This window comes from Leopardus geoffroyi, chromosome C2 (genome assembly GCF_018350155.1).
Source record: "Leopardus geoffroyi isolate Oge1 chromosome C2, O.geoffroyi_Oge1_pat1.0, whole genome shotgun sequence".
Taxonomy (NCBI): domain Eukaryota; kingdom Metazoa; phylum Chordata; class Mammalia; order Carnivora; family Felidae; genus Leopardus; species Leopardus geoffroyi.
Window position 1 is genome coordinate 98375511 of NC_059333.1, and position 274441 is coordinate 98649951.

General features: G+C 38.5%; 2 protein-coding genes, 1 long non-coding RNA gene, 1 other non-coding gene and 1 pseudogene across 4 annotated transcripts; 3 read left to right on the forward strand and 2 right to left on the reverse strand.

The window, feature by feature from the left end:
- The first annotated feature begins 21371 nt into the window (after window positions 1-21371).
- WDR49 (WD repeat domain 49) lies at window positions 21372-161588 on the forward strand. The gene is made up of 18 exons (XM_045503057.1): window positions 21372-22029; window positions 42281-42721; window positions 48261-48437; window positions 49514-49688; window positions 60937-61104; window positions 63446-63594; window positions 81344-81577; window positions 102392-102556; window positions 106209-106324; window positions 117759-117889; window positions 120025-120123; window positions 121983-122147; window positions 124144-124331; window positions 125131-125328; window positions 129724-129905; window positions 139000-139109; window positions 141609-141755; window positions 161390-161588. Exons 1-18 carry the CDS (start codon window positions 21868-21870, stop codon window positions 161518-161520), a joined length of 3138 nt encoding a protein of 1045 aa, XP_045359013.1. The 5' UTR covers window positions 21372-21867; the 3' UTR covers window positions 161521-161588.
- LOC123576216 lies at window positions 153309-153415 on the reverse strand. The gene has a single exon (XR_006701237.1). It is a non-coding gene; the product is annotated as a U6 spliceosomal RNA (small nuclear RNA).
- Window positions 161589-167417: 5829 nt separating the features above from the next.
- Window positions 167418-202122, forward strand: SERPINI2 (serpin family I member 2). Its single transcript, XM_045503058.1, has 9 exons — window positions 167418-167508; window positions 170252-170506; window positions 175978-176208; window positions 177626-177820; window positions 177899-178091; window positions 189774-189871; window positions 193960-194046; window positions 197084-197173; window positions 201865-202122. The coding sequence occupies exons 2-9, from the start codon at window positions 170260-170262 to the stop codon at window positions 201939-201941; spliced, it is 1218 nt and encodes a 405-aa protein (XP_045359014.1). The 5' UTR covers window positions 167418-167508; window positions 170252-170259; the 3' UTR covers window positions 201942-202122.
- A 31950-nt stretch (window positions 202123-234072) lies between these two features.
- LOC123610370 lies at window positions 234073-234651 on the reverse strand (annotated as a pseudogene).
- A 25119-nt stretch (window positions 234652-259770) lies between these two features.
- Window positions 259771-266756, forward strand: LOC123611291. Its single transcript, XR_006718541.1, has 3 exons — window positions 259771-259855; window positions 261217-261297; window positions 266710-266756. It is a non-coding gene; the product is annotated as an uncharacterized LOC123611291 (long non-coding RNA).
- Window positions 266757-274441: the final 7685 nt, after the last annotated feature.

Genomic DNA, 274441 nt, shown 5'->3' on the forward strand with positions numbered 1-274441 from the left:
AAATAGCCACAACTAATAGTAATTTGGAGCTATACCAGTGCTAGTTGGTTTGGAATTGTCATGAGTTATAAATGTTATACACACTCTTTAAATATATAGAGCTTTGTTTCATCATAGAGAAGTTTTACGGAAATTATGTATCAGGTGATCATATTAAGTGATTTCATTTTTCAATTATGATAAAATAAAAGGAAACTCAGGATTTGTTTATCTTTTATAAAGATTTTAAATGTTAAGCTAAATTTCTGTTTGGCAATACAAATTTCTTTGCTATAATGCAATTTAGGTTTTTTTTAACTTTTTTCTTTTCTAAAAATATAAAGAATTACTATCTTGGGCAACATAAGAGGATATCGTCCTATTAGATATGAACAGGAAATATATGGAAAGAAGCAAAAAAAATAGACAATTGGATGAAATCTTATCATTTATGGACATTTTACTGAATTGTTTTTTTTTTTTTCAAAAGTTCATAGTAAAACATGGAATTGGTGATTTTAATACTATTTATTTTTGATATAAATTATTCACTCTTGGAAGTAGACAGATGGTTGTTTGCAAAATAGACTTGTGAATATATGAAGAAAAAATATACTGTTTTATCTTTTTCTGAGCAGCAGACTTTTATAACATAAACTAATACTATATTCCCTCCAGTTGTCCTGACCTCTTTAACGGAACTCACCAGTTACCAGCCATTCCCCAAATCATCTGTTTTTATAAGCCATCTGTCTTTCCATTTCACTGTCCAGTATCCCTGGCTTCCATTTACATGAAGTTTACCACAAAGTTTACTCAGAAGGGGGGTTTGTTCTCAGGATAATGCAGTTTCCTACATGATCCTAATGGGGCCGCGTTGGGGTCAGTGAGGAAAGGGTCAATATGGTCCTAGTCAGATTCATCTCCAGAGAACAGGAAAAAAAGGAGGAGAAAACATTTGTTGAGCACCCTTCTCTTTGCCAAGAATACTTTGCCAAGTATTCTAAATACATTCATTGAATTTAATTCTCTTAACAGTCCCATGATTTAGCTGTCTGCCTTGCAGTTAAGGAAACTGGCTACCGGCACTTAAAATTACAAAGCTAGTAACTGCTGGTGCAGGGATTTGAATTCAGTGTTTGCCTCCATGATCTTTCCACTGATCTGTACTTCATTCATTGCTGAAAATCCATCTGGCTTAGAATACTAATTCCCTAACACCACCTGACAAAACACTCCTCGTCCACAGGGAAATGGGAAAAATCAGGACAGTGTGAGAAGTTTTTCTCTTAAATCTAAATTTCTGCATTTTAGAGGCCCATTCTCTCTCTCTCTCTCTCTCTCTCTCTCTCTCTCTCTCTCTCTCTGGTCTTATTCCTATGTTTTGGATGTTTAAAATGTTCCCTCTTCACACTTTTTTAAATATAATAGATGTTAGGGTTTTGTTTTTGTTTTTTTTTTAAGTGATTGCAGTTTAAATAACTTTATTAGCCAAACATGAAGTTCACAACCCACTATCACAATTCCTCCTAATTGTTTTTTTAACATTATTTTTCTATATGGAAATGATTTAAAATTTACCAAAAATTGGCAAGACTTAGAATGGTACGAAGAACATCAATACATCTTTTATCCAGATACACCTATTGTTTAGAGCTTACCATTTTTTAATCATTTGGTTGTTCATTTGCCCTCAACTCCCCTTTACTCTAGATCATGTCCATGTCTGCCTTTGTCTTTATGGCATTGATATGACATGTTTTTGAAGAATGCAGTCTTTTGACCCCCCACCCCCCACCCTTTGTAGAATGTTCCTCATTTGGAGTTTCCTCATTAGATTCAGGTTATTCATTCTCAGAATACTCCATCGTTGAAACTGTGTCATCAGAGTATCACACCTAGAGTCACAGAGTGTCTATCTGCTATTGGTGATGTCAGTTTTGGTCACCTGGTCAAGCTGTTTTTCAGTTTCTCCAATATATAGTTACTATTTTTTACCTGGTGTCTACTAAACAATCTGAGGAAGACTCTTTTTTAAGTCTATGTTAACATCACCATATTCCACCAGGATTTAGCAGCCTTTGGTGATTTTTCCAACTCCAGCATCCTGTCCTCTACTGTAAGCAGGAGCCCTCCTCTGTCCCCATCCAGTCATTCATCTATGCTTATCTATGTGCAGTTTTATATTTACTATTGTTTTGGACTCCTGGTTGTCTATTTTTTCAGTGGCTTATAATTCATTACTTACTTTGGTGCTTAAATTGTCTTAAATTTGCTCAATGGGAGATCCTTCAGTCTGGCTCCTATGCCCTTGTGGCATCCGTTTTAATTTTTTTTTTTTTTTTTTTTTTTTTTTTTTTTTAGCACATTTTCCTAAATAAAAGATGTTCTAGGATCTAGAATTAGCGGTTTCTTCAAGAAACTCCTGGGGAGTGATATTAGACACGTAGGTCTGGTTGCTAGGTGTCATCTGTTTCTAGGCCTGTTCAGACAGATTTAGGAAATGTGCCTATACATACATAAACGTAATATGAATGCACCATGTACATTTCACAGGTACTTCTATACACATCGTGTTTGATTTCAGAAATCATGAGTTCACACTGATAATTTCAGTTCCAGGCCATCCTCAGGGTTCTTTCTTGCTTTCTCCATTCCATATTTCTCTGTCTCTTTTTCTTCAGAATTTGGGCACTCCAAAAAGTGCATTTATTCACTCAGTCAATCCTGTAGTACATCTAAAATAGTACTGAGAATTGTTTTGCCCATGTCACTGTAAAAAACACTTAAAAGCTTGTTTGCAGTTCTCTCCCCACTTGTACTCTGCCCGATAATAAGGATCTATAATTACATTCTGTGTTCATAAATTACTTGGATTAATACTTTTCCCCCTCTCTTACTGTGATTATGTTATTTATTTGAAATAAATCGGATTCATTTGTTTCAGTTTTTTTCCAGGTTTAAGGTTCCCCCAAACACACGCACACGTACTTCATATCCTTGTTGATTTAGTTTTTAAAATATATGGGATATTAGCATCCTTCTAAAAGTTAGAACTATACCAAAGGTATACTGAGAAGTATTACGGTCTCATACCCCTTCTGCCCCATTCTCCAGCCCCTTCATAGGTATCCAACTTCACTGTGTCCCCCCATGATTCTTTTTATGAAGAAAAGTAAGTATGTTTTCTTACCTCCCCCCGCCCCCACCTTTTTTCTTACATTAAAGGTAGCCTGCGTATAGAGAGACAAGCCCTTTGGCCCATGATGAACTTTCCTGACACACAGGACTTGCAGTGCTAAAACTGGGAGGGCTGACAACTCTGTTTACTTGCTCTTTAAATTTTTTTTTTGTTTAGTGTTTATTTTTGAGAGAGACAGAGACAGAATGCGAGTGGGTTAGGGGCAGAGTGAGGGAGACACAGAATCTGAAGCAGGCTCCAAGCTCCGAGCCGTCAGCACAAAGCCCGACGCGGGGCTCAAACTCACAAGCTGTGAGATCATGACCTTAGCCGAAGTCGGCTGCTCAACCAACTGAGCCACCCAGGCGCCCCAGTTTACTTGCTCTTTAAAAAACAAAACAAAACAAAAACTGTATTGATGCATACTGTACGTATTATAAAATTCACATATATATCTTGAAAGAATAACTTTATTGAGGTATAATGTCACAAAATTAACTCATTTTAAAGAGTTGTGCTACCTGACCAAACTTCAGTTTTAGGGACATTTTCATCAGTCCAGTAAACTTTATCATGCCTGGTTACAGTTACTCTGTGTACCCACCACACCCTGCCTTCTCTCCTGTTCCAGGCTGCCACTAGCTACTTTCTTTGTCTAGACTTACATTTCATATAAATAGAATCCTACACTATTCTCTTTTGAGTCCGGCTTTCTTTTAATTAGTATAATATTTTTACGTTCAACCATGTCATTGCATATGTCAGCATTTCTATCAGTATTCTTAATGCTAAATAGCATTCCATCCTATGGACTCATATTTTGTTTATTCTTTTAATAGTTAGTGGACATTTGAGTTGCTTCCTTTTTGGCCCTGATGCACAAGTGCTGCCAAGATCGTTCATGTGCAAGTCTGTTTGTCTTTGGTTTTCATTTCTTTGGGGTAAATACCTGAGACTGGAATTGTTGGGTGTGTGATTAGTTTATATTTAACTTTTTAAGAAACCATCATACTGTTTTCTAAGTGGCTATAGTGTTTTACATTCCCACCAGCAATGTATGAGGGTTCCTGTTTCTCCACATCCTTACCAACATTTGTTAATGACTAATTTTTATCACAGATGTTCTTGTAGATACAAAGTGTTATTTCATGTTTAAATTTGCATTTCACTAATGACAAAGTTGAGCATCTTTTCATTTGCTTATTAGTTATTCCACATATATGCTCTTACAGACTTTGCTTTTTCACTTAGCATGGCCTGAAGTCACTCTATGTAAATTCATAAAGATTCTCTTTCTCTCTCTCTCTCTTTATCTCTCTCTTTCTCTTTGCTGTGGCCTTGCATTCCATTGTGTGAGAGGTACATAGTTTTATCCAATCAATCTGCAATGCTTGGGCATTCAGGGAGTTGTCAATATTTTGCAAAATTACAGATAATGTTACAGTGAATGATCTTACATATTTCTGTTTTGTTTGAAATATACCTTCAGGGTAGATTCCTAAAAGTGGGATTACTGAGTCAAAGGACATACGCATATGTACTTTTATTACGTATTGCCAAATTCTTTTCATAAAGGTTGTGGTAATTCACATTCTACCAGGAATGTTTGAGACTTTGTTCCCCCAAAACTTCACTAACAATATATTGTCAAGCTTTTGCATTTTTGCCAATCTGATGGGTGAAAAATGGTATCTCATTGTAGCTTTAATTTGCATTTCTCTCACTATGAGTGAACTTAAATATCTTTCATGTTTAAGCACCATTTTTATATCTTTGTGATTTTGAATTTGTTCATGCATTTTTTTACCATACTTTTTTTTATTATTATTATGTAGACAAATTTAACAATTCCTTCATGAAACCATCTGGGCTTGGTGCTTTTTTTGTGGAGTAATTCTTTGGCAATTTTATTTCTCATATGCGAATTGTTTTTGTAAGCTTTCTTTACAGGAGTCCGTTTGTTAAACCATATTTTTCTAAGAAAGTATTCTCTAGGTTTTCAGATGTATTTCATTTGAAGTAAGTGACATCTTTTATGTTTAATTTTTTTTCTCTGTATGAATAGCTATTTGTTGTTATTTCTTATTCTGTATATTTGCACTTTCTCTCCTTTATTTTCTTTATTAAACTAGGAAATATTTTGTCTATGTTGTTTTTATTTTTCCAGAACTCTATGCATTAATTTTCTGTGCACTACCTCTTTAATTTTGATTTAAAAAATTTTTTAATTTCTGCTCGTGTATTTATTCCCCCCCACCCCCGGGTTTGTTTTACTTTGTTGTTATTTCCCTAGCCCTTTCAGTTGGGAATGTAATTAATTTTTATTTTTTACTGATGTAGGTATTTAGTGCTATGAAATTTTCTCTGATCACTGCTTAGAATGTATCCCACAGATTTATTTATTATCATTTTTCAGAAATTCTGTAATTTTTATTTCTATTCCCTATCTTGCCTAAGTTGTTTACTGCAATATCTTAATTTCGAAATGGAAGAGCCTTTTTGGTTGCATTTTTAATTTCTATTTTTATTGCACTGTGATCGGCAAGTATTGTTTGTAATAACTTTATAGTACCTGCTGATGTTTTCTTTGTGCCCTAATATATGATCAAATTTTTGCCTATCCATGTGAATGTTTCATGTATACTTGAGAAGATTGTATGTTCTCTATTATTAGGATGTACTATTCAATATATATACAAAAATTCACCTTATGTCGTTTAGTTCTTGTATATCCCTACTTTTTTTTTATTCATTTGGCCTGTCTTGTACTGTGTGTTAAAGTCTCTCTTAGTAGTGGTTTCTCTGTTTCTCCTTACATCCCTTGTAGTATTTTTTTTATATAGGTGATTGCTGTGTTGTTTCACACATAGATATTCATACCTGTTGCATCTTAAATGTGAAATGTGGATTTTAACATTATAAAGTGTTCGTTTTGTTTAGTGTAATGCCTTTTGAAATTGTCTTTTGGCCTTGAGTTAAACCCATTCACATTTATTGGTATGACTGTTATGTTTGGACTTACTCTGTCATATAACTTGTTACAATTTGTATGTGCATTATGGTATAATTCATATCTTTTCTACTTGGTGTACTCTCTTTGCTTTGGGAAAAAAAAACTTCCTTTTGGCATTTAGGAAGGTTTCTATTTTGATTCTAGCCATGCCTTTGTTAATATTTTGTGGGATTTGTAATCCCCTGGTTTTTTTTAAACTCTTACTATATGGGCATCAATTTTGGATCCTATCCTTTAATTCTCACCTATGAGTAAATGGGAGTCATTGTTCTTTTTGTACATTCCCCTTTTTCTCTCCTTTTTAATTGCATTTTTCTACTTTATCAAAACATAGATGGTCTAAATTCTACAATTAAATAGATGAAATGCTTCTGATGAGTCCTTTTGCCTAAGTATGCTCAACCACCTATTGGTTGCATGAAGCTCATCCTCTAGGTGTTTTGTTTTGTTTTTTATTACACAATTGTATAGTATTACACCATATACTACCATTATAGTAGTATAGTAGTGTTATATTACACATTTATCTAGTATTCTCTGATTTTTTTGTATGTTCAACATTATTTTCCTTGTAGTGTTGGTACTTAAAGGATATCTTGGTTGTGTAAAATATTCTTGGTCAACATTTTCTTTTCTTCAGTTTCTTGAAAATGTAGTTTCACTGTTGTCTTGCTTTATATGTTGCTGTTACACATTTTTTTTTGTTGTTGTTTATGTTGAAAAGTCTGATATCAGTCTAATTCTCTTGTCTTAATATTATTTCACTTTTGTTTTTGTTTTTAGCCTGGAAGCTCTGAGAATTCTCAGAGTCTATTAGTTTTATTAGGATATGTATCAGAGTTGACCATTCCAGGTCGATTTTCCTGGTACCTGATGTGCCCTTTCTGTGTAGATTGAGGTCTTCTTTTATTTCTGGAAAGGTTTCTTGGATTATAATTTTAAACATTAACCTTATTGCATTGTTTTTGTCCTTTGGGACATGAATTAAACATATGGTGGACCCTCTTTGCCTGTCTTCCATTTCAACTACTTTCTCTGTGTTTTTTTTAAACTTTCTTTCTTTAATTTTTATTTGCATTTTCCCCCTTGATTTTCTTTAAGATCCTTTATTAAATTTTTATCCAAGTCTGCTTTCTCTTGGGCACCTTGTAATATAATCTTTTGGTATATATACATATATATTTTTTCTGTTTCTGCATTCAATCAACTCTTATTTCTTTCTCCTTATTTTTGTGCATTTCTGTTCTTAGTACTTGTACTTATGATTCAGTCTCCTTTTTTCATATACCATACACTTATCTGATGATATTTTATTTAGTTGGGGTGTATTGGTACAGTTTTCTTTAGCTTCTTGGTTTCCTCTTTGGAGGGAGTGGGGATTTTCAGTAGCAGGAATGAATTGTGTTGATGTTGGGGAAAGAGAAAACTAGTGCACCTTGTTTCTTTTTTATTATACGAGATACTTAATGTTCTCTTTGTATTTTGTTTCCTTCTCCTGTCTCATTCTTCTCTGGGTACAATGCTTTACCAAAGCTTCCATTTCCATTCCTGTGTCTTCTGTGCAGCTAATGTTGGGAATCATCCATCATATGCCCACCTGGGTATACCCACCATATCCCAAAATTCTGTGTTCAGAATTTTGTCATTTATGTTGTACTTTCTCTTTCTAGGGATGATTTTACTTTCGCTGTTCCTAACTCCTCTATTTTTTTCTACTCCTTTCCACAGAATCTTTTAAACTTCCCCTTACTTGCCCTATTCATTCATAGGCATGCCATCAGCAAAAGAGAAGTGAGAGTCTGTTGGAATTGTTCTTCTCTACTTACAGGTCGTTTGATGGTTGCAGTGTTCTCTGTCTGCTAGTAATACTGAAGGTATAAGTCACCTAAGGTCTAACTTACTCTCCTTGTTGAATTTATCATTTTATTTAGGAGGTTGTGGGGATATACAGAATCAGACAGGCACCCTTATTCTCCAAACCTGAAGTTTCCTTTCCAGTTTTAAAAATAATTTTGCCAGTTTGTGAAATCCAAAATTCCTGAGACCTGTGGATTAAAAGATTGGGTCTTAGAGATAAATCATTCACTCTGTTTTTCATTGGGGCAAATTCAGCAGAAAGCGGTTGGTTCTTTCTTCTCAGTTTTCCCTGTCCCCTTTGCCCATAAGTAGCACTAATAGAAAATAAGCTCTGTTTTTCTCTTTTCCCTAGTCTCGGTATTCTTGCTGTTAACTTGCAGGTTAACTTGGGATACAAATTTCTGTTCTGAGAAAGTTCTAAGTGGCACACTCATGTTGCTAAAATGGAATCCTTGTGGACTTTGAATTATTAAATAATGTGACTAAATTCAATGATTTTCCAGTCATCCAGTGAACTATGCATACCAGTTGTGACAAAAGATATAATAGTATGCCTTTGGAGTAATACCTAGTGTTTTTAATGATGTCTAAGCCCACTGGCTGCCGCTGCCATAATACAGTACCACAAACTGCATGGTTTAAACAACAAAAATGTGTTTTCTCACATCTGGAAGCTGGAAATCTGAGATCATCAGGGTGCTGGCACGGTTAGGTTCTGGTGAGAACATTTTTTCTGGCTTGTTTCTTCCTGGCTGCCTTCTTACTGTGTTCTCACATGGCAGAGAGAGAGGAAGAGGGGATGGGGAGAGGAAGAGGAAGCACCATCTGTTATCTTTTATAAGGGCACTGATCTCATCATGAAGGCCCTACCCTCATGACTTCATCTAAACCTCATTATGTCCTAAAGGTCCCATCTCCAAATACCATCATATTAGGGCTGCAATGTAGGAATTGTGGATGGCACAATTCAGTGGATAGCTTCATTCCAGATACTGCCTGCTTGGAGTATGGAATTCAAGATTTATGTGGCAAGCAAAGTCTGGTACCTGCGGTTGAATAGAATAGCATTCTTGGAAACAACAAAACTAAGTTCTACTGTTGATATTATGTGATAAAGTGGACACAAGTCCCACAAAGAATTGAGAAAGAAAGCACAGGAAATACCAGTCAAAAGAAATAGTGAATGCTCATTAATGAATTGCCATAAAACAGGGCAACACCACAGAGGAAAACAGTAAAAGATGAAGATGTAATACTAGTATACTAGTTATTCTGGAAAAGGTCCCATGAGGAAAAAAAAAAAAAACAAACAAAAAACAACTGACTCAGACATAAGGATATAGAAAGTCCTTACTTCCAGGTTGTTACACTTTACTAGAAGACTATTGGTAAAGGGAAATTACGTTGTAAGTTTTATTTTCATAAAACTTATGGGTGGAATAACTTCTTCTTACTGGCTGTGTAACCTTACATAAATTATAACTTCCCGAATTTAACTTTCCTCATCTATAAAATTTGGGACACATAAGAGATACCCCAAAATATGACACACACACCCCCCCCCCCGCCATTTCTTTTACTCTCTTTTAAGTTTACCTCCGTTGTATTTTGCCCTTGGCTCCCTCTCTGCTTTCTCTCCTCTAGAAAATGATGGGATGGAAGATGGGCAATAGGACTTTATATTAGTTAGATTTATTATAAGGAATTGCCTTATGTCATTATGGTGGCTGGCAAATCCCAAGATCTACAGGGTGAGTTGGCAGGCTAAAGACCCAGGAGAGTCAATGATTTAGTTCCAGGTCAAGTCTGAAGGCCTGAGAAGTGGGAGAACTTTGGTGCAGTGCCAGTCTGAGGACAGGGAAAAAACAACACAAAAAACTGATAACTGAGTTCGAAAGTCATCAGGTAGGACAGAATTCTCTCTTACTTAGGGGACGGTCAGACTTTTTCTTCTGGTCAGGCCTTCAACTGATTTAATGAGGCCCACCCACACGACAGAAGCAATAAGTTCTAGGCAATCTATGATTTAAATGTTAATCTCATCCAAAAATACTCACACAAAAGCACCCAAAATAATGTTTGATCAATTAGCTAGGCAATCCCTGACCTACTCAAGGTCACTCTGCAAGGAGGGAGGAAGTCCATGGGGGAAAATAAATTAGGATTACAGGGAAAATATCCTATAGGAGGAATCCAAACATTACCTTATAAATGTTCCAAAATCTTTTACTCAGCATGAATTAAGAGACTTGTTATTGTTTTGTAAAGATGCTAAATAAGAAAGCAAACAGTGCTTCAGAAAAGGTGTCCCTTCACCTGGGCACATTGCCTGGAAAGCTACAAATTAGCAGTAGGACATAATTCCAAAGGAAATTTGAAAAAGAAGAAATTACACAGATTGAATTCTAAACGGAATTAAGATTTCTGTGGTGGTGAAAACAGCTGAATACCGCTCTGCTTCTCCGACTTTCTTGATCGGCATTTGTATCTGACCCTTTTATGATGTTTATGCATTTCCCTTTCCTATTAAGCTTTTTCCAAAAATCGTTTGAGAGTTGTTATGATTTTGGACAGTTTGACATTTATATTCCAAGCAAAAGTGCTAAGCTTTTTCAAGCATGTATACTAAGGTCTTTGAGAAAATAAACCCAGTCATTTGCTACCACTGCAGGGAAAAAGCAGTCATCTTTCTAAATCAAATCAGCTATTCACAAACTTATTTAATACCTCATTGTACTCTGTAATTATCCTACGGTGTCTGGTTTTGCAAGTATGAATAGGAAGTTATTCTCTGCATACCAGTCTACTCGCTAACATCTTTTTTATCCTCTTTTTCCGGTGGTACTCACAAGTGCTAGATGAGGGACCTTGGTTTCCTCCAGATGCCTCTTCTGAAGGAAACTGCCCCACCATGGTCATTGCTGAAGGGAAAGGATCTTGGCTATTTCTGTCACTCTTCCTAGCTGTACTGATTGGAACAGGGGCAGCAATTTTGTCCAAGGGCCAAAATTTCTGGTGATGGCCTTTGAGTAGCCAATCCATAGGTGGCTCTGTTCAAACACGATGAGCTGGATCACTTCAGGTTTTGCTCCAAATTCTAAACTGTGTAATTCTAAAACTTGATTGGCAGTGGGAGATTAAGCCAAAGGTATACAGTTAGGCGATAAAGCAAAAGGAACACACATGAGCCAACGTCAAGAGGAAGCAGAAACCATGGGTAAAGGTGAGGTGAAGCAAGTTGACCAGAGGGTAAGTTGTCAGTTTGTAGTGACCGAATGTAGAAATACAAAAAGAAACAGCCGTTGAGTTGCTCAAGTGACATTTAGGTGAACATTTAATTGATTGCTATTGAGATAAAATAATCCAATTTCCAGCCCTTGTTTGGTTCCTGAATGATCTTCATCAAACTTGGCAGTGCTGTAATTCCTTACTTCTGAGTGCCTAATATGTCTCTCTTTCTCTGGCTCTCTCTCTCTCTCCCCATCCTTCCTCTATATAACAAATCCCCATCACTTGGCTACCTAAGTGAGCTTGTTTTTTATAACCAAAATAGCCTGATCTACATTGCCTCATGGGTAGCTGTATTCATGGAGTACTGATTATTAAGCACTCATATTTATTTTCCTAATGCTAAAACACTAGATTTATTCTCTTATTTTCCCTATTTCCCCCAATATATGCCCCCCCCCACTTTCTTTGCTGATAATTTACCACTAAAATGAAGGAAAGGGGAGAAAAAGGAAGTAGACTGTGTAATTAGGCATTCCTCTTCTTTCTGTTGGTCTGCACAGTTACCAGCTAGAAAGCTCCCCTGGCTAATCAGATTTTTCTTGTAATTTAGAAAAGAATGATCCCTACAATTCTATCTATAACTAGTTAATTGAAAATAGCTAGATTTGTTTTCCACTTTTTCTTTCCCAAGAGGAAAAAGAAGAAGAAGAAAAAAAAAAAAAAAAAAAGATACTTCTCTGTTCCCAGGTAAAAGGGAAAAAAAAAAAAAAAAAAGAAATAACCTTTACCTATTCCTTTGCTGTCTTTGTGTTCAAAATACAAAAAGGCAGAGAAATCTGGGAAAATGATTTCACACCTAAGGAAACACACTCCAGCATTTATGGCCTGTTCTTGATCAGACATGTCACTTAGCTGGTTCTCAAAAACCTACGTCCAACAATTCCAAAAGCACACTTTAACCTTTTAACCTTGCACATGCACTAGTATTTCCAACAAGACAAATGTTATCTTCCTTGTTGTTTATATCTGTTATAGGTTATTAGGTTATAGGTAACAAAACTCTTAAGTAATGTTTAAATAGTTTTTTTTAACATAAGAAATCTTGAAAAAAAAAAAAAACAGTTGCTGATGTTGGTTAAGGGGCTTAAGTATTAATTTTCTGACATTTTTGTTGTTTTTTCCCTCTGCTATTCCAGTCATCCTGTCAGCATACAGGGCAGGATGAAGAGAAGAGGGAGTACCTTTCCTGTTTTATTTAAAGCAAAAGACTTTCCAAGGTCCCAACAGGCTTCCACGTTTCAATGGTTTCATTGTCCAGAACTGTGTCATTATGTGACATGGCCATTTCTGCCTGGAAGGGAATCTGGGAAGGCAAGCTGTCTTTCCTGGTGTTGGGCACAATGTTGTGTATGGAACGGGGTTCTACCAGCAAGGCAGACGCCAGAAGGGGATATTGGATAGGAAACCCAAATTGCTGGCAAGATAGCTAGGAGGAAAATGTTAATGGGTCCTTTAGTAGCCTTTCTGAGCCTCAGAGATGCCTTGGTATTTGACCTTTTGCAAACTTGCTCTCTCCACATTAATTCCAGGAATTATAAGGAGAATCCAATTAAGGAAACTGTTCAATCACCTATGCTTCACTGTTGCAAATGTTTATACTCAATAGCCAATACTATGAGAAACAAGCAATATTATGAGATGCAGACTCCACTGGAGAATGGGCACTGTCATGGGTACCTGGGTGGCAAGGAGGGGTGCTGTGTGACTCCTGGATATAAAAGCTGAACTGACCCCAGAGCCAGTGGCTTCCATGAGGGAGGCTTGTCCTCATAAACTCAGCAGGACATCAGTGGTGCTTCACCTGCTTGAGCTCAAATTCTGAAATTTTCACTGTTAACTTTTAGCTTGAAAACATTTCAAAACTACATTAACTGTAAGAATAGTGCAATAATATCTATGTATGTGTGTGTTGATAGCTGTTATATAAGATCATTATTATTGAGTATAGCACTGTAGGATAATCCTGTACTTATTGTTTATCTCACCCTACCAGAGACAGGACCAATTTGGCTTTGTCACTTTATATCACCAGTGCTGAACGCTATGCTTGGCTCATAGTGTCAATGTATGAAAAGGAACGACTAAGCGAATAAAGAACTACATTTCAATTGTATTCTTTTCAAAGAATCCACTTGCCATTAAGTGTTAAAATCTCCACTGGCAATGTAACAAGAGTTCCTGGTAGTTCAGGGTTCAGCATCGGTAAAAAAAAAAAAAAAAAAAAAAAAAGTACTTACTGCCAGTATGAATGCAGTAATACCACCTAGAACATAGCATCTTTTTTTTGGGGGGGGGGAGCCCCTATAGAGCATTCTTATACTTCCCCCCTCCCCCTTTTTAAAACTAAGTACTGGAGGGGAATTTTACAGATCATGTGATTTAGTCTTCTAATTCTACTCATGAAGATTCTGAAACCAGAGAAGTTGAGTAACTTCCCCAAGTTCATGCAGCTGGTTATTGTCATAAATTTACATCATTTTTTTTTCTCTTAGTTGAGACCTGACTCACTTCTCTAAATGTAGCATCCTGCTTGGTACATTTATCTGCCAGACCATTACCATCTTTGTATTTTCCCAAAAGGGGGCATGAACTCTTCCCTGAGCTAAGTGGCCTCCACCACACCACATGCACGCACACACACACACACACACTCACACCTGAGGTGACCATGAACACACATAATCAGCACTCCTATCATCTGCTCAACACATGTGTAACTCCCTGCCTCATTCAAGAGTATATTTGTAAAGCTTGTCTTTAAAGGACCTCATGTTTTTCAGACATTGGCAAAAATGAATCTTGAAAATTACAAAATCAAAATATGTTGAGTAAATTAAGATCCATTTTCTCTGACAGTATTTGGTCTAGGCAATGATTGCAAAACTCCATCTGCATTTTGTAAGATGACTTCTCTGTGAGCACACTTGGAACAGCTTGATTTAGGAGTGTCCTTCTGGTATTAATTTGACTATCCCTGCTCCTGCCGCAGAGAAATAGAGCCCCTTGGTCTTTAGGGCTCTTCATCAGAGCACCATGTTTGGGAGCACTGTGTTCTGTGGGAAATATTTATTGAGGCAGCTTTCTCTCTCAGGCTCACAGCTTTCAATCTTTTAAAGTACAGAACTTTAAAGTCTCAGAACTTTGCTATAAGTTTTGAATTCCTTTTTATTGCCTTTTCCCCCTTTGCTTTCCTAGACAGAATTTCTTAGGGTAAACAAAGGTAAAATGGCAGCATTTTTCATAGTAGTTTGGATTTTTTTGTTTCTTTGTGTGTGTGATCAGTGGAAGATTGGCACAGGAAAAAAGAATATATGAAATATATAATATACACTATGAATATATATGATTCATAATATGAAATATATGATATATTATATATTATAATATACATAAAATAATATATATATTATATGACAATTCCTTTTTGTTTGAGCTCCTTTTAATTTATTAAACATTCATTTGGGGCACTGGGGTGGCTCATTCAGTTAAGCATCTGACTTTGGCTCAGGTCACGATCTCATGGTTCACGAGTTCAAGCCCCACATTGGGCTCTCTGCTGACAGCGTGGAGCCCACTTTGGATCCTCTCTGCCCACCCCCACTCTGCCCTTCCCCTGCTTGCGTGCTCTCTCTCTCTCTCAAAATTAAATAAACATTTAAAGAACACATTCGTTCAATAAATATTTATTTGATGCTTACTATGTGCCAAGCTAGCGAGCTGTGCTAGGTACCTAATAAATATATTATTATAATGATTATATTTACATTTTACATTAGTTTATACATAATATACATAATAAGCATGGTAACATAAGCTGTCTTGTATTTTCATACCTCATTTGAATGTCAAAGCAGGTGTTTGAAGTGGTCACGTAGGAATTATTATCTCCACTTATGACTGTAGAAACCGAAGCCCAAAGAAAATATATGTCCAGAGTTACATGGATATGGTGAGGACTGCATGAAAATCCAGCTTTCCTGACTCTGACCTTGGATCTCTTGTCCCATAGTATTTTATCCCTTTTGGAGGTACTTTTATCTCCACATTTTGCCTCTGCCACCCCAGTTAGTGATCAGTGCCCACCCAAAGCATTGTGGCTGCCCATGGTCCTCCCTTGAGGTAATTTATAGGAGAAGCTCGCAGTCTTACACTCTTACATGTCTCCTCTCTCAATCTCTGTTTCTCTCTCTGTTGTATATGTGTATGTATATGTATATGTACACGTACATGTATATGTATATGTGTATATAGTATCTTGCCTGACACGAAACCACTCAGGGCATTCAGATTGAATTAAAATGCACTTTGCTTCTAGAATAAAGTTTTTAATGCTTTATAAATAAAACATCTAATGCTGGGGATTCAGGCATTCAAATAGTCTAAGAAGGTCATGTTATGACAGACAGTTGTTATACTGCTTTGGTTATGGGAAAAAGTTATTTCTGTTATTATTAAAAATAGATTCAGACAGTGCCATATAGACGAAGTCTTCTTAGAGAAAACTTTGATAGTTGCCATTAGCAATCCTAAGGCACAAAATGTTTTTCAAAGTGATAACCACCCCACACACACACACACACACACAATAATTACATTTAATAACTAATCTCGAAAAAATTGGTATGCCATTGTTCTCTCTGGGATTAATTTAGATGTAAGAACTTCCTAGAAGCAATGAAAATGATTATAGAATGTCATCTTCAATACAAAATACCATACTGTGGATAATTTTCCTTCATTCTGTCTTCCAGTTACAATATTCCAATCCCTCCTACCTGGTCTCCCTGAATGTGCAGGGACTTTGCCTTCCTCTGACTATGTACCAATATTAGTGCTAATTCATGTGCAGAATTTATGATTTATATATAGCTTTGACCATATTATCTCATTTTAACCTTAAAACAATTCTGAGATAAACCATATTGCTATCTTTATTTTGAGTTATTACTCAGTTTGCTCAAGATCATAGGGTCTGAAAGTGAGAGAACCAAGACGTGACCCTGGTATTCTGACTCCAAATTCTAAACTCCTTTGACTTCATTACCTAGTATATGCTTTCCATCTCCTCACTTCTTATACCTCTCAGCTTTCAAACTGGATTTGAAATCACCCTGGTGTTTAACAGATTTCTCTGCACATGGCTTTATACTATGGAGTACATAAAAGGATCTGGGTTTTCAATTCCAACTTCTCTGCTTCTTTGCTGGGTGATCTTAGGTAAGTTATTTAATCCATCTAAGTCCCAGCTTATCCATCTATAAGATGATGACCATAATAGTGCCCATATCAAAGGATACCAAAGTAAATTAAATGAAATAATCGATGTGAAGTGTTAGCAGAGACCATATCATGGTATTATTACATTATGCAATTTATAAGTTGTGTAAGGTTGGGCAAGATACTTAATCTTGTTCAGTTCCATCATTAAGAAAAAAAAAAGGAAATATTAAGTATCTTGCAGGCGTATAATGAGGTTTAAATAAAATAACATTTGTGAAAGTGCCTAACAGTCGTTGGAACTCAATAATTTTTCATTTTCAACCCACTTGCTTTCTGTCTTTCTTCAAAGAGAAAATCAATAAATGTTTACTGGATTTCCAGTCACTCCTTTCATGGCAATGATTTTATGACTATGTGTTAGTGCTTCTATACATGGATGCAAGTGTTCGATATCAAGGTGACTTTGATAAACTGTTCTAAAGCTCCTTGTAGAATAAAATGCAGTGTCCTTTGAGAGAGGTAACATAAAGGAATTTGGTAACCTAGTTCAGAGTAATTGCCCAGAAAGTGGCTCCCCAGTGAAAGCTGTGCAGACAGCCAGCCCACATGTACTTTGGGCATGGACGCATTTCAAGGAGAAGGGTTTGTTAAACCAAAGAGGTGCTCAAAAGTGATTAGCTGTTGGAAACACCCATTCAAATTTGCATAACAACATTGAACCTGAGGATATTTTTAAGCAGTGATTTTCAGTATCCCTTTCAGTGGATCCTATGTGTCTACTGACACAAGAAAAGCACAGTGGTAGAATGCATCTTTTCAAGTGGTAGAAATACTTGTCAATAATTAGAATGTTCTTAATTTTACCTTCCACTTCCACGTATTTTTTAATTTGGCTGCCACTGCCAAATTATAAATTTATAACATGCAATTTATTGCAAAATTATATATTTAGTTCTTTTAGGATATCATTATTTTGTGACTTCTCAGTGTTTAAATACTTGAACAGTCTGAGAAATGCTATTATGAAAATACGGTTTTGTTACTATGGACATTGTTCAGCAGATCAAGAGGCAAACATTATATTGCCTAAGAGTTCACTGAAGACCTGCTTTCTCCAAAGATAGGATTAATTTAAAACCAACCTTTTACTACTATTTGTGTCTTTGAGCAACGGTGCGTGTGTCTCATTCATCGTTGCTTTTCTGGCACCTAGAGCAGTGTCTGGGATGGAATAGGGTTGCAACACATTTCCATCTTACACAGAAACTGTATGTATAAAAAATGCTTTGTTGCAAAAGCACTTAACTGGTTTATTCTAAGTGCTTTGAAGATTCAATCTTTTGTTTCCCTCACTCATTTTATTTTTCATGGAATTTTGCTTCTGTTTCTGATTCAGTGTCACCCATTCCCAGGATCCTTCCCTGACATCTCAGAGCTATGGGTGAAGTTCACTTTCTGCCCATCCCATTTTACAAATGAGCACACATTGCTGTACTGCTGTGTGGCTTATGCGAAGCTCTGTGTTGGCAATGTAAGTCTCGAGCATTAGTGAGGTATCATCCTTGTTCTTAGAGAGTTAATGTAGTAGGAGACAGAGATACACAGGCAACTAATTATACTGCAAGGCAGAAAGAAAAAGTGCTGTGCTTAAAGTATAAACAAAATGCTGTGGTTGCAGAGTGGAAGGAGTAATTAATTCAAACGGGGAGGATCAGGAACAAGGAAGGAAAGAAGCTAATATTTACTGAGGACTTAAAAGTTGCAGAAGGCAAGCCTAGTGCTTTCCCTCAGGCTCTGGCAGGAGGTTGTATTTAAACTGAGCTGTGGGGTGTTTGGCTGCTGGGCCATGTTGGGAAGGCCTGGGTTCAAGAAACAAGGATACCAGGAGAAGACACCCTTCTGCTGTTCCCGTGCAACGGGGACTGGGACAGCCTTCATGTGGGATAGTCTGGTGGAAAACTGGATTGGTAAGGGAAAGCTGGTTTCTGTCAAAATGAGGAGGTGCAGGGAGAATTCTAGGCAAAGATGAAGAATGTCGGTAAGGATAGGCTTCAGTGTGAGGGGAGGGCAAACTAAGGAAGGGGGATTGGAGGAAAGGCGAGGCCCACATGTACACTGGTGGGTATAAATTACGGGCTGGACCGGGGAGTCATGTAAGCACACTTAGGAGAGCGTGTTCAGTGGGGAGAATGATTCAGTCCCAAGGTTCCAAAGGAAGCACAGGCCAGTGGAGGCTTCCGCTTGCCCTACCCTTTCACGTGTGAGCGCTCCATGGGGCTGGCGAGTGTTGGCGGGTCCCTACAGGGAAGGGGAGCAGGTGTCCCCTAGCTCACCAGCCTTCTCTGCTAACTCAACCGTCCACTCCTTCTCTCCTGACTCAAACTGTCTTCATCGCTGCGCGTTCGCCCGCAGAGCCCGGTATTGGAGGCGGCCTGGGGCAGGTTTTCACACAATCGTAATTGATTCCCGGCAAGCAAGAAGGTAAATTTCAGCGGAGTCAAGAGGCTAGTTATGGATTTTACAGTGCTGTGGAAGTTTAACCTGAAAATTAACCACACAGTTACAAAGAAGGTTAAAGCCATTTAAGACTTTACGATCAAGAATTATTTCCCACGCCGTAATTTTACCTAACCAAACTGTGTCGATTGATTAACTTCTGCGGTAATTTATTAGCTGCTCGTTATACTTTCCTGTTTTGACTAATGAAAACGTTTAGCGCTGCATCTTGATGGCAGCTAAGTAGGCCAGGCAGTTTGTCTAAGAATAATTAGAGAATTTTGCATTGTTAGCCAGTGGGGTACCTACCTCTCCCGGTGCAGCTTCAGAGAATGGTTTTTCTGTTTCCTCAGCCTTCCCTCATTAGTGTCTCTTTCTGGATAAAGCCCAACTCTCCAGAACATCACTATAAAATATTTTACAAACATTTATGAGACTGATCCAGCTGATCCAAACTATTATTAGTTTTCTAATTAGGATAGCAAAAAGAACTATTTTGTTCCTATGGAGACAGCTTAGGGGAATTTATAATATTAGGGCTTAAAAACATTTTCCTAGCTTACGTGAAGGTCTAAATCAGGAAAGGCCAACCTGGGGTAAACACGCCCCCCCTTTGCCCTTCTGTGCCCGTGATACACATCTGTAATCTATAATGCCACTCCTTTCCTCGGAGCCTAGATATGACTTCAGAATCTTTCTCAACACAGCACCAGAAACAGCAAGAGGTTGGGATTGGCATGAAAGATGAACTAGCCAGGTAATTGCTCCTACAAGCCTATAAAACTCCCTCAGGTGCAGGGACCAGATCCAATTCAGGACACGACATACAGTAGGTTCTTAATAAACGGTCTTTGGAATGAACAGTGGACAGAGAGCTAGATGAATTAAATGGATGCATGAATGATGTTTTTCCCCTCTAAAACTGGTGTAGGAATGCCTTTAGGATGTTTCCTTCTCTGTGTTCTTCGGAATGTACTGTGTATCACCATAGCCTTGTGAACACCAGCTCATAGAAATGATAGAGCTGGAAGAGACCTGAGAAAATACCGAGTGACGACTTTTCAGTTTTGCAAAGGTGAACGAAAGGTGCAGAGAGGACATCCATCTACGGCGCAGTCTCTGAAGCCTGAGAGCCATCCCCCGTATTTCATACCTTATTATCTCTTGTGGCTTTTGGCATTTTCTTTTTCGCTTCACCTGTAAAGTGGGGAGAGTGATTTTGTCTATCTTGTCTGCTTTGCAGGGTTGTTGTAAAGCTAAATAAGCAAAAGAATGCAAAATGCTTGGTGTAGTGCCTAGCATATGGTAAATACTCAAAATACTCAAAAACACTTCTTTTTTTCCCCTTTCTTTAATGGTAGCTGAACCAATGATGATACTGTAAGTGGTTTTATTACAAAGCTTATCATGTGATGCTGTGGTTTCTCCCCTTCTGTTCAATGAATTGATGAACATCCCCATTTTAGATACATAAAACTAAGACAAAGAGAAGATAGGAATGAATTCTTATTAAGAATAAAAGGTTTCCTATATGGAAAACATAAAATTCCAGAATGTCATTCTCTTTTCTTTGGCTAATCTTATTATTTCATAATATATAACATGCTTCATAGAAATATATATTTATAAAACTTGCTTCTAAATAATAGAGCAGTGAAGTTTAATTAAAAAGGAGGGAGATGAGCAGTGCCTCGGTGGCTCAGTGGGTTAAGCTTCTGACTTCAGCTCAGGTCATGATCTCAAAGTCTGTGGGTTTGAGCCCCATGCTGGGCTCTGTACTGACAGCTCAGAGCCTGAAGCCTGCTTTGGATTCCTTGGTTCCCTCTCTCTCTGCCCCTCCCCCACTCATGCTCTGTCTCTTTCTCGAAAATGAATAAACATTAAAAAAATAAAATAAGGGGCGCCTGGGTGGCTCAGTCGGTTAAGCTGCCGACTTCGGCCCAGGTCACCATCTCGTGGTCCGTGAGTTCGAGCCCCGCCTCGGGCTCTGTGCCGGCAGCTAGGAGCCTGGAGCCTGCTTCCTATTCTGTGTCTCCCTCTCTCTGACCCTCCCCTGTTCATGCTCTGTCTCTCCCTGTCTCAAAAATAAATAAAACGTTAAAAAAAAATTTAAATAAAATAAAATAAAAAAGGAGGTAGCTGAATTGTCCTTTAAAAAAAAAAACATTTACATCACACATTGAAGCCTTGAGGTCAGTAATTAGTTGTGTGGGCGGGGGTGGGGAGCGGGGAGGGTTAGGTAAAGTTGTAGTTGACTTCACTTTGGTTGCCAGGAAACACACAAAGGCAAGCAGGAGCAGATGAAACAAAGAATTGCACATTGCTGGTAAAGTGGCCTTCGGAGGCAAGCCCTCCGTTGGGACAGAAGACTTGCAGCTGCAAGTCACACAAGAAAATGGAGTTTAAACCCCTGACATGCTAACGGAAGCAAGGTTAGCCAAAGAAGTTCTGAGAAGTTGCTTTTTTTAATGCGTTTCAAAGGAGATTTACAAGCTGCGTTCTGTATTGGTTGGTATAAACATGGGGGGAAGCTTTATCCATTTTTAATCAAGCCAGATTAAACAGAATATAAGGAGGGGTGTTTTAAAAGGATTCGATTGTAGATTTTGAAAGTAAACTGTGGAATCAAAGACATGTGGAGGTTGAGGGCTTTTACTCCCTACCTTGAACATTTTGGCTTGAACATTTTGTCTCCTAATTGTCTGCCTTGAAATGTGCTTTCATTTTGGAATTCTGTTGCTAAATTGGGTTTGTTTTCAAAGGCACCTGTTGAATTAAAAAAAAAAAGTATAGAAATAGTTGAAGGCAGCTGAAAAGAGGTGAAGCCATTATGAGTTACCAGAATGCACTTGAGTTGAACAAGGGGCCACAGCTGGGGTCAAAGAGCCCCAGAGGAACAGGAAGTGTGGCCACAGATGAAGACCACCACCCTGCCCTGCTTGAAAACCAGCTCTGTATGGGCGACTTTCTCAAAATACAGAGTGCTTTTGAGGTAAGCCTTAATCTTAATTACTGGAGGGTTTAAATTGTTCATGAAGACTAGGATGAAGCAGATTTTTCCCTTAAAATTGTTTATGTATTTAATGGTTAAGACCTTCGATGGTTAAGTGTCTGACTTGGGCTCAGATCTAGTGGTTCATGAGTTGGAGCCCCTCGTCTGGCTCTGTGCTGACAGCCTGGAGCCTGCTTTGGATTCTGTGTCTCCCTTTCTCTCTGTCCCTCCCCTGCTCTCACTGTCTCTCTCTCTCTCAAAAGTAAATAAACATTAAAAACAAACAAACAGGGAATTGAAAAGAACTGATCAGGCTTGGATTTCACGCCAGAGTAACGTTAGTCCTCAGTTCTGTGGGCCAAAAAATATGATTTAGTTCAAAATTGCCGCTGTTGAATATCCTTGCCATCAAGGAAGGATTAATTCTTGGACAAAATTTTTCTTAGAGATCACCATTGTTTTGGAAACCCAAAGGTTATGGTTGTGAGTGGGGACCAAGGTGACTCCCAGCACAACTGTCCTTAGGAAGTCTGGAAATGCAAATAAGCAGTTTGTAAACATTCTCCCCTGCTTCACTCCAAGTGACTCCATTTTGGGGGGGCACTTAATTGTCCCAGGATCCGTGTGAGCGACAGTCTCCCACTTTTTTGGTAATTATCGGAACAATGCCAATCGAAACAAAATGTAAAGTTTTCATTTTAATTCTACATATGAAATAGACCTTAGGAATTTTAACTATAAGTAAATAAGTTCCTTCTCTCTCTCTTAGCTAATTAATTTGGAATTCTGCAGCTGTGCATTATAACCCGCATACATCAAAATGATTTTTAGTTTCTCATAGGAGTACAAAGAAGTGCTCTTTCGTGCTGTGGAATTTAGGTAGACATGAGCCCTCCTCCTTTCTACTTCATTATGTTTGCTAAAATATGTTCTCAGGACTTCAGAAGATCCTCTGAGGGTGCTTGGGAGTATCCACATTAATTTGAGACAGACATGCAATATTTTGGAATACCACCTTGAAATTAATAAAGCATGATGAAATGTAACAATTATATCAGCCTGTAATTGGCATAAATTTTAATCTTCAGCTTTCTCCCCCCAAAAGAGTTGCTAACTACTGGAAAAGTCTGCTGTACCCTGTTTTGCATAACCAATTAGATTCTACCTATAATGATAAATTAATGTCCCAATTATATCAATCATTTCTTTATAATATAATCCATCACATTTAGTAGGAAAGACATGCTCTGCCCTACACTTTCCTCATTTTAATTGTCATATATTTGCTATTCATCCAACCCTATTTGCCTGAAAAATTTCAGTGTTGCTCATGTCCAATGCCCCAAATGGATCTGGCATATTTTGATAGACATAGCAAACATTTTGACAGCTTGAGAACATTCAGAAATACGTAACTCCAGATCATGACAGCTTTGACTCTGCCATGAACAGAAATATGGTGGTTTGTTCCGCTAGGACACAAAGAATCTGAATTCTAGGGTCTGTTAGGAGAGTCGACATCCTAAAGTTGATGTGTTCAAGCGTGAAACTGCTGCCTAAGGGTGGGGGTGGGTGTTCTCTTCTCTTCAACCGCTGATCAGCCTGGAGTGAAGCCAATGAAACAGGATAATCAGTCTCAAGATTTTTTTTTTTTTAACTTTAAATGTTTCAAAGATTGGATCACTTATCTTGAAATTACCAGTTGGAAAAGCAGGTATTACTGAGAGAGAAGAGATTGCAAGTGGAGCTTGCATGAACATAGAAAATCTAATGACAGTTTAAAAAAAAAGAAATTGAGCTTTGCATATACACTTTTCAGAGAAAACGAAGTCTGTCCATTTTTCACAGACTCAACAGACACAGAATGGAATAATCCAATGGCAAATGTGCAACAGGACTAAAAGTTAGGCCCTTGAGACAGTCTGATTTCTAAACACAGCATGGATACTGAGAGAAGGATGATACACTTGATAATTTCACTGGAGTTCGGTCCATCTGTCATGAACGTTAGGCCCACAGGCCACAGGTGTAGATTGCTGTAAAAGGACAAATTGCCCTAAGTGTCCTGCAACATGGAACTCTAAAGGTGGTGATTTGTAGTCCAACCATTAAAGACATGCTCTTGGAAATGCCAAGATTCTGGCACTAGATCTCTTTATCTCTTCTTTTTTTGTACACAGATTGCTTATTTGGGGCTGAACATTTGTCAGATATTAGATAAAGTCCATATCCTTAATTGAAAAATGGGGAGTTGGGTCTTTGAATTGCATATTGAATGTTTCACGTGTATTGCCAAATGAAATATACACACCGTATACATCTTAGTAGTAACATTTAGGAATGAAGCAAGTAATGCTTACATGTATTGTAAAGTGGTATAAATAACTCAGAGTCACTAACCATAAGCTCTTTTATCAGATTTCTTGGATTTAAATCCCAGTTTTGCCTCTAACAGTATGTCTTTGTGCAAATGACTTAACCCTTTGGGCCTTGGTTTCCTTTATTTCTAACGTGGGGGACAACAGATTTGTGGTGAAGATTAGGTAAGCTGTTATCTGAAAAGTACTTGGAAGAGTGCTTGACACAGAGTAAGTGCTCAATTAACATGGGTATTATTCAGGGAGTAGATGTTGAATCACATGGCCTCTAACATTCTCCTGATTCTAACTCCTACATTTCCTAAAGGGATTTGAACTTTGAATAACACAACTATGCTTTTACATTCCTTTTAGTTGCTGTAGGAAGTGGAAGCAGTGAGTTGCAAAGACAAATTCACATACAAGTGCACAAAGGCGTCATTCTTCACCTCTTATTTCACATTTTATTAGCATTCAAAAGATTTTAACTGATGTCTTGATCCTCATCTTTTTTTTTAATTTTATTGTATTTTATTTTAAATCGATCCCCATCTTTAGAACAAAGAAATTACCTGGATAGAAGTACTAGAAATTTCATTTTCTTTCAAGTGATGGTGTCCAAAAAGCCATATATCAACCTGAATGGAATGAAACTTGTATTCTTCAAAGAATTGTAAAATGGTTGTTACTCAAACTTCCCTGTAGCACTTGCAATGTTTAGAGAGATGACATGGTCTCTGGATATTCATATTATTTTGATGTCCACCATATTTTACATTTTCTTAGATACTTCAAAAGCTATAGCTATTATGTAGAAAAAGATGGCTGTGGTTTGACGATTTTAGAGGAATGCAGATAAGTGAAAATTATGGTCCAAGGGAAATGGAATTTTGGAAAAGCCCCATTGAGACCTGTTATATATTGAGGTTCTTCAGAGTCTGGCTATGTAAATTTCTGAGTATTTCTTCCCTTGAATTCTACATTGTTGACCTCTTCATGCCAGGACTTTCTGTTCTTCGGTCCTGGATGCCCTGCTGCCTGTTTGGCCTGGGACTATGGTTTGCCCACCCCTGCTGGACTCACTGGGTTGGGTCCCCACCTACCTCTGACAGCAGCTGTGTCTGTATATCATCTCCTGGAACTTCTGTTCTGGCCAAGGTTGTGGGCCCAGAATGAGGGACTGACCCTATCCTGTCTATTCCATGCCGCTATTTGCCCCAGCCCTGCTAAATTTTTCGCTTAAATAGCTAGAAATGAAATCTAAACCACATGCAAAAGATGAGCTATTTATGCTCAAAGCATAAAACATTGAGAAAAGCATAGCAAAAATCCTAGTAGAATTTTTAACATCCCCAGAGATGTTCAGGGAGGTTCTCAGAACAAACCTGTCTTGGGGGTAAATGGAATGTGCACAGTACACTTGTGCTAACTTAGTCTCGAAACATCAGAGAAGTTCAGAAGGCAATTCCACAGTTCCTGAAAATTGTGCTTGAGATGTAATAAAACGATTAAATCCACAGAATTTATGTTATCCTTATTCTTGGTCGTCTTTATAAAATTTGCAAGAGTCTGCCTATAGACAGATTCTACAGCTGAGCCTATGAATGATGCTTCCTTGTTCCGACAGGACAAAGCTGAAGGCTCTGAGATCCTGCCAGGCAGTGTAGACTCTAAGGGAATATGGAAAGATGGGTTAGGCCTTTCCTACCTTTGCTTTATTTGTCCTTTTTTTTTATTATTATTTTTTTCTTTGTCTTTTTTTTTTTTTTTAACATTTATTCATTTTTGAGAGACAAAGAGAGACAGAGCACAAGCAGGGGTGGGGCAGAGAGAGAGGGAGACACAGAATCTGAAGCAGGCTCCAGGCCCTGAGCTGTCAGCACAGAGCCCAACGTGGGGCTCGAGCTCACGAACCATGAGATCATGACCTGAGCTGAAGTCAAACACTTAACTGACCGAGCCACCCAGGCACCCCTATTTGTCCTTCTTTCTAATCCGTCAAGATTTCTCCCTGTTCCATAAGGCCCCAGTCTTCTCTCAGCCTTTTCATTGCTCATTATATCTTCACTATTAAGGTCCCCAAGTGGACAGGCCTTTTTGGACATATCTCATGTTCCAGAAGAATTCTTGTCTCTTACTTCTTTCTTTTCCACTCCAGGCATTACTATCCTAAACACAAATAAAATCCCCCATCTTTGTTTCATTCCCTTTCCTTACAACTATTAGATTTTGCTTATCTCTGACAAAATAGGAGACAGTTCAGGAAGATCATTAAAAAAAAAATTTAGGTAAAACTGATAGTTAAAAACTCTATATTATGTTATCCAGTAAAGTTCCACATTAGACAATTTGTATTTTCATAGTGTGTGCACACTGTAAAATATATAATAGCCCATACACGTTAGAGGTTTATTTCTTGCTCATATAAATTAGAAAGTAGATATTTCTAATTGGTGGGCAGCTCCAGGTAAGGATTCAGGTGCCCGGGCTCCTTCCATCTCTCACCATTTGTGATCGCCACGCATCAAGCCAGTAGCAGGAGTGAAAGCAAGAAGGGTCACATGTGGAAGGTTTTCATGGATCCCGGACACATCCCAACTGCAAGGGCAGCTGGAGCACAGGTTATGTACACAGGTTGTGCCCAGAAAACAGTCTCATCCCCAATCCTTAGAGTTGGATGGTAGAAAAAGTTCTGTCTCTCCTAATAAACCAACATGCTTCCTTTCATAGATTAAGGAGAGTTCATGTGCCTGACAATGTTTTGTGTTTTGCCTTAATTGCCAGGTTTGAATTTAGTGTTCAATTAATACCACTCTTCTTAATGTAGATTTTTCTGGAACAGCTATCTGCTCTTTTCATTATATGACCCCTGTTCTTTTATCTTTGCTTTAATGGTCTAACCACCTATGTACCTTCATTGTAACTGAACTAAAACTCTTTCTGGAAATCAGTGGAGGGGAAAATGATGAATAAAAATTTAATATCTTTCAAGTATGATAAGATTTTATAAAGCAGTTCTATAGGCATCATGTTATTTGATCCTCTCACCAGCCTGGAATGTAGGCAGGGTAGACATTTTTATTTCCCATTTACACACAAGAGGAAGGAAGCGCAAAAATATTTAATTGAATTACCTCATGGGGCAGAGCCAGGACCCAGGGACAGATTGTCAACTTTCCAGCCCATTGTATGGCACGGCTCCCACTGGCCACAAGGCAACCTTGTGGGATGTTGTTGTAAGGAACAGGAATCCGATAGGTTAAGGACTTGGTTAACAAACCAACCAAGTTAAGTTAATAACACATAGGCGCTCAGCCCTCGTAACTTGGGATTAACGTACAATCAGCAAATAATCAATAATAAAATCAATGCAGAGAAAAGGTGGAAGAAAAAAAGGAAAAATAAGAATAATTTAGTACTTTATTATCATTTTTTTCCTTTCTAAAGACATCTTATGGGGCGCCTAGGTGGCTCAGTCAGCTAAGCATCTGACTCGAGCCCAGGTCATAATCCCATGGTTCATAGGTTTGAGCCCCACGTTGGGCTCTGTGCTGACAGCTCAGAGCCTGGAGCCTGTTTGGGATTCTGTGTGTGTGTGTGTGTCTCTCTCTCTGCCCCTCACCTGCTCACACTCTGTCTCTCTCTCTATCTCTCTCAAAAATAAATAAACATAAAATAAAATTAAAAAAATAAATAAATAAAATAAGGGCATCTCAATGGAGGCTTATGAGAAGGTAAACAGGTAAAGCTTTATCTAGAACTCTGTTATATAGTACGTTGTACATTCAGCAGCCTCAGTCAATTCATGACCTGCTAAACAAAGGCAGTAGGTCAGAGCATTTCTTACCTCAACTCTCTTAGTGGAATCAAAAAACCCATTTTTGGTGGCAGCAGGAAATCAGTGAAGCTCAGGGGGGTCTCCCCTACCGCTCACCCAACATTAAGGTAATAATAACACAAAGCAGATCCACACCACTGCAGCTGGTACAATTGGAAATGACTGACATTCTTTGGAGGTTTTGTTTGACTTGCTAGAATTCGTGGTTGAGGCTAGCAAACAATGTCATCACCAAAACAAAAGCAAGTAAAGTTGTTTGTCAACACACATGAAAAATCGGCCTTCTTAAACGCTGCTGACTTTGTGCCGAATTTTGTGATGAGTTCTAACAGCTTCATGCCCTTTCCCATTTCTCTGTGTGCTTTTGGAGCAGGTGCTTATAAAAATTGATCCGGGTCAGAGAGGGTGGTGAAGAATGCTTTAGGTGAACAAATATTTTAACCTTGAGCTTTGGCCAGGATTGGAGCAGAGAAGGCAACCAAGAAACTTGTTATAAAGGTGAGAGAAAAACAGTACAGTGCCTGTTGCTATTCATTTGTGGTGCATCAACTTAGCCAGACCTGTAGACCAAGGGCATGGCCTACTTTTTCAATTTTCTTGAGAATTAAAAAAGAAAAATAAAGCAGGCAACCGAAGAACTATAATGTGTGCCATTACTGCACATTTGTCATTCATTACCAAGTATATTACACTCAGTGATAACACAACCTACCACCCCAGGAAGTCTCTGGATTGTCCCTTGGTGATTTCCAACTTTTTCCCAAGGCTCTGCTTCACACTTCCACAAGCACCTCAGGGTCTTTTCCTCCCTCATTGTGTCTTACCACCATTTCATGGATATATGACCCCCATTAAATCTGGACTCTCTGGGCACTGACATTCTCTGCTGAGGACTACCAGGGGCACTGTTTTCCTCTACTCCTTCCCCTTCCACGTGTGCACATGTTCTTCTCTAATTCTCTCAACACTTCTGAGGCCAGGTTGCCACATTGCTCCAGACCTGCGTTGTCCAATATGGTGGCCGTGAGCCCCAGGTGGTTATTTAAATTAAAGTGAAAACTAAAAAAAGAAGAATTTAATAAAATGAAAGGTTCAGTTCTTCACAAGCACCAGCCATATTTAAAGTACTCAGTAGCCACAAGTGGTTAATAGCTATCATATTGGATAATTAAGTTTATGGAATGTTTTTATCATTGAAGACAGTCCTATTGGGCAATGCTGTTTTGGACCCTTCTCATGGTATCCTACTAATTTGTTCCATTTCCTCGTTTCTGGTTACATTTATATGGCAAAGAGGTTACTCTTTCTGTAAACCTACCCGGAGGTTGAAGAAAATATTTTTCTTCAGAAAATAGAGCCTGGAGGCCAGAAAATATTTTCCTTCACTCTAGTCTTAGACCTATTTCTCTACATTCCTTCCCTGGGATGGTAAAGAATATGTGACATCTATTCCTTTCAGGGGAATCCTTATCTCCTCATCCAATCCCTTTCCACCTCCCCACAGGTAGTTAGTTTAGATTTATGGTTCCAACATATCAGTCACAAAATTATCCAGCACTGTAACATTACCCAAATTATTTAAGTCATGCTGGTCATATTTTAGTTATTTGAATGATTTAACAGTAGTGCTATTTTAGGGCCTATCAAATGCTGGTGTCAGCTTGGAATATTCCTGCCCCCTCCCCCACAATTTCCCAGCAAACTCATACTCATACTTCATATTTACATACTTCCCTCTCAAGAAAGTCTCTCACCATCAAGGCTGGGTTATCACCTTCCCAGGTTTCTGTTCACCTCTTTTTGTAGCTTTCTGTCTGTTCTTTTTGTTGTTTTAATTGCATATGCCCTGACTAAGTACAATGCTGTTATTTAAAACCAAGTAGAAGGATCAGGCAGGCAGAGAGAAGTCAGTGCGACATCAATAGATCCCAGAGGGTGGACACTATGGATGCAGATGAGATATCTGGAGAAGAGAGCAGAGTGTCTAAGACAGATCTTAGGGAAATTTTTCAAGGAGGTAGAGAAACTGGAGTGGATACAATAAACAAAGAAGCAAGGTTATTTCCTGGAAGTTGAAAGGAGAGAAGCAAACAGAAAAAGAGAGTATAGCCAGTGAAATACAATTTCATTCATTTTTATGATTCCTATTTAACAGTCCCTTTATTATTAAAACAAAGGTAGGAGGAAAACATTATTCTCATTGTAAAAAGTTGAGTCACACATGAAATTGCCCTCTTACCATGGCCCACCCTCAGCCACTGCTCTGCCCCAACTACTCTTGCATTGCATCTTTCCAATGTATTTTTTATTCATTTCTGCCCATAAATGCACATCCCCATATCACATATAGTTCTATTCTTCATAACTATGTCTACATATTTTATGCATTCAAGGACAAAATGCCACACAAATAGCTCCTAATCATGTGAAAAGATATTCAAATTCATTAGGAATTTGATTTGAAATGCAAATAAAAAAAGAAGACATCTTTTTTCATTCATCAGCTTGGCAAAGATTCCCAATATATATTGTTGGCAAAGAATCAGGGAAATGGGTACTATTATTAAGACTGAATTGTCAAAGCTTTTTTGGTAGGCCGTTTTCCAGAACATATCAAATGTAAAATGTATCCAATGTGTACTTTTTGAATGAGCAATTCCAATTCTGTCAGCTATCCTAAATGAATTATGACGTACATAAAAAAAAATCTATGTACAAGAATATTCATTGTAATTCATTTTAATATTGTCAGTAAGATGGACTATTTAAAATGGCCCAAATATTTGTCAATAAATGAATAGATAAGGAAATTACAGTATACTCCTACTACTCAGCTATTAAAAAGAATAAGGCAAGCATATGAAATTGTCAGGATTTACTGTTCAATGGAAAAAGGAAAATTGCAGAACCGTGCAAATCGTATTCTAAAATGAAAAATGTGTGTGTTTCAATATGTATTGAGGTCTCAATCATGGAAAAATAGAATCTTACTTGTAGCAGGACAAGCATAGCAGATGACTTGTGGGCACCTTATCTATATCGTAATTCAGAGCAAAGATAAATGTCATTAAAATGTCAGCATATCTAATAACCTAAAAATTCCATGGTACTCTCCTAAATGTGTGTCTAACAACACTGAATTTAAGCAATGCTGAATTTAAAAGTGACACCTTTTATAAATACTTCGAGCTTCTACTAAGTAATGTTTCTCCACCAGCTTCCTTTCCCTGAGTTTTAGCATTAACAGACAGACTGTGGAGACCTATTTTATTGCCTTCATTTTACATGAGAGGAAACAAAAATCTAAAACAAAGGGATTTGTTTTTGTCCAGCTCCATTTGACTTGTGGGCAAAGCCAGAACATTGCTCAGTGTCTTCTGATATCCGTTTCCGTCCCTTTTCTCATGGTGGACAACCCTAAACTTCGTTTAGAGTTGTTTCGAATTTTCCAACATTATTTTACACAGTATTTTCCTATAACTTGACCATTGTTTATTACTATGATCTCCTTCTGAAATTTGCTGTTACTGGTAAAACAGATGAGCATCTCTTCTGCAATATGGAAGAGAACGGTAAAAATATTTTCATCCATTATCTCATTCTTGCAACAGGTATTTATTGAATGTCTGCCCTGGGGGATTTGAAAAGCACTTAGACCCTGACCTTCCTTCACAGAAGGGTATATGCCAACAAGTAAACTTGCAGTTGCTCTGTAATCACTCCGTGCTCTGAGGAAAGAACAGAACTGGGAGAGCATATGGCTCACATTGGGGAAGGGCCTCCTGGAAGGTTTCTTGGAGGAAGGAAAGTCAAAGCCACAATCTGAGGGAAGGGCATCACGCAGGCAGGTAAATGCAGGTTGGGAGGTTAGTTTTCTGGAAGGAGGATATGAAGTGGGCAGAAGTAGTTGGTACTTTCAGGCATCCATTTACCTGTGTCTTTGTTAGTCACAAAATTTTAATTCTGTCCAGACTCGTGAGCCCTCGAATCGTTGATATCATCCTGTAAATGAAAATTAAAATTAAAATTCATTGAAGCAAGCCAAAAAAAAAAAAAAAAAAGGCAATATGAACCTTGGCTGGCAGACTAGTGTCTCCTGTTGTGCTGTTCGGTCTCTCACGAAAGTTGGTAGGTGAACATAGCAGACGATGATTTAAACTGATGCATCTGTTTTGAAATAGCATATCTAATCTTCTGCTCCAGAAGATGTTCACAAGGTTGACAGCAAACGCTAATACATATTCATAACCAATAGGCTTCGTAACCAAGGGAAATTGAGGCAAGTGCAACAGAATGCAGCATGAGACAGCAGCATGTTAATTTTAAATTTAATTATAGAGATGGAGGAAAGAATGCATTTTGGTAGTGCACACTCATTCAGCTGTCATGGAACATTACCCCCAAATCATGCCAAATATTTGACAAGAAGAAATAGTATTTTGGGTGAAATGCTTGATAAAACTAGCAGGTTCTGGAGAAAATGAGACTCTGAAACCGTATTAGAAACTATTTTTCATGTAGAGAAAAAAAAAAGCATTGCAGAATTTTAATGATAGGAAGTAAAAAAAAATAAAAAGCTTTCAAACTAAGGAAAGGTTTCTGGTCTATAGAATATTTTCAACATGCATAAATGCTAAATTCAGTTTGGAGAGCATACATCTTGTTGTCTTGTTCAAAGCTGATACCAAATGCTTCAAATAGTCTTTGGCGTGGAGCAGTTGCTTGATAATTATCTGTTGAATATGAATATGAATGAATACATAAACCTACCCCATGCTACTTTGTCTGATGTACAAGTTCAATATATATTTATTAATGACTAGATCAGTGGATGGATGGATGGATGGGGGGGTGGAAATATCCGCCTAAGCCAACTCACATTTTGTTTTTGTTTTTAATTTTTTTTAACGTTTATTTATTTTTGAGACAGAGAGAGACAGAGCATGAACAGGGGAGGGGCAGAGAGAGGAGGGAGACACAGAATCTGAAGCAGGCTCCAGGCTCTGAGCTGTCAGCACAGAGCCCAACGCGGGGCTCGAACACACGGACCGTGAGATCATGACCTGAGCCGAAGTCGGACACTTAACCGACCGAGCTACCCAGGCGCCCCATGCCAACTCACATTTTGGCATTAATTCACAGGATTCATTACTCACCAGTGAACGGTGGCAGTGAACTTTGGGTCAGTGACATGTTAACCCACTGCTAGCTTTGACATGGGAGAAAATACCTAGATTTCTGAGGAAATTGGATTGTCAGTCTCTCCATAGTTTTTAACTGGCACTTGTTTTCTTACCTTGGGCAAATCCTTATTTACAGAGCAGGGAAAAAAAGAGGAAAAAATTTCTTTCCCTATTTCATTAAAAAATATTGCTACGGGAAAAAGTTAAGGAAAAAATAAATATAAATAGCATTTCTAAAAGTTGGCAGACTTTAAAAGAAGGAAGCGTCTGCTTTAAAAATGTATTGCTTTGTTTTGCCAGCAAGTATGTGAACGTTTAGGCTTATTAGAACTTTTTTTTCAGCAGCCAATTGGTGAGTCTTAAGAGGAATGAGCTCAGTGGGGGTTTTGGGTATAGACAATCTCATACTTTACTGATGGAAATGTAAATTTGTTCAACTTTTTGGAGAAGGATTTGGCAAGATATATCAAATGCTTTAAGAATATTTAAATTCTGACCCAGCAATTATGTTTCCAGGAAATTTCCCTCAGGAAATAATTGGACAAATAAGCAAAGACATATGTGTTGGGATGTTTATTGCAGGACTGTTTATATAAAACAACAAAGCATTGGTAACAATTGAAATTTTTACTACTGTGGGGCCATAAATTGTATATCTTCTCCATAGAATATTGTGCAGCTGTTAAAAATGATGGTAAAGACCAACCTATATTGCACAAGGCAACCTTCATGATATGCTGTAACATGGAAAAGCAGCACACAAAGATACATATATCATGACACCATTTCAGAAATAATACACAGGTATTTCTATTTCTGCCCAGAAGAAAATCTGAGACGTTGATGGCATTATGGAGGATTTTAATTTTGGGGTTATTTATATTTTCTATTTTCTATAGTAAACATGAACTATTTTGTGCAAAAAAAATAATTTTACAAATGTATTGGCACACTTACACATTACTAATTGAAAGCACATGATCGCTTCTTAATTTAAAGAAAGGCTGTCAAGTTTCTTACAAAGGGTATATTTTTGGAGGTTTGCACTTAGGTTTTAGTGCTTAGTTTTGACATAAGTTATAGTGAAATCCAAATCTTACAAATCTCAAAGGCTGGAGGAAGTTTTACAGAGTTTGTGCTTCTTTTTTTTTTTCTTTTTTTTTTTTTATAAGAATAGCTTATGAGAACTGAGCGTATCTGCAGAAAATGCTTTCTAGGCAAAAGGAAAGGATTTTTCGAATATTCTTTGAAAGGTTTTCAGGCAGACAGGAAGATTTTCTAAATGTCTAAAGTTGTGCCCACTGAGATAATCAAGCAGACATCCTGAGTATGTTAGCTTTTTTGCAAGAAAAGTTGGAAGCAATACTGGGTTGTTGTTTTTTTTTTTTTTTTTAATTGCTCAATAGTTACATAGACATAGCGAAATAAATTTACAAGCATTATCTTAGAAGAGCTGAATGAGAATATGTTTTCTAATAGAGCAGACATTTTTCACGTTTATTATAAGAGAAGTTTCAAAAATACGGGGGTATTAATTTTTTACCTCAAAAAGAACCAGACAGATGGGGTGCCTGGGTGGCTCAGTTGGCTAAACATCCAACTCTTGCTTTTGGCTCAGGTTATGATCTCGCAGTTGGTGAGATCGAGCCCCTCGTTGGGCTCTGTGCACTGACAGTGCGAGGCCTGCTTGGGATTCTCTTCTCTCCCTCTCTCAGCTTCTCTCTCCTCTCCCCCACCCCAGAAAAAAATAGAAGTGAAAGGGTATACTTTCAAAATCTGTTAGGAGTTTTTGTTTGGAAAGTCTATATTCAAATTGGAACAAATGTCTACCGGAAGAAGGTTTTATTAAAGCCATACTTTTTACTAAAGCCAAATTAAATTTTCAACTGAAGGGACTGACAGTTAATTATTTTAGGCTGTATGTTTTATAATGAAATCAAATTTCCTAAATTCTTTATATCTCCCTAGCTATACTAAATATATGCTTGTGAATTTAGGTTGATGTGGATGTGTCTTCAACAATAATAACTTAAAGTTGTAATAAAATTATTTAATGTAAAGAAGGCCTATGTGCAGATTATCTTATTGGACCTTCATACAAACCCTGAGAGATGTTATGACTGACTTGTGGGCCCACAAATTTTAGGTAGTGAATTCAAGCATAATATTCAGATGTTAACTAAATTAGTATTAATTTAGATATATGTGTATGCTTATATACATGTATTTTTTCCCCAAAATGACTCAAAGATATGTTATTTTGCCACTGAGTACTGAATCTAATACAGATTGAGAGTTTATAGCAATCAAATCATGGTATATGGAAGCTCACTTTTAGATTGAAGGATTATTTTATCTTTCTTCCTGTGGAGTTACCTTCTGCCATGAAGTCCAGGATAGGAACCTCTGGCTCACCTAAAGTTCATAAAGTAGCAGTTGAAATGGCTCATGACGAGGTACAGGCTACAGTGAGTCACAATGACAAGATGTTGGTCTTGTATGCATGAAATGGTCTTGGGCTCTGGAAACAGGTAGGTAAACTTTACTTTCACTGGGCTCACTTGGAACAGTTTTGTATTTGAGGAAGACCAACTGACACAGTGTATACAGTTGCTATTTCGTATTAAGCCCCAAACTAGCATCTGCTACCCCGATGGCAATGGTCACAGAAACTGAGAACTTCGCATAATCCTGTTAGTAGAGTCTCCTTCACATAATCTTCGGGCCCGCTGAGAAGTCTCTTAGAAGCTAATTAGAAACTAGCCCCTCCTGATAGATAGGATCAGTTTACTAAAATTAGTAATTATGTACACCTCCAAATCCTTACACACACACACACACACACACACACACACACACATCAACAAATGAATTTAGCTAAATCCTTAGAGAAGACTCATTGCTGGTATGAAGTCCTTCTGTTCTTTAAACTATTTAGCAGGGAATTAACATTTCTTGGGTATAAATGTGTTGTACTCACATTAAATTATCCCATGTGGTCCACATAAAATATCAGCTAAGCCTGGTAACCGCCCTAACAGTTATTATTATCTCTATTTATTTACTTTTAAATGTTTATTTATTTGAGAGCACACGTGTGTGCATGTGTATGAGTGGGGGGGAGGGGCAGAGAGAGAGATAGAGAGAGAGAGAGAGAGAATCTCAAGCAGGCTCCACTCTGTCAGCACAGAGCCAGACACAGGCCTCATTCCCACACACCCATAAGATCATGACCTGAGCTGAAATCAAGAGTCAGTCACTCAAACGACTGAGCCACCCAGGCACCCCTTATTGTCCCTATTTAGAGGTACAGTAACTGAAGCTAAGGCTTAGACCTCCAATTGCACACCTACACTCTCCCTACCACAGTGTGCGATGAGTATAATATAATGGAATGAGTGAATTAATTCTAGTACCAGAAGATAAGTGGGAGCCACTGATAAAATGAAAATTAACTGTGAGGTTGAAGTTAATGCATATGTGCCTTTAAGTTTATATAAAAGATCACATACTTTCTTGTACATTTATTAAAGCTGGCGTATAATAGAATCAATAAACATAAACCACATACTGATCAAGGCATAATGCTTCTTGAAACAAGTTGGGAATTTTTAATAGCAAATTCGTTTTTTTCTTTTTTTTTAATTTAAAAAATTTTAATGTTTATTTTTTTATTTTTGAGAGAGAGAGAGACAGAGCACAAGTGGGAGAGGGACAAAGAGAGAGGAGACACAGAATCCAAAGCAGGTTCCAGGCTCTGAACTGTCAGCACAGAGCCCAACGTGGGGCTTGAACCCATGAACTGTGAGATTATGACCTGAGCCAAAGTCAGACACTTAACAGACTGAGACACACAGGTGCCCCAATAAAAGCAAATTCCTAAATTTTAAGCAAAGGTATGGCAAAAACTGGTTTTATTTTCAAACTTAAATCACTAAACAATCAATAGTAGAGCTTCAGGTATATTATATAGTTGCTCTTTTCTGTCAAACTTCATAGATTGGGAGTATTCCTCAAATCTCCCAGTGCAGAGTGACATTATCAATGTGTAGAAAATTATAAAGTTTATTGTGTATGTTACTTCGGGGAAGAAAGTTTGTTGTCTTGTTTATGGTCTAGTTGTAATTCCATATTTTAGAATATAAAAAAGACTCATTTTGGTATTTATCAATCAAAACAGTTTCCTGTTCTTAGAAATAAAAATAAATCACTAACTCATAGGAAGAAAATACTCTGAGATTCAGCTTTAAAATGTTTTAAACATAACATAATATAATAACATAAATATGCAGCTGATTGATGTCATTATAGAACAGTTTAAAATAAAACTTTTGATCAACATTGACTTAGCTTTCAGAAACAGTTTGCAGTCTTGGCTCAAATGGAGTGGTTTTAGGATCAGATTTCTTTCTCCACACTTAAAATCTGGGTCACTGAAAATTTTCCATCTCTCTAAATGTTTGGGGCTAAAAATAATTTAACAAACAAAAGAATGATGGACTTCTGAGTAGTTTAAAGGGATGTATACCAATTATTTCTCAGAAAGTTAATTTAATTAAGTTAAAAGCCTAGACCAAAGTCTATTAAACACTTGACTACTTAGTTTTTGCTCACATGATACCTCACTTGATTTTTTTTTATTAAGATGTCATATTTTTAGAGTAGTTTTAGGCTAACAACAAAATTAAGGGGAGGGTACAGAGATTACCTATATACTCCCTACCCTGAAACATGCATAGCCTCCCCCATTATCAACATCCCCAACCAGAGTGGTACATTTGTTACAGTTGATGAATCTACATTGACCTATCATAATCATCCAAAGTCCACAGTTTACATTAGCATTCACTCTCGGTGTTGTATATTCTGTGGGGTTTGGACAAATGCATAATGATGTATATCCACCATTATGGTATCATTCAGAGTAGTTTCACTGCCCTGAAAATCCTCTATGTTCTGCCCATTCTTCCCTCCCCCACTCCTCCAACCCCTGGCAACCGCTGATTTTTTTACTGTCTCTACAGTTTTGTTTTTTCCAGAATTTGATGTATTGGGAATCATACAATATGTAACCTTTTTCAGAGTGGCTTTTCTCATTTAGTACTATGCATTTCCAGGTCTTTTCATGACGTGATAGCTCATCTCTTTTTAGCGCTGAATAATATTCTATTCTCCAGACATGCCTCAGTTTATTTATCCATTCACCCATTGAAGGACATCAACTGGGTTGCTTCCAAATATTGGCAATCATGAATAAAGCTACTATAAACATCTGTGCAGTTTTTTGTGTGGACATAATTTTCAGTTCATTTGCGTTAAGACCAAGGAGTGTGATTGCTAGATCATATAATAAGAATGTGTTCAGCTTGGTAAGAAACCACTGAACTATCTTCCAAAGTGTCTGTCTGATGTTACATTCCCATCAGAAATGTATGAGAGTTCCTGTTCTATATCCTTGCCAGCATTTGCTGCTTCAGTGTTCCAGATTTTGGCCATTCGAATAGCGTGTGTAGTGATACCTTGCTGTTTTAATTTTCATTTCCCTGATGACATAGGATATTCTTTTCATATGCTTATTTGCCATCTGTATCTGCATATCTTCTTTTGTGAAGAATTCAGTAAGGTTTTTGGCCCATTTTTAAGTTGGGTTGTTTTCTTATTGTTAAATTTTAAGAATTTTTAAGACATATTTTGCATGAGTTCTCTATCAGATATATCTTTTGAAAATATTTTCTCCAAGTCTATGGCTTTTCTTCTCATTCTTTTCACATTGTATTTCACAGAGCAGAAGTTTTTAATTTTAATGAAGTCTATGAATTCTTTCTTTCATGGATTATGCCTTTGGTGTTGCATCTAAAAAGTCATCTCCAAACTGAAGGTCATATAACTTTATTTCTATGTTATCTTCTAGAGTTTTATAGTTTTGTGTCTTACATTTAGGTCTGCAATCCATTTTGAGTTAATTTTTCTGAAGGGTGTAAGGTCTGTGTCTAGATTCGTTTTTAATCATGTGGATGTCTGGTTATTCCAGCACCACTTGTTATAAGTATTATCTTTTCTCTATTGTATTGCCTTGGACCTTTTTCAAAGATCTATTGACTAAATTTATATGGGTCTATTTCTGAGCTCTCTGTTCCATTGATCTTTTTATCTGTTCGTATGCCAATAACACACTATTTTGGTACTTACTGTAGCTTTATAGTAAGTCTTGAAGCCAGGTAGGTTAGTCCTCCAACTTTGTTCTTGTCCTTTAACATTGTGTTAGCTCATCTGGGTATTTGGCTTCTCCATATAAACTTTAGAATCAGGTGGTTGATATCCACAAAATAATTTTCTGGGGTTTGATTGGAATTGCAAAGAATCTATAGATTATTTTTGGAATAATTGAGATCATAACAATATTGAATCTTCCTATCTTGGATCTTGGAATATCTCCATTTATTTATTTCTTCTTGATTTCATTGATTGGAGATTTGTAGTTTACCTTGTTTAGGTCTTATACATATTTTGTTAGATTTATATTCATTTCATTTTTCTGGTTACTGATATAAATGGTATTGTGTTTTTAATTTCAAATTCCACTTATTCGTTGTTGGTATATAGCAAAGCAATTGACTTTTATATATTTTCCTTGTATCCTGCAGTCTTTCTGTAATGGCTTATTAGTTCCAGGAGTTTATTTGTTGGTTCTTTCAGGTTTTCTACATAGATGATTATGTCATCTGTGAACAAAGATAATTTTATTGATTCTTTTCTAATCTTTAAACCTTTTATTTCCTTTTCTTGTCTTATTGCCTTAGCTAGAACTTTCATTATGATGTTAAAAAGCAATTGTGAGATATCTTGTACCAGATCTTAGTAGGAAAGCTTCCAGTTTCTCACCATTGAGTGTGATGTCAGATGTCCATTTTTTTTTTTTTTTGCAGATATTCTTTAGTAAGTTGAGGAAGTTCCCCTCTATTCTTTGTTTACCAAGAGTTTTTATCATGAATGGCCATTGAATTTTGTCAAATGCTTTTTCTACATGTATTGATATATCAATTAATTTTAAAAACAATTTTATTGTAACTGATATTGCCATATCCACCCTACAGATGGGGAGAGTAAGCCTCAGCACTGAAGTAACTTTCCAGCAGTTCCTACAATTACTGGTGGAATTAGGGTTAAATCTGCAATTACTTGACTTGCTCTACAATATGCTTCCTCCCAGAGCTTACTATCAATCCTGACTCTTTGGCTCCAAGGTAGTAGGAAAAGTAGATTTCTCATCATGAATCTCACCAAACTAAACAACCTATTAAATAGTAAAATATATACTTATTTGAAATATTATTACTTCAAATAATAATAATAATAATAATAATAATAATAATGATATAGTATTATTCTCTTTATTCACAGATTTTGTATTTGTGAGTTTGCCTACTTACTAAAATGTATTTGTAACCCCAAAAATGAATCCTGAAAACACTTTCATAGTCATTCACAGACATGTACAGAGTGGCAAAAGGTTTCTGCCTCCAATGTTCGTATTCCAGGATGAGGTCAAACAACATAACACTCTACCTTTTTATTCTAGCACTCGCACTACAAACAAGCGTCCTACTTGAGGTCTACTAATACCAAGTTCATTTTGCATTTTTTGTTTTTGTTGGTTATTTCACTGTTTAAAATGGTCCCCAAGTGTGGTGGTAAGGTTCTGATTAGTGTTCCTAAGTACAAGAAGGCTATGATGTGGGGTCACCTGGGTGGCTCAGTCTGTTAAGCATCTGACTTTGGCTCAGGTCATAATCTTGCAGTTTGTGGGTTTGAGCCCCGTGTCGGGCTCTGTGCAGACAGCTGAGCCTGGAGCCTGCTTTGGATTCTATGTCTCCTTCTCTCTCTCTCTCTACCCCTCTCAGCTCATGTTCTCTCTCTCAAAAATAAACATTAAGAAGGCTGTGATGTGCCTTATGGAGAAAATACAGGTGTTAGATAAACTTTGTTCTATTGGTCATGAATTAAATATTAATAAGTTAACTTAATATGCTAAGTTAAGTGTCTTTCAACAGAAACACACAAAACAAATTATGAATTGATCAAGTGATGAAAATATTGTGACCAAAGGGTCATAGAAACATAACTCTGTATTTCGTCTCTGAACTATGGTTCAGTAGCTGCTAATTTAGTATTTGCAAAGACTTTATAGAGCATAAATGCCACTCATCATAAAAATCAAACATATGTGCTTTTACTGTAATGGTGTACTTGTAATTTCACTGTAATGGTGTATTTACCAAAGTGGACTGCTTGCTTACGGATTAAAGTTTCACTGTGGTATAATTTCACTGGCTGTGCTAAACTCTGTTCATCTATCTTCTGTCAACCACTATACTAGTTTCCTACTGATGTTATAACAAATTAGCACAAACATAGTGGCTTAAGCCACAAGTTTATTATCTTACTTTGGAGGTCAGAAGTCCAAAGTGGGTTCGACACGGCTAAAATCAGGATGTGTCAGAATTGTCTTCCTTCTGGAGTCTCTAATGGAAACTCTGTTTCACCTTTTCCTGCTGCTGGAGGTGCTTGCCTTCCTTGGAACATAGCCCCACGTTACTCTGACTGCTGCTTCCATCATGATATCAAATCATTGACTCTCCTGCCTCCCTTTTCCAGTTATAAGGACATTGGTTATTGAGAATGTCAGCTTGTAGCCCTGTCAGTTACTTGCTCCCCAGCCCAAATTAACTTAAGTATAGTTATAAAGTAAAAGACAATTTTTTTTTTAAGCTGGGAAGACTTGCTGATTAGGTCCACATTTGGGTGTGGTATGGTACAATGCCCTAGTCCTTACGATGCTTTCACTACCATCTTGTTTTCATTCCTATTTCTAGCCCTCAGAACCATGTCAAACTATTTGCATGTCCAGAGAAGAGTTTATGCAAAGAATGACAGAGACTGTTGGTTGGGGCACAAAGGAAGAATATGGGGAGTTCTTTGACAAAGTGGATGTGGCCCAAGATGGCTTCGTTAGCTGGGACAAGTTGACTTCATTTATGCTCTTAGCACTTCATGAGAACGATGAACGAGCAAAGGCAACTGTGGTTCCCCAGTGGAAAGACCTTGAACTCCTTCCAACGAAACACAAGGACATCATTCAAAAAGTAATTTTCTTGAAAAGTTCAAGTCATTATCTGACCATCAGTAAAGAAGGTTTATTAGGAATCTGGGGAGAGAATTTAAAGCTCCAAGAAACATTTCCCATCACTTCAGATGCCACCAAGCTTAAACACCTGTGGGTGACAAGTATGGTTTCTCTGGAAAATATAAACAAGGTACCAAGTCTTTATAAATAAATTATTGCCTGTAAAAGGGGAAAAATGATAGGATGGGGCTCCAGATCAATATCAAGTATAACACCAGCAGGGACTGAGAGCTTCAGTCCCACTTTGTGCCTCTCATCTGATCTGGAGGGAATGTGAGTAGAGCCAGTGAGCTTCTCAATTTCCCAAACTGTTTTCTTCAGCTCCTTTAAAGGACACAGCTGACAGTGACTCAGATTCTTGGCTCTGTCCCAAATGTGGCCATGCTGCATTACTGGCTGGTAAGACGTTTCTGACTCCACAGTTTATGGTAGAATCATGGGTCTATATGAGGCGCTGAGAGGTTATTACAATGCATGGCACAACTCAGTGCAATCACAGGGAACTGCTTATCTGATTTTAACCACTGTTCAATTTCTTAATTCTGATGGGTAAGGCCCACTCAGTACAAATATCCTATTGTAACAACCTATGAGCAAGATAATGTATTGAAAGGAAAATCAGTGTGTGAGGGAAGGATGAAGATCACTTAAAGAATCCATATTCTTAGTATTTTATATTAAGCAGATGATAAACTTCACTATGAAAATTAAAAAAAAAGTCTTTTAACATTTATTCAGTTTTGAGAGAGAGAGACAGAGCATGAGCAGGGGAGGGGCAGAGAGAGAGGAAGACACAATATCTGAAGCAGGCTCCAGGCTCTGAGCTGTCAGCACAGAGCCCGACGCAAGGCATGAACCCATGGACTGTGAAATCATGACCTGAGCCGAAGTTGGATGCTTAACCAACTGAGCTACCCAGGTGTCTCTACTATGAAAACTTTTAAATGCACATACAAGCAGAGATAACAGTATTTTTTTTAATTTGTTTTATTTTTTTATTTTTTAAAATTTACCTCCAAATTAGTTAGCATATAGTGCAACAATGATTTCAGGAGTAGATGCCTTAGTGCCCCTTACTCATTTATCCCATTCCTCCTCCCACAACCCCTCCCGTAACCCTCAGTTTGTTCTCCATATTTATGAGTCTCTTCTGTTTTGTCCCCCCTCCCTGTTTTTATGTTATTTTTGTTTCCCTTCCCTTAAGTTCATCTGTTTTGTCTCTTAAAGTCCTCATATGAGTGAAGTCATATGATTTTTGTCTTTCTCTGACTAATTTCACTTAGCATAATACCCTCCAGTTCCATCCGCGTAGTTGCAAATGGCAAGATTTCATTCTTTTTGATTGCCGAGTAATACTCCATTGTGTGTGTGTGTGTGTGTGTGTGTGTGTGTGTGTGTGTGTGTGTATATATATATATATCTCACATCTTTATCCAGTCATCCACCAATGGACATTTGGGCTCTTCTCCATAGTTTGGCTATTGTTGATAGTGCTGCTATAAACATGGGGGTGCATGTGTCCCTTTGAAACAGTGTACCTGTATCCCTTGGATAAATGCCTAGTAGTGCAATTGCTGGGTTGTAGGTAGTTCTATTTTTAGTTTTTTGAGGAACCTCCATAGTGTTTACCAGAGTGGCTGCACCAGCTTGCATTCCCAGAGCAAACAGTATTAAGAACCAATATCTACCCTTGGCCATTTCCAATTCACAGCCAGTCTAGTTAGATCTATATCTCCCCTCTTTGAAATCCAAAACATGCAATTGCTTAATCTGTAAATATTTCATAGAAAATCTCCTTTTTTTAGCATAACCATGATACCATGATCACATTTAATAACAATTACAATAATTCCATATTCTCAAATATCCAGTCAAATACACATTTTCTTTTCTTGTAATTTTTTAATAGTTTGTTAATTCCTCATTTGATAGTTTATTTGAATCACAATCTGAGTAAGATCCAAACCATTGTGAATTGTTGATATGTCTCTTTTGATCTATGTGTTTTTCTCCACCTCTTCTTTATTATTGCATTGTTTTGTTATTGCTATTCTGTTTTTGTAAGAGAAACTGGTGTTTGTTCTTTAAAGTGTCTCAGTCTGGATTTTGCAGACTGTGTTTAGAGGGGGTTGTTTTACATGTCTCCTTGTTCCCCATATTTCCAGTAAATTGGTAGTCAAATCTAAAGCCTTGATCGGTTTCAAGATGGTTTGTTCTGGAATAGGTGTTCCTCAATCAGGAGGCACAAAATGCCTGTTCTCTCTCTTCTTGGGATGTTGACAGTTATAGCTGATTATTCCTTGATCTATCAATTTATTAGGGGTTGCAAGATGATGACATTCTAATTCCATCATTTCTACTTTCTTTATAAGCTGGAATACCTCTATAAAAAGAAATTCCACCTGTCAATTATTTAGTTATAATGTAGTACAAATCATAGAACAAAGGCAGGATGAATGGCTAATTCTTTACTTCTATTTGCCAGTATTCAAAATCCTCTAAAGACGAAAAATGAGCAAAACTGTCATTATTGTTATCAATATCATCACAAACTCATGAGTTTAAGCAATTTTATTTGCTTCAGTCCACCGAGTTGCTAACTCATCCTTAAAATTGTACCATCTTTATACACTGGAATGAATACAAGTCAGCTTCTGAGTCTTTTCTGCTATAACTGTGTTAGTCTTTGAAAGCTTCTTTGTTTTCTGGTGTGACAAGCTGTTCCAGGATCATCTTGCATATTTATTATGCCAGAGCCAGAATCCTCCATGTTTCCAAAAACCCAGGGTTTTTGTAAGTGGGAAATGGTAGGCTCTACTGCCTTGAACGTAAAGAATCATCATCATCGTTAACTTCCAACGTGATGCACCCTGCTCTATTAATCTTCTCAAGATCACCATGAAGTGGACATTGTTCCTACTTTAAGAATGAGAGACTAGGCAAGGAGAGGTTGTGGAATTTGCCCCAGGTCACACAGAATGCATGTTGTAAGATTTGTATACAGAGGCAGCTTGATTTCAGAACCTGTGTTTCAGAGTCTTTGCTGTCTCTAGAGTGGTAGCTGGACATCATCACATCCAGTCTCTTCTTGCTAAGAATCTGGTGTTAATGTTAACTATATGGATTACAAGATGGTTCAAGCCCAGATTTTCTTTTATATCTGTGTGCAGCATTCTATTATTATCATGCAATGTTTATGTTGCTATGTTGTGTAATGATTATGTTGCATTGTTTCTTCTTTCCAGGACTGATAACTAAATCTTAGCCTTTCCTTTGCACTTTTGCAACATAGAAGTTTAAAGAGGGTTGCTTTTTTCTTCTTTCCTCAAAGAGCTTTATTGAGATGTAATTATACAAAATGCACCGCACATACTAAAAATACCCAAGTTGACAGATTTTAATACATTTGTCTACTGTGAAAAATCAATAGTACAATGAAGATAATGAACATAATCATCACGCTCAAAAATGTCCTTGTGCCCTTTTGTAATCTGTCCAACCTCTCCCATCTCCCCTTGTCAGGTAGCCACTGATATGCTGTCACCATACAATAGTTAGCATTTTCTAGATTTGTATATAATTTACATCATATAGTGTATACTTGTTTTGGTATGACTTCTTTAACTTGGCATGTCATTGGATATATCAGTTTATCTTTTTATTGTTGTATAATATTCCACTATGTGGATATAACATATCCTTACCAACATTTGGTATGATCAGGGTTTTCTTATCGCTTAATTTTGGCCATTTTAATAGGTTTGTATTTGATCTTATTGTGGTTTTAATTCACATTTTCCTAATGACTAATAATATTGAGCTTATTTTCATATACTGATTTGCTACCTGTATATCCTCTTTGTTGAAATGTCTGTTCAAATCTTTTGCCCATTTTGTTGTTGGTTTTATTTCACTGAGTTTTGAGAGTTCTTTATATATTCTGGATATATACATTTATCAGATGGATGATTTACAAATACTGTCTTACAGCACATGTTTTATCTTTGTATTTTCCTAACACTGCTTTTGGTAGTATCATTTTCAGATTGTTCATTACTAGTGCATAGAAAAAAATAGATTTTTAAAAATGATCTTATATCCTGCAACTACACTGAACTCATTTACTGGTTTTGATCATTTTTTGTTGCTGTTATTCTTTAGGATTTTCTGTGTTTACGATTATGTCATCTACTAACAAAGATAGTCTGACTTCTTCCTTTCCAAACTGGATGCTTTTATTTCTTTTTCTTGTCTAATTTCCCTTTCTGGAAATTGCAGTGTGTTATTGAATAGTAGTGGTGAGAGTGAACATCCTCATCATGTTCCTGATCTTAGGGAGAATACATTCAGTTTTCCACCCTTAAGTATGATATCAGTTGTGGGTTCTTTGTATCAAGTTGAAGACGTTTTCTTCTATTCCTGGTTTGTTGAGCATTTTTATCATGAAAATGTGTTAGAATTGGTCAAATGCTTTTTTTGGATATATTGAGAGAATCATATAGATTTTGTCCTTTATTTTATTAATTGAGTGTGTTACGTTGATTGATATTTGTATGTTAAAGTAGGCTTGCTTTCTGGTATAAATATCAGTTGGTCATGGTATGTAATGGTTTTTATATGTTGTTGGATTCTCTTTGCTATTGTTTAGTTGACAATTTTTGCATCTATATTCATTAGGGTTCTTGATAGGTAGTTTTCTTGTATGTTTTTGTGTAGTTTGGTGTTAAGATGGTATTGGCTTCATAAAATGATTTTGGAAAAGTTGCCTCCACTTTATTTATTTATTTATTTGTTTGTTTTTTGAAGAGTTTGAGAAACATTGTTGTTAATTCTTTAAATGTTTGGTCGCATTTATTACTGAAGCCATCTGGGCCTGGGATTTTCTTTGTGATAATGTTTTTGATTACAATTCAATTTTGTTGTTTTACTGATATGTTTGCTGAGATTTTCTATTTGGTCTTGAGTTAGTTTAGGTACTATTTTTGTTTTCAGAAATTTGGAATTTCATCTAGGTTGTCTACTTTGTTGGCATGCCATTGTTTATGATATTCTCTTATAATCTCCTTTTATTTTTATCAGGTCGATAGCAGAATACACCTTTATTTCTGATTTCAGTAATGTGTATTTTCACTCTTTTTTATCTTGGGTTAGTTTAGCTGAAGTTTGGTCAATTTTATCGACAAATGTATTTACACTTTTAAAAATAGTTTTGGGATTTTATCTAACTTGTGAAGGCTACTTACAGAGTTTTTATCAACTGATTTTTGTGAAAGACTCTGCTTTATAAAGCATAATTTGTAAAGCTTCTGGTATGACTGTGTGATGCTCTAGACCTCTGTTTTTGTCTTTCCTTTGTGATTCATCATCTCGTCTCCCATGGATGGATGAGGTTGGCAGGTTTGTGAAGTGGAGATACAGAGGAAAATATGTTCAAATGCCTTTAACGGGAAGAACTTTTTCTTGGCTAGAGTCCAAAGTTAGAAGAAAGTCCACTTGTGCCGCCATGCTGTGCCTCTATAATACTGTTAGTGACCTGAAGGGAACAGTGTCTGATTTGGGGCTAAGAGTTGCATGTCTCCTTTGTACACTGATTTCACTAAATTCATCAGAAAAAATACTTTCTGTATTTCTGTATTTCTTGAACAAATATTTTCTATTTGTTACTTTAGATAGCAGTGGCTTTTACGAGTAAAGAGATTTGTTTCTATGATCTGCTGTCCAAAGGAGAATTTCCTTGTCAGTATAAACTCCAAGGCCTGAAGGGAACACCGATTTGTATGGAATATTGGTATGACGTCCTTGATGCCAATGAATCGATTCTTTCTTTTGGGGACATAACTGGAAAGGTAAGTGAGGGAAGGGAAAGTTGAACACTATGGATTTAATCAGCAAACTGTAGCTCAACATAGAAATAGAATACAACGAGTGTGACCTCCTAATTGAGCTACACTACAAATTATAAAGCCACACCTGCTGGGCGTGGAAAAGAAGGATTCGGTCACAGTTCCCTTTCTTGCTTATGAAAAACAGTCTTCATGTGGTTTTCTTGTCTATGTATAGTCTCATTTTCCTTATTTAGAAAGAAATTGTAATTTTTTTTCACCAAACGATGCTTGATCTCTTAGGTCCCAGTTTTAATAAACATCAAATTTTAAATGCCTAAAATTATCTCTTATAACTCTTTCAAATTAATTATCCTGATTTTCATTTAAAAGCCTCCTCTGGGGGCGCCTGGGTGGCTCAGTCGGTTAAGCGTCCGACTTCAGCTCAGGTCACGATCTCGCAGTCCCTGAGTTCGAGCCCCGTGTCGGGCTCTGGGCTGACGGCTCAGAGCCTGGAGCCTGCTTCCGATTCTGTGTCTCCCTCTCTCTCTGCCCCTCCCCCGTTCATGCTCTGTCTCTCTCTGTCTCAAAAATAAATAAACGTTAAAAAAAATTTTTTTAAATAAAAAAATAAAAGCCTCCTCTGTACCAGCTCCCTGGGCAGTGCTTGTTTCCTGCATCACTTAACAAAGGGATAGATGCATTAGAGAGGGCAGCACAAAAACCCGGACATTGGATGCAATGACTCCTCTATCACATTCCACCTATCCGCTAAAATATTATTATTTGTTGAATGCCCATGAACTCTGAAGTGGTCTAATTTGAACAATTTCCTTTCCTAATTGTGAAAGCTTTTCACTCTTTGTGATTTTAATCACAAGTGGATCATAAAAGCAAATAATGAACTGCCCTTGGTAATTGCTTTACCAACATTATAGTTGTTTTGTCTTTTAGTATGACTGCCTGCATCCTTTAAATAATATTGAGGAAATTCCCATTAATTCAATACCTATTCCTTATTAATCTTAAAGAACATAGATTTTTTTTTTTCCAACAATGATCCTGCCCATTTTTGTTTTCCTTCCAATATCTCTCTCAAGGTTCAAGCAATTGTTTTCACGACGGCCTTGATTTCCCTGTTTGAGCGTCCCGCTAATGCACATGAAGACGAAGAAGCCACTGTGACTATTAACTGGGCAGAGCTGCTCTCTGGATATCACAAATGTTGCTATATATTAGAGCATAATCTTCATCATGGAGATTGGGTCAGGCAAGGTACTCAATTTGAACAGTAATGAAAGAAATGGTCACCTTTGACGTCTACATTTACATTTTTTGTTGAAAATGTTTCCCATAAAATGTTAGTCTCACAACCAATAATTGGTTCTGTGGAGGTTTGGGCCTGGATTGTCAGCTATCTCCTGCACACTAACAGTTCTTTCTTTCTTTTCTTTCCTTCTAAAATTTCATGCAATTAGTTCAGGTGAACTGTGCATTGAAGACATCTCAAGAGAAGGGAAAAAATTGTCATAGAATCCATTTAACTTCAACATCTAGGGGCACCTGGGTGGCTCTGACCTAAGCGTCCAACTTCGGCTCAGGTCATGATCTCACGGTCCGTGGGTTCGAGCTCCTCATCCCGCTCTGTGCTGACAGCTTGGAGCCTGGAGCCTGCTTCAGATTCTGTGACTCCCTCTCTCTCTCTCTCTGCCCCTCCCCTGCTCACACTCTGTCTCTGTCTCTCTCAAAAATAAATAAAAAGTTAAAAAAAATTTTTTTTTCTAAGTCTCATCTAGCCACATCCATGGCTGCTTAGTGAAAGAATGTAACAAGTGCCCTCAAAACCACTCCTTTGTTTTCTTCATGTTTTCATGAAAGTATATTCTTTTGATTGTCTTCAAAAAGGATCTTCTTTTTTTCCTGTTTGTTGATATAGTGACTGGGTTCCCCTGACTACAGTACTTGAGTAGTATTTCTCTGTGTGACAGATTATGTCATAAAATAGCATCTATAGAAAGCCAGAAAATTCCTAATACCTTGTCATCAATGAGTTTATTAGTTTCACAATATATATAACTTATACAAAGTTTGCCTCTGGTCCAGGATCTACATGTGCAATATCTGTTCTGATATCTCTTGGGTCCTAGTATCTACTAGACTATGGTAACTTTCTCACTTTTAAATTGCAACATTAAATTATGCCCATTGAAAGGAATGGAAACTAACAGTCTCTTTGACTATTATCTTATAGGTCTATTCCTAATATACTTTGAAGGAGAGATAGTCAAAATGGACCCAGCTCTTGGCCCTTTTAGTATTTTTACCCTCCTTGGAGTTTAGAAGGTTGCAACTAATTCTTTAATTCATGGCCCACAATAGTAATATCCCACAAGATGGGAACTATAGGTTCTATATTTTTTTCTTCACTATAAATCGTATCACATCTTTGATACCTTCTGCCCGTCCTTTAATTCTGGCATGATATTGAATGTGGGAAAGACAGAAGATGATATTTTTTGGTTATCTCCTCTGTGTTGCAGGCACAAAATTGTGTGTTATGTTTGTATAACATGGATATAAGAATCACAGTACTAGAAACTGCAGGGAGCTATTGCAGCTGCTTCCAAACAAGCATGGTAATTGAAATATACTAGACATGCAATGTTACATTAGGTTCAAGTGTACAACATAGTGATTCCACAACTCTGTACGTTACACTGTGTTCACCACAAGCGTAGCTATTATCTGTCACCATACAACCTATTACAATGTCACTGACTATATTCCCCACACTGTACCTTTTATTCCTGTGATTTATTCATTCCATAACTGGAATCCTGTGTATCCCACTCCTCTTCATCAGTGTTGCCCATACCTCATCCCCAGCAACCATCAGTTTGCTTTCTGTCTTTGTGGATGTTTCTGCTTTTTGTTTATTCATTCGTTTTGTTTTTTAGATTCCACATAAAAGTGAAATTATAGGGTATTTGTCTTTCCCTATCTGATTTATTCCACTTATTATAATACCCTCTAGGTCCATCCATGTTGTTGCAAATTGGAAGCTCTCATTGTTTTTTATGGCTGAGTAGTATTCCATTGTGTGTGTGTAGGAGCGCGTGTGTATATATGTATGTATATATGTATACATGTATATATATATGTCACCTCTTCTTTATTTTCCGTATCTGGGCTATTCTAAATAATGCTACCATAAACATAGAAGTGCATCTATTTTTTTGAATTAGTGTTTTTGGGTTTGGGGGGTAAATACCTAGTAGTAGAATTACCTGATCATGGTATTTCTATTTTAATTTTTTGAGGAAACTCCATCCTGTTTACCAATTTATTTTTATTTATTTATTTAAAAAAAATTTTTTTAACGTTTTATTCATTTTTGAGACAGAGAGAGACAGAGCATGAATGGGGGAGGGGCAGAGAGAGAGGGAGACACAGAATTGGAAGCAGGCTCCAGGCTCTGAGCCATCAGCCCAGAGCCCGACGTGGGGCTCGAACTCACGGACCGCGAGATCGTGACCTGAGCCGAAGTCGGCCGCCCAACCGACTGAGCCACCCAGGCGCCCCCTGTTTACCAATTTATATTCCCACTAACAGTGCATGAGGGTTCCTTTTTCTCCACGTCCTCACCGATGCTTGTTGTTTCTGGTCTTTTTAATTCTAGCCATTTGATAGGTGTAAGGTGATATCTCATTGTGGTTTTGATTTGTATTTCCCTGATGATTAGTAATGTCAAGCATCGTTTCATGTGTCTGTTTGCCATCTGTGTGTCTTCTTTGGAAAAAAATGTCTATTCATGTCTTCTGCCCATTTTTTAACTGGATTATTTTTGGGGTTTTTTCCTGTATTGAGTTGTATTAGTTCTTTATATATTTTGGATGCTAATCCCTTGTTGGATATATCATTTGAAAATACTTTTTCCAATCAGTAGGTTGCCTTTTCATTTTGTTGATGGTTTCCTTTGCTGTGAAAAAGCTTTTTATTTTGGTGTAGGTCCAGTAGTTTATTTTTACAAGCATGTTATTTTAATACATAAAACAAACACTAGATAGACTATAGTAATAAAGTACTAGTTCTTAAAATCTACTTGTAGTAGGCTTCCTCAAGATTAGTGTATTATTTGAGTTCCATGACCTTAAATTACTATGAATAAATACAGAGAAGTAGCTAAAAGAATTTTGTTATTGAAAAGATTGGGGGTATAACAAGTAAAGTTTTCAATTTGATGTTATATTTTCTGAATGTGAGTAGTATCTAAATACTCTCTTCACTTTCAGTGAGAGAATGAACAGTGTCCACTCTAGACCCTGTCATAGTTTCATTTAAACCTCTCTAAATTCAACTCTGCTGGTAACTGCTTATAAGCATTTGTCTGTTAAGTTGCAGGACAAGGAGTTTTCTGTAGGTTCAAGTGAAATCATTGCTCATCATGTTTCCAAAATATCATTCTAATCTTTGGTTCCCTCATCTAGTGACAAAAGAACATGGAAACTTAGTTTAGTATCAACACTGTAATTCATGTTTATGATCTAAGCAATCCAACTTTGGAGTCTGGCCTCTGAATCACTGCAATTAGGAACTGGCTACAAAAACATTTTACATATGAAAGAAATATCAAGGATGTTTACTATCTTATTAGGATTACATATTTCTTAGCTCTGTGAATCAAAACTCATTGTAATTAAGTGATTAATTTTTGGAAAAATAGCCGAAAAAATATATTTACATTAGTCAGTTTATTTAAATTGTGGACTCAATGTGTCAATCAATCAACAATTATTTATTTGTCTTTTATGTGCTCTAAACTGTTTTAGGCCTTGGAGACTGTAGAAGAAAGATTAATTATAACCCTCAAGAAACTTAGTATAGGAATAAGAATCAAAGACTCATGTAAAGGGGCGCCTGGGTGGCGCAGTCGGTTAAGCGTCCGACTTCAGCCAGGTCACGATCTCACGGTCCGTGAGTTCGAGCCCCGCGTTGGGCTCTGGGCTGATGGCTCAGAGCCTGGAGCCTGTTTCCGATTCTGTGTCTCCCTCTCTCTCTGCCCCTCCCCCGTTCATGCTCTGTCTCTCTCTGTCCCAAAAATAAATAAACGTTGAAAAAAAAAAAAAAACTCATGTAAAATAACTTATTAGAACATTGTACAATGGTACTGAAAATTAGCTACTAAACCACATAAATGAGATATTAACTCCCATAGTAATTCTTAAGCAGCAAACATTATGAGGAAAGCTTCAAGAGTAGTTGGTGCTACTCAAAGGATGGATAGGTGGAGGAAAAAGAACACAGAGAACATGAGTAAAGGGAGACAAGCAGACACAATGAAGGGAAGAGAAATGGGCATGAATAGATGAGAGGCTGAGTATTGAGGAAATACAAGTGAGTAGGTCTAATAGGGACATATGTTGGAAATCTTGGCAACTAGCCCTATTTACACTTGATAGAAAATGAAGCAGTGAGGCACTGAAGGTTTTTGAGGATACTTGGAAGACCTAATGCACACAACGTTTAGGAATGGTTTCTTTGATAGTTCTGTTTGGCATAGGTTGGAGGACAAAGAAAGACACTGCAATCAGACTGGCTAATTATAAGGCTTTTGATGATGAGAAAGTGGAAATGATAAAGCAAGCAAGGAAGGGGGGAAATAAGCGACCTTCTGAAACAGGAATCTTCAGGACTTGAGGTCTGAAAATTTGAAATGATGAGCCATTTTAGAATGTCCCACAAAGACATCAGTTTCCAGGTGGGGAATGTTCTATTTGCAGATTGCAGATGCCCTGGTCCTACCCAGTGCTCATATTCTTCTCCAATCACGTTCTCAATGTGGACTACCTCTGAAGGATTCCCTTATTCTGGGATATTCCAGATCCTGCCACCAAAGCAGAGTCTTACTTGCCAGTTTTGACCCCGAAACTTCCCTTACCTTTACCAAACTCCTTATTTTGCTGTTTCTTGTCATTCATATGGACTTTGCCTTACATGATTTTCAGGGTTCTCAATTTGAGCTATGCTCCTGGCTTCTTAAAAATCTTGCTTTCAGGGACGCCTGGGTGGCTTGGTCAGTTAAGCGTCTGACTTCGGCTCAGGTCATGACCTCACGGTCCGTGAGTTCGAGCCCCGCGTCGGGCTCTGTGCTGACAGCTCAGAGCCTGGAGCCTGTTTCAGATTCTGTGTCTCCCTCTCTCTCTGCCCCTCCCCTGTTCATGCTCTGTCTCTCTCTGTCTCAAAAATAAATAAATGTTAAAAAAAATTTTGAAAAAAAAATCTTGCTTTCAGATGCAGCTCAATCTGTGAAGGAATCCTAAAAATTTCTGTACCTACATCACAACTTTTGTCCTGCCTGTCATAACTCTTTCAAACCCAGAGGAAATTTGGATGTATCACATGCAAATCACATGTATACATAAACTGAAAGCTAAACGATCTTCTTAGGGCATATGATAGGTTTTTTATTCTCCATAGTGTCTACTGTAACACATGGTACCATGTTTTGCCCTATTTTCCCTTTCTCACTATTTGTAAGTAACTTACTTGTGATGTGCTTCAGTTTATTGGTGTGTGTGTGTGTGTGTGTGTGTGTGTGTGTGTGAGAGAGAGAGAGAGAGAGAAAGAGAGAGTGTATGTGTGTGTTTACACTGCTTAGAATTCACTGAAATTCTTGGATATATGGGTCTGTAGTTTTTATTAAATTTGGAAATTTTTCTATTGTTATTTTTCCCAAAATTGGCTGAACCCTTCCTTTTTTTTTTTTTCTGGGGCTCCCATTATGTGTGTGAAATATCTTAGATGTTTCATATTATCCTGAAATAAGCTTTTTTTTTTCTGGGGCTCCCATTATATGTGTGAAATATCTTAGATGTTTCATATTATCCTGAAATAAGCTTTATACATGTTTATTCAGTCTTTTTAAAATTTATTTTAAATCACTATGTTTTAGTTTAGTTAGATTTTCTTTCTATGTCTTTGAGTTTCTATTTCTTTTCTTCTGAGATATTGCAGAATGGTTTCAGAGGATGGGGCTGCCTCTCTGGTTCACGTGGGCCAGATTGTCCCAACCTAGCTCTGAAGGGATGATGGCTCTGCAGAGAGTCATGGTGTAGCCACACCCAGAGGAGCCAGCACAGTGGTGGGACCCCCTCAGAGAGCTGCAGCATAGGTGGACAGTAGCACCAAGCCATGGGAGTAGCATGGCCATTCCAGTGGATTTGGAAGGGAGAGCATCAAGCCAAAGAGAATTATTCTTGAGTGTTAAGGTTTCACAGAGTTTTCTTGGTTAGACTTTGTATTTACTTGGTATCTAGTACCCCTTTCTTCTTTCCTATTTCTCCCCTTTGGAATGGGAATGCTTACCATATGCCTGTTCCACCACTTTTTTGGAAGCACACAACTTGTTCGATTTCTTGAGTTCACATCGCTTCTCGGCCTTTTGGCTAAGATCAAGTGTGATTTCTTGAGTTCACAGCTTGGAAAGAAATTTTCCCCAGGATGAATTGTATCCCAAGTCTTTGTATCTGATTTAGATGAGACTTTGAACTTAGACTTTAGAGCTGATGCTGGAATGAGTTAAGACTTTTGAGACCATTGGGATGTAATTTGCTTTCAAGAAGGACATGGATAGGGGAGGGGCAGAATGTTAGGGACTAGATGTTTGTGTCCATTTCCAAATTTATATGTTGAAATCTTAAGCCCCATATGATGGTATTAGAAGGTAGTGCCTTTTGGGGTGCCTGGGCGACTCGGTTGAGCGATCGACTTCAGCTTAGGTCACGATCTCACCATTCGTGAGTTCAAGCCCCACGTCGGGCTCTGTGCTGACAGCTCAGAGCCTGAAGCCTGCTTCAGATTCTGTGTCTCCCTCTCTCTCTGCCCCTCCCCCACTCATGCTCTGTCTCTCTCTGTCAGAAATAAATAAACATTAAAAAAAATTAAAAAAAAAAAAAGAAGGTAGCTCTCATGAATAGAATTCATGCTCTTATAAGATACCTCAGAGAGTCTCTCACTTCTTTCCCATGTGAGGATGCAGCAAGAATTTGGCCACCTATGAACCAGGAAATGGGCCCTTACCAGACACTGAATCTGTTAGCGCCTTGATCTTGGACTTCCCAGTCTCCAAAACTGTGAAAAATAAATTTTTGTTGTTTAAGCTACCTGGTCTGTATATTTCATTATGGTAGCCTGAATAGATTAAGACACTGGATAAATACTACTGAAAAATATTTCAAAAGGAAAGAGAGATACCAAAAGAAATCTTGCTCATTATTAGTAGATTTAAAGAAAATAGGGGGCTTTTTATGGTTAAAAAAGCGATTGGGGTAAAAAAGATTGCAAATAGTATATAGTTTAATACTTTGTGAATCAATATTGAGGAAAATGGATAGGGGAGAAGGCAATTTAGAAAGTATATAGAGTCTAGAAAGGTGAAGAGTTTATAACATTTTCTCTTATTTCAAATTTAATTTTTCTTAAAAATAATTTTTTTTAGCGTTTATTATTGAGAGACAGAGAGAGACAGAGCATGAGCAGGGGAGGGGCAGAGGGAGACGCAGAATCTGAAGCAGGTTCCAGGCTCTGAGCTGTCAACACAGAGTCCGACACGGGGCTCGAACTCACAAACTGCGAGATCATGACCTGAGCCAAAGTTGGACGCTTAACCGACGGAGCCACCCAGGAGCCCCTCTTATTTCAAATTTTAGATTTGAAGCCCAAAGTACCTGTGAAAGAAGGACCTAATTCAGTCCTCACCAATGAATGAATGCCTGTTCCCAGATTTAGCAGTAGCTATTAGAAGCTTAAATACAACTTGTTTATTTGCAGCTCAGTTATTTCAGTATGAGGAGAAGGAAAGAAATACTAAAATAATGAAGCAGGGAGAGGAGGGCAGGAAGGAATAAAAAATAGAACAGGGGGCCTAATAGTGATCCCTGGTCCACAAGACTTAACCTGCCAGGAGCAAGCAACCAACAGTTGCTTTCATTTGATATATAATTTTTTTTTTTTTTTTTTTTTTACGCCAGCGACATGAATCGATACTGTTAGAACTCCTCAAGAAATATTTTTTGCTGATTTTATTCTTAGTGTGAGGAGAGAATATACAATTGGGGAAAGAAAGAAATAGATGAGCAAGTATGGTAATAATGTTTCATTGAAGCCAAGGATAAAATATTTATAAAACTGAAATGTCAAAGGAAAAACTTAGAGTCAGACATAAGAGTATTAACTTACTGCTTCAAGATAAGGTTCAGATTTCTATTTTAAAACTTTGAAGGAGAAATATTTTCATCTTGTCTGAGTGGTTCTGTGTCACATTTTAATAGAAAAAATAATTACATTCTGAAAATGCTTGTAAAGTACAGAGATTTTATGCAATAGGGGCAAGACATAAATGTCTTAAATCTGAGAGAAGTTTTCCTTTTTTGGTCCCAAGTAATTGTCTCCTCTTATAGACAATATCATTGGAAACCTTGGAAACCATAGACTGGCAGTATAGCTTTTGAAAAAGTGAGCACTAAATTGCCAATAATAAAAAAAGCATTGATTTTTTTTTTTTTTTTTTTTTTTTTACGTTGAAAGGTGTTTTGTCTCCTTTGTTTGGCCATGGCTGGGAGAAGGTACAAAACAGTTTGGACTGATAACAAAATCACTAATTGCTGCACTAATTAATAGAGGTGTGCCAGAGAATTGAGAATACAGCTACCAGGCTACATTTCCTTAGGAAGCCTTTACAATTGATAGAGATGAAGTTTGGAATAAGGGCTACATTGAGTCTCTTGTTGTGCTTTGTTCCACTGCCCTGCATCTAAATCAGTCTAGACAAAAAGAGGGTGCCTTCCTGAGTTAGCCAGAACACCGTGTCCTTCCTATCAGTTCTCTCACTGTGTTTAAAGCTGTCGAAATCAGCTTTGAGCTGGTAGCCTAGGTTTGAAGAGGTCTCTTCCTGCAGTCTGTTTAACAGCGTGATGGGCGTTAAGATCCATTTGTATCATGGGCATGGGCGTCCAATCAGCATTTTGAAAAGTCATTAAATTAATTGCATTATTATTTTTTAATGTGCCCAGCAGTACTGAGTTAGATGCATTTTGATTTTTAAAAACGAAATAGGGTGATTCTTTCTGTCCTTACAATGGTAGCTGGTCAGAATAGAGGCGGCCATGTGGTGGTCTCAGAGAAAGGGACTCAAACTTCAAAGTAAGAAATGCAACTGAAAACCAACTCTCGCAAGCAAGAGATCATCAAAGAAAGTTCAAGGTAGGGTGTTTTCCTAAAGCCGTATGACTCCTAAAGTAAAAAAGCTTGGAAAATGATAAGAGTTCTTAGAAATGGCCCCATTTTCTACTCTGCTACAGCTTGTACCTGTTGGCAGAGGATATCAGGTGGCCTCATTCTAGCTTATTTCAACTTCACCTAATGGCATTACTTACTTGGTTTTTAGGGATCACATTCCATTTTCAGATCATTTTCCTCACCTTAACTAATTGCCATTACACAGGGTCATCCTGACAGCACACCCACGAGAACAGAACAGGGATCAATGGCAGTTCGCTTAACGCCTTTTTTATGACTAAGTGGCAAAGAGCGGAAGCACGGAAAGTGAACATCTTAATGGACGGACATGATCAAGTTGTCTTTTTTCCCCCTGAAAATAGCATCTAAAAGTAATTTAAAAAGTATTTTCCTCCACCAATCTTGAAACTCACTGAGAATATTAAAAACAAATCATTTATTTTATCAGCTCACCCCATTCCCTAGCTTGATATTTTAAAAACTTTTCCATCATAACCTATCATTTCCTTTCCTGTCTTCAAGAAGGGAGGAAAAGATTTTTATTTATCAGATAATTTGATTTTAAGGAAATGGTTTTACCCTCACCTTTTACTCGGGCATTCTCAGGAGCTCTGGCATTCCACAGTCTAATCAGATACAAGTTACATCTTGGTCTAGAAATAAAGTGTGAATTGTTAAGCCTCCGATATGTAACACTACAGGCCCATAAATGTCACTTGGTAGCCTGCAGATTCAAATCTAAAAGCAGTCCTTCGAATACCAGAGCAGAACGTACTTTTTTATATGTTTTTTCTTTATAGCCTCAAAACTGAAGATGATAGTTCAATGTAATGTAGGAACACAAGACAAAGTAATCTTCTGCACAGAAATACTTTATTTTGATTGTACCATAATGACATCGTGAAATTTCCATGGATTTGAAGATACGGCGTTTGTTATATACTCTAGATCAGATAGTATTGCTTCACTGAGTCAAGTTACAGTAACCCTTAGCATTTTCTGTAAACAAAAGGAATATTTTCAGTGAGGTTGCTTCCTAATGAGAACAGATGTCATCAGGCTTAGACTGTTGGTACTTCCTGTAAAGAAGCAGCAGTGGTATAGGGGGTGCTCAGGGACCTTTATTGTCCTGACATTAATTGCTCCCTAGTGAGGTTCACCTTTGTAGAAGCTGATCACTTCTTTTTTTTTTAAATTTGTAATGCTTATTTACTTGAAGAGAGAAAGCCCATGCATGCACACGTGCACACGTACGCACGTGCGCGCGTGGGTGCACACACACACACGCACACACACACACACAAAGTGGGTGAGGGGCAGAGAGAGGGAGAGAGAGAATCCCAAGCAGTCTCCATGCTGTCAGCACAGAGCCTCAATGGGACTTGATCTCAGGAACCATGAGATCATGACCTGAGCTGAAATCCAGAGTCACATGCTTAACCGACAGAGCCACCCAGGCGCCCCAGGAACTGATCCCTTCTTAGGTTTGTTCTCCCTTCCTTCTTCTCTCTTTTCTTTCTCTTTTTTCTTCTTTGAAGGAAAGACAGGTGAGAGAAAATGATGGAGAGGAAACAAGGAGGAGATAAGAATACTGTTCCTGGAGGAACAGGCTATTTGCTTTTTGGAGCCTGGGAGTCTGACAGGTCCTCCTGGCAAGAGGCAGCAAGATCCTTGCTTGGGGAATGGGATTTTGTTCCACGGTATCTGGTGCTGTGTCCCTGAGGACATAGGAACAGCCATTTTACCCAAGTCCCTGGCTGTGTTTGTGCCAGACGTTGAGCCCTGTCTAGGTCCAGTCATGACTTAAACGAACCATGGTTTGGGCACGGTTTGGACCTTGGAGAGCAGCAGAGGGTGTCTAAGCTTCTGTTTGCCTGCTTCAGATCCAAGAGGAAGAACCCAGGAATCTGGCCAATCACTCATCTTAAGACTCCAGAATCCCATATGATTATTGTGATTATGTTGTTTCCTGCCATGTGTGCCAACTTAAAAAAAAAAATTTCAAGGTATCCTTAGATTGGGTAAAAGGTCAGAATGCAGACTTGCTGTAACTTCCCACTGTAAATTCTGTAGTGGAGTGGGGAGGCATTAATGAGGTATTTTCTATGTATTGGGTTGTGTCCTCATAACCTGGGTTTAATTTTTGACTTTAGGTATTAAAACCGTTGAATTTTGCTCATGTTTTGTGAGAAACCGACTAAAGATCCATTTCTTTTTTTTTAATCAGTTACTTACAGTGCATCTTTAGATGCTATCATTTCCAGTACAACCAACAATACAAACACTGTGGTGCTGGCTTGGAGAGAGAAATCAAAAAAGCCTCTTAAAATGACATCCTTCAATGTTGCCGAGGGCATTCATGCTTTTGATTACCACTCTCGGCTCAATTTAATTGGTATGTAAAATAAATCATGGTAACTCTGAGGGCCTCATAAATAGTCTGGGATGTGTATTTGTATGCACGGGGCCTCTCCACCTTCTTGCTTTATTGCCAGAGAGACCAAGTTGAACAGCTCACATTTTATTGCCTGAGAATGTCTGATAATGATGCATTATGATGTGCGGCATGTATGAACTACATTGGGGTGGAAATATGAGAAAGGGCCCCAATGCTTGAATTAGCGTTTTTATTAGAATTTGGGGGAGATGTGAGATGATACAGAGAAAGAAGATGGTTTTGGTACTGTGTCTGCTATTCTGCCGTCTTTCTAACACCACCAAATGCTCAACCTCCTGCTGCTGCTGTTGTGGCTGCTGCTACTACTACCACCACCACCACCACTGCTACTACTACGGCTACCACTACTACTATTACTGCTACCACCACAACTACTACCACTACTACAATTATTACTACCACCACCACACTACTACTACTACAACCACCACCACTACAACTACTATGGCCACTACTACCACCACCACCACCACCACCACCACCACTACTACTACTACCACACTACTACCACTACTACTACTACTACTACAACCACCACCACTACTACAACTACTACCACTACCACCACCACCACCACCACCACTGCTGCTACTACAGCTACCACTATTACTACTACCACCACCACACTACTACTACTACAAGCACCACCACTGCTACTACTAGTACTATCACCACTACTACAACCACTACTACTACTACTACTACTACTACTACTACTACCACCGCCACCACTACTACTACTACCACTACTACTACTACAACCACCACCACTACAACTACTATGGCCACTACTACCACCACCACCACCACACTACTACTACTACTACTACTACTACTACCACCACCACAACTACCACCACCACCACTACTACTGCCACTACTGCAATTGCTACTACTACCACTACTATGACTACGACTACTACTACTACTATGGCTGCTGCTGCTGCTTCTATAGCCACAACACACCTACACCAGAACTATGAAATGTAGAAGGTTTTCACTGTTCAGAATGCAACCCCCACTGCTTTTTGAACATTTTCAGATTACCCTAGTTTTAGTTTAAAATGAGAGTTCTTTTTTTGATATGAAAGAGTATATTTTAGCTGAGGAAATAAGCTATAAAGTTTCAGGCACTAACTATTTAAAATATGTGATGTTTTGAAAGCTGATAATTTCATATGGTATATACATTAGTTCAAACACTATGAAAAAGTGAGGCACTAAAACTTAATAGAGTAGTTGTAGAGAATGGACATACATGGCCTTTGGAATGGGTCATATTAATAACCCTCATTTAACAATTATCACTCACATGAAGAGTATTGGTATCAGCTAGGAGGCTGAGTCTCTAAAATCCCTAATAATCATGGCTGACAACCACAGTAAAAGATACCTTGAATAAAAAAAAAAAAAGATACCTTGAATAGAAACTCAGGAATATGCCAATATTCACCTTTCAAAGAGAATTGTAGATCTATCTGATAAGGTTGGGTTAGCGAATTGAGTTTGGAAGGATGCAAATATCAACTATTTCATTGATTCATCGATTGATTATTTCAACCCCACACACTGTCACTGCTTTGTACCTGGCATAGTGCTGGAAAGAGAACAGTGGATAAGTTCAGCTCTACAGTCGGCCCCAAAGAAAAGAAAAACAAAGAGTGCTCTCCTGAGTTTCCACAGACCAGAAACACCACTGTTCCGCATGCTCTTGATGTGCTCCCTGAATAAAACAATTCATGTTCAAAAATATCTTGTTCTCTCAATAGAGCAGGTCAAAAATATAATTCTGCTGTTTGTGTGCTTGTAAATATTCAATTGTTTATATGGCAGTGGAAATAATTTGTTTCTATATCTTTTTCATTAATTTGGAAACTTTAAATGTTGGTTTAGTTCTTTCTTACTCCTGGGATAACTGACTGTAACTTGGTGTATATTCCTAGGCTGTGCTAGCAGTAGAAGGAAAGTATGAGGACTGAGAAGCAGGATTTTGTGGCCTCCTGGCTGGGCCATTGGCTGCCTCCTAAACGGGACTCTCTTGTCCTGTGGCCCCATGAATACTCTTTCCTCATGTCTCCTTCCATTTCCACCATTTCTGGTAATAGAGCTCAGGCCTGTTAGTTTGCCATGATCTTCCTTTCTTCCAGGCAGGGTGCATTAGTGCTCAGAAAGCATTTAAGAACCTACAGATGTGCGATAGGCACTCATTTCAAAAAGAAAATGTTATGGGTTATTCATGTACTAAAAGCACTTTTTTTTTCTTTCTAATTCTGGTTAGCAACTGCTGGCATCAACAATAAAGTTTGCCTTTGGAACCCCTATGTTGTTTCTAAACCGGTTGGTGTCCTCTGGGGTCACTCAGCCAGCGTAATAGCTGTCCAATTCTTTGCTGCAAGAAAACAACTTTTCAGCTTCTCCAAAGATAAAGTAAGTGATATCGTACATTGAAAGTATTTACTTCTGCCTCCTGGGTTCCTCCCTCAATCTATCCTTGGTCCTGAATTCCTCTGGGGGATGGTGTAGATTTTTAAAATATACTGGCTAACTACTGTGTCTTTGGAAATCTAAATTAGGAAAAGATATTTATGGTAACTTAAGCATAGTCCTGGGCAACTAGACAAAGTATTTCCTTAAAAAACTTTTCTAAATGATATACTCGTGGATTTAATCTTTATAGCTGCACTCTCAGAAGCTCACATCTGGAGAGTTTCCAAAGTTCTCACTAATGCAATAGAAAAAAAAAAATAGCGATGGGGAAATGTTGCTTGGTAATTGTAAGATGTGGAATAGGCACAGCTAATTAGTTATTTTTTTTTTATATTGAAGAAATTCGGTAAATTGGAAATTTAAGTTAACCTGAAGACTATCAAGTTCATTAAGTACATTTCGATTGTGTAAATCAGTCCATTTCCATTTGGTGATGTTGATGGGATATTTTTAAAATGTCAGACAAAAACATGGTACCAGAACCAGGCATCCAGGTTGAATCCTGACCACATTATTTACTACCCATACTCCCCTTAGGAAAATTTCTTAATCTCTAATAATCTTGTCATTTGTTTCTCTGTCAAACTTTCATTTTACATAATGCCTAATTTATAGATCCAGTTAACATGTGATAGGTTTCAAGACACTTGGTTATGAAGAGAAGAAGGGGCACAGCGCTATAGGCTTATGGGAACAGGCCCCACCTGAGACTTTCAGTGAATCTGACTTTTTATTTTATTCTAAAGTGATATGTGTATATGTAAAATCTAAACAGAAACTCATCTTCAACTCCTTAGCCTCATCCCACTCACAGGTCCTGCCAAACTTGTATATTTTGCTATAATACCTATTGTGTCAATCTTCTCCCAATTCTGGTTGATTCTACCATCCAAATATGTTTATCAGCCTCACCTCTCCCTCTCTACTGCCACTGCTCTTAGTTCAAAATCTCATTTTCTTTTACCCAAAATATAACAAAGATTTCCTAACATTTCTCCCTACATCCCGATGATCTGACTCCAGTCTGCCCTTTATCCTGCTAATGAAGCGATTTGTAAAAAAAAGCTTTTTTAGCACTTCATCTAATCCTCCGTCTAAATATCAACTTCAGAATTCTTTTTTTTTTAATTATTTTTTATTTATTTATTTATTTTTTTTTTTATTATATGAGATTTATTGTCAATTTGGTTTCCATACAACACCCAGTGCTCATCCCAAAAGGTGCCCTCCTCAATACCCATCACCCACCCTCTCCTCCCTCCCACCCCCCATCAACCCTCAGTTTGTTCTCAGTTTTTAACAGTCTCTTATGCTTTGGCTCTCTCCCACTCTAACCTCTTTTTTTTTTTTTTTTTTTTTCCTTTTTTCCTCCCCCTCCCCCATGGGTTCCTGTTAAGTTTCTCAGGATCCACATAAGAGTGAAACCATATGGTATCTGTCTTTCTCTGTATGGCTTATTTCACTTAGCATCACACTCTCCAGTTCCACGTTGCTACAGAAGGCCATATTTCATTCTTTCTCATTGCCACGTAGTATTCCATTGTGTATATAAACCACAATTTCTTTATCCATTCATCAATTGATGGACATTTAGGCTCTTTTCTTAAGCTTTCATACAAAGCCCTCTCCCAGTCTGCCAGCCCCACTTTATTTCCTGCTTTTCTCTTTCATTCATGTAAGGCTTCCCCCATATCCCAGTTGGCTGTTCCCACCCTGCTGCCTCAGGGCTCTGCAGTGTGCTCTTTCTTCTGCCTTTAGTTCCCTCTCCTTGACGATCAATCGACAAACGTCTTTTCACCCTCAGTCTCAGACTTTCTGGAGTCTTAAGCACAGACTTCGGTGTTTGCTTCTCCACACTCCAGTTGCACCTGTGTGTCTCTTAGTGGAACATGTATCCTGTCGTTTCAAAATTAACTGTTAGTTTGCTTCCTTAAGCAGGGGGCGGTGTCTTTTTGGCTTGTATCCTTGGTATCCCTAGTGTCTGGGACCTTGTAGTGTTTGTTCTGTGGTTATTTGTTGACACCTTGAAGGGAAGACATGTTACTATGAATCTAAAGTACCAAAAAACTCAGACTGAAAACGTTATTGATGTCCTCATCACATTTAATTGCTTTATTTTTTGAGATCTTTGAGCACTTGGATATAACTTCCACTACTGAATTGAACGTAAAGTGCTTTGTGTACTCAAAGGTTATACATGTATCTTTTCCTAGACTTTGAGTCCTTAAGAACAAAGGTTATTTGTTGAGTTCGTTTTTTTCTGTTTCCCAGGACATAGCACATATTAATGTACTTAAACACATGTTAAATGGGGCATATAAAATAGTGTAACTATCAATTAGCCGATGGGATCGATGAGGTTAAGGACTATTGTATCTTTTTTGAATTGTGCCAAACACATAGTAACTCGTCCACACATCTTAAATGAATGAGTCTTTATCAAACATAAATACGAAACAAATAACAAGTATTTTATCATTACAGAATTCCATGAAAGTGTTGAGTGAAAGAAAAAAAAAGCCCATCTTAGAGTGGGTTAGTAAACACTTTATTTGTCGTATTGAAGACTCTACCCTGGGAGACAGGATTTCAGGTTGTTCTGAAGAACTGCTCCAAAGTTTGTCTGTTTGTTTATTTATTTATTTATTTATTTATTATTATTTTTTAAATTTTTTCTTAACGTGTATTTATTTATTTTTTTTATTTTTTTTTTTTTTCAACGTTTATTTATTTTTGGGACAGAGAGAGACAGAGTATGAACGGGGGAGGGGCAGAGAGAGAGGGAGACACAGAATCGGAAACAGGCTCCAGGCTCTGAGCCATCAGCCCAGAGCCCGACGCGGGGCTCGAACTCACGGACCGCGAGATCGTGACCTGGCTGAAGTCGGACGCTTAACCGACTGCGCCACCCAGGCGCCCCACGTGTATTTATTTTTGAGACACAGAGGGACAGAGCATGAGCGGGGGAGAGTCAGAGAGAGAGGGAGACACAGAATCTGAAACAGGCTCTAGGCTCTGAGCTGTCAGCACAGAGCCCGATGCGGGGCTCGAACCCCCGGACCGCGAGGTCATGACCTGAGCCGAAGTCGGACGCTTAACCGACTGAGCCACCCAGGCGCCCCCAAAGTTTGTCAATTTATAGGGGATTGTATACAAAAGGAGGGGAAGGGTATACATGCTCGCAAGCAGTTCTCCAAGGTATAATTGTGTGTCACAAGGCAGACTTTGGTTGTAAAAATTAAGGTTTACTGATTTCCACACAGATGTGTGAAAGACCCCTTAGGTCATCTTAATACATTGTGTTTCTATCATATATGATTGTTCAAAAATACTGCCTGCATGCTTCTGCTTAACTGGTTTTCTGCTTCTTGTTTTTGGTTTCTCCTTGAGATCATTTGAGAGCCAGAGAAGGCTGACATCAGTTACCCACTGCGGTTTTAGTGCACACAGGGTTTTATAACTTTAAAAGCGAGTGGAAAAAAAAAAAAAGTCGTCAGAGTCACAATTGATTGTGTATAGGTATCATCAATGTTAAGACTACCTAGCCTCTCCCAAAGCTGTTTTATCATTCTATTTTTGCTTTGACTTCTAAACCATTACGTTGTAATAAAGCTTGTCATGCTGTCTTTTACATTAGTCTAAATCCATTTCACTTTGATAAAGGCATAGTAATCTTAGTCTTTACGTCTTTATAACAAACAACAGGGCTTTCTACTACCAGGTTAAGCCTTTGCTTTATTGCTATACAATTCTTTTGGATGTTTTATGGGACTAGGGTAAAGGAACAGGGCAAATGAAAGACAACATCTTTTTTTTTCAAAGAGCCTTTGAATGAATCATATTTTTGTCAATGAGTTAGAGACTTTCAGACCAAAGCAATTTAGATCTAAATAATTTCTTCCAAAAATGATCTGAGACTTCAGGCTGTGGGTTTTTTTTTTTGTTTTTTGTTTTTTTTTTTTTTTGAAGACTGCTGTAGTACCATTTTCCAGTGATGATTAAATAAATTTATCCCTATAGAATTTGGTAAATTTGGTACCATACTAAATAATAGTCTATTTGCATTTTGCTTTAGACTCCTAAACTTCACTAATGACAGCACCCTGCTGGGGGTCAGTAACTTGGGGATTTGGAGGAGGAATAACCATGGGGAGTAAAAGGATTTTCAAAGCCTAGCAGAGATCTCTCTGCTGGAGGCCAACATTGCAACCCTTGAGCCTGATTAGCCTCTTCTATTGCTCCTAACTCTTCTAGGCTCTTCACCTGATTTGCCCATCAGAATCATATCACTTGGGAACGTAATCCTTCATTTAAGGTTGTGATTTTTCTTCTTTTTTTTTTTTCAAATTTTTATTTAAATTCTAGTTACATATAGTGTAATATTGGCTTCAGGAGTAGAATTTAGTGATTCATCACTTAAAACAGCCAGTGCATAACAGAACAAGTGCCCTCCTTAATACCCATCACCCATTTAGCCCATCCTCCACCCACCTCCCCTCTATCAACCCTCAGTTTGTTCTCAATAGCTAAGACTCTCTTATGGCTTGCTTTCCTCTCCGCCCCCCCCCACTTCCCCTATGTTCATCTGTTTTGTTTTTCTGAATTCAACATATGAGTGAAATCATGTGGTATTTGTCTTTCTCTGACTGACTTACTTTGCTTCATAATACCCTCTAGCTCCATCCACATCACTGTAAATGGCAAGATTTCATTCTTTTTGATGGTTGAGTAATAGTCCATTGTATCTATATACCACATCTTCTTTATCCATTCATCAGTTGATGGGCACATTGGCTCTTTCCATAATTTGGCTATTCCTGATAATGCTGCTGTAAACATTAGGGTGCATGTGCCCCTTCAAATCAGTATTTTTGTATACTTTGGGTAAAGACCTAGTATACTAATGCAATTGCTGGTTCATAGTATAGTTCTATTTTTAACTTTTTGAGGAAACTCATACTGTTTTTCACAGTGGCTGCACCAGTTTGCATTGCGTTCCCAATAGTATAAGACGGTTCCCCTCTCTCTACATCCTCATCGACACTGGTTGTTTCTTGTGTTGTAAACTTTAGCCATTCTGACAGGTGTGAGGTGGTAGCTTATTGTAGTTTTGAATTGTCATTCCCTTGTGGTGAGTGGAGTATCTTTTCATGTGTTTGTTAGCTATCTGTATGTCTTCTTTGGAAAAAATGTCTACTCATGTCTTCTGCCCATTTCTTCACTGGATTTTTTTGGAGGGGTGTTGAGTTTGATAAGTTCTTTACAGATCTTTGATTCCAACCCTTTATCAGAGATGTAATTTGCAAATATCTTCTCCCATTCCACAGGCTGCCTTTTAGTTTTGTTGATTGTTTCCTTTACTATTTCCTTTGTTCCTTATCTGGATGAAGTCCCAATAGCTCAGTTGTGCTTTTGTTTCCCTTGCCTCCAGAGATGTGTCTGGTAAGAAGTTGCTCAGGCCAACGTCAAAGAGGTTGCTGCCTGTGTTCTCTAGGCTATTGATGGTTTCCTGTGTCACATATTGGTCTTTCATCCATTTTGAATTTATTTTTGTGTATGGTATAAGAAAATTTCTTTCTTCTGCATGTTGCTGTCCAGTTTTTCCAACACCATTTGTTGAAGAGAGTGTCTTTGTTAATGGATATTCTTTTCTGCTTTGTCAAAGATTAGTTGGCCATATAGTTGGCCAGAAGTTGGGTCCACTTCTGGGTTTTCTGTTCCATTGATCTATGTGTCTGTTTTGGGGCCAGTACCATACCGTTTTCATGATTGCAACTTCATAACATAGCTTGACGTTTGGAATTGTGATGCCTCCAGCTTTCTTTTTCTTTTTCAAGACTGCTGTAATTATTCAGGGTCTTTTGTGATTCCATAAAAATTTTAGGAATGTTTGTTTAAGGTTCTGATTTTTTTCAGACCCTGATTTCTACATTGTAGACCCAAAGTTGATAAGAAAAATACAAAGTGAGACTTTGTGTTATGATTATATCTTACCTGCTTGTCTTCCTTTTCCTTCTGTGTACTCTTCCTCCTCAACTTCCCTCTGTTCATCCAGAAACAAAGCCATTTTCATTTTGTTTAAACTACACAGGTAAAGGGGCGCCTGGGTGGCTCAGTCGGTTAAGCATCTGACTTCGGCTCAGGTCATGATCTCACAGTCCGTAAGTTCGAGCCCCGTGTCGGGCTCTGTGCTGACAGCTCAGAGCCTGGAGCCTGCTTCAGATTCTGTGTCTCCCTCTCTCTCTGACCCTCCCCCGTTCATGCTCTGTCTCTCTCTGTCTAAAAAATAAATAAACATTAAAAAAACTACCCAGGTAAATAGGTTAATGCCCTTCCATAAAAATTATAAATGAGGAAAAATGTAGTGCAAAAAATGGATATTCCTTTTGTTTATTTCCCCTTCAAATCCATTTCTCTCCCAAGAAACAGCCATTATTAACCCTTGATGTATATCTTCTCATAATTTTTGTTATACACTTGGCCCTTAAATAGTGTGGGAGTTAGAGGCACTTACCCCACACATAGCCAAAACTTCATGTGTAACTTTTCACTCCTCAAATACTTAACTACCAGTAGCCTACTACTGTTGACTAGAAGTCTTACTGATAAGTAAGTTAATCATAAGTAGTTGATTAACACATATTTTGTATATTTTATGTATTATAGACTGTATTCTTACCACAAAGTAAGGTGGAGAAAAGGCAATGCTAAGGAAACATAAGGAAGAGTAAATACATTTGCAGTACTGTACTGAATTTATATATAAAAAAAAAAAAATCACATATAAGTGGGCCTGCAGAGTTCAAGCCCATGTTGTTCAAGGGTTGACTGTATTATATATTATGTATATATAATAATATAATATATTTTATTTTATTATGTTGTGTTATACTGTATTGTATTATAGTATTATATGTACTATCCTGTGTATGAGTACAAATACAAGGTAGTATTTATTATTAGTTTTTATGTAAATGGTATCATACAAGACATATTTTTTCTGCAGCTTGGTTTTCCTTAAAGAATAGCTCCTGGAGGGGCGCCTGGGTGGCGCAGTCGGTTAAGCGTCCGACTTCAGCCAGGTCGCGATCTCGCGGTCCGTGAGTTCGAGCCCCGCGTCAGGCTCTGGGCTGATGGCTCAGAGCCTGGAGCCTGTTTCCGATTCTGTCTCTCCCTCTCTCTCTGCCCCTCCCCCTTCATGCTCTGTCTCTCTCTGTCCCAAAAATAAATAAATGTTGAAAAAAAAATTAAAAAAAAAAAAAAAAAAAAAGAATAGCTCCTGGAGATCTTTCTGTGTGACTACACAGAGACCTGAATTTTTACTTGCTGCATAGTAATCCATAGTAATAGATAGTCATAACTTTATTATCAAGCACCTGTTGATTGTAAAAGATATTTCTAAGTTTTTACTGTTATAAACAATCTTTTTAAAATTGTTTTCTGTTTATTTCTGAGAGAGAGAGAGAAAGAGAGAGAGAGAGAGAGCGCATGTGCGAGCATGAGTGAGGGAGGGGCAGAGAGAGAAGGGGACAGAGGATCCAAACTGGGCTCTGTGCTGACAGCCTGATGGGGGGCTCAAACTCACAAACCGGGAGATCATGACCTGAGCCCTGAGATCATGACCTGAGCCAAAGTGATAAGCTTAACCAACTGAACCACCCAGGTGCCCCAACTTTTATAAACCGTCTTTCACACACACACACACACACACACACACACACACACACTTTAAAACACTGTATGTTAATTTCTTTGTGATAAGTTACTAACATAAGTCCCTAGAATGAATGCTCTTGGGTCAACAGAGATGCATTCCTTAATAATTTTTTTTTAAATATTGCTGATTTCGGGGCACCTGGGTGGCTGTTGGTTAAGCATCCAACTTCGGCTCACATCATGATCTCACCAGTCAGAATTTGAGCCCCACATTGGGCTCTGTGCTGATGGCTGAGAGCCTGGAGCCTGCTTCCGATTCTGTGTCTCCCTCTCTCTCTGCCCCTCCCCCATTTGTTCTATCTCTCTCTCTCTCTCTCTCTCTATCAACAATAAACATTAAATTTTTTTTTAATTTTTTTTCAACGTTTTTTATTTATTTTGGGGACAGAGAGAGACAGAGCATGAACGGGGGAGGGGCAGAGAGAGAGAGGGAGACACAGAATCGGAAACAGGCTCCAGGCTCTGAGCCATCAGCCCAGAGCCTGACGCGGGGCTCGAACTCACGGACCGCGAGATCGTGACCTGGCTGAAGTCGGACGCTTAACCGACTGTGCCACCCAGGCGCCCCAATAAACATCAAATTTTTTAAAAAAATAATCCTGATTTAGATCTAGAAACATTGTACTTGTCGATATACTCATCAGACGTGTGTAAATATGCCTGTTTCTCCAATCGTGTCAATAATGGATGCTATTAATGTGTTCACTTTTTTGTGTGTGAATCTGATGGACAAAAACCTATGATGAGTTTCTTTTTCACATTTCTTTTTACCTATTTATTTTTGGGGGGTGTATTACCCGATCATGCCCTTCATCTTATTAGCTCTTGTCTTTTTCTTATTGATTTGTAGTAGTTTGAAAAATATTTTGATTTTCCTTTATTATAGATAATGCAATATTTCACTTGCTTCAAGCATATAAGAAATGATTTTCTTTATGGCTCTAGATTTTGTATCTAGCTTAGGAATGTCTTCCACACTTCCTATTTATAAAATATGAAATATCTCCTTTATTTTCTACCAATAGTTTTTCTGTTGTTGAATATATTTTGCCTTTACCTTTGCAGTTTATCTAAAGTTTTTTTTCCTACAAATGGATATCCGAATTACTTTTTGAATAATTTGTCTCTCACTGGTTTCAAATGCTATTGTTATCATCCTTTGAATCACTGTATGTATATGAATTTGTTTCTGGATGCTTTATTCTTTCTATCAGTCTACTTGTCTTTTCCTACATAATGCACTATCTATCCAGCATAACTATTGATACCTGGTAGGTCGTTTTCTCCTTCTTCTTTCCCTTTTTCAGTTTTAACTGTCTTCTGCATTTTATCCCTCCAAGTACATTTTAGGATCAATATTCATGTTTCATGAAAAAAAAATACACTAGTATTTGGGTTGAAATTTGATTGAATATGATGATATTTGACATCTTTAAAGTCCTGAGAAACCACAGCCTCTATTTCACCATTCATTCTTTAGCTGTCTTTCAGAAAAATTTCATGCCACGAATCTCTTTCCCATTCCTTGTTCAGGTTTTTTGTACGTATTTTAGCAAGTGTGACCACCTTTAGGAGGTGTGGCCCCTGTCTATATAACCCATTCATTGAGTTTTTTATTTTAATGTAGTTTTTTTCTTCTAAAACATTTTTGTTAACTGTCTGGTAATTTGGGATAGTCTCTTGGTGCTTGCTCATTTTGGGGATTTTGACCTCCAGCTCTTTCATTTCAGCATAATTATTATCTGTCCTTATGTAATAATTCCAGTATCTGGACTTGGAAAGATCTAAATCGGACATTGGCTATTCTGGTGATTCTTTCTCTTGGTGACTTGTTTCCTTTTTATGTTTTGTTATCTTTTATTGTCATCTCATTTGTCACTGTTGCTAAAGTCTAGGCATTCTGAGGAACTAAACTGGAGATGCTTTCCTCCAGAAATTTCTCTTTGTTTCTGAAGGTGGAAACGAGCAAGGATGCTGCCTGTGGCCACCACGTGCTTCCTTTCTCTTGTCCAGTTTAATTGAACAGTCTTGCCTCGGTGCCTGCGCCTAGCGGATGGTCCAGGGCTTACGCTCCTGGTTGTAGGAGCTTTTCCGTGTTAAGTTTGTTACTTTTTTCCTCTTTTTTCTTTTGGATCTGTGGAGATCGTTCCCACTCCTTGAAAACTCAGCAAGGCAGCAGAAATGATGTTCTGTTCAGAACTGTGTTCCTTTGAAGCAGAAAGGCCCCCTACAAAAACCTAGACTGTAACGACACTTGAACCAGAGTTCTCTTGTTCCAGCTGGTTTTCGTTTGTTTGCTTCAAAGCTGTGATTAGTATAGATCTCAAGAGAGAAGAATGAGAGAGAGAGAGAGAGAGAGAGAGAGAGGAAGAAAGAAATTTGAAGTATTTAAGTTTACTTCGTAAAATAAGATAGGAATGGTGATCTTTGAAAAGCAAAATTAGAAAAAAAAAATTTTGAAGACTAAGAAAAATTCTGTTATGTGAGTAATGATAAGGGCAAAAAAATCAGTTTAATTGAGATTTTTTTCAATATCCCAAGTAAACTTTTGTTCTGAAAAAGGGAATCACCTGAAATAAAATGTTGGTATTAGTTAAGTGTATTAAACTTGAGTTTATTAAATTTAAATTTATTAAGGCTGAACTAGGACATCAATGAGATTTTTGCAGAATAATTCACAGTGTTAGTTAGAAAGGTTTTGACTTTTTCTAGTTCAGCAATAGAATATACAAACCAACACCTAACAGAAATTTAAGTCTTAGAGCTATAGATCTTCTCTCATTTTCATTGAAAAGAATGAAAACAAAAAAACAAACAAACAAAAAAACCAGAGAAGATAATGGTTATGGTAACAACTTAAAGATGATTAGCTCAAGAGAAGATTTTAATTTCCAGCCAATATTTTGGGTTTGACTTCAGTCCTGGGCGGGGGGGGGGGGGGCGGAAACTGGTAAAAATATTTCTTAAAGGAAACTCTGTTCTATGACTTTATGATAAAACATTATCTGAAGTATTCAGTAGAATACTTTTGCTTGCATATATCATGTCAAACAAAATAGCCTTTAAGGGTTCACTGGTGATGCTTTCGTGGATTATCCAGAGGCTTAAATTCTAAATAAATAAGCTTGTTAAAACATAAAGGACTATTCAGGAGACCCAATTCCATCAGGTCCTGTTATGCTATCGTCTGCAAGTAGGTTATCCATTTTTGTGGATTACCCTGGAGAGCTGAGCGGCTGTACTGCTGTCCTCAAAATCCCCTCGTGATACATACTCTCTTTCCCTTTTTCTTGTTTCATTTTATATCTATCCCCTACAGGACTGCAGGAGTTAGTAGCAAATGTTTGATGAAGCCAAACAGGTCTCACTTCGATAGTCACCTGAGTCTGTTTTCTGCTTTTCTTTCCCTCACTTTTATATCATTATTGGGAAACTATAAACCTCTTTTGTCTCCTACTTTGAATTCAACTTGGAGGGGCGCCTGGGTGGCTCAGTCGGTTAAGCGTCCGACTTCAGCTCAGGTCATGATCTCACAGTTCCTGAGTTCAAGCTCTGTGTTGGGCTCTGTGCTGACAGCTCAGCCCGGAGCCTGCTTTTGATTCTGTTGTCTCCCTCTCTCTGCCCCTCCCACACTCACGCTTTTTCTCTCTCTGTCTCTCAAAAATGAATAAATGTTAAAAAAAAATTAAAAGAAAAACTTGGAGATGTTGCCAGTATATAAATAATGCTGATTTGGTTTTAGAAAGTGCACTGAAAACAGATTCTTTATCTATCCGTACATCTATTCATGCATCCACCCATCCATGAAGTTACCCGTTTACAACTCTAATAGAGGACGAAATAACAGTTTTGTTTATTTATTTTTGTATCTGTTTAGTACAGTTTTACTATGTTTATGTGAAATGATGCTGTCTCTTGCAGGAAGCAGGGGAAAAAATTCTTCAGCAAAATTAGACTGACAACATGGTGCGGTCCTACATTTCTTTGGTCCAGTCTTCAGAGTGCACCTTCTTAAATCTGTTTGAATTGTTGTTGTTTTGGAATGCACAGATGATAGGGTGAGCAACCTTGGTACATTCTGGACAGAATTGAAAGAATTTCAGAGCTGGCAGGGGTCCCTTTAGGAGAAAGGTGAGGAAATGAAAAGGTAACATTGCATACCTGAACTGCCAACTCAGAGTAGTATTAAAATGAGGGTCTAGGTGTCTGGTCTCAGTCCAGTGACTTCTTGTTCTAATGTATACAAATAACAAAATATTTGCTTTGATAATCCTGCATTATTAAATGGCCAACCGTTGAAACAAGGGGAAGTTTAGGCAGAAAAATATGTCCGCATCGTTACGTAAAAAGCTAAATGTTGTCATGCTATTAAATCATAAGCTCGGGTACTCATTCCTTTTAATATAAAAATGGAGATGAAATAGAAAGCTCCCAAACATGCCATTTCAAGGACTAGACTTAGGAAGGCTGAGTGTGGACGGACATCACAAGTTCTCAGCTATCATGATGAAAGCCGGATGTGCAGTTTAAATGAAAATTTGTGGAAAATATAAAATAAAAAAAGCATCAATAGTTCAATTGTAAGTTTTAAGCTTAGATGTTTGTCAGTCTATCTATTTTTCCTACTGAGAATGACGAAAACCTCTCTAGGAAATCTGGAATGAAAATTGGTATTAAATATATGTCTTTCTGCACTGTGGCCTAATTCTATCCCTGAAGTCAATTTCAACGTAACAGAGAAGAACCGGGCTTCTCAAATACTAACTAGACATTTAAGTTACATTTTGTCAAAGAATGTGATTAATAAAACTGAACTAATGTGAGATATTTTTGTGATTAAAAGCATAAAGACTGACGAGGAAAGAAGGGGAATATAGTTATCTGGTTTAAAGCCAAGCCACATAATATTACTGACTAAGCTGAGAGAAAGATTTCTTGTTCAAGGATATTAGCACCGACCTGAAAACCATGTAGAGAAGCAGTCAAGGTAGAATGCAAAAGAAATGCTTGGGAAATTAAAAACGAACAAACAAAAACAAGAAAACAAAACACTAATACCTGAGCCCCATCCTCAGAGATTCTGACTTAATAGACCTGGCAGAAGGGCCCAAATAGGTCATTTCTAAGGTACCATTGGTGTTTCTAACGTCAAGATTAAGAACCATTTGTATAGAATGTGGTAGCGTAGAAAAACTGGAAAACATGGTATGTGACATGATTTCTAAGAGAATACTAGAACACTGTTTTGTGCAATGATGGTAATACATCAATATTGTTGCTTTGATTCTCAACAGAGAGAAAAATTAGAGAATTAAAGATGGGAGGGGACTTAAAGGGATCAAGGATCACTAATTAAGAGAGTTAAGGGATCTTCAGAGGAAGAAGAGAAATCAAAACAATAAAATTAATTTTAAGAACAAGTAATGAATATACACATTTTGATAAAAACATATTTCTAGTTTTGACTGCTAATAGCAAGAACTAACCTATCATAGACAAGAGGTTATCACTCATCTATTTTTAATTTTTCATTTAATTTATGTAACTAAGTGTCAATAAAATATTAAAGGCAATATAAATTACTTGAACAACACAGTGGAAAATGATTCTGTGAAAATTATAGTCCATTAATACTGTTGAGTTATTATTAATCTATATTCAACTATGCCCCAGATTATTATCCTGACATGAAGTTAGTTTCTATTTTTTAGAAGGGAGTCTATACTAAACAAGACAGGATTCTGAACAATGAGGGTATAAAGATTATAAGCAGTACGAGTGTTTGAGAATGATGGAGATGCATCTAATCTTGTGGCTTTAACATTCAAAATAAGTTTATCAATTCTATTTTATTTGGAGCACATTGAAAAATATTTGCAAGTCTTTGTTATTATAGTATTTATATTTTTGAGGATAAATATATTCTGGAGTATTGCCAGAATAGTTTAAATAGAAATAATTTAGTAATGTTTAAGAACCAGAATGGTTCTTTAATGAAAAATTCTTGCCACAGAACCAACTTACTTCATAAATATGTATTCTTGGGGTTAGAAGGATTGGTAATGCTGTTTATCTGGCAGGGGTTGACTAGGTCATTTTAAGTTTGTTATAATTGTTGGTAGATGGAGAGATTACCCTATACATGAAGCATAATTATTTCTATAAGATGTTTGAAAAAGTTTCATAAAATGTCATTGTGGATTTTATGAGATTTGCCATTGGGTGAATAACGATGCAGAAGTGAGGCAAGTTTTTATGGGGTTCTGTATTCTTGGATTTTATCCTAGCTGATGAACTCCACCAATGAGCTGGATAAATAGTTATTAGCTGAGCCACAGGTTCAACAAATTAAAAAAAAAAAACTTATTGAACATCTATTATGTCTCATGGGATATGTGGACAAATTAGGGAGGAATTGTCAATATAACTGAATTAGGATTCAAAACTATATTGTCATACTTGGAAACTTTGAACAAAAAGTAGGAAAATCCTAGTCTTAGCTTAAAGCATCAGATTTTTGAAGGTAGGATGGTAGACGTCTGGCTTGATTATTTGTTCGTGGGAGTAAGATTTAAGAGTTTTGCACAGAGCCTCAAGGTAAGCAAAATTCCTGATGGAGTGACTTAATCACGATGCAAAAATAAGTGACTTGAAAGCGGTCACAGCGCCTGTAACAGTGTAGAACACACCTGAAATACTGGATCCATTCTGAGGATTTATCTTGCATTTTGATGAGTAGAGAGATACTGTCTTAAATTGATAACGCGATAATTATTGTGTAAGTATATTATTTTAAAGTATCACAACCAGTAGGGCCAGAAAAAAAAAAAGTTTAGATTGGGAGGAATGAGAAGGGAGAAAGAGCATGTAAGCAACGCCTTTTCATTCAAAGGAGAGTCATTTGATCACTATGTGATATTTACGCGCGCGCGCACACACACACACACACACACACACACACACACACACACTGCTATTATTTGGTGTCATGAAGAAATCCATGACTCAGGAAGAGTTAAAGAAGGCTGTCTCCAAATAATAAAAATTTAAAAGATAATTTAAAAAAGGCTGTCTCTGAGGAGTAGGGCTTGAGGTTTAGAGGGATGGCGGATGGGCTGCAAATAAAGCCCTCCAGTGCTATTAGATTTCACACCGTCAACATATCCAACTATGGTTTCAAAAGTTAAAAAAATCTGAATGATGATCCTCCCTGGAGAGAAAGTGCAAAGACTGAGAGAATCAAGAGGCTGCTATGGATCAGTGAGTTCTGATGTTAAGATGGTTGAAGGAACTGGGATCATTTACCATGGACAAGAAGTGTTACGAAGAGGCTTATGATAAGAGACTCTTAAAAACTGAGAGCAAACTGAAGGTTGATGGGCAGTGGGAAGGAGGGAGGGGTAGGTGATGGGCATTGAAGAGGGCATCTTTTGGGATGAGCACTGGGTGTTGTACGGAAACCAATTTGACAATAAATTTCATATATTAAAAAATAAAATAAAATAAAATAAAATAAAATAAAATAAAATAAAATAAAAAGAAGAGGCTTATGTAGATGTAGGAAAAGAGGGTAGAACCAGAAGGTAGAAGAGAATATCTCTGGGTGAATGTACATAGTAGATACCACAGGGACTTTTAACCTGCAGATTCTGAGTCTATACATATGTTTGGGAGATGCGCATGTCTATACACTCAAAGAAATTATATGAAAGATTCTGTATATATATATGGGCATATGCATTTAGGAGGAGGGGATAGACCATCATTTTGAGCAGATTTTATTTTCCCGAAAGATTATATGATTTAAAATAGGTTAAGGGACACCTGGGTGGCTCAGTCTCTCAAGCCTCTGACTCCCAATCTCAGCTCAGGTCATGATCTACAGTTCGTGAGTTTGAGCCCCACATCAGGCTCTGTGCAGACGGCTCAGAGCCTGCTTGGGGTTCTGTCTTTCCTCTCTGCCCCTCACCTGTTTGTGCTCTCTCTCTCTCTCTCTCTAAAGATAAAATAATGTACTTTAAAAATAAATAAATGAAATAAAATAGATTAAGAGCTGGGGTGTCTGGGTGGCTCAGTCAGTTAAGTGTCCAACTCTTGATTTCAGCTCAGGTCATGATCTCATGATTTGTGAGTTCAAGCCCTGCACTGGGCTCTGCACTGACAGTGTAGAGCCTGCTTGGGATTCTCGCTCTCTCCCTCTTTCTCTGTTCTTCCCCCACTTGTGCTCGCTTGCTCTCTCTCTCAAAATAAATAAACTTAAAAAAATAAAAATAAGTTAAGAACTACAGGGTTGCCTGTAAACACTCACTTAAACAGAGACCGTTTTTTATCAATAATTTAGAAATCTTACATCGGATAACACAGACTAGTTTATTTGAAAGAACCCTTTCTGCTCTTAGGTTCTTATATCTACACGATGAAAAAAATCATAAAATACACTTAATAATAAAAGCATTTATTGAACACTTTTTACATGCTGGTTATCATACTAAATGCTTGACAGGGGCTCTGGTTCAATCCTCAGAGCATTGGATGAGTTAGGTACTACATCAACACCTCAGACAGACAAATAAACTTGTTAGAGGTCACCGTAGAATAAGAGGCAGAACCAAGATGAGAACTCAAAACGTCTAACTCTAGAGCTGGCCTGCTCGCATCTTTTGGAGGGACTTTTCACCGTCTTCACCGTGACTCTCCCTCACTGGCCTGCGTTAATGCTGTTCCATGAGTGAGAACAGCAGCGTGTATACCTGCAAAGCTGCTCTTCCTGTTTTCTCCCGTGTTTGTCTCATTCTGTCTGCATGTCATTTCTGTGCCTTGTTTGTCTGTGTTTGAATAAGAATCTGATGTCTGTGGTTTATGTGAACTTGAGTGCACTTAATACCGAGTCTTTTATTTCACACGCATACACAATATATATGTATGTATATACTATGTAGGTAATATGCTATACTCTATAGCTATAAAAGAGGTTAATATGTACATATGTGTAACAACTATATAAAAAGTGTTATATATAATATTACATATAGGAGACAGAGACTCTGTATTACTTTTCATTTGCTATTGTAACAAATAACCACAAACTCAGTGGCTTAAAACAACACAGATGCATTTGTGTTCTGTAGGTTAGAATCCCAGCATAGGTCTCACTGGGCTAAAATCAAGGTGTTGGCAGGACTCTTCCTTTTTGGAAGCTCTGGGGGGAATTAGTTTCCTTGCCTTTTCCGGGTTCTTTGGCTCATGGCCCCCTTCCTCCATCTTCAAAACCAGCAATACTGGATGGAGTCCTTCTCATACCCCATCACTCTGCTCTCTCTCATGATTACACTGGACTCACCCATAGCATCCAGGGTAATCTCTCCATCTCAAAGTCCTTAATTTATTACACCTGGAAAATCCCTTTTGTCATGCAAAACAACATATTCAGACACTCCAGGGATTAGGAAATGGGCATTTTGGAGGACTATTATTTTTGCCTACTACAAGCACTTGCTAAATACATCATCCTTCCGGGGATTGGGACAAAACACAATTCTTCCATGCGGAAGATTACAAGTGAGGAGATATTTGGGGCGCTTGGGTGGCTCAGTCGGTTAAGTATCTAACTCTTGATTTTGGCTCAGGTCATGACCACACGGTTGTGAGATTGAGCCCCACATTGGACTTTGCTCTGGGTGTGGAGTCTGCTTAAGATTCTCTCTCTCTCTCTCTCTCTCTCTCTCTCTCTCTCTCTTCCTGTCTTCCTCTCTTCCTCCCTCCCTCTCCCTCAGCCCCTCCCCCCACTTGAGTGTGCTCTCTCTCACTCTCTCTCTCTCATGTCATATGTGCCATATGTTACAGTATAAATAACTGTAACACTGTGGAGGAAACAGCTATCTGCCCTGGGTTGAGAGGGAACTAGAAAAAATTTGGGCTAAAAGACTACAATTATTCTTGACATGTTCATATGACTTTGTCACTTTTTAACCAGGTTTTGAGACTCTGGGATATTCAGCACCAGCTGCCCATCCAGAGGATAGCTTGTTCTTTCTCCAAAAGTCAGGACTTCAGATGTCTCTTCCACTTTGACGAAGCCCACGGACGACTTTTCATCTCATTTAATAACCAGCTCGGATTGTTGGCAATGAAAAGCGAGGCCGGCAAGAGGGTGAAGAGTCACAAGAAAGCAGTCACTTGTGTTCTTTACAATTCAGTCTTGAAGCAGGTAATGATGCTTCTCTGTCACTCTTCTGACACATCCCCATGTCCAGAGGCTCATTTCCTTAATTCAGTGTAAGGCAACTGAGGACAAATAGAAAAAAAAAAAAAAATGTGGGGAAGAAATGATTTAACAGCCATGTGCTTTTCTGCAATAATGTGTGTTCAGGTGGAATTGAAGGGTGATTTCGCGTCCAGCCCGTGACCACAGCAGCACAGATAGAGTTGTAAGGAATTACGATAGTCCGACTAAAACATACACAACGTGTAATATAATTGAGCTTCTGTTCGTCGCTCGCTAGTTTGGGTCTTGGTGCCAAATGCCAGTGAACCTGGCTGTAAAGTTCTCTTTTATGAGCGCCATCCTCCTGGATCTCCGCGGAAAGTTCTGAAATATGCATGAAATGTAATTAGCAGAGATCCATTTTGCCAGGCATATTTTACACCAGCGGCTCACAGTGGCAGCCCGGAATGTATTCATAATAAAATGATTCAGTTAAATGTGGCGCCACTTGGTATGCAGCGCCAGCGGCGTCTGTCTCCCCGCTACTTTAATGACACTTTGCAGCCTTTGCTCACGGGATCGCCACCTGCATGTCAATGAGGACGCCCTTGCTCCTCTGGAGCAAAGATGCCGCGCAGACCCCAGGCCTTCCGAGAGGACCAGGGTGCGGCGTCGTGGAGGGAGAGGCACCGGGGAAGTTTAGCCTGCTGCAGTGATCACCTCAGGCCTGATGGTAACTGCACAGCAGGAGCGGAGCAGAGAGCTGGTATCCAGCTTGCGGCCAATTAAACAATAACTCCAACCCGTCCTCCTTTCCCCTCCGCAGAAGCTTCTGCGCTCGTGCAGAAACGAGTGGTTCGGTTTTTGTGCAAGGGGTGGAAAGCCCTTTGTTGGTAATGAGTAGTTTGCCGTGTCAGTACTTTAAACACTCTGTTTTCTGGTTATTGTAGGAGATAAAAATCCTTTACAAAACAATCCATTTCGAATTCCATCTGCGGGGAACATTCTCCCGTAAATGTTTTACTGAAGTTTATGAAGGCAGCCAGTTAATTCGGCTCCCTGGTGGCCACTGAGAGATGTTATTTATTTCCAGGAGAACATTTTGCTAATTGAGATCTGCAAAATTAAAAAGCTAGGTCTGTACGTGGATGTTAAGATCTTATGTTGTCTCGCCATTAGATGAGCAATCTCCCAGGCGGAATTCAGGAAACGGGACACGAAGATGAGGGATCTCCCATTTGGGATGTGAAGATAAAGCCAAGATAGCGGAAATACAGGCGAATTGCAGGGAACAATAGAACACGCACATATGGGGTACGAAGTACGGTTGAGTTGGGTGTTCACACCTGTACTTATTTTATTTTTTTATTTTTTTTATTTTTAAAAAAAAATTTTTTTTTCAACGTTTATTTATTTTTGGGACAGAGAGAGACAGAGCATGAACGGGGGAGGGGCAGGGAGAGAGGGAGACACAGAATCGGAAACAGGCTCCAGGCTCTGAGCCATCAGCCCAGAGCCCGACGCGGGGCTCGAACTCACAGACCGCGAGATCGTGACCTGGCTGAAGTCGGACGCTTAACCGACTGCGCCACCCAGGCGTCCCTCACACCTGTACTTATTTTTGCTGTTAGCAGTATAAATAATTAAAAGCATTAATATGTATATAAAGCACGTAGAACCGTCCCTAGCATGCGTGTTTCTTAACTATAGCGGCTAGGCTACAGAGAAACACTTTAATGTGGCATTACATTTATAATTATAAACATGTATTGCAGTTAGGAGCAAAGAAAACAAAGTCACCCACAGTCCCATCCCCCAGTGAGAATGTATCATTTCAGAGTAATTAGACCAAGCCAATAAAACAGTTTTGAACAAGTCCAGGTGCCAGGAATGAGGAGTCAGATTGCTACACTCCCGTCTCTTTCTTCCAGTAGCTCGGGGAGATTCAGGTCCAGACCATCTTGGTGTTCACTGCTAAGCAGGGGCTCAATTCAGGATTGAGGGATGGAAGGCAGACACATTACTAATTCACACCTTCCAGGTGGAATACAGTAAAACGCAGTAGAGATGAGAGCAAAGTGCTGTGTCCACGGCGGGTGGTCAGTTCTGCCTGGGGCTGGGCTGGGTGACAGAATAGAGCCCTGAAGTCTTAGAGTGGGACTCTGTAAAAGGGGAAGGAAGCAGTTCCAGACAGAAGACACAGCATGAGCTTTCAGAGAGCCTCCCGTACTCACAGGACATTTTTTTTTTTTCAACAGGGAGAGGATTTATTCTGGTGTTTGGAGGTACTTAGCAAATGTTGTGGGAGTTGAGGCAATAAAGGGAGTTTACAGCCAGATTGTGAATGTCATTCACTGAATGTACCACAGCCTGGTCTTGGAAAAATAAAGCATGGACTTGAGTTTAAAACAGAAATTTTCGGGGTGCCTGGGGGGCTCAGTTGGTCACATGTTCAGCTCTTGGTTTCAGCTCAGGTCATGATCCCAGGATGAAGGAATTGAGCCCTGCATCGGGCTCTGCGTCGAGCTCCATGCTGAGTATGGAGCCTGCTTGGGATTCTTTCTCTCCCCCTCTCTCTGCCCCTCCCTCCCTCCACTAAAATAAAAACTAAAAAATTAAAAAGAAAAAACCAGCAGTTTCACAGTGTGACCTCAGACCCCTGAGGGAGCTCAGATTCTTTCAGAGAATCTGCAAGATCAAAACTCTTTTCATCATAGTAGTAGTCATTCGCGTTTTTCATTATTGTCTCCTGAATGTACACTGGGGTTTTCTAGAGGCTGCGTGAGGGGTGATGACATCATTGCTCTAATGGCTAAAAGAATATAAGCTTTTGTATTCTTGTGTTTTCACAGTTTCTCAGTTTAAATTTCTAATATGGTAAATACATAGTATATTTATCTTTGTCTCTGTCTCCCACATAAACTAAACCTGTTTGGATTCTTCAGTAATTTTTAAGAGCCTTAAGGGATCCCAAGATCCCTTTGAGAGAGAGAGAGAGAGAGAGAGAGAGAGCACATGGGAGGGGCAGAGAGAGAGAGAGGAGAGAGAGAATCCCAAGCAGGCTCCACAATGTCAGGGAAGAGTTAGACAAGGCGCTCGGACCCATGAACTGTAAGATCATGACGTGAACCGAAATCAAGCATTGGACACTTAACCAACTGAGCCATCCAGGTGCCCCCAAGATCTAAAGTTTTTAGATCTGCTGAGTTAGATCAGAGTTCAGGGTCCAGCAGATAGCTTAACATGTCTAAGCTTCAGTTGATTGACTCTTAAAAATGTATGTGTCTTGTGGTGAGGGTGTTGGGTGATGGAGGTGGGGAGCATAGATGTGAAATTGGCAACAGCACATATCTCTGCAGCATTGCTTTGCTATAGCCTGCCTCTTAGAAACAGCCAGCTTTATCAAGGCTCCCCCTGCCCCCTATACCTCTCAGGCTAAATGCTGGTGATTTATGACACTACTATTCTTAAACTTCTTGCTATTCCTTAATCTTTGTTTTAACCATGTGCATGTGAAAGGAAGATGTTAGGAGGATTACAAGGGAGGAGGGGATCCTGAATTGGGCTTATCCAGGAACACCACTTTAGGAGAGGTAGTTGTTGATCCTGCCCCTTCTCTCCTCACTTCCTGCTCATAAACACTCATCCCCAGAGCTCCTCTTGGTCCTCTCCGCTCCCAGAATCTGCAGGGACACCCCAGATGGTGTCCCTCTCCCCTCTCTGAGCGTTGCTCACATTTCTAGTTGTTTCCAGTCAAACGCTTCACTAAACTCCCATTTTTCTCTCCTCCTTTGATTTTGATGTAGGGGGAAAGATCCTTCCATTCCACTTCTGTATCTTCCTACAACTCCTTAGACTCTCCGGAGCATCAAATACATCTCAATTGCTAGATTTGGTCAAATATCACCCTTTCTCATTCCAGGTTCAAAAGGAATCCAGGCTTTTTCAGTCCACAGGAACTTGCTCTTTGGTTATCTGGTTTGGTGGGGTTTTTTGTTTTTTGTTTTGTTTTGTTTTGGTAGACTTTCTCTTTGTCTGAGTTTAATGAAAACCTCCCTTTCTGTTGTCATTTTAATATGTTGCCGAAGCTTTATTATTATTTCATTCTCTTTGGACTTCGGCAGAGACCTGACATAATCCCTGTATTAAAGCAACTGGGCGCAGCTCTGCGACTTTTCTTTATCCACCTGCCTTTTGGTATCCTTGTACCCTAATCTAAGAAAGTGATGTTATACCCTGCAAAATCTTTTAAAAGAAACCACATGCTTTACCTCACCCGGCAAAGCTTGCCCTCACAGCTCACAGCAGAACAAGTTGGGACAGGATGAAGGAGTCCCTGGAATGCTGAATTTTGAAAGAATCAAAGGAACTCAATATCCCCGAGGCAGTTCTAATGAACTGTCTTTGCACCGAGTTCTTAAATGGAGCTTTTATTAAAAACTCATGAGGTTAGGAAACTTAAAAAAAAAAATGTATTTGTAGGACTCCTATAAACTGGAATAGATAAAATTTCTGAGTGATCACTCTGGCTCTCATCCTAATGATGTGGGTTTATGTTGTTTTTGTAAAATATGGTGATGTTTCAGTTTGTCTTGCATCTAGGACATATTTATAGTCAGACTAGATATTTAGGCATCATTGCATTTAGGCAGAGAACGATATTAACTATTTTTTATTATTTAAATAACTTAGCTTTGTAAAGCACTACATGCTTATTATAAGAAATTAAAACAATGCAGCAAGCTCAAATAAGGAACTAAGTATTGCTGAAATACCATCAATATGTTCTAAATATCTCTGTGTGCATAGAATATTTTATATAAATATGGTTCCGTAAGCTTCTTTTTTATTCTATAATATATTGGAATATATTTCCTTGTACCTAAGTGTATGTAGATCTACTAAATCATTTTTAAAAAGCAGCACAGTATCCCTGTGTGTGTATCATAATTTACTGATCCATTTGCCTTGATGAGAATTTTGCTATTATGAACTTTTTTGTGCATAAATACATTCACACTCATGACTTTATTTCTCTAGGGTAAAATCTTAGGAATGAATTCTAGGTTAAAATATATGCATATTAGATAATTTGATACACAAATTGCCTCCCAGAATCTTACCATTTTACCCGATCTCCAAGAGTAAGCATATTAATCACATGCATGGTTATGTAAAGAGACATGTCCGCGGCTGCCTGGCCGCCTCCAGCAGGACCCTTGAGATCATTGGTGGGGTTCCCACGTCTCAGCATGGGATATTGACTTGGAAAATTTGAAGACTAGACCCTCTTCATATTAGCCAGAGTGGTGCTCTTTATCGAGGACCACCTCTTGTACTATCACAGCAAGGCATAATGCCAAATCATTCATTAAAAATGGGGCTGGAGCCTGGGGAGGCTCAGTCGGTTAAGCATCCGACTTCAGCTCAGGTCATGATCTCACAGTTCGTGGGTTTGAGCCCCACATCAGACTCTGTGCTGACAGACAGCTCAGAGCCTGGAGCCTGCTTCTGATTCTGTGTCTCCCTGTCTCTCTGCCCCTCCTCCACTCGTGTTCTGTCTCTCTCTGTGTCTCGAAAATGAATAAACATTAAAAGTTTTTTTTCTTTTTTTAAATGGGGCTGGACTATAATTTTTTAGTGACAGTGTATCTCTTGTCCTCTCTTCTGCACACCATTTTTTGGGAATTGAGATATTTGAGAATCTAACCAATTCAATTGGTAGTTCCCTTGGTAATTGTAAATCTGAGCAAAGGGAAGTGGACAAGCTTGAGGGAAATTTATCTCCACCTTACAAGACATTATACCTCTTTAGTGCTTGTATTCAGGTCAAAGCCAATGAGTTTCTCTTCCGAACATAGCTGGATGAACACTGATGAAAACTTTCTCCTTGCCTGCCTTATTTGCTGGACTCCAAGTGACCTTCCTTTTATTGACACGGCTCTTCTTAAGTGGTCAGCTTGAGGCTGTACTTGGTTACATGTCAATCCTGAGGCCATGGGCTCTGGTCACCTGTTGGAGACATGGGGAGTACCCTCGTCTTAAGGTTACACCAAATCATATATATATACACACATATGCACATACGCATATTTAAATGTCATTAACCTGGAAAGAATAACACATTTCAGTGTTACAAAACTCAAAAGGATGTTGAGTGAAAATTTCAGTGAAAATTTCCTCTTCTCCATCTCTACCCTCTCAGTTTCCTTCCCTCGAGGCAACCAGTTTTGACTTTCAGGAACTACTTTTAACCGCTATTCTATTCATACACAAGGAAACATATATACTCACTTTTAAATATGGATAGATTTAATTCTTAATATTTAAGAATTGATGTTATTTTAAATGCTGTTTTCACAAACGATAGCATATTGTATGCACAGAAACACTATTCTGTACATTGATTTTTTACCTAACAATACAGCCTAAAGATCATCTTATCTCATTACCTAGAGTAGCCTCTTACTTTGTTACAGTTGCACAGTATTCCATTACATGGTTGTAACAAAGTTTTTCGTCAGCTTTTACGGACATTTTTTGATTTCAGTATTTTTATATTACAAATAATGTAGTAGTTTTCAACCTTGAACACACAGATTTTAGCACTAGTGAGGAAATATCTGTGGAATAAATTCCTAGAGCTGAAATTATGGAGTCAGAGAGTATTTATGTCAGTGACCTTGATGGATATCGTCAAATATTCTCCATAAAAGCCACCCTTTCCTCAGCCTCTCTCAACATCACAGTCTCAGCCTTTTTTTAAAAAAGAATTTTTTTTTTTTGAAGAACACTTTTAGGTTCACAGCAAAATTGAGTACAAAGTACAAAGATACTCCCATATGCCCCCTGTCTTCCCACACTCATACCCTGCCCCACTATCCACACCCACCACTAGAGTGGTACATTTATTGCAAATGATGAACCTATACTGACACATCATTATCACCAAGTGTAACCACAGTTTACATTAGGGCCAATCTTGGTGTAGTACATTCTGAGAGTTTAGACAAATGTATAATCTCATGTATCCACCATTATAGCATACAGCCTTTTCAGATTGGCTTCTATCACTCAGTAATATGCATTTATGTTTTCTCTATGTATTTTAATGGCTTGAGCGATCTTTTTTTTTTTTTTTAATGTTGAATGGTATTCCATTGTATAGATGTTCCACCGTTTATTTATCCATTCGCTTACTGAAGGACATCTTTTTTTTTTTTTAATTTTTTTTAAAATTTTTTTTATGTTTATTTTTGAGACAGAGTGAGACAGAGCATGAACAGGGGAGGGTCAGAGAGAGAGAGGGAGACACAGAATCTGAAAACAGGCTTCAGGCTCTGAGCAGTCAGCACAGAGCCTGACGCGGGGCTCGAACTCACGGACAGTGAGATCGTGACCTGAGCCGAAGTCGGACGCTTAACCGACTGAGCCACCCAGGCGCCCCTTTTTTAATTTTTTTTTAATGTTTATTTTTGAGAGAGAGAGAGGAGAGACAGAATGCAAGTGGGGGAGGGGCAGAGAGAGACAGAGACAGAATCTGAAATAGGCTCCAGGCTCTGAGTTGTCAGCACAGAGCCCAACGCAGGGCTCAAACTCACAAACCATGAGATCATGACCTGAGCCCAAGTTGGATGCTTAACCGACTGGTGCCCCTTACTGAAGGACATCTTGGCTGTGTCCCTGTATCGGCTATTATGAATAAAGCTTCTGTAAACTTCCATGCATAGGCTTTTGTGTGGTCATGAGTTTTCAACTCCTTTGGGTAAATATCAAGAAACATGATTGGGAGCTTGTATGGTAAGAATATGCTTAGTTTTGTGCCTCCCAACGTGGCTGTACCAGTTTGCTTTACACGGGCAATAAGAATGAATGATCTTACTGCTTTACAGCCTCATCAGCATTTGATGTTGTCAGTGTTCCAGATTTAAGCCATTCTATTGGAACGTATAGTGTGTACAATAGATGTATAGTATCACATTATTATTTTACCTTGTATTTCCCCAATGCCATATAATGTGGAACATCTTTTCATATGCGTATTTGCCATTTGTTTATATTGTTTGGTTAGGTGTCTGTTAAGATCTTTGGCCCATTTTTTAATTGGATTGTTTTCTTGTTGAATTTTAAGAGTTTTTGTATATTCTGGGTAACGGTACTTCAACATAAATGTCTTTTGAAAATGATTTCTCCAAATCTGTGCCTTACCTTTTCATTCTCTTGACAGTGTCTTTTGCAGAGCAGAAATTTTTAAATTTAAAAAAAAAAATTTTTTTTTCCAACGTTTATTTATTTTTGGGACAGAGAGAGACAGAGCATGAACGGGGGAGGGGCAGAGAGAGAGGGAGACACAGAATCGGAAACAGGCTCCAGGCTCTGAGCCATCAGCCCAGAGCCTGACGCGGGGCTCGAACTCCCGGACCGCGAGATCGTGACCTGGCTGAAGTCGGACGCTCAACCGACTGCGCCACCCAGGCGCCCCAGAAATTTTTAAATTTAATGAAGTCCAGCTTATCCGTCTTTGTCTTTCATGGACCATACCTTCAACGTTTTATCTAAGAAGTCATTGCCAAACCCAAGGTCATTTAAATTTTCTCCAATGTGTCTTCTTGGCGTTTTACAGTTTTGTGTTTTATGTTTTTAGGTCTGTGATCCATTGTGTTGGTTTTTGTGAAGGGCGTGAGGTCTGCGTCTAGATTCATCTTCTTACATATGGATGTCCAGTTATTCCTCCACCATTTGTTGGAAAGACTATCCTGTCTCCGTTATATTGCCTTGGTTTCTTTGGCAAAGATCAGTTGACCGCATTTATGTGCATCTATTTTGGGGCTCTTTTTTCTGTTCCATTGATCTAGTTGTCTATTTTTATGCCAGTATTATACTGTGTTGATTATTGAAGCTTCATGGTAAATCATGAAGTTGGCAGTGTCAGTCTTCCAATTTTGTTCTTTTCCTATAATATTGTGTTAGCTCATTTGGGTCTTTGGTCTCTTTATACAAAGTTTAGAATCGGTTTGTCAATATCCACAAAATGACTTGCTGGGATTTTTATTTGCATTGCATGGAATATATTGGTTAAGTTGGGGAGAACTGAGATCTTCACAATATTGAGTTTTCCTATCCATAAAATATGGAATATCTCCATTTAGTTAGTTCTTTGATTTCATTTATCAGAGGTCTGTAGTTTATGTCATATAGATCTTGTTCATTTTTTAAATTATACCTAAGTATTTAATTTCAGTAACGAATGTAAATGGCATTGCAGTTTTATTTTCAAATTCTACTTTTCATTGCTGCTTTATAGGAAAATGATTGACTTTAATATATTAACCTTGTATCCTGCTATCTTGCTGTAATCACTTTGGTTCTAGGAGTTTTTTATTTATGCTTTTGTATTTTCTACATAGAGGATCATGTCATCTGTTAACCAAGGCAATTTATTCCTTCTTTTCTAATCTTCATGCCTTTTATTTCCTTTACTTGTCTTAGTGAGTTAGGTAAAGTTTCTAGATGATGCTGAAAAGGAGTGATAAGAGGGGATATGCTTGCCTTGTACCTTAGTATGGAAGCTTCGTGTTTCTCACCATTAAGTATGATATTAGCTCTATGTTTTTTGCAAGTACTCTATCAAGTGGAGGAAGTTTCCCTCTACTAGTAGTTTACAGATATATATATATATATATATATATATATATGTATATATATACATATATTTATATATATATATTTTTTTTTTTGATAGAGACAGAGAGAGAGAATGAGGGGGAGCAGGGGAGGGCCAGAGGGAGAGGGTGAGAGAGAATCCTAAGCAGGCTCCCCCATCACAGAGCCTGACAACTGTGAGACCTCGATCTGAGCCGAAATCAAGGGTCAGCCACTTAACCACCTGAGACACCCGAGTACCCCAAGTTTACTGATAATTTTTATCATGAATAGTTATTGGATTTTGTCAGATGCTTTTTCTGTATCTACTAATATCACATGATGTTTCTTCCTATCAATGTGATGGTTTGCATTAATTGATTTTTAAATGTTGAAGCAGCCTTGCATACCTGGGATAAGTATCACTTGGTTACGCTATGTGACTTTTTTTTATGCATTGTTGGATTTGATTTGCTATTATTTTGTTAAGTATTGGTGCATCTATGTTTATGAGACATATTGGTCTGTGGTTTTCTTTTCTGTAATGTCTTTGGTTTTGGTATTTTGTTTAGTTAGGGTGATGCTGGCCTCATAGAATGAGTCAGGAAGTATTCCCTCTGCTTCTATCCTCTGAACAAGACTATCGTAATTTGGTATCATTTCTTCCTTAAATTTTCATAGAATTCATCAATGAACCCATTCAGCCTGTGCTTTCTGTTTTGGAACATTATGTGTTTTTAACTTTTTTTAAGTTTATTTATTTATTTTGAGAGAGAGAGAGGCAGGGAGGGGCAGAGAGAGAATCCCAAGCAGGCTCTGCACTAACAGAGCGGAGCCTGATGCAGGGCTAGAACTTCATGAACCATGAGATCATGACGTGGTTATGAGTCAAGCGTGGTTAAGAGTCACGCTTAACCAACTGAGCCATCCAGGTGCTCCTGTTTTAGAATATTATTAATTATACAGATTCATAGAGGTACATGCACCCCAATGTTCATAGCAACCTTGTCAACAATAGCCAAACTATAGAAAGATTCCAATTGTCCATCGACTGATAAGTGAATAAAGAAGATGTGGTACATGTATACAATGGCATATTACTTGGCCATCAAAAATAATGAAATCTTGCCATTTGCAATGACATGGATGGAACTAGAGTGTATTACACTAACGAAATCAGAGAGAGACGAATAAATACCATGCGATTTCAGTCATGTGGAATTTAACAAAATAGATGAACATATGGGAAGAGGGAAAAAGAGGGAGAGAAGAAAATCATAAGAGACTCTTAACGATAGAGAACAAACTGAGGATTGATGAAGGGTGGTAGGTGGGGGATGGGCTAGATGGGGGATGGGCATTAAAGAGGGCACATATGATGATGAGCACTGAGTGTTGTACGTAAGTGATGAATCACTGAATTCTACTGATACCAATATTGCACTGAGTGTTGACTAACTAGAATATAAATATTTTTTTTAAAAGGCACATTATTAACTATTGATTTATTTTTTTTCACTGATATAAGCCTATTTGGACTTCTCTTATGTCTATTTTTTTCTAATATGTCTATTTCTCGCGAGAATTTGGGAAGATTGTGTATTTAAATAAGTTGGCCCATTTTGTCTAGGTTGTCAAATTTGTAGGCATAGAGTTTTTATAGTATGTATTCCTCTATTATCCTTTTAATGTCTATGGGATCTTTAGTGATGTCCCCTCTTTCATTTCTGATATTAGTGATTTATGTCTTCTCTCTTCTTTTTTTTCTTAGACTAGCTAAAGTCTTCTCAGTTTTACTGATCTTTTCAATAAAGGTTTTGGTTTCACTGACTTTATTAATTTTTGGTTTTCAGTTTCATTGATTTCTGCTCTAATTTTTTCTTTTCTTCTGCTTACTTTTAATTGCATTAACTTTTCCAATATATGCATAAATTTTCCTCTAAGCATTGCTTTCTCTGCATCCTAAAATTTTTGTGTTTTAATTTAGTTAATATTTTAAAAATTCTCTTGAGAGTTTCTTTGACCTATGTGTTATTTAGAAATGTGCCATTTAATCTCCAAGTATTAAGGGATTTTTCTAGTTACCTTTCTGTTGTTGATTTCTAGTTTAATTTCACTGTGGTCGAAGACCAGACATTGTATGATTTTTATTCTTTTAAATTTGTTTAAGGTGTGTTTTATGTCCCAAAATATGGGACATGTTATTTTGGTGAAAGTTCCATACAAGCTTGAGAAAAATATGTATTTTGTCATTGTTGTATGAGGTAGTTTATTTTATATTTGTATCCACTTGATTGATGATATTGTTGAGTTCAACTATATCATTACTGATTTTCTGCCTGCTGGTTCTGTCCCTTTCTGGAAGAGGAGGGTTGAAATCTTCAACTATAAAAGTGGATTAATGTGTTTCTCCTTACAGTTCTACCAGTTTCGCCTCCTGTGGTTTGATGCAGTTTGTTAGAGTCACACACATTAAGGAATGTTATGTGTTCTTGGAGACTTGACCCTTTATTATTATTCCCGTCTTCATCCCTAATAACCTTCTTGCTCTAAAGTCTGCTTTGTCTGAAATTACTATAGCTACTCCCACGTCCTTTTCATTTGTGGTAGCATGGCATGTCATTCTTTGTCCATTTTACTTTCAATCTGAATGTATTTTTATATTTAAATTGAGTTTCTTTTATACGACGTATAGTTGGGTCTTGATTTTGTTATCCAATCTGACAATCTGGCTTGATTTGTTCATTTAGTGCATTTAGATTCAAAGTGATTATTGATACAGTTGGATAAATAGCTTTCACTTTGTCACTGTTTTCTATTGGTTGCCCTCGTTCTTTGTTCCTGTTTTAATCTTCTGTTCCTTTTCTATGGTTTTAATTGATTCTATTTCCTCTCTTTTTTTAGCATATCAGTTACATTTTGCTTTTAGCTTTCGAAAAATGGTTGCTCTAGAGTTTTCAATGTACGTTTATAACAGATCCAAGTCCACATTCACATAATGCTATATTACTTTACAAGTAGTTTTCATGCCTTATAATAACAAAATAATCTAATTCCTCCCTCTTTCCCCCTGTATCACTGTTGTCATTCATTTCCCTTATATATTAGCATATATCTCTATATAATCATGTATGTATACATAAGCATACATAATTTAGTGCATTGTTGGTATTATTGTTTTGATTGTTAGATCAAATTAAGATCAATTAAGAACAAGAAAAATAAAAGTTTTTATTCTACCTTTACTTATTCTTTCTTTAATGTTTTTCCCTTTTGGTGTAGATCCAGTTTTCTGACTTTATTTTCTTTATCTTTAAAGATCTTCTTTTAACATAGTTTGAAGGTAGGCCTACTGGCAACAAATTCCTTTAGTTTTTGTTTGTTTGAGAAAGTCTACTTCTCCTTTATTTTCAAGGTTATTTTCACGAGATACAGAATTCTAGGTTGGGAGGTTTATTCTCTCAACACTTTAAATATTTCACTTGACTCCCTTCTGGATTGTGTTTTCTAAGGAGAAGTCAAATGTAGTTCTTATCTTTATTGTTCCTTTGAAGATAAGTTGTCTTTCTTATCTGGCTTCTTTTAAGATGTTACCTTTGACTTCACTAGGCCTAGGTGTTGCTATTTATTTATTTATTTATTTATTTATTTTTCTTTTTCTAGCATTTATTCTGCTTGGTGTCACATGAGCTTCCTGAATCTGTGGCTTGGTACCTGTCATTAATTTGCCAAAATTTTCAGTCATTACTGTTTCAGGTATTTCTTTTGTTCCTTTTTTTTCTTCTCCTACTTGTATTCACATTGTGTGAATATTATACCTTGGGTAGTTGCCCCACAGTTCTTGAATACTGTATTTTGTTTTTGTTTTCAGTCTTTGTCCTCTGCCTTTTCAGTTTTCAAGGTTTCTACTGATATATCCGGAAGCTCAGAGACTCTTTCCTCTTTAGTCTGTTAGTAAGCACATGAAAGGCATACTTCCCTCCTGATCTGTAGCACCTCTTTCTGGTTCTTTCTAAGAATTTCCATCTCTCTGCTCATGTTACCCATCTGTTCTCACATGCTATCTTTACCCATTAGAGCCTTTAGCACGTTAATCATAGTTGTTTTAAATTTCCGATCTGATAATTCCAACATCCCTGCTGCCATGTCTGGGTGTGATGCTTGCCCTATTTCTTCAAACGATGTTTTTTTGCCCTTTAGAATGTTTTGTAGTGTTGCAGGATCTTTCACCACAATACCCAGGAATCGTTGTCTCACCGCTTTGAAGAATTAAGAGGTGGACACAAAATGAGCAGCAGGCAAAAGTTTATTAGAGTATAAGATTACAAAGTTAGACTAGTTGGAAAGCTCTTTCCAGATAGGGGATATTCAAAAGTTAATGCCCCCACCCCCCCAAGACGCAAGGGTCTTGTTTTATAAGGTTTTGGTTAGCCCTCCCCTACTCTCCCCTTCACTTCCTCCTTGTTCCTTCTCAGGTTCTACCCTTATTGGCTGGATAACTCGAGGTGTTGAGTTGTCCATTCCTGATTGGCTAATTTCCATTGTATGAGGAGTGGCCTATAGCCATACCTAGGTCTTTCCTCCAATTCCTGAGGGAAACCTGAGGGACAGTAGGTGGGGGTCTGTTAGTTCTTAAGAGGAACATTGCACCTGAGGGGATTTGCTGTGGTCAGACACTCCCAGCATTGTTCCAAAATATGTGTTTTTCCCCACCCAGGGACCTCAGGCCCTAATCTTTCCCTCTCTGCCTACTGAATCCATCTTCTCCTCGCATAGTAATATTTTCTTGATAGTGGGACATATGGTGAAAGGAACTGCTGTAAATAGGCCTTTAGAAGTGTGGTGGTGAGGTGTGGGGGGCGGGGAAGGAGTCTATATTCCTAGGATTAGGTGTCAGTCTTTTGTGAGCCTGTGCTTCTGGACATATGTGAGCTTCACATAGGTTCCCCACCCTTATATCCCACAGGAAGGCTAGAGCCAGCTAGAATTTGGTATTTTCCTTCCTCAGGTCAGTTTAGTGCTGATAAACCCCCAGCAGGTGAGGCCCTGGTTAAGTAGTTTCCCTCGAGCGCAGACCTTGTTAAGAGGAACAGAATTACTCTAATGTATTTTGAAATCTTTTCTTTGCTTCTGCCCCTGCCAGAAGCAGGAGGGGGTTTTTCTCCAAAATTACAGTAAAAACCTGGTCTATATCCTCAAAATAAAGCTCATAAAATTGTGGGGCCCCCCTATGACTGGCTTCCCCTGGAATTTTTAGCTCTCAGACTCGTCCACTTAGAGCCTCCAGCAATTCGTCAATTACGGTTCTTGTTTTTCTATCTCAGCACTGTTTCCTGTGGAGTTTCGGTTCACAAGTTCCTGCTCTGGTAAATTGTTATTTTGTCTATTTGCCTGTTGATATCTCCAGTTCTGGGGGATAGCAATTTGCCCTCATTTCTATTATTGATCCGGGAAGGGTTGTTGATTTTTGAATTTTGTTTGGCTTTTTACTTATTGTTAGGGTGGATGACTTCTGAGCAGGCAGCACTGGAACCTTGGAAGTCCAATCTCAACTACTTTTTGAAGTAGTGTTTTCTCAGCTATTTGTTTAGAATGAGGGAAGTGGTGAGGTTTTAGTCAGAGTTCCCAATACTTTGTATCGAGCAAGTGATTTTTAACTTCTTTAAACAAGAGTTTTCTTATCTATAAAATAGGGATTATAATACCTCCCTTGTAGATGTTCTGACAAAGGACAAAGGATTTTCCATATAAACACACATGGAACAAAGCAGGAGTAAAAGCTAAGTAAATATTAGCCAAAAAAGAGAAAGTGGTATTTTTCTGTCACCTAGTTCCTGGGGATGCCTGGTGATTTGGAAAGTGTTTTGAATGCCTATGTAACGTGGTCACAGCCTGCTGCCCCTCCCCTCACTCACACTGCCTAAGCCTACCTCCTTGCTAGTCCTTGAATGTGCCGAGGGCACTTTACCTCAGGGCCTTTGCATTGCTGTCTCCTTTGCCTGGAACTTTCTTCACTTAGGTATCTGTATGGCTACCTCCTTTACCTCAGTCTTGTCTTTCTTCAAATGATTCTTCAGGGAGGCTTTCTCTGAGCCCCCGGCTTTGCATTCACTCCCAGTGATTTCTTCCTCCTTCTGTTTTATTTTTATCCATAATGCTTATCACCACTAGCCATATATTTTTATTTTATTTTGTTTTCTCATCTGGTTGCGTCTCTTCCTCCACTAAATGTAAGGGCAGGAAATGTTTACTGCTGAATCCCCAACACCTAAATCCCGGGTCTTCCATATTGTAGGGGTTCAGTAAACTCGAGGAATGAATTTGAAAGAGCAAATTACAAGTTACTCTACAAGAGGTAATAAATAAGATTTATAAATGGAGAATGGCTGCCTTAAAATATTTGAATCCTCTTCCGTACCAGGACTTAGATATTATCATTCCCCTCGCCTCACTACTTACAGAGATGTAACTTCGAAGAGATTTGATGCACAATAGAAATAAAGGAGGTAGCCTGCGTTTATATTATGGGGCCTCAAACAGGACTGACTGAAAATAGAACTATAAACAGCAATTAAATCACATGTCCTCATCCCTTGGTAGCCAGCGATATCTGCTGCTGTAATTTTTGATTTCCCTTCCTGCTTAGACCTAGGACTTGGAACGCATGGAGAGACAACTAAAATGCCTACTGCTGTTGGAATATAAGAAGACAATTAAGGGACATGGATACAACCTCGTATCTCCTAGAATTGCCTCATTGGCTGTGACAGCTTCAGATGAGAGAGACAAAAAGACCCATATATTTCTAAACGGTTATTAGCTTGGGTACATAAGGTGGAGAACAACGATTTGCTCTGAAACCCACTTGCGCTGGAGTGAAGTTCTTAGGGTAGTGTCATTTCTGCCCTGCATGCTGCCGGGGCCCTGCTGCGTCCTCGTCGGTTGAGGTCTCATCTGATAAGAAGCAGCCAGGAATGAACCAAAAACTGCATGAGATTTGGTATCATCAAAATCCGGCCTGTAAATGTGATGCCAATACTTATTCCTGGGCTTTATTACTGAGAAAATCAGCTTGCTAAAAATAAAGTCCTCACCATCCCGTAGTCAAACGCTTCCTTCACCTGCCAAGTGATGTTAAGTGCACTCCTCTCTCACCAAACTTTGAAAGTCTTTTCGCCTGCCTTGCTATTCTTGTATTCTGAGATTGTCATAGTGACAGCAGAGTCTGGTTAATCCTGGTAGGATGTTTGTGACACAGTCAGTCCTTGTTTTTCAGCACATTGTTTTCCTGGGGGTTGCAGACTGCCATAAAATGAAATCCGACTGGCTATATACTATTGCCATTATTGATTCTGATTTCATGAAAAATCATTAAATGAGCAGAGAAAGGTGCTGAAAACTGATGAATAGTGTTGGGGCTCAGCCAGGTGGGCAGCGGAGGGAGAGTTTTGCTACAAGTAGCAAAGTGTGAAAGTTACTAATTCCTCATTGAATGTCTACAGCAGATAAAAGTGGTGTGGTTGCTGATTAGACGCTTTGTGACGCGGACGATGCCAGTCTCGGACAAGTAGGCAAGCATTCTCCTTGAACGTGGTCACATTTTACTTTGCTTTTTTTGTTTTGTGTTGTTTTGTCCTTATCAGGGAATGCCCATCATTTAGTATGGAAATGCCTAACATGTAAGTGGTCAATAAATACTTTTTGAATAGAAATAATAAAACCCTTCACAACCTTTAACCTTTTCTTAAAACACCATCAAAATTTTCACTCATGCTTGGAAAATTGTATGTTTTCATGGTTTTGTTTTTGATGAATGCAATTGAAATTCGTAGGTGATTACGTGAAAAATTCACAAATCTGATCTAATTTGAAATTTCAGTGTACATCTACAATCTGGCTTCTAAAATTGTAATTGTCTATATTCGCTGTCATGGTTGAAAGAAAGAAAGACATTAAATATTTTTGAACTAGTTTGGACGTGAAAAGTGATATCACCTAAAATAGAGAGTCAGACAAATAAAGCTTAACTAGAATAGTAACACTAGTTAACTTTTACGGCTTATTTATCGTATGCCATGCACTATGCTAAATGCTTTATAAATATTAGTTTAGTTAAACCTTTTAAAAATGGTTTGAGGCAGTTACTATGATTCTCCCTGGTTTATAAGTGAAGGAACTGAAGCTTAGAGAGGTTAAGTAATGAGCCCAAGGTCAAACAATTGACCTGCAAACTCAGGCATCCTAGGTTCAGACCTGGTGCTCTGGACCCCCATGCATATTGCACACAGCAAAGGAACAGAAACACAGTCAGTTAATATCGAGTGGTAATTGAAGAGGTAGGTCACATTGTTTCAAGATTCAGGCCATTTGTCCTAGAAACCATGCTGTTGTTTCACAACGGTGATGAAATATTTAAGCTACTTTTGATTTCATGAGAGAAAATGTGTAGCATACATACAGTTTTACATCATTTAAGAAGTTGTTTGATTCAGAGTCGCAGTTTGTAATTTCAGGGGAAAAAGGCTGTAAGAGATCATGTGCTCACGATCAGTTCTCTGCTGAGCACAAATGTTGCTAAATGGTGGCCCTTTTTTTTCCTGTCTCTTTTCTCCTTTTTACCTCTTAGTTGCTGTTTCAGGTGAACATCTCTTGCCTGGACTATGACAGAAGTCCCCAGATGGTCTTCCTGCACCCCCAGCTTGTTCTCCACATCATTGCCAGGAGTACCTTCACAAACCGACCAACAAAAAATGCTGTATCACTCTCGCCCTCACCAAGAACAGTGATTGCTGCTGATTTTGACGCATACATTCCACTTGACAGTCTCTTGCAAACTAAGGCCCCTACCTAGTCATTTATACACATGACTCATTATTCTCTAACATTGCTCTTTTCAAACATTTTAATTGCAGTTTAGCTGACATACAGTGTCATGTTAGTTTCAGGTGTACAGTCTAGGGTTTCAACGTTTCCTTCCACACATTACCTGGTGCTCATCACGGCAAGTGCACTCCTTAATCTCCATCACCTGTCTCACCCACCCTTCCACCCCCTTCCCCTCTGCTCACCATTGGGCTAGTCTCCCTGGTTAAGATCTCCAGCACAGCTCAGTAGGAATTTCAGTACCAGTCACCAGCTTGTTTCTTCACCTCGTATCCCACCGTCTCTCTCCTCCTCTGCGTACTCTGGCTCCATCACACTTCGTATTGCTTCTCATGTGTAGAATACTGTCTAAGTTCTCTCTTCTAACCACACTCTTAATTATCTGGAATACTATGCTAGAATAGAGAAGGCCTGATGATGTGTCTGTCATAGATAGCCCACGATTCAAACCTCATTATGTAGGCTTGGGAATGGTGCTTAGCTGATTAGAATCTCAATTTCGTCCCTAGTAGAATGAGGGCACTAACATTATTTACAGAGTTTTTAGAAAGATTAAGTGGGATACGCAGCGTAAAGGGCTTGGCATCCAATAAATGCATGTTCCTATCTTCAATCCCATATTGACCATCCTCACCTTTTATTCCCCATCCCCCATCCCAGCGAGTGGATTTTGGGTTTTCCTCTCTGTGCCTCTGCAACAACCAGGGGAGAGACCTCTAAACCTGGAGTTTTGTTTGGCATTTGTCTGTGTCTTGTCTGTTCTGTCTACGCCAATAGTGCTCAACCCAGGGTGCACACTTCAGGAACCCGAGAAGCTCTTTAAAAAATGCCCCTACCTTAGTTCAGTTACAGCAGAGTCTCAGATCTGGTACACAGGCATGGTTTGTAAAGTTCCTCGGGTGATTTTAGTGTTCAAGCCTAGGCTGTAGATTCCTTCAGAGCAGGGATTCATTAGTGATCCCTGCTGCTCTCACGGAGCTGGGCACAGAGTGGACATTCAATGCTTGCCACCAAAATGAATGAACGCGTGCATGTGTGATGGCCAGCTCTCGAGGCTTCTGAATATACATTTGATACATTTTAATAACCTATGTAATTATAAAAATGGGATACTCAAATTGACATATTATTGTCGCACTTAACATTTATACCACGGTAATCGATACCTACGAAGACAAAAACATGCCAGAAGTTCTCTCAAAGTCTGCCTGTTACTTCAGGCCCCTTCCTGTCTACCGATTTGTGTGTTCAGTGCTGTCCATTTGGTTTTCATTCTTTTGGGTCTCAAAATCATATGGGTGAGATGATTTTTTGAAATGTGTATTTATTTATTTTAGAGAGAGAGAGAGAGAGAGCATGAACACAAGTGGGGGAGAGGCAGAGAAAGAGAGAGAGAGAATCCCAAGCAGGCTCCACACTGTCAGTGCAGAGCCCTCCACAGGGCTCAGACCCACGACCTGTGAGATCACGACCTGAGCCAAAGTTGGACACGTAACCTATTGAGCCACCCAGGCGCCCCTGGGTGAGGGGACTCTAACCTCTTAAAGGGTGCCTAAATACCTAGTGCTGAAATTAGCAGGTGGCTTGCCACTATAAAATTTCCCATTGTCGGGCTACTATATGTGGTCCCATCCCTTCTAGCATTTGCTTTGTTGCCTTCCTCTTGGGGTGTATATTGCAGACTTAGATTTAACCCTGCTGTGTTCTTTGTTTTTAGCAAGTCATGAATAATTGTGTTTCGCTGTAGACATATATGCAGCACCTTGAGAAAGGAGGAAGAAAGGGACTAATGGCGTTGAAAGTGATAGCTCTAGCATTTTGTTAAAATTAACTCCCCCCCCCCCCCGTAATGTTGGGTAGCACTTTCTTTTCTGAATGCTAAACGGAAGCTGGTGCATAGTAAAATGCTTCTTTTCATATAGTAAATAGTGTGGGAGCACTGTGACTTAAAATCAGCTTTGTCACTTAAATGCAGAAGATTTTAAAGTTTATTTTCAATAGGACTCGATTTCAGTATGGCCTCTAGACAGTAAGCTGAATGGTGGGTAAAAGAAGTAGAGTCCTATCTTTTCTGGTAAAGAGACTCATGACTGCATTACCTCAGTTCTAGCTCAAGAATTGAAATGTTACCAGCTTAACAAAGAGAAAGTAAGTATGTTACAAATGCGCCTCTAACGATGGCGGTGGGTGGATCTCAGTAGTGAAAATTCACAGATTAGATATTTTTATTGAAATGAAAATGGTGGCTTCTGGGACTATATTTAATTTCTTTACAATGTTATTTTCTCTTAGGTAATCAGCTGTGATGAGGGGTCTACTGTTGCCTTCTGGATGATAGACACTGGGCAGAAAATCAAACAGTTTACTGGTTGCCATGGCAATGCAGAAATCAGCACTATGGCCCTTGATGCAAATGAGACGCGGCTTTTGACTGGCAGCACAGATGGGACCGTAAAGGTGAGAACACAGTGATGCTTTCTATCCACATATGAGGAGGCTAAAATACTATGTGAAGAGACACAGCTATAGCTATATTTGTTTCTGCCTTTTTGGCCATGCAAGAGGAAAGACAAGACAAGATTAGAAGAGTTAAATAACCCATACCATCTAATAACAAAGCTGTTAGGGAAAAAAAAAGCCTCAGTGGAAAAATGAATAAATGATTTCTCTGAATAAATTATTTAGAATAAAAACACAACTTGGCATACTTATTTCAGAAAGCCTTTCTCCGAGTTCTGGATAGAGGACTACTTTGGGGAATAAGAAGTCTGAATAATTTTCCTATGCTTCGGCTAATGTCCCTAGTTTTCTTCTTAGTTTGTAAAATGAGAAATCAGTGCAACCAAGAAAACTTGTTAAAATGGCACAGATGCAAATTTGGGGGCAAATGAATATTTCAAAATCGACCCATGTTATAATTTGCACGTTTATGTGAAGGCAAGTGAGACGGTGAAGACGGATAGTAGAAAGAACAATCACTATCTTATTTATTATCATCCTAAACCTACAGTATTTAATACTTCCACTTTTATTATTTTATAGCTATTACTAATTTCTGTTGGGAGATGAGAGCTATTATACTTTGAAAAATGATCAAATTTTCATGCAAAGCTTAGATATTTGCTATCTGCAATCATGCCTACCAGTGAATCTTCTCTGCCCCCCTCAGCTCTGAGACTAATGACAATCTTTGATTGGAGATGGCTTGTGACACTTTGAGGCAGCAGAAGGCAGTTTCCCAGAATAAGCTTTGAATAGTTCTCAACTTCTGTCATAACTGGAATGAGAAGGGTATTAATTAGGTGTATCTTCCATGGTGGGGTGTATGTTGCATGCTGGTAGCCTGCCAAGGGGTTAACGGAAGGTTATCTGGATATGTACGTGGAACATGATGGAAGTTGGAGTTCAGGGGATTCTAGGGTGGCACCTGTCAATGTGAAGGAGGTGCTATGGCAGGCTGCAATGAGAATTTCTGAAAATCAACAGAGCTGGGCCTCTGGGAAGGTTCACAGCATGAGGTTAGGGACTGAGAGCTTGGGCTTAAGTAATCTAGTTTACGGGACTACAGGAAAGGCGTTGGGAAGGTAATGGGACAATTCCAACCCCAATAGTCAAGGTGGAATAAACAAGAACAGCTGAAACTGGAGTATCAGACAGGCTTAGGTAAAAGGAACAAGTGAGTATCCCACTTACTAGTCCCAGGGTATGAGACTGAACTGAGAACTGAAATGAATAGATGAGGTTTCTTTCACCCCTGTCTTGGAAAGTAACCAACTACACAGTCCAGAGTAGGGCAGACTTACAAACCTACGGGGTTGCTAAGAGCTTGCAGATAGTCCCAGCTAAAGGACTTAATAGGACTTGGGGACAGTCAGATCTTCGCGATACCTATGTGTGGGTGTTATTTTGGGTGGGCTTGGTAGGAGCCATGTTGAGAGGACAATGAAGTGACATGGGCGAAGAGCACCCTTCAACATTTCAGCTCAAGCCCTGCATCTTAGAAGGCTTAATGTGAATTTAGTAGTATAATCACAGCTTTTGAAAGTATATTTATCTTTATCATAATAACAGAATTCTGAAATTTGGCAACCTCTATGTAGGATGCATAAATCAGAGTTGAGCTGCTCTGGACATATTCTATGAAGAGACAGGAATCAATGGCATTTTCCAATCTCATTTATAATTTAGAATCCAAAACCAGTACCTATGTCATCAAAGATTTAAAAGTATTGCCCTATTTATCATGGTTTTGAAGTGTCTGATTTTTAATTAATTAGTGTTTTGAATAATTAATGTATGCATACAGTAAAACTTGAAATATCAAAGAGTTATACAGTGAAAAGAAAGTCTCTTTCTCACCTCCCTTGTAGCTACCACTGTTAATGGTTTCTCACGCATCCTTCTAGCCCAGGAGCACCATTTGTTTCTCAGTGGCAACCCAGTATATACAAAGTTCCGCTTTTTGCATATTGTCTTGGACCTTGACATTGTTATTAACAATGTAGTTAACTTTTATTGCATACTTACTAACAGCCAGGCACTGTTGTAAGCACTTTATACATACACACCCCTTTACACATGCACACCCCTACACTCCCCACATCTATATATCTATATAGTTGGTATTATTATTATGCCACTTTTACAGAGGAGGACACTAAAGCCCAAGGAGATAAAGCAAATTGGTTAATGTTTCATAGCTGGTCCAGTTTGGGCAGAGCGTAGTTAGAAATATGGAAATGACGTATTCGTCTTAATGGCTGCATTATATGCTACCGTATAGATATTCCATATTCTGTTTGTTTAGCCCCTTATTTTTTGTTTTTTGTTTTTAAATTTTTTTTAATGTTTATTCATTTTTGAGAGACAGAGAGAGACAGAGCATGAGCAGGGAAGGGGCAGAGAGAGGGAGACACAGAATCTGAAACAGGCTCCAGGCTCTGAGCTGTCAGCACAGATCCCAACGCAGGGCTCGAACTCACAAACTGCAAGATCCTGACCTGAGCTGAAGTCAGACCCTCAACCGACTGAGCCACCCAGGCCCTCTGCTTAGTCCCTTGTTAATGAGCAACTGGGTTGATTCAGGTCTTTAGCTTTTATAAACAGTGCCTCAAGAAGAGCCTTCAAGGCTGCCTGGGTGGCTCAGTCAGTTAAGCATCAGACTTCAGTTCAGGTCATGATCTCACGGTCCGTGAGTTTAAGCCCCACATCGGGCTCTCTGCTGTCAGCATGGAGCCTGCTTTGGATCCTCTGTCCCTCTCTCTCTCTGCCCCTCCTCTGCTCATTCTCTCTGTCTAAAAATAAATAAATGAACTTGAAAAAAAGAATCTTAAAAAAAAAAAAAAAAGAATAGCCTTTAAAACATATCATTTCACACATCTAAGTGTCTCTGTGAGACAGTTTCCTAGAAGTTGAATTTTTAATTCAAAGGGTATATGCAATTCAATTTTCATACTGCCAGCTTGGTCTTTGTGTATGAGGCACCAGCAATGTTTCATAGCAGGGCTTAGTTTTAACTGCTGGTGATGTTCTGTTGTAAAGTGTCCCCATTGGGCCTGGGTCCTGACCCACTGCCTGAGGAAGTAAACTCAAGAGTTCTTCTCCTCTTTAGGACTGGGTCTGTCATCCACTAACAATAGGACATTTTACTGGGAGCAGATGGGAAACCTATACCTAAGGACTGTATTTCAGGCTCTGTATTAGATGCTTAATCCTCCAAATGTCCCAGAGGAGTAAGCTTCCTGTGTCATAAATGAGGAAACTGAAATTTAGAGAGATTTACGTAGAGAACCATGATCTCAACGCTCCAAAATGTAACTCTAAGTGATTTTGTAGTCTCCCCCTTAAAAATACATACTAACTAATAGCTTTTGAGTCAACCATTATTAGAATAGATGGGTAGGGTTACAAGTAGAATTATAAATATAATGGGTAAATTTAAATGGTGAGAGGATTTTCTTTAATTGTTGCATACCTTAAGTGAATCAACCCTAGTCCAGAATATAAACACAAAAGTTTAAACAAATCTGATTACCCTGTGTTGTTTTACTCACTGAAGAAGACATTTTCTTTTCTTTTCTCAAAGGTGATTTAAAATTTTCTCTTAAAGGTATGGGACTTCAATGGATACTGTCACCACACCCTAAATGTTGGGCAAGAGGGAGCTGTGGATATTTCACAGATTCTGGTTCTTAAGAAGACAATACTGGTTACAGGCTGGGAGAGGTATGAGACGCTTCATGCAAAACCGTGGGAAGGCAGAAGGAGAGTGTTTTTATTTGGATCAAAATCTAAAAGATAAGACAACATAGAAACCTTGGCTGATTCTGAGTCATTAACTTGCTGGTGACCTTGGTGAATGAAACTGTTTGGATTGACTGAGTGCTTAGGGCTAAAACATCACAAGATCATGGCATTAGAAGGCTTTCTTCTGGCTTTTGGAATCTTTTTCTTTAACCATTCCAGACAAGGCCCTAAAACCCCTTCCTGAGTATTAACTCCAAAAGTTTCCTAAATTTTATAGTCCATAAATTCCTAAAGTAGAAATTATATTCTTTCAACTATCAAGGAAACTCATTTCTTCTTCTCTCCTTACTTATTTTAAATTGCAGCAAGGAGGGAGATAGGCTGCTGAATTGTGTTAGCACTTCCTTCATATCAGGGCAGAGAGGGCTTTCACAGCCTGCTTACTGTTCTCAAAGAGCAATTCTTCCATTTCATTAGAAGGAAGATTACTTTTCTTTCCTTTCCTCCTGAGAGAACTAAGGGATCATAAACAGGACCTTTTCTGTGGCATTGTATAAGCACTAGGAAAATTAAAGTGTGATATTTTCTGAAAAAATATTGTCCATAAATTCAGCAGTTCACAAAATATGGCTCTAATAGGTAATTTGCCGCACATTTTCACTATGGAATTTGGATCTTCATGATTTGAAGCCAGGATTAAAATCAGATTTTATACATAGAAAACTAACAGTATATAGTTGGGGATTTTTATCAACCACATGAAAGGCTTTTTCTTCTAATACAAATGTGCATGTGCAGATGAGAAAACATAATGCCACTTACAGCTTAGTTTTCAGGGGTAGTCTGACTATAAGGAAAGAAAGTATAGGGGCGCCTGGGTGGCGCAGTCGGTTAAGCGTCCGACTTCAGCCAGGTCACGATCTCGCGGTCCGTGAGTTCGAGCCCCGCGTCAGGCTCTGGGCTGATGGCTCAGAGCCTGGAGCCTGTTTCCGATTCTGTGTCTCCCTCTCTCTCTGCCCCTCCCCCGTTCATGCTCTGTCTCTCTCTGTCCCAAAAATAAATAAACGTTGAAAAAAAAAATTAAAAAAAAAAAAAAAGAAAGTATAATCCACGTTCCTCCACTCGATATTAAGAATTAATTCAATAATCTTCACCTTTGAAAGACAAGGCTTCTTCACATCTTGGGAACAGTCACAATCCATTAATGGCTTATCTCTTAACAGACTTTTGCCTGATTATTCCTTTTGGGCTGTGGCAGTAAATAAGTTTAATTCTCAAATATTATGGTATGGTAGATGTAAAGTATACAGCTGATCCAACTTAAATTTTGAACATAACAAAAAAAATTTAAAATTTATTAAGTGTAAGTCAAAACTTTGGAGGTACTGTTTTCTTAGTTATAATTTTTAGATATCCATAGTTAGAAATTTGTATCAAAAGTAAGGTTTCTTTGATTGCTTGCGCAGGTCAGTTTTAAAAGATTAAATGAGTAGAGTCCTCTAAAAGTGGCCTAAAAGAACACCTGGGGTGCCTGGCTGGCTCAGTCCATAGAGCATATGAGTCTTGATATCTGACTTGTGAGTTCAAGCCCCACACTGGGCATTGAACTTACTTAGAAAAAAAAAAAAAAAATAGGCACCTGGGTGGCTCAGTCGGTTAAGTGTCTAACTCTTGATTTTGGCTCAGGTCATGATCTCACAGTTCCTGAGATTGAGCCCTATGTCAGGCTCTATGCTGACAGTGTGGAGACTGCTTGGGATTCTCTCTCTCTCTCTCTCTCTCTCTCTAGCTCTCTCTCTCTCTCTCTCCCCTCCACTCTCTCCCCCCCCCCCACCCTGCTTGCATGCTTGTGCGTGTGTGCTCTCTCTTACTCTCTCTCAAAAATAAATGAATAAACTTAAAAAAAAAAAAAAGAAAGACAGACAGAAAGAAAAAGGAACACTTGATGTTCTGATCTCTCTTGGCGGGTTACTTTTTTTTAATCTCAGAGAGGGAGATGTGGACAGACTAAGATAGGAGGAACAGTTGCCACTCCCTCCATCTTTCCCCAGCTTTTTCATCTTCTGCAAGGTTGTCAAGACTTGGATCCCTTAGTTGGAACTGAAAGTTGAAGGACTGCATTCTCAATTTTGCTATTTCACTTTTATATTGGTAGATTTAAAAGTTTATTTCCTAGGTCAAAGGCCTTAGGTTAGGATACATCTTACCGGACTTTGACAGGTTCCTTTATATCAGGAGGTATTTAACAAAGGAGGCAAGTGGACAGGTCAACTGTTGGGTTATAGTGGGGGGAGGATGGTCCATTGAGCCAACTCCTTGACAGTTTAGTGATTAGAGAAGAAACAACTGGATGATTGACAGCTTATTAAGCTTTCTCTTTTTTTAACGCTTATTTATTTATTTTGAGAGAGAGAGAGAGATAGAGCGAGAGCAAGCAAGTGGTAGAGAAGGGCAGAGGGAGAGAGAGAATCTCAAGCAGACTCCACACTCAGCACAGATCCCAACACAGGGCTCAATCCCATGACCCAGGGATCATGGCCTGAGCCAAAATCAAGACTCAGATGCTCAACCGACTGAGCCACCCAGGCACCCCATTAAGCTTTCTTTAAACCTAGAGAGAGGCGGCTCGAATTAAGCTGTAGCTTTAATTTTAGGCTCTATCTAACTAAAGAGATTGGTTTATAATCTTGCCCAGGATAGGATAGATATTACATTTACTGACTGAGGTACCTAAATATGCATCTGATTTATTTTGTTTATAGCGCTTTCTAGCATTAGGCCCTCTACATGTATTATCTGCCTTAGTCCTGAGCTTCATTTGAAAGGTAGGCAATATTTTGTAGATGTCTCAATCTTTATCTTCAGGTTTTAGCTCTCTAAGCTCACTTACCCATTTGCTTTCTGGACACGTCTGACTGCAATCTCAAATTCAACATATTGTAAACTGAATTTATTATTTGTTCCCCTCCTCACTACCTGCTTTGCTCTCTTGGCTTCAGAGCTTCGGTTACCAGCCAGAGACCTGAACATCCACCTTGGTTCTTCCTCTCACTCAGCTTCACAACCAAGTAGTCTTACCTGTTTTATATTCTAAACATTTCTCAAACCTGTCCCTATTTCAATTACAACTGTATAATTCAGAGCGTCATTTCTACCTGATGAATGTCACAGCCCTTTTCTCTAGTGATACCGCCTTGTTCTTAGGTTCTGCACATTTTAGCTATAATTATTTCTTTCTACAATGCATTCCATCGATGTCACTTCCTTGTTTAACACCTTTCAGAGTGTCTACAAAATAATTTGAAGCCCCCTCTAGCCTGGGCCTATTCTTAGTTTCATTCTTACCCATTCTCACCTCAAATAGGATTGTGCTATCAGGGCACTCCAGGTAAACCATACTTTCCCACACCTCCTTGCCTTTATTCCCTCCCCTTCTCTAGAAATCCTTCCCCAAACATTGTTCATAGGGCTGACATTTATTCCTGCTTCAGGTCTTTGTTCGTTTATCTTCTCCATCAGGACATGTCTTTTTACTCCCAGGGTGGAAATACGCCCCCTATTTGTCTGTGCTGTTTAGCTTCCTATACTTTATTTAACATCGGACTGGATTATAACATATTGTGTGCGTGTGTGTGTGTGTGTGTGTGTGCGCGCACGCGTGTGCGTTTAGTGTCTGGTTCTTAGCAGATGCTCAATGATATGTGTTGAATGACTTAATTAATATTTATTAAGTAGACAGGGAATCTGAGAACTAGAGAGATTAATTATTCGTGGTCACACTCTGAATAAGAAGCAAGCAGGATAGTTATTCAAATCTATTCTCTCTTCATGATAAACCAGGAATCTAAGTATTACCAGTCCTTTTGTGCAAGGGAGAAAATGAGGCTTGAAGAGGTTGGGTAGCCTGGTCAACATTACAAAGTAGTAGACAGCTGATTGGAACTCCATGTCAAAGTCCATGCTCTTTCCACCATTCCTGAGTTACAAATGGAGTCATTAAATCCTAGAACAACTATATTCTCTTAAATAATCTGATTGAATAGGTTGGTTATGTCAGTCAAAGCTAATGAATCATTTCTGTGTGTTTGAAGAAACACATAAAAAACATGTATTATCAAATTAATACTTCAAGGTTTTAGCTTACTATTATTTTTCCTTTTTCCTTCCCACAAATATTTTTAAATGGCACCTTGGTCGAAAGTGCTGAGTTAGTAACTATGGTGGACTGAATGTGAAGAAGCATGATTCTTGCTCTCAGGGGCATCACATTCTAACTGGGGAGTCAACTCACACAAGGCAGGATATGATAAATGCCATTGTGAAATGCTCCTAAGCAAAACCTGAATTGGAGAGCCTATGTTGGCTATCTAGAAATACATTTGTTAGGGGTGCCTGCCCTGCATGGCTCAGTTGGTTAAGCATCTGACTTCTGCTCAGGTCATGATCTCACGGCTTGTGAGTTTGAGCCCCATGTCGGCCTCTGTGCTGACAGGTCAGAGCTTGAAGCCTACCTGAGATTCTCTCTCTGCCCCTTCCCTGCTCATGCTCTGTTTGTCTCTCTCTCTCAAAAATAAATACATAGGGGCGCCTGGGTGGCGCAGTCGGTTAAGCGTCCGACTTCAGCCAGGTCACGATCTCGTGGTCCGTGAGTTCGAGCCCCGTGTCAGGCTCTGGGCTGATGGCTCGGAGCCTGGAGCCTGTTTCTGATTCTGTGTCTCCCTCTCTCTCTGCCCCTCCCCCGTTCATGCTCTGTCTCTCTCTGTCCCAAAAATAAATAAACGTTGAAAAAAAATTTAAAAAAAATAAATAAATAAATACATATTAAAAAAAATTAGAAATACATTTGTTAATATCAAGAGAATATGTTAAATCCTTTAAAAAGAAGCCCAAATTCAGAACTTCTAGAAACGTGTTTCTTACCATTTTAGGCAAAATATAGTGAGAGACAAAGTTGTGAGTTGACATAGGGTCAATTAAATAATGCCCGGTTAAATATCTGGTCATATTTACATTGGTGAAATTATATGAATAGATGATCGATTAACTTTGCATTTGCATATAATATTTATAGTTCTGGCAAAATCAAATAATCATAATAGTTCAAGATTTTATCTTGCCCTAAAGTTCTATGATTCTATATTTTTTAAAAATAGACTAAAGCTTTTAGTTTCTCCCACTTTATTTCTTTCCTTCCTCTTAAAGGAAAAACCTCTGTTTAAGAAGGTTTTATCTCTGTAAAATATCTAGACTCATACAAATATAAAAATAATCTTTTGTACAATTTCAAGTAGTTCTGAAAATATCATTGATAGCATCTTTCACAAAGCTCTGTAAAAGTAGGTGCTCAATAAATAGCTGTTGCTATCATTTGATTTAGAAAAGTATTTTTAAGCAAAATTAGACTAGGGATTTGAAGTTCCTCAACAATAAAACTTATCTATTAGGAGATATTAAATTCTTAATAATTGCTTTACTTTGGTACTATACTTCTATGTGACTCAATTGGTTTCTATTATTAGGATGAGAACCAGAATGAAAATTTCCAAAGTTTAACTTGCTCTGAATAACCATGTTGGAAGTCAGGAGGGGGCAGGTGTGTTGGAAAATCACAAATAGCCCTCAAATCATATTTTGCGATGGTTTTAGTGTCCAAAATTTGACACCACAAATTTTAGGAAAAAGAATAAAAATGAACGGATTTATATCGAACACATTCTGAGATACTTCTTTTAAGCCTAAAAGGCAATGGACTGAACACGGATAGAGTCTTATAATGGGACTAACAACACATGAGCAATTAGCCTCTAAGGGAACAGATAGTTGGTTGTATTCTTTTGTTCTCTCCATGACAACTTCTACAGGATAAGTTTTGGTAGAAGTTATTTTCCCAGTTCATTCATCCTAAAAGAGGTTTTTGGTGGGTTTTTTTTCCCCTCCAAATATTTTTTTTCTTTTTTGTATTTTTTTAAACTTGTCAGGTAAACTAATTTTGTTCTCACAGAATTGGTCATTATATCTACATTCTGAATGAGAGGTCTGATCGTCTTCACAGATGACACAGTGACTCAGGATCTCAGATGGGTATGGGATGAAACTAGTAAACTCCTTCAATGTCAAAAGAACAAATCTCTCAGACTCCTCAAATGCCTTAAAATTGGCTCATTCTGCACTTCAATTTAACTCCTGGCAAAAGTACAAACTTAAAAAAAAAAGCTATCTTTGAAATGGACAAAGTAAGAAATGCAGTGTGGATTCTTAAGGTATTTTAAGGATAACTGTCACTTCAATGGAAAGATTCAGGTTAGGTTTTAAAGGAAAGGTGGCAGCTAATTAGTTTCTCAACATTTTGACACACAAGGTCAAATACCAGAAGGGATAGTTTTTACACCATCTTGGGAAAAGCATTTTGTGCTTTTGGGTTGTACAACCTAAATATATGTAGTTAATATGGGTATCTTGGCAAAAAGACATTTGACATTGACTTTTGACTGAGAGGTAATAGAAGAGATATAGGATTGACTTCTTCCCTCTCGCTCCCATTCTGCTCTCTCCATTCCCAAAAAGTAATCTCTTCAACCAAACTTATCAATAGGTAAAGAAAAAATTAAAAATATATGCATGTAAAGCTCTTATGAGATTCACGGCAATTTCAGAACTGCAGAGTACCTTATTTATAATATCTTACCTTGCTAAGCCTCATAGTAATATTATTGAAAGAATATTACTATTAAAATTATTGATTTTTTTAAAGAAAGAATAATTCATACATCAATTCTGCAAATATTTATTAAATGCCTATTATGTGCTAGGTACTAGTCTAAGCACTGGTGATACAGGAAAGAAAAAAAACAAAGTCCCCGCTCCCCTAGAGCTTATTTCTGGTAGCAGAGACAGTAAGTAAACAGACAAATATAGACCACAATATCACATGATGATAAAGAGAAATGACGTAGGGTGAGGGATGAAAGACTCAACGGAGAGTCTTTTTTATTTTATCTTTTAATTTAAATCAAGTTTTATTCTGATTAGAAAACTCCAAGTAAGTAGTGCTACCCACTTCAAATTTTCTTTTATTTATTCAAGTATGTGTAGCATGCAGTATTAGATTAGTTTCAGGTGCACAATACAGTGGTTTGACAATTTTATGCATTACTCTGTACTCATCATGGTAAGTATACTCTTGATCCCCTGTAAATATTTTACCCATGTGCCCCACCAATTTCTCCTTTGGAAACCACTAGTTTGCTCTCTATATTTAATAGCTTTTTGGGGTGTGTGTCTTTTTTTCCTTGTTCATTTATTTTGTTTCTTAACTTCTACATAGGAATGAAATCATAGGGTATTTGTCTTTCTCTGGCTTATTTCACCTAGCGTTATACCCTCTAGATCCATCCATGTTGTTGCAAATGACAAGATTTCATTCTTTTTTATGGCTGAGCAATATTTCATTTTATATGTTTATATATATACGTTTTTTATACAGATCTTCTTTATCCATTTATTCATGGATGGACACTTGGATTGCTTCCATATTTTGGCTATTATAAATAATGCTGCAATAAAGATCGGGGTGCATATATCTTTTTGAATTAGTGTTCATTTTATTGAGTAAATACCCAGGAGTGGAATTATTGGATCATATGGTAATTCCATTTTTAAGTCTTTGAGGAACTGTCTCCACAGTGGCTGTACCATTTTACATTCTTACCAACAGTGCATGGGGGGGGGGGTCCTTTTTCTCTACATCCTCAGCAACACTGTTCTTTTACATGGTTTTAGCCATTCTGACAAGTGTGAGGTGATATATCATTGTGGTTTTGATGTGCATTTCCTTGATGATTAGTGACCTTTTCAGGTGTCTGTTGGCCATCCTTATGTCTTCTTGGGACAAAAGTCTATTCATATCCTCTGCCCATTTTAACTTGGAATTATTTGCCTTCTTGGTGTTGAGTTGTATAAGTTTTTTTTAATATATTTGGGATATTAACCCTCAAGGAAGAGTGTTTAGAGAGGGTAGTCACAAAAGACTTACTTAAGGAAGTGACATTTGGACAGAGAATTTTCCATTCATTTATTTGACAAATATCTATCGAACACTCAATATGAGTAGGTCACAATGCCTGCTATTGTGGTATTGTAGAATAAGACAAGATTCCTTGTTTCTGAGAATTTGTAATCTAGCAAGGGAGTATAGCTATATAATATTCATTACATGTTATAAGTAAAATGTGAACAGTGTAAGATGTGTAAGATGAGATGAGAAGAAGGAAATATTTCTTTCAACTCTAGTTATTAAGGAAGTCTACCAGAACAAGATGAGTCTTAGATGATGAGTATATGGATGGATAGATGTGGGACTGTATGTGAAAGGAAATCCATAGAGGGATGGATGAGCACACCATGAATGAAAATGAAGCAGCTAGAAATGTGAAGGGTGCTTAGAGAACAGTAAAGATATCATTTGTGTTGAACAAGAAAGTGTGCTTCAGGGGCACCTGGGTGGCTCAGTCAATTAAGCGTCTGACTTCAGGTCAGGTCATGATCTCACGGTTCGTGGGTTTGAGCCTCACGCCGGACCCTATGCTGACAGCTCAGAGCCTAGAGCCTGCTTCGGATTCTGTGTCTCCCACTCTCTCTGCCCTTCCCTGACTCGTGCTCTTTCTCTGTCTCTCAAAAATAAATAAATATATTTTTTTCTTAAATAAGAAAGTGTGCTTAAGAAGCTTAGCCTTTGAATACCTCTAGTAGTTCAAACAGTTCCTGTAATCATGACATTTATTTGAAGCCTTGTATTCTACTTAAACATTTTTTTTCAATGTTTTATTTATTTTTGAGAGAGAGAGAGAGAGAGAGAGACAGCATGAGCAGGGGAGGGACAGAGAGAGAGGGAGACACAGAATCCGAAGACAGGCTCCAGGCTCTGAGCTGTCAGCACAGAGCCCGACGCGGGGCTCGAATCCAGGAACGATGAGATCATGACCTGCCCTGAAATCAGATGCTTAAAGGACTGAGCCACCCGGGTGCCCTGGAGCCACCCAGATACCCCTCTACTTTTAAAATCCAGATTAATTTTGCATTCTATTACATAAATTCATTTATCCTTATTTTAAAATAAAAAAATATTTCCCCCAAACTCTTTTACATAAAATTAACACTTAGGAAGGTGAGCCATATTTATCCTATGGCTCCCAGTAGCTCTGTCAAATATTTAGCTGGACATTCACATTCGACTTTGAATATCAAGGATACAGGAATAGAGAGAACTAATTCTAAAATTGTAGATTAGACCCAAAAAGTATTGGGCTTTGAATGTAGGCCCACACATTTAAAATTTGCCATGTAGAGAATGGAAAACTAGTAAATTTTTTTAAAGGGGCGTTAGACTTATATTTGACCAGACTGTTCCCTCTGCGTGTAGTGCTCTCCTCTTCCAAATACCAGCCATCTGTTATGGTCCAGCTCAAATATGACCCCTCACTCAGCTTTCTGTGCTTTCTATATCTGGACTTCCACAGCAATTGATCAGTACTTCCTTGGCATTTGCCACATTTCACTTTTCATTTTAGTCATTTTTATGCTCATGGCTCTATCCCCTGCAGCACCTGACTATGGACTTCCAGGTGGAAACCAGAAATGCCTGTACAATGAATATATATTAAAAGTCCCCAAATGGAATGATTAATCCAGAAAGGGTAGGCTAAAGGCAATGAAATTGGTCAAGTGCCTGTTACAATTATTCAACGATGAGGTTGTGACCACTGAACTAGGAAGCTGTCATTGGTTGTTTAAAATAAAAAGGAATGAGGGGCGCCTGGGTGGCTCAGTGGGTTGAGTGACCCACTTTGGCTCAGGTCATTATCTCACAGCTCGTGAGTTCGAGCCCCGCGTCAGGCTCTGTGCTGACAGCTCGGAGCTTGGAGCCTGCTTCGGATTCTGTGTCTCCCTTTCTCTGTGCCCCTAACCCCCTTGCATTCTGTCTCTGTCTCTCTCAAAAATAAATAAACATTAAAAAAAATTTTTTTTAAATAAAAAGGAATGAATGTGGTGACATCTCACAGAGGTGGAATCTAAGCACTTGATGTGCCTAAGGAAGAGAAACACACAGGAAGCTGGAGTGCTGGTAACTGTTATCCAAAGTAGGGAATTTAGGATCCACACCTGGTGTGGAGGGAAGATGAAAAATTTGGATTTCTTGATATCTTGCTGATGGGAAATTATATGAAATTGTCAGCTGGCAAATGGAGCTTCTCAGCACTGGGAAAAGTTATGAATGTAGATAAATTTTAGAGCCATTTGTAGAGAAGCAAGATTGCAACTTACAGCGGTATGTGGATTCCCTGCACAAGCCCACTTGGGTAGAGAGAGAGTAACAGAGAAGCGACAGTAAGGAGCATCCATAGTAAAAGAAGGGGAGAAAGAATGGAAGGGGGGATAGAGAATAGGGAATGAAAGATCAGGAAGTCAGGAAGAGAAGTGGGATGTACTAGAAAGAAAAGAATTCTCAGGAGGAGAAAGCCACATCCTTCAGAGTGAGGAGCTGCTGTGATAGAGCAACTGGGAGACCTTTGGAGCGGTAGGAATAGAAGCAGGATTTCGGGTAGGTGAAGAGACAGTGCGGGTGGAGACCCCAAGCCTGTGTTTGTAAATGCTCATTTGAGATGTGTATGCCTCTAGAAGGAGAGAGACTTAGTACAATCTGGTGGCCAGAACTTAAATCATCAAGTGGAAACAAGGTGGCATTGATGCCTCCACAATTTAATTTTCATGCTCCTCCCTTCTTTACGAGGCACCAGGCATTTCATTTTCTGCCCATCCTGGCCTGTCAAATTCACAGCAGTGCCCCAAGATATTGGCTTTTTTAAAACTATTATTTCTGTTCAAAATGTACCTGTCCAGAGTCCTATTCCCTTGGAGTGGCATTTTCTAAGTGGGTTTCACAAATGATAGCTCTTCGAAATGCTGTATGAAAAAGGACTCTGTGGTCAGGTAAGTCTGGAAAATGCCACAGGGAATGTTAACATGTTAGCTCTTCTGGAATCTCTAATGAAAAGAAAGCTTACTGATTTTTTTCAAACTACCAAATATTATTTCTTCGCAGACTCATGTCATTTTTTATTGTTACTGTCAAATAAGTCTTTGTGGTTCCTTGGTACCCATATGGGGAGATGTTGTTTAGAGTCTTGGTGGTGGATAATTGATCTGATAAATGCATACATGTTTAATGTTAATGACTGTGAAAAGGTAATTAACTTTCTAGTATTAAATATTCATAATATACCAGAGAATTCAAAGAGAAATAAAAAAAAAAGTTTAGCGTAGGAAGTTCAGGATTATGGATGACAAATGGATGTTGGCTACTCAATGTCTATATCACATTTGGTTTCACAGCTAAATTTTACTTCCTTTTTACTAGGGCTATTACTGTGTTCCGTCTACAAAACTTCAATCAATATTTCATCCAGCCTGAGAAATGGAAAGGTGGAATACAGCACTGTGATGATATCTTGTGTGCTGCATTTTTACCTCCACAAACTCTTGTTACAGGTTAATTGAACCTTCACTTGACAATTGGTGGTTGAAAGTTTGGTTTCTTTTGGCTCAGTCACTTTTAAAAAAGTCTTTTCAGAACTACAAAATGGACAAATTTCTTGAAGAATTGACCTTTGCCCTTACAGCTACCCTTGATCCTTATCTCTAGGGCAATATATTAGTGGCTACGCCTGTCAGCTCTTGAACATGGCTATCTGGCTTTCGATCCTGGTGCTACCACTTACCAATGCATCCTATCGAACACGTTATTTGAACTGTAATCATAGCCTTCTCTGGCTAACAATAATCTATCGATATCTTGGTTTAAAGTGAAGACTGAGTAAGATAATCTGTGTAAGGGCTTAATACAGTGCGTGACACACAGTAAGCTTATCAGTAAATGGTTAGCTTTTATTTTTATTATCCTTTTCCCAGAAGCAGCATTAGGGATGATGGGAACGAATCACACTTCTCTGGCACTCAGATATTTCATAATGGGAACATACTAACCCTTTGACACAATGTAGCCTAAGTAATGTTGGTTAAATACCGACCTCACAAAATGCCTACAAATCCAAGCAAGCTCTTAAAAGGTTCCATGGGCATGCTTTGATGTGACAAATGAAAGAGGATCAGAAATCATTGTATCGTTTCTGGCCAAAGAAAACAAGTTATAAAAATAGATTGCACCATGAAATTATAGAGTCCATATTTTGACAACCTAATTTTTTTTAATAGAACCCAAAATGTCATCAATTAAGAGGAATGAAAACTTACAATAAAAAAGCCAGGATGTCTATGACGTGTTACAATATGAGGCTTACAGCTCTGTGTACACTTAAATTTCCACTGTCTTCAGGACTTACCTGAGTACTTTCCAGTAGGGCCAACTCTGCAGTGGAATTTGCTTGATAGCTGCTGAAAGTCCATCTCTGCAGGGAGAATGACGTACTGAAATGTGATGGAGACAAATAAGCTATAAGGCTGCGTCTTTGTATTGCGAAAGTGTCATAAGAGGCCCTTGTAATTGGTGGGTAGATGATTTCTCCATTCGTTATCATCCCTTCAGTCCTATGTGAAAATGTTTGGTCAAGCACCTTACAACAGAAGCCTTTCAAAATCATAGGGGAAGATGGATATTCCCCCATACAGCTAATCCGTGCAAATCCATCATCCTTGGCCAATATTTGAGTTACACAGGTTACCCCTTCCAGAACAATACAGAGTTTAGTATGTATCACTGTCTTTCTCCAAATCCCAAGAAAGACACCATTTGTACATTGCACTCAAACTTGGCTCTTCTGTTCTCCTCTTCACTTGACGTTGACTCTCTGCTCAGTAGGGAGCGCTCCTCACTGAGCCACTAAGAGCAGCAGTCTGGTCATGTATTGCTTCTCCCCAGGACAAGTTTGGTCAGACTGAGTCTCACTATTTGGGCTTTTCTATATTGTCTGCGATGAGCAGTAGGGAAGGACTTTCTATAGGGAAAATTTTAGAATTGGAGAAAGCATTATTAAGTAAAGAATATAGGAGGGAGGGAAGGAAAAGAAAACATGTGAGCGTGTACACACACACACACACACACACACACACACACAAGAAAAGGTGAATAGATGCAGGAAACAGAAACCTAGAATGATTTGATTTGCTTCCTTCACTCAATAAAAAAAGCATAATGATTATTAGGAATTGTACTTATAATATGCTAGGCACTATTCTAAGTACTTTCTGTTTTTCACAACAACCCTATGAAATAAATACAATTTTTAATCCAGTTTTATAGGTGAAGCAATTGTGGCATTAGGTAGACTTAAATAACTTGCCCACATTTGCACAGCCAGTAGGTGGTCGAACGGGGAATCAAACTCAAGTTGTTTAATTACAAAGCCCTTATTCTGAATGACTGATTACTATAAAATAAAAAGATATGACGGTAATTTCTATCACAGTGAATACACAGGTTTGCTATGAGGAGGGTAAGTTCTAAAGTTTAATCAAAGTACTGGTTATTCACTCGTGTTTCCAAAAATACAGAGTACCTACTATGTGCCAGACTCTGCATAAGGTACTAATGATAATGACTTCTCATTGCGGTTGCTCATATTTTCCAACTTTCTGACAATTTACATTCGCCATCCTGGCTCATACAGGAAGTTATGATGGAGAAATTATTCTGTGGAACAACAACACAGAAAACGCTCACTACGTCCTTCACCCTGATTACCAGAGGCTGCTAAAATCAAAATGGGGTGAGTGCAAGTTTGAAACTAAAATAAGGTGGCTGAATCAAACCACAGTAGGCTTAGCTGTTTATGCATGTACCTGATACAGCTTGCTCCTAAATTATAGATGATTGGCTATAAGCACAAGGGATTAGTGATACCGTTGTCTTGTCAAAGTGACTAAAAAGAACCTTGAGATTTCCTTGGCTTAGCAAATTCTCCATGGCGTGCTGTTTCTTGCCTTTATGCCACATCAGCTTTTCTGAATTACTGACAGCAGGGAGCAGGCCTCTCATTTCCATCTAGTTTAGTTTTTGCCAATAAACCTCACCAAATTGCCTTTGAGTGAAACTTGGTACCCCTCAGTAGGAAAATAGGAACTCGTGTTCACTTGATAGGCTGCTCAGGCTCAGTCTAGAGCTTGTATTAAATATTATGCCACCTGGAAATCTTAAATTATTTCTTGCTTTAGAAACCTGTGAGGAGCATGAGACGGAAGTATATTGTATTTTATGGGAGTTTAGCAGAGCACATGAATATTTTATACTTAAGCAAAATGTCTTGACAATTGCCTTTCACATTTTATTTCAGTTTCCTTAGATACTGAAGATTTTTCCTTAGACTTATTTATTTAGGTAATGAATATGTCATTCCTCACAGCCCGGTGAGGTTCTATTGTCTCAATTGGATAAACTCACAGAGCTGAATTGGACCGTAGGAAAGGACAGGTCATCAGATAAAGCTTTTTGTGTGTGAAAACTGAGGGAGTAATTTGTTAAGAATAAGCCCTTAGGAGATTTAGGGCTTACTTACCTGCAGCCACAAGGCTCTGGCCTGTTTTATGTGCCAAGACCTAAGCACTAGGGTTCATTTGAATCCTCCACGGAGAGGGTGCAGTTCTGCTTTTTCCTCTGCCTGCAGGAGAATGACGTCTTGCTGTTAACGGCAAACCTAATTGTGGCTACAATGAAAACCACAGAGAGATAGATAAGAAAAATGGGTAATATCAGACTTCTAAAAGACAGAAGAGGCATTGCGATAGATGTCTTGCTTTGAAATTTTGAAGATATTCCTGTATAGATTTTTCATAACTATGCACACACTGTTCATAGATTCTGAATATTCCCAGTTCTTAGTGTGGCCTGGAGATGATGTCACGTGATAATTAAAGGACCACTGGGAATGCCCTCTTCAGGTTAATTCCCTAGCAAACAATACTGCTAAGAATGATCATTTAAATATATTAAAAAAAAAAAAAATTTAACGTTTATTTGTTTTTGAGACAGAGAGAGACAGAGCATGAACAGGGGAGGGGCAGAGAGAGAGGGAGACACAGAATCTGAAACGGGCTCCAGGCTCTGAGCTGTCAGCACAGAGCCCGACGCGGGGCTCGAAATCACGGATCCTGAGATCGTGACCTGAGCCGAAGTCGGCCGCTTAACCGACTGAGCCACCCAGGCGCCCCTCATTTAAATATATTTAAATAGTCATTATAGCTCATGTTCATTACATTATTCGCAAGATTAATATTAATGATTGATAAGCTGAAAATGCTATGATATTAGAATCACATTTGTCTGGAACCCATCAGGATTTCTAAGATGTTAACAGTGACAACGAAATGAAGTCCCTATTAATTCATATCAAGGGAAAACACATTAAGTGTGTATGTAATATGCAAAACAGAATGGCATCAAGTGAGCCTTTCAAGTTGGTGTTGAAGAAGTGCATAGTGGAAGGTTCAACGGATGTTGACTGGAAGCCTTTTGTGAGACTTGATAGACTCACCAGACACCGTGAGGGAGGCGGGCCTCTTGTTTTGCATAAGCATCTGTTTGAAGAGCAGATTCTCCTCGTGAAGACACCTAGCTTTGTATCCATCACAGATGCAGAGCCTCAGAAGCTTCTCGGTGCTGGGAGGAGCCGCTCTGCCTGCCCCAGTGCAAACCAGGCTACCCTGGGACCCTGCTCCTTTGAGACAAACACCACATACAATAATGCTGTTGTGAGGCTTTGCATCCTTGAAGCAAGAAAAAACACTGCAGAGACAGGTAAAATATATATTTCGAGTTTGATCGTACATGGATATATTTGTAAACCATTGGAAAAGGGAGCAATGAAGACAGTTTATTCCTATCTAGTTCCCATAGAGCTTGACTTTGGGTAGCTAAGAATCAGTGCTGGGTCATGGGAGGTCACAGGCCACAGCAAACAAGGTCAGGGTTCAGGAGGAAGGATCCAGGAGCAGGAACCAGACTACACCCGACGTGTGATTTATACAGTGCTGTATAGGTCAGGAGCAGAGTGGGAAAACTCTGGCAAACAATTAGATATGGGTGGCAATCAGAATCACTGTTCTAGCCATGGCTTAAAGAAGTCTGGTAGGGTAGAGGGTACAGCAAGAAATATGCTTCAAATATATGAGCCAAGGCTTAGGTCTACATGTGCCAGAAGGATAGAGTCTGAGACTTTGCTGGCACCTAGTATCAAAACGGGCTAGGAGAAAATAGTAGGAATCTTGGAGATTAGGGCAATAGCAGAATTTGAAATAACTGCTGATCCTAGGTCAAGAGAGCTGCTTGCTTTTTTCTTAATTTTTTTTTTTTTTTTTTGGTAATGCTTTGGGTATCGTTACCAGTTAGGCCTACTTTCCAGAATAAGTCAGAGTCCTGATTTTTAGGATAGATTCCAGAGTACTTAGGATAGAGCTGTTGCTGAGCTGTATGCTAAGACTGTTGCCATCGTATCACTTACTGTAATTGTTTGATATTATGTAAATGAAATAACCATTTGCTTAATTTCCACCTTGTTTTCAGTGGCTATGTTAGCATAGTGTTGACACAGCCTGCATCTTCCCCAAATAAAAATCTGCTTTTGAGAATAATGCATCCTTTTTACCTTTTATCTAAAATTTATCTTTTTTCTTAATATTAGGCAAATACATTTAATAATGTTAGGTATCTAGACATATAGGTATTACATGTTTGAAAAAATGAACATATCTGAGCTGTGTTTTCCATATTTATTTTCCCATATTCAGTTTGCAACTAGAAAACCTGCATGATTTTCATATAAAAATTTGCACCATTAAAAAAATCAATAAAGGTATATCCTTATAGAATTTTAGAAACCTGGTGGAGTATTCAGGATAGACTTTGAAATGGTTAGATTCTAACACTCTCTATTTTCTAGAACTCACTTATAGTCACAAAATGAACTATTATCCTGAAATTGCTCTCATTTCCTCAACACTAATTCTTCTTAATGTTATCAGTATTCCCAAATTGTTTCCACTGAAGCGGCTACATGCCATTATTTCTACCTTAAACAGATATGATTGTTAATCGGCAGTACATTTGTGAAGTAAATTGAAAGTCATCTACAGATTTATCAAATAATAATAGGAACTTTGCCACAGAAGAATAATTTAGGTAGAGTGCTTCTACAAGGCATATGAAAATAGAAAATGAAAAGGTTAGTTCTAGGCCTATGAACCAAAAGAGTATTCCATAAGGGGTTCTAATGAATTCTTGACGGAAAATTAAAAACAAGCTCATAAATAGAATCCTAAGCATGATGCCACATAGAGTAATTAATAACTATGCTGCTCTAACTAAATATATGCATCCAGCTCTGTGCAGGAGGAATTTTCCTTGTTTGGTGTATGTGTCCACTGGGTTATTAAGAAAGATGAGTTTATGTAACTGGAGTATTATAACGTCTTTGTAAATTTATTTGGAGTAACAAATTAGGTCTATCTAGCTTTAAAAACCCAGTTTTATCGAAATAATGAATGGAGGAAAAGGAACTCAATGTAATGGATCATCTTGCCTTTCCTATCTCATTTAATACTCCACCCAAACCAGTAAGGGTACCATAGGATTATGTCCATTTTATATTTGAGAGAGTGAAAGTGCTGGAAATTGGTATCAGGGCTGCCTACCTCTCCAACATCCTTATGCTTCCCGCAGGGTGAGCCCCTGAAGATATTTTTTCTCTGGTGTTTGTTATCACATTTTCCTAATTAGGTGTTCTCTTATATGTTAGGAGGAGCTAACCTGGTCTCATGTGGAGGTTCTGGCTATGTCAGGTTCTGGGACACATTTAAGAAGCAACTTCTGGCTGAATTTTTGGCTCATGGTGGAGTTGGATCCATTATTATGTGTACTGATAAGTCAAACCAATACCTTGCCACAGGAGATCTGGATGGACAGTTGAAAATCTGGAATATAGAGGTAAATTGAAAGAATTCTCATGTTTATTATTTTCGATTGCCTTTGACGGCAGACAACTATGAGTTCGGTTTTATCTGTGTCCTGGGTAAGGGAAGACATGATCAGCCTGAGTATTTTAATGGAAACATTTACATGCTTTAAGCAGAGAAATTTCTTCCATGATGTTTGGAGAAAACTAGATTTTTCTCAATATTGAAAATCTTCTGCTAATATGTAGTCAAGTCAGTCACCGAATTCAGAAACGCAGTATTGTCAGGTACTGCAGCATTGTTTGAGCATAAATAATTAGGACGTACCTTATTTGAAATGAGATTGTAAACCTCATTTAGAAAGAGTACTGGCCCTTCATCCAACATTATTGTCCTCTTGAATTGGTTTGGGATTTTTCTGTCACTGATAAACTGCTCAATTTTCTAACAATATTTTAAAATCGTACAGTTGCATAAAATTGTACAATTGTACAATACACATCTATATACACATGATAAAGTTCATCTCTATCAAATAACTGACTTCCCTGTTCACTTTTTCTTCTTGTCATTCTTCCCCTACCCCTCTTCCTTTCTTTCAATGTCTCGAGTTAGGCAAATCGGTTAGAAACTTTTTTTTTTTGAAACTTGATACCATTTTTCTGAACTCTGTTATCATGAACTATTCTTTTGCATTTGGAGAATAGATTATTATTCCCAAATGTCCTTTCTTTTCATTTCCGTATCAGATGTTTTAAGAAAAAGTGTTATGTCACTGGAAGAATTTAATATTTGGACTTTTTAGAATGCTGGCATTTCTTTTTATTCAGGAGTACTGTCTTAATTCCAGTAAGAGCAAAATCACACAGGCCCCAACTCTGATAAGATCATTCCGACCTCATGAAGCCCGGATAAGTTCCTTAGAGATGTGTAAGCCGGGCGGCCGCCTACTGATTATCTCCTCCTCTGCAGACTGCAGCATTTGTGTGACTGACGTCTTCGGTGCTCCTGTCTGGATCTTTGGTCAGGTAGAAATATTGCTTCTTTGTTATTCTAGTATTTACGTGACATGTAGTATGAACTTGGGCTGATTTCTATTTGAATCTCATCGGCTGTTAATATTCATTAGCCATGAAAGAACTGACTTCCATTTCTAGAGCTGTAGCTCCAGGCGTCTCTTGTCCTGTTTACCAGTAACCATGACAGTTCCATCAAGTGGAAGACTCTGGAGACATGGAAAGATGGTGGCTGTATACAGCTCAAAATGTTCCAGGATTGCTGAGAAAAGTTTCTCTAAAATAAATGAAGTTCTTCCATTTCAATGCTTAGTAAAAATACAATGTAGAAAAAATTACCATGTTGTTCTTAAACAGATAGAAGACAATGTCAATTAATAATTAAGGTAATAATGAAATATGGAAAATTTTAGAAAAAAACAAACCTTCCTATTCTATGTCTGATTTACTCCTGTCAAAATAACAATAGCGAACATTTGCTGAGTTTTTCCTATGTGAGTGAGGTCTTGTTCTAGGTCTCCCATGAATTATCTCATGTAATTATAATTGCTCATCCAATGAGGGAGGAGCTCTCATGATTCCCATTTTACAAATGGGAAAACAGGTACAGAGTTTCAATAAATCTCCTGAGCTCACAGAGGCTAATAAATAGTAGAGTTTGGCTTTTAACTCAAGCTGGCTCATTTCAGAGCTCATGGTTTTAACCTCTTCCTCCTATGAAACTAAGCTCTCATGTATACCTGCCTATTAAGAGAAATGGAAGTTGGGGGGATGGTTAGAAAGGAAATATTAATTGTCTCACATTTCTTTTATCTTTTCCATTTATTTTCATGGGAACTCTGTTCCTGTTTTCTTTGTGATTTGGGGTACAAAATTACAGACCTGTTTCTTTTTTTTTAAATTTTTTAAAATGTTTATTTTTGACAGAGAGAGAGAGAGAGAGAGAGAGCGAGCATGAGTGGGGGAGGGGCAGAGAGAGAGACACACACACACAGACCCCGAAGCAGGCTCCAGGCTCTGAGCTGTCAACACAGAGCCCAACGCGGGGCTTGATCTCACAGACCGTGAGATCGTGACCTGAGCTGAAGTCGGACGCTCAACCGACTGAGCCGCCCAGGCGCCCCAGACCTGTTTCAACCGGTACTATTGAAGCATGGTGACGTGAGGTCAGGCTGAAACCTTTATTTCTGTCTGGCTCACTGCCTGGGTTCTATCCTGCAGCCCCCATTGCCACTCATGCCATGAGAACACAGCAACTATCTTCATGCTGGAAGACAAAATATGTTGTTGCTCTGTTTTTGAATCAGTTTGATGATGTCAACCTATCCCAAAAGAATTTTATCCAACCCTATGGGACACAAAGGGTGATGGTAAATCAGGAAATAATCTGGGATGGTGGGCCCATATTTGGCTGGGTAATATGGGAGCCCCAGGGTAACACTCAAGAGCTGTATAGTGTCATCTGCCCTGTACCCAAGGCAAGTGCTAGACTTTCCCCAGTCAGGGAAAAGAGCATCTGAGCGGGAACTCAAATGGGTATGCGTGTAGGTGTGTGGTAAGTGAGACAGAGGAGCACAGCTGGCATTCTGAGCACAAAATGAGTTGGAAAGATGCTTCTGTAAGTGAGGAAGTTAATGCAGTGCTGAATTGCTGTATGCCATGCCTCGTGGGCTCCGGAGAGATGAGGTAGAGGTTGGAACAGCAGGTAAAGAAACAAAGCCTCATCAAGTGGCTGATACCTGGAGTGTAGTTCTTTAGATGGGGCCGAAGCAAGAAATAGGCCCATTCTAGGTGTGGGTGCCATATTGTGCCCACCAAACAGAATCTGTGGCTAAATTTTATTTTGGTGAAGAAGCATGTGCTAGTAAAATTGTTCATTTTTACGCCTTTGATTTTTGTCCTTAGCTGTTTTATAAAGTCTTTGTATTTTGAAGGATTTTAGCCTCAAAAAGCCTGTGTAAAAATAGTTCGGTATTTTCCTTATGTTCAAGACAGGAAAAAGAGCCACCAGAGCTGGGATAGTCCTAGAAAGTAAAGGCTGGCAGACTTGGGGACAGCTGGATTTCCTGGTCTCTTCTGCTTGAGTTTTTCTTTCTTTTTTTTTTTTTTTTTTTGGTCATTGTTGTTTTTGTGTTTTGTTTTGTTTCGTTTTCCCTTGAGAGCTCACTTTGATCAAGCTGTCTTGAATATAGGTGCCGCTAGTCCCAAGGGGAAAGGGTAGGGTGAGAAGAAAAGAGAGGAGGGGGGAAGGGAAGACAGTAAATTAGTTGATACTGGAAAATTGCAGTTTTGAATGTCCTTCTCATGGTGTGTAAGAAGAGGCACTCTTTTGGAGAAACAACAGAAGGATATGGAAGGCAGATGGCAAGGCATAGATAACAAGGAGAAGAGACCCAATTAGTCAACATACTATGATTAGAACAGTTTTTGCTAAACAAACTTGATGTGTACAGTGTCATGACTTTTGCCTTACGTTTGAATGTTACATTTGTGTTTCGGTTGAATTAATTCTGGCCTAGCAGTTCTAAAAATAGGAACAAAAACAACAATGTACTTTAATTTCCCACACTAAGACTTCATTTTCCAGTCACATGCAGTCTGATTAAAATATTTAAAATTTAGTGCCAGGTGATTGAACATATATCATGGATGAAGTTATTATTTTCAGAAGTGTAAATAACTTTTATAACATACCTGTGGATCTGTGGTTGGTTTTCAAGTTAGATTTTGGAAAGTAAAGGTGTGGTATGTCTATTTCTAGCACTGGAAAATGGGGTGGGGATGACGTTTTTGTGGAGATACACTTGTCCCAGGTGACTGTCAGATGATTGTATTATCGAAAGAAATTAGGTGTCACACGCATGCCTTCGGTGCCCCTCTTTGCACACTAACGGCAGTGGTATTGGGCAGAATGTGCTCATTGGCACCTCTCCTCCTGGTCCTGTGGGGGCCAGTGAGTTTGGTTGTGACTATTCACCCAGTGTTTAAAATCTGACTTAGTTGCTCATTTTTTTAAGTTTATTTATTCTGAGAGTGAGAGGGAATGTACATGAATGGGGAGGGGCAGAGAGAGAGAGTGAAGGACAGAATCCCAAGCATGGGGCTCGATTTCATAAACTTGTGAGATCATGACCTGAGCTGCAATTAAGAGTCGGATGCTTAACCAACTGAGGCCCCCGGATGCCCAACTTGGTTGCTCATATTTAAACAATTAAAGATTTCATACAAGATCCAGATTTCTTGCTTCTCTTGAAAAAGAACATGTCAGTCCGTGAGAGTAACTATAAAATGGGTTCTCTGTAATTCACTGTCATCCCACTTTTCCCATTGATGATGAGCACTGGGGCTGAACTTCATTTGCTACTTATCACCTTATATGAGGCTTGATTCATTCATTGGCATTATCTTCCCAGCCCCTGTAGCCATTTTACTATGCAATATCTGCTGACAAGTTATCAGTTTATAGGCCGCACAGATACCCTGGGGATGCCTAATTCCCTCATATCACACATATCATGCATTCCGGTGTATATAATAGGAATTGACATAAGACAAGGAAATTGATTCTGTTTTTCAAATATGAAATAGAATGTCAATGAGAGCTTCTGCTAGGTGGAAACGTATTAAGACTTATAGCCAAATTTTGTGAAAACTAGCATGTAACATATTTTCTGGAAGGAAATGCTCAATAATTTGATTGGTTTTTGAGATATTTTTAGGAAGATGCAAAGAAAGCAGTTGTATGAAAAATTAACTGGTAATTTTTTGGTAAAAGTTTTGTTTTTCTTTTTGGTAAGCATACATCTTGCTATTCAAGAATTTAAAGTGGGAATGTCAGTTTTTTTGTAGTTCATTATATTTTCAGAGAATGTTTGTTTCTCACACACTTAGTCCTGTCTACATTTATTAAGGTTACGTGTAACAAATATCATATGATTTCACTCATATGTGGAATTTAAGAAATAAAACATGAACATAGGAGAAGGGAAGGAAAAATAAGATAAAAACAGAGAGGAAGGCAAACCATAAGAGACTTAAAACAGAACAAACTGAGGGTTGTTGGAGGGGTATTGGGTTGGGGGATGGGCTAACTGGGTGATGGGCATTAAGGAGGGCACTTGTTGGGATGAGCACTGGGTATTATATGCAGGAGATGAATCACTTGGTTCTACTCCTGAAACCAATACTACATTGTATGTTAACTAGCTTGAATTTAAATAAATAAATTTAAAAAATAAAGTTACATATATACGCCTCATCTCCCTTATAAAACTGTAATGACTTTGAAGAACCACGCTTCATTAATTTTTTTGTGTGTGTACCCAGGACTTCAGTTAATAAGTGTAGCACATAAATGTTCAAGAAAAATAAATGTCATAAAAATAAAATAATGGTCGTTTTTTTCAGGAAAAGCACTGGCAAATTGAAAACAGTTTTTCCCTTCCTAAAAGGGATACTAATGTAATGAAAAGTGAGAGTCAAGAAGAAAGCATAAGAGAAATTCCTTTACTTTCTAAGGAGGAATCATGTTTAGACCTACCAGAACATTCTCTACTTGATAAGAAAAACAAAGATGGCTCCACATACAAGTAAGTAATTTTAAGTGTCACCTGGATGCCAACTGGAGTCTAGATAAGACCTAAGTAAGATTGACCCAACCTTCCTTCTGTTCTACATGGAATAGCCAATGACTGCTTCAAGGATGTGTGTGGTGGGGGGAGAATTTATATTTTCAGGATTATAGCTGGTTTGATTTCTTGTCTCCATTTCTATTCAGGATCTTCTAGTCTTCTGTTTCTGCTCCATCATCATTCTAATTGTGGAAATTAGCCCTTTTCCCCAAAAATGATACACCGTATGTGTGTATGTATGTACGTACCTATCTCAAAATGTATGTCAGATTTGCTCCTGGATTTGGTAACATGCACAGGGGTTTATATGACAGAGGTTCAAAGAGCTTACCTTTGAGTCTTAGATATGACTCTCCTTTTAACTCTTGCCTTTTCTTCATTTGTTCAGCCTTTTCTTCTCTTCACCCCGCTCTGCTAGATCCCATTCTTACACATTCCTCTTACTCTCTAATGCCAGGGAGTTTTACTGATTCCTTTTGTCTCCTACACTGTTGCTAACCCATGCCCTCATAATTCCATCTTTCAGACTCAAAAACTATTGTTTTTGAAAGGCTGATTTTATTCATTGTATTTTCTTTGATACAGATGAAAGCAAAATTTTTACCATGTGCATATTACCTTTGGGGGGTTTATAGAAAAACTGCACAGAAAGTATAGAGAGTACATTCTCTACTCCCATCCCACATTAGTGAGGTTTATCCGTTACAACTTATGCACCAATATTGATACTTTATGATTAGTAAAGTACATAGTTTGCATTAAAGAGTTTGGGTGGGAGGTTCTTTAACGACTATTCTCAGGTACCTCTGCATTGCCTATTTCCAAATCAGTGTGTTCTTTGGCCAATCTCTTATGGCGTAGCCCCACTAACTGGGGTTACTTTCGGTAATACATATCCAGTGTTTTTCTGTTACAGTCTCTCACAATGGCAGGCCTCCCCACTTGCCCCACTTCTCCCGAGTCAACTTGAGCTTGGCCCATAGGAAGCTCACACCTTGTTGCCACACCCACGGCTCCCTGGCTGCCCTTCTTTCCTTGTTCACATGGGTTGCTTCACCCGCAGCTTTTTGCCTGTAGACTTTTGCAGGTATTAATGAGCCACTGATCCATTCTGTCTCTCTAATGGTTACATCAGAGGGCATACACTAGACTTTTTGACTGGTCCATGGGAGGTGAAACTAGAACTGAAGGGGAAGCTTCCCTCCTGCCCCAGGGGAGCTGGATCAGTGCATCCCTACAATGCTCCTCTCTTTACGGCATCTTTGGTCTATTTATATCCTAGAGTGGTGGCTGGCCTGGGTATCAGCAGGTTGGTTTCAGAGCTATCTCCTTGTTCTGCCCCAGGAATCTATCACCTCACTCTGGAAGATGAGAATACTTTTTGCCTCTTAACTAATTAATTATTTTGCTTTCAGACTTTTTGGACCTCGGTGGACAGGGAGAGTGAAGGGGAAAAAAAAATCCCCTTAAACATCCTGTTACACTAAATTACACTTTGGTATTTGTTCTTCCATTTCCTTGAATTATGGTTTGCTGAAATGTCAAGTGGCATTTTACTTTCAGGCAGAAGGATCTTTTCAATTTAGAAATATAGCATGACCAATCCTGTACAATAATAGAATGCTGGGAATAGAAAGATTTTAGACACGATAAAAATGCCCTCACCCAGCCACCCAACACAATTTTACAGATAAGGAAATAAAGTTACCCCAGGGTAACACAGATAGATCGTTGTTTCTCTTCCTGTCACACTCCTAGCAGAGTGAAGGCAACTGTTAGAACACATTCTTTTTTAAGAGTATTTCAGCTAATACTCGAATTTTCTATTCCTATTGACACACTCAATTCTTCTTTTTTCCTTAATTCAAGTTTTCCTTAGAAGTTGTCAGCAGTAAAAAGCAGAGCTACCTCTATTCTACTTCATCTTTTCAAATGACAGTATGTAAAAAATACCCGTGATTTTTAAAATTTCTGCTCTATCTAAGTCAGATGACTTGATTCAAACAAGTTTAAGACTTTATTGTAAGGAGATAGGACAGAATAAAGTCACTTTGGAGCTCTTGAACTAATGGAAAGAAAAGGGCTAAAAACATATCCTCAGAATTGGCAGGTGTCCTTCACTTCTCCCAAGAGCACAACCAGGGATCCTCCATGGAAAACATACAAGTGCGATGTAATTGGCAACTGGAAAATGTCCTCTGTGGCCTCCATCCAATACTAAAGGGATTGCAGGTTGTATTCTCCTTAAGGGAATATTATTCTGAAGAACATGCCTTATTCCTCAAAAGATTAGTAAATGCAAGGAGGGAATCATGCCAGTTCTTATCCATATGCAAAACTATTTTTTTAAAAATAGGTGAGAGAAGTTACGAGAACTAAGGAGAGAAAGAGCACATCTGGTGAGTCCGTAGGCAGGTGGGGGTATGTTCAGATGGAGGGGAAACGGTAAGAAAAATGGAGATGCAAAAAGGAAAAGCCAATAGAAAATGGGAGAAGCAGGAAAAATAAAGGGAAAAATCAGATGCTTTAAAGCTACATTCTCATCTTAACTCCTAAGATCCTGTCTCCAGGAGAAAAATCTTGGCATGTATTATCTTCTGGTTTATGCATAAATAACAGGTTTCCATAACACTTAAGGTATTGTATAATATTATGTGTGAGAAGTAGGTAGGTGGTAAAATGTCATTTTCAATTTAAGTCCTGGGGAGATAAAGATGAATATAGAATTTAAGAGACTAATAGAAATTCCTAATGTTAACAGTTAATGCAGAGAAATGGAATTTTTCCTTCCTTAGATTCAGAAAAGAAGGAAAGAAGGAAAGAAATGAAAGGATAAAATAGGGAACAAAAACCACAGCAGACATGCATTTTTTCTTGATTAACGCATGTTTGGTTTCTGGACCCACACAGAATATTCTTACCTAGAAAAGTTATAGACAAATGAAGAATTCAGACAATATGACTTTAGAATATTTCTTTATTACAAAAATAATGCATGTCCTTTAGGAGAAATTTTGGATGTACAAATAAGCACAAAGGAAAAAGATAAAAAATTACCTGTAACAAAACTGTTGCTGGCACTTAGGCATTTCTAGCTCCAGGCATGTAAACAAATAAATAAAGGCACATTTTATGAAACTGGAGACTAGCATACCTAGCTTATAACCTGCTTTATCATTCAAAAAATCCACAGTGAAGGGGCGCTGGGGTGGGTCAGTTGGTTGAGCATCGAACTTCGGCTCAGGTCATGATCTCATGGCTCATGAGTTCGAGCCCCACATCAGGCTCTGTGCTGACAGCTCGGAGACTGGAGCCTGCTTCGGATTCTGTCTCTCTGCCTTCTCTGCCCCTCCCCTGCTCACACTCTCTCTCAAATAGGAATAAACATTTTTAAAAAGTTGTTTTAAATAATAAAAAAAAAATCGACAGTGATTACATTTCTGTATGAATTAATAGGAGCGTCCACAGACATCAACATTTGCCATGACTCCCTAGGAACTTATTATCTAGTTTTGTAACCATTTTCTTTTGTTTTTTTTTTCAAACACTTAGATTGTTAACAAACTTTAACCAGGGAAACATTTCTTCAAACGCTTTCATGCATACGTGTTAGAATACCCAACTGAATTCATCATTAGAATAAATTCTTTGAGGGGCGCCTGGGTGGCGCAGTCGGTTAAGCGTCCGACTTCAGCCAGGTCACGATCTCGCAGTCCGTGAGTTGGAGCCCCGCGTCGGGCTCTGGGCTGATGGCTCAGAGCCTGGAGCCTGTTTCCGATTCTGTGTCTCCCTCTCTCTCTGCCCCTCCCCCGTTCATGCTCTGTCTCTCTCTGTCCCAAAAATAAATAAACGTTGAAAAAAAAAAAAAGAATAAATTCTTTGAAATGAAGTTGCTGAGACCAAAGTTGCAAAGGCCTTTGGGTCCTCTTGCTAAATGGCTGTTCTGAGACATGTGGGTTCCTCCAGGAGCAGTGTAGACGGTGTATAGTAACTGCCACCTGTGAACCAACACTGCGTGTGGTCATTGTCTTACACCTGTTGCCGTGAGATCTCATCATTGGTTTAAATTGAATGTTTTGATTCTTTGTGAGAGTGAACTTTTTCCCCCACATGTTTATTACCTTTAATAATTTAATAATGAGTTGGTAAGAGGTATTAGACATCCACTAGACTGATTCCTAACACATCCTTAAGAGAAGCACATCCTGGACTCTTTCTGAATAATTTCTGTGGGATGCACTCACCATCTTAAAGATGGCCTTCTCTGTTTTTTTAAAGTTTTTTTTTTTCTTGAGATATTGCCTCATGCTGGTCAGAGTGGCTAAAAGGAACAAATCAGGAGACTATAGATGCTGGCAAGGATATGGAGAAATGGGAACCCTCTTGCACTGTTGGTAGGAATGCAAACTGGGGCAGCCACTGTGGAAAACAGTATGGAGATTCCTCAAAAAAATTAAAAATAGAACTACCCTATGACCCAGCAATAACACTGCTAGGGATCTACCCAAAGGATACAGGAGTGCTGATGTATAGGGGCACTTGTACCCCAATGTTTATAGCAGCACTTTCAACAATAGCCAAATTATGGAAAGAGCCCAAATGTCCATCAACTGATGAATGGGTAAAGAAGATGTGGTTTATATACATAATGGAATACCACCTGGCAATGAGAAAGAATGAAAGCTGGCCATTTGCAGCAATGTGATGGAACTGGAGGGTATTATGCTAAGTGAAGTAAGTCAGTCAGAGAAGGACAGATATCATATGTTTTCACTCATATGTGGATCTTGAGAAACTTTACAGAAGACCATGGGGGAAGGAAAGGGGGGGGGAAAGTTACAGAGAGGGAGGGAGGCAAATCATAAGAGACTCTTAAGGACTGAGAACAAATCAAGGGTAGATGGGGGTGGGGGAGAGAGGAAAGTGGGTAATGGGCAGGGAGGAGGGCACTTGTTGGGATGAGCACTGAGTGTTGTATGGAAACCAATTTGACAATAAATTGTATTTAAAAAAAATAAAGTTTTTTTTAAGGTTATTTATTTTGAGACAGACAGTAAATGGGGGAAGGGTAGACAGAGAGAGAGGGAGACAGAATCCACAGAGCCCGATGCAGGGCTCGAATCCACAAAACTGAGATATGACCTGAGCCAAATCCGAGAACCAGATGCTTAACTGACTGAGCCATCCAGGCACCCCTGGCCTTCTCTGTTTTTGAACCACTCTTTATTATAGAATGATTCTAATGTTAAGTCAAATCTATTAATTTGTAAAAAACTCTCTCTCTCCTTGATCTTCATTCTTACTCTAGGGCAACAAAAAGGAAGTCTGCCTTCTACTATTTGACACATTTCACTGGCTCCCATTAAAAAAGTTACTTATGGGGAAAGGGTTAATTATCAGAAACCAGGATAAAAGAATCAGATGGGAAATGAAACAAATTTCCATTAATTTCTCCGTAAATTTCTATGAGACAGAAGGCACACTTAAAATTGATGTTTCTTAGACTTGAGAAAATATAATGATGTTCTAAATTCCTTACTATGGTTAAGAGAATTGATATTTAATATTATTTATATGCTGTTGATTACCTAATTATCCTGCCAATTGATCTTATGTGAGAAATTAAATTAGAAAATTTATGGACAGCTATAAGACAAAATATACAAAACTTTTAAAGCTCATTTGAAATTAGGCCTTATATGACATAAAACACTTGGAGGATTGACAGTCTACTTTTGCCAACAATCTGTGACAATAACTATCCTTTGCCCATGTATGACAAATGGAAGTCTACTCAGTTTTAAAATTTAAGTGATAAAAATACTACGACACTAAATTATAATTTTTGGAAGTGCCACATCTCCTTATTGTTTGTCTTATCATTTGATAGTTCCCAAGAGTATTAGAATTGTCCATGAGGGGTGCTGGAACACCTACTCTGAGTGGAAAATGTTTTATTATTCTTGTTTAAAGTGACAACAGTTGGTACTTATGGAGCTCCTACCATATTCCAGGCACAGTTCTACTGTCTTTATGTGTTTCGCTCATTTAATTGTCACTGTGATCTTTGGCATGGTAACAGTTACAGTGCCCATTTCATGACTAGGAAAAGAAGGCAGGAAGACATTAAGTGATCTGCCCAGTGTCCACCCACCAGTAAAAAGGTGAACCAGAGATCCCCAAGCAGGCATTCTGCCTCTAGAGACATTACACTTAGCCGCCCTTCCATATTGCCTGTCCAAGAAGCATCATGTGTCAATAAGGAACAGTTATTGGATTCTGAGTCGAGTGATCAAATATTTTATCAAGTACATGCTATGCTAAGCCACAACTCTAGTTGCTTTCACTTTCCTTCAATGCCTAGTAAGGCTCTTGGGGACTTGTCACATGTCATTCCTTCCTTCCATACCCTGAACCAAGAGACAGGAGATCAGTTAGAGCCTTTCTCATAGAATTGATGGCAAGGCTGCCAGAGCCCCTGGTAGGTGCCCTTTTGGCATCACCATGTAAGACTTTTTTGCAAAGTTTTAACTCTATCCAGGCTTTTTATTGCATTATTCTGCATTTTTGTCTTCTTCCAGTGGGAATATTGGAATTTTGAGAATATTCATCTCTTTCCAATTTTGTGTTTACATTTTCATAGTAACCATCCCCCCAAATGTCAAATGTCTATGGAAAGGAAGCAGTATGTTGGGCTTTGAACATGACGTAGATTCTGCTGTCTCATGGTTCATAGAACTGCCCTTTGGTTAGAGCTTTATCACTGTGGCTATGTTTCCTTGGCAGTCAATTCAGTAGTACAATTTGTTGTGAGTCCCAGGAGATTCTCTCCTAGTTTTTGCCGGCCCCTTTCCCTCTGTGGATTAAACTCTTTAGTGGAGATAGACAAAGTGATTTTAGTATCACTGGATGACAGCCAGGAAGCAAACAGCCTAAAAGTGGGAAAGAATTCAGAGTGTTTGGGGAAAATAAAGGTCTGGTATTATCTAGTGCCAAGATAGACCTCCTTACTTCTAGGCCTCCCTCAACATTTTGTACCTCAGTTTGTAACAGTAATACTTTTCTGGGGGGAAAAATATTCCAGACGTGATAACTACAAGGTATAACTGCACCACTCTCTACCCTTCCTGTACCCACCACCAACTTCCTATTGTTACAAATTCTCTTACTGAAAATGACTGTCTCTGGATACTCTCGCAGTTTCCAAGCCCAGATAGTGGCTAAATAATATTTCCAGGCCCAGATAGTGGCTAAATATCCCTCTTATTCAAGAGGGATAGCACATTTTGAGGGAGCTATTATAGCGTCCTTTGGGGAAAACATGCCACCTGCCTTTAGTCTTTTTGATGCCAAGGATTTCCTTTAAAAATCTATAATTTTCAAATAATTTATGTTGATACTTCACCCAATCAGGGAAACAGAGCTTAAATCCCATTGTCACCGCCCCCCCCTCCCCCCCCCGCCCGTAAGCATAGGCTATGCTTGGAAACTTGCTTCTAGAGTGTAGTATATGAAAAGGAAGAGATAAGTAACTTTATAGGGCAGAAGCTTAGCAAACATAACCTTGGCCAATGATAAGGTTGACATCAGCAGTAATGTCAGCGTGATAGCATGAACCCTTGATAAGATGTAGTGAGAATAGATAGCACTTCATCTCCATTGTCTTCCTCCCCACAACCCATAACCCCAATCTAACCATAGGAAAAACATCAGACCAACACAAATTGAGGGACACTCTACAAAAAAGTCTGACAAGTATTCCTCAAAACTGTCGAGGTCATGAAAAACAAGGAAAGTCTGGGAAACTGCCATAGACCAGAGGAAGCTAAGGAGTCAGAAAGCTAAATATAATGTGATTTCTTAGGATTGAAAAAGGACATTAGGAAAAAAGTAGGAAAATCCTAATAAAATATTGAGTTTAGTTCATAGTAATGTACCAATATTGACTTCTTAATTGTGATAAATGGTAATATAAGATGTTAACAACAGGGAAATTGGGTGAGGGATATACCAGGTTTCACTTGTATTGATATTTTAAACTCATGAGTTTGGGAAATACCGCCCAAATAGAGCAGAGGATAAGGAAGGAAGTGAACAGTTATTGAATACTGTTATTTATTAGGCACATCGCTGAACAGCCATCCATCTCCTCTCCTTTAAAACCACAGTAAGAATCTCATTGTGTAGAGCAGGAAATTGAGGCTGAGAGTATAGGAAACATCTCGAGGTTCTGCAGCTACTCAGGAGGCAGCAGAACTGAGAATAAAAGCTAGGGGCTGGGAGGGCAGTAACCATGAGGGCTAACAGACTCAAGGAGGGGAGGTGCAGGGACAGGGCAGGCCGCAGGGCTCGCAGTAATTGTGCGAAAAGTGGGTGTGTTTTGTGACCTGATGCCTCCAAGAGAAGAATAATGATTTTTGGCAACGCAACTTGTCACTATCAAGGTGAAGGTCTACACGGTGGATGCTAACTATATTTGAGACCGTTTCCTGTTTTCTGGCAGGAATTAGGGACAGCTAAATAATGATTACACTCCCTCTGTTTTACTGAGAAAAAATTTTCCATGGAGTCAAGTTAATCTAAACTTTTCCTATAGATTCATATGATAAGCCTCGAAACTACTGAACTTTTTTTGCATTTTGGATATCATAAGTGATGATTCAGGCCTCACATTGAATAAGTTTTTGACACATACCACTGATTAGCCCATATAATTTGTACACAGGGCAAGAATAGTGTGTTTTTCTGTGAAATTTTCTTCTGGATAGTTTTTTCTCTGACCTGCCAGTTGCTATGGAAATCTTTGCTTAACTAGCCTCTTGGCCTTAACTTAGCTCTTACCCTTTTACATCATCACCTGGCTAGCAGACATTTTATTCAAAGATATGGCTTGATTAGTGTTAACAAATATCGCCCCTTAGGTCCACAGTATAAAGATTTTTTTCTTTTTTTCTTTTTTTTGGTCTAAGTAAGGTATGTATTTGAAGCCTGAAAGTACCTGTTCATCCTTTGTGGTTGATATTTTATTTCATCATGTGTTATTTTCTTCCAGTGTCAGACCATCAGAAGTCACAAATTTAGGTATAAAATATAAGGAAAGAAATATCTTGAAGAAAAAAACACATAACCTTTACAAGGGAGAATTTATACAAAAATCATCCAGTAAGTAATCACTGTTGACATATTTTTATAGTGTTGTTATTTTTATAGATTGGTGTACATGCAACAAACAGCTACTCTATGTGCCAGGAATGCTGGTGTTTCTTCAGAAAGGTAGGTAAAGTCCTGTGATCTCTATTTAACAAAGGAGAAAAGTGAGGCTCAGACACATCAGAGAGACCGTGACTTGTCCCAGGCTGCACAGCATACAAATGGCTGAAGTGTAAGGTCTAAGCCAGAAAACACACACACACAAAGTGCCCACTCTAGTGTCCAAAATAGAGTTGGCACAGAACGCTAATTCTGTCCCCTAAGTATTTAAGAGATGAAAATGAATAAAATATATTTTTGCCCTCAGGAAGCCCAAAGCTATACAGAACAATATTAGTTTGGTTTGGGCTAACCAGAAAAAGAATTATTTAAAAAGTAATTGAAACAAGAGTTGTTATCATACTGAAGGGTATTATTTAGAAGTGTAATGAGAATAATTTCGTAAAGCTCCACTATATGAAACTATTTCACTCACTGTAAATCTTTTTTCAACTTATGTCCAAGGGATAAACTTTGATAGAGTAAATACGTTGATTTTAGAATTTCTACTGACTGAAGTTTTGCTGCCAAAATGTACATTGTTATTTAATATTAAATGCACATTTATAAACAAATCTACTCCATAGGCTTTTTGTCAGGATTACATGAGGTAATATGTATAAAGCATGTTATACATACAACAGTACCTGGCATATTATAGAAACGTATACAATTTTATTACTAATGTTACTCTTATTATTATTGCTATTATGCCTTGGAGCATGACCTTTGGAGTGAAACGTATTTGAGCTTATGTTGAAGGTCTGCCATTTACCAGCTATGTAAATTCCAGGCAAGTTATTACAATATCTTGGGCTACGATTTCCTTATCTGTCAGAAGGGTGAACTGATACTTTACAGGTTGTAAAGATGTCTCCCTTGGTTCGATATAACATATTGATTCCCTGTGCAAAAGCATGAGCATCACCTGGAACTTACAAATGTACGTTCTGGGGCCCCACCCCTACCCTAATAAATCAGAAATGGGAGTGATATATACCACCTTATGTTTTTTTTTTTTTTTAATTTTTTAAGTTTATTTATTTTGAGAGAGAGAGAGCATGAGCAGGGTAGGGATAGAGAGATCAGCACGGAGACTGACGCAGGACTTGAATCCACGAACTGCGAGATCATGACCTGAGCTGAAATCAAGAGTCGGAAGCTTAACCTACTGAGCCCCTAGCAGCTTATGTTTTTACAAGCTCTCCTGGTGATGGTGATGCCTGGCAAAATTTGAGAACTGCTGACATAGCACATGACTTGTCCTGTTATGCCCAGAATTCGTGATCCCCAAAGACTACTAAGGAGCCGAGTCCGATGCAAAAGCAAAAGAGCCTTTATTCGAGCTAGCTCGAGCTCAATCCCCTACCTGCACCAACACAGCGGTGAGATACCAGGGAGAGAGAGCGAGTTTCAAAAGCACAAAGGTTTTATAGGGGTCTAGGGGCAGTTGGTGAGGTAATGGTGTGGTCTCAGCCGATTGGCTGGGGAAGGGTCATGGCCTCGGCCGATTGGCTGGGGAAGGGTCGGAGTCCTGTTAGGCAGGTCGCTGGGCGTGTTTTGATCAGGAAGTTTGAATGGGTGAGCTGGGGGTTACTCAAGGGGAGGAGGCGCGGTCTGAGGTTTGTGTGATTTTCCTGGAAAAGGGGTCATGTCGGGGACATAGTCACTCAAGGTGGAGAACACAGAACAAGGTGGAGTCGGCCGGCGTAGGCCCGCCCTTTCAGTCCCATAGCAAGTGCTAAATATGTATTAGCTCACTTTTCTTAGGTGCTGAACCACCATGATGACAAAAGCACAGTTCCTACCTTTGCAGTGCTAACAATCAAACAAACATAAAATCACATCTCAAGCGAAGCACTTCCCATTTATCCTGTGAAGCAAAACGAAAACTTTTCCCATTGTCCGAGACTTTGCTTTAAGGCACAGGAATAAAAGACCTTTCCTTTCTGTCGTCTCATTGTGTGCATCTTAAATACAATGGCACAGCTCTGGTTTACATGTTAGCGAAATTAAAAAGTACTTGCACATTCAAAATTTTAGATACGTTGTTGAACGGTGAAAACAAGATTCCATCCCGCAAAAGATACAGTTTTCTGGCAGATAAAAGAAACTGGAGCTCTTCCAAAATGGCAGAATACACACTTTCAAGGGAACATAGCAAAAGAGTCCAACAAAAAAAATAAATGAAAGGGGGGGCCTCAAGTTCCTTTTGGTCCCTTTGAATACAGGACCATGGATTCATCGTGAACAGCTGTGTTTGCCGGCATCGCTGATCACTGCAGCTGTACCAGCTGAGTAACAGGAAGGTTACATTTTAAAAAGTTAACTTGGAAATGTGCTAGCTCCTTCTGAGGCATTAATGATACTCTACTTTTTTCCTGCCCTCCCCTAAAACCCACTGTCGTCAAGGTGCATTCAGGTCATTAAGCATCGGAGCCCTGAAAGAGCTGCCTGAAGTGACGAAACCAGCTTTTCTTTGGGACCCGGAGAAATATTTCAGGGAAGAGCCAAAGGAGGAGTGTTCCCAAATTCCAGAGCCTCCATTGCTCTCCGAAAGTAAGTCCTCAGCCACCACACCCCTCCATCATCTGTCCCCATTCAACTCAATCACTTCAAAAAACAAAGTAGGAAAGCGTGGAAGTAACATGTTTGCCTTGTAGGTTGCAGTGAAAGGAAGCGTGGTTTGACTGCTAAGATTTATAGCTCAGCCGTTGATCTGTGCTCTCAAAAAGGGCAGCCAACAGGCTGGAATACATAAAAAGTGTATTTTTATTTTGTCAGTTTTCTGAAGTCAGTATGCCATGAATTTGTATTTTGAGTCTGCCACGGATGAGAACCCCCTTCCCCAAATAATCTTCATTTTCAAAACTGATACCAGAGAAAGAGATACCCTAAGACCGCTTTCGAACCGAGTCTTTGACAATCTGGTTTTGTTCTTGGCATGTGGAACACTGTAAATAGAGGCTACTTAAAGTGCATTGTGTCCAAGACTTCCAGCTGCAGTGTTGGGCTAATATCATGAGAGGACAAGAAAGCTCAGCTTAGAAAATATAAGTGAGTAATCTCCGGAGATTCAGAAACAAGATGTGCAAAAGAAGGCTCTGATTTTCAGACTGTTAACAGGCTTCCAAGTTCCTAAGGATTTGAAAAAGAGTTTCGGTGCAGAGATCCTCCCCGCATAGAGGGGCCTTCCGGGAGTGCAGCCGGCACAACCTGAATCTTAGTGAGGCACTCAGAAAGCATATGGACCCTGCGGGGAACTCATTTAAAATAATTAATGAAGTGCACATTTCCAACTTGTCACAGTCAGATGATCAGAACTATACTCAAACAATCTGAGATCTGTGGTCTCTAAATTTTTCAAATCTTCTGGGATGAGGGTTCAACATCATCCCTGAGAAATAATCACCCTTTAGGAGGGAGGAGGTTTTTTTTTTGTTGTTGTTGTTGTTGTTTTGTTTTGTTTTTTATGTCCACGCTGGAGGAAGTTTAAGCTTCTTGTCTCTGCTTGGTTCCCTATGGAAAAGGAGAGCAGCTGGTCAACATTTTTTTTTTTTTTTTAATTCTACTTGTAAGCAAGGGACAGCTGTCATTCCTCATTGCCATGGTTTCCAGTCTAATTGTTATCAGCTTCCTTTGCCTTTACTCAGAGTTTTTCTTTTCTAAACTTATAATCATTTATTTGGTCTCATGAGAGTCATCTAATGGCTTCTGCTCATTTCTTTTAAAACCATGAATCCATAAACTTTAGGGCTCTAAATAGCCATTTGTGCATCTGACAGAGCTTTCAATCTATCATCCTGCCTTTTTCCCCCCAGGATGATTCATCTTTTACAAATAAATATGGGGAGCATTTATCTTGTCCTTCTGAGTCACAGACAGATGAGAATCTGAGGAACAGACAGTAAGAAAAGATCCCCAGAGCCAGGACAAAGTGTAAAAAACAGTAGAGACATAGAACATGAACACGGGAAGAAACCAAGATAGAGCAAGGGATCAGAATTGAGGCAAGGGAAATAGAAGACAGAGAGTATGCAGATGCTGGGGGACAAGAAAGTGGGAGAGGGCAGCAGTGAGGGCAGCAAACACCTGTCCTCAGCAGTGCGAGGTCCTGTTCCTGTGAGGAACCTTGTACATTCTGCAGCAGGCAGAATTCTCCTATGGGCAGGTGGATGTACGTGTGGGGAGCGGGGGGCAGGGAGGGGGGCAGATAGATGGCTGGATGGACATGCTTAAAATACTCTAATAAGTTTTCAAAGAAAATTTTTTCTCCTGGATTTCACAACATAAATTTTTTTTCCTGTAATTTCCACACCGTTTTTTTTAAAGATCTTTTCATCCCTCTTTTTTATTTTCTTCTTCAGCTTTTCATCCTTTGCTCTCTTTTCAGTATTTCCACTTATTTGCCTTCCCTATGAGTGAATTTTTTTTTTTTTAAGTTCCATCAACTAAAGGGAGAGGCAGATGCAGACTTTGAGGACAACAGAATGCATGACTTGTGACACCATATTCTGTGGAAGCATCCAGGGTGAAGCCAGATTAACTGTGGGGGCATAGGAAGGAATGCAGAGAGGTGGTCACATCTGAGCTGGGACTTAGGGGAAGCAGGAGTCCAAAGGGTGAAGGAGGAGAAGGGCAAGTCAAGATGAAGGAAACAATGTAAGGAAATTCATCAGGGATGAAGTAGGGCAGAAGTCCACATGATCCTAGGTTGACTGCATTGGGTGACTTCAGATAATGATACGTTGAGTTTGACACACATGAGTAGAGTTGAGTTTCCAATGTGTTGAATTTGAGGGGTACCTGGGTGGCTTAGTCAGTTAAGCGTCTGACTTGGGCCCAGGTGATGATCTCATGGTTTGTGGGTTCGAGTCCTGCATCGGGCTCTGTGCTGACAGCTCAGAGACTGAAGCCAGCTTCAGATTCTGTGTCTTCTTCTCTGCCTGTCCCCCATTCATGCTCTGTGTCTTTCTCTGTCTCTCAAAAATAAATAAACATTAAAAAAAAGAAGAAGGTGTTGAGTTTAAGCTACTGGTATGCTATTTAGAAATAAAGTTCTTGGGGCACCTAGGTGGCTCAGTCGGTTAAGCATCTGACTTCAGCTTAGGTCATGATCTTGCAGTCCGTGAGTTCGAGCCCCGTGTCGGGCTCTGTGCTGACAGCTCAGAGCCTGGAGCATGTTTCAGATTGTGTCTCCCTCTCTCTCTGCCCCTCCCCTGCTCATGCTCTGTCTCTCTCTGTCTCAAAAATAAATAAAAACATGAAATTTTTTTAAAAATAAAGTTGTTGAGGATGATGGAGGATTGTAACATGCTTTGTATAATATTATAGAGTCTTCAACTAGCAGATGTAGAGATAATGTTTGTTCATTTGTGTGTGTAGCCTTTTCTGTGGTAGATAATGAATGCCTTCTCTGTGCTGGCCTCTGTGCTAGAGGCTGGAGACAGAGTCAACCTGTAGAGGCCCAGCCTTCAATGATCTTGAAGACTAGTTGTCAAAATAGATAAGCAAACAAATAATTGTGTTTTATACCAAGGACTATGACAGAAATATGCACTGGCCAGTGTGAGACCACATGGAGATTCATAGATGGTTCTTTTTTTTTTTTTTTTTTTTTTTTTTTTTTTTTGAGAAACTTGATTATGTTGAGCTGGATACTAAAAGTCAAGTTGCTATTAGATTAGTCAGGTAGGGAAAAAAAGGGGATGATATTTCTGGCAAAGGAGCAGCACATGCAAATGTAAGGTGGTGGGAGTGACATGGGTTGCTGCGGAAGCTACACATAGTCCCAAATGTCTGGGGGCTACACATAGTCCCAAATGGTTCTAGAAGGAGCATGGCAAGAATTAAGGCTAGATAGGTAAACAGGGCCAGATTCTGGAGTACCTAGTGTGCTGTGCCAAAGACCTTGGCATTTATTTTATCAGAAACGAGGACCCATTAGAATGTTTCAGTCAAATATTTTGAATTATTCCATTTTATCTCTACTATTAATTCTTCTATTTTTATATCTCTTTGTATTATTCTTTTAGTGATTACTCAGAAGATTGCAATACTCTTTTCTGTGTCCTTTATCCCTCTTATGATAGCAGGCTCCCACCTGAGATTATATTCCTTCCATCTGAAGAATGTCCTGCAGTATTTCTTATAATGTGAGTCCGCTGGGGAGTCATTTTATGTGTCTTAAAAAGGCATTTATTTTATTTTGGCTTCAGAAGGATATTTTCACTGGGTTTAAAACTCTAAATAACAGTGATTTTTTTTAATTCTGTTCAGCTCTTTAAAGATAGCATCTCATTGTTTCCTTGCTCCCATAATCCTGATTAAAATTCAGTTTTTAATATGATTGTGGCTCCTGGGGCTACTGAGTGGCTCAGTCGGTTAAGCGTCCGACTTCGGCTCAGGTCATGATCTCCTGGTTCGTGAGTTTGAGCCCCGTGTCGGGCTCTGGGCTGACAGCTCAGAGCCTGGAGCCCGCTTCAGATTCTGTGTCTCCCTCTGTCTGCCCCTCTGCTGCTTGCACTCTGTCTCTCTCATTGTCTGAAACATAAATAAACATTAAAAAAAATTTTTTTAATTATGATTGTGGCTCCTTTGAGTGTAATATCTTTTTTTTTTTTTTTTAACCTGGCTTCTTTAAAGATTTTTCTCTTTATCCTCAGTTTTCAGAAGTTTTATCATGATGGATATAAATATGCTTTTCTCACTATATTGCTTGGTGTTGATAGGAACTCTTGAATAAATCTTTCTTCAAGTTTGGACAATTCTCGGCCATTATCTTTTTGATTATAATTTCTTTCCAATTCTCACTCTCCTGTCCTTCTGGGATTGCATTTCTGTACATGTTAGACACTCCTTACATCATAAATGTTTCTTACATTCTTCTCTTCTTTCCATTTGATTTTCCTCTCTGAGCTTTATTTTGGGTACTTTATATTGACTTGTATTTGCATTACTAACCCTGTCCTTCACCAGTCTGCTGTTAAACTCATGTGATCAGGCCCCAATTTCAGATTTTACATACATATATTTTTTAGTTCTTCTCAATTGAAATTATTCACATTTTCATCCATTTTGTCCAAACTTTATCTCTTTTTCTTTAACATATTTATAATAGTAATTTTAAAGTCTGGGCCTGCTAACCTCAATATCTGGATGATCTTGGGGTCTGCTTCTAATGACTATTTTTTCTTCTTTGTTATTGGTCACATTTTCCTTCTTCTTTGCAAGTCTAGTAATTTTGCATAATTTTAAATTGTATGACAGGAATTATGTGTAAAATATCTATAGATGCTGAAATTAATGTTATTTTCTCCCAGAGGTAGTTGACCCTTTCCTTAATTGGGCAGAGAACATGAAGGGTACATCATGTTGATTCAGTTACAAATTGAGCTTGGTCAGTGCTTGGTTACAGTCGACTTAGTCTACTTCTGATTTCAAATGTCTGTCTGTTTTAAGCCTCTCCTTTTTTTGATATATTGTCTCCTAAGTACTGCAAGATTACAGGACACATTCCTCTCCAGTCCCATCCACAGTCTCCATCACCCTAGCACTTAAAAAATAGCTTATAGGGAACTGACTATTGTGGAATTTCTCTAGATTCCAATATGTCAAACCTTAACCCACATTGTCATCAAAACTTGTCTCTTTGTCTATTGACAATCCTGTTTTTTAGCAATGCCCAGATGTGATAAATCCATAAAGAGAAGAAAATATTTGGCAATTTTAGCCCATCTAAGAGGAATTCTACTGCCTCTGGAATTTTAATTTGATAATCTCTGCTTCCGTCACCCTCTGATAGCTTTGAAAATATTATTTCTGTAATTTACCTGTTTTTGTTGTTCTGTCTGGTGAAATGGAAAGGATGACCTACCACTAGCTATTAAACCTCTTCAGAAAAAAAAGATTTCTGCTGAAATGTTTAAAACAGGAAAGTGACACAACCGGGTACGCATTTTACAACGCTTTCTGGAAACTGTAGTAGATGCATTGTAATGGAGTTAGACTGAAGGCAGCATATTAGAGCAGTAGGAGCTTATTGTTTGTAGCCAGCTATCTGCTTTTGAATCTTTAGTTTGCCTTTCACTAGTTGTTTATATCTGGATAAATTACGCAATCTACCAAGTCTCAGTTTTCACGTGTATAAAATGGGGCTAATCATACCTGATTTTGAAGTGGTGTGGGCTAACTTCAGCACAATGGCTAGCATATATACTGCATTCATTAAATGGTATCTGTTATTATTTTGAAGCCATGGAGATCCTAGAAAGGAAGTAACTAATTTGAGACATGCTAAGGAGATTGAACTTAAAGGTTCAATGACGATAGGTAAGCACATGAATGACTTTCAGGTTTCTAGCTTGGATAACTATGTCTGAGAGAGAGCGAGAGCGAGAGAGAGAGAGAGAGACTATTATTGAGAGAGAAAATACAGGAGGAGAAGATGGTTTAGAGTCAGTTTTCAAAATATGTTGTGATGGAGGTGGCTGGGACATGAACCAAAAAAAGCTAATATGTTTCCAAGAAACTGACTATAGTAGGAAAGAAATACAGAGAGGTAGCTGAAAAGCAAGTACAGGCAAGTTTCAGCATTCCTTTTATATTTAAGTTCATTTTCTTTTTCTGGTTGTAGATATAATCATGGGTATTATAGAAAATTGGCTAGTAGGAAGTAAAGAGAACTCTAAAGAACTTGGGAATAGCAGATCTAAAGAACAGCCACCCCCCCCCCCCCCAAGCCTGAGACAGACCAAGGAAGATGCCCATCCAAGCTAGGGCTGATACCTAGACCTTGTTTGAGAAGGCTTCTTCGTGTCACTGGATAGCAAGGTGGCAGAGCTGTCGCAGGTAGGACATGGCAAAAATCTCCCAGGGTGGCCATGGGAAACCATCCACGGGGAGGTGCTGCACCTCAGAACTCACTGCAAAGCCACCAAAGGAGTGCAGGGGAGGCTGTTCACAGGGAGGAGTCACAGTGGTGGACCTCTGCTCACCTCTTGGGGTGTTATAGAAAGCCATTCACCGGGTAGTGCCAGATGGGTGGCACTCTGCTGCAAAGCTTACCTGAAGTGTGACAAGGAAAGCTGCTGGTTCTGGGCTCTGGAGAAGTCAGCCATGCCTGCATCATAGGAGTCTGGAGCTGGAAAAGCCACGGTGGGGCTTGGTACTGGGGGAGTCCATACCATAGGAGTCTAGTGCTGGAAAAAGTGCCCTGCAGGAGTATGGTGACAGGAGCACCCACTTGTAAGAGAAATCCACTTCTCCTCCAGTGTCCTGCTGGCATCCCCTCATGATAGGGAGCAATCACACCAGCTGGCAAAAGAAATATTTATAGGGCTCCAGTCCATTATCACAAAGCAAGCAGTGAAGAGTGGACTTGGAACTGAGGGCAATCCATTGGTAACTGGCCTATTATCATTTTACCTCTGTTTCTGTGCTTTCTCCCCCACGCCTGGCCCTTTATGTTATTTTCTGTCTTTTGAAATTACAGTCATCATTCCTATGAAGTTATAAGGTGTTGGCGGCTATGGTTGTCTTTTGGGAGAATTTCCATTTATGAAGGGAATCAAACTTGGGAGACTCGAAGCAATAATGGTCTAAAGGCAAAATTTTGAGCATACATTTGGCTTCAAACCAAGACTCTATAACTTGCTAGCTTTATGACTTTGAGCAGGTCAATTAAACTCTCTGTGCCTTAGTTTCTTCAAATGAAAATGGCATCATATTAGTTACCATCCTCATGTTGCTGTGAACAGTAAGTGAAATAATTCAGGTGAAGCCTTTAGCATAGGGCCTGACACCTACTGAGAATTTGATACCTGTTCTTTATTGATAATATTGCGTTGTCATTGTCCCATTGTTATTGCACTAGACATCTCTAAGTCCCTATTTTCTTTATGCAGAATCTGTGGCACGGACTCTCTGGGCCCTACGTGAGCAGTGGCCATGTTATTTAGTTGTTCGTGTTGTTAATATTTCTAGGTGTCATCTCCCTTGTTCAAATGGTGTTCAAATCATATTTCCAGGGCAGCTTATTCATATGCTGATTTCTAAAATCAACCACTTTACTATAATAGTACCTATTTTTATCACTTTCATTTAAAATTGTTCTTCTTTTCAGGAGGATGCTGCTGAATTAAAAAAAAAAAGTTACAATAAAAGAGCACTTAAAAAGAATCTCAATTACCGACGTATCCCCCCTCCACAATTTCATTACAATGGTCTGCCTTAAATCTTTGTGCTGCATTTTCCACACATGCCTGCCATCCCCGTAATTACAGTGTGTGGAAGGTTATTTGGCAATTGTATGATGAGGGGCATTTTGCCAGACTTACTATCAATATTCTAAACTACCACTTTGGAACTCGGGACAGTTTTCAAACACTTCATAATCTCCTGGTGACTTTTTTAGTCTTGCCTACTGGGTTTTTAATGTCCTGTTGTATTCTCTTTCTTTCCCTTTCAAGTTGAAACATCTTTCATACTCTCTCTTTAGCTTCCAAGCTCTTCCCTGTGGGTTCTCAAACAGCTTGAAACCCCTCTTTGATATGCCTTATTCAAAAACCTAGAAGTGACTTGGAAATGTCTCTGGGTCAGGTTTCACCAATAAATTCCCTAGAACCCATTTATACTGTATCTGTAAAATCTTTAAATTTTTCAATGTAGAGAGGATGCTCCATTGGCGATACCTCAGGTGAATTGTTTTGTTCCTGTTGTTGTTTTGGCAAAGACAAAATGAACAGGACAATTAAAGAGATGATTTTATTGCAAGCTATTGCATAGGGAGAGTATTTGTTAAAAGGAGTGTCTCAAAGGAAAGGAAAGGGGCCTGACCTGTTACAGAGACAGGTTAGTGAATCCATGAGTCTTACTAGACTTCTGGGGACAGGCACAGAGGGTCTTATCTCTCAGTAGGAGAGCAGAGTCCTCCTTTACTGTTATTTGTCTCCCAAACACAAAATAGTAGAGGAGTTTCTTAACTGTCTCTGCTTTCCAGGAAGGAGTACAGGGCTCAGGTAAAGTTCAATACTGTCAGTCCTTCTCTTTTGTTTAAGAGGAAGGAATATCTCTCATCATGGAGCAACCCAGAGGTGATCATAAACCTCCTAGAGGCACGAAGCATGGTCTCAGAAGTGGTCCCTCAGGGATTCTCATTGGTGTTGCTCCTGCAAAACCAGCTGAACCATATGTTGCGAGTTGGTGACAAAGGTCAGTTGTTCTGGATCCTGAAGAGATCCTGAGAGAAAAGCACAGTGGCAGGCAGCGTAGAGTCTAGATAGGGATTTGGGCTGTTGGGTTTTAGTTTTCAGTTTTAGTCGGGTGTGAGAAGAACTGGGAAAGTTCATTTGGAGTATTGTAGTCAGATACTGAAGGGAACTGGAAAATTTGAAAGTCTGTAAGAACCGACAATTTGTGCATGTTAACAGTCTCCAGTCCAATCTGCAGGTAGATTCCAAAACGTGTTTCCAAAGCCCGAGAGGAAGTCAATTAGAACTCTACCAGAGGGGGCGCCTGGGTGGGTCAGTTAAGTGTCCGGCTCTCTTGATTCTGGCTCAGGTCATGATCTCATGATTGTGAGATTAAAACCTACATCAGGATCTGTGCTGACAGTACAGAGTCTGCTTGGGATTCTGTCTCTCCTTCTCTCTCTTGCCTCTCTCCGGCTTGTGTGCATGCATGCTGTTTCATGATCTCTCTCTCTCTCCCTCTCTCAAAATAAATAAATAAACATGAAAAAAAAATTCTACCAGATGAGACAGAATTTGTGTATCCATTGGCAGGATAACCTGCAATTTACAAAGAGGGACAAAATAGCTCAACAGTGGTGAACTCAGCAGCCAGACTCTGACAGCTCGGAAGGGTGTAGTAGAGGCAATGTGTGGTTTTCCATTGCAACACAAAATTCTCTGCATCGTTCTTAAACTATAGGGTGAAAATATACACACAGGCTTTTAGTAAAATCTAATTTACTGTGTTTTTGCTTTAGAATATAATCTTAAATCTAGTACCGATAAAGAAAAAAATCACTGATATTGTGAGAAATTTCTCACTGGAACAAATAATTAAAATAGAAAAAGGAAGCATGACAGCGTGTATAGATATATTCACTTTAAGTAAGAAATGAGAGACCTTTACGTGTGCTGCACCTCAGGAAATTTTAAATAACTAAAGAATGGGCATAAAACAGACATCTTAGAAGTGGAATTCCTTCTTATCATTTTATATCTTTATATGATAGCACTAAATTATGTTGAAAGTCAAACACACACACACACACACTCACACAAACACACATCTTAGAAGTGGAATTCCTTCTTATCATTTTATATCTTTATATGATAGCACTAAATTATCTTGAAAGTCAAACACACACACACACACACACACACACTCACACACACACCAAAATTTGGGTCCTACAAGACAGACATTGGTAATATGTGAAAAGCATCTGTTAAAAGATTCAACACATGCCCCACATATATCATCTTGGAAATACAAAGTGAAACAACAATGAGATACCACTCCTCACCTGTGAGAATGGCCCAAATCTAGAACATTGACACCGCCAGATGCTGACGAGGGCATGGAGCAACAGGAAACTTTATTCATTGCTGGTGGGAATGCAAAATGGTACAGCCACTTTGGAAGACAGTTGGCAGTTTCTTACCAAAGGAAGCATACTCTTACCATTTAATCCAATAATCATGCTCCTTGGTATTTAGCCAAAGGAGGTGAAAACTTACATACACACAAAAGCCTGCACATGGGTGTTTAAAGCAACTTTATTCATAATTGCCCAAACTTGGAGGCAACTAAGATGTTTTTCACTAAGTAAATGTCTAAATAAATTGAGGTACACCCAGATAATCGAATATTATTCAGCACTAAAAAGAAATGAGCTATTAAGCCATGAAAAGACACGGAGGAATCTTAAGTGAATGTTACTAAGTGAAAGAAGCCAATCTGAAAAGGTACATACGATGATTCCAACTACATGACATTCTGGGAAAGGCAAAACTATGGTAAAAAGATGAGTGGCTTCCAGAGAAGGGGAGATAAGACGAATGGGAGCAGAGGGTTTTCTAGGGCAGTGAAAATACTCTGTACGACATTATAGTGAGGGATATAGGTCATTACTCTTTTTTCCAAACCTATATAATGTACACCACAAATAGTGAACCCTTAGGTAAACTATGTACTTTGGGTGATTATGATGAGCCAATATAGATTCATTCTCGGGGAAATATGTACCATTCTGGTGAGTGATGTTGATAAAGGGGGAGGCTATTCATGTATGGAGGCAGGGGATATATGGGAAATCTTTGCACCTTCTTTTCAATTTTGTTTTAAACCTAAAACTGCTCTTGGAAAATTGAGACTTTATCCCTATGTAAACTAAAGTTCAAATACATTAAAATCTGAAATAAAAAAAAATTGAGTCTTAAAAAAAAAGTTCAACAGGTCCTGAACCACAGTCATTTAAGCATTATATGAAGACTGTTAAAGCATTTAGACCAATCCTCACCACCTTGCCAACAACCTTTTGCTTTGGTACCATATTGTTATTCAATGATGGCTGAAGTTGAATGACAGCGTGGCTATACTGATCTAGAGTCTATATTCGGGAATTATAAACTTGGTCAGCAGATAATAGCATGGGCACAACCTGGGATCATGCTAGAAATGTAGCAGCACAGGCCCCAGCTCAGCTCTATTGAATCAGAATCTGCATTTTAACAAGATTTTTAGGTGATTCTCATGCACATCAAAGTTTGAGAAGTAGTTATCTAAAGGACTTAGAATAGGATGCAGGATGTGAATTAGAAGGTTTTCAGAATACTGTATATTCATCAACAAACAACAGCTGGTAATTGCAGTGCTATGTTTAGATCGCCATCAAGTCCTTTCTTGCCAGGATGCCTTTGTGAGCTTTGCCATTATTGCTTGTCTAATATGGTTGGTTGCCAATCAGGGGACAAGGGAAGGATCAGACGATAAAAGATTAACTTTGCTTTATTAGGTTCACTGAATCCTTTCATTTTATTGGAAATGTTTTAATAGCTTCATGACCACCACATCTTTCATTTTCATGACCTTTTTTTTTTTTTAAATATGGAACGCTTCACGAATTTGCGTGTCATCCTTGCACAGGGGGCATGCTAATCTTCTCTGTATCGTTCCGATTTTAGTATATGTGCTGCCGAAGCGAGCACTCATTTTCATGACTCTTAAAACACCTTTTGGGTATCATTATAACAAACCTTGTTGGACAGCCACCTATAAAATGAAGGGGTGAATGTATAAATGTCATATTTTCCCAGGTAGGAAATGGTAAATGTAAATGGTTACCCATAACATTAGATATTGATTTTTAAGAGCAGGGGCTGTGGTAAGTGGATGGGTACATGGATACATGACATGGAGAACCACCTTTCTCAGGTCTGTAGAATGTAAGAATTCCAAAGTTTGAGAAGTGAGCCCCACCCTTTGCATTCCTGGAGGTATCTTCCTTCATTTGTTCATTTATTTTATATATGTTTATATTTATATTTATTTTTATTTTATTTTATATATTTTATATATATTGTATATATATATTTTATATAGATTTATTTTTATATTTTATTTTTATATTTTATATTTTATTTTTATTTTTATATTTATTTATATTTATATTTATTTAATATATATAATATAAATATATATAAATTATATATATTAATATAATATATATTATTTATTCATTTATTCATTTAAATTTGTTCATTTATTATATATATATACACACACACACACACACACACACACACACATTTAATATTTTCCATGTACCAGACACAATGCTGGGTACTATGAATATATGAGGTATAAAGGCAGACAAGATCTTTGCTTTTGTTGACTTTACCACCTAGGGGAAAGACAGACAATAAATAAGTAAATATAAGAAGATTAAGATTGGATAACGATATTGTAAGAGGTAAGAGTTATGAAGAAAGCACAATAATGTGATAAGACATGACTAGGGGGCATCAGCAAAGGTTCCTCTGATTTTTTAGCCGAATCCTGAAAGAAAGCACTCCCACTAAATATGAGGGGTAGAATTTTCCAAGGAAATTATCCAGAAGTGTAAAACTATTGAGTTGGGAATAAGGTTGACATGTTCTGGGGGCAGAAAGAAAGTCGCTGTTGCTTGGGTAGTGTGAGAGAGATGGAGACTGGTACAAAATGAGATTGAAGAGGCTAGGGATCCGGTCATGTGGGGCCATGTAGCCTGCACAAGGAATTTGGATTTAGGTGTGAAGGGAAGCCTTTAGAGGCTAATGTACATTAACCGTTACTAGCCCTTCTAAACCAACTACTCTTCAAGATTCAAAGTAATTTGTTGACGGCAAGAAGTGGGAGACTTGAGGTCCCATATAATACCTATTGTATTATTGAGATATTGAGAGTGCTTTAAGATCAGCTATATATTTCAATAAACACAAATTTTCTTCACATGGAATATCCCAACAGACTCTAGTCACAAACCATCAGAATCTTGACAAACCAGTCTGTTTGTCTCAATAGGAACACTTGACCCTTCACAATTGTCCTATAGTACACAATGTCCTTTATGGCAAGTGTACCAGTCAGGTTTCAGGGAAGCAGAACCAGCAGGACCATATACTGAAATTTATGACAAGGAATTGGCCTATGGGACTGTGGGGGCTGCTTTGGTTTGAGCAAATCCAAAATGAGTAGGACTGAGTCAGAAAGGGAAGATCATGGGCAGAGTGGGCACAGGTTAAAGCTGTTGTCCACAGGCAGCCAGGAAAGGTGAGTTTGAAACTCCATGGATACAGGAAGAAACTCTTGTCCATTGGTGGAATTTTTTCCCTGTCTTCGGGGAGCCCCAGCCTTGCTTTTAAGGCCTTCCAGCTGATTAAATCTGGCTCACCCAGATTATCCTGGATAATCTCTTACTTAAAGTCCATTGATTAGGGACTTTAATTATATCTGCAAAATCCCTTCAGAGAAACACCTAGATTAATGTTTGATTGAATAACTGGGAGCTTTAGCCTTGCCAGTTAATACTTCACGAAAACAAGTTATCACAGCAAGGTTAAAGGCATTCTTTTATAATCTTAAATAAGTTCAATAAATGGTTAATGGTCTCTTAGATACATCACACATTCCATTGCAGACTCCCTCACATCATCATATGAAAACATTGTGCCATAAACCTAGCAGATGTTGTTACTTTGAATACTAAGATGAATTGATTACCATTATCCATTTAGAAGGTGTTAGGTTAATGACATCATTTTTTGCCAAATAAAAGAGTTTGCCAGTGAAGCCAAGAAGTTTTAATAGGCCTCATATGCAAAGACCCTTGTGAGTATTAATAGTTGCTGGAAGTTTTATTGTTCCCGGTTCCAGGAAGCCCCACTTGCAAGCAGGAATCATTTCCGGGTAAGCATTTCTGGTGCGTTTCCTAAAAGAAATCTCAGAATAAAAGGACCCAACTCTACAAAAGTTTAATAGTTTGTTGGGATTTATTTTCTCATCCCAAATAAATAGCTAGTTTTATGAATAATTATATATTTGTAACTTTATATTTTTTCTTTAAGAAAGCCCCCCCCCCAACTTATAAGCTTTGGGCCCAGGAAACGAGGATCCACCTTTGCATATGAATTTTTTATCACCTTTTTTTTAACTAAACAAAAAATGACTTATTTGGGCAAGATTTTTCTCTCAAGGCCCTATCAGTTAGTTAGTGGTATAACTGTCCCGAAACCCAGTCAATTATGTAGAAATTCCTCATCTAGTTGTGAGACAAATCTCAATAAAACAGCGAGAGTTTATTTCAAAAGGAAATTTCTGGCTTTCATAGTGGATTTCAGGAGAGCTCTAAGGCATTCAGAATGTCTCATGGTTCTCAAATGCTAATCCGCAGGCATACAGGGCAGAATCAATGGCTAATATACAGAAATCCATATATCTTACACTGCTGGCATTAGACAAATGGAAAGTATTTTCATTTGTAGCTTTGCTTAAGAGATAGTCCAGGTTTATTCATTTTTGTGCTATTGCTAAAAACCAAAATATACACGGTCAAATATTAGAACATGAGAAAAATTATTCAGTGAGAAATCTCCCTCTCCTCTATCACACTGGTTTGTTCAGTTTGCGGTATCACTTATTTCTGGAATCCACTAATATGAGTTTTTTTTTTAATTTATTTTAATTTTATTTTTTAAAATTTACATCCAAATTAGTTAGCATATAGTGCAACAATGATTTCAGGAGTAGATTCCTACTGCCCCTTACCCATTTAGCCGCCCCCCCCACACAACCCCTCCAGTAACCCTCAGTTTGTTCTCCATATTTATGAGTCTCTTCTGTTTTGTCCCCCTCCCTGTTTGTATATTATTTTTGTTTCCCTTCCCTTATGTTCATCTGTTTTGTCTCTTAAAGTCCTCATATGAGTGAAGTCATATGGTTTTTGTCTTTCTCTGACTAATTTCACTTAGCATTATACCCTCCAGCTCCATCCACATAGTTGCAAAAGGCAAGATTTCATTCTTTTTGATTGCCAAGTAATACTCCATTGTGTATATATACCACATCTTCTTTATCCATTCATCCATCAATGGACATTTGGGCTCTTTGCATACTTTGGCTATTGTTGATAGTGCTGCTATAAACATGGGGGTGCAAGTGTCCCTTCGAAACAGCACACCTATATCCTGTGGATAAATGCCTAGTAGTGCAATTGCTGGGTTGTAGGGTAGTTCTATGTTTAGTTTTTTGAGGAACCTCCATACTGTTTTCCAGAGTGGCTGCACCAGCTTGCATTCCCACCAACAGTGCAAAAGAGATCCTCTTTCTCTGTATCCTTGCCAACATCTGTTGTTGCCTGAGTTGTTCATGTGAGCCATTCTGACAGGTGTGAGGTGGTACCTCATTGTGGTTTTGATTTGTATTTCCCTGATGATGAGTGATGTTGAGCATTTTTTCATGTGTCAGTTGGCCATCTGGATGTCTTCTTTGGAGAAGTATCTATTCATGTCTTTTGCCCATTTCTTCACTGGATTATTTGTTTTTTGGGTGTTGAGTTTGGTAAGTTCTTTACAGATTTTGGATGCTAACCCTTTATCTGCTATGCCATTTGCAAATATCTTCTCCCATTCTGTCCGTTGCCTTTTAGTTTTGCTGATTGTTTCCTTTTCTGTGTAGAAGCAATATGAGTTTCAGTGTATCCTTTGAGGGTTTCTGTATGCACTGATGATTTTAGATTTTGACCTCTGCTTTCTCTGGGTTTTGATTTGCCTGGTATACTTTTCAAATCCTTCTATTTCAAATTTTTGGAGTCACTTCATTTCAGATGTATGCTGGGTTTTGCTTTTGATCCAGCTAAAAAATAATTTTTATGATCATGAAATTGAGCACATTTAAATTTGTCAATATATATAAAATATATATTATATATTGTTTGGTTTTATATTTCTCACACTCTTTTATGTCATTCATTGGTTATATGGGTTTTAAAGTTTTCACTGGATCTGTAATTTTTTCTTTGTTTTTATTTGGGAAGGGTATTATACATTCTAGTGGTAACTTTATACTCATAGGTTGGTATAACTCTTCTAGCCCTTCAGTTTTCTAGGATAGTAACCATTATATCCATGTCGACTAATGATAAAATGAGCATGTTTCTTCACTCCCCTCTTTCTCTTTTTTTTTTTTTTAATTTAATATTTATGTATTTTTGAGAGTGAGAGAGTGTGAGCTGGGGAGGAGCAGAGAGAGAGGGAGACGTAGAATCTGAAGCAGGCTCCAGGGTCTGAGCGGTCAGCATAGAGCCTGACACGGGGCTCAAACTCACAAACTGTGAGATCATGACCTGAGCTGAAGTCGGACCCTTGACAACTGAGCCACCCAGGTGCCCCTCTACCACCTAATTTTATTCACCAATGTGATCTTTTTTTGTGCTTCTTTTATTTTGTTAAATTTATTTATACTACTATTCCTTGACTTGTTGGTTTAAGTCCTTTGTCTCTTAGCTGTTGCTGATTTATCATGAATGAAGCTTCTCCCTAATCGTTCCAGTTTTTGTTAAATTGTATCATTTTGACATTGTCAGGCATGTGGCATTTACCGTCTGTTTTGTTATCCTACGCTTCATATTATTTTAATCTCACTTCTACATTTAAAAATATACAGCACTCTCCACTAAGTCTTTTTCTAAATTTTCCTCAGTCATCCATCGGTTTACTTTGTAGTAGTTTTCTCAAAAAGGTCTCTTAGAAACAATAGTCCCCGAATTTCCTGAATGTTGAAAATTTGCATTTTTAGATTTGTTGAAACTTTTGTATTTTTAGATTTGAGGCGCAGCTTGAGTGTGTATAATATCCACACTCCACACGTTCTTTCCTTGATTTTCTTGTTGGCGTTGCTCTCTCTTTTGGTATTGATCATTGCCGTGAAGATATCTAATGCAAGATACACATTTCTCTCCTTTTAAGCAACTTGATCATTTTGTCTGGCTGCCAAATGATTCTCTTTAAAGTCTAATAATTTGACGAAGATGTGCTTCGGTTTGACTTCTGATTCTGTTATTCCTGGTGCCACATTATGTCCTTCCTGTGTCTGTCAGATTGTCTCTAATTTAAGGAAAACTTTACACATAATACCTTCAAATATTTGTTCCATTTTGGTGTTCGTTCTGAAGGACTCATCTGATTGTTGTGTTGGTTGAATCTATTTCTTTTTCAGTGTCACTTCCCTCTCTCATTTCTCTTCTTTTCATTTTCACCTTATTATATTTGTTTGTCTCGTTTGTAAACTCCATTTCCCATTATGTTACCACACACTTGTGAGTGAAAATCTCACTTGTGAGATTTTTCCTGAGCTCTGCCAGCTCACTCTCCTCACTTCCTGTTGTGACATTTCCGGAGCTCTTTCAGTTCTGCTCTGTGATCTTCCTTTACAGAAATAAGTGCTTTTTCGAGTTTTAAAATACAGTTTGTGACAAAGCGCTTAGTAACAATATTTATCTGGCCAGCGTGGCAGCGTATTTCTGGAGGTAGTTTATGTATTGATTCATTCTTCTCTTTTAACATTTTTTTAATGTTTTTATTTATTTTTGAGATAGAGAGAAAGAGAGAGAGAGAGAGAGAGAGAGAGCAGGGGAGGGGCAGAGAGAGAGGGAGACACAGAATCTGAAGCAGCCTCCAGGCACTGAGCTATCAGCATAGAGACCGACCTGGAGTTCAAACCGTGAGATCGTGACCTGAGCCAAAGTCAGATGCTCAACCAACTGAGCCACCCAGGTGCCCCTCTTCTGCCCTTTTTAAAGTTTGTTTTGTTTTGTTTCTAATTTTGCTTATAGTCCTTTGTGTCCACTCTATGCCATTTTTTTAAATTTCCTTTCTTAATTAGTTTTAATGAGTTGGATTTTTTTAGACCTGAAGTTTGTAGTAGGTCCCTAGGTGAGAGTTTGTGGTGTGGGATTGGAGTGGCCTTCAGTTTTTACAACTGACAGGCAAACTGCTTTTAGGAAAAAATGGCTCATGTGCGTGATTCTTCATGTAGCCCTGCCTCATCTGTTTTCTCTGAACCAAACAAGGTGTCGTGGAGGGCTTTTGCTTCCGGCCTTGTTCACCTCTGTTTGCATCCATAGATATGAATGAAAGATAAAGCATTTGTACTGCAGGGCGAGCCCCTCACCTTTAGTCAGTGTCTTTTTGCTAGAACTTTCTGAGATGCTGTGGCTGCTGGCCTTCTTACACTTTCAGACTCATCACCTTATCTCATGTAACAGCTCTTTGGCTGCCCTTGTTCCTGTTTTGCAGGCTGCAGGTTACCTCTATCTTTGGGCTTCACTCACGTGGAGTTTGTTTGCCAAATTATTTGTTTTCATTTTTCCTGGTTGTTCTAGTATAATATTCAAGAGAAAATGGGGAAGGATATTGACTTATACAATCATGTTTATATGGGAAGTGGAGAGGGTTTTTTTTGTTTTTTGTTTTTTGTTGTTTTTTTTCCCCTAGTTCATATATGTAAAGATGGCAGTATACGGTGAAGTTGTTCAATGTTTATGTAGTTTATTTCATATTCCTCGGGGTTGCCATTTAAAGTATTCCTTTGTCCCGCTCCAACCTCATTCTCTCTCTGTTTTGAACCTTGGTCACATTGTACTGAATTATTCAGAATTACCTGAACGGTGGCTCTTGTTTCTTCACACTTTGGTTTGCTTTGTTCTCTCTCGTTGACATTTCCTTTCCCTCTTGCTAACCCTTCCTCACCTCCGTGGCCCTTCTTATCAATTAGAATCCTATCTGGACTTCAAAATCTGCCTCAAATAGTGTCTAATTCTTCAAGCTTTTCCTCTGATCTCTGCATATTGTTACAATCTCTTTATATGCTTAACCAAAATTTCCGTTGCTCCTATTTTCTCAGAACTGTAACTTATTGTACTTGATATTTTGGTCATTTGGGCACTGTGCCTGCTTTCTACCAGTTGGAAGAAGGCCTGTGACTGAGTCATATCTGTGCCTCATTTATGCCCAAGCATAGGACATTGTGCATAATATACATCCAGTAAGCATTTGTTGAAATGATAGAATTAAGCAAAAGGCCAAAATTATTTTCTCGAATGCATGGCACAATTTCCTCCTACATCTCACTGATGCATAAGACGGCCACTCATGGGGGATAATTTGGCTCTTTTTTTCTGAAGCCACAGATCCCTGTAGATCAAAGTATCTTATAAGGACGTGATTGCAGAAGAGCTTGTTTAGTGGTGCAGACAGTCAAACTGTGTTTTGATTGTTTTCATTGTCTTATTTCAATACAGAATAATCTGTTCTTGGCTTATTATGAGTCTTTGATAGCTGCTAAGTAGATGAAAAAGCAAAAATGGAAAACACAAGCTTCTTTAGTCTTCTACTGCAAAGTGGTGGAAATCACCATGATATAAATACATTAATAGAACAAACTCTGTTAAAATTTAGCCTTTTAATTTAAACCGAAGTCAAAGAAATAGCAGGAACTTAAGAGAAAATCCCCCCAGATACACTCTTGGTGTTAGAAACATACAAATTTTCAGATGAATTCAAATGGGAATTTTCTCCCCACTATTTCATTTAATTGGGCCTCTTACCAAGTATAATTTACATGTTATTTTCTTCATCATTTTGTAGCTTTGAATGCTGTATTTGATGAGAAAAACCTGTTCCCCAAAGAAATTCTGGATCGTGAACGAAGAGCCAAGCAATTATATCAAGAAACAAGTAGTGAAGTGAAGATTAAAAGAAATAAGAAGCAATTATAATTGAAACAAAAATAAATATTTCATTGTCACATAAAATATGAATATAAAATGCAGAGAGGAATCAAGAATTCCGTGCCATTCTTTGACTTTATATTTAAAAAAATATTTTTTAAATGTTTATTTATTTTTGAGAGAGAGATTAACAAAGTGTGAGCAGGGAAGGGGCAGAGAGAGACAGAGACACAGAATCTGAAGCAGACTCCAGGCTCAGAGCTGTCACCGCAGAGCCTGGTGCAGGGCTCGAACTCAAACTGTGAGACCATGAGTCAAACGCTCAACCAACTGAGCCATCCAGCTGCCCCTCCTTGACTTTGTATTTAAACTTCAGGAAGTTTCGCCTTCAGACAATGTCTTAGTGCTGCTTTTATCCATCACCTTTCACTTTCTGTGCATTCTTAGTAAAAGATAGATTGGACTACAGAAGGGCCAATAGTAACTGGTATCATCTATTCCCAAGTGGTTTTATATAAAAATGTACATTTTCAGAGCAATGCATTCTAACCAGTTGCCCTTCTGGTTGCTTCTATAGGCAAATATTTTTGATCAATTATTATTATAAAAGCCTGCCTTGAAGTTAAATATGAAAAGTACTAACACAGCGAATATCTACAAACTTAACTAAGAAAACCTTTTCCACGTATTTACATACTTTCTAGTTTTTTGAAAATGATTCTGATAATGCAGTCAGACCATGTCAGTAGCAGCTATTCCTATTAATTCTTACAGACTTATATCCATTCTTCTGTGTACCTATTGAGAAATTACTGCATATGTTCTGCTTCTGTATTTTGTCTTACCATATTATTGAAGAGCATAGCACTACCAAAGAGGTAATAGTCTCAGAAAAAACAATTGTTTTGAAGAGACTGGGGCTAGGTATAGGACTCACTCTATGTAGAAGCTCAAGTGGGAAATGTTTGGTTCTGAAAAACAATGCCTCGCTTTTTGGATCCATTTTTCTTTATAAATGTCATCATCTACCAGGTAACCAATATTCTTATGCTGCTTTATTTATTGTGTTCTGTAGGAGTAATTAATAAATTCATTCCTATAACTTTAGTTACTACACATTTGCATTTTAAAGACTTCTTTCAAAACCATTTGTATTTTTTAGAAGAATTTTGTACTAACACACACAAGTAAAGGAAATAATTAATATATTAGGGGTCAATTCTGTTCAGTAACTGCAAAATTTCATTGTGTTTAAGCCTCACAGTAATCATATATCTATTATAAGGTTAAAATCTGAGATTTGGATTTGTTAGAAGAATGCCCAATTATCTATGGCAGAGTTGAGGTTGGAGCCTGGGTGTGTTTTACTCCAAAGAGTGTGGTTTTGCACTTCAACTTTCTGTTCACTCTCTTCTGTTAGTATAAAGTCAGTGGACTGAACTTTAACAACGGAGTTTCCAGAATCAGTGGAGCAAACGTTTTAGCTGGTGAGGAGGGAGGCAGAGGAAAGGTTTTCAGAAGACACTGCCTATTCCATTTACATTTAAGTGCATCCTGATCAGGCCCTGTGACGTCTATGTATACTGCTTTTCCCTCTCCTTGAATGACAACCACATGTGGGAAAGATTTAAAAGAAACATATATTTGAATGTATCAACCAACAAATGTTGGTGAATGTTATCAGAGTGATAAAGACTCTGGAAACCATGTTCCAGAGAAACAGGTAAAGAAATGGGGAAGTCTGGCATAAGAAAGAAAATTCATGGGACATATAACCTATTCTCAAATATTTCAAAGCTGCAATGAGGAAAAAGAGTAGAAGTAGAACCAATGGACGCAGTTTTAAGGAGGCAGATTCTAGAATTCTTTCCTGATACCTGCTAAAACAGGAAGGGATTTCTCGTCTTCCCTTCCCTTCCCATCTTGGTGGAGAGGAGTTGGCAGCTGGCTGGCTGCATGGCTGTGAAAGGAAGAAGGAGGAGCTGAGAGAAGTCATGTGGTCACTGGATCCAAGAGTATGGGACTGGGGAGTGGGAGGAGTGTTTAGGTGGTGGAAAGGCAGAGAGGGTGCGTAGAGGAAATGGCCGGCACAGTTGGGAGGTTGCTTACACTGAGAAAATAAACATTGAGTAAGTAAATGAATAAATTCGTGGATATATTAAGAATGAGAGGCAGGTGTCTCACTTTTATAGAGGTATTTATAAAATTTCAAAGGGGGGAAGCTAGAAAGAACCCTGAGATCATAGATTGGGTCTGAGATTCCAGTGTGAATTCATGGTTTTAGAGAGAGGGAGGGAGGGAGGGAGGGAGGAAGGAAGAAATGTTTAAGAGTGATTAAAAAGCTATGTTTGCAGCTTGCTCGCAAATGATTCAGAAAATGCTAATTATAGTTGTGTCTACACATACATACACCATATATATATATAATACATGTATATAATATATGACTTTATGTATATATATATACATACATACATATATATTATACATACATACATACATATATACATACATATACATACATACATATATATAATATATAATATTATATAATATATATAATATATAATATATATATATATATATATAGGAGAGAGAGAGAAGGAGGGAAAGATTAGCTATATAGATTGAGCATACATATGTGGTAGAAGGCTAACAATTGGGAAAACAGAGAAGGAGAGAGGGAGATGGTAGTTCTTTTTATTATACCAGCAAATTTTCTGTAAATTTGGAAGTATTTCAAAGATTTTTTTTTTTTAGATGAAAAAGGTTGCCTTGGGAAAAAAAGATTTTTTGAGATGTTCCAGCAGAGGCTGAGTAACTCTCTCACAGGGATATTGCAGAAAATTCTTGCACTGGTCGGGAGGTTTGATTAGATAATCCATCATTTCAAACTTAGAGCATATGATTTATGAATCATAGATTGATGACAGTACAGTGGAGTGAAATTTGAGCCACATTTCTAGAAATTTAGAGGAATATTAAGATGTTAAAGAGAGGAAATATGGGTACCACATACTTTGTGAAGGCTCTATTTTCCATTCATGCGCCCACCCATCCATCTGTTCATCCATTCATCCACCTATCCAACCAATTATCTAAGATACATACAAGGGAGTGTTTTAGACACCAGGTATATACCTATAAATAGAATACACTTCTCTTACCATCAGGTTCCTGGAGTGAAAGTACATAAAATGCAGTGATTTATTAAGCAAAGATTGAATGAGCCCACTAGTTTTTCTGGTATAAATTGGAAATTCTTTTGCTAGACATCTTTTTCTTTTTCTTTTTTTTTTTTTTTTTACCCTTGTAGATGACTTTGTTTGAAACGATTAGTGAAATAGTCTGTTTCATATGGACATACCTTCTCTCTGTAGCCTACCACATGTGTAAGGCAATTGTGCTGTGTTAAAACCCTAATCCCATCTTTAATTAACTTCAGGGGCTCTTCCAGGAAAGGAAAAAGACATTTAGTTATTATGTCTCTTCTATCTTACAGCATCTAATTGTGCCAGGCAGGTAGCAGGGTCTCACCTATAAAATGTTAATAGAACTGAAGACTTTATAAGCTATTTCTGAAATTAACACTTAGATTCAATGATTTAAGATCCATTTTTTCTACAGTGAAAGGAACTTGTCACATTAAAATAGAATGTGCCAGAACTTTCAATAGGCTACTTTGTTTGTAATATGTAGGTTTACACTAAATATAATTTAACTTGTTATCTTTTCAAAACATTTTCCTCTTATCACATGATATATGGAGCAAACTGAGAGAGGAAGAAAATGCCTGAAATTAACCCATGCTCAGATAGAATAATTAGCTTTTAAGTCCTATATTAACGAGAACATTTGCTTGTATGTTTTTAAAGTTGGGAATTAAATACAATTTTACTTTTAAAAAGCTACAAAATGCTAAGAAAGATAATGAGATTGAACCTATAACTTCTTGCTATTGTTTTTATTATACATATCCCCAGATTTATTTTTTTTTTTTCAACGTTTATTTATTTTTGGGACAGAGAGAGACAGAGCATGAACGGGGGAGGGGCAGAGAGAGAGGGAGACACAGAATCAGAAACAGGCTCCAGGCTCTGAGCCATCAGCCCAGAGCCTGACGCGGGGCTCGAACTCACGGACCGCGAGATGGTGACCTGGCTGAAGTCAGACGCTAAACGGACTGCGGCACGCAGGCGCCCCAGCCCAGATTTATTTTTAACAGTGGAGGAGTGATGGCGCTCAAATTTATACCAAGACACTTTGGCTCTCACTAATGAAATATTATATATATTATATATATATATTTCAAATATATATATAAATATTTGCTCATGCTCTAGGGGCAAAATAGAGTTGTAGAAGGAACAGATTTATGAAAATATTTAAAAGGCCTGCAGTAATATTTTATGGACAATTGTGGTATCATTATTGTCAATTAAAAGAGCTTAAACCAGGGAGGAGAAATTCTTGGCCATTCTTTTTACTCCTCAAGAGACAGGAAAATGCACAGTGTGCTTGAACTGCTCTAACATAAGATCCTTACAGAAAGTTTCATTAAGTGATCTTACTAAGACAGAGTGTCTGTCTCTGTCATTGCAAGGAAAACAATGACCTGTTCCTGGGTAAATCACATTATGATCTGAGTAATATGGAGAAATAATAACTTGGTAACTCAGGGTACTTGTGATGGATGTTTGCTAGTGTCACTACAGGGGTAGAAAAACATTGATTGAATGAGAGCCTTTGGACATTCAGACTTACTGTTTATGAATTACACAGTAAAACAAGAAGGATAGAGCTCTTGTGCTGCCTAACTCTGTTTTTGGAAAATTATCTCTAACAGTGTTAAGCTAAAGCTGGAGAGGAGTTCGCTTATGTTAGAGCAAGTGATATTAGAATATAACCCAAGACTTAGAAAACATTAAGAGATGCCTAGATGGACAATTAAGAATTTTAGTGAATTAGGACAGTATGGCCTATAGCAATTATCAGGCTTCCCATGGCTTTCCGTAAACTCTAGCCCTGTCAGGACATTGAAAGAAGTTACTTCTCAGGTATTTACATCCATTTTATCTTGTTTTTATAAAGTTATCAGAAGTGACATTACATTTAGTTATCAATGGTGACTATTTGTTTAATTGCATCTGGAACAAATTTTCCATTTCTCTTCTCGGAGGCCACGGATGAATGAGTGTGTTTAATATCTGATTGCCATTGAGGTGATTGATTTGAACTAGAAGAATGAGATCACAATCCATTCAATTATGAATCCATTTTTTTTTATTAATGAACTACTGGTAGAGAAAATTACGTAAAAGTTTAAAGGCATGTAAAAGTAACACTGATGTTTATTATCAAATTACCTATGTTTAATCGTATTGTCCTCATATGATTTGGTAAATCAATAATCTTAATCTGGTCTTTTGGTTCATCATGGAGAGTATATTTCTTCAATATCCACCCTTTTTCCTAAGGATTAAAATGAGCCTTGTAACCACAGGAAATTCCTGTGACTATTGTATGATTTGATGAATTGTTGAGAACTTTGTAAATGCAGCAGCAATTTGTCTCTGCATTCTGGACTTGATTTAGCTTTATCCTTTTTCTCACAGGCTTTCTGAAATATTTATGATGGTATACAGTGGTAATCTGATGCAGAAGTCCTGTGAGAAACAAAAAGAACTAATTACTAACCAATTTACAAGCCTTGGCACATTCTTCCAAATTCTGTTTCGACTTATATAAAAGAAGTGGAATGATGGATTAAATAATACAAGCTTAATGCTTTTAAAAAATTCTGTTATGGTTTTCTCTCTCACTTCTTGCCTATTGCGTCATTGATCATTAACCGATCATATTAGTCCTTTTATGCAAATGTAGTGAACACCTGTTTAGGGTTTAGAGGAATTAATCATACAGTGTTCAAGATAAGTAAATTTGGCCTTGACTGATCAGGTGTTTTATGTACTAGTGTTTCCCAGCAGGCGCATTTCACTTATAACATCACAGTGAATAATCAGAAGCCAATTTGGGGTAAGTACCTTAAAATTAAATAGCTTTTGAATGCAGTACATATGCGATAATATTGATCATGAGTATTTAATAGAGCAGGGGCCTGGCATTTCAATTCACTTTGATAACAGATATTATTTAAATTTATCAAATTAACACATTACTTTTATTCTCCTTAATAATGTCATTATAAATTTGAAGGTCAAATTCTTACAGGGCTTTCATTATGTTGTTTAGTTCACCAGTACTTCATGCTTTCTAATGAGATCTAATGAGATAGGATCCAAAACACAATGAGGTTAAGTGAACTTTTGAAAACATTTCGTGTGTGTGTGAGATTATAATTTGTTAAATGCCTAGAAATTTTCTGGGAGAATTAGATGCTCAAATAATATAAAGTGTTTTTTTGATGTTTATTTATTTTTGTTTTTTTTGTTTTTTTTTTTTTAATTTTTTTTTTCAACGTTTATTTATTTTTGGGACAGAGAGAGACAGAGCATGAACGGGGGAGGGGCAGAGAGAGAGGGAGACACAGAATCGGAAACAGGCTCCAGGCTCTGAGCCATCAGCCCAGAGCCCGACGCGGGGCTCGAACTCACGGACCGCGAGATCGTGACCTGGCTGAAGTCAGACGCTTAACAGATTGCGCCACCCAGGCGCCCCGATGTTTATTTATTTTTGAAGGAGAGAGGGGGAGACAGAGCATGGGGGAGGGAGGGGCAGAGAGAGAGGGAGACACAGAATCTGAACCTGGATGCGGGCTCCGAGCTGTCAACGCGGGGCTTGAACTCACGAACCGGGAGATCATGACCTGAACTGAAGTGGGATGCTTAACTGACTGAGCCACCCAAGCACCCCAATGCTCAAATAATATAAATTTTAATTACTAAGATTATTAGTATAATGAGAGGATACCCCTCAGATTCTACCATAAGGAAAAATTTGTATCCTTCATAGTATTGTTTATTATTGTATTACAAACCAAATACATAAAGATGTACCTAAAGAACTACCACTTGATGACTTAAAAGTACTAATAACATTGTGACTACTTATATATCTACAAACTTCTATTTTTAATCAGAAATCTTCTGAGATAGTGAATGTATTCGAAAATGATACATAGGGGCACCTGGGTGGCTCAGTTGGTTAAGCAATCTGACTCTTGACGTCTGTTCAGGTTATAATCTCATGGTTCATGAGTTCAAGCCCCATTTGGGCTCAGCGCTGACAGCTCAGATCCTGCTTAAGATTCTCTCTCTCCTCTCTCTCTCTCCCCTCCTCCCTCTTACATGTGCTCTCTCTCTCTCTCTCTCAAAATGAATAGATAAACATTAAAAAGAAAGAAAATGGTAAACAGAAATTTATTTTTGTGTATAAAACTTTTCTTACTCACTGGCTTTTACTTTTGTTGCACTTCCACTCACAACCTTATGTACTAACTTAATCCTCAATAAACCATTTGATAATATATATTTATATTTGCAATTTACCAACATGCTATTTTTTAACATTTATTTTAAATTGCATTTTGAAGTCTTTTTCCTTTGCAAATTGTATATCTAAACAAATAGAGTTTAGCTACAAATATTAGAAGGCAATTTGAAGTAGCTACATAATGACTCCACAGATTAGCTTTAGAGAGTATTTGACTATTAGTAATCTTTATATGTAATAGTGACTCTTAACCCACTTATGGGTCATGGTGACCCTTCCAATGGTCTGCAAAAGCACTTTAGAAATAGAGTTCTTCATTTTTAAGGGTAACAATACATTGTTCTGGAGGCTTTCATCTTTACCCCCAATGAACAGTTACTTCCCAGTAACCTATGAAACTAGGAGTTATTAAGAGTTCCTGAAATATAGTTTTTGCAAGGTAAAATTAGCGTTACTAAAAATTTATGAGGTTTTGGGGTCAGTATTCCATGAAGTCTAATATTGCAAAACTCATTCTCAAGACGTAATCAGATGGTTGAATTTCCTGTACTTTTAGTGGAGGGCACTTGAATAAGGTGTCATTAGTGTTGTGACTTGGCTAAAGTTTGCAGCTGCAGCTTTCTTATGTGTTAACTTGTCAAATTGTTCTTGGTTTCTTAGAAAGTGCTTTTTTCGTTTGTTATTGTTGTAGTGTTACATTTAATTGCATTTCCTTACAGGTTTTCTGAGTTTTTCCTTCCTTTGAAAAAGTACAATGTGAATTTTAGGGTATTTCACCCTCTAGAAGTAGGAGTCCACAAAGTATGAAAATTCATACCATGAAAACTTTGCCAGATTACTCAAACTGATTTAGAATACATTAACTTTGCACTGTTATAGGTTCAAAACCACACTGGAGTGTCTTCATATTTTATTCCATTTCTCTTTTCATCTATAAACCATTTTCGAGTAGTGTGGAGAGCGGATTCCCTTGATAAAGAGTTACAGGTATCTCACTTAAAACCATGGGAAAGATAGGAAAAAGTATCATTTAGCTATTTAGAGATCATATTGCTATTGGCGTTGTTCCAGAATTATAATTTCTTCTTTGATTTTAGAAGACTGCCTTATGTTTTGGACTAGTTCTTGAAGGAATATAAAAATGCCATTTGCACATGCTTATTTCTCCTAATAGATGAGGCTTATTCTGCAAACTGGCATGAGAGTCTCCTTGTAATAATGTTTGACTTAAGACAAAGAATTCTACTAGGAAGAAGGTTGTCAGTTGAGCTCACTATGGTCACCTCTGGTTATTTTGAAAACTAATGAATTTTAAATTAATGCACAGAAGTCAAAATGGATAAGATCTTGTTGTGGAGTCTACTGTTGATTTGTTCTGGAAGTCAAGCCTCAAGACCCTTGGCTCAAAGAAATATCGAATTTGCAGTGGATCTTTATCAAGCTATTTGTTTATCTCATAAGGACAACATTATATTTTCCCCCCTTGGAACAACGTTGGTTCTTGGGATGGTACAACTGGGAGCAAAAGGAAATGCACAGGAGCAGATAAGACAAACGTTAAAACTTCAGGAAAACTCAACTGGTGAGATTCTTACATATAATTATTAAAAATTGTTTTTAATGTTTATTTATTTTTGAGACAGAGACAGAGCATGAGTGGGGGAGGGGCAGAGAACGAGGGAGACACAGAATCCAAGGCAGGCTCCAGGCTCGGAGCTATCAGTGCAGAGCCCAATGCGGGGCTCAAACTCACAGACCAGGAGATCATGACCTGAGCCGAAGTTGGATGCTTAACCAACTGAGCCACCCAGGTGCCCCATTACATATGATTATTTATGCTGGATAAGATCTGGCCAAATTTATTTTTAAAATTAGAAGTTCAGGGTGACACAACTTAAATCAATGGAAAATGTTATCAAAAGTGTAAAATTATAATAAAATGGAGAATTGTATATAATAATCATTTTAATTGTTTCCCAATGAAAATGTTACCAAAAGAATGTATTATTTTTAATACAGATATAAAGCTGTGAGTGTGACAGTATATATTCTTCTGGTCTGGTTTAGCCAGATTTAATTAATTGAGATCGTGTTGTGTGCGTGAATGTGTGTATGTGTATGGTCTTCTGTTTGTTTGTTTATATTTCCACTATCATGATGCTATGATCATTTTTCGCATCAGTTTCAGAATATGGTTCTTAATTGTTGCATTTCATGGCCTCTTATGGAACTATCATTACTTACTTACCCCTTCTTCATTAGGTTGTTTCCAGTATTTCTGTTATAAAAATGCTTCAACGAGCATCCTTACCCAGAAATCTTTGTGTGCATCTCTCATTACTTTATTAGCTTTCTAAAGATAGTTTTCTAAATAAAATTTAACTTTTTCACTTAACTGAGACCAAGAAAAAGTATTAATTTATACATTTAAAAAGCTTGTTTGGTTAATAGTTTAAAAAAAAATTTTTTTTTTCAACGTTTATTTATTTTTGGGACAGAGAGAGACAGAGCATGAACGGGGGAGGGGCAGAGAGAGAGGGAGACACAGAATCGGAAACAGGCTCCAGGCTCTGAGCCATCAGCCCAGAGCCCGACGCGGGGCTCGAACTCACGGACCGCGAGATCGTGACCTGGCTGAAGTCGGACGCTTAACCGACTGCGCCACCCAGGCGCCCCGATAGTTTTTAAAGAAAATCTGAAAAAAAAAATTACATAAACCATCCAAGGCCTTTTGGCGTTTGAGGGGTTGCTGTCTTAGAGTCTCCCAAAGGCCTATCTGAGCTACAGTAGAGCTTTGGTGCTGGTGTCCTGTTTGAAAGGGCAGTTGTCCCTTTCTCGGGCTATCCTGTGTTCTCGATTTCCATAATAATTTTAATTTTAAACTTCTACATCACTGTCAGATAATATGTCCTAAACATCAGAGCAAATTTCCAGATTTTTCGATTTGGAAATGTAATCACTATAACTATAACCAATTTCAGTATGTTTGCCTTAGAACAGAGCACTTATATTTAGGAATTTGCCTTTGTGTTTTTACAAAGTCTCATTTGCTTCATTTTAAATAAAGGCAATTTTATGTAGAAAAGAAGTTGGTGATAGTGAAGTTAATTGCAAGAATTTTCCTTTGTGAATAATGTAAAATGAAGCCACTGTGTTCCAGATTTAGTCTTGACTGTCTAGATTAATTTCAGCAAATCCCATAAGAGAGTCACAGAAGCATTTCATCACTTGATACTGCTTTGAAAAGTAAAAATACATTTATAAAGATATGTAAAGTTGACGCTAAGATAAATTAGCAAAATTAGTGCCTCTGAAATCTAAATTACTCTAAATGGGTATATCTTGTAGAGAAACAGAAATGTTAACAACTCTGGATTGTGAATGTAATGCTAATCATAGCAATAATGATGATGACACTATCAAACATGTATATAGTGTAGCAGACACTTTTTTCTGTGCTTGATATCTGCTCTCCTACTTAATATTTACAGTTACTCTGTGAGGTAGACATAACCCTGCTGTTTAGATGAGGACATGGAAGCAAAGAAAGGTTAAAGTAGCTTGTCCAGAATAAATTCCAAAAATGATTCAGTAAGAGTTCTAGATCAGAAGAGCAATATATTATATTTTCCTTGGGAGAATATAGACGGGCAATTAAACATTAACATTGTAACACATGTAACAAAATCTATCAAAATTGCTTTCTTTTTTTTTAACTTTTTAAAATCTTTATTTATTTTTGAGAGAGAGACAGAGTGTGAGCAGGGGAGGAGCAGAGAGAGAGGGAGACACAGAATCTGAAGCAGGCTCCAGGCTCTGAGATATCAGCACAGAGCCCGACGCGGGCCTCAAACTCATGAATCGTGAGATCCTGACCTGAGCCGAAGTCGGATGCTCAACTGACTGAGCCACCCAGGCGCCCCTCAAAATTGCTTTCTATTATGCTTTGTGAAGGAGAGAGACACAGAGACACAGTTGGAAGGTTATTGCAAAAGGAAAAGGAAGATGAGCCAGAGAGAGAGAAAATATGAAAAAATAAACTCTGGAGAAAAAAAAGGAGAGAATTAAGGAACAAAGAAAAAGGAGACAGAGTTAAGGAAGGGAACAGAATGGAAGAGAGCAAGGAAATGGAAAAGAGGCCCAGATGGTCTAAAGAAAGAAGAGCAACGTGGTGTTAAGGGTGGAACAAGGTGTAAGATCAGAAGGTGGTGCCTGGTAGGGCCACATTGGAACCCAAGAGGAACAGGAAAATCACTAGTAATGATCCTGTCTTCATTGAGCATTTTTACAAATATACCTCATGGATTTCTTTGATTAATATGGATTTTTACTGTTACAGTAAAATATTATCTTGATTATTGAGTCTGCTGGCATCTCACTAAATTTCATGCTCAATATAAATGCTTCCTTGACTCATCTTGGTCCTGGCCCTACCTTCCATTCCCAGTGGTTATCAAAAGTTACTACCTGTCATACTAGGCTGTTTTATGTTCACACCTGGCTTATTCTACAGATGGTCATACAATTCCTGGCATCCTATCCCCACAGGGCTCTCAGTGTCCTCAGTTTTCCTTCTTTCCCCTAATTGTCAAAACTTCTGCTCAGAATTTACCTTCTCTAGTCTACCGAGCATCTGATAATGCTCCATTTTACTTTGCCTCTAACATGCTGCTTACTAATCAAAGACTAACTGGGGTGCTTGCTATTCTAAGAGTGTTATGGAAAGAGGGTCAGCTTTGCATTCTGATCCCAGTTCCAAAACCAAATAATCTTGTGATTTGGCACCTCTCCAGTGACTGTACATCTCTGGATTTTAGATTCCTCACTATAAAAAGAAGAGTTTTAATAAATGATTCATATGGACCTTTTGGCTAAAATAATCTATAATCCTATGACTGCCTTTGTTTTCATCTTTAGATCTCTCATATTTCACACACAGTTGGCCTTTGGGCTCTTAATAGCAGGAGAAGTATACATGTACTGAATTTTAGAACATTTTCTGGAGGACTAGTACAATCAAACCAAAAGTTATATTCACCCCATGGCCTATAGGTGTTCTATGACTCTGTTTTAGGAAATGAAATAAATTTATTCTCACTGCTTATTGGGAGCCATGTATACATATTCGTTTTGATCTGTGCTAGAAGAGGTTATTAATCTGAAATTAAATCAAATTTATAAGACAGATAACTTTATATTCTCCTCCAAACTTGTGCTACTTGATGACATTTTTCATTGACTTCTGAGTCCAGTGATTTATCAAAGGGAAACTGACTGTTTGTCACACAGTCTTGGACCTTAAATACATGACATAAATCTATTTGCTCTGACAAATGAGTTGGAACTATTTTTTCTCCCCCTCCCCTCCCCCCCCATTCCTTTAAAGATGTTCATAAATTACAAACTTCTGAAGATTGGTTTCAAATTCTGCCACTTCATTTCTGACCTTAATTAATTCTTTTGAAAAAACTCACATGCCTTAACTCAGAAAGTTTCTGTAGCCTGCCTTTATTGAGATATTTCCTCAGCTTCAAATAGCAAATGATTGCATCTAAAACCATCGCAGAAACCAGTTAAATAGATTAACTTTCATTCCTTCCTTATGTAAGAATTCTAGGATTGTAAAGACTTAGTGAAATTCTTCTAATCCAACCAAAGGGAAGTAAGTTTTTAGGGCTAAGATTGTTTATATCTGTATCTATATCCCCAGAGTGCAGCATCATGGAGTTTGAAAGATAATGAAATATACCTCCCAGAGCCTGCGATATGGTTAATGTGGGTTGTACCTGCACAAGAGCAGGGGAGGACAAGGAGACAAGTGGGAATGGAAATGCAGGCTCCACTCAGCTAGACGAGATATGAGGCCACTGGGCTGAAACCCTCCTCCTCCCCCACCTGTGAGGGAAGCTGTTCTTATTTATACAAAGATGCCCATTGACTGCTAGCTCTCTGCTAAAGTGCGCAGACGCGCGCATCTCCCCCCGGCCGCCGTCACATTTCCAGTGGACAACTCAAGACAAGTTCTCAATAAAAATTTTCTCTCTTTATTCAGTGGGTATATTCTAGTGATGAATGATTTATATTTTCTTCAAAAAAGATTAATTAGGCATACCCAACTTTTAAGTTATGAAAGTGGTATTTTTAGTATGTAACTCAAAATATAACAATGGCCCTGAAAGAAACTTTGATTTGAAATAGCGTTCCTAGACTTAATGATTGAGTTCCAGGAGTAAGCCAGATAGGAATGAAAAACATTATATTTTTGGTAATGGATAGGAAGCCTCTGAACAAAGATCAAACCTGAATTCTCTCATAGGCACATGTATCTTCCCGACAATCCATGGTGGTCAGAATAATCCAACGGTAAATAAATACTAGGCCAACAGTGATTCTTAACTGACTCTACTGGACTCAGTTGACTAGTGGTGATAGTTGGAATGGTTAAGACTGGTACTGTTCATGTAGACAGTCACAGGATATCCATTCATGAACCTGAAGAAATAGGCAATTCTGTTCTTGCACATCTCTAGAGATGATTACAGGGATTACCTCATAAATTTCAAAACTTGGACAGGTGCCATTGCTCATCTCTTATGAGAACTTTCTTAAGCTGAAATAAAAGCAGTAATGAAAAGGATTGTTCATCACTGTCATACCACCATCAGTATTCATTAGTATTCTCCTTCCATAAATATTGCATGTTATGCAAAGAATGAGGTTCTAAAGATAAATATCCAACAAGTAAGAATGAGCTAAATTTGACTATAAAAAGGGAATTTCCTTCAGCCTGTTTAAATGCACATTCTTGTTTTTGACACATTTCAAATTTACATGGACATTCTTTTTTTTTCCTGTATAAGAACTGAGTTCTTTATAAAATGCATATTGTATGAAGATAAATGCTTAAAATATTTATACTAACTTAGAAAGGATCGTTAGTTTTACCTAAGGGTGCAAAAAATGGTGATATGAATCAACACTTAGAAGTAAAGCTGAAAAGCTGTTGTTTTTATGTTGTTCAATATGTCAGTATACATTATAATTATTTTTTAGGAGAAGAATTTTCTGTGCTGGAGTCATTTTTCTCTGCCATCTCAGAGAAAAGGCAAGAATTTACATTTAATCTTGCCAATGCCCTCTACCTTCAAGAAGGATTCACAGTGAAAGAACAGTATCTCCATAGCAACAAGGAGTTTTTTCAGAGTGCCATAAAACTGGTGGATTTTCAAGATGCAAAGGCTTCTGCAGAGACAATAAGTACCTGGGTAGAAAGCAAAACAGATGGTAAAGTTTCCCATTCTCATAAAATCATTATTTGCCATTGTATGCATGGTTTTTAATATCCTAAAGTAAAGAATGGTTGAATATTTTCCTGTTAAACTGGGGCTCAGAGGAATCAAACCTCCCATTTTGCTCCCCTGTTATTCAAATTAATACTAAATTGTAAAACTGAGAGAAATTGTCAGCTGCTTTGAAAAGCATACAGATTTTTTTCAGCGACGCCTATTTAGAGAATTTTTAATGGAAAACTTTTAATAATAAGTTTTGTTTAAGCATAGGTTTTTAATCTACGGCAGCCGAAGTAATATCTTGGGCCAGGTAAAAAAAAAAAAGATCAGCCTCAACTGCCTTCTTTCCCACATACACTGTAAATAATTAACACATCTCAGTTGGATGGGTTACTGTTTAATAATAAATGTGGATAACCCTATCATAAACATGGTAATCTAAACTTCAATCTCAATATAAGCTAGCAAAAATTCCTCAGGGATTATGGAGTGACATAGTAGAAAGAACACAAGCTTAAAGTCCTTCAGATCTGAGTTCAAATCCTAACCGGTTCTAAGCTATGCTCTATCTAAGATGAGGATACTATTAAAATATTTCAGGATTATTAGCAGGTTTGATAATAATGTATGAGAAATAACAAGCATATATCAGGCCTTGATTAACAGTAGTTTGTTTGTTTGTTCATTCATTCTGCTACCAAAAATTATGATGATATATGATGCTACCATATTCTTGATAGGAAGTGTCATTCAGGGAGGCATGGTTCAAAATGTGAGATGGGTGTTTTGAGCAGCGTTCACAGGAAAGTCCCATTGATGGGACACAAAATGAATATCCCTAGACAGCTCCATGGCACTCATTCATGCTTTTATCTCTTAACTGAACTAGTCACTGGACATAGAAATAGCAGACTGGTTGTTTAGAGGAAGAAAATCATACTAACAACTCCATTCTTGTCCCTTCCCAATGGTCAGTGGCTGTAGCCACAGGAATAGAAGGTTTGAGTGTACCACGGACTTATTAATTCTGATTGACCTGCTGGAGAAACTTGAAATAAAGTTTGAAAATCATCAATAAATGTGCAGGAAGGGACATTCAGTTTTCATTCTTTCTGGCTGAAAAACGATTTACACAAACAAGCTCGCCAAAGAGAGTCCAATAGCAGGTCTGTCCAGGTTTGCCTAAGACAATCTCGTATCTCCGGTTTCCTAGTGAGATCTCATTTGTACCCGTGTCTAAGTGAAATAAGTAACAGTGCTCCTCTTTACTCTCAAAATTGCCAAGGCTAGATGATAAAGCACCCCGTTTATAATGACCTGCAGAAGAAATTTGTGCTTTAATTCTATTTAAGGCATTCCACTGAGTCGCTCTTACACATCTCTTTCTGCCTCCTCCTGCACCCACTTCACAGGGAAAATTAAAGACATGTTTTCCGGGGAAGAATTTGGCCCTCTGACTCGGCTCATCCTGGTGAATGCTGTTTATTTCAAGGGCGATTGGAAGCAGAAGTTCACAAAAGAGAACACACAGTTGATGAATTTTACTAAGAAAGATGGTGCAGCAGTCAAAGTTCCAATGATGAAGGCTCTTTTGAGAACAAAATATGGTGAGATGAGAAATCATGCTTTGAAGCATGATTTGGGGAACTGCCAAGAATATTTAATATTTTATTTCTCCATTCCAGGCTATTTTTCTGAATCCTCCGTGAACTACCAGGTTTTGGAATTACCTTATAAAGGTGACGAGTTTAGTTTAATCATCATACTCCCTGCAGAAGATGTGAACATAGAAGAAACGGAAAGGCGCATTACTGCGCATCGAATCCTGAAATGGTTCTCTGAGATGCAAGAAGAGGAAGTGGAAATCAGCCTCCCTAGGTTGGTAACGTTATTTTATTATTCCAGTTCTTAGGTTTTCACTCATGGAGGAATTTGAATAGCTGGCTAAAAGATAACAAATATTTGAAAAGGCTATTGTCGAAAAGAAAAATGCATTTGGAAGTGTAGCTCCACTTTACGGAACCGCTGTTCCATAAGCACTGTTTTGCCACGTGGGGGACTGAATTTAAGCACCCGGTATTCTCTGCAATAGATGAAGAGGTGTAAGTGTTCAAGCTAGAACATCAGGATAAAAAGGACTTTTTATTCTTTTTGGTATATAAACGTACCTTCCTCTAATCTCTTAATTGGAATTTTAAATATCTGTCTTCTGTCACATTTAAGGAAGATGAAATCCCCCAACCACTTAATGTACCACAATTAAAAGATGTGTTACACCAGCTTTGACCACCGGTGCTCCAACAGTCATTGAATTTAAATAGAGTCCTATGGAGAGTTTTAGGTAGTTAATTCAAAATGGAAATTGCAAAGGCTTATCTCCGGAAACAAGAATATAAACACTGATTTCTAAATATCATGCTTCTAGCCAACAGGAGAAACTTCAGAGTAAGTTATGCCCAAATAACTCAATTCACATTCTATCTCAACTTTTTAAAAGAGGCAGATGTCTAATAGATGATATTCTGTTCTTTCGTTTCTAAAATTTTCTGCAAACTCATCAAAGCCTGGATGGTCTGTGCACCCCTCTTCCAGGCCTTTTGCCACTTAAATGTCTTGGCTTTTCCTGCATTTTCCACTAAGCTGGGATCCAGTCAGTCATTGTAATCATATTCGCAGATAATATTTTTTAATGCTTTTTGTTATTTTGTCTTTATTCTGCTCTGATTTCTCCCTAATCCTCCTCAACCCCAAGTCTACCCCAAAAGCCATTCCTGCTCCCCAACTATTAATTTTGTTGAGCAAAAACCCAGGAAGCAGTCCCTTCTGGCATCATTGAGGCTGGAGCTGGGGACTCCTTACTTCTCTTCAAAGAACTTCCTTTTTTAATACTCACACACACCACACCAAAATTTAACTTCTGTTCCGCAGGCGCTGCTTTATGTTGATTTCTCTTACTCTCAACATATGTCTCAACTTCCTGTTCCTTAAAGAAAACGTATCATTAGGCAAATCTGCGTCCCTACCCTTCACCTCAAAATTCGTCTACATCTTTGATAATCTTCTCTTCCTCTACCTTCCTTGTCATCCTGGAGAAAGAGGTACCCTATGCTTTTCTCACCCTTACTCTAGGTTCTTGATCCTAATATTATTTACTATTTCCTTTTTCTTGAAAAATCTTTCTTTCTTTAACCCCTGGAGCACTCCTCACTTCTGTTTATTTTTCTCTCCATTGTAAAATTGTGCTGTTCCCTGACCTACATTTGTTTTTCTTTCTATTCCCAGCTAATATTTACTAGAATTGTTTCTTCAGAATTTTCTTCTTCTTACTCTCTTTTATTTGTCCCTTTGTCTTCATGTCTCTAATATCTGAATTTCTCCCCCAATCTCTCTTCTAATTCCCTAGCATCCCTGTATATCTCTACCTGGATGTGATTTAGTCTTTCAAAGAGTTTTGGGTGTTTTGTTTTTGTTTGTTTGCTTGTTTTGTTTTGTTTTTGCTCCTATTATGTGTGAAACATTGGAGATAAAGTGATGTGACAGTTTATCTTCTAATAACAGTTTGGGGGATTAACTTATTTATTTTCAAATTTATTTTTCTCTCTCTCTTTTTCCTTTGGAAAGATCACTGTTTGGGGCCAAAAACACTGAGTTTGAAAATTGTTCATGCCTTGTACTAGCAGTGGTGTCTTAGGAGAGTCATCAGCTGTCCTGAGTTGTGGTTTTATTAGTATGAAATTGGAATAATGACACTTGTAGCCAAAGTGGCCCCAGCATCATCAGCCTAGTTAACAAATGCCTAGATAATAATGCGTAAGTTTCAAACTCAGTTGGCAACAGCAAATACAGGCTTTTTTCAGAATTCCCTTCTCCAACATTTTAGGAATCTTCATAAGAATGTTGCCCAGACGACAATTCCATCCAGGCTACTGCATTCTGGACAGCAGACTCTTTGGTCTTATTATCAGCTTCTCCAAACTGGCCACACTTCTCATACCACTTCTCTCATAGTGTGACAGACTTCTCTTTTGATTCCTCCAAGAAAAACGGTTAGGGGTTTGAGTTATGTCCTTCCGGATTCATACGTTGAAGTCTTAACTTCCACTCCCCCCAAAATGTGTGACCTTGTTTGGTGACAGTCTTCACAGAGGTAATCAAGTTAAAGTGAAGTTATTAGGGTGGACCCTAATCCAGCACGGCTGGAGTCCTTATAAAAAGGAGAAATTTGGATAGAGAGATACACAAAGCAGGAAGGCTACATGAAGAGACAGAGGGAGAAGATGGCCATCTACAGGCTGAGGAGAGAGGCCTAGAACAGACTTCTCCCTCATAGTCCTCAGAAAGAACCAAAGCTACCCACACCTTAATTTTAGACCTCTACAATTATGAAACAATAAGTTTCTGTTGTTTAAGCCACCTACTTGGTGGTAATTTGTTGAGGTAGCCCTTGGCAAACTAATACAAGAACAACTTCAATGTTTAGCCGAATTTTACTGACAGCTTTATGTTAACAAAAGAGGCTTCTAAGGTGGAAAGTAATTTAAAAACCAGGTGTCAGGGAAGAGTGTTCTGGAGTCCAAGCCATGTCTTGTAACCAGGGAGTCTTCTGTCCACTGCTGACCTTAGCCTACCGCTGTCATGGTACCAGAACCCACCCTCACCCAGAGTCTTTTTCATCTCCCTCCAACCCAGCAGTTGGAGTCCTCCAACTTTTCCCAGCAGAAAGAAACACAGATTTTCTCCCATCTCTGAGGCCAGATTCCCAGTCATGATCAGAATCGACAACAGCAGATTCTGACCTTCAGTGGATACCTTTTCATACCATGTAGAATAAATTATACCCTCATCATTTCAGACTTCACTGTTTCCATCCCACTGGTTCTATTTGCATAATGGAAATTTCATCATGTTGCTTTTCCCAAACAAATAAACACTTTGTCTTAAACGTGAATGTAGATCTTTGGTGATAGGAAAGCAGAAACATTAAATGGCAGTTGTACTCCCTCCCTTTTCTCAAATAAATTCCAGGCACCAAATATTTACAAAAAATTTTTTTTAAAGTTTCAATTATAGTACCTCATTACATAATTATATTCATAACACAAAGTCTGGCAAATAGAAGGTGTTAAATAAGTGATGACTATTTTTCTTTCTTTGTTAAGATCACTGCCCAGCCAGTACCAAAGTAGAAAGTCTTCTCTGACTTCTCAGTCTCTCTTACGCCTGTCCCCTCTGTCTGGCAGGCCCTTCTCCATGGTATCTACCCAGGGAATTCTCATTCATCCTTCATCTTCCCCTCACAATTAACTCTTCAGTGTACATTTCCCCAACATGCTCACTTAGACTCAACCATCCCTTATCTTTATTTCTAGAACATTTTATACAAATTTACATTATAACACTTATTACATTACATTTCCATCTCTTGCTCACATTCTTGTGTATCCTATTAAAATGTGAGCTCTGGAACAGGAGATTATGTCTCCGTCATTTTGGTTTCCATAGTCCTTGGAGCATTTCATAGTATATAGTATGTGCTAAATGAATATTGTTGAATTAAATTATATAAATAATTTCAAAGAAACCAATTCTATGTTATTTCCCTTTATCTAATTTTAGATACCTCAAAAACCAGAATTCAACTTTCCAATTACACTTTAATTCATTCCCTGTGAGGATCCTGTTGAAACTTTCCCATATGTGCAGCATAATGAAAGATAGAACATCAACCATTTTCTTGGAAACCTCTCTAGAGAAATAAAATGAGTGTTTTAAATTCACAGTATTGAAAATTTTGTTATTAATTATTCAATCACATTAATACAACATTACATTTAAAATACGTTCACTTTTGGGGCGCCCGGGTGCTCAGTCGGTTGAGCGTCCGACTTCAGCTCAGGTCACAATCTCACAGTTTGTGAGTTCGAGCCCCGCGTCGGGCTCTGTGCTGACAGCTCGGAGCTCGGAGCCTGGAGCCTACTTCTGATTCTGTGTCTCCCTCTCTCTCTGCCCCATCCCCACTCATGCTCTCTCTCTGTCTTAAAGATAAATAAAACATTTTAAAAAAATCTTAAATGCATTGACTTTTCACAAAAGGATGAATCTTCTGATTGATTAAAGGAATGATTTGATTATTTGTTAAGTTCACAAACAATTTTAGTCCATGAGGGCACATTTATTGAATTAAGTTTCCTGAGCACTAAGATCATGGATTGGAAGTTCTGACATACACTTTCTCCCAAATGAATAATTTCCTCACAACAGAAAAATACCCACTTAAAATCTGTGTTCAGTACAGAGAGGGAAAACCATATAGGCTGAGTAAATACTTTAGGGTGGACTGACAATTTTAGATTTTGTTACTCAGCGCCATGGTTCTTTTGTATCTGGATGAATCCATTATGCTTTCAAATTGGTAACTAAAGACTTTAGTAAAACTGAATAGTTTAATCAGCTGTATTAGTTTCCTAGGGCTGTTGTAACAAATGACCACAAACTAGGTGGCTTAAAACAACAGAAATTCATTCTCTCACAGCTCTGGAGGCTAGACGTCCAAAATCAAGGTGTCTGCAAAGCCACCCTCCCCGAGACTGTGTGGAATCCTTTCTTTTTAAAAAAAAAATTTTTTTTTTTTACATTTATTTATTTTTGAGAGACAGAGAACAAGTTGGGGTGGGGCAGAGAGAGGAGGAGACACAGATTCCAAAGCAGGCTCTAGACTGTGAGCTGTCAGCACAGAGCCTGACGCTGGGCTTGAACTCACAAACTGTGAGATCATGACCTGAGCTGAAGTTGGACTCTTAACTGACTGAGCCACCCAGGCGCCCCTGTGTGGAATCCTTTCTTGCCTCTCTGCCCAGTTTCTGGTGGTGATCCAGAATCTTTGGTGTTCCTCTGCTGATAGATGCACCATTCCAATCTTTGCCTCTATTGTCATATGCCATCTCTCTTCACATGGCATTCTCCTTTCTAATAAGGACACTAATCATATTGGATTAAGGGCCAATATTCCATTAGGACCTTGACCTAACTAATTGTATCTGCAATGACCCTATTTCTAAGTAAGGTCACACTGTGAGGTACCGAGAGATAGGACTTTAACATATGAATGGGGGAAGGCACAGTTCAATCCATTACACCAACTATGCTAAGTTCTGTTAATGTAACACAAAATAAAAGCCTCTTTGGTGGCAAAATTTAGTAAATGCCAACAAGAGAAAAATTAATCGTAAGAATGCTTGTATATTAGTAACACTAGGAACATGTGAGTGACTATTTAGATTATAGTTACTATTTAAGAAACATTTCCTTTAATGTATGACTAGTTTAGAATCAAGGTCAATAAGATATAGACTAAAAATGCTAGAGTGCTTTCTAGTGTTTATTATTTGTAACATACCAGATATCTAGTTTTAGAATTACCCCATGTTGGATAGCAGCTAAAATAATCATGTTACTTTGTCTAAATGTATACGGGATCCTGAAAACATGATAGCAGTCAAAATTCCTCAGATCGAAGAGTCTGACACACACTTTCTATGTATGTATCAGATCTTCTCTATATAAGAAACATTCTGAGAATATGTTCTTATGATTATGTGTATGGGCAAAAGTGATTATTTATACATGCAAATAAGGTAAATGAAGAAGTAACTTTCATTTATATAGCATTTTAACTTTGTAGGGCATTTAAAGTAGTTTTTTAAGTTTATTTATTTATTTTGAGAGAGACAGAGACAGTGCAAGCAGGGGAGGGGAAGAGAAAGAGAAAGAGAGAGAGAGAGAGTGAGAATTCTTAGCAAATTCCACGAAGCCAGTGCAGAGCCCTATGTGGGGCTCAAACTCAGGAAATTGTGAGATCATGACCTGAGCTGAAACCAAGTGTCAGATGCTCAACCAACTAAGCCACTCAGGTGCCCCTAATTTAAAGTATTTTAATACTTAATGTTGTGGCTCTACAGTCTGACTTGGTTACATCTTGCATTTTACAGAGAAGGAAACTGAGTCACTCAAAAAATAAATTGATCAACATCCAACTAAGTGTTGGGAGACAGAATTAGCTCTTATGACTACTGTCTTACAGCCTTATGGTTTTATTGGTTCGCTACTTCCTAGAAATTTTATCTCCTGTTCAAAAGCAGATTGATTGGGACCCCACTATGGGCAAGGAACTGGAAAAGATGCAAAGTGATGGACATGTTCCCCACTGATAAGATGGTTACCACTTAGATGGAGTGGGCAAGATTTGTACAAGAAATTTACTAGCAATATACAGCAGTACACAGTAAATATTAAAAGAAAGGTCCAATCAGTAAGCACTAAGGGATTCATGAAAAAGAGAGAGAGAGAGAGAGGGAGGAAGGGAGCAGCAGAAACTGGAGTTATAAAAAAGGGCTTTATGGAAAGGGAAGAACTTGAACTGGGCTTTAAAAGAACTGAGGGGCACCCGGGTGGCTCAGTCAGCTAAATGTCCGACTCTTGACTTTGGCTCAGGTCATGATGTCACAGTTCATGGGTTCGAGCCCTGCATCAGGCTCTGTGCTGTCAGCACAGATTCTCTCCCTCTCTCTCTGACCCACCCTCACTTGCACGCACACTCTCTCTCTGTCCCCCCACCTCAAAATAAATAAACTTAAAAAAAAAAGAAGAATCAAGAAGGTTAAGTCCCATATGGAAAGGGGAATTATTGAAAATTTCCAAGTAGGATAGTGGAATGATGAAGGCAGTGTTTTAGAGAGAAGTATGTGGCAGTCACAATGCCTTTGTTCATGCTGGATAACTTGTCTGAACCCTTTCCCTATTTCCCACTGCCATCCCCATGTTTCTGGATAACTTCTATTGGTCCTTAAAACCAAGTTTGGGTCTTAGAAAGCTTTTCTGATCTTTCCATTCAAGATAACACATCTTCCCATTTCCCTGCTGGGAAAACTTCTCCGAGTATCTCATGTTTATTGCTGCATAGCAGTTATATTAACATTATTATTTCACCTCCCTCACTGGACAATACACTTCTTGAGGTCAGAGCTATGCATATTTCCTTTCTGTGACCTCAGCACAAAGCGTGCATCTGAAAAACAGTAGTTGTTCAATGAGCTTTTATTGCTTTAATCTGAAGAGTAGTGACATTCAAGATGTGTTAGAGAGGGAAAGACTGAAGCCCAAAAGATCAGTTAAAAAACCACTGCAATTATATGTGGCACTAAGTAGTAAGTGTTTAAAGGGCACAGACTCATTGGGAACAGCAAAAAACCGGTGAAGTAGAAAGACATTTAGTGGAGTATTGACTAATGAGATCTGGGTTAAGAAGAAATAGATTGATTTGAGGTTCTAAGTTTGACTTACTAGGAAAATGAGAAGACTGATTTCTTATATTTTTTTAAATTTTTTCTTTTTTAACGTTTATTTATTTTTGAGACAGAGAGAGACAGAGCGTGAACGGGGGAGGGGCAGAGAGAGAGGGAGACACAGAATCGGAAGCAGGCTCCAGGCTCTGAGCCATCAGCCCAGAGCCCAACGCGGGGCTTGAACTCATGGACCACGAGGTCGTGACCTGGCTGAAGTCGGACGCTTAACCGACTGAGCCACCCAGGTGCCCCTGATTTCTTATTGTTTTGTGGCAGTCCTTAGCTGGGCACCTTGGACTTCTAGAAAGTTCTGTGGTAGATTCTCAGAGTTCTTGAAGCCCTTGACACTATTAGCAAATGTATGCATGGATCATCATACATCTGTTTTCTTTGGGGGAGGCTTCATAGTTGTCAATGAATTTTCTGTGTTCTGGGTCTTTAAACTTGTTAAATACTACAGTTCTATTCAAGAGTGTAGTAATAACTAAATAACCTCTTTGTGAGAAGTATCATTCTTCAAAAATATTGACTGATGTGGCATCTCACAGTATCTTTAGCAACTGTTGAGATGAGATCATGGCAAATAGAATATAATACTGAAGACCAAGAGCTTTGCCACCTTTTCACTGTGTAACTTTAATGAACTTTCCTAAGATGTTTCTTTAAATGTTAAATGGGACAGGGGCGCCTGGGTGGCGCAGTCGGTTGGGCGTCCGACTTCAGCCAGGTCACGATCTCGCGGTCCGTGAGTTCGAGCCCCGCGTCAGGCTCTGGGCTGATGGCTCAGAGCCTGGAGCCTGTTTTCGATTCTGTGTCTCCCTCTCTCTCTGCCCCTCCCCCATTCATGCTCTGTCTCTCTCTGTCCCAAAAATGAATAAACGTTGAAAAAAAAATTTAAAAAAAAATGTTAAATGGGACAATGATAATGCACGCCTCACAGAGTTACTTTGCAGGTTACATGAAATCCTGTTTACAATGTTTTTAGTACTCAATATTATCTATTATTATTTTTATTATTATTCTCACTCATTTTAATACATATCAAACATCCCTTGGAGTGCCAACACTGTCCTAGATGCTGCCTCTCTTTACCACATCTCATTTAATCCCCCAAATAAATTTGATAAATATCAATTTTCATATGCACATTACAGATGAGGTACAGACAGGTGAATGCCTTGCCCGTGGTTACACAGCTAATACATGGCAGAGCCAACATTGTGAAAGTCAGAAAACAGGTGTAATGTAGGCAAGCATGAGGGAGAGCACAGAACAGAGCAAGTGTCCGTGATGTATCACGGACATCATGAGCAGCATGAGCTGTAGAGAGGCAGTGCCCAGGAGATAACACCTTCCACAGGACATGAAGTATGTTCTTACTGGGCTAGAAATCGGTCCCAGCTTTGGCCAGCTTTGGGTCTCCAAACAGGTGAATGTGAACTGTATGGGTGAAAGAAAGTGATCTCAGGGTAAATGAAGCTGAATATGAGAATAGAAATGTCATGACTAACTGCAGTAATGATTACAACATGTTCACTTACTTTAACCTTTTGGACACTGATACCAATTGGAATCTTGACTTTACATTAAACAGTGTCCACATATATCTTGTATGTGACAGAAGGCATTTTTAGGTCAGTCCTTGAGATTAACAGAGTATTTCATACATAGACACACACAGACACAGACACATAGATACACACACACACACACAAAAATACACTGCAGGTGATTGGTTAGCAAGTGACCAGAAACTGCCATTTACTTATATAATAATCTAGGCCCACTACTGTCCAAGAGTGGGATTTCAGATGTTGAGGATAGGGACCCCAAGGGAGACCCATCCAAGGCTTTGTGTCAATAACCCAGAGTGCTGGGTGTAAAGGGTGAGGAAGGGACAACGCCAATTCACACTAGGGCCTGCAGACCAGAAGTGGATCCATCTTAAAATGGAAATGCTAATTTTTTTTCCTTCATTTTCTGCACCTGTTACCTATGTTAAACCGCTTCAAGCCCAGTGCTCCTGCCTGGCAGTAACTGTTGGCTTTTAAGCAAATAGATAATGTTTACATCTGCTGAAATATTCATTTCGTGATTACTTAATTGTTAATTGTCTATCCAGTCTTTTTGCTGCTGCTTCTTTTTTTTTCTTTAGATGCATCTTTTGACAATTTTAGATGAGGGTCAAGGAGAAAGGGAAATGAACCACATCTAAAATAAATATTAAGACTCACAAAATTTGGAAGAGGTACATAATGAATGCTGTATCTATATTGATTGAGATTATGACTTCAAATTATATTTTGATGAGAAGGCAACGTGGGTTAGCACATTAACTTTGATTTGGAATGGACCTGAATTTGAATCCCGGCTCTCTGTCCTATCTTGAACCCGAGCCTGGAAATCCTCCTCCTCTATCCTGCACTTTCTTAATTAACGGGAATACTAACTTTCTCAGGTTTTTGTGAAGATTAAAAACTATAATCTATATTAAGTGTCTAACACATGGAAGTGCTGCTTCCCACCTGGCTATTCGTGGCTCCGGTAATTATGGCTAATTAGAAATTGGCTGTAGATTATACTTTTATTAAACGGTTGAATGAGTTTCTATTGCTGTAGGTTTCATTGGGCTGTATTACAGGTAGGACTGTAGCTTAAATGACTCTCCACTGATAATTAGGCATTATTAAAAGTTGTAATAAGTCTTGCAGTATTCTTGTCATTATCCTAAAACTATTATACTAAAAATAGCCTTTTTTTAGGTGAAGCAGAACATTTAGTTTCCACCTTTTAGATGCCTATCCTCCATTTAGTTGTCAAAAAGAACGTGGTAATAAAAACAGGAAAAAAAATGAAGACTTCAAACCCATCATGTTGCCTATTATCTTTCTTAGCTGGAACTGAAAAGAAAGAAGCTGATTTTAAGTCACTATCGGTAGAATTTAATGCCCATGTTGTACCCCATACTCAGGGCTCTGAATAAGTTAATATTTTTCCAAAAAGTATATAATATTTTACCAAGATGTAATTCAGGCCCGGTAAATTTCTGACATATCATGTTCGTTGTTTTCAAGAATTATAATTAAAAAGACTGCTGAATATTTGGCAACTGAAACAATGATGTAATTGGACTGACTGCTCAAGCTAATTTCTAGCTCCTGGTACGGGCCTACCTATTAGTTAAGCAAGGATTCCATCCATGACCAGCCTTGTCTGTATCCAAACTGGACAGCACAGGGGCAAATGCCCATCAGTTCACAGACTGAGCTCCTCAGGCAGGACTTGCTCTGGAATCTCACTGATGTAAGACATATACAGAACTTCCTGTTTTTTTCTTTCATGAAGTTTCCAACCTGGTTTTAAATGGCACATCGATGCTTCTGGCATCTATAAAGTCGGTAAGTACTAGCTTTTCTTTTTGCTTCCTTTTTAGTGAAATGGTAAAGTGAGGCTCAGTGTTCTGTTAGATTGGAATCACAGATCAGCCTGAGAGACTCTTTGAGAGTCTCTGGTTAAGGTCTTCACATCAGGCAAGGTGAGGTTGGAAGACTTGAGTGGAAGCTAGGGTCCTAACTTAGGGCCCTGCATTGGAAGAAGTGGCCAGCAATTTTTTTCCTCCTATAATTTTTATCTTTAATTTCCTTTCTCTGTTTTACCCCTTTCACAGGACCTGTTGGGAAGACATTAGGTGTGTCCATAAAGTGAAGGAAGTCACATCAGCTGTGACAATAGATGGGAAGAACAATAGATTATTAATGCCTCTCTGTACTTCAGTAGCCAACAGTCTTCTCCAAGGGCTGTTGGTTCCTGCTCCCTTTCCACAGTATTTTGGATGTGTGCCAGGAGCCATCTTTGATGGTGTGAAAAACAGTATATGTAGTTGCTGGAGGGAAACTTTACATTTCTAGGGAAGGAGCCAAGTAATTGAAAACTTAGAACTCTCACCCTGTTTCATTAGATAATTACAACTTCAAAAAATATAGTATTTTCTTCCCCCTTCTCACCAACCATTTATCTGGGAAGCAAGTTATTAGCAACCTCAGAACTCGGGGAGCTCGGGGAAAATGGTATTATATACGAGAAAATGCAATTGGGATAAAGAAAACAAAAGATTTCACATTATATTCTCTTCCAAGTCATCCATTTTATAGAAAACATTTTGGTAGCATAAAGGTGCACGGTTTTTCAAGACTTTTCCTCTTCATTTTTTTTTTAACAGATTTAAAGTCGAACAAAAATTAGACTTCAAAGAAGCTTTGTATTCTTTGAATATAACTGAGATATTTAGTGGTGGCTGTGACCTTTCTGGAATAACAGGTAGTATGATAAGTATGTCTTATGTTATTATGTTAATATGTTTTCCTAGTAATTCTGTTAACTGACTGATCTGAAAGAGCCTTCGGCCTCAGAAAACACATGCATGATAACTAAATGTCATAGTCATGTTGAGCCGTGTGTAAACAAGCACTTTATTTTGCATTTAAGTCATTTTCCTTAATGAAAGTCAGAAAGCATTTTGGAATGTTAGCTAAGCCTTCTAACCATGCTTGTAATAAAACTGTGTAGGTAAAGTATTACAGGGGCTTTTATTTCAGCCCTGTTTGGATTTCCTTATCAGAATAATGGAAATTACAACGTTGAGTCTCTCATCTAAGCAGAGCTAATAAAACTCTTATAAACCAATTTGCAAATGTTAATTTGGTAATATTGGAGCCCATGAAATAGGCATCCACAAGCTGCTGGGTGATGAACGTAACCTAGAAATTGTGATGAATCTGAAGCTTGCAGTTTCAGCTTAAGACTAACCACACATCCCCGGAGATGGAGCTTTTGTGCTAACTCACACCTGGGAAACTGCACATGGCTAAGAGGCTCACTCACACAACAAAGCCCAAGACACTCTTTTATTTTTTTCTTGTCCTGGCAGTACCTGCTAGTTCAAAAATTACCAGCTAAAAAGAAAAAAAAAGTGGACAAAGAGGGCTGATGTGTCCCCATTTTCTTACCTGCTTTTAAATTCAGTCTTCTGTTTTATAAAAAGGGGCCTAACCTTACAAGCTTGTCTGTCTGATGGAGTTTTGTATCATCACATGGAAATATTGTGTATTCCTATGTAAATTTCTGGGCTTCGGAGAAGTATTCATTAATCTATTCACTCATCAATTATGTGGGTAAATGAACAGAATGAGTGAGCTTTCCTGGTGGAGGAGGTGGGTGGGGTACTCTGGTGACAGATGTTCATTATTACCTTCACACATGATTTAGCTACTTGTTCTCACACTGACAGATAGATCTGACTTCTCTGACAATTTCATCAGCATCAGCAATGAGGCAGCGAACGTTAAATACTGCACCACGATGCTATCTAAGTGTGCCCTGGAACACAGCCACCTTGCCAACCTAAAATAAACCAAGCCATTTGTCAAGCACCTCTTCCTGTTAAACTTCTTTCTGGCCTTCAGAAGCTCACTTGCTGTACCTCAGACATTTAAAACAGCCACTCACCCTGCAAATCCCCAGCAATTTGTGACTTCTATAAAATTTCCTTTCATAGGCAGATTTATCACGAAAATACCCCCAAAATGCTATATAAAAGAATTTGTGCAAGAGGATAACCTTAAATAGAGAAAAACAAATATCCAACACTTTCTGCTCTTTCTCTCCTGAGTTGCCTATTTGAGTTGCTTTAACTGCTTGGGTTCTGTCTTACTGCCTGAAATAAAATAGTCACTGGCCCTACATCTGGACATTAAGAGAACACTACATTCCCTGCTGTCCCTACATATCATTTGTACAATAAACATTCACTAAAAGCTACTGTGAATCAGTCCAACACCAGTGCCTTGGGATATTTACACAAGAGCTACTATCCTATACTCCTGTAATTCACAAGCTTTGGATGAAATGTTTTCAGACAGTTACTTCGGAAACCTTGAGATGAATGTTTGACTTCGCACTGTTATTACTTTTGTGTTACCTTTAGTAAAATATTTAACCTTTCTGAGCCTCAGCTTTCTAATTTGTTAAATGAGATCATAAATCCCGGTGGAGGAAAAAAAAAGAAAGAATGGATGTAAATCTCCTCGTTCAACATCTGACACAGAGTAGATGCTCAATAAATGTTCAATACAAAAAAAAAAGTGGGGTAATGGCACATTAATATTTATTTGGATGTTTTGTAGCAAAGCTGTAAAAGGGTTCTCATCCTCTTAATTTGACAAAGACATAGTTGGAATTATCATAGAAAAGGAAAAAAAAATATTACAAACCTGAGAAATCAGTGAGTTTATAGAGTCCAGATTCCTTATTTGTCTATTATCTGTCAGGTCCTGTTCTTGTCCCAAGATCAGGCCTACTTTGTGGAAAGACAGGATACATGAGTCCAGAGGCCCAGTCTAATAGCCATGGAGTCACTTGATCTGGTACCAGTGCTAAAGTGGGTGAAAGTCTCCACTCCATCCCAACATGCTTTTTGTTCTTCACTCTTGCCTTGGTACGGCGCCCTAGGTCCTCTACTCTGGGCGCCATATGTGAATCTTACCTTATTTTAGGTAGTCCTTAGGAAAGAACACGCTTATTTGCCTGACCTTTTAATAGACCATTCTCTTGCATTTCAAGATATGCATGTCCCCTCTTTTCTATCTTATGTGTCTCTGTCACTGGACATGTTCATGTCCTTTGATTTATTTGTTTGATAAGTATTTATTGTCTACCAATGACGTGCCAGGCAGTTTTCTAGGGATGCATGAAATGGACAGAGTTCCTCTTCTAGTGAAGTCTACATCTACTGATGAATAATTAACAAGTAATTAGTTAATTAAATAGTGAGGTGATGGATGCTGTGAATTAACTAAAATACCATCATGGAATAAAAGGTGATTAGGTCAGGGGCGCCTGGGTGGCGCAGTCGGTTAAGCGTCCGACTTCAGCCAGGTCATGATCTCGCGGTCCGGGAGTTCGAGCCCCGCGTCAGGCTCTGGGCTGATGGCTCAGAGCCTGGAGCCTGTTTCCGATTCTGTGTCTCCCTCTCTCTCTGCCCCTCCCCTGTTCATGCTCTGTCTCTCTCTGTCCCAAAAATAAATAAACATTGAAAAAAAAAAAAAAGGTGATTAGGTCAGATAAAAGCAGACTCAGGGTGGGAAGGGATTACTGGATTGGGAAGTAACACTTTGGGGGGACCTGAAGATCAAGGGAGCCAGTCCAGGAAAATTCTGGAGAAGGGGGTATTAGGCAGGAGAGTTAGGGCTAACGCCTTGATACCTGACCTTGAGCTGGAGCTACTGGCTGAGGAGAGGAGGGTAGCAGAGGTAATCAGGGCCCCAGGTGAAACATCCCAAGCAATTTGGAGTTTATTTTTAGGAAGCCATTTTTTATGCAAATATCCCTTTGATGACTTCTATATCTTACCTGAGGGGCTCTGCCTTTCCGTAAGCTGTCAGAGCTGGTTACCGTTGGTAAGGTATTCCTTCCTGAATCCTTCTAAATCTGGTGGTTTGGGTGGAGTCTGCGTGATCACATCAGCTTTCTCTCCCAAGAGAGATGAAGCTCTCTTTTCTCCTTTCTCTTCAAGATTCCAGGCCCATGGTCCTTCCTTTACCTTCTGGCCACAACTGAACCCATGACCATGTTTCCGCTGTCTCTCTGGGGGACACTGTCGGATCTAAGTGGTCCTGACACAGCAGGAATGGCTGATGGCTTCTGAACTCGTGGCTTCACTTCCCCATTCTCAAGGAGACTATCCCCGCAGGTCACAAGATCAGAAATGCTTCACACACACATCAGTTCCACCAAGGGGAGATGAGGGGCATGTTCTCTCAGCTTGTATCCACACCGGAACAGAATGTTGTAAGACACTATCTTACACTGAGAAATTTGACAGGTTTTAAAGCATAGCTCTGAAGTGATTTTGTAACAGATGACACAAAAGCTCTTTAGACTTTCATAGCCTCACCAGTCTTGAAAGAAAGTAAATTTTGTTTTAAAGTCAGATCAAAACTGAATACAGAATTTGAAAGGCAAGTTGGCTTTGAGGTTGAATACATAGGGTGGGATTAATTTAAATCTGAAAAGCCTTTTTCATCTTGTCTGTAGACCATAGCTAAGGGGGCAAAACCTTCTGTCCATACAAATATTTCACTTAGTGGGATACCTGATTTGAGGCTTATCCTCTTCTGTCTTTTCTTTTGTATCTGGGCTAAATTTGATCTCTCTCTCTATGGGTCTCCGTATCATTTTTGCAAGAGCCAAACCTAAGCCACCGTCATCTCTAGCAAATTAAGTAACTTGGAGTAAGTTTTTTTTTTTTTCCTATTCTTTGTTCATTTGAAAATGTAATTAACATGGGACCCAATAAGTAATGGCTCTGACATTTTAATCCTTAAATACACTTTTCTATTTTCCAACAGATTCAGCTGAGGTATTTGTTTCCCAAGTCATGCAACACGTTTTTTTTGAGATAAATGAAGATGGGAGCGAAGCTGCGGCATCAACCGGTAGGACAAATGGTTTTGTCGCGAGAAAAGACTCGGGGGAGAATTAGCGACATTAGAGCACTGGAGTTTCTGCATACCCAGATCTCCTGCTTCCCTCCTGCCGTTTAGTATATTATAGGAAGAAAAGAGAAATTGGCTATTTTTGCATCTCTGCGGCCGCAGCTTAATAAAAAAGGGAAGGGAAGGGATTTGGTTAGGAGATGAGGCCCATCTACTGATATTTGTTTATTTGTAAATGGGATTTTACCTGCCAATTAGGAGATAGGACCTGTGGAGGAAACTGTAGGCTGGCTCAAACAAGAAATTCTTATTGTCCAGGAATGCTTACTTTTAAGGGACTGAATTAATTTCATCCTTCTATTACACGAGGCAAGTCCCTACTTTTCTAATATGGTGTTTGTCATGATCTCTATTCCAGTGGCTCTCAAACTTAGCTGCACGTTAGAATCACCTGGAATGCTTTTTAAAATCCTATGCCCAGTCTACCTCCCAAAATAATTAAAGTTGCATCTCTGGAGATGCAGTCCAGACTCTGACATTTTCTTATGTTTCCCTAAGTGGTTTAAATGTGCATCCAAGGTTGAGAACCATTGCTTAACAGTGGCTTCCAGCCACCTGTTACTCCAAGTGTAGTGCGTGGACCAGCAACATCAGCATCACTTGGAACTTGTTAGAGATGCAGACCCTGAGGCTCAACCCGAGACCTACTTAATCAACATCTTTGTTTTCCAAGGTCCCTAGGTGATGTGTGTACACATAACAATTTGAGAACCACTCCTTTTGATGGATTTCCTTGAATTAATGGTATTTTGAATAATATCTAGGCTGCACACAAGTAATACTCAAAAATCATTGGAGGAAATTTCATTAGAAATGCAAAAGCCACTTTCATGAATGTCTCATAATCCCTGTTTTAATTCCTTAGACTACTCTGATTGTAGTCAATATGTCAAAGACATGCACCCTTTATAGCATCTTATTGATAAATTTCTGTAAATTTACATCTGTGTCGTTAATTTCTTGGTTAATTTGTAATGCTAGGTAGTGCCAATGGATTTTGATATCTGGGTGGGTCACACCAGACTCCCACTACCATTCTGTCATCTCCTGAAGGACTTTGCATTACTGTGCTCAAGGAACGTAGATTGGAAGAGATGGGTTATTTCAATATAGGAGAAATAAATAAGTTGCATTGGATGAAGTTATTGGCCTATGTAGACAAATTTTCCAGCTGTTTTGACGTAAGAGTCTTTACAGATCATCGCCTGATCCTCTCACTGTATTGGTGAAGAAACAGGCCCACAACGTGAACTGGTTTGCCAATGGTCATACTATTAATTGACAGCAGAGTATGAACTCTAATCACGTTCCCTGACTTCAAGTTCAGCACTCTTTCTACTGTCACCCACGGCTTCTAATGTTTAGAGTTCTCTAAGAGGCCATAACGATCACTCGGGGATCAGCAGGCCCCCTGATGTATTACACATCAGAATAGGTTTAAGTGTGAGCATTTTGACTTTCAGGCATCTGCTCAGTGGATGCTCAAGAACAAAAAAAAGCTCAAGCACTCGTCCAAATGAGAATGAGAGTGACACTGACTATGCTTTTTTTGTATTCTATCATCAATTCAGACATAATTTGCCTGAATACTTAATTATCTGTATTTGCTGGTAATTTGGGCATCATAGCCCTGATATTTCGGGTAGGAGAGTGCCTTGCATTTTGTATTTTGCACTTAATTCTGAAGGGCATCAGAATCAGCCACTTTGTCAGAAGAGTTGTTTTGAGCTGAAGAAAATTGAGAAACAGCACATAAAAAAGAGCTCTCTACTCTCCCCAGATCTGCCTAAACGCAGGACGTGCGTTTCCTTGTGAAGGTGTCTCTCTTCTCTCCCATATCGGGAGAAGGAGAACAACCTTTACCACAGGACATGAAAACTGGCACTGAAATGAGTCTGCATAACAAACCTTACTGAATAACCCTCTCATACCATTGATTGCCCCTATGTATTTACCTTCCCACAAGTTATTGCCCCAGAAGCATGCCCCCCTCCTTTTTTTTTTTTTTTTGTCTAGTCACTTCTCCACAGTTTGTTAAACAGGTAGATTAGCTCTCAAACCTAACATTTTTGGGAATATTTACTTCTTTTCCGTAAAGCTTCTCTGGGGATATGAAATGAACCATTTTTTCTGTTCATGTCTTTTGTCAGTTTAATTTGCATACCCCAGTCACAGTGTAGAGGATACATTTTTTTCCTTCTCTACCATTATTTTCCAATTCTGATCACTCATGTGGTATTTTTTTAATGACTTTTTCATGACTCAGAAAATTGTGTGAAATCATTGCGGTATTGGTAAAGAACACATCTGAATTGAGTGTAGACACAGGAAAAAAAATCCAACCATTTAAATTTACCCACTCTAAATGTTGGCAAATGCTATAATGGAGCCGCCTGATATACATTATTATAGTAAATAATAATTAAAGGCAGCAAATCTCTGTTTCTAATCATATAATAAAAATCCCATACTCATTCACAGTACAAAGCCTAAAAGCTCTGAGCCCACAGAATGATTTTGGAAAAGTTAAAAAAAGAATAAATTTGAATGCAGATGTAATTACCACAAGCCTGAACAACAAAAATAAAGTGCAGACATATCTAGATAGGAATTAAGAGTTAAAACATTATAAGAATAAATCATATAATGTAAATAAAAAGTGAGTGGAAAATTACTGTTTAAAAGAAGAAAATTTGCAGCTGCTTTCACTAAATTGAATCAAGAATCTGGCTTTCTTCTTCATTGAACATAAATGTGAAGTGAGAATAATTCCATGAATAATCCAATATTTGTTCTTCTGCTCTTTGATTTTTAAATTTATTCTAAATTTCCCTGTATTTTGAAAATGGTTATTTTTCTACACGTTAACTCCTGAAACAAAATGGCTTTTCCTGTTTACAAAAAAGTATTATGGATATATTTTCTTTACTCATCTTTTAATGTGAACATCTAAATAACTGTTGTCTCTGTTTCATAGGCATGAACATCCCTGTGATCATGAGTCTGGCTCAAAACCAATTTACAGCAAATCGTCCATTTCTGTTTATTGTGAAGAATAGCCCAACAGGTATCTTTTTGAGAATTCTCTGGGGCAACTGCTTATGTTAAACAGACCCAGTTCTAGCTGCTATTTAGTTTTTATTTTAAGTTTATTTATTTATTTTGAGAGAGAGAGAGAATGTGCCCGAGACAGGGAAAGGCAGAGAAAGAGGGAGAGAGACAATCAGCACAGAGCCTGACATGGGGCTGGATCTCATGAACGGTGAGATCATGCATGACTGGGGCCAAAATTAAGAGTCGAGTAGAGTGCTTAACTGACTGAGCCACCCAGGCGCCCCTAGCTGTTATTTGTAATCTATATATCTGAAATCATTTATTCCTTCAATTTATTAAGTTTATTGCAATTTTTAAATTTATTCCTTCAGTGGCTATTTGTGGAGTGCCTCTTTTATACCAGGTATTTTAAAGGTGACAGGGGCCTAAAAGTGGTAGTAATAGCTGCCAACACAGCAATTAAATATGGTAGCCATTTTAAACCCCCATCTCTAAAGCTAACACCATTCCAGTAGCTTAGATATTTGACAAATAACAACACAGAAGCTCAGAGAGAGGTTATATAATTTGTCTAAGGCCATACAGTTGGAACACAGCAGAGGGGAAATAGCACCTGTTTGTCTCAGAAGGTAACTCTCTGTGATGTTATAATCGGAGTAGAAATTGGGAGTTGCACGGATGCGAAATTGGGAGTTGCACAGTCACTTTTTTGGGTAGATTCCCAAAGAAGTGACTAGCTATGGGCTCTGAGTGGGAGGGAGAGGTCACATGTATGCAAATATATGCAAATATATACAACTCTCCAATGTGGGCTGTTGGTGAAAGATGATGCAGTTATAGTTACAAAAGGTAGAGGTAGTAGTGGATTGGATTGCATTTGACAAAATGGCAACAGGTGGAGTATTTGGCCAAGGGCTCTGCACACAATGTCAGTATCCCTAGAGACTGACAGTGTGAACGTGGGTGTCAGAGTGGGCTCAAGTCCCAGCTCTGTTAACTAATAGTTGTAAGACAAGTCAATTAAACCTCCTAAGCCATATTTTCTTCACCTCCAATTTAAACACAATATTAGTACTCATCTCCTAGAGTTAAGTAAAAGAATATATGAAGCCTGTAACACCGTGCCTGACACATAGTGTTCATTATGAATAAATCAATAAATATAAATGAGTGAATGACTGAATACATGAAAGAAGGAAGGAAAATGGAAAAGTTGCTTTTTATAAATTGTTATATGGAAAAGAGACACAGTTAATTTCAGATCTGAATCTGTTAGATTAGCTCATGATGGTGCTCATACTATCGACCCCCTAAAGGATATACTAGTGTCTTTTTTTAGGCTCCGTGAAACCAATGCTGAGTGACCCTTTCGAAAGTTATATCTTGGAAACAGTGAGGCAGTTTTAGGTTTGCTGAGATTGCATTAACACAACTTCAATTCCAGTGGATGGGTCAGTGTTAAAAGATATTCTGAGAATGTCATTTGATCTATACATCTTTAACCTTTGGATAACTCTAATTTCTTACAATTAGTATGTAATTGTTAAGTACGGAGAACAGAAAGAAATGGAGCTATATTGGACATCAGTGCATAAGGAAATAATTTAGAATAATGATGTTTGACTCTCAGTTTTCTAAGTTGAAGAACAAAGGCCATGTAATTGCTATCTGTTAAGCAGCAATGAAAATTCAAAACCCCAAATAATCCATTTATTTATTTATTTGTGATAATGCTTAACCATCAGACCTTAATGACAATTTCTACTGTTTCGTGATCTTTATTGTAATGAGACTTTCTAAACTAGGGTTACTCCCTTAAAGTAGTGTTCGAAATGAATAGCGACTCATTCATCGGAGGCTGTAAATTGTTGCCATATAAAATGTAGATTGGGCTATTATGTGAAGACAATATACATTCAGTGATTTATTTATTTTCCTCTCACAAATGAACTGAGGAAATCATTGAGGTTGATGAAAATGGTGCCTTAACATAGCATAGTGAACTACTAAGTGGCTTAACACTTTATATAAAATATATTCATTTAATGATTTCTGAAGTATGAGGGATGGATGATTTTAGATTTAGTGCAAATCAATTTTTATCTAGATTTAATATTTTCTTTCATTCAGACAGTCCTCTTGTGCAAAATACAAACATTATTTGTATTTTTCTATCATGTTCGTCTTATATTTCAGTATATTTACCCGAAGCTCCTATTAAGCCAAACTTGCAGGGAAACGAAGAACACTTTTTCTTCTTTTAGGCTGAGGGTGTAGGCCAGTGTTAGAGACTTTCAGAAGAAAATTGTGAAAGATGCTACACGAATGTGCCATTTCTTAGAGAGTGAATGATGATTCTGAAACTGACAGTACTCCACACACAATAAAAAAAAATATATATATATATGTATGTATATGTATGTATATATACATACATATACATACATATATATATATATATATATTTTTATATATATATAGTGTGTTTAAAATTCTTTTGGGTTTTGTGTTTGAAGAAGCAGACTGAAGGATATCTATTAAGAAATCCTTCTTCTGGCTTTGGTTATGCTATTGTACTTAGTATTGTATTAGGTGGTAAAAGTTGTTTCTATCTGATGGAGATGTATGAATATATTGATTAAATATGGGGGACACCTCTTTGAGAAGGGGGACTGTAGAGAAAATGGAAACAATAATTTCTGTTTCAGCCTACCTCTAGATCCATTCCTGTTATGTCCAGGAAGAGTTTGCTAATCCATCCAGTTTAGTGGAGAGTAGATAGGTGACTGCATATGGACTCCATTCAAACTGTGGTTCTCCGTGGTCACAGAAACAGATCGAAAAGGCTAGGACAAATGGCTTTTATGTAATGTCTTCTGCTTCTGAGCATTTAAAATTTTAAACAATTGTCTTCAATTATGAGGTTAGGTTCCATAAAAGTGACTTTAAAAATATCTAAACAATTCCAGTAAGCATTTTAATGCTGTAGAGTTATAAAGATACAACCATCATTGCTGATTCCTATTGTCACAAAATCCTGGGAAAGTTATTTATGTGTCTCCATCTATTTGAAAAACAGGAGTATTTGTTTTCTTTTTATTGGAGTTATTTTGAGATTTTTGAGGCAAAGTATTATTGATTATAATCATAAAAAGAAAAAATCTGCTGGAGATTATGTCTATTTCCATGTTACTGGCTCTACTAAGAGTGACTGTCTTTGGACTGAACACTAGGGTTAATGAAAACTGTTATTTCAAATACATTTCAGTATAATTTTCATTAGCTTTAAACTTATGTAAAATTTATTTTATCACTTTTGAAATTCACATTTATTTGTTTTCTTCTCTGTGTGTGTGTGTGTGTGTGTGTGTGTGTGTGTATATATATATATATATGTAATTTATTTTCAAGTCAGCTAACATACAGTATATATAGAGTGTGCTCTCGGTTTTGGTGGTAGAGTCTCATGATTCATCACTTACATATAACACCCAGTGCTTATCCCAACAAGTGCCCTCCTCAATGCCCATCACCCATTCCCCCCCCTCCTCCCCCCATCAGCCCTCAGTTTGTTCTCAGTATCCAAGAGTCTCTTATGATTTGCCTCCCTCTCTGTTTGAGACTATTTTTCCCTTCCCTTCCCCCATGGTCTTCTTTCAAATTTCTCAAGGTCCACATATGAGTGAAAATATGATCTTTGTCTTTCTCTGACTTATTTCACTTAGCATAATACCCTCCAGTTCCATCCACGTTCTTGCAAATGGCAGGATTTCATTCTTTCTCATTGCCAAGTAGTATTCCATTGTATATATAAACCACATCTTCTTTATCCATTCATCAGTTGATGGGCATTTGGGCTCTTTCCATAATTTGGCTATTGTTGAAAGTACTGCTATAAACATTGGGGTACATGTGCCCCTGTGCATCAGCACACCTGTTTGGATAAATTCCTAGTAGTGCTACTGCTGGATCATAGGGTAGTTCTATTACATATGTCTGTAAGGAACGTAAAAGTCAAGGCAACGCTTGGCACTGATCCATTCAAGCCACTTATCTTACCCTAGTTTAAAAGAAAGGTGAATGGGTTTTTGATACATCTTGTATTTCTACGTTGTCCTCTAGTTCTTAGTTCCCTTTCACCTGCAAACACAGAACAGCTGGACTCAGGTGTTTACGTGTGTGCTGTGTACAATATCACCCCAGTGAGGATTTGAAAGCACTAGACAATAGAAAATATTGTCTTTTGCAGTAAGTTTTGATTCTGAGCTGAAGGAAGACAGAAGCTGCACTCTTAACCTTAAAGACTTATGTTACATGTATAAAAAGATGACTGCAAATGCCTTAAATTAAAAACTCCACCATGCTCGTCACCATCTCATTATATTATGTTTGCCTGAGTCTCTATATTGAGAAGAATACCTCTCCGCCACTTTATTTTTGCCTTCCTGTATGAAAAACAGGACTAATGCATTTTCCATGACAAGCTGTTGTCGGTGTTAATTTACTTCATAAATTACCAGAAAATGATTAATACTTATATAATTACATATTTTAGACAAAGGAGAGGGTTTCACTGTTCGACATGGTCTATTTATCTTATAGATAAATAAAATATTAAATGATTTGTTAAAATATTCAGAAAGACTAATTATTATCAACTTTTTTCTCCAGTAGTTCCTAGGTTTTTTTTTTTTCTTTTCCTAGACTCAATTTTATTTATGGGAAAGGTGACAAATCCTGACACCCAAAAGATGAAGGCAAGAGATTTGGATTCACTGTGAATGAAAAACACAGCCTCAGAATATAAGATGATTCCTGAAAAATAGTTGATCAGCAAAATAGCATCATCTTGCAAATACTTCCTACACATCTTTTTCTGTTTGTATCTGTATTAATCTGTACTAATACAGACATGTACTAATGAATAAGGGAAATTATTAATAAATGAAATTGTGCATTTAATGTTTCTGGTCTTTCTGTATGTTTTATAAAGTCTATATGAATCAAAAGCGGAGAACTTACATAAAATGTTAGTGTGTTAGAACAATCTCATCAAATTTCTATCTTAGATATCAAAGTCTCTGTATTCCTCAAAAACTGACCATATGACCATATGACCATATGACCATATAACAGCAGCGTTATCCAGACCATGTAGAAGTAAGGTCAAGAGAGAGTGTGGGCGTGGTGTGTGTCTCTCCAGGTGCCATTTAAGGTACAGAGATCTAGTATCTATGACTGTAGATGCACTTTAAGTATTTTGCTAATCTTAATCTTGGTTTTTTTTCAGTTTTTATTTTAATTCCAGTTAGTTAACATACAGAGTTGTATTAGTTTCAGGTGTTCAAATAGTGATTCAACAATTCCATACATCACCCAGTGCTGGTCATGACAAATCCACCCCTTAATCCCCATTACCTATTTTACTCATCACCTCACTCACCTCCCTTCTGGTCACTATTGGTTTGTTCTCTGTAGTTAAGAGTCTGTTTCTTGGTTTGTCTCTCTCTCTCTCTCTCTTTATCTGTCTCTCTCTTCCTCTGTTTTAATGAATGGATAAAGATGTGAGATATATCTATACATAAGATAGATATATAGATAGATACATAGATAGATAGATAGATAGAAAGATATAGATATAGATATAGACAGTGGAGGAATATTATTCAGCCATAAAAAGAATGAAATCTTGCCATTTGCAATGACATGGATGGATCTAGAGAGTATAATGCCAGGTGAAATGCGTCAGTCAGAGAAAGACAAATACCATATGATTTCACTCACATGTGGAATTTAAGAAACAAATGAGCAAAGAGAAAAATCTTAATTGTAAGTCCATGTATTACATTTACTATTTGCCATTGTTTCAATACCTTTTGGGGTATATCAATTTTTTTTCTTCTGATTTATGCTTTAAACATGTAAAAGAAAGTAAAATAATGAGAACTTTTATAAAATTTTCCTATGTATGAAAGTGGCAGCTAAATTAGTGTGATTTAGGGAAGCTGACCTTCCAAGATTTTGTAACACTGAATGACAGATGTATTAGGGCCAAGATTGTAATCTATAAAGATTAAATGCAGAACCCTTTCTCTGCCTACTCTCAAATGTCAGATCCAAATATTCAAAACAATGCTACATTCCAATGATTTACTAGAACACGTTTCATTGTTTTTCCATTTTGATGTTAATACTGTAAAGTGCCCTTTTGTTTGTTTGTCTAGGCAGCTCTTGGTAGAGAATTTAATGATAATGGCAACCCATTGTTGAGCCTAATCACCTGTTAGGCACTGAAATAGGTATTTTATCTACATTATGTTAAACATACTAAAAACCCTGTGGAATAATGTTACCCATGTTCCAGATGAGAAAACTGAGGCTCCAAGCCAGCATATAAATTAGTCACAGAAATAAAGCAAAGAAATATGGTGGCCTTTAAAGTATTTCCAAGTTTGAAGACAAGAATATCTGAACTAGAAGCTTGTGACCATAATCACTGAGTCATATTCCCTTCTACATAAGTCCTTCCAAGTAGTACAGATCTTCCCCCTAAAACATTGTGCTGACTAGTCTCTGAAGTCTAGGTTTCTATCTACAGAAGAATCTAGAACAATACTCAAGACATTATGAAGACAACTTTATAATTAATTATGATTGCGTAAAACTATAACATAATTGCAAGCAATGTTCCTTTTTCTAGACTGTCAACTTGAGCTTACTTAACCTATAGCACAGTAAATGCTAATCTATATGTTAATGATATGCCACAAATTTGTTGCTCATCACGAGGCTGGTTTAAAAATACACTTCCTCGATTAAGGAAGAAGAGAGTAATAAGCTGTTAGAGGACAGTGGTTGTCTTCAGGTCTGTCCACATTCCTGTTTCCTTTGGAGCCTTAGGATCCTCTTCCATGTGTAACATGTCAGGTTGCTCTGGAGATTGATCTGTTCTTTCCAGAACTATTAACTGAGCTTCCACCCTGTTCCAGGCACTGCTCTGGGTACCAGGGATATACTAGTGAACAAATCAAACGGGGTCTCTGCCTTCATGGAGCTGACATTTTACTGATGGCAGAAAACAATAACCAGTGAACAAATAAAACAGGGCAAGGAAATAAGAAGGGTTTTATAAATGAGACTATGTAATAAGTTGACTGCCCAAGTTTTAAGTTAAGTAGATATTTTCATAATATGGTTCTAATGTATTTGCTTTTCTTGAATAAGATCTGCCAAATATCTGCCTCAGGTTCCCTCCTATAGAGCCTGATTTTGCACTGTCAAATGTTTTTCTTCCCTGATTTCATGCTCTGCATCTGGTAGGTGTTACTTGGGTTTCAAAAGGAGAACATTTAAGCTCCTTATAGAAGAGGGAGTAGCTTTCTGGTGTGGATTCAAGCTGAAAATCCCCTCTTTCCCCACTTCCAGGTTCAAGAAACATAGTTGCCATAGCACTTTCAAGATTAAAACCTGTAATCTTTACCTTCAGGGAAATTAACTCAGTAGTTATTATAGGTCCATATCACAAAGGTTAGAAATTTCTGGAACATATTTATAAAATATAAATATATATATATTAAATAACATAAGTATGAAATCATTTTCTTTGCCAAGCTATATACAATCTTTAAGATTCACAACAGTCCATAATCTATGTGGGATAAAAATATTGTCAAATAAATACCCCTTGAAAAAGTCTAATGCATCACATACATATTACATATACATTTTTTTTCCTCCTTGAGGCAAAATGGCCATAGTAGTATTTGGGGGGAACTTTGGAATTGGGTTTCTTGACTTCACATAGTTATAATTCATGGTATATTTTAGGGTGAAGAGTATGCTATATCGGGCAGTGGGACCTAGGGGTCAAAGACCTGACATTTCTGTTTTGGGGTGAGATTTATAGAATTCCATAAATTTCATAATAATGATCTGGAAAACTTGAAATACACAGAGAAAAATTAGGCAGATTTCATTAGGAGTCAGTGATTTGGACTTCTGGAAATAAGGTATTTTCTCACTGGATAGCCTCAGACCATTGAGATACACCCAGTGTGCGGCTGACCCCTGAGCTGGGGATCCTGAGACTGACTCCATGCATAGGATGGAAAAGTGGGCCTACTATAATCTGTTTGTTTGTAAAGCAGGTTTTTTGTTGTTGTTGTTTCTGTTGTTGTTGTTGTTGTTGTTTTCCCCCCTGCATTTCTCTTTTTCTGGCTTCATGTGTGATCAACTCTAAATAAAGTCTGAAATTCTAGAGGTCAAAACCTGTTTTTTTTTCTTTCTCTTTTTGATGCTGATGGTATAATATAAAGGAAATGAAAGATGAGACATTTTTCATTTTCTAAAATTGTATTTTTAGCTTGTCACCTACCTCAATTCTCTGGGGCTTCAATGTCCTCACCAGTACAGTGAAGGGTTGGACAAATCTTATTTTAAGTCCTTATTCCAAAGTCCTATGTTTGTAAATCTTAGACTTCTCAGTGAAGACACATTTCTGGAATAATGTCTTTTGATCATCATTGTCCACAAGCGGTTAGAGTTTTCATAAAACAAAAATTCCAGGATGTGCCTCTCACTAGGATCTTGCTCTGTTACCTTGTCCTTAATGTATTTACAGTTGTCTATTTATAGGTTTGAGATTCAATTTTCTTTTCTTAATGTTTTTATTTATTTTTGAGACAGAGAGAGACAGAGCATGAGCAGGGAAGGGGCAGAGAGAAAGGGAGACACAGAATCGGAAGCAGGCTCCAGGCTCTGAGCCATCAGCACAGAGCCCGATGCAGGGCTTGAACTCACAGACTGTGAGATCATGACCTGAGCTGAAGTTGGATGCTCAACCAACTGAGCCACCCAGGCGCCCCGAGATTCAATTTTTAAAAACAGAATACATATAAAACATTTTACTCTTGTGGCAGAGACCTGTATCTGGTGATTTTTTTAAGTTTATTTATTTAGTTTTGAGGGGGAGAGGAGGGGCAGGTGTAAGGAACAATCCAAATGACAGCCCTACCTTAGTTTAAAGCTAGGTTCTCTTTTCCGCTTATTATGGATCTTTGATACAATTGTTGAGAAGTCTGTTTTGCTTGCTGTTTACCAAGAGCATTGTGAGACCTTTCCTGGAAGTAACCCGCTGTGTAGTAGAATGGGTTGTAAACCTTCCTAAACGTAGTCTGATATGTAATGAAATGAGTAATTGTACTTAAACCAACTGGCGTCTCTCGCTTCTGTAATCTTGCCTGTTTAACACATTCCTCACCTATCCCCTTCCCCTTTTTTTTTTTTTTTTTCTTTCTCTCCCCCACCACAAGTAACAGACAAAGGACGCCCAATCAGAAAACCACAAATGTCCTTACTTTAGAATTTACCTATCAGGACCCTCACTCACCTATGCTGTTTGTCCCTGTCTATAAAAACCCTATACCAACTCTGATCGGGGCCTCTGTGTGTCACCGGCAACGAGTGCGCAGAGGTCCAGGTTCGAACCTGCAATAAACGACCCTTGCCGCTTGGCTTTGACTCACGACTCTGGTGGTCTTTTGTGGGAGGTTTTAGAACATCGGGCATTACATTTGGAGGTTCCACCGAGATCTCCCCCGAGCTCACCAGACTTCTGATCAATGGGTCGTATCTGATTCCGATCGGTAAGTAAGCCGGCTCTAACGTTCTTCCTTTTCTCTCTAATCTGTGCTTCTTCTCTGGAGAACCGGTTCTGTCTGGAAGCTGGTGTGACCCTGGCGGACGCGCTATAGGGCACCCAGCCGGGGTCAGTTGGAGACGTCCACTGACATCTGGGGCTCCTTGGCCCATCTGGGGACCTGATTGGTCCATCTGGGGCTGTTTGGCCCATCTGGGGCTGTTTGGCCCATCTGGGGCTGTTCGGTCCATCTGGGGCTCCTTGGCCCATCTGGATTCTTTTCTGGGGGCTGCTTACGCCCAACGCGCCTGCGAACTAAATACTTTCATTTTCTTTATGAACCTCCAGAGTGCTAAAAATATCTCTAGGCGTCTAAAAAAAGAAGAAAAACCATCTAGGCATGCCAATTATTACCGGTATTTTGATGTGATGTATGTCTGTGTGTCTGTCTGTTGAATGGAATGATTGTTGGGAGTCAGGGGCACGCGCCTGACTTACCCTATGTGTAGTCCCACAGCATAAGCTACGGGATTCGAGTGGGCTCTAACCCGATTTCCGCGGTGATCCTCATACGGCTTAAGGCGGTCAAAATCTTTTTGATCCGAGCAGGGGGTTTATACCTGCCCGCCCATGCTAAGAGGCACCTAAGTTCCCGCGAGGGACGCGGACGGGCGAGTACGCGAGTGCTTCTTTGTCAGTCTAAAGAGTGCTTCTTTGTCAGTCTAAATGTATTGTCACCCCGGGGCCCTTGTAAATACCGCCGTAACCCTCTCTGTCGGGCTAGCCAAGAAAGTTGGAACCGCTGCGAAAGATTTTTGTTAGTTCTTGTTTTTCTTTCATAGGTCGGATGTTTTATTGGAATTAAGTGTTTTCTCGGCTGATCAGAATTAATTATTCCATCCTTTGTTTCTCTCTCCTCCTTTCTCAGCTCCCTGCGGCTTTCCTTCCTGCCCCCTGGCCAGCGGCGCCCCCCCCCCCTTTTCTCCTCTCCTCTTCCTCAGAATTATAATATGGGCCAAACGCAGAGCACCCCTCTCTCCCTCCTCCTCGCCAATTTCAGGGCCGTAAAAGCTAGAGGACACAGCTTAAGCCTAGACATTCACAAAAGGAAGTTAATTACCTATTGCCGCTCTGAATGGCCCACCTTCGGGGTTAATTGGCCTACAGAGGGAACCTTCTGCCTCCCTGTGGTCCTTAAAGTAAAATCAAAAATTTTCCTACCAGGGAAAGAAGGTCACTCGGATCAGATTCCCTATATTCTGGTGTGGCAAGATTTAGTAGAAAACCCTCCTCCTTGGATGGCCTCTTTCTTAATAGCAGAGTCATGCCAAATCCTAGCGGCTAAACCTATCAGCCCTCCCAAGTCGCCAACTCCAGCTGCACCCCCTGTTCTCCCCGACAGCCAAGATTTACCTTTTCTCGACCCTCCCCCTTACCAGGTTCCTCCTCGCATTCCGCAAGCTGCCCCTATCCCTGCTGCGCCGGCAGAGCCTCCCGTAGCCCAGCCCATAGGAGAACTGGAGAATAGGGAGGCTCAACCCGCGCCCATGCCTAATGGGGGCGAAGACCAAGGGCCGGCCGGACATACCCGTAGGCGGGCCCCACGTGAGCCAGGACTCCGCCTTCCTGACTCCACCGTAGCTTTACCTTTACGGGAAATAGGGCCTCCCGATGATACGGGGAATCCCCGACTCCAATATTGGCCCTTCTCTACTAGTGACCTATATAACTGGAAAACCCAGAATGCCCGATTTTCTGACAACCCTAAAGATTTAATAAGTCTCTTAGACAGCGTTATGTTTACTCACCAACCCACCTGGGATGATTGTCAGCAGCTCCTCCGAATCCTGTTCACTACCGAGGAGCGAGAAAGAATTCAATTGGAAGCAAGAAAGCTGGTTCCTGGGGATGACGGCCAACCCACTGCTAACCTTGATCTCATTAACGCAGCTTTTCCCTTGACCCGACCCCCACAGGATGGCTGGGACTACAACACGGCAGAAGGTAGGGGACGGCTGCGCATTTATCGCCAGACTCTAATGGCGGGTCTCCGGGCTGCTGCACGCAAGCCCACTAATTTGGCAAAAGTGTATTCAATAATACAAGGTAAGACAGAGAGCCCTGCCGCTTATTTAGAAAGATTAATGGAAACCTTCAGACAGTATACCCCCATGAACCCCGAGGCCCCCGAAAATCAAGCTGCTGTTGTAATGGCCTTTGTAAATCAAGCAGCCACTGATATTAAAAAGAAACTCCAGAAGCTAGAGGACCTGGAGGGAAAACAGATTCAGGACTTACTCCGCATTGCCCAGCGTGTCTATAATAATAGAGAGACTCCAGAGGACAGGCAACTTAAAGCCACCGAGAAAATGACCAAAGTCCTGGCTACTGTTGTCCAAAAGCCCCTGGATAAACACAAGCCCCTAGATAAGGACCAATGCGCCTATTGCAAAGAAAAAGGCCACTGGGCCCGAGAATGCCCTAAAAAGAAAAAGCCACATTATGGTCAAAAACCGTGGCAGCCAAAAACCACACCCGCCCTCTTCACTCAAGATGCAGAATAGGGGGGACGGGGTTCGGATCCCCTCCCCGAACCTAGGGTAACGCTACAAGTGGAGGGGAACCCAGTTCAATTCTTAGTCGACACAGGGGCACAACATTCGGTCTTGATCAGACCCCATGGAAAAATCTCTGAAAAATCTTCCTGGGTCCAAGGGGCTACTGGAATAAGAAAATATCCCTGGACCACCCAGAGAACTGTGGACCTAGGAAATGGAAAGGTCACCCATTCCTTCCTAGTCATCCCTGACAGCCCGTGCCCCTTATTAGGAAGAGACTTACTCACTAAAATGGGGGCCCAGATTCATTTTACGCCAGAGGGCCCCCAAGTGACTGGCCCGCACAACCAACCCATTACCATACTTACTCTAAGATTAGAAGATGAATATCGACTCCATCAGGGGCCACCCTCACAAAGTCAAAACATAGAGCCCTGGCTCCAGCAGTTTCCAGAAGCATGGGCTGAAACCGGGGGTATGGGGTTGGCTAAACATCGCCCAGCTCTATTCATAGAGTTGAAACCGGGGGCAGATCCAGTTCGGGTCCGACAATACCCGATGTCAATGGAGGCCAAAAAGGGCATCACACCACATATCCGTCGCCTCCTAGACTTAGGCATCTTGCGTCCCTGCCATTCAGCCTGGAACACCCCCCTGCTGCCCGTACGAAAACCTAACAGTGCAGACTACCGTCCGGTACAAGACCTGAGAGAAGTTAACCGCCGAGTCATGGACATACACCCAACAGTACCCAACCCCTATACCCTCCTAAGTGCCCTCAGCCCAGAAAAACAATGGTATACGGTCCTTGATTTAAAAGATGCTTTTTTTCAGCCTGCCTCTGGCCCCCAAAAGCCAGGAGCTCTTCGCCTTCGAGTGGTTCGACCCTGAGAGAGGCATAAATGGGCAACTCACCTGGACCCGGCTCCCCCAAGGATTTAAAAACTCACCCACCTTGTTCGATGAGGCACTCCACGAGGATCTGGGTGAGTACCGGAATCAAAACCCCGAAGTAACTCTCTTACAGTACGTTGACGATCTTTTAATCGCCGCTGAGACTGCCGAAGCTTGCTTGCAAGGCACCAAAAATCTCCTCCGGACACTTGGTGCCCTGGGGTACCGGGCTTCAGCAAAGAAAGCCCAAATTTGCAGATCCGAGGTAACCTACTTGGGGTATCTGTTAAGGGAAGGCCAACGATGGCTCACTGATGCACGGAAGGAAACCGTTCTCCGCATCCCCCGACCCACGACCCGAAGGCAGGTAAGAGAGTTCCTGGGATCAGCCGGGTTCTGCCGCTTGTGGATACCTCGGTTCGCCGAGATGGCTAAGCCTCTTTACTTGGTCACCCGAGAACGGGCGCCCTTTGAGTGGACAGAGGAAACTGAGCAGGCTTTCCAGCAAATTAAACTCGCCCTGCTGTCGGCACCAGCCTTAGGGCTCCCCGATGTCTCCAAACCTTTTCATCTCTTCGTAGATGAAAATAAAGGGGTAGCCAAAGCAGTGCTGACGCAACTCCTTGGCCCATGGCCCAGGCCTGTTGCCTATCTTTCAAAAAGACTGGACCCAGTAGCGGCTGGCTGGCCTCCTTGCCTCCGTATGATAGCTGCTACAGCTCTAATGGTAAAGGATGCTGATAAGTTAACTATGGGACAAGAGTTACATATCACAACCCCTCATGCCATCGAGGGAGTCCTCAAACAACCTCCTGACCGATGGATTAGCAATGCCCGACTGGTTCACTACCAGGGACTCTTATTAAATCCCCTCAGAATCATTTATGCTCCCACCAGAACACTAAACCCTGCCTCCCTGTTACCAGACCCGGACTTAGATACCCCTCTCCATGACTGCGCTGAGATATTGGCACAGGTTCATGGAGTTCGGGAAGATTTACAGGATCATCCACTGCCAGACGCCGAAGTTACCTGGTTCACTGACGGCAGCAGCTTTATACATCAAGGTCAAAGGTACGCGGGGGCAGCAGTCACAACTGAAACTGAGACTGTTTGGGCAGAGCCTTTGCCAGCTGGCACCTCTGCCCAACGGGCTGAACTTGTGGCCTTAACCAAGGCACTGACTTTGGGAAAAGACAAGAGACTAAACGTGTACACCGATAGCAGATATGCTTTTGCTACGGCCCACATACATGGAGGTATATACAGAGAGAGGGGACTGTTAACTGCAGAAGGGAAAACCATCAAAAACAAAGAAGAAATATTGGCTCTTTTAAAGGCACTCTGGCTGCCTAAACGACTAGCCATCATACATTGCCCAGGCCACCAAAAACCGATCACACCGGTGGCCAGAGGAAATAATCTGGCTGACCAGGTGGCCCGAGAGGTGGCCTTACAGGTGGACTGTGCTTTAATGACCACCCTACCAGACCCCGGTCCAGCTAGTTTACCAGAAAGTCCCACCTACACTAAAAAAGACCTAGACTGGATCCAAAAATTGCCTATGACTCAGTGCCTTAACGGATGGTGGAGAGCAGCAGACTGTAGCATAATCCTCCCAGAGGAAATGGGAAATAAAGTTTTATCCAAGATGCACCGAGCCACTCATATGGGCACGAGAAAAATGCAAGACTTAATAAGACATGCTAGGATCACCATCAAAGACTCTAGGACAAAAATCGAACAGATAGTTACTAGCTGTAAATCTTGCCAACTAACTAACGCCACCAACCACGGGAAAAACCCTGGCTCAAGAACTCGCGGAACCAGGCCGGGAGCCTATTGGGAAGTAGACTTCACCGAGGTAAAGCCTGGAAAATATGGATACAAATATCTGCTAGTGTTTATAGATACCTTTTCAGGATGGACAGAGGCCTTCCCCACCAAGCATGAGACTGCACAGATAGTAGCAAAGAAAATGTTGGAAGACATCATGCCCAGGTACGGATTCCCTACCCTAATAGGATCAGACAATGGACCAGCATTCATTTCAAAGGTAATACAAGGGATAGCGCAGTTTATTGGGGCCGATTGGAAACTACATTGTGCATATAGACCCCAAAGTTCAGGACAGGTAGAAAGAATGAATAGAACCCTAAAAGAGACCCTAACCAAATTGACCATGGAGACTGGCGCTAACTGGGTAGTCTTACTCCCCTACGCTCTGTTCAGGGTGCGGAATTCCCCTTACAAACTTGGATTAACCCCCTTTGAAATCATGTATGGAGTGCCCCCCCCTATAATTCCCAACCTACAGTCTAATGTGTTAACTGAATTTGATGATCATGAACTTCTTATTTCCCTGAGGGAACTACAGCACACCCACCAGGAAGTTTGGCCCAGATTGAGAGCCATTTATGAGAACGGGCCCCCTCCTGAGCCGCATCACTACCGACCCGGAGATTGGGTATATGTGCGGAGACACCAGCAAGAGACCCTCCAACCACGGTGGAAGGGACCCTACATTGTGATCCTAACCACACCCACTGCTCTCAAAGTCGACGGGATTGCTACCTGGATCCATTACACCCACGCCCGATCAGCTGATACCTTTGCGGTTCAAAAAGACTTCGTGCCGGAAGCCAACACCGCCTGGACAGTTGACCAGAGTAAGACCCATCCTTTAAAATTGGCTCTGCGTCGAAAACCTGACCCCGAAAACCGGCTGAGACCAAAGGCCTGGGTGTCCCATACCAAGACTGTTGCTGCAGCTCCGGACCCACAATGATCGGAGGAACACTCATTAGCGTGCTCCTACTCACCTCCTACGGACTGATAAGTATTGCGAGCAACCCCCATATACCCTATACTTTAACTTGGGAGATTTCTAATCTAGAAACTCAGGAAGTCTATAATACTACCACAATAGACGATACTCCCCTAAATGCCTGGTGGCCTGATCTATATTTTAACCTAGAGGACGTAGCCATAACTATGGGGGTACTTCCCCCCAACGGAAGCCGCCAGCGTCCTAATCCGTCATGGACCGGAACCCCAGAAAATGAAAAAAAGCGCATAAGATCTGGTGGGTTTTATGCATGTCCCGGGTTCAGAACAGGAGCAATGAAAAAAACCTGTGGAGGAGTCGAATCCCTCTACTGTAAGGCTTGGAGCTGTGTCACTATCAATGATGGAAGCTGGAAATGGGAGGTAAAACCCCATTATATTGACATGAAATTTGCCAGCCCCTGTCCCAAGCAGATCCGCGCCTGTAACCTTATTCGTATCAAATTCCTAGAGGACGGAAAAAAGGAGACGAGATGGATTACGGGGCTAAATTGGGGAATTCACCTGTATCGGGGACCGCCTTACTTTGCAACTGTTATTCAGATAAAACTAAAGGTACAACCCAAGGTTCCACCAGTGTTAGTAGGACCGAATCCAGTAATAGGGGCCACCAGTGAGCCTACTACTACTCCAGGGCCCACTAGTAAGCCTACTGACACCACGGGCATGGGTACTAGTTCTTCGACCACTCAGGTGACCCCGAAAAAACCCCAAAAAATTCAAATCCCATTCAAAGATGACCCCTTATGGGTAATGATAAATACTACTTATAAGGCCTTAAACCATACTAAACCCAATGAAACAGAAGCTTGTTGGCTGTGCTATTCCACAAAACCTCCATTTTACGAGTCAGTAGCAATAACAGGGAATTATAGCACTGCAAACAACTCAGACGCTTGCAGTTGGGGACAGAGAAGACCCGGCCTCACACTACCAGTGCTTACGGGAAATGGGACATGTATAGGAACAGTGCCAACAAAATATAGCCACTTATGCATAAGTAACAGGAATATATTCAATACTTCAGAGAACTGGATTATTCCACCAAATAACTCATGGTGGCTTTGTTCTCATGCGGGATTAACCCCTTGCCTCTATAAGGACATGTTCAATCAGTCGGAATTCTGTGTAATGGTAATTGTGTTCCCAAAAATCATATACCACACAGCTGAGTATGTAGACCAGATGTGGATAGCACCCAAAAGAGTGACTAAAAGAGAACTCATTACTGCAGGGGCTCTAACTCTGGCCACCATATTTGGACTCGGGGCCATCGGAACCGGGACAGGGATCTCGGCCTTAACTATACAAAACAAGGGATTTAGTATACTTAGAGAAGCGGTTGACAAAGATATAGAAAGAATAGAAACTGCCATCACTTCGCTTGAAAAGTCCCTAACCTCCCTCTCGGAAGTAGTTTTACAAAACAGGAGAGGATTAGACCTGCTGTTCCTACAGCAGGGTGGTCTCTGTGCAGCACTAGGAGAAGAATGTTGTTTCTATGCTGACCACACAGGAATAGTAAGAGATTCTATGGCCAAGGTCCGAGAAGGGCTAAATAAACGGAAAAAGGAAAGAGAACAAGAGGCTGGATGGTTTGAATCCTGGTTCAGTGCGTCCCCATGGTTAACTACCCTGCTCTCCGCCTTACTCGGGCCTCTGGCCATCCTACTGCTCGCTCTCACATTCGGCCCCTGTATCATAAACAGAATTATTAATTTTGTCCAAGACAGGTTCAATGCTGTACAATTAATGGTCTTACGAACTCAGTACCAACCGCTCGAAACATTACAAATAGAAAACTGAAGATCCAAGATTGGCTCTTTAGGCACAAGAAAAAGGGGGGAATGTAAGGAACAATCCAAATGACAGCCCTACCTTAGTTTAAAGCTAGGTTCTCTTTTCCGCTTATTATGGATCTTTGATACAATTGTTGAGAAGTCTGTTTTGCTTGCTGTTTACCAAGAGCATTGTGAGACCTTTCCTGGAAGTAACCCGCTGTGTAGTAGAATGGGTTGTAAACCTTCCTAAACGTAGTCTGATATGTAATGAAATGAGTAATTGTACTTAAACCAACTGGCGTCTCTCGCTTCTGTAATCTTGCCTGTTTAACACATTCCTCACCTATCCCCTTCCCCCTTTTTTTTTTTTTTTTCTTTCTCTCCCCCACCACAAGTAACAGACAAAGGATGCCCAATCAGAAAACCACAAATGTCCTTACTTTAGAATTTACCTATCAGGACCCTCACTCACCTATGCTGTTTGTCCCTGTCTATAAAAACCCTATACCAACTCTGATCGGGGCCTCTGTGTGTCACCGGCAACGAGTGCGCAGAGGTCCAGGTTCGAACCTGCAATAAACGACCCTTGCCGCTTGGCTTTGACTCACGACTCTGGTGGTCTTTTGTGGGAGGTTTTAGAACATCGGGCATTACACAGGGAGAATGAGAGAGAGAGAAAGAGAGAATCCCAAGCAGGCTCCCCATTGTCAGTTTGAAGCCCAATACAGACTTTGAACTCACGAAACATGAGATCATGACCTGGGCCAAAATCAAGAGTCGAACATTTAACCGACTGAGGTGCCCTAGTGAAGATTTTTGACCATGACTTCCTCAGTGTAGAGCTACTGCCAGACAGTGGTGGACGAGCTGGGGACCACATTTCATCCATCATTGTATTTATCTGAGTGGGCCCTTGCCACTGGTTCCCACCCATGGAATTTGAGTGGAGGTGAATGTTTCACTTGTGAGCCCAAATGATTAAGAAACAAGTGCCCCTCTTTCACTGCTCTCTTTTGTACCATCTAGACCTCAATGCTGAAGATGTCAAGCGCTGACCTTGGGGGCTTTACTTAGGTGACAGAACCTTTGTTAGCCTGGGTGCCTCTGTTACTGTGTGTTGCAGATCCTCTCTGCTGCCCAAGCAACCAGGAACACCCACTGGTATTGCAATGTGACATGAACAAGAGTTACAGTCTCACTGACATTGAAGGGGTTGTTAGTGACAATAGTAAATTAATTTGGTATTTTTAATGGGGTGTTTCCATAACAAGACCCAAAGTATGTGGAACAATTTGAAGTTGATAGCAGCAGCAGCAACACAAACACAGCAGGCTGGAAGGCGGGAAGGTTTGTTAACCTGTGGAAACATTTAGTACAATGGTTGCTTGTAATAACTTCAAAAGTAGACCATGTGTATACTGACCCAACAGCCAGCCAGAGACTACATTCACATCTCTCTTAAACTTAGTAGACTGCTTGGTCTATTCTCAGCATGTAGAATATGGGCAGAAATGCCATGTGTTACTTCTGGTTGCGGTAGTTACAAAGCAAGTTTCTCTCCTTTTCTTTCTCTTCCATCCACTCTGCTGGCTGTATATCAACACTGTATATGACCATGAAAGTCTTATAAGACATCTGGAAGATGGCAGAGGCTCCATCAGCCTGGGTTTCTGAATGATTGCATGGATCACATCTATCTTATCCTCTGCTGCCAGCACTGACCATGGATTGCCACACTGGACTCTACTGGGAGCAAGAGATACACCATATAGTGTTAAGCCATAGGAACTAGGTAACTAGGTATTTCACTCCGTGAAATAATACAACTTTGTTCTTAACACATGTTTTCCATGGATTAGCCCGTGGTGTATGTTTTCTCATCCTGGTGCCTGACACCTGGTAAAGTTCTGGAATGCTATTTCAATTTTCTTAGTTCTGTGAAAGAACTTCAGGATTGGTGTTCCAGTGAATTTTGCCATGCAAATTGCTCAGTGTCATAGTAAAAATATATCTTCATCAAAAGAGAGGAAAGGATGTAAAATTCAGAATGGGGTGCTTTGCTGACTGCTACACAGCTGTCTTGAATGAGACCCTTTCCATAATAAAAAAGCAAAAAAGCAGCCTTTAACTTCTAGTTACTGTGTGTGTGCGTGTGTGTGTGTGTGTGTGGCAGAGGTGGGGCGCTACAGGTTGAGGGTATCTTCTTTTTTTTTTTTTTTTTTTTAAATTTTTTTTTTCAACGTTTATTTATTTTTGGGACAGAGAGAGACAGAGCATGAACGGGGGAGGGGCAGAGAGAGAGGGAGACACAGAATCGGAAACAGGCTCCAGGCTCCGAGCCATCAGCCCAGAGCCCGACGCGGGGCTCGAACTCACAGACCGTGAGATCGTGACCTGGCTGAAGTCGGACGCCTAACCGACTGCGCCACCCAGGCACCCCGAGGGTATCTTCTTTAAAGCTTTGTCCTAAACAGACTTCTGACTGATATAAAAATTATACCTACTTGTAAGGGATGAGGGCACAGGCTTGCTAATGATCTTTAAAAGCATGTTCTCAATGCTTCACAGAAAATGACAGAAGAAAAGCTGCTCTGAGGAATTCTCCGTAGACATTTGTGGAGACCAAAACAGATTTTTCTTTTGGATTATATATGCATATTAAATTTGAAGTATTTGTATACCATTATTCATATCCTTATGTCCATGAAAGTATACAAAGAAAAATTGGGGCCAGTTAAGTTCCTATTTAGTAATTAACTACAGCTTACATTTATAGAGATCTTACTGTCACTGAGAAGTGCATATACGGTATTTTATGTAATCCTCCTATCTCTGTCCCACCCTTTATAAAATGAGAAATTTGGAATCAAAAGGTGAAGAAACTTTGCTCTAGGATACTCATGGAGTATAAATGGTAGAATTAGTACCTGAACTCTGATTCTCTGACTCCAGATCCCACCTCTTAGTCTCTAAGCCAGCAATTCTCATACTTTAACGTGCATCAGATTCACCTGGAGGGCTTGTTAAAACAGACTGGGCTCCACCTCCAAAGCTTCTGATTTGGTAGGTCTTGGTTGGGTCCTAAGGATTTGCATTTCTAACAAGTTTCCAGGTGATTCCGATGATTCCAGTCAGGAAAGCTACCCTGCGAACCCCTGAAATAAGGTAGACTGCTTCTCTTCTGTGAAGGTTTCTTTGCTAATGTTCAGAATAATCTGATATTCAATAAAATAGTATAGAAGCTACAAAAATACAAGATTCAATGAAGAAAGAGGCCAGTGAGAAAAGATTATGTTAAAAATTCAAATGAAAAAGGTAAGTGAGGGGTGCCTGGGTGGCTCAGTTGGTTAAGCATCCAACTCTTGATTTCAGCTCAGGTCGTGGTCTCACGATTCGTGAGTTCAAGCCCCCCATCAGGCTCTGTATTGACATCATGGGGCCTGCTTGGGATTCTGTCTCCTTTTCTCTCTGCCCCTCCCCTGCTTGCTCTCTTTCTCTCTCTGTCACTCTCAAATTAAAAAAAAAATAAACTTAAAAAAAGTAAGTGAATTATAAAGATGATGTCTCCTTATTGCATTAAGAATAAAAGCAAGACTCTGCAGCCGATATTCAAGATCTTCCATAATTTAATCCCACATTTCTAGACTAATCTTTACTCACCTGGTGCTTGGTTATGCAGCACATCTCCAATCTCTCACTTTGGGTGGGTGACTGTTAAATCTGCTTCCTCTACCTGGAAATGTTTTCTATCCCCTCCTGCAAAATGTCTGTCAAAGGTCTAATTTTGCTTCAAGACCTAGTTCAGATATTTCCTTTTCTAAAAATGTCATCCAAGTTTCTCTCAATTGCTACTTCTTTCCACTAACTCTCCCCTTATATCATAATAGTCCACCATCATGGAACAGCGGGCCCACGAAGACTTGCATAGTTTTAATTGTACCATAATGGAGTCTTATTCATCTTTATGTTTCCCATAGGACCTAGGACTCTGTTGTATTCTGGCAGTTGCTCAATGAGGAGACCTCGAACTGAAATAAATAAAGAACTTTGTTAGAGCCAACAATTCAGGTATGTTTGCCTTATCACTCTATATGAGGTCCCCAAAGTTGTAGATAATTGTATACAGTAAGATGTGTTTTAACTGTAATAGTGACAAGAAAAAGTGGCCTAAGATGGCAAAAGTTTATTTCTCTTTCAAGTAAAAGAAGTTTGGAGGTTGCCAATTCATGGTTGAGATAGGGGTTCCATGGCTTTATCTCTATGGTATTGTGTCTTAGCTCAGGCTGCTACAACAAAATGTCATACACTGGGCAGGGCAGTGGTTAAACACATTTAATTCTGACAGTTCTGGAGGCTGAGAAATCCACCATTAAGGTGTCTTCTTTGGTAATGTGATTCTGTTCTCTACCGGCTTTTCAGCAATTTTATTAGAACATGCTGTGGTTGTATTTTCGCTGTGTTTATCCTGCTTGGGGTTGTTGTCCTTATTGGACCCATCAGCTAAGAGTTAATGTCAGATTTGAACATTTTTGGCCATTATTCTTCAAAAACTATTTTCTTTCCTCTCTCTACTTCTGTACTAGAATTACAGGCATGGTAGACTGTATCACATCCCTCCACAGGACACTGCAATGTTGTTCACGTTTTTCTGCATGCACTGGTTTGCATAGTTTCCATTGTAATGTCTTCGAGTTCATTAATCTGTTCTTCCATAGAGTCTAATCTTCACTGAGTTCCATCCAATAAGATTTTTCATTTTACATATATTTTTTAACTCTAGAAGTTTCATTTAAAAAATATCTTCCATTTTCCTCCTAATTTTATTTACGTTTAATATTTAATATCTTTATTTAAAATCTTGAATGTATTTTCATAGCTGTTTTAAGTCCTTGTCATCTAAATCTATAATCACTGTTGTTTGGGGGTCTGTTTTTTTATTGATTGATTTTCCTTTTACTTATGGATCACATTTTCTGCTTTTTTTTTTTTTTTTTTTTTTTTTTTGCATTTGTAGCACTGTGATTGGATGCTGGGCACTGTAATTGTCGTTAGTATGTTGCTGTGATTCCGGATTTTGTTGTCTGACTTTAAAGAGAATTGAATTTTAATAGTCATAAAATTACTTGTAGGTCGGATTGATCTTTTTGAGATCAAAGACAGAAAATTCAACTATATACAGATGATAATAACATGAAAGTGGAGAATATGATTTGTATAAAGAAGGGTTCAGTCTTGAAAGAACTTCTGGAAACTGCTGACCAATTGCTTTTTCTGCTGGTTGTTAAAGTCATTATAAATATTTACATATTTAATTCTATATCCTCATTTTCTTTCCTTGTCTCTACCATGCCATCACTTCTTGGAAGAAAGAAGCAAAAATATGGAACTTGGTAGTGAAAGTATAGATACATATTCTCTCCCATTGCCTTGTGCAATGATTTGCTGCAGTTGAGGCAGCCTCATCCTTAACTTGATTTCCTTACTTTTATATCACCTTGAAGGGTTATACACGTGCATCCTGGAGAACAAGGAGATAACTTTAGATATCTTTGTAAATATTGAATTTAGCATGGAGATAATCATTTAAGAATAGATGGAATATGATTAAGTGAGTTCTGCTCTGGTGCCTTTTCAAAAGATTATAAGAAGAACCTTTTATTTGATCAAATTATCTAGAGATTATGGAAGAACGAATTTAAAAAGTTGATGTGTTTGAGCTTTCTCAGATATACCAAATCACAGCATATATTCTCAGCATACATTCTCCTCCTTTTAGAGATTTGTAGAATTCTGTGATTTGAATTTGACTAGTATATTTACTTACATACTTATTATACCAGTAGGTTAGGATAAAAATATATCAAAACTAAAAAAAATGCTGAAAACATCCATTTCTATATGTAGGTGTTCAAAGGAAAAAGTAATGTTAGTCATCTAAGGCATTTAAGTAAGTCACTTACTAATTTATTCATTCTACCTACGTGATGATGAAAAGTTAACAGAGCAGGTTACCATAGGAATTTAAGCTTTTTCAGATTCAACTTAAATTTCCCCAAAGTATTTTATGTGTCAGCAAAATTAAAATAAGAATGAGATTTTCCCTTCAGAAGTTATTGGTATAGGATGCCCCAAATATGTGAATTTGGTTGGTTCAGCTAAAAGCCACAACAAAAAGGTATTTTTTGTTAAAATATTTAGTTGTTTACTTCTTGATTGTTAGGTTAATGTTGCAATTGTATAATTCGTAGCAATACTTCTCCAAGTGGCTGAGACTCTATGAAGTCAAACTATTTTCATAATAATATCATGAAGCTATTTGCCTATTTCACTCTAAGTCTCTTATGAGTATACAGCAAAGCTTCCATGGGCTATAATATGTATGCCATTGCAACAGATTGAACAAAGAGGCAGGTATAAGGCTATTGATGTCATCAATTAATAAAGGCATAAAAGAAATATGAAAAATGTAAAGACATACTACTCTTCTCTGAAACTCTATTTCAAATTGGAAAACGCAGTTTTTAAAATAAAAATATATTATTTATGTAAATGTGTAATAATTTTATTACTGCCATTTTTAAATGAATTTATTTTTAAGTGCTCAGTTTTATTTCCTAAGATGACAAATATCTAGCTCTTTGGTTTGCTAAACGATTAAGTATGGAAAGATTTCTTCAGACCAAAAAGTTTGAGAACCCCTAGTATATATTTATATAGGCCATAATGGCATAAGACAGTTAAACATTAAACAACAACAAAAAAAATCTAGGTGACTAATGGGAGGGAGATGGGGAAGCATGAGTCTGGGAAAGCAGGAGTATATGACACTATGAAAAAGACACATCACAGTCAGAGATATGGTCACAATGTGGATAACTATTTCAAGTATTACAGTCCCTCCCCAATATTTTTCTCACATCAGAAAAGGAAACAGAATAGCTCTAAAGTCTTTTACATGACAGAACAGATGTACTATAGAGCAGAATATAGCCATAGGGAGGGCTATGGAGAATCAACGTAAATTAAAAAAAAAAAAAACCAAATCATCCATATGTGTGTGGATATGTGTGTGTGTGTGTGTGTGTGTGTGTGTGTGTAGATTGATCTACTATCTATCTATCTATCTATCTATCTATCTCCCCCTCCTGAGAAATTAGAAAATAGAAAATGTTTTTTAACAGAACATGCATTAAGAGAAAAGCAAAACTCATTTCTATTTTCCCAGTGTTTGCAGAGATCTTTGCAAGGTAAATGAGAAATTCATGAAATTCAAGTAATGTTTAGTCAAGGCTCTTTGGCTATAGAAATCTACCATGCTGAAACAGCAAAGGGGATTTATTTGAGAATACAGGGATATTTTGGTTACCCAGGGAGAAACTGCACCCAAGTTTCTGGGGGGACCAGAACACAGAAGTGACCAACATCAAATCTTCAGGACGTTATTAAATTATTCTCCTTCCTTTTAAAACGTTATGGTTCCACATCTTTGCTTCTCTCTGGGATCCTAATAAATTCATGTGTCTGTAGATTGGTGTTTGTGCTGTCTCGTGCATGTGGTTAAATAGGTCTCACATAAGTTCTCATGTTTACAAGCCAAGCCATCATCATTTTAGTCCAATTCCAAATGCTTAGAATAATCTGGCTGGCCCAGTTTAGGTCATATGCTGAGCTCTGCTCAGGATAGTTATTGTCTAGAGTTAGTTACGAGCTGCTGCTCATGAAAGAATATGTTAGCTCTCAGAGAAGTGCCTTATAAACTGGACAAACACTGCCTTTCAGCGGAAATGAGATATGTAAATATATCTAGCAGATTTCTACTTATCTCTAGGAAACTTAGTTACCCTACTCAGTATTTCAGCCAATCACTCAGGCAATCACAGTGCCTCATGATTTCAGTACATGATCACCACAATTTTAGTAATTGGTGTAAAGACTCTTTTCACAAATAACATTGTAAGTTGACTGTTTTGATAGAAATCTCCTGGACAGTTTTCCTTATGAAGCTTGAAGCTCTCTAAGCAATTGCTACATTGTAATGAAATTTATTTCCTTGGGCCCCAGACTCTAACCTAAGTTAATCAAAACATATATATATATATATATATATATATATATATATATATATATATATATAAATGGGTGCAACCTGAGAAAATAACCGTGGATATCCGTAGGTCTGCACTGGAAGCATAGAGTTGGCTTTTAGCCCTAGGATCAATTGCTAAAGTAGTATTCTGGCCAGAATGCTCTCTGTCGGATCATCCCATCACTTTTGGTGATGTTAGAACTACATTCAATCACACTCATAAAATGGAAAGCCTCAAGGCCACCCCTTTCCTGCAGACTGAGTCAGTGGGACATGGACCATCTGGTCTGACATGCAATGATGGACCTCTCCTAGAACAGTCAAAACACGGATCTGTTTTCTTAGTGATACGACCCACTCCCTATGAGTCCTACCTAGAGGGTGCTGAGAAAATGTGATACCCAGCTCTTCTTTAGCCACGTACTCTGTCTTATTCCTCTAGCTAATGGGAGAAATTAGAACTAGAATTCAAGGTTGACTGTGTCTGATGAGTACTGTCTCACGTGTGTCTCTATGTAAGTTCCCACTTAATTAAAGGGGAAAAAGTAATTTCTGTAGGTCCACTCTTGGGATTAGAAAGTTAGATCTTAATTAGACTAATTTAGTAAGTAGGGCAATATGATGTGTGCTACAGTTATAGTTCTTTTTATAAACAATTCATTTGAAATCTCCACTCTCAATGCTTATCATGGCTATACCCAGAAATGATTTCTTCTAGTCTTTAACAGATCCTGAGGTCCTAATTTGATGTTCTCAAATTCCCTGCCATCATCTAATATAGCCAACAACTGATGTACTCAAAAGAATACTTACCCAAATGTTGAAATTGGGTGGTGGTATTAGGAAACAGGACCCAACTCCCAGACCTTCTCCTGGCTGGTTGCCTATTGCTGCCCTAGATTCAATATCACCCTTAGAACCAGACAAGAGAGTTTGGGTCCCCTGTATAAACCTCTTCTGTCTATGCTATCTCTCCAAGGAGTCAAAGTCTGCAAAACCAAGGGTTATGCCCATCCAAAGCTTGGGACTCTATCTTCTAAGCCAAGTTCTGGATACCTGAAAGCCCACAATTCACTTTCTAAACAGCCCAAGCCTACTTCCAACATATATGTAGGGCATTCCTAGAGTCTGTTTTCTCTGGGAAATAATGCGCAGCTATAGGGCCCACTCCAAAACCCAAGGAAGGGCCAAAGGACTGGTTTTTGCAGGAACATATATGGAGCTTAGATTTATAGATTGAGATAAGCATGTAACCAGATCCTTCCTAGGGTGCGGTAGAGGCAGGAATAGAGGAAAAAGGAATGGGTTACCTCCTTTAGGGCACAAGGGACTGGCTCTCCTTATGCTGTCATCTATTGTTACAGAAACCCAGTGAATTCAAGTATTGTAAACTCAAACCTGACCTTTCAGGTTATTATGAAGGTTTATTTATTGCAGTAGGAGAATAGACATATTTTCTTTAAATTATTGGCTTGATTTATAGCTTTATTACTTGGGCGTATGGTATGTGGGCCTCCATTTATATTCTTTCCAGGGACTAACAAATGTTAGGGGTCAGCATGCCTAGATTCTTAGGAGTTTCCAGAAAAAATGCAAATGCTTTTTTAAGATATGACTTTTTGCCCTAACTCTAAAGTATTTGTTTGAGAGGCTAAGCTGGACAGGAAGAGACAAAAACAAATTCCTCTGACAACTTAAACTGGAATCAGATTAGGCAGCACAGCCTGTTTATGTCTCTTCCAAGCCCAGAGCTACATTTCTTCTCTTTATAGTCAATCTTCAAACGCAAGGGAAGGTGAATCTAAGGAAATTCCTAAAGAAGGGGAGTGGAAGATAAAGGGTTCACTTTAAGACTCAGAGAACATCAGACTAAAACCATCTCTAGGATTCTTGTATCTGAGACTGACCGTGGGCCCTGAAAGACATTTTCTCTATCTACACCTGGCTATGGTTTCTTAGTGAAGAGACACGGAAAATTACCATCGAGATATTATTTGTATTTCTTGGGCATTTATTAGGTTAAAAAACTATAGGTTGAATATTTTCTTCCATGACTCATACTGCTGTTATAATTAAGTCCAGAACAAAAATCACTTTCAAGAGTTGTCATAGATTGGCACCTAAAATTGAAAGACCTGAGGCTAAAATTATTGCGCACGAGTAGATTGAGAAATGTTCTCGAGCAGTGCCCTTTAGAGAACCATGCTTCGGTGAGATCAGCGTGTGCCCAGGTGTGCCCTAACTTATAAACACAGCCTTCAGTGATGCATCAGCCAGAGCCAGGATTGCTGTTTCCCAACATTCAAGTAGCAGCATGAATGCTAAAAATTCAAATTTCTTACTGTCCTTCAACTGGTAAATTAATCCTGCAGTATTTCTTTATTATTATTATTAAGCATCTAGGTATCTCACCATTCATGGAATTTTATGGAACCTAATATGAGAGTACAGTTCAGATGTTAATAAAGTTTGTAATGGCAATATTATTCACCACTGATCTTCTGATCAACTGCCATGTTTTCTGGCAGGTCAAAATGTGGGAACATTAGCCATATGGTCTGTTTTCAAGCTTGATCTTACATCCAGCTACGTGGCAATGTAAGTCCTCATAACGCCTAACCTTTACAGGACTCACCCTGTGTGTAAGCAGGTTAGGTGGCTGCCTTGGACACATGATTTTGGAGGCTGCAAACCCTCCCTATTTCCAATATTTTTAAACATCTACTCTGCACCCACTATTGTACTAAAACGTTTGCTGAATGCTAGAGCTAGGAAGACATAGACTTTGCTTTCCAACTCATTAGTGCTGTGAAAGTAGCAGACGTGGTTGACTTGCCAAGGTTGCGGAACTCTTGTAGGAGAGGTGCTCTTTGTCATTAAGTAACTAGGTCTCTATGCTGCCTGTGTTAAAAATGCAAACATGGGAGATAAAACTCAATGGTCTATTAATATCTATATTAGTTAGGTAAAGGCTAAGCTGCTATTAAAAATGTAGGTCCCAAACATAGTGGCTTTACAAGATCCGTCAGTTCTTAGGACATGTCGTTATCTGTATGAGCAAAACTAAATGGCAGATAAGTCCATGTTCTGGCTTGAGGCAAGGGAAAAGAACACGTGTTGGGGACAAGCAATTTTTTTTTAAACCAATGAAGTAGACATTGCACTTACCACTTCCCCCCATATTCTCTTGGTGACAACTAAGTCACATCCCAGAGTCGGTTGCAAAGGAGGCTGGAAAATGTAGTCTTAGCTGTGTAGCCACATACCCAGTTTGCACTCGATTACTATAGAAGAATATGAGTATGGATTTTGATAGACAACTAGCAGTCTCTACCACAGAAGCATTCAAAAATGTCAGCATTTTCTGCATAGTCCCTTCAATGCAGTAGCTATTGCGTTAGTAAAATCTTGAAGTTATGGGATATAGAGCAGGAATATTTTTAACAGGGAGAGGGTGAATAAGCACTCTGCAGACTACTTGAGCCTGATTGTGAGTTGAGTGTGCAGACAAGACTACAGTTGCCTAAGATAAACTTGGAGACACTATGAGGGATCCCCGTGGAACAAAGCAGAGCGGGTAGTAGGACAAGGTCAATATTTTCCCAGAGCTGTCTGCCAGCACATCAGTAATGATAATACCCACACATTCACTTTTTGCAAACCATGTTATGCCTATACTTGCCTTTCCGATTGAAAAAGTAATATAGGTATGGACATTACTTTTGGGTGTTTCTTTATGTAAAATTGTTTTAGTGTTATCAGAAAAATCATTTTAAATTAATGTATTTACACTTGAGAGATTTCGTACTTTCTTTCCCCTTTTTGACATCCTTATTTGGATTTTTTTAAGAAAAATTTAAACTACACGATGAAGATTATAGGCATATATTTATACTTACTCATTAAAGGTTTTTGAAATGCTTGCTGTTTCTGGGATTTGGTAGTTATGTGATGATCTGGCGCCACCCAGCAGACCAAGCAAACATTGACTTTGTTCCCTCTTACAACACAAGGCTGAGAGCGGAGCTAGCAGACAGGAAAGCATTCCTGGTGGTGAACTGAAGCAATTTCCACCAAAACAGCCTGTCTTGCCTGTTCCACTAGGCAGTCAGGCCATTCAGAAACTACTAGGAGAAAACTGATCTTTTGAATTAGATTATTATTATTTTTTTTTTTTACTATTTTTTTAAGTGTATTTATTTTTAAGAGAGAGACACTGAGTCAGCAGGGGCAGAGAGAGAGAGGGGGACATTGGATCTGAAGCAGGCTCTGCCGACAGCAGAGAGCCTGATGTGGGGCTCAAACCCACGAACCGTGAGATCGTGACCTGAGCCGAAGGCAGATGCTTAACTGACTGAGCCACCCAGGTGCCCCAGATTCTTATTTTTTAAATGCCAAATTCTACACCCCAAATTAGAATTTTCCCACCTTTTACAATTTCCATTTCCCCCCTTCTTTTCAAGAATAAAGTTGGGATTTGGCTCTTTATTGCCACAACTTAAAGTCCTTCTTTAAGTCCTCCTTAAAGTCTTAAGGAGAAACATCTTATTTATGGCACTGTAGTTTAGATTTCCCTAATATTTGCCTCTTTTCCACACACCCTTTCAATCTCCTGAGTTCCCTGGAGGGTACCTCCATTGTATAAATTATAAAGAAAAGTGTATTAAAACTTTCTACTCTTTGTTGTGAAAAATAATAAGTAGGCTTTTGCCCAAATTGCCTTTAAGTATCATTGCATTCTTCTTTATAAATGTATCGCTTTTCTAGACCCTTCACACAGTGCTGTTGATCACAACATAGTATCAAGGGCTAATTATCTCTGAAGATGTCACTTAGGCCAAAAATCAACATAATACAAAGGAAACTATGATAATCACTCCAGTTGGGAAGAGTTTATTGGCCACTTAAATTGAACAAAGGGCCTGCTCATCTTTCTTATAGCTTGTAGTAGACTTTTTAATTATTGGTGACACCAGTTATTGATTTCAAGTCAGAAGTTCCTATTCAGCGTAAAAGTCAAGGTCCCCGAAAGGTTAACTTCTATTAACTTTTTCTTCACCTGCACTTCTCATTCAGTCTTCAATTCAGTATGATCAGGTTTCCATCCCTTTTCTTCATGAAAGTCATTCTGTTAAAGAGTCGGGAGAAATGTTCCATTCTCTAAATACAAGGAATGTGCTTCAGTCTCCACTGTCTTGTAACATTTAGCTCCCCTGAGTACTATCCTCTTTTTGAATTCATGTCTCTCCTTGGTTTTCTTGACATACTTTTTTCAGATTATTATCCCGTCCTTTCCTTCTTTGTCTCCATCACAGTTTCCCCTTCCTCTACCTACTGTTTCTGACAGAGTTCAAGGGTCTGTATTTGGCCTTATACTTGTGTCTTGGTATCTTTCAACCATTCCATTGACATCAGTCACTATGACTATCTCTGACTTTATTCAGTTGCCTATGGACATTTCCCACAATGTCTCACAGATAGCAAAAGTATCCAAAGTGAATTCATTGCCTTTCTTGTCAGTTGTGATTCTCTTCCTTACACTATTTTGATGAAAAGCATCCACCCAGTCTCCCAGCAAGAGTCCTTGAAGATTCTAGGAGTCTTCCTATCGCCACTTCCTACCTGTACCAACCATCCAAGAACTAACTAGTTTCTATGAATGTTAGAAACTAAATACATCTCCAGTTTATTATCTTTTCTCTACCCCACTTCTTTCTTCATGAATTCAGCCCATTATCATCTCTTACTAGGTAACTGTAATAATTACTAATGAACAGTCAATCTCTCTCTGTCTCTCTCTGCCTCCTTCAAAACTTCTTTGACAATTCCATCAGAGCGGAAACTGCAAATCTGATCTTATTATTTCCTTATTATAAAGTTGTTCTATTAATTATTGGCCAAAGGATGTTGAGAAATATCCTACTAAAATTATAAATTCATCCATTTCTTTTTGCAAAAATGTTATAGCCTCCTGTGAATTTGTGTATATTTCTGTAAAGTTGTGCTTCACTTACTTTTAAGCTCCATTGTTGGGAGCATGCACACTTAGACAAATTAGATCTCTTTGATTAGTTGACTTAGTTATCATTATGAAAATCTCTATCTTTGGTAATACTCTTTGTTTTGGAGCCTACATTATCAGATATTAATATAACCATACTAACTCTGCTCTGATTGGGGTTTACATGGTATGTCTTTTTCTATCCTTTTACTTTCAAACGATCCATGTTGCATTTAAAATGCAATTCTTGTAGAGAGACCATTATTAGTATTAGTAATTGCTTTCTTAACTATTACTAATTACTATTAGTAATCATTTTTAATCCCTCTGACATTATCACTTTTTATTTGGCAGGTGTATTCCATTTACATTTAATGTAACTATTGGTATGGTTTTTATTTTTTAACACATTTATTTACTATTTTAAAGTTTATTTTTAAGAGAGAGAGCACGGGTGGAGGAGGGGCAGAAAGAGAGAGAGACAGAGGATCTGAAACATGCTCTGTGCTGACAACAGCAAGTCCAATGTGGGGCTCGAACTCACTAATCTAAGTCATGAACCCTGAGATCATGACCTGAGCCGAAGTCAGACCTCACTGGACTGAACCTCCCAGGTGCCCCACTATTGGTATGGTTGCTTAAAGTTTAACATCTTACTTTTATTTTCTATTTGTTTTTCCTATTTTTCCTTTGATCTTACTTTCCTGCTAAATTAATCTAGCATATTTTAGTGTTCTATTTTATCTAACCTGTTGGATTTTTATTTTATCTTGTATTTTTTTAAGTAGTTGCTCTCAGTATACATCTTTAACATATCATATTCTATCTTAAATTAATGTTATTTGGAAGCTTACCAAATTATAATTCCAGTATCCCCATTTGATCATTTTTATAATTCTTATGTATATTACTATTACATCTTACACCCCACAATATGAATGTTGTTTTGCTTTAAGTAGGCAGATGTCTTTCAAAGAAATCAGAGGAGGAAAAATAATTAGAGTCATATTTATCTCCTTATTTATCATTTTTAGCATGCTTCAAGTCTCCCTGCATATCTGAATTTCCAAATGGTATCATTTTTTTCAATCCGAAGAACTTCTTTTAGCATGTCTTGTAGTGCATGTTTTATGGCAACAAATTCTCTCAGCTTTCATTTATTATTTATTTATTTGTCTAAAAATATATGCAATTTACCTTCATTTTTAAAGGCTATTTCTGCTAGACATAGGAGTCTAGGCTGACACTATATTTTGGTTGTTTTCTTTCAGTACCTTAAAGATATCAATCCATTGTGTCTGCCTTGCTGTCCTTCTAATGAGATTGTTATTTCTCCGTGTGTGTTATACATTTTACTCTGGCTCCTTTTAGAATTTTTCTCTTTACATTTGGCTTTCAGTAGTGTGACAGTGATATGCCTAGGTGAACTTTCTGTGAATTTTTTCTGCTTGCGATTCACTGAACTTCATGGGTTTCTAGTTTATGTGCTTTTAATCATAAGAAAAGACATTTCAGTCATTATTTTGTAAGTTTTTTTTTCCTGCCCCATTAATTCTTTCCTATCCTTCTGGGACTCCAATTACACATATATTTGACTGCTTGATATTGTTCCGTAGGTCAACTAATGCTTCTGTTTGGTGTATTTTTTTGCTTTTCTTTTCTTTTTATGCTTTACTTCTCAGAAAAGTGAGAATTGAAAAATAATACTTTTTTTTTTTGAAAAATAATACTGTTTTTTGTTTGTTTGTTTGTTTTTGATCCAGAAACTTTCATTTCTTCTCTCAACTGTTGGCTATAGTGAGGAGATTATTCACATGTCAGCAAGGATTCATTTGACTGGGACTGAGTTGCAGCTCACTTCTGGTCAGCCCAAGCCCCAACATTCAGTTTCCTAAGGAAGGGCTAGTATCTTCGTTCTTACCAGGATTTGATGTGGGATTTCAGGTAACTTCTTTGGTTTCCTCCATTTCAGGCATAGGGAGAATGTGGGAGATGGGACAGATTGGTATGTTTTATTTCTGTTTTTCAGTCCTGCCTTCACTTGCATCTTTCTTAGTAAATGTGGGAGGGGGTACAGATAACTTGCTGTGTTGAGCAAATCATTATACTTGATAGTTTTTCAGACTCCCAAACTTCCCACCATTGCCAGTAGCTCAGCTGGCTTTGTGTCCACCCAGTTAAGTTCTGGATCTCAAGCAGCTGTCTTCTCTCCCTTCATCCAGACTACCCAGGACACACTATTCTCTTATGAAGGTATCTTTCTCTGGAAATCAGTTCCTCAAGACTTTCATGTTTCCATTGTTCTTTGATAGTCCCACAGAAGTATGGTTTTCGAATTATCCGTATATATATATTTTTTATGTTTCCATGGGAGCTAAGGTTTTCTATGTCATACTTGGAAGCAGAAAGTGCCTAGAGAAGTTTTAGGTATTTTTTTGAGACTCTACTCAAGTGTTACCTCTTAGAGGTCTTTACTGAACTTCTCTTTTGAAACCAATTTTTCTGTTGTGGCTCCTGTATATCATCCTATATTGTCAGCTGTGATTCTTTAGAATACCTAGTTGTTTATAGGATCTATCCTTCTATACGATAGTAAAATATTTGAGTCCAAGGCCTCATTTTGTTTATCCATTTTATGCCAATAAATAGTGTAGATTCTGCCTCACAATAGACACATAATGCATGTTTGTTGACTATACCATATTTTCATATATATATATAACTTATTATCAAATTGGTTTCCATACAACACCCAATGCTCATCCCAACAGGTGTCCTCCTCAATGCCTATCACCCACTTTCCCCTCTCCCCCACCCCTCATCAACCCTCATTTTGTTCTCAGTCTTTAAGAGTCTCTTATGGTTTCCCTCCTTCCCTCTCTGTAACTTTTTTTTTTACTTTTCCCCTTCCCCTCCCCCCCCCTGGTCTTCTATTAAGTTTCTCAGGATCCACATAAGAGTGAAAACATATGATATCTGTCTTCCTCTGCCTAACATTTCACTTAGCATAATACTCTCCGTTCCATTCACATTGCTACAGATGGCCAGATGTCATTCTTTCTCATTGCCACGTACTATTCCATTGTGTATATAAACCACAATTTCTTTATCCATTCATCAGTTGATGGACATTTAGGCTCTTTCCATAATTTGGCTATTGTTGAAAGTGCTGCTATAAACATTGGGGTACAAGTGCCCCTATGCATCAGTACTCCTGTATCCCTTGGGTAAATTCCTAGCAGTGCCATTGCTGGGTCATAGGGTAGATCTATTTTTAATTTTTTGAGGAAACTCCACAGTGTTTTCCAGAGCGGCTGCACCAGTTTGCATTCCCACCAACAGTGCAAGAGGGTTCCCGTTTCTCCACATCCTCTCCAGCATCTATAGTCTCCTGAATTGTCCATTTTAGCCACTCTGACTGGTGTGAGGTGGTATCTCAGTGTGGGTTTGATTTGTATTTCCCTGATGAGGAGTGACGTTGAGCATCTTTTCATGTGCGTGTTGGCCATCTGGATGTCTTCTTTAGAAAAGTGTCTATTCATGCCTTCTGCCCATTTCTTCACTGGATTATTTGTTTTTCGGGTGTGGAGTTTGGTGAGGCTATACCATATTTTCGATAGCCTCCCTGATCGTGAATATGCTGGAGTTTTCTTGTAGTTGTTCTTGTTGTTGTTTGTTTTGTTGTTGTTTTTCCCATCATAGGGAATTCTCTTCCTTTCCTTTACCTAGGAAACTCCAGTTTATGCTTCAACATCCAGCTCAGTCAATCTCATTTTAGTCAGACTTTCCTGATCTTTAAGAGCACTTACCACATTGTATGGGAATTTCAATTATGTCCCCATCTCCAGCCCTAGAGTGCAAGCTATAGAAGGTACTAAAAGGAAGTAACTTAGTATGGTTGAAAGAACATTGGCTTCAGTTTCAGATGGACTGGGGTTAATATGGACCAGGTTTGTCCTTAAAATTTTTGAAATCTTTACCTAATTTCTTAAGTTTTCTGGAACTGCCTATGTACTATGCCTGACACATAATGGCACTCTATAAATGGCAGTTATTATCACTGTGTGATATTAACAAAATATTTGTTGTTACAAAGTATTCACAAAATATTTATTGAGTGACTGAGTGAATAATAGCTGTAGTGATTTAATTAAACTTTCAGCAGCTTTTGCTTTTACTTGGATTATCTCTGTAAACTACTTTTTCTTATGTCTGAGATTTGCTCATTTTCGTCAGTTTAACAATGGCTCTCAATTAACTGTTTCTTTATAGGTTTTGAATGAAGTCAAGGTGGCCTGTAATAATTCCCTGCCTATTTAAGAAAAATTTATTTATGATGTCTCACATTCTCAAATTTTGCTAAAAGTTTGCAATTATCAGATATCTAAAATTAAACCTTCTTTCATGTGCTATCATAGTTCCTTAGACCAAAAAAGAAGGGTTTGTAGTAAATACCAGCCAGTCATGATAATAAATGCTCATTAAATCTTTATACAATTGATATGTACATATTTCATAATAAATTCACTGTGTAGAAAATATTTTCTAGTTAATACAACATATATATTACAATTTATGACTTATAATTTTGCTTTCTTTCTGTTTTTTCCTATCTGTTTTAAGTTTTTATTTAAATTCTAGTTAGTTAATGGGGTGCCTGGGTGGCTCAGTCGGTTGAGCGCCCGACTTCCGCTCAGGTCATGATCTCGCAGTTCCTGAGTTTGAGCCCCACGTCGGGCTCTGTGCTGACAGCTCAGAGCCTGGAGGCTGCCTCGGATTCTGTGTCTCCCTCTCTCTCTGCCCCTTCTCCATTCATGCTCTGTCTCTCTCTGTCTCTCTGAAATGTATAAATGTTAAAAAAAATAAATAATATAAATCCTAGTTAGTTAACATATAAGGTAATATTGGTTTCAGCAGTAGAATTTAGTGATTCATCACTTACATACAACACCCAGGACTCATTACAACAAATGCTCTCCTTAATACCCATCCCCCATCTAGCCCAATTCCCCCAACCTGCCTCCATCAACCCTCAGTTTATTCTCCATAGTTAAGACTTTCTTGTGGTTTGCTTCCCTCTCTCCTGTTTTTCCCCCTTCTCCTATGTTTTCCTCTTCCTCCTTAGACAGAGTGTTGATGATTTCGTCCTTCTTGGCCTGGAGCTACTCTTCACAGCCCTCGTGTGCTTTCATGGTCTTAGATCTGTGGGCCTCAGCCTGGTCATCCAGAAGCTTCTTGCAAGCCTTGTCTGCCTTCAGCTTGTGGATGTGTTCCATGAGAATCTGCTTGTTTTTGAACATGTTACCCTTCACTTTCAGGTATGGACTGTGATACGTGTGGCGGTCAACCTTAGATTCATGGTATCTTCTGAGCAGGCTGGCCTAGATTCTCATCCTCTTCATCAGGTTACCTTCTGAGGCTTCTGAGCATTGGCAGTGCCTTTTCTTTTAGAAATGCCCATATGCCTGCCCTTCCGGCAGGCCGAAGTGTTTTTCCAGCACTGAGCCCAGGAATGGATGGCTGCAGGCTTCTGGATGACCAGCCCATCTTTGATCAGTTTCTGGATCTGACGATGGGACTTGGCATTGACAATTGCATTGGTATCATTGGGGTCCAACCAGTCCTGCTTTTTGCCCACAGCGGAGGACACTGGAGGCAAGCCTCTTCTGAAGCCTGAGCATACTCATGGGTGCAGCCTCAGTGGCAAAAGGAAAGCTAAACCACATCTTCTTTATCCATTCATCAATTGATGGACATTTGGGCTCTTTCCATAATTTGGCTATTGTTGATAATGCTGCTACAAACATCGGGGTGCATGTGCCCCTTCAAATCGTATTTTTGCATCCTAGTAGTGCAATTGCTGGGTCATAGGGTATTCTATTTTGAACTTTTTGAGGAACCTCCATACTGTTTTCCAGAGTTGCTGCACCGGTTTGCATTGCCACCAGTAGTGTAAGAGGAGTGCCCTTTCTATGCATCCTTGTTACGGCCTATAATTTTAAAGTTCATAAAAATCCAGACTGAATATTTTTCTGAAGGATTGGGGACTTTTTATTTTCCACAGTAAAAACATCTTATTGACTATGTTATCCACTTCAGAGAATCTTATTTTTTATGTTTGTTGTAGACTGACAATAGTATATTTTACATGGCAAGATAAAATTAATTTGCATTTCTCAGTTATAGTCAAGTCACTTCTTCTCGCTGTGATAAAATATTGAAAGGGAAAAAAAACCCCACTAGGACATCCTGACACATGCATACATTTCTGAAACATAAACAAAATGAAGAATTTGAGAGTCCACAAATCAATTTTTCAGTGTAGATATTCGTTATCTGCTCTCTTGCTTGACTGAACAGCTCTACGACTGAACGAGAATTAGAGCTCATTCAGTTTTTTGCCACTTCTTCTAGCACATTCATGAAGCAAAGTGCCAGGATGAAATGGGCACACGACCAACTTTGTGGATTTGTTTGTCCTCTACATCAGGATGCTACCAGCCCAAATGTGCTTTGTTTCTTTTCTCTGCAACCCTTGTGCTTGATTTTCCTCATCCTCAATTTGCAATTTCCTGAGCCTAAAGTCATTCTCATCTTACGTGCAACACAGCCTTTTTTCTTTTTTTGCCAGGGCGTTTGAGTTCACTGTTTTGAAAACCACATAAGATCCAACCCCCCTCCCCACCCCAATACACCCACCACCAAACTCTGCTGACTCGGCAGGGCATTTCTCCTCTTGAAAGGCAAAGCCATTTCTAGGGAAAGTTCTCCTAAAGATGATTTGTTTTTTCTTAGCCTTATAAGTTTTGTCATCGTCTGCATTTCTCTCCGCATAAAAGGCTCCCTCCTGCCTTTCCCTTTTATTTATTGGCTGCTGTACTAACAATAGTTTTCCTGGAAGCAGGGGCATTTCTTTCCTTCTGACTTCTTGCTGGTCAACACAACTCTTCACTTTGACATGTTACATTTGGGAATGAAATATTAATATATGAGACTGGGCAGTGTTTCAAGAAAGATAAAATAAGGAAATAACATATATTTGATAATTTTTTGACATGGAAAATGTGTTGAGTGCGTGTGCACGTGGATCTTGTCATGGGATAGGGAGTAATTTATTTATTTTTAAAACAGCATTATGGGGGTGCCTGGGTGGCTCAGTGGGTTGAGCCTCCGACTCTTGATTTTGGCTCAGATCATGATCTCAGGGTCATGGCACCATGCCCTGTGCCAGACTGCTCTGAGCATGGAGCCTACTTAGAATATTCTCTCTCTCGCTCTCCCTCTCCCTGTCTTTCTCTCCCCTCTGTCCTTTTCCCCTGCTTGTGCTCTCTTTCTCCCTAAAATTAAAAAAAAAAAAACAAAAAACAAAGAGCATTATGGACCATCCATATAGTTTTTATGACATGACTTTGTATCTTTGCAAACCTAAGGTAATTCTCTTGCTTATCCAAATGGAATTTAGCAATTCAGTTGGTAGCTGGAAAAACAAAAAAAAAAAAACCCTGGAAAATGCAAAGGAATTGGAACCAGGGAACACAAGTGAGAAGTAGAAGGCGGTGATGGAAAGGAGCCAAATTTCTACCACTGAGAATCTTTGTGCTTAACTAATATCTCATCAGTTCTGCAAGCAAGTCGCTGAATTTTTCATGTTTATAAATGAGATACTCAAGGATTTAATGATTAGGAAAGGGGAAAAAAACGGTAAACAGTGTTGTGCTTACCATGTGAGACTGGGGGACAGTGCCTTTCTCCCTGGTCTTTCTTCTACAATAACAACAACCAGATCTGACATTATTGTGATATTTTATTTAAGTCCTGTGAAAAGCAGAGACAAGTGATGCTGGCTTAAATTTCCTGGAGATATTTGTGATATCTGTTTTTCATCATCCTTTGCTCTTATCAAGCAAAGGGCAAGAAAAATTGTTCATGTAATTTTTTCCGATTAAAATGTTCATTGACAAAAATTTGAACACTTTAGTGTATCAGCATCATTGTGTTTATTTTGAAAGAACTTTGTCATTTGCACACTCTTATTCATAAAGCATAAATATTTATAACATGCCCAGGCATTCATGACTAGTTTCAACAAAGCAGAGCAGAATAAAATGAGCTGTTACTTCTTAATAATAAGTCAAATTGGAGTATAAAAAATAACAAAAATCTCTAGGGTCGTGATCCCAATTTTACCCACTTATTTGAAACTGTATAAGAGTCCATTTGGGGGCGCCTGGGTGGCTCAGTCGGTTAATCATCTGACTTTGGCTTGCGGTCTGTCAAGGTCTCGCAGTCTGTGAGTTGGAGGCCGCGTCAGGCTTTATGCTGACAGCTCAGAGCCTGGAGCCTGCTTCGGATTCTGTGTCTCCCTCTCTCTCTGCCCCTCTGCAGCTCACACTCTGTCTCTGTCTCTCTCTCAAAAATAAATAAACGTTAAAAAAATAACAGTTCATTTGGATATCATTTTCATATAAAAATAAATATAGGGGTGCCATCTGGGAGGCCCAGTCAGTTACACGTCTGACTTCAGCTCAGGTCACGTTCTCGTGGTTCAGAGAGTTCGAGCCCCGCATTGGCTCTGTGCTGACAGCTTGGAGCCTGAAGCCTGCTTAGGATTCTGTGTCTCCTTTTCTGTTTGCCCCTCTCCTGCTCGAGCTCTGTCTTTCTCTCTCTCTCTCTCTCTCTCAAAAATAAATAAATATTAACAAATAAAAACATAAAATATATGAATAAACATATATAAGTAATATTCCTTTGTTGTACACATAAACTATGCTTGAAATGTGATCAAATTAAGATTTTCTTGGAACTTAGTAGCATATTTCTTTGAAATTTGGTTTATGGAATATGTGAATCAGAATTATCTAGGTCAGGGCTTCTTAAACTATTTGGGAGAAAGGTCTTTTTTATTTTTTATTTTTCTTAACCTTAGTCCTGTAGAGGACTGAAATTCTTGTCCCATGCTCTGTGCAATGAGATGAGTCCACTAATTATGGGGGCTTGGATGTTGCAACAATGTCAGATTGTTCATGAAGGTTCTAGTCCCTTATTCTCGTTATCAGTACTTCTTTCTTCCAGGAGGATAACAAATAGTTTGGAAACTTGTGCTCATCTTCAAAGCTCGTCATCGAGTAGCACTGAGTTAGCAGGCTCGTGAAAATCTGAATCAGACCCTTGTGAGGCTGATCTTAGAGATCAGCGTATCTAACAAGTCCCTAGGTGATATTTATGTAGCCTAAAGTCTAAGACCTTTTGCTTTCAGGTAAATGCAAATATCAACATTGCTGTCAATCACAAGCCCATGCAACCTAGTGTTAATTATGGTACTTTATGGGGCAAATCCGTCTGCAACAGGGAATTTACTCCACAGCCAAGCACATGGTCTCCCTACAGTGTCTTTACCGGTAAATGCCCAGGAACTGCATTCATTTTTCGTCATCTGAAGACCCCTACCCTGCCCCGTACACACGTTTGGTCTTTTCTCCTGCCTTGACTTTCAAAGGATTGCACCAGATGATTCATCTCTCCTACTTCTGCATTTCTTTGACTTTTTTTTCCTGCTTATTCTGCCCATTTGCCTTGCTCCAAGTTCAGTGTGATTGTTGTTATATACATTTGTAAATGTTTATTTATTTATTTTGAGAGACAGAGAGGTAGAGAGCAAGCAGGGGAGGGGCAGAGAGAGAGGGAGACAGAGAATCCCAAGGAAGCTCCACAGCTGTCAGTGCAGAGCTGGACCTGGGGCTTGAACTCAGGAACCATGAGAGCAGGATCTGAGCTGAAATCAAGAGTCTGACGCTTAACCGACAGAGCACTTAGGTTATATTTTTATACATACTTTCTTCCTCAGTGATTTTACTCGTTGTGATGACTTCCTTCTGTCATCTCGATATTATTAACAGTTCCAGTTTTGGTGGTTAAAATTTTTTTTTATGTTTATTTATTTATTTTGAGAGAGAGAAAAAGCACAAGTGGGGTATGGGGAGTGAGAAGGTGAGACAGAATCCCAAGCAGGCTCCACACCATCAGCGCAGAGCCTGATGCGGGGCTCCAGCTCATGAACCGTGAGATCATGACCTGAGCCGAGATCAAGACTTGGGTGCTTAACTGCACCACCCAGGCGCTTGCAGGTTTGGTGATTTTAATCCAGTGTTTTTTCTACTATTCCACTCTGCCTGTAAGATTATCATCCATGAAACTCTGATCCCATTCATTTCTATCTCTGCCAGTGCTAACAGCCTTTTGACTCATGCCTTGAAAATGGCCACATAAGCTCCATTCTGCACAATTGTGTTTATATGCCATTCAGTCGTACTTCAAAGTGAATGCTGTCCCCTGGAGTTGTGCACCATAGTAGTCCCGATTCTCCCAATCACCCTGGCTTATAACCATGCAGCCAGACTTCTTTACATTGTTTACATTGTCATTTATTTCTACATTCAGCAATAGAGCACAGCTGGGAGCGGCTGACACAGAGCCAGGGAAATGCATCCATCAGCAGTCAGTTCTGCACGACAGCACAGAATAGAGAACAAAGATGCATCTGAGGGCAAACAGACCCAGGATCACCATGCCAGTATACCTACATTCAGGAAATGTATTTTTGTGTGGGTCAGCGTGGGATCTATTAAGCAGAAATTTTTCCAGGAGGGGGAGGATTTCTGAAATCATGCCCTGGCAACTAACTTCCTCTTGGGGGAATCCCTGAGTAAGCTATAAAGAGGTAAAGCAAGACAAAGGAATACCTTATTTTCACTGAGGTTTGGACACCAGTCTTCAAGTAGAACTCCAGGAGGTGGGGGTGAGCCATGCAGAAGGCTCCTTTTATGTCAAGTGAGCCAAACCCTCAAACCAGAGTGGGCCACGTGGCTTTCTCTCTTGATTCTACACTTCTGCACGAGCTCTTCCAAATTTGTGACTTAGGATATGTATGGGCAAAAGGGCAAAATGGGCCAGAATCAAAGAGAGATATAAAGAAGATCAAGAAAGTGTGTGCCCTGATATGAGACAGCTGGCTAATGTTGCCTCTTGAGTGTGGCTCAGGCCAGGCCTTAGATCTAGACTTAGCTATCATGTGGTAAAGGAACGATGAGACACGGTAGGATCGCAGTAAGGGAGCAGGCCCTGGCCTGCCGAGTACAGCCCAGTCTGTGCTGAGTGGAAGAGAATGGAAAAGGGGGACCACCCAAAACAACGTGTTGACTTTCAGCCCTTTCAAAACCTCTTACGATGTGACTCAAGTCCATCGTCTACCCTCTAGATTTGGGGAAGGAAATGCAGTTCTGTCTCTGTGCCAGAGCAAAGGGGGCACAGAGAAAAAGGGGTCATGGTGCCTGCTCTGAGGAGGCTCACACATGTGACTGGAGGAAGCTAACCTGTAATTATTCCTCTTCCCTTCCCCAGTGTCTGTCATGAGCATGGCAGGTGCTTTAAAAATGCTAACATAGGTTGATTGATGTCATAAAAATAGGAAAGTAAAAAGCTTCCTGCTTTTTGATATTTACCAATATGGAAGCACATAGAAGTGTCACGCTAGCCAGACCAAATATTAACCTGGAATTAGACACTTTCATCTTTTAAGTACATCTCTGCAGCATGACTTTGAGCAAAGGCGTCCAGTTTGTAGCGTTACTGTATATCATTACAAAACTCACCAATTATAGTGCTTGCTGCTATTTCTTGTATGCGACTTTGTCTTCCCAACTCTTTTTTTTTTTTTTTTTTTAATTTTTTTTTTTCAACGTTTATTTATTTTTGGGACAGAGAGAGACAGAGCATGAACGGGGGAGGGGCAGAGAGAGAGGGAGACACAGAATTGGAAACAGGCTCCAGGCTCTGAGCCATCAGCCCAGAGCCTGACGTGGGGCTCGAACTCCTGGACCGCGAGATCGTGACCTGGCTGAAGTCGGACGCTTAACCGACTGCGCCACCCAGGCGCCCCAGTCTTCCCAACTCTTTATTGATTGAAATACCAATAATAGAATTGAAAATGTGAACCTGAGGCACCTGGGTGGCTCAGTTGGTTGCGCAACTGACTCTTGATTTCGGCTCGGGTCATGATCCCAGGGTTCCAGGATCCAGCCCCGTGTTAGACTCTGTGCTGAGTGTGGAGCCTGCTTGAGATTCTCTCTCGCTCTCCCTCTACCCCTCCCCTGCACATGTGCATGCTCTCTCTCTCTCTCTCTCTCTCAAAAAAAAAAAATTTTTTTTTTCAAAAAGACAAAAAAAAAATAAAACGTGAACTTAACCAGTGTTAAAGGATGTTCTCTGAGTGATACTTTCATCATGTAGGAGTTTGGAAAAAAAGTTTCTTAGAAACAGTTTCCCAGGTTTCTTCTGATCATAACAATATCTTTGCATTTATTATAGAATACAGATTCTCAGGACTCTTGGAGATTCTGAGTCAGTAGATCTGATGCGGGGCACCAGGAAATTGGAGTTTTTAACAAGTACCCCATGATTTTATGATCAAGGAACACAATTGTAAGGTGTCTGTCTCTGAAATCTAATATTCTATAATTCTATTGTAATCTCTTGGACCACAATGAGCATATCTCTAATGGCTGTATCAGAGTCAGCATTGCACTGAGAACAAAGGGGGTGTTCAGTATTGACTTAATTGATCATTGGTGAGCATTTGACAGATTCTCAGCCTTCAATTCATATGCATATTTTTTTCAATATACGAAATTTATTGTCAAATTGTTTTCTATACCACACCCCGTGCTCATCCCAAAAGGTGCCCTCCTCAATACCCATCACCCACCCTCTCCTCCCTCCCACCCCCCATCAACCCTCAGTTTGTTCTCAGTTTTTAAGAGTCTCTTACATATGCATATTTTATAGCCAGTGGCGTTTGGATGGTGACTTGCAGGTGAAAATGGATCATTAGAAACAAGGTTATTGTGATTTTCAAAGCATTTCACATTTCACAATGTCTTTTTATTATGGGCGCTCTTGCAAACCTCATTACAACCTGATAAAGTAGTTAAATTGTTATTACTGATATTTTACAAATGTAAAAGTCCTGAATTTTAAGAACCTCCTCCCTTTTTCCTCAGCTACTGCATATGGAATTAAGATTCAAATTCTTATCTCAGGGTTCTTTATGATCTTTAAGATCTTTCTATCAGGCTACTCTTCTAACACTGGCAATCTTGCCTGTTCTTGTTGTAAACCCAGCAGAAGAGAATTCACTACTTTATTGATGCATAAAAAGACTAGCATTGAAAGTGAAACCAGCTAGTACCAAAATTGATAACTCTTATTATATACAAAGCATGAGGCCAAAGTGGAATATTCAAGAATGTTATTGCCTCTCAAAAAAAGGACTTTAGTAATTTCTAATGAGCTCAAGAAAATGCCCATCCAGTCCAATCTATACATCCTCATATGTCATCATTTTCCCACCACAATATTGACCTTCATTCTTCTAAGTGATGTGAGTACATGGTGTACTTTTGAGAGGGTTGGGGAATGAGCCCTAATGAGTTAGCAAGAAATTTTTAAGTCTCCCTTCAGAGGATAAACTCAAATTAGAGGGATAATTGAACATCCATTGCAGGTGCTTGTAAACTGTTCAAATTCTTGAGGTCCACCTCAGACTGACAAGATCAGAATTTCTATGATTGTGTCCTTTATAGGATATTTATGCACAGTTCCAGCAGAAATACTGCTGGAAAGAGCTTGACCTGATTATGTGTATAGCGGCAAATCTTTTTTTGAGGAGCTAGTTCCCTAAGTATATGTCAAACTTGTGGCAGCTTTCTGTGGCACCTCTAAGAATAGATCAACACCAATGAAGAAGGTGTTTGTTTGGGGCACATAGCATTTTGTCTCAGAGGAATTAAAATATCAGATACTTTACCTCTCTTATTTTTTTTTTAATGTTTATTTATTTTGAGAGAGAGAGAGCACGAGTGGGATAGGGGAATAGAGAGAGGGAGGGAGAGAATACCAAGCAGGCTCTATGCTGTCAACACAGAGCCTGACACAGGCTCAATCCCATGAACCGTGAGATCATGACCTGAACTGAAATCAAGAGTTGGATGCTCAGTGGACTGAGCCACCTAGGCTTCCCTTACCTCTCTTCTTGATAGCAGGAAAAAACAAAAAAAAAAAAAAAAAAAACAAAAAAAAGAAAGAAACAACAACAAAAAAAACCCCATGAGTTTGAGAGATGAAAGGACAGAGCAGCATTTTTTTTAACCAAGTTAATTGTTATTTTCTATTTAATCTCATTAGTCTGAATATTTTTGGGGAAATAAGCAACTGTATTCTTTGACAGTATTATTAAATCCTAAATTGTGTCCATTTGTATGTGGCTTGTATTTATACAATCAGAAAAGAAAATAATTCTCAGGTCAGCCATCTCCAAACAATTTCCATCGGAAATAAAATATTTTAAAAATCTACAGATAGCAAGTGTTGTTTGGCCATGTGCTCTATCAGAGCTGGGGGAAAAGTTAAAACGAAAAAGTTGAGAAACCCTGAAATGTTAAGTTATAGTACAACTCCACCTGATGGATATCTGTTGAATTTCACTTGTGTTGAGAAACACTATATATATGAGATGCCATCTGAATTTATATTTGATCACAATTATGTGACAGTTAAATGGTTAGTGATATGGATAGAGAAAGGGCTGGAAGACAAGACATCCAGATATAAACAGCTTTTGATATGTGTAGAAAACTTGCAGTGAAAATATTTTCTATATTTAAAATTTTTCCGTATTTTCATCTATATCTATATATATATATGTAAACTTAACAGTGAAAAAGGTTAGCAAAATACATTTTTTAAAAGTAAGAAACATTTACAAAGTGCCGACAGGCAGTTTTTGGGGGCTGTCTCCATGATAAAAAGGTTATGCTGCTTAGCTCTTGTATCCTGTTTTTAATTGGTTGTGACTTGTAATCCAATAGTTCAATAAAAACAGAAGTGAGATAATTGCATTTTACTTCCACCTTTTCCACTAACTTGGTTTGCTATTATGGGCAAATAATTTAATATCTCTGCTTCGGTTTTCTTCAGTGAAATGAGGACAACCACATTAGCTTTTTTCTAAACTTTAGCATCAAGAATTAATTGAGGCAATGACTGGAAAGAATCGCTAGTACATGAAGAAAATGTTCATTAATATTCTGCGAGATAATATCGTTATTTCCTTGAGCAGTTTAGTAATACCAACCTAAAACTTTTTTTGTCAACTAAACCTAAATAAGGAATGACAAAAAATAAAAAAAGATTTTGGTAAAATCAATAAAAATGAATAAAATAATTGGAAATGGAGATCTGTTCAACTGAGCATAAAAAATACTGGATATGCTTCATAAATCAGTTAACCCTAAGCTGCTAAAAAATCACATTAGTAGCTTAAATAAGAGAGAAGTTAATTTTTTTAAGTTTATTTATTTTGAGAGAGAGAGAGAGAGAGAGAGAGAGAGAGAGACAGTGCAAGTCATGGAGTGGGCGGGGGGGTGGGGGGGAAGAGAATGAGAATCCCAAGCAGGTTCTGTGCTGCCAGTGCAGAGCCTGACATGGGGCTCAAACCCACAAAACCATGAGATCATGACCAGAGCCAAAACTAAGAGTCAGATGTTTAACCGACTAAGCCACCGAGGCACCCCAGAAGTTAATTTTTTTTGTAAGAGTCTGGAAATGGGCATCCAGATTGGTAGGGGCACTATCACTAACATTCCCTTGAGTGATAAGAATTTAGTCATAAAGACACATCCAACTTTTAGAGAGGCTTAGAAATGCAATCCCTAAGTGTTTACTATATTATTAGGGAAAGAGGTTAAACTTTTTTTTATGTTTTGTTGTTTTGTTTTAGGCTAACTAGCATTCGGTTCATTATAATTACACTTAGCTTGGTTTCTGGTAACACTTTGTGAAATCATTGCATCATTGTAAGGAAACTATATCCTACATTTACTCCCTCATGATCTCATCCCATCTGATTGCTTTAAATTATACCAAATGTAATTTATATTTCCAGCTTTGATCCTTGATGGAAATCTACCAGAATGGTATAGTGAACATCCACTTGGACACCTAACATCTCAAATTTAACATGTTAAGTCAGTTAATGGACCAACATTCACCCAAAATCCAGAAGTTGGATTTCATTTCTCCCCTTCACGTGAAGTCAATCCCTGACATTTCCATTTTGTCTTTCTTCAACTGCTAATAGAAACTCTGAGTTTTAGATAGACACCTGGCATCCCAGCTACAGACTAGTTTTCCAGCTTCCTTAGCAGTCACATATGGTCACATGACTAAGCCCTGTTTTATAGGATAAAGACTGAAGCCACCCATGTAATTTCCAGATCATGCTCATAAAAGAAGTGATGGCAAATGGAAATCTCATACTTGTACACAAACATTTATAGCAGCTTTACCCATAAGAGACAAAAACTAGACAGAATGAAATGTCCATTAAAAGATGAATGCATACAAATTGTGGTATATCTATTCAATAGAATAGTTCTCAGCAACAAAAGGGAATAAACTGCTGATACACACCACAACATGAAAAAATTTCAGAAACATTAGGCTGAGTGACAGAAGCTTTACACAAAAGAGTACAAACTGCATGTTTACATTTATACTGAATCCTAGAACAGGAAAAATTATTCCATCCTACTTGCATAGTAGCAGAAAGTTTAGTGGTTTTCTGGGAGTATTCACTGCAAAGAGGCAAATAGGAACTGTTTTGAAATGATATATATTTTCCATATCTTGAATTTATTGGTAGTTATACAGGCAGATACATTTGTCAAAATTCATTGACCTGTAAACTTAACATGTGTATAATTTATTGTAGGTACATTATATATGCCCCAATAAAGTTGGGTAAAAGAAAAGATAGCCTTATTTGCAGTAGAAACCAAATGGTAACAATTAAAAATTAATCATGTTGAAAAGAAACAGTTCTCAGAAATAGAAATACAAATGGCCATTAGAAATGCTTAAACACGGGGCGCCTGGGTGGCGCAGTCGGTTAAGCGTCCGACTTCAGCCAGGTCACGATCTCGCGGTCCGTGAGTTCGAGCCCCGCGTCGGGCTCTGGGCTGATGGCTCAGAGCGCCTGGAGCCTGTTTCCGATTCTGTGTCTCCCTCTCTCTCTGCCCCTCTCCCGTTCATGCTCTGTCTCTCTCTGTCCCCAAAATAAATAAACGTTGAAAAAAAAAATGTAAAAAAAAAAAAAATGCTTAAACTCACTAGGAGTAAATGTAAATTGAAGATATGATTTAGACATATCAATTATCGAAAAAACAAAGAGGATTCCAGTTTCTGATTGGGCCTCTAAGAAGCTTTGGAATCACCATTCATTCCTAACAAGTGAAAAGTTGAACAAACTGAAAACTCAACCATGCTCCTTAGATCTGTACGAAAAGTATGCTCACCGGGCAAACCACTGCCTTTAAATTGTAGACACCTATAGACAAATACAGAGAATCACAGCTTGCTGGAACAGAAACTTGGGAACCAGTGCCAGGGTAGAGGAACTTGAACTGTGATTGAGGAATTGCTGGAGGTGCACTTTAACTCAGAGTTAAAAACTCCAGAGAGAAGCACTTATTGGAAGGATGCCACACTTTTGTGAGCTTTGCCTCCTGAAATTCTACCAGGTTCTCACAGAGAATATTGGATGAACATGCCCTCGTGCTTCCAGTAGGGGAAGGGGAATTTTTTTTTTCAAATACATCAAAACATTCTGTTCTAAAGAAGGTCTACCCACAGGGGTTGCACCAGGGTGTCTCAGTTAGTTAAGCATCTGACTCTTGATTTCCACTCAGCTCAGGTCTTGATTTCAGCTCAGGTCATGATCTCATGGCTTGTAAGTTTGAGCCCTGCATCAGGCTCTGTGCTGACAGTGTGGAGCCTGCTTGGGATTCTTTCTCTCCCTCTCTTTCTCTGCCCCTCCCCTGCTCGTATGCACATATTCTCTCTCTCTCTCTCTCTCTCTCTCTCAAAATCAATAAATAAATCTATGTTTTTTTTAAAGAAAGCCTACCTGCAGGAGAAATTGTTTAACCAAAGTCTAACCTGATGGCATTTTATTAAAATCTAACTGATGGGGGTGAAGGGAAATGCCCAACTTTAGCTGGCGTTAGTCATCCTGTCCCCCTTAAATGGGAAGCAAAACAACCGAGAAACATATGAGAAGTCAAAGTCCAGAGGCACAGGCTCAACAAAGGACTGAAACAATTATAGGACTTGATTGTTTCCCCTCCTTCCACACTTTCTACCACATTACTAAAGGCATTACAGCAATTCCTTTTACCTAGTACACTGTGTCCAGCTGTCAAGAAAAAAGATAATAAAAGGCAAAAACAAAACGAAATAAAACATAGTTCTAAGAGACAAAGCAAATATCAGAACCAGACTCAGATATGGCAGGCATGTTTTGGCATGATCAGCTTGAGAATTTGAAACAACTATGGTTAATACACTAAAGGCTTTAATGGATAAAGTAGACATCATGCAAGAACAGATGGGCAATGTAAGCAGAGAGATACATATTCTAAGGAAGAACCAAAAAGAAATGCTAGGAATCAGATATGCTGTAGCAGAACTGAAGGATGCCTTTGATGGGATTATTACTGGACTGCATATGGCTGTGGAAAGAATCTCTGAGCATGGGGATATCTCAAAAGAAACCTAAAATTGAAAAACAAAGGGGTAAAATCTGACAAAAAAAAGAACAGAATTTCCAAGTGCTATGGAGGTGCAAGATACATGTAATGGAAATAACAGAGAAGAGAGAAAGGAACAGAAGAAATATTTGAAGCAAGAGTGACTAAGAATTTCCCCAAATTAATGTTAGATACAAAACTACAGATCTATGAAGCTCAGAGAATGCCAAGCAGAGTAAATACCAGTAACTATACCTGGGTATATCATTCTCAAATTATAGAAATCAAAAACAAAGAAAAAAAGCTTAAAACAAGGCAGAGGCAGAAACACCTTACCTAGAAAAAAGCAAAGACAGGAATTATATTGATTTATCCTTAGAAACTGCAAGCTAGAAGAGAGTAGAGTTAAATATTATATTTTAAATGCTTATTTGTTTATTTTGAGAAAGAGAGAAGGGGAGAGGCAGAGAGAGAGTGGGAGAGAGAGAATCCCAAGTGGGCTTCACACTCAGTAGGGAGCCCAACATGGGACTGTCAGAGACCCCATGACCATAAGATTATGACCTGAGCTGAAATCAAGAGTCAGACACCCAACCAAATGAGCCACCCAAGTGTCTAGATTTAAATATTTAAAGTGTTGAGAAAAAAAATCCCACCAACTTAGAATTTTGTATCCTTAAGAATTTACCTACTTGTGATTAGCACTGTTGTATGTAGTGATGAACCACTAAATTCCTCTTCTGCAACTAAGATTACACTGTATGTTAACTAACTGAAATTTAAATAAAACTTTGAAACTAAAAGAGAGAGAGAGACAGAGAGGGAGAGAGAAGCCTATGGAAAAACTGTATGCTAAAAAAAAAAAAAGGTGGTTACCCAGAATTATCCTTCAAGAAGGAGAAATAAAGAATTTTACAGGCACACAAAAATTGAGGAATTTGTTTCTAGTAGACTTCCCTTGAAATAAATGTTAAAAGTTCTTTAGAGAGGAAGAAAATGATATAGGCAAGAAGCAGATCTATATAAAGAAAAGAGCACTGGAGAAAGAACAAGTGACAGTAAAAGAAAAACTTTTATTTTTCCTTTTCTTATTCTAAATTGAGTTAACAGTTAACAGTTTGTTCAAAATGGTAAGAGTTAACTTTGCAAACTTACAGTACATATATATGCTTATATATGTATAGTATATATGCATATATATATGTGTGTATGTGTGCGCGCGCTTATATATAAATAAAATGAATGACAGCAATGGTACCATGAAAGTGACAGAAGAATTAAGATTATTTTGTTATTATGAGGTACTCACACTCCCCACCAAGTGATACAGTGTTATTTGAAAGTGGACTGGGATGAGTCGTAAATGTATATTACAAGCAGTAGGACAACTACTGAAAACATTAAATTTTTAATGTTTATTTTTGAGAGAGACAGAGACAGAGCACAAGTAGGGAAGGGCAGAGAGAGACAGAGAGAGGGAGACACAGAATCTGAAGCAGGCTCCAGGCTCTGAGCTGTCAACACAGAGCCCAACATAGGGCTTGAACTCATAAACTGTGAGATCATGACCTGAGCCAAAGTAGGATGCTGAAACAACTGAGTCACTCAGGAGACCCTAAAAAACACCTTTTTAAAAAAGGCATAACTGATATGCTAAAGAGGAGAGACAATGGAATTCTATAAAATTCTCAATTAAAACTACAAAAAGAAAAAGTGGAAGACAAAAATAAGAACAAAGAACAGAGTAACAAATTTTAAGAAGTGCCAGATGTTATAGATATTAACCCAACTATATTAATAACCACTTTGAATTTCTGTGGTCTAAATGTACCAATTAAAAGACAGAGAATGTCAGAGTGGATTGAAAAACAAAACCTGGGGAGAGAGGTAGATGGTGGCAGCAGAGGAGGATGCTAATCTCTCCTTGTCCCACTAACACAACTAGATAACTATCAAATCATCCTAAATATCCTAGAAATTGACCTGAAAACTGACAGAACAAACTCCACAACTAAAGGGAGAGAAGAGGCCACACTGAAGAAGGAGCAGGAGACATAACTGGCTTTTTTTAACAGATAAAAGAAGGCAGAGATTTAGACAAAATGTGAAGATGGAGGAATTTATCCCAAATGAAAGACCAAGATAAGTCCACTGCCAGAGATCCAAATAAATAGATATGAGTAACATGACTGATGGATTATTTAAAGCAATAACCATGAGGTTACTCACTGGGCTTGAGAAAAGAATAGAAGACATCAGTGAAACCCTTACCATAGTGATAAAAGAGTTAAAAAGGAATCAGAGATGAAGAGTGCAATAAATGAGATTGGAAACAGGCTTGATGCAATGAACAGCAGACTGGAAGAAGCAGAAGAACAAATTAGTGACCTAAGCCTCTTGCTCTGGGAACCCAAGCTGGTGCAGCCACTCTGAAAAACAGGATGGAGCTTCCTCAAAAAATTAAAAATAGAACTACCCCATGACTCAGCAATTGCACTACAGTTACTTACCTGAAGAATACAAAAATACTAATTCAAAGAGATACATTCACCCTGATGTTTTATAGCAGCATTATCTACAATATGCAAGTAATGGAAACAGCCCTAGTGTCCATAGGTAGATGAATGGATAAAGAAATGTGATGTATATCACAATGGAATATTACTCAGTCATCAAAACATGAAATCTTGCCATTTTCCACAACATGGATGGAACTAGAGAGTATAATGCTAAGTGAAATATGTCAGAGAAAGACGAATACCATATAGTTTCACTCATACGTGGAATTTAAGAAACAAAGCAAATGGGCAAAGGGGAGAAAAAGAGAGAGAGGGAAACCAAGAAACAGACTCTCAATTATAGAGAACAAACTGATGGCTGCTAGAGGAGAGTTGGGTGGGAGGATAAGTTAAATAGTTGATGGAGATTAAGGAGTCCCATCGCGATGAGCGCCGGTGCCCTATCAAGTGTTACATCACTATATTGTACACCTGAAACTAATATTATACGGTATGTTAACTAACTAGAATTCAAATAAAAACTTAAAACAATTTAAAAAATAAAAAAGAAAGACAAAAGCCAACTATATGGTGAGCTGTGCCAACAGCTCAGAGCCTGGAGCCTGCTTTGAATTCTGTGTCTCCCCTCTCGCTGCCCCCGCCTTTTTGCTTCTCTCGCTCTCTCTCTCTCTCTCTCTCTCTCTCTCAAAAATGAATAAACATAAGAATTTTTTTAATTAAAAAAGTAAATGTAAAGATCCATACAGATTAAAAGTAAAGGGATGGAGAAATATGAAACATGCTAACCTACTCAAAGCAGGAGTATTAAATTCAGACAAAGCTGACTTCAAAGCAAGGAAAGGTATTGGGAATAAGGAGAAGCATTACATAATGATAAAAGGGTCAATTCTCCAAGAAGATGTAACTCTTAGGCATTTATGTGCCTAACAACAGGGTGACAAATTATGTGAGGGAAATACTGGTAGAACTATAAGCCAAAATATATAAATCCACGATCAGTTAGAGATTTCAACACCCCTCTGTCAGAAATAGATAGATCCAGCAGGCAGAAAATCAATCAGGCCATAACTGAACTTAACACCATCAATCAACTGGATATAAAGGACATCTATTGACTACTTTATCCAACAACAGCAGAATACACATTCTTCTAAAATCACATGGAACATTCACCAAGATAGACCACATTCTAAGCCATAAAACACACATTAACAAATTTGAAAGAATAGAAATCATATAATGTTTGCTCGCAGACCACAGTGTAACTAAACTAAAAATCAATAAAGCATGATCGCTGAAAAATCCCCCAAATACTTGGAGATTAAACAACACTCTTCAAAATGACACATGGTGAAAATAGAAATCTCAAGAGAAATGAAAAAAATATTTTGAACTATATGAAAAAGAAGACACAACTTATCAATATTTGTGGGATACAACAGTGCTTTTGGGGAAATTTATAACATTGAATGTATACGTTAGAAAAAAAGAAAGATCTAAAATCAGTCATCTCAGTTTCCACCTTAGGAAACTAGCAAGACCAAATTAAATCTAAGGTAAGCAGAAGAAAAGAAATAATAAGAATTAGAACAGGATTAATGAAATTGAAAATAGGAAAACAGTAGAGAAAATTAAGAAAATCAGTTGTTGGTTCTTCGAAATAATCAACAAAATCAATAATTCTCTACCCAGGGTACCTAAGGTAAAAGAAGACACAAATTTCTAACATCAGAAATGAAAGAGGGGAGGATCACTATAGATCTACTGGACATTAAAAGAATTATCAATGAATACAGTGAATACAATGAACAACTCTAGGCCTACAGACGTCATAGCCTAGATGAAATGGACTAATTCCTTGAAAAATACAATGTGTTAAACACACATGAAGAAATAGACCATCTGAATAGGCCTGTATATATTAAATAAATTGAATCAATAATTAATAACCTTCAGAAATGGAAAGTACCAGGCCCAAATGGATTCACTGGTAAATTCCACCAAACATTGAAGGAAAAATTATACCAATCCTGTACAACCTCTTTCAGAAGATAGAAGCAGAGGGAATCCTGATTCATTCTATAAGGCCAGCATCACCTTAATACCAAAACCAGACAAAAACATTGTAAGAAATCTACAGACCAATATCTCATGAGCATAAGTGCAAAAATTTTGTCTTCGTTTCCATAAATTGTGGGATCACACCCTTCATTCCTCAGCTTTTTATCTAGTCAATTCCAAGTCCACTAATGAATTTTTCAGTGTGAATACTGGATCCTTTCACTTTCCCTTTAATATTGCTTCTTATGTCCAGGCCTGGCCACTAGTGTGTAATTGACTTGACTATAGCAATAACTTCTAAATCAGTCTCCTTTTGCCAGAGTATGACTCCCACTTCTTTTCTTCCCCCTTCCCCACTTACCCTAATACCTTTTCATGTTTCAGTAATGCTGGAAATTTTTAAATTCTTTAAACTTACCGTATTTTAACTCACTGTGGGGAAGTTTGCATGTTCTTTTTTCTTTCTACCCAGAATGTTCCCTAATTTCAGCATCCCCCCAGCCCACCCAAACCAGTCTGGAGCTCCTACTCAACCATCTGGGCCAAACCTAGCTAGGACATCACTTGCGTTAAGAAGCCTTTCTTGAGCCTCTACTATTGGGTTAGTGTTCTTCGTCTGTGCTCCCACAGATTCACACAGTTTTAGCAGTTGTTATTCTGAATTCTTCTCTGTGTCCCTCATCTAGACTATTTTTTTTTCCCTGTAAAGACAATAAAATTCTGTCTTGTTTATGTTTGTAGCCACTATATATCAAAGGACCTGGTATGTAGTAGATCATCAGTAAGTATCTGGTGATTGTCCATGGTTTCACATTAGATGTATATGGTTTTCTGAGTTAGTGTGAACATGGGTACATAGATCATGTTAACTCAAAGTGGGCATAAGAATAGTAAATCTAGTTTGTTCTATACGGGAGAGAATTGTGACAGCTCCTTTGGAATGTTTTGAGAGCAACTTCTGCAAAGGTAAGGTGGTTATAAAATGTTTCACGAAATCTGATGAAAAATCTGCCCTTGGGGATGAGAACTGTAGGAGAATAAAGTTGATGAAAGAAAATTACTGTTAGACATCTCATGTCAAACAAACCTTGTAACTCTTGTTTTGTGCCTCCCAGCTTGAGTGCATAAGAGAAAAATGCAAATTTTCCAAATGAAGAACAGCTAACAGTGCATAAATCTCCAGAAGACAGTAGGATACACTTATTAAAACTTGGCAAGGATCAGAAATGAATGACTTTTTCTCTGAAATGCCAGCTTTTTTCTTTTTAAGATTAGCTTTTCCCTAAAGCTACATCAATTATAAATAATTGTCTGCTAGCAAAACGGGCACAGCTAAACTTAAAGCAAATAAACTAAGAAATGAAACTGATTAAAAAATAAACAAGAGATTTTAGCAGTTTTTGAGAGAATGGCTTCAAAAGAATGCCAAATGGCTTTCCTATCTTTGCATATATAACAGTATTAATTTAAAATTATGAGAGACATGGATTAATATTCTACAGCTGTTTAAAAGAATTCTCTGGGAATCTACACTTGGACTTGACTTATCAAGAAAGTTACTTTTTATTGCAATTCTTCTGGCACTCATTGCAGTCAAATTTCTTTGTTCTGAACAACCAAAACCAACTAGTTTAAGTTACAAAGGAGAATTTATTTTAAGGATACAGGGGTGTATCCTGAAACCCAAGGGCTAGGATGTAGCTACTCTTTAGGAAAAGGAGAGCCCCCAGAGAATCCCCTCTTCCTGTCTTTTCCCCCACTTTTGTTTTTCTTTCTTTCTTTCTTTCTTTCTTTCTTTCTTTCTTTCTTTCTTTCTTTCTTTCCTTCCTTCCTTCCTTCCTTCCTTCCTTCCTTCCTTCCTTCTTTCTTTCTTTCTTTCTTTCTTTCTTTCTTTCTTTTCTTTCTTTTCTTTCTTTTCTTTCTTTCTTCTTCCTGTGGTCCAAATGGCCAAATACTGCAACCCTAAGAATTTCTTAGTCTCAATTTCACACTCTTGCAAGAGTGAATCTAACTGGTCTAGTTTGGACTCCTGTCTGCTAAACCATTGTAAGAGTGGGTTGGGTTGTGCAGTAAAACATGGCTGCCACGGGGCACAGATTACTGCCAGGCAAAGGGAGGGGGATGAGTCGGGGATTATTCGTGGGCACCAGTATTGTTTATCAATCCCTGGATGGAAGCAAGAAATATTAACCTCATATTAAATTAGAGGGTGCAGTAAAAAAAATGAAAGAAAATAATGTTATGCTCAAATAAAGTGTCTTTCCAAGTACCTTATGACATGAGTTCTAGATTTGCTTACTCTGGGACCTATTTACATGAATTGTATGTAAACTCTTTATCTTTGGTTACTCTCCATGTGCTGATGCCACTCTAATATATATGACCAGCCTAATCACTTTCCCAATATCAGACCTATATTTTATTTTTTTATTAATTCTTATTGCTATCACAGAAGTAAAAACTTCAAAACGGAACTACTTTCTACATCACCTCTTTGGTCCCTACTCTCTGTGAACTGTTCTCTATTCCTTGACAAGCACATGTCTTCAGTCTCCAAGTGCTGTTAGAGTTTACGAAATCTCTTGAATCTGTCTCATTTGGCCTGTCACCTCTGTATTGATTTACTCTACACTCACTGTTTCTACCTTTGACTAATACAGCCATATTTTAAAATTGTCCCTTTGTTTCCATCTTCTTTTGCTCTGTCCTCATGCTACCACCAGAATTACCTTCGAAGGATGCTGCTGTAAGCATACTAGGATGATTATTTTCTATTTTAAAAATAATTTTGGGGTTTCCATTGTGAATTGTATAATGTCCGAGATGCTTTTAAATTTGACCACAGCACTTTTTTTTTTTTTTTATCCTTACCTCTCTGCCATATATACTGTATTTGAACGACCCAGAGATTCTGGCCATGCCACAAATATGTCACGACCCCCTATTTTGTAAATATGATATTTGCTACATTACATATCAATTGTCTGTAAACTTTCAGGTCTCTCATTAGGTAGTGGGTTCCTCCAGGGTGGAGATGCTGTCTTTGTTCCTCTTTCTATCCATGTTCGGGCAGTGCCTGGGATAGAGCAGGTATTGAATAAAGGCTGACCGAATGAAGCTGTGCCCGTCCAACAAGCCTGTACATTTATTTTTCAACTGGGAAAGAATTGCACACTGCAGGAAGCAGAAATTTATCCTATGCCCTGATGATTTTCCTCTACTTGTGAAACATCAGTAATAATTGCCTTGTGTTAGGGAAATTTATTTGCTGAAGAGTTCTGTGTCATTGGTGACAGCCAGAAATTACAATGCTGAGAAAAGTTATAAAAGGACAATGTCACCTCCTAACTACACGTTTCTTCTTCCTTCCTTAAGTTGAGCCCTTCAGATGCTCTTAAATATATTTATATCACACTAATTCAGGGTTCTGAGAAATCTTTTTGTAATTTTATGTTGCCTCTAAAGCTCACTGTCCTTGACAATTTGAAAAATCCCATCCATAGGTAATAGGATTTATTGTATTCAGTGCCTGCCAGGGCTTAAAGGGAGAAGATGCTCCATTTCAAAGTAAGGTTATATGGCAGGACTTGTACAGTGGAGATGGTAGAAAACTTGTAGTCCTGAACCTACTACCAGCTCCTGCCTAGAAAAGGGGTTGAGGAGCCAAGAAGTAGAGTGAAGGTTGAGAGAGTACTTTTGGAAAGCTGCTTGTATGCTGTGTCCTATCTCTCTTCAAAAGAGAAAGGCCTGGTAATATCAACAAGCAGTTATAGTAGATAAGAACATGTTCCATAAATCTGGAATGTATATGCTCCACAGTTGATTTAATTCACTCCAAAAGAAACCACTAGAATGGTAAAGCTGGTTCAAAAAATTTTGAGAGGCTGGGGTGTCTGGGTGGCTCAGTCAGTTGAGCATCCGACTTTGGCTCAGGTCATGATCTCACATCAGGCTCTGTGCTGACAGCTTGCTCAGAGCCTGCAGCCTGCTTCAGATTCTGTGTCTCCTTCCCTCTGTCTGCCCCTCCTCCGCTCATGCTCTGTCTCTCTCTGTCTCTCAAAAATAAATAAATGTTTAGAAAAATTTTGAGAGGCTACCTATATATAGACATCGACACAAGATATTGGTAGAGGATTTCTAGGTTAGATTTCAAACTAGTTAATGTACTACAGGGCAATGAAACCACAACCTCTGGAATTATTTTATCTAAAGTAAGGATCTTATCTGCATCTAGATGCACATGATATGAAAGATATAGATGAAAAAACCTACCAATTAATGTGTAGCTTTACCCAGGCTTATGAATAGAATAGTAAATGATAAGCACACAAAGGTTTATTTTCCTAGAGAATAAGTTTTATCTTTGAGTGGGCTCTTACAGTTGGCATTGAAAGGACATGTAATTATTCCTTCACCTTATTTTCATGTTTTGGACATGTCTGTTAACAGTCCCTGTCATTTCAGATCTGGTTAAGACATGCATCACTGGGGTCCCCGCAAATGGAGATCCAGCAGACTGATTTTTGACTTCCATCTGTGGAGTCATGAGTGCAACTGTTAAGCTTGCCGGTTGTTGGTAGTTGAGCTAAAGAGAGGGGATTGTGTTGGCTGTCCTGTGCACTCACAGGGTGGCAGGGCAAAGTATGCAGACATGGAACATGCAAAAATGTAAGCGAAAATGGGTCACTTAAAATTCTGTCCAGTGGGATCACTGAGACCCTGCAGGGAGAAGCAAGAATGATCACTTGAGGCCTCGGGGCTCAGTAAGCAAAGGTGTTAGTAGAAGGCATCACCTGCCTCTAGAGGAATGCAGATGAGAGGTCCTCCGTCAATGGGGGGTGGGATAGTCTCTGGAGAATGGACTACTCATAACACCTGGCAGGCTCAGTACCAGTCAGGTTAGAACTTTTTTGCTTTAAACCCTTTCCCGTGATTTCAATGTAGGTAATTACTGAGGCCCAAGCAAGAATGGATGATGAGGAACAGAGACACAAGCCTTTTGTAACCGTTCTTGACTGTAGGCCTCCCTATATTCAGAAGGCCCAACCACCGCAAAGGGGAAGAACCTTAACACTACATCACAATGCAGAGGTTTGAAGATTATATGGAACTGGACATTTTTGTAACTCTTCTAAGAACGTTTATCACCTGTGAGTGACCAGAAAGTTCTGAAGCCTGCCACAGTTTTCCTCCAGACAGCAGCCTACCAAGTACAAAATAAGGTTACTTAATGAGCGGGGCTTACTTAACGCAAGTGTGTGTGTGTGTGTGTGTGTGTGTGTGTTGTGAGAGAGAGAGAGAATATCTTTTTAAACATGACCTTGTAGCTGCCCTTTGAATTCAGTGAGTCTGTGTCCTACCTAGGTTTTATCAATGTGGGTAATGTTTATCTTTTTACATCGAATATCCTTAGTTCAGAAAACTTGCGTTCAAATCTTGTCTTCACGCTGGTGCAATAGGCATGAATTTGCAAAAACCCTCAGGAATACTGTGCTCCTGATATAGATGTGGTAAACTTTTGCAGAATTGCCAGTGTCAGTTAAATGCACTCTGCTTCAGCAGAGAGGAAATCCTATCTCTAGAGGTGTCATTGTTTTTACATGTTTCATTTCATTTTGTCACTAATCATGGTTCTGAAAGACAAGCTCTTCAGATTTTTCATTGTACCCTGTAACTTGGCATTAGCTTATTTTTTGGCTCTGCTTTGTTTTGCATAACTGTGCATAAGCTAAGCTATTTCTCTAAATATAAGTAAGCTAATGTCTTTCCAGTGCTTTTGACAAGTACCAAAATACTGTATACATTATTTTTATGAGTTTAATTTTACGATTGCACCAGAAGAACATGGTAAGAATTCCTTTTTAAAGTAAAAATGTGCTGTACAGAAGTAATCAGAGGTTTTATGCAAAATACTGCTATTGATTGGGTCCAGACTGAAGTTGGTTTGCTCTTCCCTCTGTCTGGAATGTTCCTGGCCCTGATTGTCCCATGTCTTCCTCTCTCCCTGCATTTTGGGACTTCCCTGACCATCTAACCTAAATGTGAAATCTTAATTATTTTCTGTTTCTTTATTCTGCTTTGTTTTTTTCAAAGCACTTGACATATATTTGTATGATTTTATATTGTCTTTCTGCCCCTACTAAATTACAAGTTTGATAACAGGGGTGCTATGTTTTCTTCACTGCAGTATTTCCAAGGTGTAGAAGAGTGAACTTTCAATAAATATTTGTTAAATTAATGAATGAATGGACAAATGAATGGATACACACTGAAAATATCTTTCCTGGTAATTTGAAGGGCACGTCTGGAAAACAGTCCTGCATAAGAAAATTCTAGTAATATTATATGTCCATTTGAAAGTTGTCATTGTATTAGATTTAATGAAAGGAGTTGGTGAATTTATGCCATGAGCACTTAGATGACAATCACTGTAGCTATACCACGATCACCATTTTTTTTAACCATTTATTCAGTGCCAACTGTGGGCCTGGTTTAGTGCTAAAGACTTAATATACATTGTTTCATTTACTGTTCCATACTATACTATGTATGCACTAAGCGTATTATTATTTAATCAATCAAACTGAGTTTTATATCTCACTCAAGGTCACACAACAGGTAAGTTGTGGCAGGACCAGGACTCAAACTCAGGTCTGCCTTAATTTCAAAGTCCAGAATCATAGCCACATCATTGTGTCTTTTTTCTTATCTATGCTAGTTAAGTCTTATACAACTGAATTTGCCAGGGGAAGATATTAGATGTGTTCTTAAATGTGTATTGGCAGACACATTAATGTGGAAAACAGTGGTGCAAATTTAGTATCTTAACCATAATAGTTGAGATTATTACTCCAGTTACAAGATAGATAACACTGTGGATGAGATAGAAGCTTTTACACCAACTGACTGCAGAACCAACCACATATCCTACTTGAAGCATATAAAATAGAGATTAAAAAAAAAAAACTACAGCATATTTAGGAAGCAAAAAATTTCACCACAGGTGACTGGAACAGAAAAGTGTGAGAAGCATGGGTTGATTATCTCTCTCTCCCTCTCTCCCTATATATTAGATTCGCACACACCATGGGTCATATATTCGGGTATAAAGAAAGCTCTTGAGCCCTAGATTCTAGTATTGGTTTTACCTATCATGACCTTTGATAATCAGTTGAACAGAGCACATATGTGGGAGTTCTAAACTGCTTGTGTTATTCTTCTTGGGTCTGCCATTTTCTAGTTTTGTAATTTTGGGTCGTTATTCAAACTTTCTGTGCCTTGATTTTCTTAGGTATAAGTTGGGCCGTTAAGAGGATGAATTAAATATTACAGATAAAACTCTTAGAAGAGTGGTTGGAATGTGGCAGGAGCCCTTCCAGCAGGAAGCCTTCAAGGCCTGCTGGGTTTCTCAGCCCTGTCCTTTCTGAGAAGGTCCTTTCCCTGTCCCTGCTCTCCTGCATTCTCTTCTCTCTCTCCTTTCTTCTTTCAGCTCCTCTCCCTGCTTCCCACTCGCGTCAGGGCTCCTTTGTGCCCTCTGCTGGTCAATGGCGGCAGGACCAAGTGTTCTGGTTGCTATGGCTACCGAGTCAACGCGGTAACCAAGGAGACCGAGGCGGAAGCTCCGGATAGCTCCAGCAGGCGGTGGTGACGCAGGCGGCTGGGTTCTCCAGGTGGGTCAGCAGGTTGCAGATGACTATGGTGGGCGGACGGCGGGGCGGAGTGGCGACCGACGGGTCCGCCGGGTGCGGGGAGCATGGCGGGACGGCGGGAAAGTAGACCGGGTTCCGGTGGGGCTGGGGCGTCGGCCTTGTAGGTGTTTGCTGAGCGCTGCCGTGCCCCACAGTGCCAGACCCACGGGCTGCAAGACACGGCCTTGGCCTCAAGATAAAACTCTTTTTCTATAAACAAAGAAGTTTCCAGCCCATGAGGTGAACCGAGAGTGATCCCCCAGGCAAGAAAACCAGGGCCTTATCAATTATACCCCCTCTACAACCTGACCTTTTCAAACGCTACCCTTTTTTTTTTATCCTTTGAAGTCAGGGGTGCCTTATGAGAAATTTGGTTCTGTGGCAGTCCAGTAGGATGTCCCCTTTTGTAGCTTGCTTTCTGCCTGGGTGGCCACAGGCACCCGCTGTGTTATAGAAGTCCGTGCTTCCCAAGGTGAGGGGTGGCAGATTCCTAAGAAATCTGAAGCTGTGGGAGTTTTTTCTTCTGTCCCCAAATCAGCACTAGAGGTGCTCATATACGGGTTCAGTTACGTTTTTTTTTCTTTATAGCCTGACTTTTTAAATCCAGAGTTAGCAAGACTCATTAAAAAGAAGTTATGTAAATTTGAAGCTACACAGGATTAAAACTATGCAAACTGTATGCTTATGGAAAATGAAAACAAAAATAAGAACAAAAACCCCACCTTATTTTGTATCACCTTATTTTATAACCTACATAGAGGCCTGCCTGACCTCCCATGATATTTCCAGTTGTATTACACATTTATTTGTAGGTAGCTAAGTCTTTTGTCTATTTCTTTCAAAACACTTCGTACTTCCCACAGTTATTTTATTTGCTTTTTAATTTTTTCCTACTCTTTTCACCAGAGTACAAGTTCAGTGAGGATTGGTACTATACCTGTTTGGCTCACCTTGTTTTTCAGAGCTTTATCTGATACCTGGCACAGAAGAGGTGTTCCTATATTTGTTGAATGTTCACCAAAGTCTGGTAGGATACATGGAAAAAAGAAAACAAAAAGATTTTGAAGCGGGAAAGAGGGTGTTTGTTTAATTTTTTTTCATAAGATTATGCAATAAATTCAAAGCAGTAGGAAAAAGCTAAATATTTAAAAGTTAGCATATTATTATTGGCAGTATTTGTATGTAGGCTCTTCTAATTGCTGGGGATTCAAAGATCAGTGGCAGGACTGCCCTCAAATATTTGGGATGCTCACAGAAACCACACCTATAAAAGCAAAGCCGAAAAAATAGCACAAGGAAGCATATAATAGCAAATGAGTGTAATACGCATGATGTTCTTACAGAAAGAGAAGTTCACTTTTGATGGAAGAAATCTGCATCGTAGAGGTGGCCTTCCAACCTGGCAATGAATGGAATAAAACTTGGTGAGCAGAAAAGTGGAAAATAAAGCATAATGCTTAGGAAAATTAGAATGCATAATTGAAGCTCTCAAGTACCAAACAGAGCAGATGAGTAATTTTTTTTTTTTCCTTCTGGGTAAGGGGAAAAGTTTTAGAGAAGAAATTTATAACCTTGTATTACATGGAGGCAATTTGAAACCCAAAAGGTTTTCACCGGTGTTTAAAAACCGGTGTTTAAAAACATTACTCTAAAATTTAGAAGGTAATCTGATGCCAAACAGTTCTTTCTCTACATTTCCTTTTAATGACAGGTTAAGAATATGAAAGGGAGAAGAATATGAATGATATGAATTCATCATTTTAAGGATGTAGAACAATTTAGATTTCAAGTCTTAAGAGCTAACAGGACTGGGAATAAAACTGTACTTTCTGGCTTTGTCACCAATCTTTCCTTAATTTTCCCATTTCTAAGATATTCAGAAGAGACCACTTAGGATAATAGTGGATTGTACGAGAATGGGTAGGATAGATAAATATAAAAGAGCTTAGGATTCTGAATTTAATTTATGAATTAAATACTTTCATTGCTATTTGTAATCATATGAAGTTTTCAGTTGATAATAATTGTGTATTGATTTACGTTGTGCCTTTAAAACATTTTTTAAGCTATTGAGGAGTTTCTTTATATTAAATCTGACTCAGAGGCTCCTTATGAAAACCGATGAAGTCAGAGAAGCTGTGGTTTGAGAAAAACCTTGATGTTCCCTCATTCCCTTCTCAGGGTAGTTTCTAACGCTGCCCTTCTCTGAACCCGGAGCTCTCTGGTGGCCCTTAAGGAGCCCGCTGATTTACAGACCATAAATTAGAGTCCTTTTGTTTGGTATCCTGCAAATTGGGTGGGGGTGGAATTCTTATCATTTAATACATGGATAAACAGGCTCAGAGACCACTCTAACACAAAGGTCCTCTGAACTTAAACCTAGCATCTTTTAACATTACTTACCATTTTTAGTTGACAACTATTTTAAAAAGATACCTTGCCCCTTGAGAGTGAAAGCAAACTTTCTTAATTGCTCTCAATGGAACCTTCACGTATAAGGTAAAAAAAAAAAAAATGGGTGCCATGGGCACTATTTAATACCCTGAAGCAGCGTTTATCAGCTGTGTTGGTTGGCTGAAAGGTTAAGTGCAGCTGAGAAGTTAGCACCTGATTTACTTTCATGGCCTGTGCTAGTAGAAAATGGCATATATTTATTTAGTGGGCCACTAAAGCACAAGACATTATGCCAGGGATCATGTATTATCAGTCTTTTCCTTAGATTTAAAAAAAAAAAAAAATATATATATATATATATATATATATATATATTTAGAATAAGGATACAATTCTTTTTAAGAATTTAAAACTACCATTTTTATTGAAATTCATTTTTATTTAATATTTCTTGCTTGGGTATCCGATGTCTAAGTGCTATGGCAAACATATTAGTCCATCCAAGAGAGTTGGCTTTTGGACCTTAAAATATGTGTCAAAGTAAGGAAAAATTCTTATTTATTGGCTTTCGAATTTTCAATTCTAAGATGATTTCAGGTCATTAGACTAATCAGCTAATCTCAGATAAGTTTTCACTTACAAAAACTGTCCTATCTTGAAAACAGTGGTTTCCCCAACCTCCCATTCTGCCAGTGGTGTCATGGCAAATTCTAGAAGACTATGGCAACTCTTGATAAATACTCTGAGTTTCTAGGAGTATAAATCATCATAATTTCCTTGTTTCCATTCTGTGGTAGCCGGCCTTGATGCTTGAGTTGCATTCCCAGGATGAGAACTTATGTAGAAGGAGAATCAAACCATCATGGACAATATTGGGTCATAGTATCTGTACACCTGTGGGGAGAAACAGGTTGGGGACAGAAAAATGATGCAGTCTAATAAGTCAGTTAACAAGAACATTTTCCAAATAACTATTAAACCTTTGGTATTTAATTATCAGAAAAAAAATTGAGTCACCTAAGGACAAGTGGAACTACAAAGTTTGCATAATAGGGAGTTTGTCTCTATTTCCCTGATTCCATTAAATGACTAAAGTTTTGTGCTTTGCTATTCTTCCTGCTGACATTATTATCTCCTTGCTGTCCCAAGAAAGGTGACTAATTCTCTGTTGGTTTTACGAAAGAAGACAGGCGGAACAGCATGACTCACAATTATAATCTTGCTTTTCTCTTCATACGAGAAAATTGGCTTATGTGTGTGACTTGATAAAACATTTAACTGAGAAGGAGCCTTACTAATTGCATTCAATGAAGTGAAATGCCCCCAAATAAGACCATTTATTGGTTAAATCACATTATCAGCAGAGCTATAAATCTGAATCATCTCATCCTAATGCAATTTACAGACTTTTTTATTCATTTCAGTCTTCATGTGTACGTTCAGCTTTATGCATACGTACATATACAGCTGACCATTGAACAATGTGGGGGATTAGGCGCACCAGCACCCCACACAGTTAAAAACCCACGTATAATTTTTGACTTTATTTTTTGATAATGGTGGCAATGATAACAGTATGAAAGTTTTCTTGAAAAATTTATCACAGTAGACTTAGGGTCCAGCAGTTGGATTTCCAAATGATGATCAAAAAGAGATAGAGACTCTTTTTGAGTAGGATTATTCCTGAAGTCTTTTTTAAGTGAGACAAAGTTTTTACCTACAAGGAAGGGGTAGAAGATGATGTATCCTCCCTCCGCAAAAGCAAACCAAATCTTAGTTTTCCAGGGGTTATCTTTAGTTTTCTTTGACATTCATTTTAGCTTTGAGAAAGAGGACTTGGTACCTAAGAAACGAGTCCGAGTTAAATGTCCCTCCTAAGTATTTCCTTCTGTTGGAATGTTCCATGGTATTGTCATGGTGTGGCTTTCCCTTTGATTTTGAGTTCTTTGAGGGAAAACACTGTATCTTATTTACTATTGTGATATCAGTACCCATAAACAGGTCAGGAAGGAGTAGCTACATACCGGGGGTGCCTGGGTGGCTCAGTTGGTTGAACATCCAACTTCAGCTCAGGTCATGATCTCCCGTTTTTGGGAGTTTGAGCCCTGTGTCTGGCTCTGTGCTGACAGCTCAGAGCCTGGAGCCTGCTTTGGATTCTGTGTCTCCCTCTCTCTCTGCCCTTCCCTGGCTCTCTTTCTCTCTCTCTCTCAAAAGTGAATACTTAAAAAAAAATTAAAAAAAAAAAAACACAAGTGTTTATTGAAGGCACAAATACACTTAGTCTTATGATGCATCTACTACTTTTCTTACAATATAAAATTATTTTGTATAATTCTATTTGAAATTATCTTCAGACATAAATTCCTTCAGAATTTTCTCCAAGGTAGTAAAAATTTACCCTTTCAGGGTAGATTTGATTTTTTGGAGGTAGAATAACTTGAAACTAGATTTAAATGAATGAAGTATTCACTCCTGCCAAACAATATATATTTTTTAATTTAATTTTTTATTTTTTTAAATTTACATCCAAATTAGTTAGCGTATAGTGCTATAATTTTTAGTTTTAAATGAGCCACAACAAAGTAGATTTGTATGTTTGTTGGGTATATGACAGACTCTGCAGGTTTCAAAGAGGTATTCCAAAAACGTCTTGATCAGTGGTTGCATCATTGAAATTATGATATAGTGTCCCAAAGGAACAAAACTGAAGAATTGCACATTTGATTATGTAGACTTCCATGTGACAATAACCTACCATTTGGTTACTCCTATTCTGATGCCTTCTCTCCTTAAATTTTTGGAGCAAAGCTTCTAGACTTATTTTCTGTTCTCCCTCTAAAACTTTCAGTGCCTCTTATTAGCTACATGTTGAATTCCAAATGCCTTAACTTGGCATTTAAAGCCACTCATTATTGAGCTGCAGCCCAAATGTCCAAATTTATGCCTACTTTTCCCCTTCCATGTAACCCAAATATCAACCAAATGGAGCCAGTCATTAGTCCCCATTCAAGAGCTGTTCTTTCTCGTAGTGTGAAGTGTTCGTCCAGTCCATATCTTTTTATATAAGCCCCCATTCTCCTCAAAATGCCACTTTAAATGCTAGCCAGCTTGAATTCTCTCTCCCTTCTTATATTATCACATCTGTAAGTTTTATGGACTTTATAATTTCTACCCTATTTTGTGGCTTTTATATGTAGGTCTTCTATGCCCTTTTTGACTCTATGCCATTTGAGCCAGTCAACAGATCTCCTTGGGCCTTGACTCCATGCCTCTTAACACAGTGCCTTGCATATAGCAGAGCTTAGGAAATATTCATAGGGGTTTTAAGTACATAGGAACACATATAAAAACCAGCAGTATCAAGTGGTTTGTCCATTTAAGACTATGGACTCTGTGGCAATGGCCCTCATGTTTCTTTAAGGGCGTTCAGAATTTGGAAATTTTTATTCGTACAAAAACCTAATGGTTGTGCATGTGATTCAGTAATTCAGCATTACAGACTAAATTATTATAGAACCATGAATAATTGGGATACTCAGGAAATAGGGTGTTCTGAATAATTTAATTTTCTGGTTAACTTGGAGTTAGGCAGAAAATCTTCTTTGTTTCATTTCTTGTTGAAAAATTCTTTCTAAATATGCTAATTTCTGATCTTAGGCAAAGAGCATCATTAAAATTTTCTTTGATGAATGAGGATATTAGAATGCCTCTGGGTAATTATTACATACCTTAATTCTCATTTTATATTACCACGTATGAACAAAAAAAGGTTTTGAGTTTGGATTGTATCTCTAAGGTTCTTTTCTTTTTCCTATATTTAGCCTTGGATATTATTTTTGGATGAAAACAAAACCTGATTTATATTTTTATACTCTTCACCATAGAAAGAGACAGAGTATGTACTTGTCTTAATGAGTACATTCTTCACTTTCCTTTTTAATTTTTTTATTTTTTACATTTATTTATTTTTGAGAGACAGAGCACGAGTGGGGGAGGGGCAGAGAGAGAAGGAGACACAGAACTGAAGCAGGCTTCTGGCTCCCAGCAAGTAGCAAGCATTCAGCAGAGCCCAACGCGGGGCTTGAACCCACGAACCATGGGATCATGAACTGAGCCGAAGTCGGACACTTAACCGACTGAGCCACCCAGGCGCCCCACATTCTTCACTTTCAATCGACTGTTTCCACAGTCTTTTGCTATATAATTATTGGTAAAATTTTAATTCCATCATATATGCTATATTTATAACTTCATTAGTATATCAATATTTGTCAAACTTATGATATATTTAGCATATGTGTATTTATTGTTTAGCCTTTGATTCAACTTTTTCCCCTCATAACAATTTCTGTTTTTAAAACCTGTCTGAATTGTATGTAGTTTTGAATTTGTAATTTAACTGCTTTACTCTGACATTATTCTTTTGTCTGCTACTTTTTCAGACGTTTTTGCAAATCACAATTTTTAGATAGTATCAAGACAGTGGGGGGAAAAAAAGGCAGTAATCATGAACACCAAAGATTTTGTAGTTCTTCCATGGGGGAAACCTGGAAATTCCGTAAAACTAAAATACAAGTAAGTGTATATATATTTATTACTTAAATAAAAATAATTGCTAACATTTCTGTAATTTAAAGTATTTTTTTATATGAGGCTGTGTAGAGTTGAACTTAAATTTTTGAGTTCTTTCCTCCATTTTCTTTACATCGGTGCATTTTTATCTATAAGAGAGTAGGTTTGAAATATTTTAAATCCCTAATAGTTTAAAAAATGAGGACTAAAATTATTTCTGCCACAATATCAAAATGAAAAGTGATAAATGAAGTTTGGGTTTATTGACTATTGAAGCAGTCGAACAGAAAGTTACAAATAGTTTTGTGACACTTATTCAGAATTAAAAAGAATCACCCTAAAGAAACTGAAAGACCCTGAAATTTACGGAGACTGTTGGGCTGAGAGACCTTTAAATAGAGAATAGAGGGTACTAACTATCCCTGCACTTCACCTATTAAGGGACAGTATGTTGAATTCATCTTTGTCTTGGAAGGGTACCATCTGCCTTGGATTGCCTTGTGAACGCATTCAGCTAGAACCAGGCAATTCTGGTATCTTGGGAATTTTATGACATGGCAGGGGTATGGGAAGTTTCAATATACTGCTTCCCTTTGAGATCATCTAGTGTCACTGGAAATTCCCAAGGCCTTCCTCTCAGAAAGCAGTAAGGGTCAGTCAGTCTGGGTTGGGGACAGACTGTCAATTAAAAAAATTTTTTTTTATGTTTTTATTTTTGAGAGAGAGAGAGAGAGAGTGAGATGGGGTGGGGGGAGGGACAGAGAGAGAGGGAGACACAGAATATGAAGCAGGTTCCAGGCTCCAAGCTGTTGGCACAGAGCCTGACGCGGGGCTCATACTCACGGATGGTGGGATCATTACCTGAACTGAAGTCGGACGCTCAACCAACTGAGTCACCCAAGTGCCCCCAGACTGTCAATTTTTAATCTGTTTTGAGTTCCCTGAATCAGATCAACAGTCCTGTGGTTATTCAGTGTCTTCAGACTTTCCTAATTCTTCCTTCACTTTTGAGATAACTGTGTGTAAGAGCATGTGTAAGCTGGAAAATGTTATACAAATATATGGCAATCTCAGTACAGTTCACCCTTGAACAACAACAAGGACTGGGGACACTAACCCCCTAGCACAGTCAAAAATCCACACAGAACTTTTGACACCCTCAAAACTTAACAACCAATAGCCTACTCTTGACTAGAGACCTTATGGGTAGTATAAATAGTCAATTAATGCATATTTTGTATGTTATATGTGTTATATAATGTATTCTTACAAAAAAGTAAGCTAGAGAAAAGAAAATGTTATTAAGAAATTCATAAAGAAGGGAAAAGACGGGGCGCCTGGGTGGCGCAGTCGGTTAAGCGTCCGACTTCAGCCAGGTCACCATCTCGCGGTCCGTGAGTTTGAGCCCCGCGTCAGGCTCTGGGCTGATGGCTCAGAGCCTGGAGCCTGTTTCCGATTCTGTGTCTCCGTCTCTCTCTGCCCCTCCCCCGTTCATGCTCTGTCTCTCTCTGTCCCAAAAATAAATAAACATTGAAAAAAAAAAAAAAAAAAAGAAGGGAAAAGACAATACCGTACTGTATTTATCAAAAACAATTGTGTGTAAGTGGACCCATGCAGTTCAAACTCCTATTGTTCAGTATCATCTGTATTATTTTTACCATATTTTGGTGGGAGGGAGAGCAATCCCATTGCTACTATTACCAATTTTCCTTTTTTTGTGTAAAAAGAAAAGGGGACGTACATAATTTGATTATGGTCATATGTTTCAAGTCTGTGTTTATATACTTATAAACCATTCATCCAACAAACATTAATTGCATGTATTCTACACACTGTGATAGGGAATGGGGGACATAAAAGTAAGAAGACACAACCTTTGCTCTCAGGTAGCTTGTGGAGGATGTGAATAGATAGAATCACATTTACAGTATGTTGTGAAGCACGGTATGATGAGAAAGCATAAACTGCTGGGGCAGGGGTGAGGAGGTCACCAAGCTTTGCCTGAAAGATGCAGTTATTTGGGTAGTTACTGGGGAAAACTTGTGCAAAGGCACAGAGGCCACATACTTGGGGAACTTTCAGACACATGCAGCAATTTATGGGACAGAGAACAGAGTTGGAGAGAAGGGAAGGATTGTATAGATAGTAAATTAACCTCTATGCCACACTAAGGAGTTTGGAATTTATTTTGGAAGGGAGGGGGAATCACTGTTTCATGGCCTTTAGGTCTCTGATCCACCCATGATCAGCAACCTACAAAAGCTAGGACAGGAACACCCACTCTATGTTAATATCTTTGGAGTTCCCTTTCTTACCCTTTCCTTATTCCAAGCCTCTGCTCATTTGATACTATCTTAATGATTATCTTGACCTTGTCTGACATTTTGGTGTTCTCCAACATTTGTCTTCCTCTTTCCCAGCCCTCAGCTCATTTCAGTAGGTTATTTCTGGCCTTTGCATTTGTTGGGTTGACCTGGTTTCTTCAGGATCAACCTTAGTTTTCTTCAGTGGCCTTACCTGCACCACATGCCCCTCCCCCCCCCTCCACCCCACTCTGTGTCTGAAGCTGTTTCCAGGAGGAACGCATGTCTTATTTCAGACCCATAGCATCCCATCAACTTGAACACTTGGTCAGTAAGCTGGTTTTTTCTTTTTTTTTTTCCAGTCTCATTCCTTTCCTCTACCACAGTGGGGACTTCAAAAACATTAAAAGTTTTCTAAGCAAGTGAGTAACACAATCACATTTGTACTCTTCAAACCCTTCCTCTGGAGGCCATGTGGAAAGTGTTGTGGGCCATTGAGACTTTGGGCGGGGAGACCAGCTCAGGTATCAATCCTAAACTTTGTCCCCATTCCATTGCAAAGTGATCTAGGCATCATTATCCTCCTGGTTGCCCGAGTAAGAACCCTATGATTGTCTTAGATTCTTTCCTTTCTCTTTCCTGGTGAGTCCCTGCTTCTGGTCAGTCTCCAAGTCCAGTTAACTCTATTTCCTTAGAGTTGTCAAATTCTCCCATTTTTCTCTCCATTGTCTCTATCCAGTCAGACCAGCATCATCTCTCTATTATTAGGCTTCTTGAAATAGTATCCCAACTGGCGGCCTTGACTTGCCTTTCATTCTTACACCCTCTAATTTTCCATTCTGTAGTCAGAGTGATCTTTCTAAAATCAATTCTGTTAAAAACCTTTGATGGTTCTCATCACTTACAGAATACAAATCCTCATCATGGCCTACATGGCCCTTCATGATCTGGTCACCCTCCACATCAGCAATTCCATTTCTTACCACTTTCCCCTCCTTCACAGAATGCCTGGTCACGTGGAACCTCTGGTGCCTTGACCCACATATCACCTGTTTCTTCCTGTGCCCACACTTTTCTCTCTTCTTAGAACATTGCTCTCACCACTTCCCTTTGACTTCCACAAGGTCCTTTCATCCCTGAGGCTCAGCTCAGACCTCACTTTCTCCAGGAACTGCTCTTGCCATCCCTTCAGCTGGGCATGTGCCCTGTGTGTTCAGGTACCTCCAGGTACTTCTCCAGTGACAGCACCATTATAACCATATTTCGTTTACTTTCATGTGTGTCTGTGTTCCTCTCTGTACTGGAATCTCCACTGGGTCTCATATCCTCTCACCTCCTATTACATGTCCTGTCACCACAGTACTTGTTTGTACTAAGGGCTGAAGTACTCCTTGTGGAATGGATAAAGTGAAAATAGTGCCTCTCCATCAGTATCTTTACCAGCTTCTCTGAACCCACTGGCAGAGTGGTTTGCCTCCTTTAACTTTCCATGTACCTCTCTGGATTGTGTCCGCTTTGGTGCTTGCTTTTTGGTGACTGTTTATATAAGTTAGTGGCCTTTTCTCATTTCCATTATTCTTATTTTGATTGCTTGTCATTGAATCCTTGGGGACGCACACTACCTGATTATAGTCAAACACTGATGTAATAACGATGAAAGAGATTTAAACTCATGATAGGTAATAAAAGCTAGAGAACTAGGTTGGCATAGACCTATTGAACACAGTGACTAATACTGACAAGAGACCAGAACTGTAAAATGAAGAAAATGGCTTGTGTCAAATGTTCGATGAGCTTCAGGTATTATTATCAAAATCTCTTGCACAAGAATCTGTAAGGGGGCTCTCCTCTGTCCTCAAAAAGTTCTTTTTTTACTGCTTTCTTTCAGAGGAAACAATAGGTGAGACTTGGCCCAGTTCACATTCAATCCCTTTAATGTAATAGCTCCTGTACAGAGGCCCTCAATGGGTACTTTCTCCTTAATAGGCCCTAAACAGGCTCTGCTTTCTCCCTTTCTTTTTTTTTCTTTCTTTCTTTCTTTCTTTCTTTCTTTCTTTCTTTCTTTCTTTCTTTCTTTCTCTTTCTCTCTCTCTCTCTCATTCTCTTTCTTTCTTTCTTTGTATTATACAACATAGAGGTAGAAATTTATTGAAGGTTTCTGAGATGATCAGGTCAGCAAAAATGTGTATTCTGTAGAGAAAAGATTAGATACTTTAAACAGTATTCTTCCAACTACTTGAATTCTTTAGAGGAAAGACAGTATGAAAATTAGAAAATGTTTTTTCTTTTGCTTTCTGTTTATATAGTATAGATATTTGTGCATATACGAAGACAGAGTTCATATGGAAAGTGAATTATGATTTGAAATCTCTCGCAGTGTAATAGGAAAAACAAAAATCTGACATTTGAAGAGTTACATACCTTAAGGAGAATGTTAATGGGAGGCAAATGCTAACTTCAGAAACTGTATTTCACAGAATGCAAAGGAAGTAATTAGGATACTCCATCACTTATTTACTACTCATAATTTTAATTAAGGGCAAAAGATTGTATAAAAGTATTTTGCCTTGTTTTTGTTTGTTTCCCACAAATGAACATTCTGTGTTTAACTAATACTCAGAAATGCTCAGGAACTGAGGATGGAGAAGATACAGTTAGAGTTGGAGAACCAACAAATGGAAGAGAAACTACAGGAATTCCAATCAATTTGGAGCAGAGAAAAGGAAGAAAGAGGGTAAGTGACATTTTTAGGGGATTTGAGAGGAATAAACTGAGTTGTGTAAGGAAATGTTTCATATATCCTTGTCATTTCAACAAAGATCTGCCTTGAATGAATGATTTCTGGCTTTTCCTGTTGAACAAATAGTATTAAATTTCTCCTACTTTTTCTATTTGTGTCCTTTATAGAAGGCACGCTGCTTTTTAAATTTTTTTTTTTTCAACGTTTATTTATTTTCGGGACAGAGAGAGACAGAGCATGAACGAGGGAGGGGCAGAGAGAGAGGGAGACACAGAATCAGAAACAGGCTCCAGGCTCTGAGCCATCAGCCCAGAGCCCGACGTGGGGCTCGAACTCACAGACCGCGAGATCGTGACCTGGCTGAAGTCGGACGCTTAACCGACTGTGCCACCCAGGCGCCCCGCACGCTGCTTTTTAAAATTACCATTACTTGTGTTTGTTTTTTGTTTTTGTTTTTGTTTTGTTGTTTGAATGTTCTTTGGTCTTACACTTTCTTATTTCTCTTCTTACATGACTCTTCTGAACCATTCGTAGCCTGGGATGTTTAGCACAGCAACACAGCCTTTACTGTCATAAAAGTGCCATCCGTAGGAGATCACCAGTTTATGTTTAAGGTCATTTTTATTTATGAAAAACTTTTGGGAGGCAGGAGTTTACATGTTCGTATATAAGAATCATTCAAACCCTCAAGTATGTTTAAAATATTTTTAGATGAATGTGCTTTAGCTGAAATTTTATTAATGAGCACTCTCCAATATTGTGCTTTATATCTGTGCTCATCTTACTGAGAATTGTCCTTTATTACACAAATAATAAATCTATATGACACAAATCAAACAGAATTGATAGTTATGTAATGGAAATGATATCTTCTTTGCTCTGGGCTACTCCCAGCCCATTTGTAGCACTGCTTTTAATAATTAAGGTTTCCCCCGCCCCCACAAATATCTTATCTTTGTATAAGCATATATGTATATATATGTGTGTGTGTGTGTTTGAATGTGTGTGTGTGTGTATATCTGACTTGTCATTTATGTTTGTACAAGTGAGGTTATCTATAAAATGATTCATACTCTGTTTTTTTTTACTTAATATATCTTAGTGCTGTTGCCACATCAGTACACAAATGATCTCATTCTTTTTTTTTTTTTTTTTTTTCAACGTTTATTTATTTTTGGGACAGAGAGAGACAGAGCATGAACGGGGGAGGGGCAGAGAGAGAGGGAGACACAGAATCGGAAACAGGCTCCAGGCTCTGAGCCATCAGCCCAGAGCCCGATGCGGGGCTCGAACCCACGGACCGCGAGATCGTGACCTGGCTGAAGTCGGACGCTTAACCGACTGCGCCACCCAGGCGCCCCAATGATCTCATTCTTTTAATGGCTATGTAATATTTCTTTGCATATTTTTGACATCTTTATTTAAATATTCCCTATTTTATAATTATAAATTCTGCCATGAATATGCTTCTATATATATATTTTGCTTACATATGCAAGAGTATGAAAGGGTTAAATTCTTACCTGTGTAATTTTAGGTCAAAGTATATATGCAGTTTAGATCTTGGTAGATATTGGAGAAATTGTCTTTCAAATAGGCTTCAAAATGTATAACTTTTTCCTACAGAGAATGACAGTTCATGTCTCGTGTGCTTTGGCTGGTAATAAATATTGCCGGGCTTTTTGTATATTAAATTTGCTTTGTTTGGTGCTCCAAGGGATGATCATCAGATATCTATGAAATATCTTCTGAACCATTAAAGAAAATTCAGAATTTACTATATCTCCAGTAGTATTTATCTTTAAAGTATGACTCTTTGGAAAATACTCATGACACATACATACACTCCCTCTAATAACCAGAACATTGATTTAATCAAGCATCTCAATGTCATATGTCATCCCAGGTGACAAAGTATATTGTATATTTTGTTGCTGTTATTATAATGATCCGATGAGCTTAGTTTGCACTTCTCAATGGATAATGAAATATCTGTGAGTCAGAGTTCCTGAAATCAGACTCAAGAGTGTGTTTTCATTAGCTGAGGATGTTTTTAAAAATGTTCTAAAGCTTGATGGAGTTTTCATAAGAGTTAAGTGTTTTTCTAAGGCCACAAAGATAATAAATGTTATAGCCAGAATGAGAACCTGCCACTCATTGGTCAGGAAGATAGAAGTTCAGTGTTCTGACCTTGACTTTATTATTTATTGTCTCTGTGACCTTGGCCAAGTTTTGTCTCATTATTTTTTAAGTGAGAATTGGATTTCTGCCCTGTTGACTTCAAAAAATTCTGTGAGACTCACAAGTGCTTTGAAAGCCATCAGCTAAACAGTTCGCCTTCTTTGCCTTCTCTTTACCTTTCAGTGTGGGAGCTGATCTGTAGTCTTAAATATGGGATTCATCACTTAGTACATCTGCTGTTTTCGGTATTGTTTTGCTTCCTTTTCCTCTTTATACCTGTGGACCCTTAGCTTTTAAAACTGCATGGCAATCTGCAAAATTTCCTATAAATCAGTAAAGGTATCGTTAGTCATTGTAAATGTCTAAAAAATGAAATTC

What these genes read in the sequence shown, in the direction of transcription:
- WDR49 (XM_045503057.1), top strand. Translation starts at nt 21,868, where the DNA reads ATGAGTTACCAGAATGCACTTGAGTTGAACAAGGGGCCACAGCTGGGG. An exon ending in ACAATTCAGTCTTGAAGCAG is followed by an intron (nt 81,578 to 102,391) that starts GTAATGATGCTT and finishes ATTTTCTCTTAG; the next exon opens with GTAATCAGCTGTGATGAGGG. An exon ending in CTGTCTGGATCTTTGGTCAG is followed by an intron (nt 125,329 to 129,723) that starts GTAGAAATATTG and finishes CGTTTTTTTCAG; the next exon opens with GAAAAGCACTGGCAAATTGA.
- SERPINI2 (XM_045503058.1), top strand. Translation starts at nt 170,260, where the DNA reads ATGGATAAGATCTTGTTGTGGAGTCTACTGTTGATTTGTTCTGGAAGT. An exon ending in TCTTTTGAGAACAAAATATG is followed by an intron (nt 177,821 to 177,898) that starts GTGAGATGAGAA and finishes TCTCCATTCCAG; the next exon opens with GCTATTTTTCTGAATCCTCC. An exon ending in CGAAGCTGCGGCATCAACCG is followed by an intron (nt 194,047 to 197,083) that starts GTAGGACAAATG and finishes TCTGTTTCATAG; the next exon opens with GCATGAACATCCCTGTGATC.